At 35.8% G+C, this 254,102-nt stretch overlaps 4 protein-coding genes across 7 annotated transcripts; 1 reads left to right on the top strand and 3 right to left on the bottom strand.

Moving 5' to 3' along the window:
* Positions 1-7,054: 7,054 nt before the first annotated feature.
* On the bottom strand, positions 7,055-27,961 carry Ebag9 (estrogen receptor binding site associated antigen 9). Of its 3 annotated transcripts, none has more exons than XM_090339276.1 (7): positions 27,942-27,961; positions 22,293-22,390; positions 19,754-19,832; positions 17,813-17,971; positions 15,600-15,707; positions 10,126-10,217; positions 7,055-7,857 (listed from the first exon to the last, which is right to left on the bottom strand). In XM_090339276.1, the coding sequence occupies exons 2-7, from the start codon at positions 22,373-22,375 to the stop codon at positions 7,737-7,739; spliced, it is 642 nt and encodes a 213-aa protein (XP_090195402.1). In that variant the 5' UTR covers positions 22,376-22,390; positions 27,942-27,961; the 3' UTR covers positions 7,055-7,736. The 3 variants fall into 3 exon arrangements, with proteins under 3 accessions (XP_090195402.1, XP_090195401.1, XP_090195400.1); XM_090339275.1 differs by lacking the exon at positions 27,942-27,961 and adding an exon at positions 27,520-27,652; XM_090339274.1 differs by lacking the exon at positions 27,942-27,961 and adding an exon at positions 27,142-27,216.
* An 11,293-nt stretch (positions 27,962-39,254) lies between these two features.
* Positions 39,255-187,121, bottom strand: Pkhd1l1 (PKHD1 like 1). The gene is made up of 78 exons (XM_090339272.1): positions 187,013-187,121; positions 184,295-184,384; positions 178,580-178,724; positions 177,186-177,294; positions 170,978-171,035; positions 169,544-169,637; positions 166,549-166,602; positions 165,740-165,813; positions 164,546-164,588; positions 161,101-161,171; positions 159,866-159,976; positions 157,565-157,654; positions 154,594-154,862; positions 153,029-153,120; positions 148,423-148,582; positions 147,656-147,791; positions 145,724-145,867; positions 143,638-143,795; positions 142,392-142,505; positions 140,850-140,999; positions 140,075-140,199; positions 136,125-136,288; positions 135,417-135,589; positions 131,842-131,995; positions 130,487-130,641; positions 129,266-129,388; positions 127,683-127,788; positions 123,273-123,383; positions 121,908-122,072; positions 120,840-120,961; positions 119,016-119,148; positions 117,773-117,968; positions 115,251-115,393; positions 114,482-114,586; positions 113,435-113,623; positions 110,774-110,953; positions 110,078-110,304; positions 108,335-109,316; positions 106,169-106,417; positions 105,403-105,552; positions 103,743-103,914; positions 102,225-102,381; positions 101,442-101,598; positions 99,065-99,144; positions 98,512-98,641; positions 97,308-97,437; positions 94,204-94,445; positions 93,512-93,648; positions 90,035-91,064; positions 88,399-88,590; positions 86,860-87,011; positions 85,950-86,109; positions 84,899-85,070; positions 80,559-80,647; positions 79,932-80,080; positions 78,029-78,158; positions 76,847-76,965; positions 75,841-75,970; positions 74,133-74,306; positions 71,945-72,048; positions 68,854-68,983; positions 67,873-67,994; positions 65,081-65,171; positions 62,551-62,699; positions 62,346-62,468; positions 60,903-61,014; positions 60,708-60,824; positions 60,221-60,386; positions 58,310-58,542; positions 57,978-58,145; positions 55,200-55,357; positions 53,564-53,699; positions 50,776-51,120; positions 47,125-47,276; positions 46,217-46,363; positions 45,738-45,891; positions 40,833-41,095; positions 39,255-39,439 (listed from the first exon to the last, which is right to left on the bottom strand). The coding sequence occupies exons 1-78, from the start codon at positions 187,086-187,088 to the stop codon at positions 39,383-39,385; spliced, it is 12,819 nt and encodes a 4,272-aa protein (XP_090195398.1). The 5' UTR covers positions 187,089-187,121; the 3' UTR covers positions 39,255-39,382.
* A 12,176-nt stretch (positions 187,122-199,297) lies between these two features.
* Positions 199,298-208,624, bottom strand: Eny2 (ENY2 transcription and export complex 2 subunit). Of its 2 annotated transcripts, none has more exons than XM_090339271.1 (5): positions 208,528-208,624; positions 207,026-207,102; positions 203,171-203,241; positions 201,886-201,960; positions 199,298-199,559 (listed from the first exon to the last, which is right to left on the bottom strand). In XM_090339271.1, exons 2-5 carry the CDS (start codon positions 207,091-207,093, stop codon positions 199,483-199,485), a joined length of 291 nt encoding a protein of 96 aa, XP_090195397.1. In that variant the 5' UTR covers positions 207,094-207,102; positions 208,528-208,624; the 3' UTR covers positions 199,298-199,482. The 2 variants fall into 2 exon arrangements, with proteins under 2 accessions (XP_090195397.1, XP_090195396.1); XM_090339270.1 differs by having other exon boundaries at positions 208,456-208,600.
* Positions 208,625-208,777: 153 nt separating this feature from the next.
* On the top strand, positions 208,778-252,399 carry Nudcd1 (NudC domain containing 1). The gene is made up of 10 exons (XM_090339269.1): positions 208,778-209,048; positions 217,099-217,253; positions 228,712-228,897; positions 231,396-231,576; positions 231,988-232,170; positions 233,581-233,785; positions 236,685-236,829; positions 239,944-240,069; positions 248,690-248,849; positions 251,796-252,399. Exons 1-10 carry the CDS (start codon positions 208,931-208,933, stop codon positions 252,086-252,088), a joined length of 1,752 nt encoding a protein of 583 aa, XP_090195395.1. The 5' UTR covers positions 208,778-208,930; the 3' UTR covers positions 252,089-252,399.
* Positions 252,400-254,102: the final 1,703 nt, after the last annotated feature.

Here is a 254,102-nt window from a genome sequence, read left to right as displayed (position 1 = left end):
AAGCCCTACAACTGACACAGACAGACACACACACACAATTTCCTGCCTTGACTGTCAACACTTCTGAAAAAATACCTTCTACTGAATACTTAACCATGTCCTTAGCCAATGCATGTTGAGTCTTCTGCAATGAAAGTGAACTGTTATTTATAGATTCATAGTGAGCAAGAAAGGAGAGAGTGGGAGGGTCATATCATCTTTCTCTCTGGTAATAGTGAAAGGGCAATTCTAGGAAGGAATGAGATAATATTTGATCACCATTAATTCATTCAGTCCTACCAACTTTGTAGGACACAATGGAAGTGTGGTTTCAGTGATGCTAGCAAGTTGGTGGATCACATCACAGGCATATGCCTAACTGGGAACAAAAACCTTATCTCAAAATGAATCAATGCCTGTGGCTCATGCCTGTATTGTAATTACTCAAAGGGTGAGATCTGAGGATTCCATTTCAAAGCCAGCCCAGGCACGAAGTCTGTGAGACTCTTCTGTCCAATAAACTACCAAAAAACCAGAAATGGTGCTGCAGCTCAAAGTGGTAGAGCACTGATGAGCTGAGCGACCAGCCTCAGCTGGTGTCCAGGCCTCTGCAAAGTTCACGCTCAACGTCAGACAAAAATAAAATTAGAGTAAAATAGGGCTAGAGGTGTGATTCTGTGGTGTCTTGTCAGCCTAGCAAGCGTGAGGCCTCGAATTCAAGGCTGCAGCATCGCTAAGGAGTGAATGGAAGAAAGTAGGAATCGTGTACGACTAATTAGAGTTTTTTTTTTTAATCTTTTAGTTTTACTGTGAATGGAGATGGGTAGGTGGGTAGTTGCTAAGATATGAAAGCAAAGGCTTAATTTTCAATATGGAGAACTGAAGAGATAGAATATGTTTGCACATATCAATGCTTGAGCCAAAGAAAGAAAATGAATACATTAGGAGAAAAGTTAATCGGAAAAAGGAAACCCTGGAGATGTGAATCTCCTAGAATGTAGGGCAGAGCATGCATGTCTGGAAGAGGTCTTTCTCTGTAAGGAACATTTCTGTGGGAATACACATGTGCCTTGGGTACATTTGTGTTTACCCAGCACACCATGTAGTTCTAGTTGGCGGTTGAAGGACTGGGCTGAAATGGAAGGAGAGCTATTTCTGGAGGTGAATATTAAGAAGTGTTCCAAAATAATGAGCCATACTGACTCAGGGTCTTCCTGTGGTCCAGCCCAGCCCAGATGAATACTTAATGTTAGTATCCACCATAAATTAAGCCACTCCTTGCATTTATTTTTAGTCACTGCTAAATTAAAGCATCTTTTTTACCTTAAGAAAATGATGTCTGATTTTGGAATATGCTTATTGCCACAGAAAGAAATATAATCACCTGAGCCATTGCTCCAGTTCAAACTGGCTGAAAAAAAGGACTCTGGTAAAAAAATAATCATCATGAGCCACATATATTTGTGTAATTAAGTTGGAAGCATTTAATCCTGGAGACCAAATTGTTCTGTTGTATGTCTTACAGTCATCTTCACCAAAGTAAAAACCTCCAAAGCTACTCACCTGAGATACTGGAAAATATAGTATATCCTTTGCATATGGTTACAAATTTTCCTAAGGATAAAACAAGAAACCCTGGAGCAGTTAGTCCATTTTCTTTTCCTTTTCTTTCTTCCTCTACAATAACTTCCCCTCTTTTCCAGTGTTTCAGCATGTAGAGTCTGTGGAAAATTACTACCTTTATTTTCAATACAGTCTCTCTCAAATGAGTCCCTTGGAATAAAGGATGGAACATACTTGCCTTTCGGATGCCCAGGGCGTTGGCTGCTTTTGTGGACAGGATGATCTAATCCCATTGGAAGAAGTACCTTTAAGTTGTGTTTAGTAATTCAGATGCCTGTAATATACAAACAGGCAGGAAAATGGAAAAAAAAAAGAACAATTCCATTCTATTGAATAAGTTGCTGTCCCATAAAAGCAAATGTTAAATATTTCCTACAGTTACGAGTGCAAACATGCCAATTTATAAGATTTTTCCCAAAGGGATATGCTGACCTTTCCAAGTTGAGCTGTACAGAAAAGAGGAAAAAAATGCAACTCATTCAGATGCCAAGCATTTCTGACATTTGCAGCAGGAGAAAAAGAAAGCCTGTGATTCACATGTGTCCTTATTCCTGCCCAAACAGTTGGGTCTGACAGGATTTTTTCTTGTAAGGATTTTCATTTGAAAAGATTTGAGGTAGCTTGCCACTTCCATTTTAAGTCAGCAAGTACTTTTTTTAAAAAACAAAATTCCAACTTTAGCAAGCAAAAGGTGCACAATGAGACAGTAACCTAGGACACTTAGTTCATAGCAAACAAGATATTGACATCTTGATAATATCTCAACAAACTCCCAATTGTCCTCAACAAAAGCAATTCACAAATCCAAGTGTCTGTTACCACTGTCAGGATGACTATAAAATTCAAATGTTTAAGTGATGTTCAGAAGAAGAGTTTGTTTCATGTTAGAATCATCATTGAATGCTATATTAGTAGCATTCAAGGTCATGTTGGATTTTTTTTTTTTTTTTTTTTTTTTTTTTTTTTTTTGTGGTATGGAGTTGGAACTTAGGGCCTCATACTTGCTAGGCAAGCACTCCAGCATTTGAACCATACCTCTGGGCTCCCTTTTTATTTACTTTTCAGACAGGGTTTCCTTTCTCTTTCTTGAGAATCTTACTCCAGATTTTATAGACTATGTTCATAGATCTTTGCCTTGGCTAGCCTTTAACTATGATTCTCTTGATCTCCATCTTAGAAAAGTAAATCTCTCTAAAGTGTTTATAAAAATCATATACCCAGCGGCCTGGAGTTCGATTCCTCAGTACCATATACATGAAAAAGCTGGCAGTGGTACTGTGGCTCAAGTTGTTGAGCTTTAGCCTTGAGAAAGCCCAAGGACGGTACTCAGAACCTGAGTTCAAGCCCAGGACTAGCAAAAAAAAAAATCATATTCCCAATATATAAAACACATGACACAAGTTTTTAGAATAATCACCAAGCCTGAAACCCTGACACTTGACTGCCCTTTCATCACTGTGCATTTTTTTTTTTTTTGGTGGGTCATGTCACTTGAACTTGGTCTGGGCACTGTCCCTGAGTTCTCAGTATTAGAAGTAGGCACTGTAACTTAAGAACCTGCATCCCTTTCTTGTAGTCAAAATAGGTAGGTATTTGGAATGGTTTGCTACAATATGTTGGGGCCTGACCTCCATCTCTGAGGCCTGATTCCGGCTCAGCTGCAATTAAAGGGCTTTGACCAGGCATTCGATACTTTGCATATCTCTCTTAAGGCATCTCTGTGTACATGACTCAGTTGAACCCCCTGCAGTTTCGCGCAGCTCAAGTCTCACGCGCTTTCCTGCACCTGTCCTGCCCAGTACCTGAAAGCCCCACCCAGACCCTTAGTGGTAGCACAGAGGCCCTCTTCCTATTGGCTAGCTTCCCAGTGCCCACCTTCTCCTACCCTAACAGTATATAACTAATTGTCTGACACAATAAAGGCATGAGAGCATGAGAGCATGGGAGAACATGAGATCAGCAGAGATCAGAGAGATCTGATGCGCTTTCATGGGTAACACTGCTTCTGACTCAGCGTGGTCTTTTTCTTCCCTCGGCTCCCGGGGGACTACAGGCTGGCCCTGTGTGTCCCTCCCTGCTCCCGTGTTGCTGCCCTGGAGAGGAGCAACACAATAAACAATAGGTGCTGGCATTTTAAACTGACCTTTACTTCTTAGGAACCAGCACATTATTTCTGGCTTGTTGGTTCTTTAGCAAAAACTAAAATTGGGAAGCATCTTGCCAGTTTTCACTACTGAAAATTTTCATTACTGAAAGCAGTACAAAAGTTGTTCCAGGCAAGATCATGCAGCTCCTAGCATTTTTGTGTACTTCAACTTAAGTGTGGCAAGTCCAATATATCTATATGCTTAGGTGCATCTTTCCTCACTTAGCACTATAATCATGTGAAGTCAGTGAAGCTAGGAGGCACTAGTTATCATGAACCCAAACTGGCCATGGTCCCTTGTTCTCAGCTTTGGGCCTGTAGTTGGGGCAATACAATACAGCAAGAGAACGAGGTGGACAAAACCTACTTGATATATGATGGCTGTGAAGTGACAGGAAAGGGTTAGAGTCCCAATATCCCTTGTAAAGGGGATACCCAATGACCTACCTTCTATTGACTATCCCCACCACCTTCTAAAGGATTCATTTCTTTCCACAGACTCGTAACTAAGCCTTAGCATAGGGATTCAAATCATGACACATAATATTGATTTTCTAACTAAATTTTCAGCTCTAATGAAGGATGTACTAAAGATGACAGGATCAGCCCCATTTTTCCTTCCCAAGAAAAGTTAGTAGAACTCATAAAGAAGCACATATAGAGCCTCACTACTGAATAGTTACAAGCAGTATCAATTCTTACAACCATTCTCCATGTTAAAACACTTACAAACTCCGGCAAGCCACTTCATGTTGTACCACCACCTTTGCAGCAGCTGAGAGCTCTGAGACTCTCCAAAGTTGCTGTAATCAGATCAATGCCATGAACATCTGCAAAAATAGTCAAAAAATCTTTTGAAGGAGAGGCTCACACCATTGTGGATTGGTTGAAGACTTTAATCAGAAGGTTCTCTGCAAAAGCAGGTATTAGTAGTGATCTAGTAATGTCAAAGGAAAGTATTACATGCAAGAGCTTAACAGAAAACCTTTGATGAGTAGGGGGTGGGGAGTGTCTAGCTGGAGAAGACCTAAGACTTGTGGTGAAAAGCACCTTAGTACCCTTCAAGATTTAACTCCTGCTATTGAGCACACTCCATGGCTATGATAAACAATAGAAAGCAAAGTAAAAACCGAACACCCAAGTGCAAGTGACTTCAAAAGAAATAACCAGCTATCTTAACCATGGAAATACCATCTTGGTTAAAATGTGACAGAAAGTAGTTTAAGTTATTTTAACAACTAAACCACACTCTTTGTAGATCCACCATATTCTTCATGATCTTCTTCAGTCCTCCAACTTACCTGAGAGTGGAAGTTTCTTTCCTGCAACAATCTGTAGCCATGGCCCAGTGCCACCAGCCCCAACAAACATTGGCCAGAACCATTCAATTTGTAACTATTGGACTCTCTTCTACACTCAGTGAGGAATCCTTTGAACAAGGTGATAGTGTGAAAAATCATTTCAATAGATTACCTCAACTTCAAACTACATAGGATTACATAACATGCACCATCAGCTATAACTGAGCCAGACCATCCCTTTAGATAATAAACTATTAACAAATATTTAGTCTTTATGAAACTTTGACAAGTTACCTATGTTATGGTGGTGGTTAGCTCCACAGTAGTGTTGGAAGCTTAATATAGATGTATATTCTTCTGCCCAACTACCAGTCTTCCAGTGAATGTCAAAATAAGGAATTCATATTAAGAAATTTTAATGTCAGTCCTCAAATGTCCAATTACATATGTTGTCAAGCATTGCCAAACTAGGCCAGGCTGAGTGGCTCACACCTGTAATCATAGTTACTCAGGAGGATGAGATATGAGGACCGAGGTTCAAAGCCAGCCAGGGCACTAAAGACCAAGAGACTTATCTCCAATTAATCACTAGAAAAGGGGAAGTGGGGCTGTGGCTCAAGGGGTAGGATGGGAGCCCTGGGCTGAAGAGTCCAGGGACAGCCCCCAGGTCCAGAGTTCAAGCCCCATGACCCACCAGGAAAAAAAAAAAACTTGCCAAACTAAAGACTAATAGACAAAAATGACTGGGACCATAAAACGTATTTTTTAAGTATGAAACAGATTCCTATATCCTTTATTATTTTTTTTGGCCAGTCCTGGGGCTTGAACTCAGAACCTGAGCACTGTCCCTGGGCTTACTCAAGGCTAGAGCCCTACCACTTGAACCATAGTACTGCTTCTGGCTTTTTCTAAGTACGTGGTACCAAGGAATCCAACTCGGATCTTCGTGCATGCTAGGCAAGCACACTATCACTAGGCCAAATACCTGGCCTGATTTTTGTTTTACTTTAAAATGTACAATTCACATAATGAGTAGACCTCAGATAAATAAGCTAGCTCAGATTTCTTCTTATACTTAGTACTTCTCCATAAAAGTTAAAAGAACTTAATCTCAAACTTAGAGAAATTTTGTGTGTAACTAAAGAACCAAAATAACTAAACAGGAAGGTACTAGTCTTATAATAAAATTTAGAGTCTAATTCAATTTGAATGCAAGTGTAGCTTCCAGCTATAACAAGCTTCCCCCAGAAGTTCTACAACTGCATTTAGTCTGGAAGTTGTCCTAAAGACTTAGAAAACTCTCACTGCATAGTTCATGACTATACTATGAAACACTACTTTGATTCTAATATATTAGCAGTGTTGGCTTATAGAATAGGTAGGGCATTTTAAAATCCACAAAATGTTAATTCTGGTCAATATCTTTTAAAAAAGTAAAAATCTTCAAAATTTGAAATTCATACAAAATCATTTAATTGTGGTTAAATTATCAGATTGGTTTTTGCACTGTAAGCACAGTGTCCGATTATTTATTCTAGTGAAGGTATTCAACACTATTATTAAGAGATGAATATTCTTGATCAATAATATGATGAATTAGTAATGTTACAGAAGCAGCATTATATTAGATATATAAAACCAGTCCTGGGGCTTGACCTCTGGTTCTGAGCACTGTACTTGGGCTTTTCTCAAAGCTAGAGCTCTACCACTTGAGCCACAGGATCACTTCCAATTTTTTCTATGTATGTGGTACAGAAGAACTGAACCTGGGTCTTTGTACATGCTAGGCAAGCACCACTAGGCCAAATTCCTGGCCCATTCAAAACCTTTGCAATACTAGAACTGAAGACTTTCTGTACTTGTAAGTTACTGGCTTTGGAGCGGGAGGAATAACTATGGTACTTAAAGACCCTAACACATTTTCAATCTGTAATGAAAGGGTAGGAGTACTAACACTAGTTCTTAAAATTCACAAATTATAATAACTTAAGACAAACATGACATGTTAGTTGATTTTCAATGTTTATACATGCAATGTAAATTACATCACATCATTGAAAGGAAAATGATGTAAAAATATTTGATAAATAAAATTATTGCATTTAATGTCATCTTAAAACCCCAAATCATCAAATCCCTTATTGATATATAAAACAATACCCATTTTCACTAGAGAAAACGTATGCCAACATCAGCTTCTTATAACAAAAATAAGGAAGTGAAAGCCCTCCTTATAGCCTGTCTAATTTAGGTCAGGTGATCATGGAAACAAAAAAATATTAGAATTATTTATTTTATAATTATACACATTGAAGGAAAACATAATAGATAGCAGAGTTCTTTTTCACCATAAAATTATTTACACCCATTTATTCAGCTAGAAACACTAGCTTGAGAGGTACTGGTATATTCCATTTGTAATAATTTTTCTACAGGAAACAATTGTCATATGTCTGGAAAATGTTGAAGAAAATAGTTGCATACATCTTTTCTGTCCTTTTGAGTCTCAATCACTAAGAGTTCCAAGTACTTTGGGAGAATCTCGGTCTCCTGAATGGCCTGATGAATGCATTAAAATCAAGCAGTGTATTTGGATTCCATAAATACTCTTAAATCCATACAAATGTTGCATGGGCTGTGGAGCTCAGACTTCTCCTACTGGCACTATGACATCTGAAGAGTATTTGTTATGAAAGTTTCACACCAATTTTGTTCTGTTCCTTCTTCATTAGCCTCTGTGCTTCCTTTTCCATTTTCTTTCTTTGTTGTTCTGCTGCTCTCTTTTCTCTGTCTGCTATTTTCTGCTGCCTGAAAAGAAACATGTCATATCTTTAATTTTAGAAAATAAAACCATGGGTAAAATGGCAAATAAAACTTCAAAGATGGTAAACCTATCAGAATAACAGATCATTCTTTCTTTTCAGTAGAAGACTTAAAAGCAAGAAAGGTATGGAATGATGCATTTATGTGAATCATTGCTAGAGAATAACTGCTAATTAGTAGTACTCTACAAAGCTACCACTTACAATTGAAGGATACAGAAAAATGTTCCATGATCAGCAAAAGCTGGAGGAATTAATGACTAATAAGATAGCAAAACAGAAACTATTCCAAGAAATCCTACACACAGCAGATGAATATAACCATGAAAATAGAAGTAGAAAAAACCCATTAGTTAAGCACACAAGCAAAACAAGAGTAGGAAAGAGACAAACACTATATAAAGAGGAATATGACAGGAATTACTATGTACTTTTCAATAGCACTGAACATTAATGATTCAGATTCTAAGAATCATGGATGTTGAAGATACCAGGATCATGGTTTGAAGTCAGCTAAGGCAAAAAGTTAGTGAGACCTCATCTAAACTAGATGTGGTAGCATATACCCAGGAATCCATCTACAGAGAAGGCTAAGGTAGGAAGACTGCAGTCCAGGCTAGTCAGGGCAAAATGTGAGACCCCATTAAGATATAATAACCTGGCTGGATGCTGGTGGCTTATACCTGTAAGCCTAGCTACTCAGGAGACTGAGTTATGAGGATCCAGATTTGAAGTCAGTCCATTCCCTGTGAGATTCTTATCTCCAATTAACCACTCAAACTCGAAATTAAGTGGTACAAATGGTAATGTGCTAGCTTTGTGCACAAAGAGGCTCAGAGACAATTCCCAGGCCCTGAGTTCAAACCCCACAATTGACAAAAAAAAAAAATACCAAAACAGAACAAAACACTAAAGCAGGCATGACTCAAATGGTAGAATGCTTACATAGCAAGTGCAAAGTCTTGAATTCAAAACCCAGTACGAACAACAAAACGGGAAGGAGAAATCTTTTGTGAACAACTGAGTTACTGACCAAAAACTCACAACTTTAATGACAATTTTAAAATACAAACTCCTTTCTTGTTCAACAAAACAAAAATGCTAAAAAAAGAAGCCCCAAACTAGAATAAATCATCAGGAACTTTCAACTAACAGCACCCTCTGCTGGTTAGTCAAGGTAATTTTAAATTATGGATACTAAAAGACAAAAATGAATTCAGTTCTTAAGATGTGAAAGGTATTCCATTTTCTATTTCTATAGTAAAAACAATTTTACTTTAACCCACAAAAACCTGTATCATTATATTTTATGATAAAGTAATGATACATAACTGATACATTTTAAATGTGAGTTTTAATCAGTGATCATAGTCATAAAGCTATCCTTTAAGGTAAATTTTGTTTTTACTTCTGACCTAATGTCTAAGAAACAAGAACTAAACTTATTGCCAACATAAAGAAAGAAGGACAAGAATAAAAATACACTTTAAAAAGCTGCAGATTATATCAATGTGTGAGAAGTAATGCACCTACTACTATCTGGAAAATATAACTGTAACCCCTCTATACATTACAATTTAAAAAAAAGTTGCAGATTACCAGGCACTGATGGCTCATACCTGTAACCCTAACTTCTCAGGAGCCTGAGATCTGAGGACTGCAGTTCAAAGACAGCCCAGGCAGAGAAGTCTCTCCAATTAAGTACCAAAAACCCCCATAAAACACGGCATCCAGGCCCTCAAGTTAAAGCCCCCAGATACAAACACACACACACAGAGCAAACTGTAGAGTATCTATTATTCTGTAGAATAGCTAGTTTATGACTTACCTATTTCAAATTTGGCTAATTTGGCTATGCCCAGAGGTACTAGTGTTATATTAGTTATTCTCATTCAGATATGCAGTATGGGCAATATTCTCAGCCGCGAGGAACTAAAAACAGTTTTAACTTCTGATCGGAAGGGTATGTCGTAGTGGTTCACATTTCACAGAATACGTCATAAGTGCAAAGTAGTACGCAGATATAAAAGGTTTCACCTGCTAGCAATGAAATCATCATTCTTTTATTCTTAAAATACTTTAAATCGTTAGTGGCATGTAATATGGCATACCCTATCAGACACAGAGAGAAAAATCCACATTTTCTAAGGTTCAAATGACAAAAGATGGGCATTTGGCTTCCTTGACCATACACATTACTGGGGACAAATCAAATTCTTCCACCCAGGCTGAAGTGTAAGTAACACTCACGCACCTCAGAACTTCTTCTGCTTGCCAGGCTGCATCTTCTTCCTCCTCCCAAGCATTAGTATTTTCTTGCCAAGAGTCTAAGTCACCTAATTCAGACTAGAGTGAAAACAAAACAAAATTAAGATAGGAAAGAGCTATTCTTTCTGAATATTATTCTTAAACAAAATTCAGGATCAGAATCTTGGGTGTCTCAGCTTCAAACAAAGTTCTATAGGAGATGCAAGTGGCTGTGCTCCTAGTTAGCCTAGAATTGCAGGTTTCCAGATGATATTATGAGGCAAGACTTTCAGAGGTACTACTCGAGCAAGTCTAGCCTTCCTCCTGTTTCATGTGCTACAGGATACTGTTTCATACTTAATTTTCTGCTCTTGCCTACTTAGTTTGGAAGAAATAATAGAGCATTTCTTCCTTCTTCCTCTCTTTCTTTTCAGTAAGAGGTAAAGAAGGTGAAGGGGAGAAAAAAGACTGCTCCTAGACAATCAGAAATGCTTGACTGGACTTACATACACAGAGAAGTTTCCAAATGAGCACACTCTTCATTTAAGCATACATAATTCATAGCTTTGCCATCCTAGGTCAAAATAGCAAATGAGGCAAAATTCATCTTTACTGGAATGCTACTTTCAGCTGATGCCTCCTGACCATGTTCCTGAGTCGTCACTGGATCAGTTACTGCCCCCCATTATTGCCCTTGTCAGCCTTCTAATAGTGGTCCTCTTCTCCCTTCCACTGTAAATGTTCATTCTAGCATGTTTATTTAGGTATGAAATTGACAATGTGTAAAATTATAAATAAAATACTTAAAAAATTTTTATTTTTATTGTTATTATACAGGTAATAAACAGAAGGCTTGTTGCTTTTCTTGTTGTTTTTTGTTGTTCCCAGGACTTGAACTCAAGGTCTGGGCACTGTCTCTGAGCTCTACAGCTCAAGATTACCACCCTATTCTTTGAGCCACAGCCCCACTTCCAGTTTCTCTAATTGGAGATAAGAGACTTCAAAGCCCGGGCTGGCTTTGAACCACTATCTTCAGATCTTAGCCTCCCGAGTAACTAGGATTACAGGTGTGAGCCACCATGCCTGGCAAGGCTTGCTGTTTCATAAACTTATTCTAAAGTTAAAATACGATGTTTTCTTCCTGACCATCATAAATATAACACTTTGTTAATATTTCCAATGACTGAATTAACATGAATTTTCAAAAGTAATTTAGAGAAGAGTGCACTTTGGAATGGTATTGAAATAAAGCATTAATGACTCTTAAAGGTTGAAACAACGTATTGTCTGCAGTGGCAGAAATCCTTTCCTGTGTCTCCAACAGCCTCCTTTTCTACCTTTGCTTATTTAAGACAGCTTTAGAAATGTTTCAGTACTTGAGGGATTCTTTAAAATCTTAATATCAAACTTTTCTAACGGTTATGTTTATTTTCTGTTTGTAAATTTTGCATTCATAATACTTACCTATTTTCTGCTGAAATAGGCCTGTGTGCATAAAACATTTAAAAAGTAAAAGTATTAAGGCCTTAATAAAAGATTAAAGATGACTTAAGAAGACAAAAAGCTATTTAGACAAATTTGTTTACATAAAAAATGTATCTGCCCATCAAAAGCATCTAAAGCTAACAACTTGAAAAAGCCTCCAAGATGACAAAAGAAGTGAGGAGCCTTAGTACAAAGAATTCGTGTAGCACAGGGATAAAACTCAGGAGAAAAATAGGATGTTTGGTTTAAAAGAAGAATGTTAAGGCAATGGACTGGAAAAGAATGTGATTTATGGAATGAGTGGTAAGACATCTCTGGTGCACTGAACAGGTTTACTTGTTTACCCTTCTTTCTCACACAATCAATGCTCCCTTATACTTTGCCCGAGGGGAAAAGAAGTAAAAATAGCACAGAGACATTTTCCATTTGCCCACTTTTACCTACCCAACCTTGAGAGTGTCTACATATTCACACATTTACAATGAACTACATTAGAATTCTACATCATAAGGTGATAAATATTAAAAATGTTCTAGGTAGGGCTGAACCATTTATCAATATGGTTCAAATCAATATGAACAGTTTAAAATTAAGAAAAATAAAAGACGATGGTTATGCAGAGAAACATTTATAATGCTGTTCCCATTGCATTATATAATTATATAGAAGTTATCAAATTTTACAGTTACATTTATGTGTATCATTTATTTAATATTATGTCTCTTCCCAACAGACTGCACTTTTCTCCCTCTCACTTTTTTTGTGTCATCATCTCATCACTTCTGGGCCTGTGACATGAGAAAATTCAAGCAGTCCTATAAAAAGCCTTATAAAAACCTGCAAGTGAAGCTCTGTGCAAACCTTTAAAAAGCCACCTTTGAAACAGTTCCTCCATTCACAGCCAAAAGTAAAGCTGACTACTGTCCTATCCCAGTGTTTGCATACACAATAGGAACCTTTTGATAGAACCACCCAGTTTACTTGACCTTTGGTTCCTGATTCACAGAAAGTATGTGAGACAATAAATGATTTTTACTATTTTAAGTCATTAAATTTGAACTTGGTAACAAAGTGAGATACTATACCAATATGAGATAACCAAGGGACAGCAAAGGAGATGAGAGACAACATAGTACATTCAGGACAACAATCATTCATTATATGGCTTTTGTTTCAATATCCTGGAGGTCCTTTCAATTAGCTTCACATTATATGGCCTTATGTATCAAGATTTTGCTCTATTGCAGATCTCACTTTGTTATATGATATATTGAATTTATTTGTATTTGGATATTTGAAATTTTATAGGGAAGGGGGGAAAACCAAGACGGGTGGGGGGTGTGGGGGGGGGAGGGAAATGGGTACCAAGACATGTGAAAGGGTATCAATGTATGTGAATTAATGCACCTTCTATCTGGCAAATATCATGTAACCCTTTTACTAATTACAATAAAAAAAAAAGAAAAAAATTTGAACTTGGTATAAAACAATGGATAGAAGAAGCCTAGATATTTGTAGGGACTTTTCTTTCTGTGGTGCCAGTCTTAGGGCTTGAAATCAGAACGTGGGCACTTTCCTTGAGCTTTTTTTTGTTAAAAGCTAGTGCTCTCAATGGAATTCTATGCTGCCATCAGAAAGAATGACATCGTTCTATTTGTAAGGAAATGGAAAAACTTAGAAAAAATCTTAAGTGAAGTAAGCCAGACTCAAAGGAACATAGGCTCAATGGTTTCCCTCATTTGTAATAATTACTACAAACCCTGGACTCTCCTAGCAAAGAATTACAACAAGGCAAAACCTAGATGCATAAAGCCATATAGGATGAGGCTAAATGAAAGGATCTCCAAGATATGGAAACAAGAGCCATATAATGTGTGATTGTTGTTCTTAATGTACTATGTTATTTCTCATCTCTTTTGTTGTCCCTTAGTTATTCTCATATTGTTACAGTATCTTGTTATCTGATATATTGTATATATGTTTATTTGTTTATTTGAAATAGGAAAGGGAAGAGGAAAACAAGATGAGGGGAGGGAGTGGGGGGAGGGAAATGGGGACAAAAACATAAGAAGGGATATCAATGTTTATGAAGTAATGCACCTTCTATCTGGCAAATATAATGCAACCTTCTATTAATTACAATAAAAAGGTAAAATTAATAATAATAATAATAATAAAAAGCTAGTGTTCTACCACTAGCTCTACCACAGCTCCACTTCTGCTGTTTTGGTGGTTAACTAGAGATAAAAGTCTCACATACTGGGGTCTAGTGGTAGAGTGCTAGCCTAGCATGCACGAAGCCCTGAGTTCAATTCCTGGGTACCACATATACAGAAAAAGCCAGAAGTGGTGGTATAGCTCAAGTGGCAGAGTACTAGCCTTGAGCAAAAAGTGTCCAAAGTATCCAAGGACAGTGCTCAGGCCCTGACTTCAAGCCCCAGGACTGGCAAAAAAAAAAAAAAATCTCACAGACTTTCCTAATCTGTGATTTGAACTGTGATCCTCATATCTCAGCCTACTGAATAGCCTGGCTTACAGGCATGAGCCACAGGCTTCTGGATGGTATCTGTGTTTTTAACAAACTTCTAAAGCTAATTCTGACATAGTTCCAAGATTAAGAATTCCAGCTATGTTTTTGGTTTTTTTTTGGACAGTCGTAGAGCTTCAACTCTGGGTCTGGGAGCTCTCCCTGTATACTTTAGATCAAGGCTAGTGCTCTACCGTCTGAGGCACAGCGAGACTTCCAACTGTGTATTCTTCTTTTTTTTTGCCAGTCCTGTGCTTGGGCTCAGGGCCTGAGCACTGTCCTTGGACTTTCTCAAGGCTTAGCACTCTACCACTTGAGCCTCAGCACCACTTCCAGCTTTTTTTTCTATGTATGTGGTACCGAGGAATCGAACCCGGGTCTTCGTGCATGCTAAGCAAGCACTCTACCACTAGGCCAAACTCCCGGCCCCTCAACTGTGTAATTCTTGATTACTATTTTCCTTTAAAAAGCTTCCTTTAATCTAGAGCCAGGCATAGTGGCTCACCTACAACCCAGCTACTTAGGAGGGAGAGAGAGAGTAGATAACTATGGTCTGGAGATTGGCCTAATATCCTATCAGAAAAATAACTAAAGCAAAACAGGGTCAGAAATCTGGCTCAAAGGATATTAAAGTGCTTGCCTATCAAAGTTAAAACCCAGAGTTAGAATCCCAGAACCTACCTCAATCAATCTTAAATAAAACCACACATAAAACCCTGCATAAAATAGCCTATAACTCACTTAAAACTTACCTGCTATTAAAGTTATTTTAGGTACAACCATTTCAAGCTTTTTTTTTTTTTTGGCCAGTCCTGGTGCTTGAAGTCAGGGTCTGGGCACTGTCCTTGGGCTTTCTCAAGACTAGTGCCCTATCACCTGAGCCACAGCACCACTTCTAGCTTTTTTTTTTTCTGTGTACGCGGTACTGAGAAATAGAACTTAGAGCTTCGTGCATGCTAATAGGCCAATAGACCATACTCCCAGCCCCAAGAGTGTGTGTGTATGTGTGTGTATATATACACACATTTTTCCTTTTTGCCTGTCCTTGGGCTTGAACTCAGGACCTGTGCACTGTCCTTGGACACATTTTTGCTCAAAGCTAGCACTCTTCCACTTGAGCCACAGAGATACTTCCACATTTTCTGTGTATGTGGTACCAAGGAATCAAACCCAGGGCCTTATGCATGCTAGGCAAGCACTGAGCAACTAAACCACATTCCCAGCCCCAAGTTTTGATTTCTAAGTAACATAGTTTGTTTCTACCTTTCACATGTGTAATGGGTAGGTGAGATGATTTGCAATATCATAAAATGTTAGGATTGGATAAAACTATGATCAACTTGTGAACTGCTAAAGGTATTCCAAAGTCAAAGACACATAAAGTCCAATTCATTGTTATTTTCCTGTTCCATAAAAAAAATAAATAAATAAAAAGTCAAGTCTTTTCCTAGATTCTGTGACATACTTACTGACTGATGAATGAAAGGCATATCCTGTGTAGCTGCTAGTCTACTGGAGAAACCTGTGCTACCATCCGGGATGCCAAAATTTAACGGTTCTCTCTTTTTAATAACAATCTGAAAGATTGGGATAAAAAGAGTATTTTATACACCACTATATAAAACAAACGATTAATGTAATGCATTGTTAGTGTTTAAAATATGCTGTCTTCTTTTAAAATTTTACAGCACAAAAATAGTAACATTTGTAAACCAAAATTTCCAGCCAATTGCTTAAACAAATAATTCTCAACGCAAGAGCAATTATATTTCACTTAAACTGTTATTTTTTCATCTTCTTATTTCTTCCCCAAATAATTACCCTTAGCTATTAAATTATACAATGTTTATCTTGACAAAAGTAGAATTTAACCCCCATAGAATGCATTTCTATATTACTATATGAACTCAGGCATAAGATAAAAATATATTTACTTGAAATTTTATAACTTTGAAAGCACTTTCACACTAATTTAATAAAGCAATATTATAATATTGTAAGTTCGTAGGAAAAAAGCAATATACTTCTACAATATGTTATTCATCTAATAAGAAGCAACATAAAAAATCCTTGAAAATATTTAATGTTTTTCATTACTTAAAACATTTGGATGACACACAAAGTAAGGTCTAAATGTTTCCCACATTGATAATACAAAAATATAGTTGAAGCTGGTTAGGAAGACAAAGAATAAATAACACCCTCAATTTACAAAGCATACAGTGTTTGAATCAAACATTTCGTATGTTTAAATGAATAACAGAGACTTCTAAAGTAGGGAGACTGTAATAACATTCCAATATTTGAAGGAATTACAACAGATAAGATAATGATAATAAATATCTGTGATGGGCAAATGAAGAAATATATTTCTAATAATTAATATTATGTTCTGATGACTATTAGTAAAAGCTGAAATAATAAAAGTAGTTAAATGGCTGTTTCTGGACAGTAGAATTGGTTAGGAAGAGTGATGGAAGATAAGTCTGCTATATGTCATTCTCAATTTAGGACTCAATTTCTTTTTTTTTTTTTTAAAAAAAGTACACTAGCTGGATGCTGGTAGCTCATGCCTGTAATCCTAGATACTCAAGAGGTTGAGATATAAGGATTGCCATTCAAGGCCAGCCAAGGCATGAAAGTCCTCAAGACTCTTATCTGCCATTAACCACTGGAAAACCAAACTGGTGCTGTGGCACAAGTGGCTGAGTGCTAGCCTTGAGCTGAAGAACACAGGGACAGCACCCAAGTCGAGTTCAAGCCCCATGACCAACCAAAAACAACAACAACAACAACAACAGTACACTGCTAGGAACCATGCCTATAATTATAGCTATGTGGGAGCATGACAATGGAAAGATCACCATTTGGGGACAGCTTATGCAAAACAGTTCACAAAATCTCTTCTTTCTCAACCTACAGCCAGACACAGTGATATGCATCTATTCTCCAAAGTTGAGGGAGGCTAAGACTGAGAGGATCAAGGTGCCAGCAGCCCAGGCAGAAAATTCCATCTTCACTGAAGGGAAACTAGATGCAGTGGCATGTACCTATAACCCCAGAGATGACAAGAAGCTTGAAGAGGGCAGATGGCAGCTCAGGCACAAACCTAATAGGAAACGAAACAGTATTCTAAAAATAACCAGTAAAGGCATGGCTTGGTAGTACTGAAGTAACCTAACAGAAGACCTTGAACTCAAAACTGAAAACTGGAATAAAAAATCACATGTATCATTTTCATAAAAAGAAAGGATACTACTGAGTATCATACTGGACTTTATCCAGTAATGCCCCACATCTTCCATATTCAACTCAGAAGAAATTAAATAAAGTATACATGACTATGAAAACGATAACATTACTCTAAGATCCCAGAGCCTGGGAAGCTCTTTGTTGTATGAGTACTTATTAGAACTGTTACCTTATTTAACCTAATCTCCCGTAACAGAAACTAAAGTTTAGAATCTGACAAACAGCCGAATTTCAATAATGCTTATAGTGCTAAAAGAGTTGGAGAAATAATTTATCATATGTGTTTAATACATATGATGAATGATGAAATTCTTATTAAAAATATTAATTGATGATAACTGGAAAGATGCCAATGAGTACTTGTTATATTGTCTTGATTTTAATTAAAGGAAGTGGAAGTCTCCCAAACAACAAATTTTTAATTACATACTTTCTGAGTTTTTCTTATAGTTGGTGTCATGTCCTTAAAATAGTCAGGTTCCAGTTGTTCCAAAGCATTTTGTTGTGATGCCACGTTGCCATTGCCTCCTTCAATCTTTACACTTGTGGGTGCATCTTCATCCCAGGAAGTCCACTCCTCCACATCTGTCTATATTTAATTGATCAAGATCATCAACCAAGAAGGAGTACCTTTATTCATTCATTTGGAGAATGGACTTTTGGGCCGGGATGTGGCCTAGTGGTAGAGTGCTTGCCTAGCTAGCATGCACAAAGCCCTGGGTTCAATTCCTTGGTACCACATACATCAAATAAGCTGGAAGTGGTGCTGTGAATCAAGTGGTAGAATACTAGCCTTAAGATAGTCCAAGGACAGTACTCAGGACCTAAGTTAAAACCCCAGGACAAACCTCAAAAAATTAACTTTTAAAAACATGTCTTCAAACTTTTTTGACCCACAGAAAAATAGGTATTTCAAATCATTTTCCAAAACTAAATTGAATTCTTTTTTAAAATGCAGGGCCGGCAAACAGTATGACACTAAATGTAAGGACCTCCAGGATAAGGAAACAAAAGCCATATGAGTGATTGTTATCCTTAATGTACTATGTTATCCCTCATCTCTTTTGCTATCCCTTGTTATAATATTTCACCTTGTTATCTGATATATTTTATATGTGCTTAATTGGTTATTTGAAATTGGATAGGGAAGGGGGAAATCAAATGAGCAGGGGGAGAGTGGGAGGGAAATGGGGACCATGTCACAAGAAAGGGTATCAATGTTCATGAAGTTATGCATCTTCTATCTGGTGAATATAATGTAACCCTTCCACTAATCACAATAAAAATAGATAAACAAACAAACAAACCCACAGGGCTGGGAGTTTGGCCTAGTGGTAGAGTGCTTGCCTAGCATGCACGAAGGCCTGGGTTCAATTCCTCAGTACAACATACATAGAAAAAAGCCATAAGTAGTGCTGAGGCTCAAGTGGTAGAGCTCTAGCCTTGAGGAAGTCCAAGGACAGTGCTCAGGCCCTGAGCCCAAGCCCAGGACTGGCAAAAAAAAAAAAAAAAGCAAAATTGTACTATAGGCTAGGCAGACGTTGATATATTATTATGTTTTGTTTTATTTGGTTATTTTTTTTCCTTAAATAAAACAAGTAAATGCTTTGAAAAGTGAACTAATGTTACAATTACAGTACATAGAAGGTGGGCTGGAATTCACCCTCAAGTCAAATCAAATTGATTATCTGACTTAAAAAAATTATCCAAAAGATTTAAAAGTCTCAGATAATAATATCTAAAAAGTTGATGAAACAATCAAAAAATTATTTAGTATCTACAGCACTAATATATCTTATTTGCATGTACAGTTCATTTCTATGTGACAACCTGTAGATGATATTATGGTTGGAATTACCTTACCTAAGACTTTAAGATAAAAGCGCTACAAAAAATAGCAAACATTTGAAACCACTCAAAAAACATAAAATATCACCAGTGAATATAGCAGATAAAATGAAGTATTACAGAGAGGTTTTAGAACTAAAAAACTGTAACAAGTCAGGCCAGGTGACTCATGTCTATGATCCATTCTGGCTATTCAGGAGGATGAGATCTGAGGATCATAATTCAAAGCCAGCCTGGGCACAAAAAGTTTGTGAGACTCTTATCTCATCTCCAATTAATCATCAGAAAACTGGAAGTGGCACCGTGGATCAACTGGCAGAGCTCTAGCCTTGAGCTGACAGTGCCCAGCCGGAGTTCAAACCCCATGACAGACCAAAAAAAAAAAAAAAAAAAAACAACAAAGTAACAAAAATTCTGAGAGCCAAATTAATTTTATGACTAACAGTATATAATCAGTTTGAAAAATAATATACTGTAACACATATTCAATTTTTCCTAATTATTAAAAATCCTCAAAACTTACCTGCTTTGGAACTGAAGAATAATCAACTGTAGTTGGCAAAGTTATTTGGTCTCCACTTAATTTTCTTCCTCTGCCAGACCTAATAAAAACATGAAAAAAAAACCACCAAAACAAACATGGGTAAAAACCATTATGGGCAGTAATTGAAGTTTTTTGTTGTTGTTGGTCGTGGAACTTTTAACTGTGGGCCTGGGCGCTGTCCCTGAGCTCTTCAGCTCAAGGCTATGGTCCTACCCTTTGAGCCACAGGGCCACTTCCAGTTTTCTAGTGGTTAACTAGAGATAGGAGTCTCAAAGCCGGGTTGGCTTTGCACCGTGATCCTCAGATATCAGCCTTCTGAGTAGCTAGGAGTACAGGCATGAGCCACCATGCCCAGCTAGTAACTAAAGTTTTATATGACATCTTTCAATTTTACAATTATCATACATTAATAATAGTAATAATATTTCATGAAGCTATTATGAAGAGGTTCTAAATCAAGATATCTTTGTTTTTAGTTAGGACTCAGAACAGACAAGAACAAACTATTTGGTGGTTTCAAACCATGCTCCCTGGGAATGCTTTGGTTTCATAAGCTCTGTGTCACCTATTCCATTTTAAATATGGTGGCTCAGACTTTGACATCTAACAATAAATTTCATGGTAAAATTTACTACCAAACTTAATCTTTGAAAATCATTGGATTGAACTAAACTGTATTGAGTTCTAAACATGATGTACTGTTACATCAGCTAAGAATATGAGATATGGAATTTATGTAAATCATGGAGCTTTAATATCTTTGCTACAATGCACATAACATTCTTGTGAGCATTTAACTAAAAGACATATTTAAAGTACCTAGGCAGTGTTTGATACATAATAAAATATTAGAAAGATGATAGTTATTATAAATGAATATTCATTTGCTTCAAGTAACTATAAAGCAATTACTGGGAGTTACTTGGTAAATGTAGTCATTTTTATCTGAATTTAATTTAAATGATAGATTTTTTTTCATCTTTAATTAGAATGCATTTGTTAAATAAAGAGCTTACTACAAAATTTACAACACATACTTCCAGTTCTTTTTATCATTCAAGTTTATCTTATCATAAGATTGATGTTCTTTAAAACTGAACATGTAATCATTCCTATATTTATACTGACCACAGAAATTTATTTTTAAAAAAGTCTGTAATAGGGCCGGGAGTTTGGCCTAGTGGTTAAAGTGCTTGCCTAGCATGCATGAAGACCCGGGTTCGATTTCTCGGTACCACATACATAGAAAAAAAAGCCAGAAGTGGTGCTGAGGCTCAAGTGGTAGAGCTCTAGCCTTGAGAAAGTCCAAGGACAGTGCTCAGGCCCTGAGCTCAAGCCCAGGACTGGCAAAAAAAAAAGTCTGTAATATTTTCCAAATCATATACAATTTCCATTGTAAAGCTACTCCATATTGAATAGCATTTTAGAAAATATAGATGGAAAAGGAAAACAGCTATTATTCATTACTGTTAACAGAATGCTTCTTTTAACCTTTTGCTTTCTGGCAATTACCACTCATTCTTTTTTCTTTTTCCTGGTCCTAGGCTTAAACTCCAGGCCTGGACACTGTCCTTGGGCCTAGCACTTGAGCCACAGCACTACTTCCAGCTTTTTCGGTTTATGTGGTGCCAAGAAATTGAACCCAGGGCTTCATGTATGCTATACAAGCACTCTACCACTTGGCCATGCTTTTGGCCCCACACTCCTTATTGCAGTGAACTTCTAGCCATTCCTCTTCATTCTAGATGATCTGAACACTTAGTTCACTGGGTTTTTTTCACCCAATCCTGCCTTCTTGGGTGATTTCAAGTCTGTCACCAATATTTTCCATATCTTTCTTCTCTCCCAATGATCACTTCTATTCTATTTCATGTACTTGTTCCCAATGAAAGATCCTAGATCTTAACAACAAAAATCCCGAATCACTGTGCTTTTAGCAATAAACTGAAGGGCACTTAATTTTCAGAGAAGCAGCTACAATCAAATGGTCATCTATCCAGAGACACATTTCCTAACCTTCCTTTCAGTTAGTTAGTTAAGATCAGTGTAGTAAGTTGGAAAAAGAATTGTATACAACATCTAAGATGTATCTACTAAAGACAGCTGATTATACCTCCTTTTATTTACTTTAGTTGTTGGTGTTTTTCAGTATAAAACAAACATCTAAAAGTTCCACTGATTAAGTAGTATCAAGTAACAAAAGAAAAAAATATATAGGGCTGCTTAGTAGCCATGTCAGAAACAAAGTAATTATTTTTGTATTAAACGAAATAAAATGTCTTACTAATGAAAGTAGTGTACCTGAGACAAAACTTCTTAAGGTCTGGAATTGAAAAACACAACCCTCATTTTCCATTCTACTTTAATTTTTGCATTGTACTTGCTTTTGATGGTGCCCATTCTAACTTTTCAAATATGTCATCAAAAATACAAATACACAAAAACTAAGTATTAGGAACATCAGTCATGAGAAATGTCACCAGAGCTTGTGTTGGAAATATGAAGAGAATTTATTTACCTGCATATTAATCTCTTTAGGAATGAGAATACTGTTGCTAAACAGGTACAAACTTTAAATAGCCGAAACTGAGTGATGGCCATGGTGGGAGCCAGAACCTGTGGAGAAAGTAGACACAAACCATCATTCTGCTGACTTCATACACCATGTTCCTGTCACGGAAAAAAAGACTGGTCATCTTTACTTTTCTCTAGTAAGCACAAATATTTTACTAAAACCTAAACCATAAACTAGGTTTCTGAAGAATTTTTATTAGTTCTTGTGAAAAAATTCTTCACTTTGGTTTACAAAAATTATTTTGCTGATGGACACTGGTGGCTCATACTTGTAATTCTAGCTACTCAAGAGGCTGAGATGTAAGGGTCATGGTTTGATGTCAGACCTGGCAGGAAAGTCCATGACATTCTTATCTCCATACGACTAACCACTAAAATGGGGGAGTGGCAGTGTGGCTCAAGTGGTACACCATTAGCTTTGAGCGGAAAAAGGTCAGGGACAGCATTCACACCAAGAGTTCAAGCCCTAGGACCAGCACCAAAAATAAATAAATTGTTTAACTATAAATTCACTTGCAATTAAAAAATTAAGAGAATATAAAACAGCACATAGTAAATATTTTATCTTTTGAAATATAAAACATATGACCATGGCACTATTAAAATATATAATTAAATAATTTAACATTTTGAAAGTTAGATTTTATGATTCTCATTTTATAGATGGAGAAATTCAATGAGGGAGATACGTTGTGCAAAGTTACACAGATAATGAATGAGTTGAAAGTAATCACAGAATGCATCAAGTCCAATAATTTACAAATTTGTTTCAGAAATACTGGCAAATAGGCAAAATCTTACTGATTCAATTAAATCATATTCGATAAAGAATTTAGGTAATTAGCTAACAAAGAAGATGAAACTGCTCATTAGTAGAAGAAGCAGAAAACAAAGAAAGGAGGAAGAACAAATGGATAAACAAAACAAAATGCAGGATGAGACTTAGCCTATTGCTTAAGCTAATAAAAAGGCAGATTCTTAATGCTGGATAAAAGGAATACGATACGCTGCCTAAAATACGCTGCCTAAAATAATACAGTTTAAAAGTAAAAGGATGGGAAAATACATTATGCTGAAATGAATCAAAAGGACATTTCAATATCAGACATATTAGAAAAATATTACTAAGTATAAAATCAATCATTTCACAGTGATAAAAGGGTCAATTAATCAAACATACCTAATAAAACAAAACATATGTACAAAATTTTGCCAGTTATCATAATAATGGAAGGAGGTAGTATTATTAGTCTTTATATATTAGAAAAATTAGCATTGTAAGCAACTTTATACCTATTTTACTTTATATAAGGAGATAAAGCAGGCAAATTCTCTGGTAGACACAAGTTCCCAAAGTACAATAAGAAGAGATAACTCAGCTGGGCATGGTGGTTCACGACTATAATCCTACCTACTCAGGAGGATGAGGTCTGAGGATCAAGGTTCAAAGTCAGCCCGTGCACTAGAAAAAGTTTGTGAGACTCTTATCTCCAATTAATCACCAGAAAATTGGAAGTAGTGCTGTGCCTCAAGGCCTTGAGCTGAAGAGCTCAGGTACAGTGCCCAGGCCCAGAGATCAGGTCTCACAACTGAAAAAGATTATTAAAGGGATTGAATGTGAGTCTAAAATTTTGCCAGTCCAGGAGGCTTTACTGCTGAATTTTACCCAATACTTGGGAAGTCTACTGAATATTTAGGAGTACTAATTTTATACAAACCACTAAACAACTGGAAAAGGGGGAATATTTCTCATCTTACTATCTGGTGCCAGCATTACACTGAAACAACCTCAGACAACGTATTATTGCCCTTCACCCCCCCCAAAATTCTTGAAGATATCATCTTAAAGATATAGCAATAAAAATCAATCTTTATAAGCAATAATAATCTAAGTCTGGAATATAGCTTATTATACAGTTTTGCAATAAAGACAATGAAATTACACTGAACAAAGATCAAGCTAAACATTAAATAGTCACCTCTGGTGGAAGAGTAGGGAAACATTAGGAAACTAAAGTATTTTTCTCAATCCTGTTGGTAACACCACCATATACATAAATTGTATATATTACATACACAATATCTCAATAATAAAGTTCAAAGTTACATATAACAAACAAAACCACAAAGCAAGGAAAGTGTACTTAAATGTGCTTAATATAGCTACTACTGCTAGTTCCTTTTAAAGAAAGGAAAAAGATTACTACTATGCCTATGCAGATGGAAGTTTAACAGAGTTGAATGATATATTTACTAAATATCTATGCCTACAGGTGGCCTACTAACTGAGAGGAAAGAATACTGAACCTTTCACTATTCAATTGATATTTGTATCAATTACATCTCGAATTGTTTTATTCTAGTTCAAAAAATGCAATAATACTTATATCCAAACTGCCAAAAAGATGGATTCAATATCCCAAGAAATATCATTGTTTTCCCATTTACACTGCAATCTGCGTGGTGCAAGACTTTATTGTCTCTTGCTAAGGTTAAGTCTTTTTAATTCAAGTATTCTCTTATTAAAAAATTTACATTTTACATTTTGGAATACAGAATTTCCATGTAAAGTAACTACACTGAAGATACTTCCCCAGAGGACTGTATTCACTTGGTACCTTCAATTATCATTTGCTAAGACTTGAAAGAAAGGTGTGATTGTTTCACTAGAGAATGAGTTGTACAATTCAAATGGTAAGTTTAAGAACTTTATTTCATGCTCGTTATCAAGAACAAAAGTCTCAATCTAAAGAAAATCAACCTCTCTCAAAAAATTAAGCATAATTTTCAAGCCGGGTGTGGTGGCTCAGGCCTGTAATCCTGGCTACTAAGGCTGAGATCTGAGGATCAAGGTTCGAAGCCAGGCCAGGCACAAAAGGACTTGAGACTCTTATCTCCAATTAACCTCTAAAAAACAAGAAAGTGGGGCTTGGCTTAAGGATATGGCAGTAGCCTTGAGTTGAAGAGCACGGGGACAACGACCAGGCCCAGAGGTAGGGTGGTAGCCTGGAGCTGAAGAGCTCAGAGACAGTGCCCAGGCCAAGTACAAGCCCTCTGACCCACCCCCCCAAAATTAGCATAATTTTTAGAAAAATATAGGAGCTAGAAGATTTACAGCATGCAAAACTTGGAGGAGAAGATACTCCAGTAAGACTTTTTCAAACTTTTCTTTTTTTTTTTTTGTGGGTCATGGGGCTTGAACTCAAGTCTGGGAGCAGTCACTGAGCTCTTCAGCTCAAGGCTACTGCTGTACCCTTGAGGCAAGCCCCACTTCTTGTTTTCTAGAGGTTAACTGGAGATAAGAGTCTCATGGACTTCAGTGCCAAGGCTGGCTTTGAACTGTGATCCTCAGATCTCAGCCTCCTGAGTAGCTAGGATGACAGGCGTGAGCCACCATGTCCAGCAAACATTTTTTTTAAATACAAAAACATATTATTGATGACAGATCAAAATCCTCTTCCTTAGCAATTAAGAATATTTCCATTCTATAATTTGTTCTAGTGATCAAAGAAAGAAAATTTAATATTTATTATCTACTATGTATCAAGCGGTACAAGTTATGGGTACTAATTTCAGTCCTCTTTCACAGAATTGAAGCAGAGTAAAGCACATGTTCCCATGATCCTCCAGTCATGTATTTGTATCCAAACCAAGAACATCTAAGAATGAACATTCTTAGTAATTCAATGGAGATATTAAAACCTTCAAGACAGATCCAACTAGTAACACTGAAATAGGAGAAATACAATTAGGCTACCAAGTACCATTTGATTCTTATCAATTGTACTGTTTTACAGACAGGAAGAACCTTCAGAACTTGTATTTACTTAATGTTCTATTCAAAGTATAATTCAGTATTACTAAGTATAACCTGGACCCAGTATGTAATGAATACTACAGTATGTACTGGGAGTTCTCCCCAAGCCTTAATGGCACAGAGAAACCTTGCCTCAGCTGCTCAACTGCTGCACTTGGTCTACAAGGATCCAAGTTGCTACTCAATTTGTTGTCTCTAGATCTCAGTCAATGTCAGGGACATAAGTGGAATGAAAATACTTCTTGATTTAAAGTAATTAATACTCCTTCATCTCTTGATATGTTCAAGGCATAGTTCAATACTTTTACTATTTCCACTTAATAGATGATACCCAGAACTGGCTTTGTGAGTGATTCACTCCAACAGGATTTTGAAGAGTCTGACATCAACAAGCCTACACACTCCCTTTATCATATTCCACTTGAAAACTAAATTTTATTCACAGTGCTTGTGATTATTTAAAATACCCTGTAGATGGGCCAATTTGAGAGGCATGTATTGCAGGCAACCTGACTCTCTGGACAGCAAATACTTGTTAGAAATGGGCAACTTAACAAAGTCTAATTTTTACAGTTGCAGCTTCTTTAAAATTCGTAGGAAAATATAGCAAGTTGAGCTATAGCAGAGTAAGATTCAGGACTAGGATGTCACCCTATCTTCAGGGCTTCACGAGAAAAAGACATCTCTGAAAGTGAACAGGAACGGAAGCAAGTGCTACCGATTAAGACTCTTAAAATGATCATTTAAAAAGTGACAGTGCAAACGTACAGATCCACTGTGGAACGATCGCTCATGAAGGTGAGCCAATCGACGTGGCTGGCCCAGGGCCTTAGGTCTACCACTTTGTTTTGGAATTTCGCGTATACCCGTATCTACAAACCCTCTCTCGGATCCACCGGAGCGCAGGCTACCATCGAATAAAAAGTCTGCGACTCTCTGAAGTAGGTTGTCACCGAGTCCCAAATTTAAGTTTTACCTGGAAATGTGTAAATGTGAGACGAAAAGGTCGGGCAGCAGCGTGACAAGTAAGAAGGGGAGGGGGGAACCACGGTGGAGGCGGTGGTGGAAGGGAGGAAGCCATCCTGCGGAGGGAGGGAAGGGCGGGCGTGCGGCCCAGGCGAGGGACAGGTCTCCCGAACCACCAGCACCAAGTGAACCGAGCTCAGTTTCTGGTGACCCACCTAACCGCGGCGGATGGAAGCAGAGACCCCCATCCCCACCGCACAGGCGAGGAAAACAAGGCGGGCGCGGCCCGGTTACACAACCCCCGCGCCGCGCACGCGGCGGCCCGGGAACCGCACCACGTCGCTGGTGCTGAGTGCCCCGTGGGCAGGGAGCGGGAGTGGAGACCAACCTGCCGTGAAGGGAGCGAGGCCTGGAGCGGGACGGCAGGCGGGACCTCCAAGTGTCACGCTTCGGGGTTTCCGGGGCCTGGGCTCCCCGGCGCGAGCGCCGCATGGCGAGGGCCGCACGAGCCCCCCGCGCCACCCCGGGGTCGCGCCACGCTGACCCCAGAGGTCACGCCGACCCGGAAGCAGTACCCCGGAGCAGCGGTCCGCTGTTCGGAGAAGGCCCGGGGGGCGAGGGGGGGGGGGTCAGGGATGGAAATGAGGGTAAGGAAGGTGGACAGTGCGAGGCGGAGGATTGAGGTGAGGATAGGCCGGCGTCATCCCTAAGACTCGGGTCAAGGAAAGGGGTTGGGAGAGGAGGAGAAAAAGAAAAAAGAAAAGAAAAAAAAAGCCGCTCGCGAAGCGCAAGCAACGCGCACACACTCACCTGCCCCTCCCCCTCCCCGCCCGCCCGGCGGAGGCTCCGAGCTGCCGCGGCCCGCGCGCGCACAGCAGGCGCGCGCACGCGCACGCGCCGCCAGTCGCTTCCTGGGGCTCGACGGCGGGCTCCGTCTCAGCCCCGCTCATTCAAAGCCGGGCGCGCGCTCCGTCGCAGCCGACGCGACCGCCGCGCAGCTGCCATGGCCGCCCCCTCGTCGGCAGCCCCGCCCTCCTCGGAGGCGGCCTGCTCCGCGTTGTCTCCAAGGCTTTTACTTCCGTACCCCGCCCCGCACCGTGTTTGGCCCAATGGGCGAGAGCTTCCTGGTGTGACGTCAAGTCCTCGCGCCAATGAGGGCCGAGAGGCGGGGCGATCCCGGGGAGGCTGTGAGCGGCAGTTGGCGTGGAGGGGCGCCAGGGCCAGCGCCAGGGGATCTTCCTTTCATCCGCCTTTGTTTTTGTGTACCAGTGCCTTGCCCGTAGACGACCCCCGCCTCATCCCACCCGCAGAACCCTCTACCAGCTGGGATTAAGGAGAAGCAGCTTCCTGATTGCCAGAGATTCCTCCCCCCACCCCCCGCCTTGTGTCGGACGTGGCCGGGACCGATGCCAGCCCTTCTGCTACTTGAGGGGTGGTAAATGCTGTGAGCCCGGAGAACGCAGCCTTTCCCGCGTAATTGTTAATTGAGTTAGAAACATCAGCAGTGAGGACACGAACGGTCCGTCCTTTTGACCCAGCTTGTAGTTCGGGCGAAGCGTTCTTTCCCTCTGTGTTCTTTTCAGCGGTCTTCTCTTTGGAATCTGATTCTTTTTATCCTTCCTGCCTTTAAAAGGATAGAGTCCTTTGCTGTGATGGGCACGGAATCCTCCTTTCTCAAAGTAACTTTTGACGGTATACACTTGCTAAAACTATGTCAATTGTCCCTTCCTAGGCTATCCCTTTTTAAACTGCGCTTTTCGTCACTCACCCTGATCCCCCGCCACCAATGCATTTAACATTGCAGCATTCTGCCCTCACATTACCCACTCAAATCTGCTACATAGTTTTGTTAGTAATTTAATGCTTTATTTTTGTTATCATGTCTTGCTATGAAGCTCAGGTGGGCCTCAAACTTGGCATTCTCCAAGAACAGCTTCCAGAGTGCTGGAATTACATTTGTGAACCCTCACACCTGACTAGTAGTAGTTTTATATGTTTGGCCTTGAAAAGAGAATCATAAATTTAGGACTCTTGTTAGAACTGTAGATAAACATGGATTGTGTGTGTGTGTGTGTGTGTGTGTGTGTGTGTGTGTGTGTGTGTGTGTGTGCATTGTGTGTGCATTGTATGTGCATATGTGCCTGCCAGTCCTGGAACTTGAACTCAGGACCTAGGTCCTGTCTCAGCTTTTTCACTCAAAGCTAGCGGGCTTCACCATTTGAGCCACAGTTCCATTTCCAACCCTTTGTTTTTTATTTGGCGATAAAACTTTCCTTCCATGGCTGGCTTTGAACCAAGCTCCTCAGATCTCAGCCTTCTGATTTGCTAGGATTACAGACTTGAGTCACTGGTGCCTGGCCCACATAGAATTTTTTATTGTCAGGGTGGTGTTCAGAGAGGTTACAGTTATGCTTTTCATTACTTGTGGAACATTGGGTACATTACTTCTTCAACACTGATACCCGCTCCCATGTATTTCTCCCACTTTCTCTCCCCTCACCCCCAAATAGATAATTTCTTAACCTAAGTTAACTAAATTAGTGCCTACAGAGCTCTTTGTGCAGATGTATGCACATAACAAACATCCATAGTAACAGCTCTTACTATTATAAGACTAAGTGATTTTCCCCTTCTCAAATTGAGGAAACCCTCTTCAACCTCAACCCCTACTTCATTCTTTCAATGCCAGTAATTACAATTCCAAATCATTTTGAATTTGCTATATACACTAACCCTAACGTAAGCAATCTTTTTGTTTTTGTTGAGAGTTTGTCCCTCAAAATCTACATTATACCCTGTAATATTCTCCTTTTCATGGTTCTTTATTTTTCCTTACAAAGTTTACCATTTCCTAATTAACCAAAGGCGTATAATTTTCTAGAAATACTAGTTGCTGGGTTGCTTCTCAACACAACACGTGGAAAAGAGCAAATCATACTAAAGATTGCTAGAATTAGCTTTTACATGTATAAGTAAATACATTGCGTCGTATACAAGTACATACAAATATATTAGCTGACATATGGTCAATTCAAGAGAGATCTCAAATAATTTAATTCCTTAGAAGGCCAAAGTCAAAGTTCAACAAAATAAACACCAGGAAACAGGTACTTTAAAAGAGTAGGGAGGGGGTCAAGGGGAGAGGGGAAGACCATTGCAAAGTAGAAAGAGAGGAGAATGCAGCCAAGAATTCAACATATGTCCTACAAATTTGAGCCCAGAGAGAAAAAAAATTGCATGGTTTCCATTATTTGTGGAAGCTAGATTTAGCTTACAACCTCCTCAGTAAATACATTGGATAGGATGTGAGTCTATACAAATGTATTAACTGAAGTACAGTAGATTCAAATAGTGTAAGACAAAATCCAAGTTTGGCAAATAAAATTACCAGGAACACGTACTTGAATGAGGTAGGGTGGAATCGAGGGTAAAAGGATTAATGAATGAAGAGAAGAGGGGAAAATGCAATCAATAGTATATATCCTACAAAATGAACAAGCATGAGGAAAGGATGGGTAGGGGAGTGATGGGTAGGAATGTTGAGAGGGATAAAATTGATAAAGATGCAATGTATTTGAAAACTGCTTTGTTAAATAACTCCTTGTACAACTAAAGACAATAGAAGTAACACTGTTAAAGATTGTAAACTTCAAGAATTACTTTAGAAAGACCCATAAAAGAATATAAAATAATCTATTTAAAAATTTTCTTCTGGATTGCCTTTCATCTTCTCAATGCACAAGTCATTCTGTCTACTTTTAAGCTTAAGGTCAACAATTGCCCAGTCCCTGCTTGATTATGCTCAGGCTATGGGCTTCTATCTCATGACTGCAACTTAAAAGGCTGTGTGGTATATTGTTATAAATTCTCTAACTAGGCTGCGCCCGCTCTTGTAAACTGCTGAGAAGGTTGGAGCAGACCTTGCAGCACAGATCGTCTCATCCTGGCTGCTTAGATCTTCACCCAAGTGCATCTTGTGTTATGGTGTGTATTTTGTTGTTTCCTCTAAAGCACTATTTTAGACCTTCTGTTCTACTTGGGCTTTCATGGCTTTTTATTAATGAGCAGCTGTTCATGGTTGAATATAGATCATAAAAGTCACAGTTATTATTCCATCAAGCAAAACAGTATTATCTAAATTCATTTGAAAGCATAGACTTTTCTGATCCTAATTTTATTGCTCTTTAGAGTACTTGCTGTCAAAATACTAAACTTTAATATTCTGGAATAGTAGAACATTTTTATATCTAATATTTATTTTAATATTTAATATCTAATAGTTAAGTTCAATTGCTTAATAACAAAGTCAAACATTCTAACTTTCCCTGAATCATTTAAAGCTTTTTTAATTATAATTTTAATACAATAAGCTGGAATTTTTATTGCTTAATACAGGAAGATCTAAAATTTAAGAACTTTTTTTTCCTTTCTAGTCCTGAAGCTTGAGCTTGGCGTCTGGGTGCTGTCCCTGAGCTTTTGTTGAAGGCCAGCATTGTACTACTTGAGCCAGAGCTCCACTTCTGGCTTTTTTTTTTTTTTTTGAGTTTATTGTAGATCATAGTCTCATGGACTTTCCTGCATACCCAAGCTGGCTTTGACCCAGGATCTTCAAATCTCAGCCTCTGAGTAGCTAGTATTATAGCCACTGGTACCCAGCTTAAGAGCAAAGAGTTCTAGATACAAATGGAGAAAAATAATTCATTTTTAAAAAAGATTAAAATGGAAAGATAGATAAGTTTTCATTCAATGTGCAGTACGATTTTATATCATTAGGTAATTCTACATTGTTACCAGAGTTATAACTTAAGTAGACTTGATTTGAGTAAGATCTAGCAATCTAAGATTATTTTTTAAATTCTAAGAGCAAATATATTAAGATTTATACACCGATCAACAAACCTGATCTATCATGTATGTATGTGGATTAAAAAAACATGGAAGGGCCTGGAGTTTGGCCTAGTTGTAGAGTGCTTGCCTAGCATGCAGAAAGACCCAGGTTTGATTCTTCAGTACCACATACATAGAAAAAAGTTGGAAGTAGGTCCGAGGCTCAAGTGGTAGAGCTCTAACCTTGAGAAAGTCCCAGGACTGGCAAAACAAAACAACAAAAAAACCATGGAAGATTTATTCCTTTAGCTGCTAATAGAATGATGCATTGCAGCTGGGACCTGAAGCTTATGCCTCAGTTTTCTCATCTGCAGAATTAGGTTAATAATTCCTTAAGGATTTCCTGTGCAAATTAATTATCATAATGTATGCAGCACTGTGTTGGAAACACAGCAATCTAACAATGAAAGATTCCCAACACATTTTATCTTCCAAGTCCAGTAAATTCTCACAAAGAATAGTGCTTTCAAAGGCATAGAAGTGAAATTTCTGTCAGCTTATAAAAGGCATATTTGCCAATAGCACATTAGAAAAGGTTAAAGAGAAGGAACATTGAAGCTGATTCAGTGTGCACTTGGCCATTTCCACCCATCTACTTTAAAGACTTTTATTTATTTCAAACTATTCTTTCTGGATTATTCTGGCCCTAGAAAATATCAGACATATCAGTAATTCTTAAGGTTGTTTGCTTATATATACTTTACATGTTATACAGTGAAAACTACTCACCTGATAGTGGAGCACATATATTTTTTATTTAAAATTAAATTCATAAACACACATGTGAGTGTGGCCTAGTGGCAGAGTACTTGCTTAGTATACATGAAACCCTGGGTTAGATTCCTCAGTACCACATACACAGAAAAAGCCAAAAATGGTAAATGGTGCTGTGGTTCAAGTGGTAGAGTACTAGCCTTGAGAAATTCCAAGGACAGTGCCCAGACCTTGAGTCCAAGCCCCAGACACGGCCAAAAAAAAAAAAAAAGAAAGAAAAAGAAAAGAAAAAAGAAATATTCAGCATAAAAATTTAATATCACTTAATGTAATGGATCATCTGCCAAGACATAAAGACGAATGAAAGTACACTTGCCACATAGCCAGCCACACTGATATATCTTGTCCAAAATGAATTACTTTTTTTCTGTTCATAGGCACTAAGCCCATTACCATGGTAACCACGACTAGCTGGCCTGTAGAGTGCAGTCTCTGTAACATTTTGGAAGAATTTCTTTATCTCAAAAATCTAGTGGAAATAAAGTTTAATCATGTGGCCTACTTAATTTATTTCATAATTACAAACATACTGTGTGCTTAATTCTTTAGAAACATCAAAAGAATATATAACTGTCAGTCTTAAGGAATGTCACTGATGAAGTCAGAATTTATGAATAAGCATTTCTAGAAGTACAAATTTCACCTGAAGGTATATTAAGGCATATGATAGTAAATCAGAAATAGGATTATAACTAGTCGGATGTCTATAAACATGTAAGTACTTCTTATAAGCTGTCCAACAGGCCTTTGGTTTTTGTTCTGACACAGTGTTGGAATAAAGAAGTTTTAGTATTTAACACTCTGTGTCAACTGGAACAAGCATGAGGGAGATGAGTATGTCCACTGAGGAAAATGAAGAAAGAATGTGACTCTTCTCCTGCTTCAGATAGATTTCTCTATCCAAACACTAATAGATTCAAATCCATGCTTAAATGATTGTGTAGGCTGGTATGGGTGATCATCATTTCAAAGTATGTGTGATATGTTCAACTCTTTTCCTGCCCCGTCCACCTCTCTACTTCCTTAAAGAAGGGTTAATTCTTGGTTCTGTTTTTCCTTTCAAAATTTTGCCAGAACACTGAGTAACCCAGGAGATGTACCAATTAAGATTAATATCCTATCATTGAATCTTTAAAATCAGTAGTAAAGTGAGCCACAACTTCATGAACTCAAACTTTTTTCAGCTGGCTTCCTTGCCCCTCCCCACGAAGGATTGACATCCTGGTCTAAGGAGGCATCTTGCTCCAGGCAACATGCAAAGGGATGATGCATATTAGCCAAGTTTTAAATAATTTTCTTGAATATGGCATAAGGTGTTAGCTTTCTCTTGTCAGTCATGGGGCTTGAACTCTGGGCATGGGTGTTGTCCCTGAGCACCTCAGCTCAAGGCTACTGCCCTTCCCCTTGAGCCACAGTATCACTTCTGATTTTCTGGTGGTTAATTGGAGATAAGAGTCTCATAGACTTCAGTGCCAAGGCTGGTTTTAAACTGTGATCTTCACATCTCAGCCTCCTGAGTAGCTAGGATTACAGGTGTGAGCCACGGCACCCAGCTATTTTTGTTTTTATAACTCACTACACAGGGTAATTGGACATTTCATTGTACAGGAAGTTAGGGTGCAACCTCTGTTCTAGGTGGCTCTGTGCCCATCCAACCATTCTAACAGGCATTTTACATAGTGCTTGTCACTTGCCAAGCATTTTTCCAGTGTCATAAGAAGCCTACAGGCTTATGAGGCCAAGGATCGGCATAATATAGTCATCATTATGGTAATAAAAACTACAGGAGTGGCTATCATTTAGTGAATGCTTGCTGTTATGGATGTTTATAACACCATCAATCTTCAAATGCTACCCACAGATGGGTATTTCCCACATTTTAGAGAGAAGGAAAAGGATAACTTCAGAACTTGATCGAGAACTTAAAAAGACCAAAGTTAGGTCTAGAATTAGAGTAGGAATTAAAGCAAATATGTTTTATTAGAACTTCACAACAAATTACTGTCCCATGTAAAAAGCGAGAGGCAATTAACTTGGATCTTGGGTGCTGGGAGGTTTAAAATCTACTACCTGGATTTTAATCTTAACTTCCTATTACTAGCTCAGAAATTTGGCTTTTTAAAAATCCTTTTAAGTTTCAAATTTCCTCATCGAGAAAGAGTGGTAACTTTACTTTGTAGGAAGAGTCATGTATCAGTTAGGGCAGTTAATAAGTATGTGGCCAGTCTTCATTGGTATTGGTAGTAGTAGCAGTAGGACTATGAAAGTACTTTTGTGGAAAAACTAAGAGGCTGAGAATCGTGGAAGAGGCAGACAGATTATTAGTTCACAGCCAGCATGGGATATTTTGCCAAAGGGAAAAGAGGGAAAAGCAGATGGACCATCTAGAATTCACTGCAATAATCAAGTAACAAAACATCTAAAAAAGATTAGACACTGTAACACAAAACATAAGCATTTTCTTGTTAAGAAAAAGAAAGATGTTACCTTCATATTTTGTTTCTTAATTCAACAAAATGTGAATAATATATTTACCACTTTTTTTTCAGATCCTAGATAGAGTTCTAAAAGGGAAACAAAAACCCTCAAGCCCATTTTTTTTCTACTACATGTTCACAACCCAGATAACATTCTATACCACATGTGTTGGATTTTGTTTCCTCTATACCAAGCAACCAAGCAGTTATGCATCAGATACCAGCTGGATGACTTTCAACGCAACTCATTTCTTATTTCTAACAGTATGCTTGGAGACTGCTTCAGCTACACGGTCAGGGCTCAGTTATCCTCTGCTCCATCCCCTGCTTTAGAAGCCAAATGCAAGTTTCATAATAGAGATTGTTTGTTCCTGTGCTTCAGCCTAACCAGCTATGAAGCAAAGCTTCCATGACAGTTGATTACCTTGTTTGAGTGGCTCACAGAACTTAGCCAAACACTTACGTTCACTACTTTATTGTGTAAGATACTACAAAGGTCACAGGTACTACAACAGACAAAAGGTAATACAAAGTCATTCACAAGACCAAGTCTGGAGGAAAAGACACTTTCTCTGTGGTGCTACTATCCAGGAACCTCAGCAAATTTAGTTATTCAGAAGTTCTCTGAACTCTGACAACCTGGGATTTTAGAGAGACTTCAATGCTTATATCTATGCAGTGGAGCAGGAAACCAAGTGAACCCAGTCTCTTCAGATTCTTCATGGCCTTTCTGTGCAGCCTTCCTCCTCCCAAGAATGGGACAGCACCCCATTTGAGATGTGAAGATCAGGATCTATCATTTATTAAAGAAAGTGGGTCAGAGAAAGGTGAAAATTGATGTTCTGTAATGTGCCTTTGGAATGAAAAACTTGTATTTATTGCTTATCTTTCAGAGGCATGAGTAAAGAACTGTGGATGGGAATGTGTGTGTTTATGTGTGTGTGTGTATGTGTGTGTGTGTGTGTGTGTGTGTGTTACTAATACAATACAGGATTTTAATCATCTGTTCAGCAGTAAAATAGCCACTATGTATAGTAGAGTATTTTCAGAATTTATACATACATTTCCAAGAAAGCTGTTAAATCATTAAAAAGCAAATAATTTTAGGAGCATAAAAGAAATGGATAGCATATGCGTGAACACTGTAGGAAGCCGTAATGTCCCTGGATTCTTCAGAACCTAGGAATTTAAGAAGGTAGTTAAATTGCAATTTATCTGGCATAAAATATTATGGGTATATACTACTATAATTCAAGAAAATTCTTAAAAAGACAGACAGCAGAGACTGAGGCAATTAAATGAGTAATTTTTAAACACATCTGTGGCTAAGAACATTTTTTAGAAATTGCCTTGTATTAGAAAACATCTTTATTGAGCATCTACAGAGAAATTTTGGTCAAAAATTTCCAGTAGCTAAATCTAAAATTTAGAAAAGAAAGGACTACAGATGGTATCAAATTTGTGGCTCTAACAGTATTCTGATATGTAAAGTGTTTGTATCTGTTCCAGAACCTGAGTGAGGAGTTTGTTCCTTAGGTGCAAAACTTGTAATCCCTGGAATGTAATTTTCTAACAGAAGAATTATAGAATGGAAAGTATAGTGGATTTTCCCTGATTTAAAGTCTTAGTCTGGAAGAGAGGCATATTTGGTCTTTTTTCCCACAGGTCTCTTCCTTGTCAAGAGCAGGAACTGAAGGAACTGTGAAAGTGTCCTGTAGTGTCTGATTAAACATCAATGCTCTTTTGACATGGCAAATCTTCCTCATGAAGCAGGTTTTATGTGTCATTTAAAGAGATATCAGGCACATCTTCCCTGCAGTTCCCTTAAAATGGTGATATTTCTGTAACTAGATGTTTGCTTCTACTTTTTTTCAATATTTCCGAGGCATCAATATCCCGTTTACAATTTGTGTCCCTGCAATCTACCTACCTTCCAAGTAGTCCCCTGCACAAGTCTTAAGGTGGCCCCTGTGCTAATCTCTCCTTCTCTTGCATACACACCCCCCTCTCACACACACATGGAGCCTGAATCAGGTTCACAGGCACACACTTGTGCATCCTTTGCCCAGCTAATACTCTGGAATGCCCTACACTTGTCTCCACAGGATGGATATACCAGCCTTCTGCTCCCTGATTAGATTCTCATGACTCAATCACCAATCCATTGTTTACCTCAAACCACAGGGTCAACCTGTTAGCGTCCAGTAAGGTAAATGAAAGTCCTTTGCTCTTGGCTTGACATTAGTAGCTAGCTCCGTCATCCCTGCCCTTTCAAGATAGCTTTTCAACACAACCATCTCTAAAAAAAAAAAAAAAAAACTGCTCTTCAAAATTTCTCCTTTAATCCTTGGCTCCTTTAGCCTACTGACTTTGAAAAATGTCTTTGTATCTTTGCACTTTTGTTTGTCCCTCTGTTTGGTAGCTGCTTTTATATTTTAGCTTCTGTCTTAATATCTGGTTAAATTTTTGTTCCCATGGAAGAATCTCAAGCCTCTTGAGTTCATGGACGGAGACAACACCCCCCCTATAACCTTGTCCCTGGAAACCATCATTTCATAGCATCCAACTCTTGTCTTGTTTTCAAACCTCCATGATTTACTCATCTAATAAACAGCGACTAAGCATCCATTAGGACTAAGCGTTTTGTGAGCATTCACAGACAAGTGGTCTGTGCTAAGAAAGGCAGAGCCCCTGTGGGTAAAAATTTTACCATCTAATGGTACACCATACCTTGCCACTGTACCTTCTTCTTAGACTCATTTTCTCCCTAATACTTTGTTTCTGTGCACTCATCTTGGACATCATCTTCTGGAAGCAGTCCTTTATCTATCTTGATACTCAAGGATACATCCCCACTCCACTGAAATTAGTTTATAGTTGTCTAGCCCATATTGCATTTAAAATACCTGTTTGCACTACTTCCTTATCTACCTTATATACTTTTGGAGGCTGGGCAACGCATCTTACTTTTTATAATTTTCCCATGGCTTAGTAGATGTTAAATTATTCTTTTAAAAAATGCTGAACATATGGGGCTGGGAGTTTGGCCTAATGGTAGAGTGCTTGCCTAGCATGCACTAAGACTCGGGTTCGATTCCTCAGTACCACACACATAGAAGAAAAAAAAAAGAAAAAATGCTGAACATAGACATACATATACACAATTACACACACATATGTGAAGATATATAAATTTACTACCTGGTAAATTATTTTTTCTAGTAAGACTAACAGTGATCTAAAGTGAATATATTAGGATGTTTTCTCGGTTGTCCCAAATGCTTGCTAGGTATCACTTGTCACAAAATAATTCATGACTGCCATCTTTACCTAAGCAGACGAACACTTTTATTGATAGGGTGTTCTGCCAAACTGAGTCATTCTCTTCAGAATTTTCTAATTAAAAGCTATATTTTATTGTACACTTTTGTATTAATTGAACTATATTAATCTGTGGCTGTATGCATTTTCTAGTTTATCCACTTAAAAGATTGATTCTATTCTTAGCTAGAATTGTAGATCCCACACTTAGTGGTTGTAGTATTCAGTGTAAAGAAAGGCCACGAAGAGAACAAATTTGAAGTTGTTCCCAAACGCATTTTGCTTAGCAACACCAAAAAAAGCTTATATTACTAGTTAGGGTTTATAGCTCAGAATCTTGAACTGTCTGAAATGTGCAGAAGTACTCTGGTTCTGAACAAAAAACACTCATACTGATAAACAGTCTCATCTCCCCCAGAATTTGGGATGATTTACAACAGAACTTCATTAGTAGAGAGAGTACCAGCTCGTGCATATATGTTCTAATACATTTTTAATACCTCCATCCTGGCATTAAGAATTTAAGTAAGAACTAGACAAGCTCCCTTTGCTCTCAAAGGATTCTCTGATTTGTTGGTACAAATGTAGGTGGCATATCTGCTTCCAAATCAGAGATTTTCAGAAGTTTTTTAAATACAAAATAAGAAACAACCAAATACAAATGTAAGGAATCAAAATAAACTTGTATTTTGATGAAATCTTATTTTTGTAATACATTTAAAATGTTATAAAAGTTTTTAGCAAATTTTCTTGAAGATGTTATAGAAGGTTTCTTGCTGCACAACAAAAAGCTCACAAATAAGCAATCTTCTTTCTGCCTGTTTTTCGGAAGAACACTTCAGTTGCCTCCTAAAATATGAAACAATACAAAAGATTTTTTAAAAAGCCATAGTAAAAGATGGTGTGATTAAAAATATTTCATTAATTTGAACTTTTTAAATATTTCATATTATGGTTAAAACAGGAAGAAATAATGCCTAACAGTAATTTAAAAGTTGACCAGTTTTATGTTAAAAGCAGTAATAATTATCTATGAGGAAAATGTAGAGTTGTGTTGCTTATATCATGTTGTGGGAGGTTTTCTGTATTTTTTTATATTTAAGAATTGTCATTTTGTTTGGTGAAATTTCATGATTCTTTCCAAAGTACAGTATTTTTTTTGTTCAAAAGCAATGATAAGCCTAATGGTAGAGTGCTTGCCGAGCATGCATGAACCAAGTGAAGATTAAACACATTGAAAATATAGCACTAAGATTTAATTGAGGGACAAAGGACAGGATTGGATGAGGTTGGCCCAGAGAGGGAGAAGATGTGGAGCTTGAAGGAAAGGCAGAAGTTGATGAAGTAGCGACCAGGGTGCCCAGAAATATATAGTATTGTCATTAATTGAGATACAGTAACAGAAGTATGCTTAGAAGAAGAAAATAAAGAATTCAGTGCTGAACATTTATTGTTACAACCATCTTTTTTTTCACTTCCACAATTTTTTCTTGGCTCCTGCCATATCCCTTTTCTTGCATGACTTTTCTCTCCCTCTCAACATTTATGTATCATGTAACAACTTTTCCTGCATTACTGATAAAGTGACATTTATAAGCATTCCACAGCTTACATTGTAGCTCACAGAGAATTCTTTTATTACTCTCAGTACCTCTGTTTGTTACATTTGGTACCAACACCCCAGTGGACCTCATGTGTAGTACCTTACCCCATGCACCCCAGGCCAAGTTTTGGCTGTAACAATTGATTCTGTAATGGAGCTATGTCTGAAGCCAGGTCAATAGGCCTGGATTTGGTGGATTTTCATCTTGTTTTTGGTTTTGCAGGAACTGTGAGGACAAAAAAGGGGGACAGTTCATTCTGCATTGATTATTGGCTGATAGAATATACACATGGAGATCTTGGTACTTTTGCTATGAGGATTAGAAGAGGAGTTGACCTGATAGTAAAATCACCACTAAGGAGATTAGAGCCAAGAGATAACAGGTTCTGTGTAGACATCACCTGTCTTGCTGTGGTGAAAACTCTCACATCAGATAAAGGAACCTGAACTTATCTATATCTATCATTCCCTACATTCTTACATACCAGCATAGCATGAGAATACCATTTCCTGTAAGGTTGTCCAGTCTCTGCCATTGGGAATGACACTATGTCTTTGTGTTATCAGTGGTGACAGGCCCACATGCCATGCACAGTCTTAGGAAACCCACTAGGCACAAGATGAGCCATCCTTACCTACCCTCATGTCCAGAAGAACAGTGGCCATAAATATTTCCAGGAGCAAAATTCTTCCTATCAGACAGCTCATAATTATAGTGAGTATGTGGGCAGAGAGATGCATGGCTGATGCTTTGCTGCCGCTGCTGCTGCTGCCACTGCTGCTGCTGCTGCTGCTGCTGCCACCTCCACTGCCACCAGAGACAGACTGTGCTGTTAGGCTGAAAGCGTTGGATTCTACCCGAATGATATTATCCAGGAGAAATTCAATCTTATAATTTTTTCCTAGTAGGAAAAAGAAGCACACGTAAGAGTTAACTCCCTCATTTATTTTCAAATAGTTGCAGTTTGGTTTCTATTGACCTCAAAAGAGTACCTAGTACAAAATGAAGTCATGTTGGCAATCAAGTCAAATGAATTAGTTTAACTACAAGCAACAATAAAGAAGGTCTCCATGGGAGAGGAATTTAATCTCATTAACCATGGACAGGGAATGCTCAGTAGATTCTTTTTCTGCTTCTTAGGGTCTGTTTTAGACAGTTGTTCAAAATGGAGGCAAACAGGGACATAGATAGAAGACTTGAATGTCTTATTTCATTTCTGTCTAACAGACATAGGCCTGGAGAACCATCAGCCTTAATTCATGGAGGTAGAGATAAATTCTGAATATTTCAAATTATGGAATTCCTTTTTAGAATTTTAGAATTTAATTTTATTGAATATTTTTATTTTTTGCTTTTTACAAAATAAGCATAAGGGTGCTGCAGCTCAGTGGCAGAGTGCTAGCCTTGATCGAAAAGCTCAGGAACAGTACCCAGGCCCAGAATTCAATCCCTAGAACTACACACACACACACACACAAATAAGCAATGCATTCTCACAAAGGTTATAAATTTACACAAAAAAATTATAACCCTTTTCATGATACAAAAGAAATAACTGTCTCAAAGAGATGACTTTTGTATGATTACAAAAAATTAAAGTAAATGAATCTGACATCAATAAATCTAATACAAAATAGTTGTAAAAATATTTCAAGTACAATGTGAAATGTATTTGAAATTAAACAAATTAGAACTGCGACCTCATCTTGTTTTATTGTATTTTATTGTTGGGGTAATGGATAGGTAGTCGGTACATTCATAGTTATTTCAAATTACTACTAGAATTATGTAATTACTATTATTTTTTTTGCCAGTCCTGGGCTTGAGCTCAGGGCCTGAGCACTGTCCTTGGGCTTTCCTCAAGCTAGTGTTCTAGACTGAGCCATCATATCACTTCTGGCTTTTTTCTATGTATGTGGTACCAAGGAATTGAACCCGGGTCTTCGTGCATTCTAGGCAGGCACTCTACCACTAGGCCAAACTCCCAGTCCCTATTTTTAAGGACTAAATTTGCCTTACATACTTAGCCATCATAAATTATTTGCTATTAATATCGTGAAAATGACAATCTTGACAAAGGCTATCTACAAATTCAATGCAATACCCATCAATAGCCCAATGGCATCCTTTAAAGAAATAGAAGAGGCAATCCAAAATTTCATATGGAATAATAAAAGACCCCGTATAGCAAAAACACTTCTTAGCAGAAAGAACAGCGCAGGAGGAATTTCAATGCCAAACTTTAGACTATTGCGGAGCTATAATTATCAAAACAGCTTGGTACTGGCACAAGAACAGGCCTGAAGACAAATGGAATAGAACTGAAGACCCAGATATTAAACCACAGACCTATGGCCACCTAATCTTTGACAAGGGAGCCAAAAAAATGGAATGGAAAAAAGACAGCCTCTTCAACAAGTGGTGCTGGCAGAACTGGTTAAGCACCTGCAGAAAACTAAAGTTGGATCCTTCATTGTCACCCTGCACTAGAATTAACTCCAAATGGATCAAAGATCTGGAGGTAAAAGCTGACACACTGAAAACTTTACAAGAAGGAATAGGAGATACACTAGGCCTCCTTGGCACAGGTCGAAACTTTCTTAATAAGGATCAAGAATCACAACAAATCAGAGAAAGGCTGGATAAGTGGGACTGCATTAAACTGCAGAGCTTTTGTATGGCAAAGGACATAGCTAGTAAATTAATCAGGAAGCCTACAGAGTGGGAGAATATCTTCACCAACCATACAACGGACAAAGGCCTCATATCTAAAATATATCAACAGCCCAAAAAATTGAATCAATCCAAAACTAATCTCCAAAGAAACAACCATCCCAGTAAAAGATGGGCCAAAGAATTATAGAGAGTCTTCTCTGAAGAAGAAACAAAAATGGCCTATAGACACATGAAGAAATGCTCAACATCTCTGGTCATAAAAGAAATGCAAATCAAAACAACTCTAAGATTCCACCTCACTCCAGTTAGAATGGCCAGGATCAAGAAAACTAATAACAAGAGATGCTAGAGGGGATGTGGCCAGGAGGGATCACTACTACACTGTTTGTGGGAGTGCAAACTCCTTCAATCACTATGGAAAGCAGTATGGCAGTTCCTCAAAACACTAAACATAGAGCTCCCCTATGACCCAGCAATTCTACTACTTGGCATTTACCCAATCATCCAGAAACAAGGACATACTAAATCCACCAGCACAACAATGTTCATTGCAGCACTATTTACCATAGCAAAGATATGGAACCAACCTAGATGTCCCTCAGTTGATGAGTGGATCAACAAGATGTGGTATTTGTACACAATGGAATTCTATGCTGCTGTCAGAAAGAATGACATTGCCCCATTTGTTAGGAAATGGAAAGACTTAGGAAAAATCAAATTAAGTGAAGTAAGCCAGACTCAAAGGAACTTAGTCTCAATGGTTTTTCTCATTTGTCATGTTCAGTAGAAACCTAGGTCTCTCCTAGCAGAGATTTGCAATAGAGCAAAACCTTGATACAAAAGGCCATATAGTATGATGCTAAATGAAAGGATCTCTAGGATATAGAAACATAAGCCATATAATGAATGATTGTTGTCCTTAAGGTACTATGTTATCCCTCATCTCTTTTGCTGTCCCTTGGTTATCTCATATTGTTACAGTATCTAACTTTGTTACCTGATATATCGGATATATTTGTATTTGGTTATTTGAAATTGGATAGGGAAGGGGGGAAATCAAGTTGAGGAGTGGGGGTGGGGGGAGGGAAATGGGGACCAAGACAGATGGAAGGGAATCAATTATGTGAATTAATGCACCATCTATCTGGCAAATATCATGTAACCCATCTATTAATTACAATAAAAATATATGAAAAAATTATTTGGTATTAAAAATTTACATAATGTCTCCGATGTCCTTTTTTTGTGACTCCCTCCCCCCACTACTAAGTTCTAGAGCTTAAACTCTCTCAGGGTCTGGGCAAGTAGTGGGTACATTAATTCTTTTAAAAATATCATCTCCCTTGAAAAAATCATATTAAGTGAAGTAAGTCATACCCAAAGGAACATAGGCTCAATGATTTCCTGAATTGGTAATAATTAGTATACATCTAGGACTCTCCTAGCAGAGGATCACAATAGCATAAAACCTGGATACATAGGTCATATAGGATGAGACTAAATGAAAGGATCTCTAGGATTTGGAAACAAGAGCTTTATCTTGAGTGATTGTTGTTCTTAATATACTACATTATTTCTCTTTTTCTTTGTTGCCCCTTGGTTAGTCTTATATTGTTACTGTATCTGACTTTGTTACCTCGTATATTGTATATAGGTTTATTTGTTTATTTGAAATAGGAAAGGAAATGGGGGAAAATAAGATGATTAGAGGGGTGGGGGAAGGGAAATGACAAATCATAAGAAGGGGTATCAATGTGTGAGAAGTAATGCACGTACTCTCTGGCGAATGTAACTGCAACCCCTCTATGCATTATTTCAGTAATAAAAAATAAAATAAAATAAAATATAATCTCCACTCAGACTAAATGACTTTAAATAACCTTAACCGTCCTCTGCATTGACTTTAAATCAGTAAAGGACTCATTTAAATACTAAAATAGACACATTAAATCTTCTTATATTTTTGAATATGAGATAATCAATGTATTTTTGTTTCACATTAACCTATTTTAACCTATTTCCATTTTTAATTTGAAAACTCACATATTAATTCTTCTTACTATAGATATAATTTGTGTGTATATACACATATTTGATAGATAAAAAAGGATAAGTCTTTCTGCTGCCAAGCAAATATACTTTTTAAAAAATATATTTTATTTTTTTGTCAGGGTAATGTATAGAGGGGTTACAGTTATATTTGCCAGATAGTAGGTGCATTACTTCTCACACATTGATAACCTTTCTCATGATTTATCCCCATTTCTCTCCCCCCCCCAATCATCTTGTTCTCCTCCCTTCCCTTTCCTATTTCAAATAAACATATATACAATATACCAGGTAACAAGTCAGGTACAGTAACAATGTGAAATTAACCAAAGGGCAAAAAAAGAGAAGAGAAATAACAGTACATTAAGAACAGCAATCAGGCCGGGAGTTTGGCCTAGTGGTTAAAGTGCTTGCCTAGCATGCATGAAGACCCGGGTTCGATTCCTCGGTACCACATACATAGAAAAGCCGGAAGTGGTGCTGAGGCTCAAGTGGTAGAGCTCTAGCCTTGAGAAAGTCCAAGAACAGGGCTCAGGCCCTGAGCTCAAGCCCAGGACTGGTGAAAAAAAAAAAAAAAAAAGAACAGCAATCATACAAGATAAAGCTCTTGTTTCCATATCCTAGAGATCCTTTCATTTATTCTCATCCTATATGACCTTTTGTACCTAGGTTTTGCACAAATATACTTGTATAAGTCAGATTAAATATTTTTAATACAAGTCAGGGTCTAACATTCTTACTTACACAATTTATGTACCAGAGTTAAAATTGTAATTCTCCTTATTTATTTATGTGAGGATATAAAATATTTTACTCACCTGTTCTAAGAGGAGTAAGATCTGTATAGTTGGCCCAACAGCTGCTAAATGGAATTGTTGTATTTCCACTAAGGCCACTGACTTGGTTATTATTGGCATCCTTTAGTATAGCCTTCAAAGTTAGTGAAGTAATCCCAACTGATATACAATTACCCTCAAGAGAAGAGAATAGAGAATTATAACAATTGGTTGTCTTTTGCTTTTCTGAAAATATATGCTAAACTTATAAAAATGTCTCCTTACAAATTTAAAATCTACAGAAGCCCCTTATTCTACAGAAAAAGCTCGTACATATTGTCAGGGGTTGCCTTCATTTAGTACAAATGTTTCGTCATAGCAGAAGAGAATATTCATAGGTACAGTCCGACTTCTAAGGTGCGATCCTAGGCTACCAGTGTTAAAACTAACAAAGATGTTCCCCATTCACAGTTTACACTTCAGATCCTTCACAAAAAGGAATATGTTGAGTCAAAACTTACATTGGAATCTATTGCTTTTACTGAAGGCTGCTGAGAAAATGGTTGTCCCGATTGTGCTGCCACCGGCTGGGTGACCACTGAGAGAGAGGACACAAAGGCCACGTGGTGGACAGGAAATGCAGACCTTTCAACAGGCTGGGCAGTCACCTGGTATAGACAGAAAGAAACATGTTTCCCAGGGCATACTACATTCTATAGCAAACTTGTCTCAGCCAAGCCAAATGCAATATTTTATTGTTTATTAATAAAAATAAGTTAGAGGGCAGGTGACACCTCAAAATTGTCCAAGCCAGGAAGTAAAGAAGAGACGAATTGAACCCCAGCTGCTGGAGTCAGTCAGTCACTGTAAAGAACATTTTCTTAACAGTGATAGTTTGATTACTGTCTGGAACTGAATGTGAACTAGATTGTGAATTAAAGGCTCTATGGGAAGGGTGAGCAAATGCAGTCATTATATTCAATGTATATTATGTAAAATAAATTCTGACTTGAACATAGGGACAGGAAGGGGGAAATGGGGGAGAACAAAAGGAGAGGTGATGTTGATTAAGGTGCTTTGTACTCAACCTGACTTACAGAATTCTAAATTCATTTTACAACTACTTAATAATGAAATTAAAATAAAAATGTAAAACAAGACTCAGTATATAAAGTTGGTATTACTACAATATTTCCTATAGATCAAATCCATGACACATTAGTGTAAATATCCAAAGCAAAGCACCTATGCAATCAATACCTCACTATTTACTCAAACTACATTATTATCATTTTGGTAATCTCAAATAAAAAATAGTCCACAGTAAAATAGAAAGACATGCCCTCTAGATTTCTGTCTTAAAATAGAAAAAAGTAACAATCTTTTAGATAGCTAAAGTGAAATATTAGTCATAGGTAAATCTTCTTACCTTAGTCCAGCCAGAATCACTTGGGTTGGGGATAGGAGTTGTAATAGACATGGAAGAAATATTAAATCCAAGAATACTACTAATTTTTCCTGAAATTACAGCTTGTCCAAGAGATGCAGCAATTTCCTGGAGTTCAGATAATTGCATCTGGCCTATGGGAAAATAATATCATGACATTTAGATTTAAGAATATATAATTTTGAGAGAATATGGAAATTTTTATCATTCAGTTTTATTTGTGATGTTCTGTCACATTATACAATTTTGAAACTTTTAAACTGTATCTAAAATTATGTACATATATATAGTGATACTGAAAAAAAAGTTTTAATGGTAGAATGAGTAAAAACACAAAGATAGAAAAAAAGACAAAGAAAATGAATTGGAAATTGGGAAAATAGGTCTCTGAATTTAGTATTGCCATGTACTTTGTTAGAAGTTTAGAACTATCTACTATTTGTATTATAGCAAACTATTTTTAAAGCAGAATGTTAAAGTAATATAGTTGGTAACTTAAAAAATAAATTTTGTATATTTGTGTATTACAGTGAAACCTCTTTTATTTCAACAACATACACATACAAAGATTTAATTGCAAATATTGTAGCACCATTTTGTGCATTTACTTAATTGTACTATACATATTTGGTTTGTGTGAGATGATTACAAATGCCCAAGATAAAAAGGTTTCTTATTTTTTCCATTTTTTCCTATAAGGTTTCTATTTATTTATTTATTAATGCCTATTTGATATATGTGTGAAACAATGTCCAATTATACGGGTGAATTTTATTTTTCTGTTGCTTTTAAAAACAATCACTAGGCATAATTGTGTAAGTAGTGGAGGTCCCCCCCTTCTTTTTTACAATTAATTCATGCTAATAAATTTTGGAAAGAATAAAACAAAAACACAAAAACAGGATGTTAATTTTGAAAAGAAAATAACTAGTATTCATTAAATTATCAATCTGTACATTAAAAAGTTGCTAATGGTATTCCTAATTTACGACAAAGTTGTTTCTTGTTTTGTTTGCCAGTTTTCAAGGTTAATTTTAATACTATGTGTAGGTTCTATTCTTTTCTTTCTAGATGGCAGGACTGGGATTTTCTCGTAACCCTATGGCCCCAGTGCTCCTTACCTTACTTATGTAGTGAGGCCTCCATGGTTAATAGCCCTGTGTTGATGTTTAACTGCACCTCCCTGCTATACCAGATCAATGTTTTAAATTTCTGACTCCACAGTATCAAAATTCAAGTCCAACAGCTTTTAAAACAGTTCATATCCATTCTTGTCCTTTTAGGCTCTATTCCATTCAGAGTAGTCAGTTACATTTTACAAATAACTGTGGACAGAATAAGGTTTTGGGGGGCTGGGAGTTTGGCCTAGTGGTAGAGTGCTTGCCTTGCATGCATGAAGACCGGGTTCGATTCCTTGGTACCACATACACAGAAAAAAAGCTGGAAGTGGTGCTGAGGCTTAAGTGGTAGAGCTCTAGCCTTGAGAAAGTCCAAGGGCAGTGCTCAGGCCCTGAGATGAAACACAGGACTGGCAAAAAAAAAAAAGAATAAGGTTTTGGTATCCTACACATCTCAATAAGCTCTGTCCCAGGTGTCTCACATCTTCAATCTATAAAGTAATGTCTCAAGAACTGAAATCAGTGAGGTTCTTCTTTTAAGGCTAAACCATGATGCTGAGGCAGAAGGAGTCAATGTCCTGGGCTAGTAAGTCTCAAGTAACACTTTGAAAGCCTCAGCCAGGGAATTTTATGCTCTACTGGTTTACGAGGTCTCTTTTGCATGACTACTGAATGAATCTTTCATATTTTCCTTCTCCCTGATTGCAGGGATATTTCTCAAGAGGGCTTCACAAAAATAAGGCTTTGGACTGTCTAGCATAGCAGTACTGCATCTATGTGCTACTATCACTTTGCCTTCACTGGGTTTCTATATAGTGGAAGGTCTTCCCTGCTCTTCACTATTAATATTCTCTCTCCCCCTCCCCCTCTCATTCCCTCCCTCCCTCCCTCCCTCCCTCCCTCCCTCCCTCCCTCCCTCCCTCCCTCCCTCCCTCCCTCCTCTCTCTCTCTCTCTCTCTCTCTCTCTCTCTCTCTCTCTCTCTCTCTCTCTCTCTCTCTCTCCTTTTGTTTCTTTTTGCCAGTCCTGAGGTGTTTGAATTGAGGAATTTATGCCTGGGCCCTGTCTCTGAGGCTCTTTTGCTCAAGGCTCGCACTCTACCACTTGAGCCACAGCGCTACTTCTGGCTTTTTCTGTCTATGGACTGAGGACTCAAACCCAGGGCTTCATGCATGCTAGGCAAGCACTCTACCACTACACCACATTGCCAGCCCAAAAGATTCTTTCTGACAGTGTGACATATAAATGGGTTCATTTCATCTTTGCCATTTATAAAGCAAAGGCATTAACTGAAGGTTTCTCATTCCTTACCCTAGGAGTCTCCTTCCTGCTTATCTGGGAACTTCCAGATATCCTAATACTATGCAAGAATATCTACATGTTGGGGAGTGGGAAGCTCGGAGTTCAAGCTCGGAGTTCAACTACATGCAGTCTTTCTTTCCACTTTCCAGTATTTTGTTGTGAGTCACTCCAGGCCAGGTCATAAGGTTTTTCTTAAAACTCAATCTCTGTCTATGTCTAGAAGACATACTATATCCTATCTTTCATTATTTTCCTGTTTTTAGTTCCAAGCTTTCAGACTATCTTTCATGGCTAAAAAATGTGGTTAACAAGATAGAGCTATTAAAATCAAAGTAGAGCTGGACAAAGGAGTATTGAGAAAAGTAGGTCACATGTAGGAAATATATCACCATTTCTCTGAATATCTAACAGCTAGTATGGTAAAAGTTGGGCCTTGCAAACATACAAGGCTTATCAGTGATTTCTACAAGTGTGTGAACAAACTATGTATGTAGAATGGATCTATTACAATGCTCAGATTAAAGGAATTATCAAACTGAGTCATGTTGAGTCCAAAGTGTTGACCATACAAGTCCAAGGAAGTACAGATTAAAGTAAAATCAATTATGATTTTAGACAGAAAACATTATAGGATATCTAATTGCAACTCAAGCCAACCAAAATCCTTGACAGATTTTCTTATTGACAATTGACAATTGTCCTCATCTATCCTCTATAATTATTTCTTTAGGTATATCATCTTAGACCTTTTCCTTTTCTTTCTTTCTTCTTTTTTTTTTGCCAGTCCTGGGCTTGGGCTCAGGGCCTGAGCACTGTCCTTGGACTTTCTCAAGGCTAGAGCTTTACCACTTGAGCCACAGCACCACTTCTGGCTTTTTTCTATAAATGTGGTACTGAGGAATGGAACCCAGGTCTTCGTGCATGCTAGGTAAGCACTCTATCACTAGGCCAAACTCGCAGCTCATCTTAGACCTTTTCTATTTGACAAAATGTTTTTGTTTTATAGTCACCATAAAACAAGATGAAACTACAATTCTTTCAAAATCCCAAAGTACATTTGGGCTAAATGAATAGAGAAGAAAAGAAGAGTCTGTCTCTAGTCCATTACAAGATTCAGGATGTAGAATTGGTGGGATTTCCTGAAGCCTAGCTCGCCAGAACCAGGTTGGTTTATTTGTGGCTATAGATTGGTAATCCCATTCTTCTATCTTATACCTGTGGTGTCTTTGGGTAAAAATTGAGTGGGAGGTTCTCCAATCTCTACTTCTATTGTGTGTCTCGTGGATCTCTTCCTTCTTAGACTTTCTCCTCCTATTATTCTGGTGATACGTATTTTGTCACTTGGTATTTTTAGGAACAAAGCAATATTTTGAATTAGATTCTGTGAGCTGTAAAAGTCATCTTCTGTTACAGCAGGTAATTGGAAAGAAACAAATATGGCTGTAGTGGTATGAATCTCAATGGGTATAGTTCCTTTAACCAAAAGGTAAAGCATCTGGTAGGTTCTATCAAAGTAGTTTTCACCAAGAATAGTGGAGTCCAGGTTAGGAAGAAATTTCCCTATAAAAGAAAAAGGCCAAAACATCAGTTATATAGATTTACATGAGCACAAATATCACGTGATATTTAACACTTGTTTGAATTTTAAGAAGTCCATAAAATTTAGTTTTATCACTTTCATAAGAAAGCATGCACATAATACACAAAAAGAACTATATAAATGACATGCACAACTGAACTCAATTCTTTAAATACTATCAACAGTAATTATATTTTAAATTTATTTTAGAAACCAATTAGCCACAGATATATTATAAATGAGAAACAAATCTAATTTGAAACCTAGGAGCTTATGCTGTGTACTAATAACATTATTTCCATATTCAGAATTTTAAAGCTTTGACTAAAGGCATTGGTAATTTAAAAATATAAATTTAATGTTACTAGGTATGTAATTTATACTGTGCTCCATATCAGTTTTTAAGAGATTATTTACAATTCAATGTTTCTATTTTTACCAAGGACAAAAAGCATGCAATGAAAAGAAAATATATTAAAATATCTTAGGAGAATCTTAAAGCAATGAAACAGATTTACATGTTAGCCTGAAACATCTGTAATTAAATATAAAGCACATTTACATGGAGAATTAAATTTTATAAAACTGCATGAAATAATTATATACACATAATGAATGATGATATATTGTTTCATGGCAAAGCATCCACAAAGTTTAAGAGGTAATAAATTAACACATATGGAGCCTACAGGTTGAATTATATAATAGTTGAATAAAACATGTTGCTCCTTACCACCTTTTATTGCGTGATTATTATTTTGTATTATAAATTGAATTTGCTTTCAAACTACTGTTTGAGGACATATACTGTTTATCCTAGATAAGTTTCTCGTGTTGCCTGTCATGATAATAAAGGAAGCAGACACATCTCACTCTGCCCTCTTAGAGCACAGCAAGAAAGTGGCTTTTGCCAGTCAAGAATCCAGCCATGTAGGCACCCCTAATATCAGACTCTCAATCTCCAGAATTGTGAGAAAATAATTTGTTTCTTAATCTGTGGTATTTTGTAATTCTTAGAAAAAGATTTTGCAAATTACTTCTCCTGGACCTCAATTGAGTCAACTACAATCATTTCCTTCCATCACTATGATCTAGTAAGAAGGAGTTAAACACAAAGCTCTTAGAATAGTGTCTGATAGGTAGTATGAATAGCTAATATTTATTAGGTGTTGTTTTATGAATGACAATGAGTATGGATCACCCATACAGATGCCATGGTTTAGTATACACTATGATCTACAGAACACATTTATATAATGTTGGGTGAAACATCTAAAAATCACATGGAATGGAATGTCACTATCATTAGAATTCTGATAAACACAAAAAGGTTTAAATGACCAAGAATAAATAGTGGTATTATATTGCCAGGGGAGTATATATATATATATATATATGTATATAAACTATTAAAAATATTTCTCATATTAGTTCCTAGCTCTCAGCTGACATTATTCTGGATTTATTTTTTTTATCTTACAAAATGTGTTTTATAGCCGGGTGCAGTGCTACTGATTTTTGTGGGTTGATTTGTACCTTGCTACTTTGCTAAAGTTTTGGATAAGTAAGTGTTAGTAGGTTGGGTGAGGAAGTTTTAGGAACCTTTAAGTACAAGATCATGTCATTTGCAAAAAGGATAGTTTTACTCCTTCCTTTTCCATTTGGAGCTCCTTTATGTTTTGCTCTTGCCTTATTGCTCCTGCTAGTATATGGAAGAGGAATAGAGAGAATGGACATCTTTCTCTCTTTCCTGACTTTAGGGAGGATGGCTTTCGATCTTCATCATTGAAGTGCATATAAATCTGTAAGTAAATACACTGGGTGGTATGTAAACAGATACAAATGATTTAACTGAAGTACAGGCTATATGGAGAGCATAATTCTTTAAAAAGACTAGTTCAAGCCAACCACAACTAAAATGTACCAGGAAATGGGTATTTTCAAGAGGCAGGGAAAGGCGGGGAGAGAAGCATGAATGTAGGAAGGAAGTAGAATGCAGTCAGAATGTATTGTATGTACCACAAAATTGAAAATAATAAGGGAAGGGGTAGGATGAAGGGGGATGCCAATGGTAAAGAGAGAATACAGATCAAGATCCATTATATACATGGTCTGCTTTATTGAGTGGCAAAAAATTAAACACATAATCTCAAAATTAAGAAAAGTGTGGAAGTGGAGGGGTAAGTGAGAATTCTTAAAGGGGTGACAGTGCTTAAGAGGCACTATACTCAGAGTGACTTTTTAGGATACATGCTATGAACAAATATGTCTTAGTGTTTGGTGGGACAAGCCTAAAACCTTACTTTTTGCTTGTATTCATCAAATGTAAAGGGAACAAAAACATTAATAATGAGTCATTACAAAGAATTTTATATTAATGAGTGCATATTACATTTGAACTCTACTTTTTGAGGAAATAAATACCTGTGTGCAGTTGTCTATTAAGTTTGCAATGTTTCTTTTGGGTGTCCCATACTGTGTGTTTGGGACAAACCAATGAATTGTTCACATAGACATCCAATCTCTGAAGTGTTGAAAAAAAAATTCCCACTAGAACAGCCTGTTAAAAATAAACATTTGTGTGTTTAAAGATAGCAATACAACAAAATATTAAAAATCTAGCATTTTAAAATATCCTTTATGTACATCTTCTGAAAAATAGTAAGTTTCCTGGATTTAAGAAATATTTAACTATTTTTAAAGTTCTGACAGATATTTTTAATATAATTGGAAATACAGTAAACAATTTGACAAACAGTAGTAAACTGTGAATGAACTACAACTTTAAAATAAGCTCTTATTCAATTATTCATGCAGATATTGTGACTTAAATTTAATTGACAATACTCAGTAAAAAAAAATAAATTACTTAAGAGTACTTGTAAAGAATCTTTTCCAGTTCCTCATCAGATAAAGGATTAATATCCAGAATGTACACAAAATTCAAATCATACATGAATTATCCATAAAGCTCACATTATACATAAAGAACAAATAATTCAATTTAAATATAAGCAAATTAAGGTTCTCAGAAGAAAAAGTACAAATAACTAATAAACACAAAAAATATACAATATCCTTAGCCATAAAGGAAACGAGAGTCAAACCATAACAAAATTTCATCTAACCCCTAAGTGTCAATCAGACCATCAAGTTCACAAGTACTGGCAAGGGTATAGGAGAAAAAGGAACCCTCACATACTGTTGTTAGGAAATATGTATTAGTGCGACCATTATGGAACTCAGCATAGACATTCAGCAGAAAACTAAAACCTTATGACCCTGACATACTCTCCTGGTAACATCATGGAAGAATAAGTATACAATTCTGCTATCAGATTCTGGTGTACAGTTTTTAAATGTGAAAAAGTTTGTCCATCAGAGAACTCGCAGTTGAAAAATGGTTCACATGAGGAACACAGGAATCAAATGCATATTGGGAGAAGGTATCAGGTACCTGTATATAATCTACTCCCAGGTTGAAAGAAACTCTGTATATAAGTAATAATTTTGGTAGAGCCCTAAAAGATGCTTAAAAATGAGTTAGAGAGCCGGGATTTTGGTCTAGTGGTAGAGTGCTTGCCTACCATGCACGAAGACCCGGGTTGGATTCCTTGGTAACACATACATAGAAAAAAGCCAGAAGTGGTGCTGAAGCACAAGTGGTAGAGCTTTAACCTTGAGAAAGTACAAGGACAGTGCTCAGGCCCTGAGCTCAAGCCCAGGAATGGCAAAAAAAAAAGTAAAAAATGAGCTAGAAGGTTGAAAATGTTGGGCCAGGAGTTTGGCTTAGTGGTAGAGCGCTTGCCTAGCATGCACAAAGACTTGGGTTTGATTCCTCAGTACCACATACATAGAAAAAAGTCAGAAGTGGTGCTGAGGCTCACGTGGTAGAGCTCTAGCCTTGAGAAAGTCCAAGGACAGTGCACAGGCCCTGAGCTCAAGCCCAGGACTGGCAAAAAAAAGAAAGTTGAAAATGTTGTTATAGAGAAAGAGATATAATCCTTAGAAAATATATACAAGTAATCATCTACAAAACATAATTTCTATATTAGCTTACCTTATTTTGGTCAACATTAAGTAACATCAGTCGAAGATTCTGAGGACTGGTACCAGTGAAGTAAACTTCATAAGAGTGGTTTAGAGCCACAATGCTATGAAACAAGGACAGTCTTCTTTGGCATGTGTATCCAGCACACCAGCCATGATCCTGTGGTCCTAAATACATACAAAATAAAAGTCCATGCTCCAGTATTATCAATACTACAATGCTATAACATAAAATATGAAGTATAATTTACATTTAGAGCAGACCCTCAAACCAGTAATCTCATTACTCTGGGAGTGGGAATTGAGAGGATAGATAGCAGTTTGAAACCAGATGGTAACAAATACCTTAACAGACAAGTAGGGTATGACCTGCTTGAAACAAGCATCTCGACAAACAAATCAGGCATAGTGACACACACCTATAATCTAGAGGATCCTGGTCCAAAGCCAGCTCTCAGATATAAAGCTTATAAACCCTCTCTGAATAAAGAACATGAAGGGCAGGAGTCATGTTCAAGTTCAATCCTCTAAATTTAAACTCCAGCACTACTCAAATACCAATCATAAATATATTGCCATGATCCAAATTCACATTCAATGTATCCATTCACTATGTAACAATTTATATTATTTCTAAACCATGGCTTTTATATAATCCATGGTTAGAAAGATAAATTACTGTGTGAAGGTCATTGACAAATAGTAGCCTTGTGTATCACTCTAATACTAATTTCTTCTTATTGAACATTTATAATATCCCAAATGCCACTTAGGGGTTTTTTATTTGTATTATAAACTAGATCAAAAAGTCAGAAAAAAATTCAAAGTAATGTTTGCCTCCTGCCAAGTTCTAGCAATCTATAAATACTTGCTTTCTAGTTTTGAACATATATAGAATTTTGCAGATGAAATGGAAGCCTGATTAAATCCCCTCTCTCTACTTCTAATTGTGACCACTCTCCTGAATTAGCTACTTCCCCCATAAGTGTTTTCTAATTATTATTCTAATAATCATATTAAAGACATATAGTAAGAGAGGGTTACTTATTTTGGCTAGGAAATATGCTATAAGGGAGTTAGTTTGCTAAATGTGGGACCTGAACCTGGAACTTATGAACATTTGCTAAGTCAGAACAAGATTCATTTGTTCTTTCACTTAGTTGTTTTATTAGTTAATTTGTAAAGTCAGCAAACACATTACTTTGATCTAGTCTTTAATTGCATCTCAATTTTAACTTAATATATATTTTAAAGATAATAACTACAAGTTCCCCTTTTCAAGGTCAACATATTAATGAACTGAAGCCATCTGGAAAATAACACTCCATCCTAACCTCTGATAAACTAAAACTCATTTTAAATGATGTTTTTCTGTGTGAGTCCAGGCATTTTCAAAAAAAGTTGGACACAACTTTCATTGCAAACTTCTCTATTTCGCTTCAGTGAAACATGAAAGAGGGAAAGATGAATTTTCTTGATGTACATATTCATTAAGTCACTGAATTTTGTGGCTCACTTAAGAATATTATTAATATTTATAATTGAAGTTCAGTCAGATTTTGTCATCACATACTTCCAAAACTCAAGTGAAGTATAACATGTCCTTAGCCTACAAAATATAGTTCCTACTTTCAGTATACCTCCTTTTAGAGTTTCTGTTTAAAATAATTGTAGTGAGAAAAGTTATGAAGTTGAACATTAATGTTGGAAAACTTCATAAGATTCAAAAAGTTTTATAGATGACATTTTCCCATCCAGTATAAACCACCAATACTCGGGTGTGGGTGTGGCTCTCGGACGCCCATGTGGCGGGGCAAGATGGCGGCGGAGCCCACACGTAATGACACAGATCAGGAGATCATGACTCTTGGCGCACGTCTAGTCTATATTTCACAAACACGCCCGCTAAATACAGATCGAGTGGTCGCAGTCACGTCATCAAATAGGGACGATCGTCAGCCAATGGTGTCCTGAGACACGCCCCACGTGCTCCAGGTGGGTGGGGCCAGACGCCCTGTGGCTCTGGACCAGGCAGAGGTTATCCCCACACTCGGGTCAAAGATCCACAATAACAAGAGAAACCTAGACTCTGAACTTCATAAACTGTTTTTGAAAGTCAAAAGAGTCAGCATGAAAAACAAGTTTGCAAGTCTTCCAAAGATTTCATGAGAATTCATAATACCACTTCTCAAATATACAAACAGCATGCCAATTTCTTACTGTATATAAGGTAGAGCACATTTTCAAGAGACATTTAAGCTTAAGTACACACATACACAAACACACAAATACACACACACACACACACACACACACACACACACACACACCTTGACACTAAAGGCATGAACATCATTCCAGGAATAAATTTTCCCCTTTTCCCTTCCCTTCCCTTTTCCCTTCCCTTCCCTTTTCCCTCCCCTCCCTTCCCTTTTCCCTTCCCTTCCCTTTTCCCTTTCCTTCCCTTTTCCCTTCTCTTCCCTCCCCTCCCCTTCCCTTCCCTTCCCTTTTCCCTTCCCTCTCCTTCCCTTTCCCCTTCCCTTTCCTTCCTTTCCCGTACCCTTAACCCTTCCCCATCTCCTCTCTCCTCCTTCTAAGGTCAGTTTGAAATAATACTCCTGGCTTTCCTGAGTGGAGAGCTGCTGAAGAGGCAAGTCTCACCCTTGCACATAGATCTTTCTTACAAATGAAAGGCAAAGAAATCTCAATGTTTGCTAGTTTCCTGTGGCAAAAAGGCTTGAGACAATTTCATGTATTTAATAAAATGAAAGAACATTGGTTCACTTACCATTTATAAGATCAACATAACCATTGCTCACTATGGCCACTGGTGAAAGTCTCCGTGTTTCTGTGTCAGAGTCCAAGCTTTCAATAACCATCATGGCATATTCCATCCCAAAGCACTGATAGCTCTGCCACTCTGGAATGTACTTACATGTAGAATCTCTAACAATTCCTAGAAACGTATGAATATATATTTTAGCAATGAAAATGAAACTTTTTGTAAAAAAATAATATGAAGAACCTTCAAGGTATTGATTGAAAAGGTCAGCTATTAAGAAAAAAAAATTATTCCATGAACTTGAGAGGAGGTCTGACATGGAATAAGATGCAACAAACCTTTATAAGGTGCTTTCTCAGTGACTGGAATTCTGCTTCCATTCAAGAATGTGAGCATCACTTTTGGAATTCTGTAGTCACCAATTCCTAGTTGGCTGTTTCCATTCCATTCATATTCTGCTTGAGGTATAACTGAACCTGAATTCCCCAGAAAGGAGCCATCCATGTCTCTAAGGAATGATTTCCTTTTGGCATCACAAACCATGTCAACACAATCAGATGGATTCACTTTACTGGGGGAAAAGACAAGATGATTTAGTTCACTATACCAAGACAGTAGATTGAATAAAACTGAGTACTGGACTAGAGTGTCAAAACAATCAAGATATGGATGAAATCTTACTTTAAGAAGGGTTTAAGGTGGGAGAAAGTAGCCTATACAGTTAGAATTGCAAGGAGATTTGCCTTTCCGTTGTGTTTATTTGTCCTATGATTATGAACTATTTAACATTTTGAAATGACAAACTATATCGGTGGAATATAAAAGCTATTTCATATATTTGTGAATAATTTAATATTTATGTACTGTTCACAATACATTAACCTTGCCCAAACAGCAGGTGAATGGCTACTCAGACATGTATAAGACATATAAAACTCCCTAGATTGGCTTGAAAGTCTTTTGTCTACAAAAATTTCTAACATATTTCTTTCTATAAAATAATAAAAGTTCAAAAAACATGTAATTGTCTTTTGTTTCCTTTTGTTTTGTTAGGACAAGTTCTAGCCTCAAAATCATAGTAGGTTCGCCTGACTCCACCCCTCACATTGAGTTATAGAAGATTACCATTCATCATGGTCAACTTTTGTATTGGGATTCTTAAACGCTACATATTAATAGACACTCCATAAAAATTATATGAAAGGAGATATGATATAAAGACTCAAGATATTGGGCTATCATCTAAAACATTGGATGAAGTTACACTACTTATGAAATATTTTGTTTCTCATGAAAGATGTTTCTTTAATTACAGATAGTATCCCTCCTCCCTCCCCAAAATGAAATTGTCAAGAATTTCTGATAGCCATTTTTTTCTTCAAATATTGTCCTTTATATTCCTGATTTAGACTGCCTATAAGAATAGCAATTATAACGATTTTTACAAGAACTATATTCACTGCCTTACTTATATAACTGTAAACCTTCTGTACATCAATCACGCTGACAATAAATTTAAAAAAGAATCTTTGAAAGAAAAAAATAGCAGTTATTGACTGTTTTCTTCAACCTGCCATCTAATCGATCAGCTTCAGGAACTGTCCTGACACCAAGTGAGTTTTATGGTCAGATAAATTGCTGTTTTGAGTACTTAATACATTTATAATCACATTAGTTAATACTTGCTATTTAGTTTCCAAATGCATTTTGAAATGTCTGTAATTGGATCTTCTGAAAGGAACAGGTAGAAGAAAAATCATAACATAATAAAAAATTACTGTGATATCTGTTATCTTTTAATGAAGAGACATTAATGTTGAACAGACTTCGGACCTTATCTTACTAATGATGCAGGAAAAGAATAGGAGGAGAAATGCTTCATAACTTCACTTTGTAAAACATAACTGAGAAACCTTAGATTTATATTAATAAAGTCATAATTTTATCATGTAGATGATTTTTTTTTGCCAGTCCTGGGCTTGAGCTCAGGGCCTGAGCACTGTTCTTGGACTTTCTCAAGGCTAGAGCTCTACCACTTGAGCCTCAGCACCACTTCTGGCTTTTTTCTATGTATGTGGTACCGAGGAATCGAACCCGGGTCTTCATGCATGCTAGGCAAGCAATTTAACCACTAGGCCAAACTCCCGGCCCCATGTAGATGATTTTTCATAGATATTAGCAAGTCTTTAAGAGGGATCAGAGAAAAGAAAAACTATAGAAAGATTAAGTAAAAATCAGATGGAATTTACCTAATGTCAGGTCGGTGTATAAATATTTTGGACTGTTCAGTGGAATCAACCAGTTGTATCTTCTCCACGTGGATTGGATGCTGTAAGTCCTCATTTAGAGGATTAGTAATGAATATCACATTATTTTCCCCAGAACAAACATTCTTAAATCCAACAAATGTTGAGCCTAAAACATAATTAATAGAAAGGCAAATTATTTTCTCTGATTGAAATCAGATCAGATTTATTTTCAAACATTTTCTTTAACATCCTGATAAAGTAAAAGAGTATCACTGTGGGCAACTGGCAGATTCTTTCTCTTGCTATATCTGTGCTACTGTACTACTGGATAACTGATGTCATTGCCATATTAATTTATATATAATTATTTCACATTTTTACAGAGAATGTCTGGTAAGTTGGTCTTTATGTAGGGAATTTTAAAATTTTAATCTAAGTTCTGGCAATAGTTGGGAGAAGCTTTTTGAAAGGCCTTATTTGAACTTGCCTGAGACATCCAAAAGTCCACTGATAGCATTGTAACTCATGATCCCTGCATGAGGCTTCCGTGGTGCCAGGTTATGAGCTGAGGCAAAGGTAGGCCAACAGATTCCACTTCTCCCACCTTTTGCAAAGAGGAAAGTGTTAGCAGAACTTGTTGACACAGTCATTGGAATGCCAACATTAGAATTCAAAAGTTCACCTGATGGATGTCTAGAACTCCGATGTGCAGCCGTAAGTTCAATATTGGGATCATCATTAGTTAGGACATCAGAGCAATTAAATTCAGGACTACTCCCGACAATTAATGAATTCTATTTTTAAAAAGTCCAGACAATACAATGTTAATAACCGATCTTTCTTTTTTATTATAATTTTTTATTTCAATGTATAGAGGGGTTACAATTATATTCACCAGAGGGTGCATTACTTCTCACACATTGATATCCCAATAACAGATCTTTCTAAAAGAAAATATAAATCAGGTGCTGATCGCTCATGCCTGTAATCCTAGCCTACTCAGGAGGCTAGGCACAAAAATCCATGAGATTCTTATCTCCAATTAACTTCCAGAAAACCAGAAGGGGCACTGTGGCCTAAAAGTGGTAGAGCACTAGCCTTGAGCTGAAGAGCTCAGGGACAGAGCCTAGGCCCAGAGTTCAAGCCCCACAATAGCCCAAAAAAGAAAAAAAAAAAAGAAAATATAGTGAAGCTAAAACCGAACTTTCCTATAAGGAAGTATGAACTAATAATTTTAGAAGTGGATTATCCATTAAATAAAGATGAAAAAGTATTGTTACGACCCTGACTGGAATAACACTCCAAGAGAGAGAAAGACAAACAGAATATATATATGCCAATACTGGGGCTTGAACTCTGGGTCTGGGACTGTCCTTGGACACATTTTGCTCAAGGCTAGTGCCCTGCCACTTGAGCCACAGCGCTACTTCTGGATCTTTCTGTGTATGGGGTTCCAGGGAATCGAACTTAGGACTTCCTGCATGGTACGCGAGCACTCCACCATTAAGCCATGCTCCTGGCCCCAAACAGAAATATTTCTATAAAAGGACATGCCATATTTCCATAATAGAAATACATCCAAAGAATAATAGCATTAATGAAATGGAAAAGGAATATCATTACTATTTTTGTTGCTCTAGAAAACCTTGCTAGAGGAGCAAACATTTAGTGAACAGCTGAAAGAGTAGGAGATCATCAAGGAGAGGTGAAGCACTGGAAAAAAGAAAAGAACAGAGTTGGCTGATTTCAAAAGAAGGAAGGATTAGAGCCAAATGTTGGTGGCTTATGCTTGTCATCTTAACTTCTCAGGAGGCTGAACTATGAGGATCAGAGTTTAGAATCAACTATGGGAGCGAATTCTATCAGACTATTCTCTAGTTAACATCACAGTTGGAGACATGGCTTAAGTGGTAGAGTGTCAGGAAAAAAATCAAGGGAGAGCCAGAAGCTTGGGGCTCAAGCTGCACTACTGTCCCAAACACACACACACACACACACACACACACACACACACACACACACACACACACGAGGGCAGTATGGATATCAATGAAGAAGGTTATTCTTAATAGTTCTTCAGTTAAATTTATCCTTTTGAAAATGGTTCTATTTATTCATTTCTTACCTTAATCTTAATTAGTTTACTAGAAATTTTGTGAGATACAGCAGCTGGCATGTAGATCATTGGAAAAATGGCCATTCCATTGTTCACCAGAGTCACATTATAGATGTGCACGCTCTCTGTGGTCTGGAATACAAGTTGAACTTTACAAAACACTAATAGCAGTCATAAAAGAAAGTAAGCAGTCACCATCTTTAATCACATATACCTGAAAATAAATTCCATAATCCCAGCATGCCCAAATGGTAAATCCCTGTATAAGAGAACATCCAGGAAGACCATCTTGGTTCATGTAGATACCATATAGACCCCCATGGGCTTCATTGTCAAACCAGTCTTCCATAGGATTAGACTGACCTTGAAAGAAAACATCGAGCCAAAGGTTAACATTGCAAGTCAAGTTGTGTTATCTTAATAGACAGCTAAGGTTTGCAAAATTACATACATGTAGTTCCAGTGTCAACTTTAAAGAGATAATTTAATATTTTTATGGCTCTGGCAGTTATAATTTACCCTTATCAAATTTGTTGCATATTTGGAAAAGAAAAGAAAAACATTTAGTGTTAATAGCCCTGATCATTTTATATGCTTAAACTAAACATGAGTTACACTAACAGAGCATGTGGATTTGCTGGAGGCTCAAGTGGAAGAACATGAGATTTAGATTCCAGCAAGCCTAAACTTGAAATGAAATGATACCATTTGCTATGGTAAAATTCTATTTCTTGCCCCTCACCGTACTATTTTGTTACTGGGTCTTTTAGGTCATACTTGTTTAAGAACTACTTTAAAAGGATTTCTCTGACTGCTTACAAATTAGCAACTCAGTTACCTGACATGCAATTAGAATCTGTTACTTGACACTTGGCTAATTTTTTATGAATTTTCCCTTTCCCTTCACTACTTGGATCTAAGTTTCATGAGAAGAAGATATCATGCTAGCTTATTCATCATCATATTCCTGGATCATGCCATAGAGAAGTGCCTCTTTAATATTTTTTTTGCATTGATGTGTATGTGTATGTGATCTTGGGAAAGTTGTTTAAACTTGCAGAATCTTACTTAGCTTTTCCATTAAATGTTTGAATCCCAAATCCATAATCATTTCAAAATATAGTGAAATGATCCATATATGTACCTTGCAAATATCCTCAATACAATAGGAATTATTGTACTCATAATTAATATACAGTATAATTAAAGTAGATTTAATGAAAGTGTTACTTATGTTCAAAAAGGGCCAGTAGCCTAAACAACTCCCTCTCTAAGCGTGCAAAAATTGCTTAAGGTATCTGACTTCCTTCTATCTTTGATTCATTGCCATTCTCTACCAAAATGCAGCTTCCACTTATCCTTAAAGAATGTACTTGAGATTCCTCCATGTCTCTTCTGCTTTGTTTCAAAGACACATGGTCCAATGTGCAGCTTTATAAAATTCATGTGCCATCAAGGGACATGTGGTGGATTTCAGCCTTCTCATAGTACAGACCATGTGCTAGGGCATAAAGTTATTCACATTTTAAGTGTTGAAAGGCAACAGGGAGTTACTAGAAATGGGAATTTTGAATTAAAGTTAAGTGCATCCATGATGTTGTTAGCCATTGTCAGAATCCTTCAGCTACCTAGAATTACTCCACGCTGTCCTTCAACTAGGAGTGTGCATTTTCCTGTTCCCATCCAGCCATGCTAAAAGCTTGTATGTTTGGTAAATTCTTGATTTTTGCTATTACAATAGACAAATGTATGTGAGAGCTATTCATGTACATTTTTTTTCAAGAATACAGGTTTTAACTTATGAGTAAAAGGTATTTTATCAAAACCAAAGCATGAAATAGTGTCACATTCCAGCAGGCATGTGTCCCTGTTCTTAGAAATGCTGCCTGTTCTTTCTTTTTCTTTTCTTTTCTTTCTTGCTTTTCCTTTTCTTCTTTTCTTTTCTCTTTCTTTCTTTCTTTTTTTTTTTGCCAATCGCAGTGCTTGAACTCAGGGCCTAAACACGGTCCTTGGGCTTTCTCAAGGGTAGAGCTTGACCACTTGAGCCACAGCATGACTTCTAGCTTTTACTCTATATGTGGTACCAAGGAGTCAAAGCCATGTCTATGTGCATGCTAGGCAAGCCCTCCTGGACCCAAGAAGTGCTGCTTTTTGTGTGTGGAGAAGGTGGCAGGACTGGGCAAGGTATTCACGGGTGCCATGTCAACCAAGTCAAGGGCTGAAGTTGCTGCTAGAGATTGTTAGATCAAAAACTTGGAAAAAGCCAGAAATGTGGCCTAGTGGTAGAGGACTTGCATAGCATGCAGGAAGACTGGGGTTTGATTCCTTGGTACCACATACATTGAAAAAGCTGGAAGGGGTGCTGTGGCTCAAGTGGTAGATAGCTAGCCTTCAGAAAAGTACAAGAACAGTGTTAAGGCCCGGAGTTCAAGTCCCAGAACTGGAAAAAAGAGCTTGAAAATAAAATTTTCCTTAGGAGGCAGAAATGCATTCACTACCTTACATATATAACTGAAACCCCTTTGTACATTTCCCTGATAATAACATTAGATTTTTAAAAATCCTCTCCCTTTCTCTTTAAACATAATTCATCTTGAAATAATTGGCCTAGTCCAATTCTTTGGGGTCCAGAAGTAAGATAGATGACATTGAAGTTAGAAATGATAATTACTCATTTCTAACCAATTTGGTTAGAATTAGACAAGTGACTTCTGGTTGTAGTGATTAGGTGTGAAAAGACTTACTTGAACAAGGTTCACCATCAATGCGGTATCCTGCTCTTCCAAATCCAGCAACTACATTTTTTTGTAACACTGTATTGGTCCCTCTATTTACCTAGTACATTGATAAAGAAAAAATTTTGGATTAGGATGTTATTCAACTATAGAATTAGAATAAATACACGACAGCTTATTTCTGGAGACTTAATTTTAATTATATTTTCAGGAAAATTTATTTATCCCATTGAAACTTACAGCACAAATGAAATTACACTAAGAATTGTGTGTGTGTGTGTGTGGGTGTGGGTGGATGTGCACGCGCGCGCGCGCGCACATGTTTGTATTTGTGTCTATATGTGTGGCTAAAGTTTGAACCCAGACAGGGTAAGGCTGGCCCTCTATCCACTAAGACACTTCTCTAGCCTTGAATGTAAATGATGCCTAGACATTATATTTTGGTCAGAAAAACTGCATTTAGTGATACATCCAGTAGCTCACACCAACTACTCAGAAGGCAGAGATCAGAAATATGATTCAAGTACAGCCTGAGCAAAAAGTAAGACCCATCTTACAACAAAATCTGAATTTATTGTCACTCATTCATCAAAGCAGCTATGTGGGAGTCATAAGTATTGGTGTCTAGGCCAACCTAGGCAAGAACCAACAAAGCCTTACATGAAAAATAGTAAGATAAATAGACTAGGGACCATGTCTCAAGTGGTAGGTCTCTTACCCAGAAAACTGAAAGTTAGTTTCCTTTGTTTTGTTTTATTTTAAATTATATTTAAGCAGTTATACAGTAGGATTTCAATTTGATATGCCAGTTGATGAGTACAATGCTTCTTGATCAGTGTCACCCATTCATAATTTTCCACCCCAAACCCCACTTGGCCCCTCAGTTTTCTTAGTTCCATTTTTACGCATATAGCTTGAATATTATGACTGCATTCACCAACCCTTCCTCTTTCCATTCTTCTATCCCAGTCCCTTTGATGTTCCCCAATACCACAAGGTCCAGTTTCCTGACATTCATTTTGTTAATTGTAAGATAGTTGTCAAAAGGAGCTACAACACTGGGATCCCTCGTTCATATATCATCACAGTCAATATGTTTGTGCATATATGCATAACATATATCACAAAATAAAAGAATGAGCCAGGAGCCGTAGCTCATGCCTGTAATCCTAGCTACTTAGGAGGCTGAGATCTGAGGATCAAAGTTCAAAGCCAGCCTGGGGACAAAAGGACCTGAGACTATTATCTCTAATTAACCTCTAGAAAACAGGAAGTGGAGCTTGTCTCAAGGATAGGGTGGTATCCTTGAGCTGAAGAGCTCAGGGACAACACCCACGCTGAGTTCAAGCCCCATGATCCACAAAAAATAATAGTAATAATAATATAATAATAAATAAAATAATAAAATAATGTAAACATTGAATTTTATCATCTGTCTTTGTTATATTTTATAATTAATTTGATTAAGAGACAACTAAAGTTATTAAAATAGAGTTTAGTATGCCCTAGTGATATCGATTAATTTAGTAAATCTGCTATGATCCAAAACTAGGTTAGCAATACGAGACTGACAATTTCATATTATAACCAACCTAAGAAGATTTAGTTCTTGCTTATAGTGTCAGCAAAAGTTAAATACATCTTAAAGTTTTCAGACATATTATCATGATATTTGTTTGGTTGGTTATGTTTTTATTGGTCCTGGTGCTTGAACTCTGGGTCTGTGTGATTATCCCAGAGCTTCTGTGTTTGTAGATGGTGTTCCACTACTTGAGGAACAGCTAGCCATTTGGCATTTTGTGGTTAGTTGGATTTGATTCTCACAGATTTTGCTATAATGGCTGGCTTCAAACTGTGATCCTCAGGTCTCAGCCTCCTGAGTAGCTAGGATCACAGGCGTCAAACACCGTGCCCAGCAACATTTTGATTTTTAAAGACTATGGTAAAGACGAATGAAATGGATTCATGTAGGGAAAATACATACCTGTTCCTTTCAAAATCTACAGATAACTTCAAAGACTTAGAACTGATATTTGATTATACTCAAACATCTATAAAGAGATGAGAGTATTTTTACCTTTTTTATACTAAATCTTAGCTTTCAAATTTTACCTTAGCATAATCATTAGTTGGAGAAGAAAAACAAATACTTCAAAAGTAATTATTTTTAATGCCTTTAAATTCTTACAGCATAGGCAAATAAACTATAAGCAACAAACAAGAGAAAAGTGACTCTTAGCCAAATCTTTTCTCTGTAATTTCTATTTTCTTGACTATAATCTAATATTCTACCCTTATCAAATAACATCTGCAGTAACTGAAAAAACTCCAAGGGAAACAAGAAGAACCCAATTAGTAATGTCAGGGAAGCATAAAAAATGATCTTGCATTCAGAATTAGAAAAAGTTTTAGACTAGAGGGATTTTAGAGACTCTCTGATTTATCATTCTGCATTTCTGCATAAGGGAAGAAACTAAATTCAGAGTTTGGTAACATTCATACAAGGACCTCAGTTCACCAGTAGTGGACAGGTCATGTTTTAGAAATTGAAAGTGAGGAGTAATATTGAAGAAGAAAGGAACCAGGTGAACTATTTAAATCAATAGACACCAACAAAAAGAAATTTAAAAAATAATTATTAGGGTTAACAACTTATTCACTCTAACTAACACACTTTTATTAGTCAATCAAATTCCTAGAAAATATAGCTTTTGGTAATATTTTAAGATGTGCAACTTTTACAAAAATTATTATACCTTCTAAATATAATTTTGTATAAATATAATATTTGTTCTCATTACCTCAATTGCTGCATGCCAAAGATTGGAATGTAAATCTTTTCTATTCTGATAGGTTCCTGGCCAAACAGAAAATGTAACTAAATTTCTTCGAACTCTGTTGGCATTCCCCCATATTCTAATACCTGGAAGAAAAAAAAGAAAAATCTCCCAAGTTACATATGCTAATTTGTAATTGATACTATAGATAATATGTTTCACTTTGGTTTTGTCAGTCCTAGGGCTTGAACTCAGGGCCTGAGTACTGTCCTTGGGCTTTCTCAAGTCTAGTGACCTATCCCTTGAGCCAGAGGACCCCTTCTGGCTTTTCTGTATATGTGATGCTGAGGAATTGGACCCAGGGTTTCATGCATGCTAGGCGAGCATTCTATCACTAGGCCACACTCCTGGTCCTGATATCTTTCACTTTTTGCATGAATATATTTATCTATATTGAGCCTGAGAGATGATCCTATTAAGTTTTAGTGAGTCCTCTGAACTCTTTGTTAAAGAATTCCACTTGTTTGATAGAATATCTGAATAAAAATCTTCTAGGTACTTGTGAATAGATGAGTTCCTGGTTTCACTGTAGATTTTACCAAATTCATAACATTTTTATGAATATTATGAAAGTGTTTAGGCCGATATACAAGAAAGGAATGGTACTTAAAATTATATGCATAATTTTAAACTAAAATAAACTGAATAAACTTTTATGATTGCTATGTGAAGAACATTTTTAAAACATGGTATTTAAAAACAATTAGTGATTAGATTCATAGTTGATCATTGGCAATTATTCTCCCATGGTTTAGGCTCCACGTATGGGGCTATTTCAATATAAATTAGAGCACTAGAAATTCAATTCTTCCATCAACCAGCCATAATTCAAACATTCATTAGTCGCAGGTGTCTTAGTGATATCTGTGTTGCATGGACATAGACTATTACAGCGAACAGCCTGACTAGAGATTACAGATAAGATTACATCTGAAGATACATTACCTTCCCCTACTGTAAAGTGAATGATGTTGTCATCAATGTCCAATCCATCTGTTCCAAACACACCAATTGCTGGGGAGAAGCCATGGTGAAAAGAGCATCCTCGAACATAAGACAAGCCATGTTCTTGAACCTATAAAACACTGAGACTCTGAGAATATTTAAAATATAAAATTGTCAAGTACTGTTGGTTCATGTTTATAATCTACTTGTTTGGGAGTCTGGATGATGATATGACACAAGGCAGACAAGCAAGACCCTCTTTCAACCAACAGTTGGGTTTGATGATGTACACTTGTTACCACAGCTGTGATGGGAAACAAAGTAGGAAGATTGAGGCCCAGCTATGTTTCTGGACAAAATGAAATATCTTAAAAATAGTGCTAGAAAGGATTTTGGACATGGCTCAGCTAAAGAACATCTGCCTAGCTAGTCCTAGGCCCTCAGTGTAAACACCTGGCCCATCAAAATACTACTACTGCTATTACTACCACCAGTATACTTAAAGAAAAAACTTGAAGTAAGTAAATTTTTGTAAGTAAACCTTGATCATACTCAATTTACTTTTCCTTAAAAAAAGATGTTCCCTCAACCCAGGTGCCCCTCAGTTGATGAGTGGATCAACAAGATGTGGTATATATACACAATGGAATTCTATGCTGCCATCAGAAAGAACGAAATCTTCCCATCTGTAAGGAAATGGAAAGACTTAGAAAAAAATCATATTAAGTGAAGTAAACCAGACTCAGAGGAACATAGGCTCAATGATTTCCCTCATTTGTCATAATCAGTAGAAACCTAGGACTCTCCTAGCAGAGGTTTACAGTAGGGCAAAACCTAGATACATAAGGCCATATAGTATGACGCTAAATGAAAGGACCTCCAGGATATAGAAACAAGAGCCATATCATGTGTGATTATTGTTCTTAATGTATTATGCCATTTCTTATCTCTTTTGTTGTCCCTTGGTTATCTCATATTGTTACAGTATCTTACCTTGTTATCTGATTTAGTGTATACATGTTTATTTTTTTTATTTGAAATAGGATAGGGAAGGGGGAAAACAAAATGAGGGGAGGGGTGGGGGAGGGAAATGGGGACAAAAACATGAGAAAGGGTATCAATGTTTGTGAAGTAATACACCTTCTATCTGGTGAATATAATGTAATCATTCTATTAATTACAATAAAATATATTTTAAGAAAGAGATGTTCCCAATGGTTGGTTGTTTTAGGGAAACTTACATATATCTTGAATTTATGATTTAATAAAGCAAAAAACATTATTTTCCTTAAGTCCAGATTAAAAAACTCTCAAATATATATTTCTACTTTCATCTGTAAATTACCAACATGTAAAAGATATTTTTGACTAATGTATTACATGTAAAATTGTTCTAGGTCAGGGTTCACAATTCAAGCATGGGTACAAAAGAGTTGATAAGAAAGAGCTTTCAGGGGCTGGGTGTTTGGCCTAGTGGTTAAAGTGCTTGCCTTGCATGCACGAAGACCTGGGTTCGACTCCTTGGTACCACACACATACAAAAAAGCCGGAAGTGGTGCTGAGGCTCAAGTGGTAGAGTGCTAAGCCTTGAGAAAGTCCAAGGACAGTGCTCAGGCCCTGAGTTCAAGCCCAGGACTGGCAAAAAAAAAAAAAAAAGAGATTTCAACTATAAAGCTACTCTATTGTTTTTTTAATTTCTTTTTTTTTTTTACTGCTAAGAAGCCATGTTTTATTTTATTTTATTTTTTTGTCAGGGTGACATTCAGAGGGTTACAGTTACATTCATCAGGTAGTGAGTACATTGATTCTTGAACATTGTTACCCCTTCTCATGCTTTTCTCCCACTATCCCTCTCCCCACCCTCTTCCACTCATCTTCTTTTTCCCTTACCTTCTCTTTTTCAAATAAACAAATAAACATATATACAACATACCAGTTACCACATTTCGATACACTAACAACAGGAGATAAATCATAAGGGGAAGAGAAAAGAAATAGCTTCACATAGTACATTAAGAACAACAGTCACAAAGATAAACCTATTATTTCCATATCCTGTAGTTCATTTTGCTTAGCCTCATCCTATATGGCTATATGTGCATAGCTTTTGAGCTATTATGATCCTCTGCTAGGAGAATCATAGGTATGTACTAACCATTACAAATGAGGGAAACCATGGAGTCTGTGTTCCTTTGGGTCTGGCTTACTTCATTTAATATGATTTTTTTCCAAGACTTTCTATTTCCTTACAAATGGGGCAATGCCATTTTTTTCCTGATAGAAACCATGTATTTTATATGGACTTTCCTCTCTGGGCTGGCTTTGAACTTCGATCCTAAGATCTCAGACTCTTGAGTGGCTAGGATTACAGGTGTGAGCCACCAGCACTCTGCATTCCTCTTTGTCTCTCTACTTTCAGGCCAGTCTCTCCCTACCTCCTAATTATTTTGATAAAATGTTCAGTGAGCCTTGAATGTGTCTATCCATCGGCCAAGCAAAGTATAAATCACGCAGGCTAGTAGTGAGTGTCGGGCTTCCCTAAGCCCTTCGCTCAAAGAAAGTAAGATGTCTCCAAGGCCAGTGGGATCCCTCATACTTCTCACCCAAGATGACTTCAGGTATAAGGGAGATCCTTAAGCACATTGTAAAGAGAAGACGATAGTTCACTTAACCCAAATGCAATGAGAGTCCCCTTTTCCCCCACTACAACTCAGATTGTATTCATGTTTGTTCCATTTTCACAAGTAAATAACTCCACTGACTCCATGAATACACAGTACGTTTTTTTAAATTTCTACTAAGAAATGCAATCCTTCTCATCCTCCTAAGTCCCCAACTTGGTGGAGAGACAGATATACAGACATGTTTGTCACTTGACAAAATTAAGCAACACTCGCTTCATTTAATAGACACTATTATTCCTTGTGGCTGCAGAGCAAAGCAGCGATTTGAATGTTGATGGGAAATATATCCAAGAAAGTTTGACTGTATTAGAGTATAATTGCAACTACTTGAAGATGTAGTTATGTCATAAGTTAAATGAAGATATAAATATTTTATGTTGAACATACATAAAAATTAAAGTACACACCTGTCCTAGGTTAAGAAATGTTAAAGCATGTCTTGGATCTGTGCTGTCTCTGAAGCCTTCCTGACCACTGTGATAAAATTCCACATTACTTATTCTTGCATTTCCTAGGGAAGGAGACAAGAAAAGAATATTTCTTAAAACAAATGGAGTGACACATTTTTGAAAAGCTACACGAACTATTCAAAATTTTTGATAAAAAACCTCATTAGTGTTTGTTTCTTCGATTCAAGAAGTGTGGAATATTTCAGCATTGTTTTCCCATTGCCTTTCTTCTTCGATGATTCCCCCTCATTTAATTATAAAATATTGACTGTACATATATATTTTAAATCTGTTAAAATACAGTATCCTTTTGAAGGATCACAAACCATTGCAATAGCTGTTTGTTTTCTCTCCATTACTAATTTTCTTCCCCTTAAGGTTAAATTTTCCCATAACACATAAGCCTTAAAATATAATTTACATGACATCTCATTGTTGCTACAATGAGTTTATACTAATGGCATTATCTCCCAGAATCTCTCTCAGTATATGTATGGCCAATCTCTAACTGGCAAATTTGTCATATCACCATGGAAGTTAAAGTAACTTATATTACCACTGATCTAGATTTATAATTTGTAGGTTTATACTTTATGAATTTGTACTGATAGCAATGAAAACTATATGCCAAGTGTCTGATGAGATTTTAATCCTGCAAAATTAATTTGTCTTGAATTTATGATTAAATAAAGCAAAAGCCATACTGTTCACTTTAAATGCAGATTAAAAATTCTCAAGTGTATTGCTATTTCAATCATCACCTATTAAATGCTAATGTGCTAAACTTATTTTTAAACTAGTTTATAATGAGAAGAGGCATTTTGTTATAGAAAAACAATATACTAGACAAAGGTTTCAAAGAGAATTAGACTTAAATGCTTCAGTTTAATTCAACAAGTAGTGGAATGTCTGTTTAACAGGCATGAAGTTCTGATTTCAAACCTAAGTTGCAACTGTTTTATAAAACAATAATTCTTACTAGCATTCCAAGAGTTAGACCTCTCCCTCTCCCCATCTTGTAGGAAAGGAAACTGAAGCACACAATTTCCTGAGCGGAAAGGATATTCCTTCTTCCCAGACCTGATATCTAATAGGATGTACTGGACAAGAGTCATTCTGTACTAGAATAGAAAAGCCTGTCTTGAAATCCGTGTGGCAGAGATGGTAGAATGTATGGTAGACAACGTAGGAATAATAAGGTAGAAATCAGGCTGAAATGGTTTCTGCCACTATTTTAAAGCTTTGTGATTAAATGATAATGACTATTAGTGGCAAAGATTTAAAGCTCTGTAATCTATACAATAATGATTAAAGTTAACTCCACACAGGGGAAACAAGCATTGATGCTTACTAATGGAAACACACATCAGCAACCCTAGAGAATTCTTGCCCTCAAAATGGTCCAAGACCCTGGCTCTGAAGCTGTGTTCAAGAAATACTCAGTGGTAAGGAACAAGTTCAATTTAAGGAATTGTCTATAGGAAAGTCTATAGGAAAAATCACTTGGCTTAAAAAATGTATTATTATAAAAGATCAATGAATCAAAGAGATGTAAGGCTGATAACGGCTATCAATGTGTATATTATTTAGATTCTCTTTTGAACAAATTGCACATAAAAGGAGAGAAGTGGTGGACAGAGACAGAGGACAAATTGGAGAAATTAGAACTATCATAATGATTAGAAATTATTAACACTTTTTAGACCTGAAACTTCTACATATTTTAAAAATAGAACCCAAAAGTTTGAAGACAACAATTTTGATGAAACAAAACTTACAAAATTTGAAAAATTTGAAAGTGATGATTGCAGGAATTTGTTATGCTGTTCTATTTTTGGCTTGTGTTTGAGATTTTCCTTAAAACAAGCAAAAATAAGAGATCATCTGTTGAACTTGTTATAACATGAATTTTGTTTTTCTGGGAGGATTCTTTAGCTTCCACTAAGGTCATTATTAGTTTGCTAATTTTTATTGTCTATAAAAATATAGACAGTGATGTAAGAAACTTTAAAGTGCAATGCTTGGACTTTGTAGTCAGTCTTTAAGTTTTATTTTTCAATTTGTTCCTATGAAAAATGAGATGTATTGAAGAACTACAACAGAAAAGGCTATATTTTATTTGGGAAAAAACTGAATTCATACTAACCTTTAAAAGTCAGCATATTCCCAGTGAATGAGCCGACCAAAATACGTGCCCCAAAAGAGTCCTTGGACCAACCTGGATAATCTTCACCAATTATTTTGATGTTCCTACTAAGTAGCCCAACATCAGCTGCTAATGTATAGCTCTGACTTGTTTCAGGAACATCATATCTTTCAACTGCAATATAAAGAGAGTTAGATCAATATCAATGCTAAGAAATATGTCTATTCATTTCTGTATAGCTGAGAGGCTAATTGTCTAATATGAAAAGATTGACAGAAATACATAAATTGTTCAGATTTACATGATGAGCATATATAAATGGCAGGCTGAAATGAAGATAGCCTTTTACTGAAAAATAAGAGAAAATTTTGTTTATAAATGCAATGAAAAAGTATTTCTTCTCGTTGTACCAAGAAAATTATAATAATCAGCAATTACAGTCATTGCTTAACAAATATTTAAGGCAATTTCAATCACTCCAAATTATGCAGGAAAATGCCATTTTCAGCAACTCAAGTAGTTTATTTATTTTAGTAGATTTGTTTATTTGAAATAGGGAAGGGAAGGGGAAAAACAAGATGACTGGGAGGGAGTAGGAGTAGGGAAAGGGGTACAAAAACATGAGAAGGGGTATCAATGTTTGAGAAGTAATATACCAATTAACTGATGAATGTAACTGCCCCAACAATACCCCAACAATAAAATACAATAAAAAATTAAAAAAGAATTAAAATGAGAAAAAGTGCTGCCCAAAGTCATAACAAGAATATTATTTGTTCTTACATCTAAATCTGGATTAACTCCACTTTTCCGGTGGTACACCGTACATTAATAACTGTTTTTTATAATTACTCATTTCTCATAATTCTTTGTTAATATATAGTAACATACACAATCTGCACATTTATCTCTTAGTGATTTGTAAAACATAAATTGTACTGTTTCTAGAAACCCTATTTAAAACTTCACAGCAAACAGATAACTTTTAAAGAAAGAAATGTTTAGTACATGAAATAATGCATAAATGTTAATCTCTAAAGACCCACTTTCTTTCTAGTGAATTAAACCAAGTATTTTACAATGAATTATAATTTGGTTATATTCAAAGGTTCTTCAACAAATCCTTTTTCTTTTGATTTAAAGAAAGTGATGTGATACAGAACAGACAGACATATGCTGCTGCTGGAGTTCTCATGGACAGCAGAAGCTTTGAGAGGTTTTGTAATTTCCTTGTCTGTCTGTTCACATTTTCTGAGATTTGAATGAAAAGGGCAAGGGGAATACAGAAAGACTGGGAAGGCCCTACTTTTATATAAATGAAAAAAAATCTCCATCAGATAATACAGTTACAGATTGCATAGTCATTTGTGAATAGTTGACTATGTCCATGAAACAAATGAGGACAATCTCTCTTTTTGGAAGGGCTTTAAAATTCCTCTGTACATGTCTTACCTGGTATGATCTTAATTCTATTGAATGTGACATGATAGTGCTTTGCTTAAAGAATGAATGAAGGAAGGAATAAAAGCATAAAGCTGCCTATATTGATAGCCAACACATAACTAGAGCCAACCTGGGTAAATCACACTATGAAAACATATTTAATATGTTTTATCAAAGAATAAAAATTATGAGGTAGAACACTAATATATGAACATGTGCAGACTTTTAAATAAAATATCCAATTGGTTAAAAAGCAGCCACTTACCAAGATGAGTAAAAGAAAGGCTATCATTGAGAATAAGAATTTTGTGACCATGCAGGATTTTAACGATACTTCTAGTTTCTGTCTGGTGGAAATCATAGCTTGTGGTTGTTATCACAATATCTTCTCCCTCCTTAGAAAAATTCAAGTGCCAAATTCAAGAACATTTTTGAGAACAAATTTATATTTCTTAGTAATAAATATTAAATGATTCTAAATTTATATCTGATTAACAATCATGGTATCAGAATAAACTGTATAGTTAGGTCTCTATAAATACATACAATTGTTAAGCAATAAGACTTCTAACTTCTAATAAGAAGTCTACCATTTTTGTATTGTATATATGTTTATTTGAAATAGAAATGGGAAGGGGGGAAACAAGATGATTGGGAGGGGGTCGGGGAGGGAAAGAGGGACAAAAGCATGAGAAGGGGTATCAATTTTTGAGAAGTATTGCACTCACTACCTGACGAATGTAACTCTTTGCATTAACAACAAAAAATAAATAATAAAAGATAAAGTAAAATTTTTTTAAAAAGAAGTCTACCATTTACAAAATCAAAATATCTACTGTCAAAATCTCCACTCAACATAAGCATTATCTGACTATTCTTGGGCTTTGTTTCTTTCCAAATGCTTAACAGATAAAATAATAAACGAGAAGAAAAGGGGCAACCAAGATAATAATAAATGCATTTAAAATAATTCCATTATCTCTTTTGAAAGAATGTGTTGTAAACTAATATTTTCATTAGCAATCTTCAAATTTTTCTTCACATTAATATATACACAGTATTCTTTATTCTAAAGAAGTTTTTCAGACAACTATCTTGGTAAACATTTAAAAGTTGTGTAATCTCAGGTCATCCCTTCGTAAACTGGTTATAAAATATATTCTCATCTAGACAAAGGATCACACAAGTAAAAAAAGTTCACTAAGAAAGAAGAAACATTTTGAAGGGGACTCTCTATGTATGCATTTTATACTGCATCATATTTTCTCTACCTGCCAATCCACTGCATCCATCAGGGATAGAACCTTGGATCCTGCCTCTGCAGTTTCTGACAGTTTAGTTTTATAGACTGAATGAGGAAGTCCATGAAGATCCAGCTCACCAAACACCCCTGCAGGAGAAAAATCATTGCTGCTTTTTCACCATTTTAAAGAGCAATGAATATTTAAGAACTAACACAATGAACTAAGGCTATGTTTTAAGACCATGTCTTATTAAGAGAATATGATACCCTCTATAACTATTTAAAATGTAAGTATAGGTATAAAATGAAAGTGGAAAGACACATGAAAATTATTAACAGTGCTAGTTTCCTGAAGTGGAGTAGATTTAGAAAGATATATACTTTCTCTGAAAATTGTTGCTGATAATGCTCTGTATTATTTGAAGTTACTGTTGAAATAAAAAACAAACACACAAAAGCAGGTACATATATATTTAAGATAGAATTCATCTGTTTCCTGATTCTTGCTAGTGGATAGTTCACTAATTCAATCTTGTGCCATTTTAAAATCCCCTTAATGGGCAAGTTTCAGAAATATGGTGAAACAATTGTATATGCTTGTCTGTGTCTTCTAAATAAAAATGAAGCGGTGTCAATAAAAATGGGAGTTTGCTGTGATCACATTGAACACTTTCAGGTCCTTTGCTTTCAAGACTCAAGTAAAAATACTACTCTGGAGATACTGACCTCCACTACAGTTGGCATTTGGGTAATTAATAACAGAATCAACAGATCCACAGACTATTAAGAAAATGCGCTTTTAGAGCTGTGGCTCAAAGTTGTAAATCACTAGCCTTGAGCACAAAAACTCAGGGATGGCTCCCAAGTCCTAACTTCAACCCTACTGACCTAAAATAAGGGAAATGGACTTTTAGGAGAAAATTTAGTAAAATGTCAAGAGTATCATGGCTGCTTCAAGGAAAGATTATAATGACAACTAGACTAGCTGAATAATATTCCTATATATTCATTAGTTTAAGCTTGTTAAATCTGGCTTTATAATAAATTACATTTTAATATGAATATATGCATCCATCTATGCTTTAGCTTTTTATTTTTTTCTACTGCTTATATGATCCTTTACTAAAAACAGATATCTATGAGCGCTTCCAGCATCATAGCTATGCACTTTTAAACTGGCAAGGCATATTTGCTATACATAGACACATACCTAATACCTTTGCCCCTTGATTTGGTCCTTCTGGAAGAGCCCATTCTGGAGTAGTATGATTTCCTCTAAGAACAATCTGTAATTCTCCTTTAAAAGGGTTATCTTCCCAGCCAGCAATTAATCTACCTCCCTGTAGTGAAGCAGAAAAGTGTTAAATTTTTAAAAAATTGACCAGAAAGTACTCCATTCACTAAAAAATGACTGAAGTAAATGGAGGTCTCTCCTGGGGAGAATACATGTGTGCATTTTATTTTAGTCTTTTGGTGTGCATGCTGTGTGGGGCTGTAATTTAGGGACTGGATATTGTTTTGGGTCTTTTTGCTCAAGGCTAACATTCTACCACTTGAGTCACAGTTTCAACTCTGACTTTTTTTTTTCAAAGTTTATTGGAGAGAAGAAGAATCTGGGTTGGCTTCAATTTCAAATTACAGCCCCCTGATCTCAGCCTACTAAATAGCTAAGATTACAGGCATAAGCCACCAGTGCTAGGCAAATAAGTGCATTTAGTTATAATATTGTAACTGGAAGTTAGGTCAGCCTATTTACTTTACCATAGCCTAAATGCTTTTCCAAGTTCAAAGTCAGTATTTATTTGCTGTCAGAACTGGACCTAAAATCAAAATGCTTTAACACCTAAATGCATGATGCTTGAACAGACCATATGGTATTTGGATATGATATGGCATATGCAGAACATATATTTCACACATATCTGAACTATGGTATTTATCAGGCATCATTGTTAATCCTAATAGCCAACATTAAATGCTTGTCAAATTATGCCACATATAACAGACAAGGCTTTATATATGCTAATTACATAGTCTTAAGACTTACTCTAATCTTGATGCTGAAAAAGGACAAATAATTTATTGACAGTTACCTAACTAGCAAACAGTGAAAAGTTCAGTTGTATCTTTAATTTATTCCAAATTACCTATATGTGAAGAAAGTAATGTATCTTTAAAGCATCAAAGACTTGGTTGTTTGGCTTTTATCTCTTCTCAAAGCAAAGCTAAGTAAAAAATTTCTTTTATTGTAAAGGTGATGTGCAGAGAGATTACCGTTACATAAATAAGGTAATAATTACATTTCTTGTCGAATAATGTTACCCTCTCCCTTGTTTTCTCCCACTCTCCCTCCCCATTTCATAAAACGGTGCCTATTTCAGTAACTAATTTTGATGAAAATGATTTCAAGTTATTCAGATGTGTACAGGATTGTAAAGATTTGTTGACAGCATAATGTTGAAGAAAAAGCTTCTAAAATAAAAGCTATAAAGGATATATTAGGATCTGCAAATGTGAATAATTATGTAATATATTGTACAAATGTAAGCAAAGGCTCTGAAATAAAGTACCACAGTTTGTGAATCTTAAAAAAAAAATGGTGCCTAATAGCTTTGTAGTCCATCCATTCTTAATCCCAAATAAATAAAAAGGGTGCCAAAACAATCTGAGGTTTATAAGACTATGATTGCTCCAACAATATTTTTATCAACCCATTCTTGTTTTTCTAATTCTATCTACACTAGTTTTTTTCATGTTCTTTCTTTTTAAAAATTCTTATATTACTTTACTTTTTACTGAAGTTCCTAGAGACTAATTGTTGGAGTAAGCTCATCTATGAACATACCTAATAACAATGAAAATATTATAAGAAGAATTGAAATGGGGCCAATCATATTCAGGAGTATCTTGATCATTAATCCTTAAGGTATGCGAGTCCACAATTAAAAGAAATGAAGAATTATTCTGGATGTACCTGAGGCTCACATTTCCTGAGCTAAAACAGCCTAAAACAGTTTCAGTCTTTATTTAGTATGTTCTTTTGTTAATCTCTCAGTAATCTAGACATCAGGATTTGATCGATAAGGATACATATTGAAATATATCATGCTGACCTGCACTGATATGTACGTAGCGTTCAGAACAACTCTTCTGTAAGAAGATCCCATAGTGCCAATTCTGGATTTATCTTCCAGTTCTAGAACTCCCCAAACTATGAGCCTTTCCATTGGTGGCAAATCTGTGTCAGCTACAATCCATGCTCCTGTAAAACAGTACATATAAATAATGTAATCTACAAGCTGTGGCCTACGGTAAAACATCAACAAGCTTAGTAGTGTATCTTGGGTTTGACATTTATGACATATTTTTCATATAATCATGTCATTCATAGACAAGTTATTGAATTTACTTACTTTATTTACTTGCTGTGGAGGCTAGGCTTGAACTTTCAGGTTTAATCAATCCTCCTGTTGCTTATACTCTTGAGCAACTGGGCTAATAGGCATCTGCTATGTTGCCCAGTTTTTTATTATTGTCAACAGTGAGGATTAAATGTATACAGAACCCAGAAGAATATGGTTCTTCTCAGAGCCAAACTAATATTGTTCATCTCTCCACATATGCTCTTTTTCCAAGGAGGAATGCATAAAGGTAGAAGCCTTATTAACTGAGGCATCTATCAGTGGTGGTATTAATTTACATAAGCACAGCATTTTTCCTATCTATATTTGAATATTTACCTTCAGGAATAATCACACTTGCTCCTGGATGGGGTACACTATAATTATTTTCTGGTGATGATTGCCAAAAAGAATCATTGGACCATAAACTGAAAGCAGAAGAAAAAAGTTTCCATCAGTTATATCTATATGTTTACTGACCATCTCAATATCATTATATCATCTGTTTAAGATGATTGAATATGAATTGGTTTATAATTTTACTAATTAGACAAGCTAATTTATGTAAGTAGGAAAACATTTAATACACATACTATACTTATATATATTATAATCTCTCTATATATACTATATATATATTTCAACTGAACAAAATGTTCTTCTCACAATTTGAATCACTTTTTCCCCACTAGTTATTGTGATATACCCTAATTGTGTCTACATATTAAATGACTCCATTTCCTTAAATTTCATGTGGTAGAAAATTAAATCACATGTGTCCTTCATGTTTGAAGGGCCATGACATGCGATCTTATTTCATGGGAAAGGAGAATATAATTGGATAGATTCTGGAGTATGTACACACAGGGACAGAATATTTGGTATTTGAATTGCCAAAAATTAATAAATATTGACCCTGAATAGTGGCCAGGTGGAAGAAGTTGACCTGCAATCAAAGTGAAGGCTGTGTGTCTAAAGTTGAAACAAACATGGAAAATGTATTAGCAGAGAGACAGACTTCTCCTTTTCATAAATACTTCCAGAAACTAGTTGCTAATTCAAAATGTTATGAAGTCTATACTTACAAAGTTTATGACATTTTCTTAATGTTCACAGAGGTTGTCCTGATACTTTTAATTATTAAAATCACTATTATTTTAATTATTGGATACCAATTCTAGAATTGTAAGAAAGGCCCAGTATGCAGGGTTTGGTTGTTGTTTTCAAAATGAGTATTTTTATTACATATTTGTATGGAGGTTTTTTTGTGGGTAATGGGGCTTGAAATGGGCCTGGGCACTGTCCGTGAGCTCTTCAGCTCAAGGCTATTGCCCTACCCGTGAGCCACAGCCCCACCTCCCATTTTCTAGAGGTTAATTGTAGATAATAGTCTCAGGTCCTTTTGTGTTCACACTGCCTTTGAACCTTGATCCTCAGATCTCAGCCTCCTGAGTAGCTGGGATTACACCTACTCAGCTTTACATATTTGTATTTCTAACCTGTACTAGTAAGGAATCCATTGGTAAAAAATAATTGTATAATTATGAAAAATTATTTTAATGTGTTTTAAAAGAGTGATTTTTGGTCAATATTAACTTTCCCTGAAATAATTTTAACAAAGTTTTTTTTTAAGTTGCATTCATCTGTGTAATCTAAATGGCAATATCTTCAATGAATTTAAAAGTAATTTTCCTCAAGATTAGCAACTGTTTCTTTTCCCCACCAGCAATATCACCATCACTGTATAAGTTTTGTATTTTTATTTTCCACGAATACTGTCAGTAATAAACTAGGCATTTGTGTTATGTAGTTAAAGCTTGTGTTCTACTCCTGAGATGCTGGTTCTCAATCAAAAATCTGTTTTTGCTTCAAGAAATACAACAACAAATGCTGGTGGGGATGTTGCTACTACACTGTTGGTGGAATTTTAAACTCATTCAACCACCATGGAAAGCAGTATGGCGTTTCCTCAAAAGACTAAACATAGAACTCCCCTATGACCCAGCAATTCCAGTACTGGGCATTTACCCATTGGATCAGAAACAAGGTCATACTAAAGCCGTTAGCACAATGAGGTTCATTGTAGCACTATGTACCATAGCGTAGATGTGGAAAAAACCCAGATGCCCATCAGTAGATGATTGGATCATCAAGATGAGGTACTTATACACAATGGAATTCTATGCTGTTGTCAGAAAGAATGACATTGCTCCATTTGTAAGGAAATGGAAAGACTTGGAAAAAAATCATATTAATTGAAGTAAGACAGACCCAAAGGAACATAGGTTCAATGGTTTCCCTCATCTGTAATAGTTAGTACATATCTAGAACTCTCCTAGCAGAGGATTGCAATAGCTCAAACCCTAGATACATAAGGCCATATAGGATGAAGCCAAATTAATAGATCCCCAGGACATGGAAACAAGAGGTTAATTATGAATGACTGTTATCCTTAATATATTATGTTTTTCTCTCTTTTCTTGTTTTACCCTTTGGTTAATCTCATATTACTACAGTATCCCACTTTATTACTTGGTATATTATATAGACGTTTAATTATTTATTTGAAATAGGAGGGAAAAATGAGGGGAGGGGTGAGAGCAGGGAAATGGAGACAAAAACATAAGAAGGGATATTAATATGTGAGAATTAATGCACTTTTATCTGGTGAATATAATTGTAACCCCTCTATACATTAAAATAAAAATTATAAAAAAGAATAAATACTTAAAAATCTGTTTTTATTAATGGCTAATTGAACAATACAAATTGATTAAACCCATTTGCATGTATTTCCAGTGAGATAAATTCACATAATGGAAAAGAGGAACTGTAATATGACATGATCATGTCATCACATATCTGTTTTATAACCTGATTTAGGTAATCTACATCTGACACTAGTCATAATTCCTAATTATGTAGTAATAATATCTGTCTTAGTTTGCATACAGATATTTGACCCATAACTTTGCTGGACCTATTTCTTTTTTTTTTTTTTTTGCCAGTCCCGGGCTTAAGCTCAGGGCCTGAGCACTGTCCTTAGACTTTCTCAAGGCTAGAGCTCTACCACTTGAGCCTCAGCACCACTTCTGGCTTTTTTTTCTGTGTATGTGGTACCGAGGAATCAAACCTGGGTCTTGGTGCGTGCTAGGCAAAGCAATATACCACTAGACCAAACTCCCGGCCCCCTGGACATATTTCTTTTACCAAAGCCTCGAAAACATTTTTGTCCCCTCACCCCCACATCCTCTACTGTCTTTTAGAACAGAATCCACGGGCAGCAAGAAGAATCTTCATGAAAAGTAATTTGGAGTATGTAACATTAATATTTCTCAGATGCCTCCCTCTACTGCATAATATAGATGATCTGATTGCCACCTACTCCAATACCAGTTTCCTCTTAGTACTACCAGAAGTATTCTATTCTCTTTGCCAAGGTCAAGACATAATGAAATTCTCTCAGTCCTTGGACGTACTATATTCATTTTTATGTCAAGGTGTCTATACAGATATTAGGCCTTGAACACTCCTTTCCTCATGGGGAGCTCCTCCTCAAGCTTTGGGCTGCAGCTGCAATATCTCTTCTTCTGAGATTTTGTTACTACCTCTAGACCCAAAGGCAATCTCCACCATGCATTCTGTCTCAGTCTGTTCCATTTTATAAACCCCATAACAATTCATGATACATATTTTTCTTTGTACTTGCTTGTTTATATATTTCTAGTTTCATGATCTAGATCTTTGAATAGAATTAGTACAGTGAGTGAGGGTGGCAACCACACAATTGAATTCCCAGATTCTGACAGGTTGATTATGTTTTTTTAATACTTTTTTAAATAGTTGAATAAGTCGAACTATTATTCTTTTGTGTAATAATCACTGAGAACATAAAGAAAGTTTGAAATGGAATCTACCTAGTAAATATCATTGAGTTGAATCTAATACACAGTAGTGGGTTATTATTGATAAAAGAACTGACATTTATCATTGCCATTATCAGTTTTTTCATTGCCATCATCATTTTATACTTAGGGCTTACAAAGAGCTCAAACCAAGATCATGCCTTTGCGAGTGTTACACACTAATACTGAAATGGAAGTGTACCATCATGTAGAAAAAACTGCTTCATACGGGAATTAAAGGTAAAAAATTTGTAAGTTACAAAGGATGGTAGAAAAAAATTTCAAGCAGAAAGATGAAAATACAAGAAAAATTGAGATAAAATACTCAAAATTATTATTACAGTCATTCTAGATAAAGGATACTACCTGCTACCAAACAGTGGACTCATGAATAGACTTAGTTTTTGGTCTTGGACTAGATACACTATCAGTAATTCTGTGATCTCAGGTATATCAGTTAAACTCACTTGGCATTTCATCTTTCTCATTCATAGACCAACCTAATCTAACCAGGTCTAATAGTGCAAAATTTCACACAATGGTGAAAGTACCAATAAAGTTGTAATGGTGAAAGAGTAAAGTTCACATTTCATTCTGTGATATTTTCCCATGTTCTCATTAGGGTGATTGTAAAACCAAGCAAAGCAACATGCTTTCTGAACTAGAAGGCCTTGTGCAATGGAAAGGTAAAAATCATCCTTGCTCCTAGAAGTGACATGTGAAAAAGGTTGTCAAGAGTTATGGAACGACATTAACTAAAAATGTCCTACATACTTATAAGTGGTTGGTCGTTTCCTGGGAACTGTTTTTTTTGATGAGGACTGTACAGGAAAACAATCTTGGAGAATACAACAATAAGCCTGGAAATTTATAACAACATCTTTCACATTAGGATCCAGGGTCCCAGAATTGGGCTGGCTCTGTTGAAGGTCACTTCTTCCTGACACTGAAAGTAAATATTAATTAACATGAAAAAAGTTACCATGAAACTGCGTCAATGTAATCAAAACCATCGCATTTTGAGTAACACTATTTCAATGGAAATGTTGTATAATTTAAATATATGGACCAGGTTTTGAGAAATTTCAACAAAATAAATGTCTTACTAAAAATAAAAGTACAAAGTAAAAATATCTTGTTCGAAATGAATGCCTTAAAATTGCAGGCCCAGCATGGTGGTATGTCTCTAGTCTTAGAAGGTAGAACTGCAGATAGTTGCTGTTTGAGGACAGCTAAAACAAAATGTTAGCAAGACCACATCTCAGCCAAGATGATAAGCCTGGCAGTATATCTCTGTGTGTATCTGAAGTCTCAGGTACATGGTGGCAGTGATAGAGGATAGCAATACGGGCTGCCCTAAGCAAAAATACAAGAGCCTATCAAAAAATAAGTAAAGCAACCAGGGTATGGAATATGGCTCAAGTGAGGCAGTGTCTACCTAATAAAAGTAGAACCTTCGGTTCAAACTGTAGAATTCCTTAGAAAAAAGGTTAAATTTAAATTTATTCTTGAGCAGTTTTTCTAAAATAAGTAAGAAAATGGAAAACAAAAGATAGGCAAGCTTCTATCATAGTCGTATAATTTTGTGAAATAAAATTACTTGAACCTTGTGTAACTATGCTAGTGGCAGCTACAAAAATACATGTGAAGTTCTTAATTAAACTCAAGTCCTTTTCCAGCACAAATTTAGTGTCTATTATTTTCATTCATCAGACACTTATTAAGTCTTCTATACTGGGCACTAACTCATTTGTCTTGTTAGGTGAATTTTCTAATCCTTTAGAAAGAGCAGCAAACTGATTGCTTCTGCCTTCTGAATATATACCCAAGTAAAATAGCGTGCTAGTGTTTGCTTCAAGATGCCAGTCTCCATTCTTGCTAGTATTCCAATTCAATGGATTTGAAGAACCATTTCTCATATCAATAACATTAAACATATCAGGATTTTGAGTGAAGTTGTGTGATATAATTACATAGTCTTCTTCCTATAAAAATTTACAAAAATATGAGTTAATTTTTAGGCTAATACTCTATGTAATATATATTAATTTGAATGATATTACTTGTCCCTATATTGCTACACTAAAATTTTACATTTAGTTTATTTATTTTATTAATACTTTATAATGATAACTCTTTCACTAAGACAATTAGGATATGTGTATGTCTATATATGTCTATGATGTTTGAAATATTTGACCCTGGGTAGGGTTTGGGTACATTACAAATGCATAGTATAAGTAGAAAACACTTATGGGAGGAAAATAGCTAATTCAGGACAATGGTTACAATTAGAGGTAGAGAGAGGGTATTTATTCAGGCTTTCAAAAATAGAAAGCAAATATTTATGGACTGTTAGAACTTGGTAGGAGGCAAAGAAACATTTTGAAACAAATAAATTTTCTGAATATTTGATCTAGTTTATGATACAAATAAGCCCCTAACTGGCATCTGGGATATTAGAAATATTCAATAAGCAGAAATTATCATCATAGTAATAAAGACAAGCACACCAGTCTGATATAATATTATGTGAATAAGATGGATGGGATCCCTCCTGCTGCTTCTCAAATGAAGCTCTTTGGGCTGCTCCTTAGATTCAGACTGGGTTGTGAAGGTTATACAGAATTTTATTAGGTTAATTTTTGAAATGAGGGAATTCAGAGTCCAATAATAGATATAAGGACAAGAATGTGTCTTGTGTAAATCAATAAACTTTATAACTCTTTGCATACCTTAAATCCATAGAAGGTTGATGTGTATGATATGTTGGTTATTTGATCCACACCCTTGAAATACCAGTTAATATGATTTGCGTTTGGAATCAGAGCCATCCATCCCGACATATGAGTCAGTCGTTTCTTCTGAAAGGGAACCACACTAGTCCCTGTAGAACAATCAAACAAGCAAATTATAGCAGTCTTTACCGTTGAAAATTTCCCCTTTTATTAACAAGTGCAAATTATTTACCCTGTGGAAGTCTCCTTTGTTGCTTTCAAAATATCTTTGTTTAACTGAAAGTCTCAAATATTTAATATTGTATTAGAGACTTTATTCTTTAGGAAAAGAGAGCACTGAAACATAATAGCTATTGAACTATGAAGAAAAAACCTATGAAAACATCAAATGTTTAAATATGCTAATAGAATTCTTTCAATATCATTGACCTAAACATAATTTCATTTGTATTCTTTAAAGAACCTACATTTTTCAGAATTTTTTATTTGCATGGCTGCAAAAGTAATTTCTGATTATTTGTCTTTTCTGTCTGTTGAGCCGTATAACAAATGTTGATTTGTATATAATCCATTTAAAGGATGATGTTTTGACCTGGAGTGTTAAGGAGTAAGGTTAGAATTTTCCACTTATCAGTGATTAAAATTATCATTTTAATGAGAACTTTAAGACTGACCTACCTAGTGTTAAGGCATAAAAAAATGACTGAATACTTCAGTAAAGGACGTGAAAAAGTTTCTTAGAAAACAGAGATCTTTAATTAATTCTCCTGCCTTTGCTCGTCCTCTCTTCTTCTTTTTTTTTTTTTTAACAACAATCAGTAAGTCAATTTATTAAAAACATTTGCTTTAGGAGTCAGAAATGTTGACCTCAGTCTCCATTCCTGGCTCAATACTGATGGAAGTTATCTGCTTTCTTCCTCTGTTCTTTTTTTTTTTTTTGCCATTCTGGGCTTGAGTTCAGGGCCTGGATACTGTCCTTGGACTTTCTCATGGCAAGAGCTCTTCCACTTGAGCCTCAGCACCACTTTAGCTTTTTTCTATGTTGTGTATGCTAGGCAAGCATTCTACCAGTAGGCCAAACTCCCGGCCCTCTTCTGTTCTTAAGAAGTGGTATTTGGGCCACTGAAGGTATTCTCTAGAGGATTGTGCTACCTTTGTGTTGTCCTTTTTATCTTTTATATCCAGCCCATGAGAAGAGCAGATTTTCTCCATTTCACACAATGTGCCATGATGTTTTGCTCATCCACAACTATAAAACAATGAGGCCAATGACAGAAATTTCCAAAACTATGAGACAACGTAAACTTTCTCTTTGTAACTTTATCAACAGAATATTATCAACAGAATATTGGGATGATTAATGAATTTATTCCACAGTCTTTAAACTCTAACCCTGGTTGTATTGTTTTATGGCTGGGCTCTAACTGGTATAAATATAATTTTTGACAAGTACCAAGAAATGTTTCAAGAACATATGATAAAAAGCTTATGACAGCAAATTTAAATTACCATTTAAGCTTTTTAACATGACCTTACCAAAAGAGTCTGAGAGAACCACATCCTTTTCAAGTAGAGATACTGGAGAAGGCTTGTTGAATGCTAAGCGATGGAAACTGACTGAGGTGTCACAGACAGACCCAGGAAAGCCAACGCTCCACTGGGCCTCTTGTGTGCAGTGTGAAGGGTCCAGCAAGGGGCTGTGTGGAATGACAGTGTACCCTTTGTGCCCTGAAAGAGAAATATAAGTAGTATGACTTCTTCTTCCCAGTACAAAACTTAAAAGCTGGTCCATACAGCTCAGTTTCTGTGACCCCAAGTATTACCAATAAAATCTTGGCATATTGGTTTTTGTTCATGTGAGCAAAAATTCCCACAGAGATTGGTCATCAGATACATGGGTTCTGAGGCACCATGGAGAGTAAACACAAGAGATAGCAAGCAGGACCTAGAGCTTCATTGTGGAATCCATGATCTAAGCTAACAGACAGTTACCAAATGAACAGCCAGGTAACATGAAAAGAAGCTGAATTAAATAAAACAATACAGGGGACACACAGCTTTATAAATCAAAAGCAAAAAGTTCAACTTGTCCAAATTCATAAACAATTAGAAGAGGAAACAGAAGTCATCACTTTGAGAATCAGACATTGAATACCTAGAATAGTTTTATCTTTCAAAGATTCTTTCAAATCAATCATTTACAACTTTCAGTTTAATTGTCAGTTAGCTCTCTTTTAAAAATTATGATTCAGGAGCCAGGAGCATGGCTTACCCAGCATGAACAAAGAAAGCCCTGGGTTTAATTCCTCAGTACCACATACACAGAAAAAGCCAAAAATGGTGCTGTGTGTGGCACAAATGGTAGAGCACTAACCTTGAGAAAGCCCAAGGACAGTGCCCAGTCCCTGATTTCAAGTCCCAGGACTGGCAAAAAAAAGTATGATTCAATAATACACTTAGAGTTTTTCACACTTATTCAGGCAACTTTTTCATTAACAATTTACAGACATTAAATCATAGAAACCATGAATATTTACAGAAAATATAACGTAGAAATAACTAAAAATTAAACCCAAATCTAGAATGCATATTGAAGTCTGAAGTTTTTCTTGACTTAACATATTCTTCCAATGAATTCAAACATAGAGTATAAATAGAAAAGAAAAGGATCATAGTAGGCTTATCATCTTCTCTTTAAAAGTTTTCCAGCAAGGATATATCCAAACCCTTCTTAGCTTTTGTAAATAATGATGGCATTTACATATTTGTGGAAGCATGTTTGGCTATGGGTTTGAGAAGGCAAGAAAATAATATCTTAACTATGTGATTATCTGAGTATAGAATAAAATTACTTTTTTGGCAATGAGTATTTCTGTGAATATTGCCCAACATTTGCTATTGACTCAAAATCCAAGCGTGAAGATAGGAGGAATAGGACATATTCAGAGGCTACATATTCTGGCCAGTCTGAATCTCTTCCAGAAAAAAAATGTCTCTTGGGTACCTGCCAGTTGATTATATTTTAAAAGAACTACTGTAAAATAACTTTTATTAACAAAATTTCATGCTAGGTAAGATCTGTGACGCTGGTTAATCTATTTTAATCACTCACATCTGTGTGAATATAAACATTTCCAATCTATGCTCATCACAAACTGAGAACAAATGTTACCTGTAAGTGAACCATCTGTATCAATCAGTAGTGCTTCGTGTTCCCATCGAAAACCGGCCTTATTTGGTGTGTGAAAATATTGGATGTCCTCAAATTTTGCACTCCAACCTCCACATCTTTCATTACAAACTCCGGTGATAGATGTCACTCCCAAAGCTACGCAGGCAGGGCGGTCAAAGTTCATAAAGTGTACAGAAGATACAGTCAACCCTTCACTAAAGGGGAGAACAAGGCCTCTTGATGTGCAGACTGCAGACCCCACACCCAGTTCCTCAAGATGACCAACAATTTTGGCATTTTTAATCACTGCTCCGTTGGTTTCACCCCATCCTCCAACATAAGGAGCCAGGATCCTCTTGGTCTCAATGCCAGCCTCGTGGTTATTAACCATCACAAAGTTGTGGAACTGAAGGGCCCCACCATTGACCCATTCTGCTCCTTTCTGACAATTCCAAGTCGTAAGCGAATGGAAGATTGCAGGAACTGGCACTATTGAAGTACAGGATCCTGTCTGCATGGGGAAATATTCTTCAAAGATCCATAGGCCAAACCAACCTTGAGAATGAACAGTGTTGTTAAAGAACTCTCCAAGAGGAACTCTTTTTTGGCATATGTTTCTGTCAAAGGATGGCCCATCAGGGTGGTTGTTCATTCGGTACCAAAAGCCAAAGTGAGTGCCACCAGCAGCTGCATTGTGCCTTATGGTGTTATTTGGGTTGGTTACCCAGAATGCAGCTGGAGTCACATCATCATTCAGAAGACTGGTACTTTGCTGAACAAAGACTGCCAAATTATATTGCAGAATATTGCCGTGTTCAATACCATCCTCTATAAAAAATGCTCCTCCTTTGATATCATATATAATATTTCTCTCAACCAGAAGGTGATGTGTGTTATGGATAGTGACAGCTCTGTTATAGGTCTGGTGAATGGCACAGCCTCTGACATAGGATTTAAAATGTAAATCTCCAAGTAGATGCCAATGAATAGGGTATCTCCCCAACCGGAAAGCTTGGCCAGCATGGAATACCTGAAAAACCCCCAAATCAAAGTCATTTAGCAACCCACATAAACTCCAATGTTGCCTAAGTCCTATTTCTTTATTTCAAAATAATCTCCAATTTTACACTAATTTTTAATACATTCATTACTTCCCCATTTGCTAACTCAAGTCCAAAGAATCACTGGCATGAAGCCCTGGGTTTGATTCCTCAGTACCACATAATTATTTTTCATGTTTATCATTTGAAAATGCTATTTGACCCTAAAGCACCTTGTTTAAAGTAATGTATAAAAGTCAATACAAAATGAATAGTGAATGAACAAAAGCAATTTTGATTCTTCTGCTTTTTATCTCTATTAATAAACATTTGTGTTTTATAGCTGTCCAAACTTTTACTCTGATTCTTAAATAATGAGAAAGAGTTAGGCACTGGTGGCTCATGCCTGTAATCCCGTCTACACAGAAGGCTGAGTTTGAGGATCTCAGTTCAAAGCCAGACTGGTCAGGAAAGTTTGTGACACAGTTACCTTCAATTAGCCATCAAAAAAGGTAGAAGTGGAGTTATGGCTCAGGTGATAGTGTTTAAGCCTTGATGCCCTGAGTTCAAGACTCAGAACCATCACAAGAGAGAGAAGGAAAGAGCGAGAAGGAGGCAGAGAGAGAGACGGAGGGGGAGAGATATTTTGAATATTTGCCTTGATAATCTTTACAGAGTAATCAATGATCATCAACTTCATCATGCTGATGAGGAAATTCATGTGTGGAAAGTCTGAATATCTTGTTCACACCATCAAGCTCCATTTCAACCCACGCTGGTGTGGTTCAAGAGTAGGTACTCTGTTTTTGTGCCAGTCCTGGGCTTGAACTCAGGGCCTGAGCACTGTCCTTGGACTTTCTCAAGGCTAGATCCCTACCACTTGAGCCTCAGCAACACTTCCGGGTTTTTTTTTCTATGAATGTGGTACCAAGGAATCGAACCCAGGTCTTCGTGCATGCTAGGCAAGCACTCTATCACTAGGCCAAACTCCCTGCCCCAAGAGTAGGTACTCTTAATAGCCACTCTGCTGTGCACTTTTTCAATCTGTGATCTCATAATCTAATAGATAAGATTCCAAAAATGTATGAATGGTTATTATTATCCCAAAGTTTAAGAAAATAACATTGCCTCATCAATTTTCATCTTCTAAAATGAAAATAGTAACCATTACTAATTAATATAGATGGATCCTGACAACCTCATTCACTTCATATTTCAAATGCTGTATGTGTGAAATGTATCTTAGAAGGAGAATATCACAAAGTAGAGGTGTTAACTGTCACCATCAATGTTGTCTAGGTATACCCAGGAAGGTTTGTGGATTTGTCTATTATGTCTTTACCTGCCTTCTTGCTTTGTTCCCTCCCTTCCCTCTGTCCCTTCTTTCCTTTGTTCATTTGTTTGTTCTCTCGTTTCTTCCTTACTTACCTTTGAAGTTCTCTTAACAGAGTATTTGATAGAACTATACTAAATCCTATATATATATATAGATAGATAGATAGATATAGATATAGATATAGATATAGATATTGAACTTGAAGATGATAGAGAGCAGTTTCTAAAACCAGAGATAATGGGCATATTTGCTTATCTGTTTGTTCAATTAATAATTATTTAAGACTCTATCATACATTACTCTACCCACTGGAGAATCCTGAAAGACACAGAAAGACGAAATCTCTGAAGAAATTGATCTTATATTCTCCAGGGAGAGAGTGAAAATAAAGAATAGAAATCATATTACGTGTTGAATTTGCACAGTAATTCAAATCAAGGTGGTGAGGATGGGGTTCTTCTCCTGAAATAACATTTGAGAAGAAACCTAGCTAAAATGAGACTGTGACCCATGCAAATGTTTGGTGATGGAACATTCAACACAGAACGAAGAGCAAGGACCAAGAATCAAAGGCAAGAGTCACATGTCATTTGAGGAGGTCTGTGGATATGGCATGAGGGGTAGTTATATGAGACAAAGTCAGGCAGACCTAGGGGTCCTGTGGGAAGGACTAAAAGTTCCTTTTAGATGTGATATGGAGCCATCAAAGGGATATAAGAAGACTGATTTTAAATTCTTATTTGGCTTCAACACAGAAATGTTATTACAATAGTAAGTGTGAAAGCAGTCTAGACAAGAGGGAAAGGTGACCGACTTGGATTTGGATTCGATGAAGGTGATTGAAAGAGCCAAATTTAGATATAGTGTTCAATGGGTGAGGAGATAGAGACTGATGATAAAGTTGTTATGTGGTATTAAAAAACAGAACATTTTTGCATAATTGAATGGGTAAATAATTGGTGCATTAAAATTGTTCACTTACTTGCTTGTCTCTCCTATTAAAACTATAAGTAGAGTACAGTTAAGAGAAATAGCTCAATATACATTAATACAAAGAAAACTGTAGTCAAATGACTGTGATTTTAAAATAATACATCTTACCTCCACATATTCTATCCTCCCAGTTACCATGTCAGAATTAGGTAGAGGAGCATGAAACATAATGCAGCCTCCAAACTGGTCACTTCCTATTTCTTCTCCAAACTTACCCTGGAGACAGGTCTGAGTAGCAAATTCACCTTTAAAAATATTTTTAAAGAACTTTTAAGAGGAAGACCATCCTGTGATAGTCTTACATTAAGAACTGTTTTCTTACTATGTAGCCATATCTTGTTATCAATGTATGGCTTCAATATCATCCTGCAATATAATTATATGCTTTCACAACATCTTCTCTTTTAGATAATTAGAAAAAGTAAGCATCAGGTCTTATTGACCTTCACATGTATTAAATCACTTACTGAAATATTTTTTAGAGAATGTACTAAATAAAGTTTTACCAAAGCCCCATTCCCCCATTTGAGAATTAATGAAATTAAAGCAATCGTAGATAGATTTTTATCAACAGATTCTAAGCACACTTATTTCTTCTATTTCAGTATCATAATTCCACCATCTTCCTTTGATACAATGCAAATAACTCAATGTTGCTTGAACATACTATCAGTACTTTTGACTTTCCATATTTTTAATTGTACTTACAAACCACATTTAGAAGTGGAAAATAAAATAATGCAATAAATTTGAAAATTTACAACTATACAAACAAGACAATAATTGTTAAAAAAAACTACCTGTATCAAATCCCTCAGGACATGCTGGAATTTTGTTATTCCACTCTAAATTATCAGATCCTCTGATTAAGATATTTCTTGTAAGAATTCCAACTTCTGCCCTTGCTTCAAATAGAGATCCATCAGGGAGAGTAATGGTGATTCCCAAGTGTGTGTGATTCAGTGGCTCAGTTAGTGTGATGTTTACTCCATCAGAAGACACAGATGCAATGGTCCTTTTTTCATTCTCCCGTTGACTATGTCTGGAAAGATTTTAACAGCGAGTTTCAAGGTAAATATAAATCAATATAAAGTATTTGGTGCTACTTTGAACATTTCATCCTTTATTCAATAAGGATTTTTTTGTCATGCAATACAGTATTTGTACTTCTTATAGGAGTAACTGAATACATTTTACAGATTCACTTTAATTAAATTAATATTTTTCAGATACTAGATTTTTTCACATAATCATACTAGTTTCTAAAATGGATTGAAAAGTTGGGTATTTTAAGTACCACCTACATAGAGTTTCTCAACCAAGGATTATCTCATAGTCTCAACAATGTCTAAGATATTATGGATTGTTATAACTTCAGGGGTGCTATTGGTATTTTGTGGGCCAGAAAGATTTCTACACTTCCAATATAAGGCCTGTCTACAACAAAATTTATCTGGCCTCAAAGATCAATCATGTCAAAGTAGAGAAATTGTCAGGAAAGTGATTTGAGGTTCCAGAGTAGACATATCATTAGATTAAAGGTTATTCTTCCAATATACCTGAAAAGTAAAAAGGACTTGCAAGATCTAGAATATACATATCTACATATTCAGGCATTCAATTAAGTTTCTTGAGTATTTAGCCTGATTTCTGGACATACTGAAAAGCACCATGCATATAATATAACATGTCCTCCCCAGTTTGAGATAAGTGTGATATCAGATTAACAGTATGTCTACTAAAGTGTGATCAATGCTGACGGTAGATAAGCATAATGCAGTTACTTGTGTCTTCCTGGCTTCACTTCCTATTCTCTACCATGGAAATATTTTTCACATTAACAAGTTTAAATGATACTGTACATGTAAATAGATTAAAAGTTAACTTCTCAACTTTCCCAACCTTTCTGGATAAGTCCTATTTGCAAGGAAAAGGAAAGACTTGGAAAAAATCATATTAAGTGAAGTAAGCCAGACCTAAAGGAACATAGGCTCAATGGTTTCCCTCATTTGTAATAATTAGTACAACCTAGAACTCTCCTACCAGAGGATTACAATAGCTCAAAACCTAGGTACATAAGGTCATATAAGATGATGCTAAATGAAAAGACCTCCAGGATATGGAAACAAGAGCCATATAATGTGTGATTGTTGTTCTTAATGTACTATGTTATTTCTCTTCTCTTTTGTTGCCCTTTGGTTAATCTCATATTGCTAACGTATCTGACTTTGTTAACTGGTATATTGTATATATGTTTATTTGAAATAGGAAAGGGAAGGGGGGAAAACAAGATGATCGGGTGGGAGTGGGGGAGGGAAATGGGGATAAAAACATGAGAACGGGTATCAGTGTGTGAGAAGTAATGCAACTACTATCTGGTGAATATAACTGTAACCCCTCCATACATTACAATAAAAAAGAATGAGTGCTTATAAAGCACTTACTTTAAGCCAACCGCTGTTGTAAATGTTTTGCACACATGTATTCACTGAATTTTTATAATAACTGAATGTGGTAAGTACTAACAATAGTGAATGCTATTATTGAGTGACTTCAGAAGTCATTTTCTTAATTCCTGGGTTTGTAAACTCTCAGAATTTACCAGTGAGGGACCGGGAGTTTGGCCTAGTGGTTAGAGTGCTTGCCTAGCATGCATGCATACCCGGGTTCGATTCCTCGGTACCACATACATAGAAAAAAACCGGAAGTGGTGCTGAGGCTCAAGTGGTAGAGCTCTAGCCTTGAGAAAGTCCAAGGACAGTGCTCAGGCCCTGAGCTCAAGCCCAGGACTGCCAAAAAAAATAAATAAATAATAAAAAATTAAAAAAAAAAGAATTTACCAATGAAACAGTGAGCAATGTTCATTTGGCGGGAAAACCACTAATTCTTTCTTAAGACTAAAATATTCCTATTCTGAATTGTAAATTTGCTATTTTATTTTATACTTAAAGATTATAAATGAGAATTTTACATTCTATTAAGAAACCCTATGGTTTTCTTGCTTTTTATTTTGTCATTAGGTAATTAAATATTCTTCTAAGAGTAGAAAAAAGTGGGTACTTACAAAGCTAAGTATATATTTAACTTTTCCTAACATCTGAAAATCTATTTTTAACTTACACAAAGACAAACTCAATAGGCATCTTAAATTTTAATTTGAGTCATGCCCTTAACATATATGTTTCTTGTCATAAATTACTATTTATTCCCTTATAAGCATCATTCCATCCAATCTCAATGTCCATAACTTAAAGAGTAAAAATAAGGTTCCTCCATTTTCTCATATACATTTTTCTCAATAACTATATTGATTTTTCTGTTTCAGTTCTGAGTCATTTATTCATGTAAACAGAACTTAAATATCACAGGCAGTTTCACTTTTGAAATGTCAAGAATCATGACAGTTAGATTAATTGTCATTTTCTATGATAGTTCTATGAACAATTTTGCTCCAGAAGAGCCACTGAAAAGACTCTAACTAGAGTTTTCTCTTGCTTTCATCCATGTTCACTGGGATATCAGACAAAAGCTCATTTATCTTTCTGTATCCATGGAGACACTTTCCCAAATCTCCAGGTCAGAAATGTTCAAATGACTTTAAATAGCAAAATACTTCTTTTGGATAAGAAATCCAAAAAATAAAAACCAAATAAAATATTTAAGAAATATTTTACAGGCTCACATTCACGTATTTTCTTGTGTGACTTTCATCACTGATATGTCAACAAACTGGGGATCCATCAATGTTAACATCCAGCACAAAGTTTTTGGTAGTTGATGTTTCTTTGCTGGGGACTCAAATTTAAATCAATAAGTTTGGGACCTGATGAGTTATTCTTCTTTAATACAGCTTAATAAAATCTCTGACAGAATGCAGAAGTATTAAGCCTGAGGGACTCCATACCTGTGACCTGTGCTCGCAATTACAATGTTATCTCCTGCCTTCCATGTTACTGCTTGTTGTACAATCAAAGTCCATTCTCCTGCCTTTGCAGTATGAGCCAGGCGAGTCCAGACCACAGGAACAGGAAGACCTGAACCAATGTACAAAGCAAGAATTGCTTCAGATGTGACTTTAGATGACTGAGACCTTCATACATTTTTATGGGTTTCAGGATTAAATTAATTTTGAGATTTGTTTTACCTCAGGATTTGTACTTCTTTCTCTCTCTCAAAAAATGTGAAGAATTCTTACTCTTTTTGGTGGTTTGCACCTATAAACATAACTAACTGAAAGGCCATCCTAGGAAAAATGTCAGTGAAATCTTATCTTAAAGAAGGCAGGCATTGGGCCAGGAGTTTGGCCTAGTGGTGGAGTGCTTGCCTATCATGCACTAAGACCTAAGTGGCACTGTGGCTCAAGTGGTAGAGCTCTAGCCTTGAGAAAGCCTAACAACAGTGCTCAAGCCCCAGGACTGGCAAAAAAAAAGAAGGCAGGCATGGTGGTGTATATCTGTAATTCCAGTGTATGAAGCACATAGGGCACAACAACACAGATAGCCTGGGAGAAAAGTGTGTAAGACTCTACCTGAAAAATAACTGAAGGAAAATAGCTAAGAAAACGTTGTATTAAATATATTTAGTGCACTGTAGAAAATTTATAATTGTACTAAGTATCTTGTAAGTGTCATTACAGAATAAAAGACTTCAATGTAAAAGAATTCAATGCATTTTTTGAATAGCATTGCTTCAATACCTCAAACAGGATCATAATCATTTTCATATGAGGACAATTTCTTAGCCTAAAGTGCAACTGTAAATTTATTATTATAATATGTAAAGAGCTTATTTTCAGATGGCAATGTGAAAATTTACAATCTGGTTTTGGATTTATTTTTTTTTATTTTAAATAAAGAAGCAGAGAAAGCAGTTGGTCACCATGAACCATTGTAAATGCTAAAAGAGACACAATGTATCTGGAAAGGGATGGAAAGAGCTATGAGAAAGGGCAAAGAAATGAGCCAGAACTGAGTAATGCTTTTGGTTTTGACTCTTATAAGATGTGGGATTAGACTGGAAGAGAGGATGGAAGTGAAAGGAGGAAAGAAGCCACCTAAAGCCTCAGAAGCCTGGCAGGTTTCCACGTGGAGCGCCTTTCCCCACTTTACCATGCAGATCCAGGGTTCCTTCTCTAATACCCAGTGTCTTGGCACCATATACAGGGAGCTCAGGAGAACGCAGATGCCCATGCAAGGTAATAATGGCCTTGTGTTGAAATGGGGATGCTTCTGTTCCGATCTGTGAGAAGATCATAAGCTCATTCCAAAAATTAACAATGCTAATCACACATATGTAATTTTTCCTTTCTCCCTTCTGGAAATAGATTTTTCACTTATTCTGATCTTTTGTTCAAAACATAAGCCTTACATTTTCTATGCAGCCAAATATACCAGACTCATGGAAAACATGATTTACTTTAGCCACATCTAGAATTGATTTTTTTTCCTATTTTTAATTATGCTTTGTTATAACACACCGTTATCTCCTTGTTAAACTGCAAGTATATTCTAGAAACTGTTTTCTCAGTAAGAAAATGTTATACTAGTAAAAGAGGCAAAACAAAGATTAACTTGGAAGAAGTTGGAATGAACTGTTTTATACATAGTATTTCAAAATAAGAAGTTAAGCTTAATAATGAATATAATCATGTCTCTTAAATACCTGCAGGATGCCTCCATCAGTAATTAGAATATTTTCTGCCTGGAGTTCAATGTCAGCTTCATCAAACATTAGAGTTCCTCCTATGAATCATAAAAAATTTAAATACAGCATAAAGAACATATTAAATATAGCATGTTAAAATTTGTCTATTAGATTATATAAAAACTTCATTTCTCACTATCTTATCCCTATGCATGTTAATTTAGTTTTCTCTTGACTAACATAAAAGTATGAGAATTTTGGACAAGACCCTAAGGTTGACAGAAAATCAGATTCCAAAGCAGATTATTTTCCAATGACCATTTGTTATCTTAAATGTTATTAAGTAGTGTAGCTGTACAAATTAATTCCAAAAATGCAGGGTTTCAAAAGAAATTAAGAACAAAAATAATGGAAGTTTCCTTGATAGAAACCATTATAAAACTATGAATTTCACTTAGTACTTTACATTGGCAACAGCAGTAGTTTAATTAGCATTATGAAGAATACAGTAAATTACTGGGCATCAGTGGCACACAACATTAATCCTAGCAATTCAGGAGGCTCTGATCTGAGGATCACTGTTTGAAGCCAGACTGGACAAGAAAGTTTGTGAGACTTATTCTGATTAACTACAAAAAAAACCTGGATGTGGAGATGTGGCTCAAGTGGTAGAATGCTAGTAACCTTGAACACAAAAGCCAGTGACAGCGTCCAGCCCCTCTGTTCAAACCCTAGTACCAGGACACACAGACATACAAACATACAGACAGACACACAGACACACAGACACATACACACATTTACAACTACACTAAATTGCATTTCATGAAGTAGGTTATAGATAGAAAAGCTACTTTTCTAAAGACCCAACACTTAATCAAATAACTGAATTATTATTATCCCAGAAAAAAATCGTAACATTGCAGAAGTCTTTGAGCGACTCAAACCATTATGGTGGAGTTTGTGTGTAAAAGTTTCAAGTACTTGAGGTTTAGCTGATACATAATTTTAATTGTTGTGGTTATTTCATTTTTAATAGCAGAAAGAGAACATTAATCATTAGAGAGAACTACAGGTAACATCTAGAAGCCTGTACTCAGGCAAAGGTGAATCACAACCTGTTAATCAAGGAACTCGTTTATAACAGATTTAAGCAAACCACTATCATTTGATAACATCTGTGATCCACCATATCAGTGTTTTGAAGTGATAACTGCTGTTTATTAATGTAATTAATGAAATTCAAATGTACATGCATGCTCACTACCTCTTTCTACAATGTAGGAAATAAGTTCTCTGAAATGACATCAAAGAATGTTTGTTGGTAATACATCAAATAACTTCATGACCACAAGTAGGTTGTAATAATATAGAAAACTCAACACTACAATGCATATTTAAAACATGACAATACTGTAATAATATGAGATAACCAAGGGACAGCAAAAAAGATGAGAGATAACATAGTACATTAAAGACAACAATCACTTATTATATGGCTTTTGTTTCTATATCCTGGAGGTCATTTAGCATCATTCTATATGGCCTTATGTATCTCGGTTTTGTTCTATTATAAATCTGTGGTTATCTGATATATTGTATATATGCGTATTTGGTTATTTGAAGTCAGATAGGGAAGGGAGGGAACAAGATGAGGGGCAGGGTGGGGGAGGGAAATGGGGACCAAGACATGACTACGGTTATCAATGTATGTGAAGTAATGCACCTTCTATCTGGTGAATATTATGTAATCCTTCTATTAATTACAATAAAAATATTTTTTAAATAACATAATGCAAATATCGATAGCCATAATCATGATTAAATTAATTTCATGGAAATAGAGGCATATTTTCTTTGGCCTAGTGGTAGAGTGCTTGCCTACCATGCAGAAAGATCCGGGTTCAATTCTTCAGTATGACATACATAGGAAAAAGCCAGAAACGGTGTTGACTCACATGGTAAAGTTCTAGTATTAAGAAAAACCCAGGGGCCAGGAGTTTGGCCTAGTGGTTAAAGTGCTTGCCTAGCATGAACGAAGACCCGGGTTTGATTCCTTGGTACCACATACACAGAAAAAAGCCGGAAGTGGTGCTGAGGCACAAGTGGTAGAGCTTTAACCTTGAGAAAGTCTAAGGACAGTGCTCAGGCCCTGAGCTCAAGCCTAGGACTGGCAAAAAAAAAAAGAAAGAAAGAAAGAAAGAAAGAAAGAAAGAAAGAAAGAAAGAAAGAAAGAAAGAAAGAAAGAAAGGAAGGAAGGAAGGAAGAAAAACCCAGGAACAGTGCTCAGGCCCTGAGCCCAGGAATGGAGAAAAAAGAAATATAGGCCTATTTTCATAAGCAAAGTCTATGGAAACGTACAGTCCATGGAAGAAATAGGCTATCCCAAATATACCTTGAATAAGCAACATTTTCAGGATAGGGGTGCTTTGGTCTAGTAAAATGATCTGCCCTTTTGTAATAACAGCAAGAGACCCTTCCTCTGGTGGAGCAGCTCCGCCCCAAGAGTTGTTGGAGGACCAAACATCGACATACAGGAAGTCAACATTCTCCTGAAATACAGCATGAACACACAGACAATGTAGATTTATTAGAAAATGTCAGTTCCTCAAAGAAAGAAATCAATCACAATACACACTTATGTTGAATCATAAAATAGAGCTCACCTTAAATATGTTATGGATATGTCTTTATTTGAAGATAATAGCAAAGTGACAATTTTATTACCACACAACCCAGAAAAATCACAATTTACAACAATAAAAGCATTGAGTTGGGAGTTAGTGGCTCACGCTTGTTTAGCCTAGCTACTCAGGAGGCTGAGATCTAAGGATTGCAGCTAGAATCCAGCCCGGGCAGAAAAGTCTCCTGAGACTTAAATTAGCCACTCAGAAATTGGAAGTGCTTCTCTGGCTCAAGGGCTAGAGCACTAGCCTTGCGCACAAAGGGGCTCAGGGACAACACCCAGGCCCTAATGTCAAGCCTCAAAACTGACAAAATAATAACAACAGCAACAACAACAACAATAATAATGGCAGTAAATTAGAAAACAAAAGTGACTTTAAGTTTTGTGTGGTTCCACTTCAGTTACATTGGGGAGCTCTAGAGTGAAAGATCCCCCTTTGTCTTCCCTGTGTCCCACTATCTTTCCATTGCTATGATTATTATAAACTATTACCAGCTTGGCCATGCCCATGTTTTTGACACGAAGCAGCACTGGGGCCCATCCTGAAGGAGTATGTGCGCTTGTCAAGCAGATGACCTGTGTCTTGTTGGAGTACTGAATGTCACACCTGGCTCCAGCAATGGTGACCTGAACACTGTGAATGTTTTCACTGGGAAGGAAGCAAAGGAAAGCAAGACATTTCTGTGTTTCTTCTCAAATCCTCACACTGAGAACCTAATTCCTGTTTTCACATGTTATTACAAAAGAAACGATCCGTATAAAAGATTTGCTCTACAGTCCCTCAAATACAGAGTAGCACATTTTTCAGTATTAACTCTTGGAAATGTTTTCTGGGAATAAGGAGATTAAGAAGTGAGGAATAGAATTATAGAACCAAGCAAATATTCCAGTCTTCGAGGAAATATTGTCTGGGTTAAAGTTATTCTCTCTTACTCTGAAAATAGGAAAGATTATATGAGTCTCTCAAGGATCATTTTGTCTTCATGACATTCTCATTACTTTCACAGAACTTTTTTTGGGGGTTAGTTGTGGGGCTTGAACTTTGGGCCTGGGCACTGTCCCTGAGCTCTTCAGCTCAAGGATACCGTGCTACCCCTTGAGCCACAGAGCCATTTCCCGTTTTCTAGTGGTTAATTGGAGATAAGAGTCTCATGAACTTTAGTGCCTAGGCTGGCTTTGAACCTCGATCCTAAGATCTCAACCTCCTGAATAGGTAAAGTTACAGGCGTAAGCCACCATGCCCACCTAATCAGACTTTTAAGACTTAACCTGAAATTAAAGTGTAAGTCATTCTAAGTACTAGAGGAATTAAGGTTGCCTTCTATGGCTTATATTCTGATTCTTTGTCAGCCTTGACCACTTGAAGAATGACTACAGGGAAGTACAGAAAATTTGATCTAAATAATGAGGGAATGTGAGAAGAAGAAGCCTAACCAGTTAGAGTGGGATACATTGAAGAAATGTGTCTGACTCAATGAATGAGGCTGGTGATGAGCTGGGAGCGTGATTTCTATTTGTGATGTTATTTACAAGGATTTGAAGTAAAGGACTTGATTTCTTTAGTCTTAGTTTCTTTTTTTTTTTTTTTTTGCCAGTCCTGGGCTTGAGCTCAGGGCCTGAGCACTGTCCTTGGACTTTCTCAAGGCTAGAGCTCTACCACTTGAGCCTCAGCACCACTTCCGGCTTTTTTCTATGTATGTGATACCAAGGAATCGAACCCGGGTCTTCATGCATGCTAGGCAAGCACTTTAACCACTAGGCCAAACTCCCAGCCCTAGTCTTAGTTTCTTAACCTTACAACGGATTCCAAACACCCAGATGGTAAGATAGAAGGCTTCTGTAGGCAAGAAGGTACCTGGAACAGAAAAAGTATTCAAAAACTGTTAGCTATTAGTACTAAGTCTAGCTGGGTGCAGAAGGTCCAAATTATCAGCAAGGTGTTGAGCAAGAGGAAGAACAGGTGAAGGCCTGAGTTGGACACACACCGATGCTCCTGTGTGATGACTGTACCTGAATCCTGATCCCAGGACTGTTAGCCTTGTGCCCCCTGCTGTGCTGCCTCTCCTGGGAGTTACCTCAGTGATGAGAGGAGTGAGTGACATTGTGTATGTAAACAGAGTTGAAGGTGAAGAGTCTTGCCCATTCATCACTCTCACTTCACAGGCTTGCTCAGGTCCTGGGCCTACGAGAAAGGTCTGGATGAGGAGAGTTCTGCTATTAGGCCCTGATTCACTTCCAAATTCTAGGAATGTTTTTTTTTTATTTTGAAATCATTTGTTTCTTTTTTCATATATTTTTATTGTAATTAATAGAAGGGTTACATTTTATTCACCAGATAGAAGGTGCATTACTTCACATATATTGATACCCTTTCTCATGTCTTGGTCCCCATTTCCCTCCCCCTCCCCCTCCCCTCATCTTGTTTTTCCCCCTTTCCTATCATATTTCAAATAACCAAATGCACATATATACGATATATCAAATAGCAAAGTGAGGTACTGTAACAATATGAGATAACCAAGGGACAGCAAAACAGATGAGATATAACATAGTACATTAAAGACAACAATCACTCATTATGTGGCTTTTGTTTCTATATCCTGGAGGTCCTTTCATTTAGTGTCATACTCTATGGCCTTATGTATCTAGGTTTGGTTCTATTGTAAATGTCTGCTTGGAGAAACCAAGGTTTCTACTGATTATGACAAATGAGGGAAACCATTGAGCCTATGTTTCTTTGAGTCTGGCTAGGAATTTTTTTAAATAGTATCCTCTTTTTTCACAATAACTATGATTTATTTGTATGTGAATAACAGTAAACACAACACAAAGTTCACCTAGTTTCATATCATAAAGGAAAACAAGATTTCTCCTTTAGAGTCTATTATGGTTGATGGTTGTGCAAACCGGCCTACTCATTTTTCAGTCCTATAAGACTCAATGTCGTAAATTAAAGCAGGAAGAGTGGAAAAGCTGTCAAACACAGGTACACTAACCATCAAAGATAAGAGAGAAAAGCTATAGAAACCCATGCAAAGATATAAATAGAAGACATTAGAGCCAGTCTTAGGACAAGCAACCTAGAAACACTAAACCTAAATCTAAATCTTAACCATATTGGTACATTTTTTTAATCACCATAGTACCAAAATAATAAATCAAGATATAAATGGTTCCATTTTTTCAATATCAGTTGTTTAAAATATCTTACAAAATAAGTGGCAAAATCGAATTAGAAACTTCAGAACCCAAATTCTTAATTCAAAAATAAAAATAAATTACAGTAACGATACTGTGATATGATCCTATCCTTAAAGCATGCTTACGCCTAATAATCCTGCAAAGTATGCCATTAAATTATTAATAATTTTATACAATTACTTGAGTTTGAACACAGGGTCTCACACTTTCCCAGTGGGCATGCTACTATGTGAGCCATCTAATCTTTAAAATAAATGAAATACTCTAATAAGACCTGAAGACATGTTCTCTATTTGGGAGGCCTAATAGATTGAGAGCCCATCAGACTTGTAAACCTAGAAAACAAAGGTTCTGAATACATAGTTTAAAATCAGAAGTCAGTCTCTAACTTGAAAGGAAAAATTCAGACTATAATCTTGATAAAATGAACTACATATTAAAAGCTCTTATCCTTTTCTTGAAAGCTTACCATTATTAGGTGGAGTCTCACACAATAGTATGGTAGAATCAGATCTCAGCCTGTCCATCACACATTCAGAGTCACAGATCACTATAACTGAATTTACTGGATTAAACCCAGTGCCTCTGACTGTCATGGTTTGGCCACCACCAAAGCTCCCTAATATAGATCAAGACAAAGGAAAAGCTAAGTAAATATATATTAGTACATACTTAACTTTATTTTAAATATAAGTTATTTAAATGAAAAGTTTCATATTATATTATTGATACAATAGAACATTTCTGTTTCAATTATAGCATTTAAAAATCTTCAATGAATAGATGCCTCAGCTGGTAATGTGTTCAAACTGTTCTAGGAACTAAGCTTTTATGTAAAAATAGAATGTACCATAATTTTAGATTAGTCAGAATGAAATTACTATTTCAGCTGAGTGCACTGGTTACATTTTCTTAAGGCTTTTAACCATTAAAACAATTCTCGGCTGGGAGTTTGGCCTAGTGTTAGAGTGCTTGCCTAACATGCATGAAGATCCTGTTTTTTATATATATCCTGTTTTCATCAGGATATATCTTTAATAAATTGTATAATACTGAGAGATCTAGAATTTTAGCCTAATATTTTGAGTGATTATTTAATACTATTGCATGCTTATCAATGATGAAGTCTGTTTTAATTGATACAAGAAGCAAAAGTTTTGGCAATAGTTGAAGAATGTACTTTTGGCATATGAATCAACTGTCCACTGACATGGTTCCTGTATGCCTGTGACTACCTTGGCTTGGATGAATGCTGTGGATCTGCAAAGGATACTCAAACACAACAGTAGAGATGGCAGAGCCTCTTGTCTTATGATGCATCATCACAGGGAAAATGCCCCCCTCATGAGCTCCCACGAGGCACTGCAGCACAGTTTCATTGACCATGGTCACATTACACTCAATGTCACTTATCATCACTGAAATTTCTGAGATATCAGTACCAAAGCTGGATCCAGTGATCTCAATTTCAGTTCCTGGTAGACCTTACAAACAAAATGAAAACACATCATCAAATGAAAAGCCAATATTTGTTTGTGCATTTCAAAAGATATATCTCTTTATTTCTGTTTTTTTTCCAAAAGGTTATATCCAATGTTTTAATACCAGTATGAATATTAATATATATGTTGTGTCATGTTCTTTAGCTAAAATATACATTGTAGTTTAGCATATTTACAGATGACTCATCTCATTATTCATTATTTCTAGCCATTTCTAGCCCCGAATTTCCTATTTTAGGATGGTAGAGAAGAAGGAAAAATAGGCAGAGTAAGGAAGGGTGAGTGTTTGAGCAGGCATACTAGGTTAGAATACGTTTTAAAGATTGGGTTTATCAATTTTTATTCTCTGCATTTTTCTTCCCTGATATTAGCAATTTTGTGCAAATGGGTGTATTTTTTAATTCAAATATTTTCAATTATTTCAACTTGATGAACAAATCTTTATATGTAAATATTTGGGTATAAGATGAAAATACAGACTAAAAGGAACTAAAAAAGTTTATGATTCATGTATACATTGAGACTTGAACAAATATACACAGAAAAAAGTTCAATCTGTTTATGCTTTTGTTTCTTTTTTTGACAAATATACACTTAGAGCACAAATGTGGCAATGTTCACAGGTTATATAAATACTACATTTCAGATGAACAATAGTAATGTCCAAGTGGTTACAAATGCAAATGTCCAGGGACTGTCTTCATTTTGATTTGACTGAGAATACCATGAATTACCAAAATGAGGATGACCAAAATATACAGCCTTATATTTATGGATCATTATCATAAAACTAAATAATAAAATATTTCATGTTAGGAATACTTTTAAGATACAAGGTAACTTATTCTGTGAATTTTAAAATAGTAATTTTGTTTGCATTGTATCTTTTACAGCAGAGTAGTATTTTCTAAGTGTGATCCATAGTCTGTCCCTTTAGGAAATAAAACAACTTAGATCTCATTTGCTTACCAGACTCTTGTACATCACACATATTATGTTGAGAGAGAGAGAGAGAGAGAGAGAGGGGGGGGGGAAGGATTTGAAAGAAATGCCCCCTAGAAATAAAGAGTAGATGTTTTCAATTATAATGACTTCAAATATGTGGATATGTCATTTCTCTTGTTAACATCTGCTTCTAAATCAGCAGAAATGATGCATTGAAGGAAAATTTTTAAAAAATGATTAAAGGTAGATAGTATATCTCAAAGGCACATAAGTATATTACCCATACGTAGTACATGTCACAGTGATATAAACTAAAACATTTTAAAATCTACCTTTTGAAGAATTTGTTTTTCAATGTTTCATTCTAAATTACATAGATATGCATATACATTTATACAAAACTGAGATATAGGAAGAAAAAGTATTTAACTCTGTCCAGAACATCACCATTAGAAAGTAAAAGAAGCAATGCTAGAACCTTGGCATCAAGGGCAAGACACTATAGCTGTCTTTCTAGAATTCACTAGGCAGACATTAAGCATCCCAAGAACTAGAAGATGATCAGAAACAGTGTAGCCCAATCACAAAATACCAAGAATTCACTTAATATATCCTTCGCTTAGGAAAATGTGTCATACTGAATCATTAAGTAAATATTTCAATAGCTCTTTCTTCTGGCATGGTAACATTAAAGCTGACTCAATGTGGTTCATAGATATTCATGTATTTATTCCTCATTTGAAATTAAGGTCAAGTCAAGTTGATGGAGATTTTTACACAACAATGAAAAGTCAGCACTCACTTGAATTTTGTGTATTAATGGAGTTAAGTGGGACTGTTTAAAAATATATCAATAATTTGTTATGATTATTGTTAACACATAGTAATAAATGTTACTGCTACTGTTATTACATCAAGAAGATTAAAGAAAAAAGACAGCCGGTATTAGGGTACCTCTACTTGGGATGATTCCTCTGAGCAATGGCGTCTCCTCCGAGGTATATGTAAATGGCAAAGGTGGGTAAGTAATCATATTAACCCGAATATTCAGAGTGGCCACTCCAGCTTTCCCTGCTGGTGTGCTGCAGTGGATCTCACTGGAATTGACAAACAGAATTTGACAAGGGTCTTCACCAACTGTGACTGTAGTGTTTCCAGGATAGAAGCCATTCCCTGTGATCAACAGAAAGGTTCCACCACCCATGCTGCCGGAACTTGGTGCAACAGATGCCACTGCGGGGCTGAGGATGGTGCTATTGCCCAGAGCCAAGCCTTTACTCCTCACCACAACTCTGAGGGAGTGAAGTCCAGCTGGGAGTGCAGTGAGAAGAACGGTGAGGCTCTTTTCAGTCACATCTACCGCTCTGAACTGTTGATTTCCTACGAACACTGAAATCTCCTCCAAAACAGTCCCAAAACCATTGCCTTCCATAAGCACTCTTGCAGAACCTTCGATAGAGTCTGGGAAGATGGCTGTTATATAAGGAGTGAGGCTTTCTAAATATGAAAAGCTGCAGGTCCCCCGACATTGGGCAGGCACTCCATGTATTAGAAGATCTACCTGCACATGTTGTTCGGGAGCAGGGACTGTTTCACATTCAATGGCTGTATAATTCACAGCTAGAACTTTACATGGAAGATGGCCCATAAAGACTTCTACACCAGAAGAGACAGTGAATCCAGAGCCAAATATAGTCACTTTTGTCATTCCTGTAGTTGATCCTTCATTTGGCAACACCATGTCAATATTTGGCAAAAGCACAAACCGTCTATCAAATTCATTGGACATTGTGTTGATAGCGGTTCCTAAATTGTAGACAATCAAAGTGACAATTTCTCTGACGCCAACGTCCATTGAATTTTGAGGGTCAATATGGCAAATAATAGAATTGTTATTACTTTCTTTTACAACACAGGGGTAACTACCAATTGTAACCTGAACATAAAAAGAATATAAAATAAGTAAACACATTGCTCTGTATGAACTTAAAGTTTCCATTAGCAACAAGCATAATTTTAAGAAGCTAATTCTGTGAAATCTGTTTTGTTCATAAATTAATTTCCAGAGCTAAGAAATATTTTGATTCATTTTAATACTCAATTATGACTGTACACATTTTTTAACAACATTATTCACAATAGGCAGTCAGTAAAGACAACCCTAATGGCTATTAGTTGGTGACTAGATAGACAAAATATTCTGTGCCATTAAATGGAATACCATTCAGCTATAAAAGGAAATAAGTATTGATATCTGGATCAACTTCAATAACTTTATAGAAGATGAAAATAATTGATCACAAAGAATTATATACTGTTTAGTTACACTTGTAAGAAATGATGACCAAGAAAGGCAAATCTATAAGGATGGAAAGTAGATTAGTTTGGGGGCTGGAGACTGGGAAAATGATGTGATTAGGGGTGATATTTAAGTGTTTAAATGTTTCTTTGGGGATAACAGAAATGTTCTAAAATTGAGTGCAGTAACTGATGCACAATTAGGTGAGTTAGATGAATTCACAGATATACACATGCATATATACATTTCTTTTAAACTATATGCCCTAAATGTATGAGTTTCATGACATGTGATTTGTATCTCATAAAGCTGATAAAAATTAAACAATGAGGTTATAGTAAAAATATCTTCACTTTATTGTGTATATGGAAGTTCAAGGAAGATCTTTATATTCCTACCTTGTTAGCACATGTGAGATTACTAAAGCCATGTCCAGTAATAGTTATCAGTTCATTTACTGTTCCTGAAGAAGGAGTGATGTTGCTTATATAAGGTGAAATACAACTTGAAAGCTCAAAGAGAAATCTATTGGAATTTTCAAGCCTGGTTTTATTCAGGCCACACAGAGGTTCAGTTGCTAAGCAGTCTGTCACAGAGCTTCCCAAGTACAAGTTCTCTGATCCTCCTTTAGACAAAAGAAAATCCCATAAGTCATAGATAATATCCTAAAACACAAACTATGTTCAGAAACTATTACTCTTCATTTCGGTGAGAGCAATTTCAAATTCGGTAAGAATGTCCTCAAACTACAGAGATAGAAAAGAACACTTGAACAAAAAAATGGTACAGCAAGACAGGACTGAATATAAAATTAATTTATTTTTCTATTTGCCCAGGGCCAAAATCCAATAAAGCAGTAACATCAACTAGCATTTAATATATTTGGAACACATGTAGAATGTTAGGATCTCTTCATAAGAAATCTAATTTGGAGCACACATGGGTTATGGGAGATTGAACAAAATAAATTAATGCCATCTTGACTTTACAGAATAAATTCCAGGCTATTCAAAGTCCAGTAGCATTGAGATTCAGATAGTGTAATCTGATTCCTGCTCCTGAGAGGTCACCTGAGTAACAATTTCCATCCTTACCTATTTTATGTGGAGTATATGTGGCTTCAGTGCCACCCACAAGTAGTTGCAGGGGAAGGTGCCTGGTTTCAGCTGGTAAAACGTTAATGACTCCTTGGAGAGAAATAGAGTGTGACTCCTCAATATACCCGCTGCTATAATAATGGGTTCCAGGAGAAGTAAATTGGTAAGAAAATGAACCTGCCACAAAATAAGATTGTATACAATAAACACAAGCAGTTAATGAATCTTTGAAGTAGGGAAGAGAGGTTGAAATGACCATTTAAAAGCACATGTAATGAACATCGTTGTGCTAGTGGATTTAGTCTGACCTTGTTTCTGGACAATTGGGTAAATGCCTAGTAGTGGAATTGCTGGGTCATAGGGGAGATCTATGTTTAGTCTTTTTTTAATATATTTTTACTGTAATTAATAGAAGGGTTACATTATATTTGCCAGATAGAAGGTACATTAATTCACGTACATTGATACCCTTTCTTTGGTCCCCATTTCCCTCCCCCCCATCCCCATCCCTCACCTTGTTTTCCCCCCTTCCCTATCCAATTTCAAATAACCAAATACAAGTATATACAATATATCAGATAACAAAGTAAGATACTGTAACATTATGAGATAATCAAGGGATAGCAAAAGAGATGAAAGATGACATAGTACATTAAGGACAAAATCACTCATTCTGTGGTTTTTGTTTCTATATCCTAGAGGTCCTTTCATTTAGCTTCATACTATATGGCCTTATGTATCAAGGTTTTACTCTAATGCAAATCTCTACTAGGAGAGACCATGGTTTCTACTGATTATGACAAATGAGGGAAACCATTGAGCCTATGTTCCTTTGAGTTTGGCTTAATTCACTTAATATGATTTTTCCTAAGTCTTTCCATTTCCTAACAAATGGGGCGATGTCATTCTTTCTGGCAGCAGAATAGAATTCCACATCTTGTTGATCCCCTCCTCAACTGAGGGACATCTAGGTTGCTTCAATATCTTTGCTATGGTAAATAGTGCTGCAATGAACATCATTGTGCTAGTGGATTTAGTCTGTCCTTGTTTCTGGACAATTGGGTAAATGCCTAGTAGTGGAATTGCTGGGTCATAGGGGAGCTCTATGTTTAGTCTTTTGAGGAACTGCCAAAATGCTTTCCATAGTGGTTGAACAACTTTGCACTCCCACCAGCAGTGTAGTAGTGATCCCTCCTGGCCACATCCCCTCCAGCATCTGTTGTTATTAGTTTTCTTGATCCTGGCCATTCTAACTGGAGTGAGGTGGAATCTTAGAGTTGTTTTGATTTGCATTTCTTTTGCCATACTGCTTTCCATAGTGGTTGAACAAGTTTGCACTCCCACCAGCAGTGTAGTAGTGATCCCTCCTGGCCAACGATGTTCACTGCAGCACTATTTACCATAGCAAAGATATGGAACCAACCCAGATGTCCCTCAGTTGATGAATGGATCAACAAGATGTGGTATTTGTATACAATGGAATTCTATGCTGCTGTCAGAAAGAATGACATCACCCCATTTGTTAGGAAATGGAGAGACTTAGAAAAAATCTTATTAAGTGAAGTAAGCCAGACTCAAAGAACATAGGCTCAGTGGTTTCCCTCATTTGTCATAATCAGTAGAGACCATGGTCTCTTCTAGCAGAGATTTGCAATAGACCAAAACCTAGATACATAAGGCCATGTAGTATGACGCTAAATGAAAGGACCTCTAGGATATAGAAACAAAAGCCATATAATGAGTGATTGTTGTCATTAACATACTATGTCATCTCTCAACTCTTTTTGCTATGCCTTGATTATCTCATAATGTTACAGTATCTTACTTTGTTATCTGATATATTGGATATATTTGTATTTGGTTATTTGAAATTGGATAGGGAAGGGGGGAAAACAAGATGAGGGATGTCGGTGGGAGGAAGGGAAATGGGGACCAAGACATGAGAAAGGGCATCAATGTACATGAATTAATGTACCTTCTATCTGGCAAATATAATGTAACCCTTCTATTAATTACAATAAAAATATATGAAAAAAAGCACATGTAGATGACAAGGTTCTTATTTTTCATATGTTTGATAGGTCAACAAAAAAAAGAGCAAGGAAATCATTCACTTGGCATAAAAGGGCTGTAATGAAATTACAGTTCAGGAGAACAAGATCTAGAATTAATTTTTTGTTTGTTTGTATTTTAGAAAACCATGGCAAATCTGAAACGGTTGACCAAACTTTAAAGATAAGCTTAACATATAAAAATTGAAAAATAAATATGTAAAAAAAGAAGGCACATTTCACTGAGCTCTCCTAGAAGAAATACTGATTTTTAAAACTGATTGTAATCAACAGAAGGCAAACATTTCTACCAGTTTAATATGATTAAAACAGATATTCTTATTTCCATCTCATTTTTCTAGTTCAGTCTAGTTTTCCATTGGTTACATATCATGGAGGCAGCAAATGTGTCCTTAGCATTAGAACTTATTTCAGAATACACAGAACACAGTCAATTATAACATTTTAAGTTGTTATAAAATACCAAATAATCCAATTTATGCCTTTGTATGTATTGTTTGCTTAAATATATTTTAAGTATAAAGAAAATGTCTTAGTATTACGGTTAGGAGAAAGATTTATAGTAGTCAATATAGCAGACACATACCTGCTGGAGATTTTTGCCTTCCATTAGTAAATCCTTGGCCATCATAAATTACACTTCCAGGACTGGAGACTGAGAAAACTCTGTACCCTATTCCCTTGAGAAATGCATGCGCTTGCCAATACCACACCACTGTGTCTCCCACAGACACATTTAATACTGATGGTGACCAGGCATAACCGAATCCATGTTCTAGATGCAAAAATAGAGCCATATTTTTTACTAGAGGAAGGAGTCAATTATATAATAATCAAGTTAAAAAAAACTCCGCAAAGTTTTTTTATAGATACTAGGGAAAATAACTTTTTAATGAATGTTTTATTAAACTTTGGCAATCCTAATTTTTTCGACAGTCCTGGGCTTGAACTGTGGGCCTGAGCACTGTCCTTGGACTTGCTCAAGGCTATCGCTCTACCACTTGAGCCACAGCACCACTTCAGGCTTTTTTCTGTGAAGGTGGTACCAAGGATTCAAACCCAGGTTTTGTGCATGCTAGGCAAGCACTCTACCACTAGGCCAAACTCCTGGTCCCTGTTTTATTAAAATTTAAGCACTGAGCCAAAATAAACAAAAGAGAGCAAAATAATGAAAAGATAAAGTAGTAATATGATGATCAAAAGAATTTAAAAAACTCAATGAATCAATTGTTGAGAGATACTACATGGAATATTTTTTAAAGGCTCTAATAATTCTATAGATGTAGGAATTTTCTGTTAAAAAATCGGAAGCACATTGGTATACAAATGTATGAACAATCATATAAGCATAATGTCAGCTTGCATATCATTTAGAAAACCATGAAATTGCAGTACATCAGGAGATTCAGTAGTACAACACCACCAAATGACACATTTCTGACCATTTCTAAACTCATGTTTACCACTGAATCTCTTCATATGTGATTTTTTATAAAATGGCGATGCTGGCAAATTATAAAAAAATCATGACACAGATCCCCTGAATAATTTGCAGTGTAAGATAAATAAAACTCAAATTCATTCCAGGACAAACTGTTTTCCTTATTCACAGTATATGAATGGTCATTGATACCTAAATTATCCCCATGGTTGGTAATTCTGAATACATTCCCTGTTGAATGGAGGGTACACCTTATGGTACTTTCTGATGATGAAGTAACATTACAAGGGAAGGTACCTAGAATGAACAAAGAAAGAAAAAGGATACATTATCTCAAAATCTTTTTCTAAACTACAGAGATAAAATATGATTACTAATAGTCAAGCTCCACTCCCCCCACCCCAAATCTCTATATTCCATGGTAAGAGCTCTGCCAAGTTGTCTTTGATGATAATCATGTCTGAGTACTGATTATTTTCAAAACTATCCTCTACCTCTTTTGAGTGCTCAATATACATTAAACATAAAATAATAATTAGTTAAAATTAAAGCTTCCGCCAGGCACTGGTGGCTCACACCTGTAATCCTAGCTACTCAGGAGGTTGAGATCCAAGGATCATTCAAAACCAGCCCAGGCACTAAAGTCCAAGAGACTCTTATCTCCAATTAACCATCAAAAAACTGAAAGTGGTGCTGTTACTCAATGTGTAAGGCAATAGTCTTGAGCTGAAGAGCTTAGGGACAGCGCCTAGGCCCAGAGTTCAAGTCCCATGACTGAGCAAAAAGAAAAAAAAATTAAAGCTTCCATTTTTTAAATTCCTTTAGTCAAATATATTTCACCTTTCTTTATACTAATAAAATGGTTTAGTGATTTCAGATATTTGTATAATAACTCAATAGCACATTTCTTAAGCTGAAAGGAAAATGTTTAACATCTCTCATAGGGATATGAAGCTCTTACCTAAAAGGACAGAATTCTCAGTTGGTATTGGGCTGAACCCAAAACCCTTTATAGTAATTTCTGTCCCACCATACTGGGAACCTCGCTGTGGAAACATGTGAGTCACTTCCAAAATATACTGAATTGAAGCATTTGACTTGTCTCTGAAAAAGAAGAAAGAATAGGGTTTTTTCCCCGGATGAGTTCCTTTTCCACAGGTTGGTAGTTCTGAACTCCAGCTAGGCTATGGCTACCTGAGAAAGCCATGTACAGTTACATGGAAATTTGGTAATTGGCAACATCAATTTGGTTGACAGGAATATAGTAATTATTCTGAAATCAAATTGTGGAAATTTGATAGCAGAAGGGTATGAGAGAGCAGATCTTAAAATAGTTTGGAAAGTATAAGAACTCAGGTCACAAGAAATCCATGAAATCCTTTAAAATGTTCTCTTCACATTAGCATGAAATATAAAGGCAGTTTTATCTGTAAAAATAGCAAAATTCACACATGCTATAGAAGTAATAGAGTTTTGTGTAATTAATAATTATCATTCTGTATTTGTTGGGAACTTGTCAGAATCTCCCTTCCCACTATTTTGTGAAAAAGAGTTTTGCTTTTTCATTATTCCCTTTTCATTATTCCTGGCAATACCCCTGATAAGCCATCAACATGTACAATGCCAACAGAGCACTCCCACATTCCAGTTACTGCCATACCACGGACAGAACAATTCTATAGAGTTCACCTTGATTAAACTCTGTTGGCATAACTGAATTGGAAATTCTGTAACTATTAGTTAAATACACATTTACTTATGGACAGCTTTGCACCTGGTATCAAGACAAAGCAGAAAGCCAATGGCTCTCCTCTATGTATCTGGAAGGAAATGCAGGCCCGAGGGTTATGGTTGCTGTTTTTTATTTTCCCTCATCTCCTGTGAGGTTTTCCTCGGCTTTTGTCACTTTCTTTCTTTTTTCCCCTTATTTTATTTTATTGTCGGGATGATATATAAAGAGGTTACAATTACATTCATCAGGTAATGGGTACATTACTTCTTAAACATTGATACCCAGTCTCATGTTTTTCTCTTACTTTCCCTCCCTCCACCCCTACCAATCATCTTGTTTATCCCCGTCCCTTCCCTATTTTAAATAAATAACTAAATGTACATGGAATATTCCAGGCAACAGAGTCAAATAGTTTCAGGAATCATTTCTATAGTATGTCACCTTCTTTCTAGTCCCTGCATTTCAGTTTTCTCCTTTTCTAAATATTCCAAGTAAGTAACATTCTTGTATATAAACTAAAATTTAACTTATAACAAATAGTTTGAGAGAAGGAAATAAAAAATCCCTCCAGAAACACCACTGGAGGAAGATTCTTTCTTTCTTTTATTTATTTTTTACCCCATATGAACATTTTTATGTTTGTTGTTTTTAAGTAATTGTAAAAAGAGGTGCCATTTTTTTTTTACTAGTCCTGGGGACTGAACTCAGGGCCTGAGCACTATCCTTGGGCTTTCCTCAATGCTAGTGCCCTACCACTTGAGACAGAGCACCACTTCCAGCTTTTCTGTGTATGTGGTACCAAGGAATCAAACCCAGGTCTTCATGCATGCTAGGCAAGCACTCTACCACTAGGCCAAATCCTGGCCCTAAAAGAGATGCCATTTAACAAAGCAGCTTATAAATATAATAAGACAGGTGGGGGGTGTGGGGGGGAGGGTAATGGGTACCAAGACATGTGAAAGGGTATCAATGTACGTGAATTAATGCACCTTCTATCTGGCAAATATCATGTAACCCTTTTACTAATTACAATAAAAAATGCAAAAAAAATATATAATGCATCTTTATAGGTGTCACTCCCTTCACCAGTTTCCCCTCCTTCAGCCCTGTGCTTTCCTTAGTTTTCTTAACTTTGTGGTATATACCATGAGCTCTTGCCTGCAGTATCCTCCCCCTCACTTCTTCATCCACCTACTACCCATACTTTGTCTTAAATAGTCCACTCTTACCCATTCATTGGCCTGTCACATTTTCATAGAATTTTGTTCCTCGAGGATGTTAGCCTCCTCTTCTATCTACTCTGATAACTTCTAGCACATCTTATTTATCGTCTTTTTTCCCATTTACAACTGTTACAATAGGATGTAATTCTTATTTTGAATCTTTCTCTCTAACAAAACTGTGAGAATTATTAATGCAAGAAATATCCCTCTTATTGCTTACTGCAAACCTAGCATTAGCAAGTATCAGCCTTCTAGATACTACTTGCTAGGTATTTCCTGAAGTAATAAAAATGGTGTGACTTGTGTACAAATCTAGCTACAAGGAAAATTTTATAACTCAATGTGAATGATACTGAACTCAAATCAAAGTCTCATATATCTTATGACATTTTATCAAATGTTTTATGAATGGAGATGTGGAAAAGTAAAGAAAGAAATAGATAGAAGTCCATGACTATTTATTCTCTTATCTCAAATATTAGCCACATGTATTTCATGATTCTGTGGAATTTGTGTTCATCATCATACCTTATAGCTGCAAAACCCCAGGTTCTGACTTCAACAGAAATGTCATGTTTTCCAGGAGACAAGAAGGGCAAACAGCATTGAATCGCTGTGAAGTTGCCACTAAGAACACGGCAGATTTTTCCTCCAACATGTACCGTCAAGTTTTGTGCAAGTTCATTTCCAAAGTTATAACCCTTAATTGTTAAATTAACATCTCCTGTTGTTATAAAAGAAAAAATATTGAAAAGTTAAATTTAATAGCTATATGTAAAATTACCATATTAAGTCAATCAAATATTTTCAATGAATTTAGAAAATCTAAAAACTTTCAAAAACAATGATAGAATTATTAGTTATCAGTAGAGATAAAAATTCATTTTTATATATTTCTTATTGTAATTAATAGAAGGGTTACATGATATTTGTCAGATAGAAGGTGCATTAATTCACATACATTGATACCCTTTCACATGTCTTGGTCCCCATTTCCCTCCCCCCAGAGCCACCCATAATCTTGTTTTCCCCCCTTCCCTATCCAATTTCAAATAACCAAATACAAATATATCCGATATATCAGGTAACAAAGTGGGATACTGTAACAATATGAGATAACCAAGGGACAGCAAAAGAGATGAGACATAACATAGTACATTAAGGACAATAATCATTCATTATATGGCTTTTGTTTCTATATCCTAAAGGTCCTTTCATTTAGCGTCATTTTATATGGCCTTATGTATCAAGGTTTTGCTCCATAATCAGTAAAAATCCATTTTTGTTTCACAAGGGAACAATGACAATAAAGTACTGTGTGTGTGTGTGTGTGTGTGTGTGTGTGTGTGTGTGTGTGTGTATACACATGGGCACATGACAATTTTAGGGTTTGAGCTTCTTTGCTCAAGGCTAGCATTCTACCACTTGAGCAATAATGAGACTTCTGTTCTTTGGTGCTTAATTGAAGATGAATCTCAGAAATCTTTCTGGCAGAGCTGGCTTTGAAATGTGATTCTCAGATCTCAGCCTCCTGAATAGCTACAGCTTCAGGTATGAGTCACCAGCAGCTCAATCATATTTTTCCTTGCATGATGCACATATTCAAAGTAAAATTATAAATGCATGAATCTGTTTTAAAAATAAAAAACAACTTAGGCCTCTGCTCACTTCATGAAACAAAATTGTAAGAAAGTGGGGGGGTGGGCGGCACTTTCTGGAAATGATTTCCATAAATATGCTAAGTGACTTGCCTTACTCAAGAGTTTCTTACCTAAAATTGTTCGTACTTTTGGACTAAAATCAGTTATAACTGGAGTCTGTAAGCAACTGTAACTAAAAACATCCTTTGCTGTAGCTTGAATCCCATTGGTAATAACTGATATAACAGCTGTTCCCTCAGTTCTCTGAAATAAGTGGAAAAATAAAGCAATTAGAAAATGTTACATTTAGACAGAAATTTAATAGCTCAAAAGAAATAGAACTACTTCAAAATAAGTTTTTGAAGATATGTTTAAGCCTTGAATTAAAATTAATTGTCAGGTATTTGGAAAGTTGTATAGTCAAATATGTGTTATATATATATATATATATATATATATATATGGATTCTCAAAATAAAGATGCTAGTGGTTTTGCAGGTTTTATGTTCAATTTAAATGTCTCTATCGTTGGATAGTGAAGACTCCACGAGTTAGCTCAGAGACTCCAGACAGTAGCCCTTCACTTGATAAGGGTTAAGATACTGCAAGCTTGCTTTGAACTAGGCTTAAATGCAACTATTCTCTTTCTTTCATGGTCATGTCATTTGCTGATCTAGTGTCACTGACTAGGACTAAACATCAGGACTCTTAAGAAAATTATCTGACACAGGATCTGCAATTTGTTGATTCAGAAAATCATTTCCCCTATCATTTCGTATTTACTTAACACAGATTTGGTGTTTAACTGGATGTCACAATTTCAACAGTTTGAATTTGTCATATTCACGAGATTTTTTATCACTTAGTACAATAACCAATAACACACAGTTTTTTTCTAAGTCACAACTATAAAAACACATCCACTTATTCTGATATATTTTCAGGTTATAATGTTAGTGACTAAATTTATTAGCTTTTTGAATATAATAAGCAAACCAGAGTTTTTTAAAGTACATATGCATGTATGCATGTATTATGTATGTATGTACATATGTATGTATGTATACCCACTAGACATTATGGTGGAAATAGACTTTACAACTTGAAGGGAGGGGAGTTAGGGAGGAGGGAGAGTGGGAGAAAAGGAGAGAGGGAGAAACACTGTTCAAAAGGAGATATATGCATCTCCTTACTTATTTAACTGTAACCCCTCTGTATATCACCTTTACAATAAAATAAAATTTAATACATATTTACATTAAAAATGACTCATCCTATGATACACGGTCACAGAGAATTTCACATTTTTTCAATAAACTGAAACATCAAACATCTTTTCCAAAACAAAAAACTCCATTTGCTTTTCTGAAATTATTTTTAGATTATTTAGTGGTACTTAATTTTGTTTTCTATCATTATTATTTAGCTATTATCATCCTTCAGTGCTAACAGGGCATCACTTTTGCAGGAAACTACTTCTAGCACTCCCTTTCCCTTCTGTATTTCCCTTATTCATTGACTTCTATTATTTCAAGTGGAGTGCATTGCTTAATACATAGTGGCCTGTCTTCTTTGGATCTTAGAAAGATGTTGAAAAAGCTCCGGGAGTTTTGTCTAAGGTAGAGTGCTTGCCTAGTATGGGTTCAATTCCTCGGTACCACATACATACATACATACATAGGAAAAAGCTGGAAGTGGTGCTGAGGCTCAAGTGGTAGAGCTCTAACCTTGAAAAAGTCCAAGGACAGTGCTCAGGCCCTGAGCTCAAGCCCAGGACTGGCAAAAAAAAATGAAAGAAAGAAAGAAAAAGATGTTGAAAAAATAATTCTAGAAGGTTATAACAGAGTCACTGCAATTTCTAGAACATTTGTCACTTACTTAACCCTCTGCCCATGTGATATACTTGAATTCCTAAGAGTTAAGACAGAAAAAATGACCAAAATCAGAGGCCTTACTTTCGGTGTTCTGCAGGTTATCCTCGTCATTCCCGCTTCAATCACTTTGCAGGTTTCATTTCCAACTATCACCTTTGAATTTGCACTAAAGCCAAATCCAGATATAGTCAGCAAAGTGCCACCTTTATAAGGAAAACAAAGAATGTTTGAGAAAATTTAGCAATAGCTAACTCATCTTTTGAGAATTGGCCTGTCATTGAAGAGATGGACTGCTTAAAAAATCAAGAAGTAGATTTTTGATGTGTGCAATCAAATCGCATCCCTAGGTCTGAGCTTTGTAGCTTGGGAACACAAAGAAGTGGCCCTAAGTGGTTCACAGAAATAATACACATTTCCACGCAGGTTTTCTTCGGGGCATTATTAGCAACAACTGCTATTTCCTGTGGTGCTTTCCTCATCCTGAAAAGAAATTATAGTGTTTTATTCTCTCAGCCATTTCATGGGTACGAAGGGAGGATGCATATTTTACCAAATCCTAAATTTAGAACCTCCAAGTAAAAAGAATACAGAGAAAATTTAAAATAAAAAAATCTTTTAGAAACCCAAAAAGATCAAAAGCACAAAATAAGGAACTAAGAATAGCTTAAAGTCAAGGGAGGAGAACAAAGAGAGCACAAAGGAAATGGAGCAGGACAAGAAAAAAAATGTGTTGTGTTCTCTCTATCCTCTTCCTCAGCTTTCCTTTGCCTGATTTCTCCCCAGAACTTTTTCTGGGTCAAGTTGCTCCATTGAGATTATGGTTACAAATGGAACAGCTGGTAAGCAAAATAATAACCAATAAATCTTATCTTGACATAATTAATGAGCTTGTTATAGAAACATGTAATAATGGATGATATTAATTCAATAACCAAAGATGTAAATATAAGCAGTCACCCTGACTTTTGCTTCAGGAGAAAAAAAAAAAACAAAACAGAAGAATTGGTCAGCCATTTAAGCTCTGTGCCTTTGTTCTATATGAAGGAGCCTTGTGTTATTTTCCTTTCCCCTGTACTAGAAACAGAGTCAATAGACACTGAAACATAGAAATGTAAGCAATTTTCTCTATTGAGAACTATTAACTATTACCTGCCAGGCTTCCTGAATCAGGCCAGATGTGTGAGATCTGACTCTGATAGATGAAGTAGAATCTGTTGCCCTCTGCATGCTGTGCCAGTCCAACATCAGCTATAGACACAGTCACTGGTACATGTCCAGCACTTCCACTCCTAATCTGGCATGTGATCTCATTTTCTGGTGATAAATAAAGAAGAAAATAATAGAGAAAAGTGTGTTTTTAAGACAAAATCACTTTGGCCTTCACTTTAAGGTCCCAAAAAAGAACACTAATCATGGAGAAGGGAAAATATTGAAGACTTGGAAAATCTTTGCAAACTACCTGCTACTTTGCATTAGACACTCCTAGAAAACTGGTAAACCAATAATAAAGATAAAGTAAACCATCTTCTATGCTACTGTGGTCAGATAAGGCTCCTTGTCATCCTTTTCAAAAATCCTAATAGACAATATAAATCTTAAATTGCAATTAAGATTTACATAAATCTAATTTTTTATCCAACATATGCTCAAGATTGAGTAAAATAATAAATGCTATTAGCAAAGATAACAGATGATAAAAAGCATTTCCTGTATTTTATTAAGCATATAGTCTGCATACACCAATAATATAGGCACAATGTTGACTAGTAGACTTGAAGAATACGTAGAAGAGTGAGGAAATTTAAAACAATAGAAATGACTTGCAAAATATATTTTCGTGCACAATTCCAATGTGTTTCAATTAAGGAAAAGACATAGGATAATAAAAAGATAACTTTCAGGGAAATAAATGTCTATCTCAATTTCAAGAAGCTAAAAGTATGACATCTTTATATTCAGAATCACTGAAGAGAAGTTCTGCTAAACTAGAAGTGAAGAAAATAGCAAGCCTTCTTATTACATGACTAATGCACTAATGTCAAAATAGGAGTAGAGGGGCTGGGGATACAATTAAGTGGTAGAGCACATGCTTAGCATGAAATTAGCAGAAGCATAAAAAATGGACACTGGAGTTAAATGAGGAAATATCACTATGTCTCAGATAAATATCGGTGTAACTACTATCTTTTGGAAACACTTTGAATACAGAAAGACAGACACAGGGAAAAAGAGAGACAGATATAGAGACAGAAACAAAAAGAACACAGAATTCAACTGTTATGAAATAAAGATACTGAGACATTGTATAGCAAATGAATTGAATAAAGGTTATAAAAAAGTTTAAAATTTTAAAGCTTTATCAAGACCAGGTTTCCAATTTCATGACTTCACAGGGTATACTACAGGATAATTATATTTTCAATATTGCTCTTTGAGAAGTATTACAGAATTGTAGTAATATAGTACTTTTCCATTCCAATTGGAAAAAAACAACTAGACTTTAAAAGGACTTACCGTCTACAGATAGAATAGAGCAATTTGTGTATCCAACAGAGACTGATGCAGCTGAGCTTGTAGAAAATCCAGAACCTACGATAGTCAAAACAGTGCTTTCTTCATAGGACCCTGAAAGTGGTACATTTAAATAACAGTATTAAAATGGCAAAATTAGACTCTGTTTCTCCCAAAACATTTATTTTTTAAAGAATGTATGACTGCCGATAAAAGATATAAACAGTAAGATTATAGGTAAGCCAAGGGGGAAAACATATGGCATTTTTCCATTGGATTACCCTATTTTGCTTTATAGTTTCAACTGTGCATTGATTGATGTTAGTAAAAAGAATTACCTTAACTAAAAAAAAATGGAATAACCTAAAGGAATTCTTTTTTTTCTTTTGAACTCTGGGCCTGGGCATTGTCCCTGAGCTCGTCAGCTCAAGGTTACCGCCCTACACCATAAACCTCAGTGCCACTTCTGGTTTACTGGTGATTAATTGGAGATAAGAATCTCATGGACTTTTTAGTGCCTGGGCTGGCTTTGAACCCCGATCCTTAGATCTCAGCCTCTTGAATAGCTAGGTGAGACATAGCCCCTTGCTACAAATTATTATTGTTTTTATTATTAGTTTTCCAGTCCTGGGGCTTGGACTCAGGACCTGGGCACTGTCCTTGAGCTTTCTCAAAGCTAGAGTGCTACCACTTGAGCCACAACACCACTTCTGGCCTTTTCTATGTATGTGGTACCGAGAAATAGAATCTGGGCCTTCTTGCATGCTAGGCAAGCACTCTACTAGTAGGCCACGCTCCCGGCCCACGAATTAGTACTCTTACAACAAAGTTACACAGATACGGGCTGGGAGTTTGGCTCAGTGGTAGAGTGCTTGCCTAGCATGCATGAAGACCCGGTTCAATTCCTCCGTACCATATTGGTGATCTCATATTGTTACAGTATTTCACCTTGTTATCTGATATATTATATATATGCATATTTGGTTATTTGAAATAGGATAAGGAAGGGGGGAAAACAAGATGAGGGGCGGGGGTGGGAGGAGGGAAATGGGAACCAAGAGATGAGAAAGGGTATCAATGTATGTGAAGTAATGCACCTTCTATCTGGAGAATATAATGTAACCCTTATGATAAAAATATATGGAAAAAAAGCCAAAAGTGTTGCTGTGGCTCAAGTGGTAGAGTGCTAGCCTTGTGAAAATGCCCAAGGAGGATACTCAGGCCCTGTATTCATGCCTCAGGACTGGCAAAAAACAACAACAAAAAAAACAGATAAAAGTTATACAAAGTAGAGATCAAAATTCATGAGGAAAGGGTTAACCAAATAATTAATAATGTGAATATTTCTCATTTGAAAAGAAAATGAGAATCTTAGAAAGATACCCATCCTATATTGCACGAGCATCTTTTTTGTTGTTGTTGTTGTTGGTCATAAGGCTTGAACTCTGGGCCTGCGCACTGTTCCTAAGCTCTTAAGCACAAGAGTGGCACTTCATCACTCTGAGCCACAACACCACTTCTGGTTTTCTGGAATAAGAGTCTAATGGAATTTCGCCTTGCTTTGAACCTTGATCCTCAGGTCTCAGCCTCCTGAATGTCTAGCTTTACACATGTGAGCCACCATGCCTGGCCAGCATCTTAAACTTAATATTTTTTCATTTCATTCTTAAAATTCTCCAGGTTTGGGGGGAGGGAAAGTGGGAGAAAAGCATGGGAAGTGGTATCAATGTTCAATAAGTAATGAACCCATTATCTGGTGAATTTAACTGTAAACCCTCTATACATCACCCAGACAATAAAAAATACATTTTAAAAATGTCCAGGTCCAATTAACAAATGCTATTTATGGTTACTTAACATATATAATAAAGTCCATATGTACTTTAATACCTGAGAATGAAAAGCTATGAGTGGGTGTATTACAAATAAATAAAGTCACATATCTTAATGTCTTAAAATTGAAATCAATTTCTATTTTGTTGGTATATTTATGGTCTTGTCTTTTAAGACAGGGTCTTCTTATGTCTTATATTAACCTATAGCTCATGAGTCTACCAAATTCTGGGAATATAGCCATGCACCACCATATATAATACAAGGTATCAGTTACATAAAACAAGAGAAAAAATATTGAAGTGTCCATCAACAAAATACTAAACCAAAACACAAGAGACACATATGGAAATGATTGGTAAACATTTCAGATAATAGGCAAATACAAGTCAGTTTTTAAAAGACGTTTGAATAAAAGATTTCCCACTAAAAGAGAGTTTGGCACCTAGGTTTTGTTCTATTGTAACTCTCTGCTAGGTGCATCTCTCACCTTTTTTGCAGTCCCTTGGTTATCTCATATTGTTACAGTATTTCACCTTATTATCTGATATTCTATATATATATGCTTATTTGGTTATTACAATAAGATAGGGAAGGAGGAGGAAACAAGATGAGGGGCAGGAGTAGGGGGAGGGAAATGGGGACCAAGACATGAGAAAGGGTATCAATGTTTGTGAAGTAATGCACCTTCAGTCTGGTGAATATAATATAACCCTTCTATTCATTACAATAAAAATATATGGAAAAAAGGAAAACAGCAACAAACAAACAAACAAAAATGTTTGGCACCAGGGTAGCTCAAACCTGTAATCATAAATAGGAGGCTGAGATTTAAGGATTCTTTGAAGCTAACCACAGGCAGTAAAATATGTGAAACTCATGTCCAGGTTGGCTTTGAACTATGATCCTCAGATCTTAGCTTCCTGAGTTGCTAGAATTACAAGTATGTGCAGTGTGTGTTTTGTTGGTGATTTTAGAGATAGAGTCTTGAAAATTTTTTTTCCAGATTCACCACAGATCTCAGTCTTCTGAGGAGCTAGGATTACAGGCATGAACCACTGGTGTCCAGCTTGAACATATATTTTCATAAGCATATAGAGAGAAGGAGGAAACACAATATAGTTTTATTTTTTTGTTTGTTTTGTTTTTATAATTATTTTTTATTGTAATTAGTAAAAGGGTTACATGATATTTGCCAGATAGAAGGTGCATATATAGTTTTATTTTTAAAACCAAAAAAGGTAGCCAAACAAAATGTCTTTAATAGAGGAAAAAATAAATTTATGAAGTGATTGAAATGATATACAATTATATAATGATTCTCAAAATAAATTATTAATCATATAAGTCAAATAAAAGTGATATTTATATTTTAATATCTTATTCATAAGCTTTAAAACCATTAAATTACCATTATATGCATGTTATACACAAAAGATATTAAAATGACTCTATTCCTATAGATTTTTCTTTCTTAGGATGACGATTGGGATAACATATGACAACATGTAAATAGGTGTTAAATGTTAAATGTCATTGAAGGTAAAATGTTTTATAACAATTTACAAGTTTCTAGTACTTTAAATTTTTTATCATAACGGTGAAAGTAAATCAGATTGTTAATTTTTTTCTATAATAAATAATCTTTAGCATATAAAAATGGAAATTCATTACAAAATTCAAGAATAAATACAAAAAGAAAGATATCAAGGGACTAGAATCAAATATTCATGAAACTCCTTTTTCTTGAAATTTCTGACCTTCTTTAATATGAATTCTCCCAAAGTTAATATAATTGCTATGAAAAGCCTGAAAAATATATTTGCTTAACCAAAACAGAGACTAATTTTAAGAATCAGTGCTTTGGGTGCTGTTAGGGAGGCTGATATAAAATTAGCAGATGAGGATTAGGATTAGCCATCAAGTCTAAATATATCATCATGTTATCTGACTGAAAAATTACAATCTTTCCTGGTATTTATTTTAATTTTCAAGAACTCATAAAAGTCATACTCATACTTTTTAAAGAAATAACATGTGATACAGTTATTAGATTAGAGTGAGTTCTTAGTAATTTTTTCTCCTATTTTCAGATTGATTATTCTTTTATTAAGCCACTGCTCTTTTATTACTAGCTTTTTAATAATAACTCTTAAAAATGTTGGTTCATAGTGAAAGATTATAATTAAAACTCTCACTAGAAAAGTAGAACAAAAATAACTCATAGAGAATTTATATAGAAATTTCAGAGGCTAATTATACCTGTTGAAAACAGAGAATAGAAAGATTAATGGCTTTCCTACTACAAACAGTATACTTTAGTACTTCAGCTTCATAGGTAATAGTTATCTTTTCAAAATAAATAATGGATGCCATTCCATAGCTTAATTTGATGTTATTTCTCTATATAGAACAATCTGTTTGATCTGGTGACACTAGCATATATACACAGAGAGAGATACATATGTATATATACACACAACACACACACACACACACACACACACACACACACAATCAGAGCTTGCATTTTACTACCTATTCCCCATTTATATTCCAGGCTAAAAACTAAGATGTTACCTTGTGAAGGCCTTGTAGCCAAAACTAGGGGAGTAGTCATGGGATCCCATGTAAATCCACAGTCACCTGAACATTTTGCTGGAATTCCATTGATATAGACTTCAACCTTCAAGAAAAGAAGCAGAGCTAGTGAAAGAACCAAGAGGCAGAGAGTTCGATAAAATAAGGCCTAGGATTTAGAAAATAAATTATTTTTCATTTCTTCATCTGTAAATAGTAATACATTTTCCTCCTTTGATATGTAATTCATCCATCCATTTGATCAACTACCCATTCCATCCATCATTCATCCATTCCAAATGTGCTTACTTGTCTGGCACAGATGAAAATGTTAGGAATAGAGAATTTGAAATATTTAAAAATGTGGGTAATATCCTAACAAGAAGGAAACACTACTACACTGTTGGTGGTAGTGTAACTTTGTTCAACAACTATGGAAAGCAGTATGGCAGATCCTCAAAAGACTAAACATAGGCCGGGAGTTTGGCCTAGTGGTAGAGTGCTTGCCTACCATGCACGAAGACCCGGGTTCAATTCCTCGGTACCACATACATAGAAAAAAAAAAAGCTGGAAGTGGTGCTGAGGCTCAAGTGGTAGAGCTCTAGCCTTGAGAAAATCCAAGGACAGGGTTCATGCCCTGAGCTCAAGCCCAGGACTGGCAAAATAAATAAATAAATAAATAAATAAGATGGGATATGCTTAAAAAAAAAAAAAAAAAAAGACTAAACATAGAGCTCCCCTATGACCCAGCAATCTCACTCCTGGGCATTAACCCAAAGGTCATAAGCAAGGACGTACTAAAGCTACTAGCACAACCATGTTTGTTAAAGTAGTTACTATAGCTAAGCTTTGGAACCATCCTAGATGAATGAATCAAGAAGATGTGGTATTTATACACAATGGAATATGCTGCCATCAGAAAGAATGACAATGCCCCATTTGTAAGCAAATGGAAAGACTTGGGAAAAAATTATATTAAGTGAAGTAAGCCAGATCCAAAGAAACATAAGCTCCATGGTTTCCTAACTTGTAATAATTAGTGTACCTCTAGGATTCTCCTAGCAGAGGATCACAAAAGCTCAAAAACTATGTGCATATAGTCAGATAGGATGAGGCTAAGTGAAATGAGCTCCAGGATATGGAAACAAGAGGTTTATCTTTGTGATTGTTGTTCTTAATGTACTATGTAAAGTCATTTATTTTCTTTCTTTTTTTTTTGCCCCTTACAGTTGATCTCATATTACTATATCTGACTTTGCTGCCTGGTATATTGTATATATATTTATTTGTTTATTTGGAATACTAAAGGGAAGGGGAAAAACAAGATAACTGGGAGAAGGTAGGGGAAGGTAGAGGGGGAGAAAAACACGGGAAAGGGTATCAATGTTCAAGGCGTAATGTTCTCATTACCTGACAAATGTAACTGTAACCCTGACAATAAAATACAATTTAAAAAAGACATGTAGGTAACATCCTACTTATATTCTAGTAGACGTGTAATAGAGTCAATAAACTGTCAATGTAAATATTGACATGAAAATATAAAAGTCAACTCATCTGTTTTACCTGGTCTTTAACATACCTGTGGTTGTTGACTGGGTACACGAAGTAGGTCTCCAAGTATGTGTTGTCTCAGTAAGCCACCTTCTTTTATCTTTGCAACTGTTATATTTGCATTTAATCCAGTAATGGCAGAATCATTAATCTATTTTCACACAGAATGATTTTATTAGAGCAGCTATGGTAAACATAACCACACAAGTTTTGCTATTAAAATTTAAGTATAGGTGAATTAAGAAAAAATCTAGAACATATGTATATGTATATATATATATCCTTTTAGTCAGTTTTTAAAAACAAGTATTCTTTCAAAAATGAGAATAAACAATTAAATTCTAAGATGGTTGAAATACTATGCATTGCATTAAAATATGAATAAAATAGTTAAAATTAACTTGAATTTTTTTACAATTAATGAAATCTATGGAAAATAATTTCAGTGAATAGAAGGTTCATAAAATGCTCTTGCAAATTTATTTTGAATAATTGAAACATTAAGTTTTCTTTTTCTACCCGAGAGTCAGCTTTCATCTTCAGCATTTTTCTTTTCTAACTACCCTACTTTTTCATCCATTCCAAGAATTTTTTTCTATTGATAAAAATGAAATCAAATCATGTCGTGGTGCTGCATGATTTGGATTTATGAGACTTGACCCAGCCTGTTTTCTTCCTGATTCTGTTGGGGGGTCTTGAAACGTATTCTTGAACTTTTTTTCATGTGGAACAAAAAATAATGTATCATCAGCTACTTTCTAAGAAAGAGCAAACTTGACCAACTTATTAAGTTACGAGTCCAAAGTTCTCATTTTAAATATATAAAAAATGCATATTATATTATATATTGTATTTTATATTGTATGTATTTATATATGTATAGTTTCTGATTTTTTTTTTTTTTGTGGGTCATGGTGTTTGAACTCGGCCTGGGAGCTGTCACTGAGCTCTTCAGCTCAAGGCTACTGCCCTACCCCTGGGTCTGAGCACTGTCCCTGAGCTCCTCAGCTCAAGGCTACCGCCCTACCCTTGAGCCAAGCCTCACTTCTCATTTTCTAGAGATTAATTAGAGACTTTTAGAGTCTCAGGGCCTTTTGTGCCCGGGCTGGCTCTGAACCTTCATCCTCAAATCTCAGCCTCCTGAGTAGCTACGTGAGCCACGGCGCCCAGCTCTGGTTCATTTTTGAATGAGGTAGAATGTAAATAGCAAAGCAAATAGAAAAAAGCCAAACCAAAAAAATGAGGGAACCTGTAGGAGATTCTGCTTTCCACAAGTGCTTCTCCACTTGATTTTCCACGAGTACCCAGCACAAGTTCCCTCTCGAGTAACAGAGACTCTCCCCATTTCCTCCAAGCTCTGCAGGGCAAACTGTAAATCTGCGGCTGACACTGCAGCAGGGATGCCTGTACCACAGAGGGAGGGCAAACAGCAGGGGCAAAATTGAAGTACCACATTTCATGGTTGGCTACTGAACAGTATCTTTATAAACAATACAATTTCCTCCAAGACATAAAAATGAAATGGTTACCTTATCAACACTAAGACTTATATATTGCTAGAGAAAAGTTATATGAGTGATGCCCATCCAATCATGGTCATAGTGAACGTGCTTTTATTTTAATATCAGTTCACTTTAAGATAATCTTTCAGTCGTAGGTATAAAAAAGTATTTAGGGAATAAAAGCTGGTACGGCTGGTGAGGCAATAAGTAAAATACATAAATATCATTTGCTCTGGAGAATCTAGTTTGGTGTTGCTAACAAAATTTCAAGTACATAAATTAGGGAGAGACATGCTACCAGAAATAAGAAAACCAAAGTATTTATTAGAGTTGTCTAGTTCAACACTATCCAGTCATAACACCAGCTGCTATTTATATAATTTTTAAATGTCTAGTATTAGTCATCATATTTCAAAAGTAAAAGTAAGTACAATTATTCCAATGAGCATGTAATCAAATATATTTAATATGTTATTTCAAGAATATTGAAAGAAAACTTCAATGTTGCTATTTCTCCACATGGGACTTACTGCATTGAAAGGCTCGCTGGACACAAGCAGTTCATAAACATCACGTTGAATGTATGGATGCTTGAAGTAAATTTTTTTTAAAAGAATACTTCAATTCCAGGTTCTTAAATAGTTTAATACTATCTTTATTCTTTCTGGCTACCATACTAATGAATGCTTTGTTTGTAAAACAAGGTTTTTATTGCACAAAGATAGGACTTATAAAACTTATCTTTTCAACCACCTTCAGACTAATCACTTAAGAATTTACTATACTTTCATAGACTTTTCTTTTATTACTTTACATAAAAGTAATAGTTATTAATAACTGGCTTTGAAGGGATAAGGTTTACTCTAATGTGGCAAAAATGATTTTGAAACAAAATATTATGAATTGGTATTAATTGACCTTAGTATTATATAGATATCACATATAAATACACAAACATGTTCTTTGTTATATGTTGAATATAAGAATAAGTGAAAACTCTAGTTGAACAAAACACATTTTATATGGTATACATATACATGGGTATGCCAGTGTTCTGAACATTAGTCACATAAGTTTAGAATTTCCAATATTTTAAATCTACCTTTGATGGTATGTCCATAAGCTTGAATGTCAAAATTGCCACTTATAGGTGGGGAAGCTTCTTGGATTCTTTGAACACGAATCTTTGACTCTCCTGGCCAATTAATTCCTCTGTAGACAGACTCAGACTCAGTCTCAATCTCACTTGTGATTTTCTAATTCCCAAAATAAATATTGATAAAATGATTAAACCTAACAATAGCTAACATGATTTCTGTTTCACCATGGCACAGTCCTATGATGTGACATAACTGAGCCTCACGTATTCAGGATTCTTCAGGACATTAAGGAGAGTCCCATAAATCAACACAGGCGGCGCCTATACAGCTGCGATAATGAGGCCAAAGTCAACTCAGTCATCTGTGCAGCAATCAGTTGGAATCACAGTAATACCTCATTAATTCAGACTGTACCCTCCATCACTCAGGGAACAAATATTTACCAAGCAGGCACTCCATTCAAGGAACAATGCACATTACTGTGGGGAAGCAAAGAGGCATGAGGTGCAATCTTTGATGCCAGAAAGGTAGAACATTTCTTTGAAAAATAACTACAGAAATTTAACCACCGATATAAGGAAGCATGTGGTCAGTAGAGTGGCCAATCCAGCCTTCCTAAGTACGTTTTAAAAATAATATTGAATGTCAATACTGGAGCAGTGCCTGCAAGTGAAATGTTTAGATTGTAACCTTCCTTAGTCATGAAAATGATCGAATCCTGTTTCTGTGGAATTTAAAGCCGGGCTGAAACAAGTGATGGTGCAAGAAGACATATACAAGAATACACACATCCACTTTAGTAATTAGAAGAAAGGTACAGCAATGAAAATGAATAAATCCCAGCTCTACGTAATATAAATTGCTCAATTCTAAGAAAAGACAGCTATGAAAGTAAAGAGAGAATTCTGTTTTGTTTTGTTTTGTTTTGTTTTGTTTTGACTAGTCCTGGGCCTTGAACTCAGGGCCTGAGCACTGTCCTTTGGACTTTCTCAAGGTTTGAGCTCTACCACTTGAGCCACAGCACCATTTTCAGGTTTTTATAGAAAAATCTGAACCAGGGGGGGTAATGGGTACCAAGACATGTGAAAGGGTATCAATGTATGTGAATTAATGCACCTTCTATCTGGCAAATATCATGTAACCCTTTTACTAATTACAATAAAAAAAGAAAAAAGAAAAATCTGAACCAGAGGAATGGAACTGAGGTCTTCATGCATGCTAGGCAAGCACTCTACCACTAGGCCAAACTCTCAGCACATTTTCTTCCATTTATTTACAAATGATACATTCTTTCTAATGGGTGAATAAAAGTCCAACAAGATAAGTATCAGGAAAGTGATACTTGAAAGGTGTAGGGTGGGGTCAAAGGGAGAGGGGTAGAAGAATGAAGAGGAAAAGGAGAGATTGAAGTCAATAATGCAATTTATAATCTACAAAATTAAGAACAGTGAAGGAAGGGGTAGACTGGGAAGGATAAGAGTGATGAAAGGTGTGGCATTGACATTGAAAAAGATGCATTATATTCATTAACTGCTTTGTTAAATGGTGATTCCTTTGTAAAACTTCTTAAAGATAATAAAAAAACTGAAAGAAAATCAAATCTAATTAAAAAGAAATATTTATAATTGAGAAAATATGAAGTACTTAACATATAAATTTAATAAAATATGTTCTAGTTCTGATCTGCACATTGCTAAATTCTGATGCCTGACATCAAAGAACTAAATACGATTATATAAAATTAAAATAGCGGTACAGATGCTCATAAATGGGAAGACTTTAAAAACTTTTTAAAATGCAAGCAGAATATTCTAATGGCAATATGTTTCTGCTACAATATTTATTTTTAAAAAAAGACATAATATGTTCAGTGCAGGTGGCTCATGCCTGTAATCGTAGCTACTCAGGAGGCTGAGATCTGAGGATTGCGGTTCAAAATCAGCCTGAGCATGAAAAATCAGGAGACCTTTATCTCCAATTGAACACCAGGAAACCGGAAGTGTTGCTGTGGCTCAAGTGGTAGTTCATTTTGAGCTGCTTCATTATACATGCTCCCATGCACTTAGCAGTTGGGCTATTGAGATTCCCTGTAAGAATGTCATAGACATATTCTAGTTATTACAAATGAGGGAAACTATGTTGCAAAGGAAACAAGTTGTATAGTTTCCCCTTTCTTTCTTTTTCCTTTTTTCTTTTGGCTTATTACCTTTCATCACTGTTTAAGATTTATGTGCCTTTTGTCTTATATCTAAGTTTATCTGACTTGGGGGGGGGCAGCTGAATCACAGAAACAATGGAATAAAAGGTGAACCAGTTCAGCAGTGTTACTCATTACAAACTATGTTGGAAATAAACTCCACAACTTGGGCAGGAGAGGGAAATCTGGAACGGGGAACTTGGAGAGAATGAGGGAGGGAATGACACTGTACAAAGGGAAATGTACTCATTACCTGACTTATATAACTGTAAGTCCCCTGTACATCACCTTTATAATACAATTTAAAGAATTGTAAAAGAAGATTGATAGGAAACAAATATAAAAATCACATTGGATTCCATCAAAACTAAAAACTGATCTTTTAGAGATACCTTTTAAAGACGATAAAAATGTAAGATACAATCTAGGAGAAAATATTTGTCAATCACATATCTGACAAAGTACATCTACCTAAAATAAAAAGTTTTAAAAACTCAACAATAATGAATGAATAATCCAATGAGATTAGTGAAAGTAATAACCAGGCATTTCATAGAAGATATATGAATTGAAAATAAGTCCATAAAAGATGGTTAATACCATTAGCCATTATTGAGTGGGTTTAAAGTAAAAATGAGAGGTTAGTATATAAGATAACTGAATGGCTAATATGAAAACCAAATAGTGATAATATCACATGGCAGGGAGTTTTTTCAAGGTGAATCATGCATCTGTCATTGGTAGGAATGTAAGATGGTAGAGTGATTTGGAAAAAAAGTGTAGTAATTTCTCACAAAATGATAAATACGTTTACCCTATATCTTCATAATTGGATGGTTAGATATATAAATCCTCCTAAATGAAAATGTGCATCTCACAAAAATCCTACATACTAGTGTTTAAGGACTTTGCAGTCTCAAAACTAATCCCAGAGTTAGCACTTTTTGTACTACAGATAAAAGACATTTATTGTTACTGAAGATAACAAGACAGGTAAAAACAGTTTTTATGGGAATACTGACAAATTTTCATTTTCTTTAATAATAAGTTGTTTAATCAGCAGAAGATTCTCTACAGAGAATTTGGTTTAAATTTGTTGTGGAAATGATACTAGATAATTGAATATTTTTTAAATAATCATATTGTAGTATTGATTGCATTATAGTAAACTGACATACAAAAAGGATTACTTTGTAGTTTTATTTTTTATGCTCAAGTTGAACAAATTTTTAAATCATGATTCATCATTGGAATAACTATCTTGTCCAAATAAGCAATACTCATTCTGTATTTAAGAGTTTCCAGATTTTAAGAAATTTTACTATGTTAAACTAGTACTCATGAAATTGGAAAAAAAAACTTACAAAAGTTTAGGCTTACCTGCCCAAAGCTCACAGCCATCATAGGTATATTATAACTGCAATTATATGAAGTCATGGTGACAAAATACTGAGCCGTCGTATTTGATCCATTTATTCTAGACTGATTCACCTGAATGTGCTCTAAAAATATTCCTTTATTGGCTAATGCCGCAAGTCTTCTCTTTGGCATCTCTAAAGAATATATGTTGGAAATGTAAATAGCAGACATTTTTGTGGAATAGCTTTTACTATTTTACTATCACATCTCAAGTACTAAATCGGCTCAAAAAGTGTTAAAGATTTTAAAATAATAAAAATTACTTTATAACATTGCTACCATTTAATTCCATAAAGAGTTTCAGGTCAATCATTCAAGAGACAGACATCAATCTCAATACTTGCATTTTAGAATAGATCTCCCTCTCAACAGCTGGTTTCTCAAAAATAATAAAAATAGAAATAAAAAATACAAATGAAATTGTTCACTACAGTGTATCCATAAGAAACTTAAGGCTCTAATAAAAAATGTTTAAATTAGGTACTCATTTATCTTTATGATAGACTTGCCATTGAAATAGTCAAGTTAAATAATATTACTAAGATTGACCTGTGAATATTTAGGTATTAATATTTCTATTTATGTCAAATAATATAAAAATTATTTCCACGGTATGAATTAACTATCTGATCATGATAGATGCAATAAGTATAAAAATCCACAACACACCATTGAATGTTGAGAGTGTAGGTGTCTGTCCGATGTATACTACATCAACAAAGAAGGACTGTGACTCAGAGGCTTTCTGTAAACTAATCCTTTGAAGAGAAAAACTTGTTCCAGAATGTTTGGTTTGTATGAGATCCAGAAGGTCTATGCAAGTATAGATCCAGCTGAAATAGGGTGATTTGTAGGAAAGAGATATATTGTAAAAGACATCAATAAAATTTAAATACACTGAAAAGACATCGATAAATTTTAAAGTGAAAGCTTTTCTTTTCTCACACAAGAAAACAATTTACCACAGCTTATGAGCACAGAAAAAGAGCCAGAGGAAGATCATGAATAGAAAAAAAATTACATTGCACACAGTAAGAGGGTATCTTTGTTTGTAATCTTGGTAGTAGTCATAGTCATTTGTATAATAAAAGTCTGTAATTTATGGAAATTATGAATAACATTCCTGAAAAACTTTGGGTCAGGGCGTTATCCCTGAGCTCTTCAACTTCCCATTTTCTAGTGATTAATTGGAGATTAGAGTCTTACATTCTTTAATGCCCGGGCTGGCTTTGAACCATGATCCAGATGTCAGCCTCTGTAGCTAGGATTACAAGTGTGAGGCCACTGCACTCTGCTTCCACTGTAGTTATTAATGGATTGTTTTGTTGAGTGCTTTCTGTTTTAACTTTCTTTTAAGTTTAGTAAACTAATGGGATCTGTACCAGTGCTTTAAAGCTTAGTAATACTAGTTTTAGAAAATTACATACAGAATCACATAAAGTTACAATGCTTTAAAAAGTGAAGTTATGTGCCTTCTGTCCGGTGAACATAATGTAACCCTTCTATTAATCACAATAAAAATTATTTGAAAAAATTTTAAAAAGATAAAAAAACCCTATGACTCTATAAACATAAAAAATACTTAATGCCTCTAAATAGCATTCTACTACTAGTACTTCCAATTTTCTAAAAATCACAAGAGTATCTAGTATCTAGGAAACCAGATATATCTGTTTTTTATATATTATTATAATTAATAGAAGGGTTACATGGTATTTTCCAGATAGAAGGTGTATTAATTCACATACATTGATACCCTTTCTCATGTCTTGGTCCCCATTTCCCTCCCCCCTACCCTTACCCCTCATCTTGTTTTCCCCCCTTTCCTATCATATTTCAAATAACCAAATGCACATATATACAATATATCAGATAACAAAGTGAGGTACGGTAACAATATGAGATAACCAAGGGACAGCAAAAGAGATGAGAGATAACACAGTACCTTAAGGACAACAATCATTCATTATATGGCTTATGTTTCTATATCCTAGAGATCCTTTCATTTAGTGTCATACTATATGGCCTTATGTATCAAGGTTTTGCTCTATTGCAAATCTCTGCTAGGAGAGCCCAAGGTTTCTACTGATTATGACAAATGAGGGAAACCATTGAGCCTATCTTCCTTTGAGTCTGGTTTTCTTCACTTAATATGATTTTTTCTAAGTCTTTCCATTTCCTAACAAATGGGGCGATGTCGTTCTTTCTGACAGCAGCATCAGATATATCTGTTATAATAGAAAAGAAGAGTGCAATGGGAAGCAGTGTGATGGTTCCTCAAAAGAAAAGACATAGAGCTACCCTATGACCCAGTAATTCCACTAGTTGGCATTTACCCAATCGTCCAGAAACAAGGACAGACTAAATTCACTGGCACAACAATGTTAATTGCAACACTATTTACCATAGTAAAGATATAAAGCCAACCCAGATGCCCCTCAGTTGATGAGTGGATCAACAAGATGTGGTATTTATACACAATGGAATTCTATGCTCCTAGATACATAAGGCCATATAGTAAGTATGAAGCTAAATGAAAGGACCTCCAGGATGTAGAAACAAAAGCCATATGAGTGTTTGTTGTCCTTAATGTACTATGTTATCTCTCATCTCTTTTGCTGTCCCTTGGTTATCTCATATTGTTATAGTATTTCACCTTGTAATCTGATATATTGTACATATGTGTATTTGGTCATTTGAAATAGGATAGGGAAGGGGCAAAACAAGATGAGAGGTGGGGTGGGGGAAGGGAAATGGGGACCAAGACATGAGAAAGGGTATCAATGTATGTAAAATAATGCACCTTTTTGTCTGGTGAATATAATGTAAGCCTTCTATTAATTACAATAAAAATATATGACAAAAAAAACAAAAAAAGAAGAGTGCAAATGATGCTAGAACAAATGAATTAAACACACTGACTAGGTAATTCTATTCATTAAAAGGATGCCTACTTTTTAGTTGGTTTTTTTTTTTTTTTTTTTTTTGCCAGTTCTGGGCTTGGGCTCAGGGTCTGAGCACTGTCCCGGGATTTTCTCAAGGCTAGGGCTCTACCACTTGAGCCACAGCACCACTTCTGGCTTTTTGCTATGTATGTGGTACCGAGGAATCGAACCCAGGTCTTTGTGCAAGCTAGGCAAGCACTCTACCACTAGGCCAAACTGCCGGCCCCTACTTTTTAGCTTTTGAATCTTGGTTTACAACTACAAGTCTTTCTACTTTTGGAAAGCTATAGAATGATGCTTAAGGAAAATGGTAAGAGAAAGAGAATCATAGAAACAGCAGGACAAAGGATGAACTAATGCAATAATGATACATCCTTGACACTACACTGGAAATGAAGTATACAAATTAGAGGAGAGGGCAGTAGGGTGGGATAAGCAGGAGAAAATGAGAGAGAGGGTAACAGTGTTTAAAAAGAAATGCCCTTATTACTTTATTTATAATGTAAACCCCTGAGCATAACCTTTATAGTTAATATTTTTTTAAAAAATCTTCAAACACTTAGGGCAATGAAAATCCATCCTTTCTATCCAATGCAGTGCATCTACAAATGATTACAAATTAGATGAACTGTAGACTAAAAGGAGACACCAATTTATTTGGTATGGTAGCCATCATGGTGTGCCTAACAAGGAAATAAAAAGGCCTGTAAAATGTTCCAAGATGGTGTTCCAATGAAATGAATGAAATGTTGTTGAAAACACAACACTTAAAGTTGTAGATAGGCAACAAATGCTATATTCAGAATCCTAGTCCAGGAAAAAAAAATTTAAAAATCAAGACTAATTTTTCCCACACAATTATTATGTTCTTCTTTGTCATCTTGATTTTTAAAAGAATTTTGTTTTTAGCTTTGGCCATTGAGTGTCAAGAGGTAGTGTGGTCCTGCCTCATTTGGATTCAAAATGATAATTCTGAATTATAAGGGACTCATCCTTATGACAGGTATCAATAAAAATGCAAGTATCACAATAACTTTCTCCATTTATCCTGATATAGTCATCAAAATATTTTATATTATCTATTCATATTATAACAATATTATGAGAAGCTGAATTTCTCTTACATTCTCTCATTAGTTGGACATATTACTGGACTCAAATATAATTTAAGTTATAAAGTTTCCTATTGTTTTGCCTTTTGATCAGCTCTACAGAATGACATGGGACTAATTTTAATTTTCAACATGCATAATTATCTCTCTGACACAATGTGTTAGTTGCATGTGCAGAGACTAAAAAATTAAATTAAATAAAAATGAATGATGCTATCTTCCCCACAAATAAAACACTACAAAACAAAAACTACAAATAATGAGTTCCTTGGTAGTCTATATACTACAATATAATGTAAAATGTGAAACAATCTAGTCCCAGACACACAAGTATCATTTTCTTTTTCTCATATGTAGAATCTAGGGTAATCAAAGCAAAATTAAGTCATAAAAATAAAAGTCCAATCACTAAGGAGGTAGAAGGGGAAGGTAAAATGGGGAGGGATGGAATATATAGTAACAGGGTAATGAGTATAATCAACTATATTTGCTACATGTACAGAAATATAATGAAATCTGATACTGTAAAATTTAATATACATTAAAACAGTTTTCAACTTACTTGATTCCATAAGCAAAATTATATGTAAATTGTAATTCAGTGCTTCTAGTAATTTTGCCATTGTCTTGGTACTGGAATTTTAGTCCAATATAATTTGCTAAGAATCCTTTGTATGCCAAACATAACTAAATCAAAAAACATGAAAAAAAAATCATCAACAGTGTCTTAAACTGTTTTTTTATAACAATTCAATTAGATTTAACCCAATACAATAGGAGATTTTCCATTTACCAGAACACAGACAAAAGAACGAGTAGATTCATCAAGTCAACAGTTGAAGAATTAGAAAGAATTTTATAAAATTAAATTAAAGTAAGTTTACAATTAATGATTAAATCCTCTTGGGGGAAGTAGATGGTTCCTGGAGTTTGAACTTGGGGCAATGTGTCACCCTTTGATTTATTCTTTACTGTTTTCTTCCATGCAATTCACTTTAACAACGGAAGTAGATCATTTGCTATAAATTAGGTGCAGATAATTTTTTCCACAATTATGAGATAAAGCAGTGCATGCAGTATGTAATATGTATACTACAGATACTTCTTTTTACTTTTTGTTTTTACTTTTCTGCTGTTTTCTTTTTTCTTTGTTGTTGTTTGTCTGATTTTAGAATCACTAGGAAAGGAAATCACAAAAGCACCCAAAGTGTGAAGCACTATGTCTATCCAACATGACAGGATTTTACATGACACTTATCCCTGTCTTAAAATTTCATGAAATTTCATTACCAAGGTATTTTCCAGATTCAATTAGCATATCATTTTCTTGAACTTACCTGATTATAAGGAAATAATAAAATGTCTCCATATGGTAGCTTATTTGGCCTGGCATCTGCTGAATCAAAAAGAACAGCTGGGTTTTTCAGGGAGTAGCAACCACAGTAAGCATCTGTTTCAGCCGTCTTTTGCCCTCTACTAATATGTGCCTACAGAAACAATAATATTCGAAATTACATATCATGTACTGTCTTGCTTTTCTCCCAACATCCCCAACCAAATCATTCAAGATCCAACATGTTGTTTCTCAGAATGACTCTGACTTGAAAGGCCAGAGCTCTTTCTGAAATTCTAAAGCTCTCATTCAGACCCATAACCATATAATCTCTTGTATTTGATTACTTCCTAAATTCTGATCTTTCTTCTTGTATTACAAGTTCCTCATGGATATTAGCTCATTCCTTACAGTAAAGTTTATCCAGTGTTTACTTTGTTTCAGTTTTTGCTTAATCTTAGAAACTGAAGTGATAAAGGCCACCATTTCCCCACTTTATTTTCTACAGGGATATGGGGGCACAAAGGAATTACAGGCATTAGCATTAAGGCTGAAGCAAGCATGTAGCTCACAGGAAAGCATCAGGAAAGATGATTCCAAAAAAGTCATAAATGACTTGTCTTTAACAAAAACAGGATTTGTTTAAATGAAGAAAAAAATAGATGCAAAGGGACTTTATTAGTCAGTAAAATATGTGCAAAAGTAACCAGAGTAAGAATTAGGAAGAATACCATTCATTATATATCAAATAAAGATATTTATATTTCATCAGAAAAAAGACAAAAGCTTAGGTGTAACACTAATTTCCCCAATGTGGTCTTTTTGAGCAAAGAAAGCAATTTCCCATACAATGTATCTTCTACTTTGTACAATGTATCTTCTCTTAAGATATAATTCTCTGAAGATGTAATTTTCATTCACCATGTGAAAAAGCACACAAACAAAATACTCTAGATCTTACACTTATCCATCTCACCTACTTTCTACAGATCATGTAAATTCCTGTCTATTGAAAGTACAATATTGCTTCCAAGCAATGGTATTCACTGGCCACTGTGTTGAAAATGAAATATACAATTTGTGGATAGGAAGGGAAGGGAAAACTTGGAAGAGAATGAGGGAAGGTGTGACACTGTCCCAAAAGAAATATCCTCTTTGCCTGATTTATGTAACTGTAACCCCTCTGTACATCACCTTTATAATAACAATAAAAGATTCAAGAGTGTTGCTTTCACAAATGAATTATTTTTTACATTTTCATTTTTAACTGTATAATCTTTAAATAGTTGCACAAGAATTTCAACTCAACATGTCAGTTTATGAGTATAATACAACTTGATCCATGTCACCCCAACCATTATAAATGAATCATTTAATAGAATGAGTTAGAAGCTACAACAGGCCTTCCTAGTTTATAATACAACTAGGTTTTGCAAGTTGACTAGAATAAGTTATTAATGGTAGCTCACAAATGCAATCATAAAGGTGCAAACATTTATAGAACCTTTTAGTCAGTCCATTTCTAAGTTCATTAAACATTCCATACCAAATCAAAATCCGTTTCATAGTCTCTGAAATATTTCACAACCAAGCCTTCTTCCATGTGGGCAATTTGTGGTGGACACTGAGTGCTGACCATTTCTTCTATGGCTACCTGAAACTACATAACAATAAGTACCTTTGAAACTCCTTTTCCATAAACATGTGAAATATTAGTAATTCTATTACTTCTATGAATTAGTTCACTAATAGAATACTTGATAGCACAGTTGCAACGTATCAGTCATAACATACTTTCCTTATAATTTTATGTTATCATGTCATCATTTTAGAGTTCATTCATTTTAGATTTTGTCAAGTGGTGCATTTAGAATAAGAGTTACATTTAATTGGCATAGTTGTTATAGAAAGCAACTGATTTTTTGATAATATTTTAAAGATAGCAATGAAGAAATCCTAAATTAATGAGTACCCAATTAAGTAGGTTCCACATAAATTATTTTTTCAATTTTTCAAAAATTGATTGGGAAAAATGAGAGGTTCCAAAGTATACTTCTTGTCCAAAGAAGATATGAATATACTACAGGCCTCTATTTATGATTATCTAAGAGATAACCAATAATTCTAGATAATGCAAACATTATTTCATTGCCTTGGGTCTCCTATAACTTTCAGATATACTTCTCTGACAAAATACAGAAAGAATTGTATCTAGGATTAAGATCTTGGAACAATGTATAATGTCCAATCATCAAACAAATATTAACAGACTCATTGTATGGGTAGTTGTAATGATTAAGATTAAATAACCCATTCACATTCTTTCTTCAAGAACAGTTGCCCCACAGGCAGACACATTATGTCCTTGGCATAATTTCAAGAACTCCCTCTTCTTTTCCTCTGCCTTTGCAACATTTCCTCCCACCTTGTGGATGGACCATGACATACTTTTTAGAGAAGATTGTTATTGAGAAGTTTTTTATTTAAAATAAAATAACAAGAAATTAAACTTTACAATTAAGCTTTTACTGCATCATGACTGACAGGATGACAAATTGGATGAAGAACAATGTCGGCCTGACTCAAGGGACACAAGTCCTCTAACAGCAAAACAAGTCTCTGAAGACTTAAAATGGTTTGTTTTAAATGGATAGTTGTGCTAGAGAGTGCATGTCCATTTTGGTCAAAGTCAAAATAATTTTTAGAACTTTTTGAAAATAATGCCTCCTGCTCATTTGCCTTCAGATTGCCAATGAATACAGTAGTCTTAAGTGAACATGGGTGGAACATACTTCAACTTCAGATGACCTTGGGTTAAGTGGCATAGAAGCAACTCCATCCCAATTCAATGTGAATGTCTCCAAACTGGGTTTGCCTTTGATTTGTTCTGTAATATTCAGTGTGACATTATTCCCGTCAAATAATTCATAGCCAAGCAGATCAAAGTCTCCTGCAAAAAAAAAATAGGAAACAGCATTTTGTTTTCCTATCTATAATAGACATTAAAATATAAGCATTTTACCTTTATTTCAAGTACCAGCAACAAAAGGTAAGAAATGGAATAGGCTTTGAGAGAAAATAATTTATTAGACTCATTGATATAAGAAAGAGTAAAACAGCAAAGTACTACTGCTTTTAGAGGACATATTGTAAGATAAACAGAAGATACCCTAGGATCAAAAGAAGAGACCATAGGCTATTCCAAACTACATTTTTGTTTCACATCAGTATCAGTATTTTAGTGCAAAGCACTTGGTTGCTGCTTTACACTGGATACAAATAGGGTTATAAGACTGATTTTCAGGAAATGGACTAAAACTATTGTTTGTATCCTCTCCCAGTAAGAGACATGAAATGTTGCCCTCAAGCATTGCTCCTTCTTGCAAGGGTGCTTTGCCAGTGGAATCCCATTGTTCTTCTCTGCTGAACATGGTATGAGTTTGATGCTTTAATTCTTAAGGTCATTTATGAAACCTGGAAGTTTCTATCTGATCTACTAGAGACTCAGCAAGGATAATCATGTATTTAATTACATACTGCTTCACTTCAGTCAAAATTTTAGAACTTCAATTCATGTTAAGAAAAATATTATTACAGTATCTCACTTTGTTTTCTGATATATTGAATTTATTTGTATTTGGTTATTTGAAATTTGATAGGGAAGGGAGGAAAACCAAGACAGGTGGCGGGTGTGGGGGGGAGGGTAATGGGGACCAAGACATGTGAAAGGGTATCAATGTATGTGAATTAATGCACCTTCTATCTGGCAAATATCATGTAACCCTTTTACTAATTACAATAAAAAAAAGAAAAAAAAGAAAAATGTTTCATTTCACACAACAATCAAGTTAACAACTCCATACAATAGGACATAAACATTAAAATAATATTATACTTACACAGCTTGAAGAGTAATTGTTTAAAGACACTTATGTACATATATATGTTTAGGAATCTGGTTCATAGTATTAACTGTATCAAACACCTAAATTGATCACTAAATTTGACTTAATATTTATCTACCTTAAGGTTTCTAAAAATGTTTCTCATAAAATAATAATTTGAATTTAAATAACATTATTTAAAACGTTGTTTTAAAGGTAACGAGATCTGGTTCATAGTATTAACTGTATCAAACACCTAAATTGCTAAATTTGACTTAATATTTACCTACCTTAATGTTTCTAAAAATGTTTCTCATCAAACAATAATTTGAATTTAAATGACATTATTTAAAATGTTTTAAAGGTAAAGAGATCAAATAAACTTCATTAATCTCAGATCAGGGTTTTTTTTTTTGTTTTCCCTGTAAGAATTTGTTACTGATTTTACTAGTCTCATGATTTTGGTCAATTTTCAAGAAGCCATGATATGGAATGTTTTCCTTGTAAAATGAACCATGGGATTCTCTCTTTTGGCAAAATTTGGTCAGACATATTTTTCTAACAACACTGATTTATTAAAGTTTTACTTTTAGAATTAAACTGTGACTTCATAAAATATTCTTTTAATTAAGACTATATTTGGGTGAAGGTGGTACACATAATGCATTGTAATTATAACTTCCATTGGGAGGGGGCAGGAGGAGGAAAAGTGGGAGAAAAGCATGGGAAGGGGTATCAATGTTCAAGAAGTAATACACCCACTACCTGATGAATGTAATTGTAACCCCTCTATATATTACCCAATATAAAATACAATTAAAAAAAGAAATATATCTAAAAGTTGAATTACCATTGGAAATATTTCACAATTTCCTGTTTCTCCTGACACTGATCAAGGACATGAATCTGATTTTTTTTTCTCAGTAATTTTATGAACTTTTACTTTTTAAAAAGTGGATTTGCACTGAAGTTAAAAGATGAAAGATGAGCTTACCTCTAGTTGATATGAAGGTTATTGTGTAGATATAGCTCTGGAAATTCTGTGTTCTTCTTACTTGGACTGTATCTGGTTTTATAGACCAAAGGTCATTTAAAGCTGATTGCAATATGAAGTCAGAAGCATCAGCAGGTAGCAAAACTTTTGAATAAATTTTAAAAAGAAAAATATAAGAGTTAAAATTATTCAAAAAATAAAAATAAAATAAGAATGCTGGGTGTTGGTGGCTAATGCCTGTAATCCCACCTACTCAAGAGGTTGAGATCTGAGGATAGTGTCTGGAAGTTACCCTGGGCAGAAAAGTCTCCATGAGTCTCTTATCTCCAATTAACCACTCAAAAATCAGAAGTAATATAGTGGCTCAAAGTGATAAAGCATCAGTCTTGACAAGAAGAGCTCAGATAGATCCTAGGCCCTGAGTTCAATCCCACAACCAAACCAAAAAAAAAAAAAAAAAAAGATCAAGAGTTTGGCCTAGTGATAGAGTGCTTTTCTAGCATGCACGAAGACCCGGGTTCCCCATTTCTTAGTACCACATACACAGAAAAAGCCGTACATGGTTCTGTGGCTCAAGTGGTAGTGCTCTGGCCTTGAGAAAGTCTAAGGACATGCTCAGACCCTGAATTCAAACTGTATGACTTGAAAAAATAAAAGGAATAAAAACCATTCCACAACGCAGAGTACTAACTCTAGGATATAGAAACAAAAGCCATATAATGAGCGATTGTTGTCCTTAATGTACTATGTTATCTCTCATCTCTTTTGCTGTCCCTTGGTTATCTCATATTGTTACAGTATCTTACTTTGTTATCTGATATATTGGATATATTTGTATTTGGTTATTTGAAATTGGATAGGGAAGGGGGAAAACAAGATGAGGGGTGGGGGTGGGGGGAGGGAAATGGGGACCAAGACATGAGAAAGGGTATCAATGTACGTAAATTAATGTACCTTCTATCTGGCAAATATAATGTAACCCTTCTATTAATTACAATAAAAATATATGAAAAAAACCATTCCAGATCACTGTAATCAAAGATAATGTCTTATATGTAATTTTTATAAAGCATACATTTTCAATATCAGTTAAGTTACCATGTAGAAAAATTATGTTGTGAAATCAATTCAAGTTTGGTTGACTAACTGGTTTGTGATTTTTTTTGTTAGTGGTGGTGATGGTCATAGGGCTTGTAGTCAGGGCCTAGAAACTATTTCTGTTTTCTTGCTCAGTGTACTACTTTAAGACACAGGGCCACTTGCAATTTTCTAATGATTAATTGGAAATGAGACTCTCACTGACTTTGTTGCCCTGGCTAGCTTCAAACCATGATCTTCAGATCTGAGCAAGAATTACAGATGTGAGACACAGATGCCCAGCAGTTCTTGATATTGAGTGATAGAGACTATATTTTATTATTTAAGTATTCTCACAGTTGCAAGCATTTTATTTTGCAAACAATAAGCACTTATCAATATTTACAACTTGATTGATTTTTGCATAAATCCATTTTTTATGATTTATTATCAAGTGCAGAAATATGCTATTATTAGCTGACAAACCAGTATTTCATGTCTATCATTTAGTTTGAGAAACTAAAAGGGATGTTTACTTTTCTTCAATGATGAATCTGATTTCCATTTTCTGAATTTAGTATTTATGGGTTACAGATATAATAAATTTTCATGTACTTTCAGGTATACATTTATCCTGTTCTTATAAAAGAAAATTATGGCACATGTCAAAAAATTGCATGTAATAATATAATATTTTAATCCCAGTCTGAACTTCTCTTTGTTTAATAGTTTTCCTCCTTTGTGTAACAAAATGTTAAAATTATTCCAATCAGTGACACTGGACTGGAGCAAACATTTTATGACAATACATAGATATAAATAGAAATACCATCTCTCTCATTATTTCTAACTTACCAGTTTTTTCCCTGTCGTAGATGAGTTTGTACTGGTAAAGTGAACATGAGTTAGCTTCCACACAAGGGCTTGTTACTGTGATCTTCTGAACTTCATGAGTGGCATTAGTTGTTTCCCAGTTTTCCAATGTTATAACCTATTTCCAATTTAAGAAAAAAGGAATACAGAACACATTTTTGAAACTTCATCATTCAGCTATACAGCACCTCTTTATTTTTTAATTTTTTTTTTTTTTTGCTTTTGCCAGTCCTGGGATTGAGCTCAGATCCTGAGTCCTGTCCTTGGACTTTCTCAAGGCTAGCGCTCTACCACTTGAGCCTCAGCACCACTTCTGGCTTTTTTTCTATGTATGTGGTACTGGGGAATCGAACCCGGGTCTTTGTGCTAAGCAACACTCTACCACTAGGCCAAAATCCTGGCCCCGCGCCTCTTTATTTTTGCTATGCTTTACTACAAAAAAAAGATTTATTCTAAACTTTAACATGTGTCTTCTTAAGGAACAATCTTTTTACTTAATACTTAACGAAACCTGCTTACTTAATACTGATGTGCCAAGCTATAACTTAATAATGTCCATGATTATACCTCTAAACATTCTTGCCTGTTGAAACTAGTATTCCAAGAAATCTGTATCATAGAATACTGCATTCAAAAAATATTTCAGTGCTAGGGATAAAACTAGGGTCCTCAGCATGCATTCTACCTCTGCTTGAACGTTCAACACTGGACATTACTTTCAACAGAGTGGATCTATCAGCACAGCATACCTGTACTTCCTGGATAACTGTTGAATGGGATTTGATAACTTGTTCTTCATTTACTGCATCTCCTGTTTGCTGTTCAGAATAGACAGTTTTATATTGGTACAGTCCAACATCAACAAAAGCACTCAATCTATATTCCTGGAGCAAGATTTCAATGTAATACCTGCAAAATAGTCATTCATGTTATTCTAATCATATAATTTCATAATAATATTATATACTTATATATTATATAAGATCATATAATTAATAATTATCCATTTTACATTTATAATCATTTAAGAATTTATATGAAGAATTTACATAATTATTTATAATTACTATATAATTATAGTATATAATTAATTACATAATTAATATAACATTTCCCCCAGAACCCTTACCATTAAATACTTAAGTAATATTAAAACTTGAATAAAATATTGACATTATCTACAAAATCTATTAAATGATTTATACTATATACATGTGAAATTTGTACAACATATACATTACTTAATATTAAAAGTTCATAGTAGTTTGCTAACTTACAATGAATTACATAAGATATCTACATCAATATAGAATTGTTCCCATTTATGACCAATTCAATTAGCTTAGTCACTAGTTGAAGAAGATACTATTCCTTATCTTCAAGAAAGTTAATCAAAATGTCATTGTAACTCCCTAAGATATATAACACTGAGGAAATAGACATTCAATGCTTTAATATGTTCAAAAACTGACAGATAAGTTTACATATGTCATGTATTGTTTTTGTGAGTGAACGGTTGTATATGTTAAGAAAAATCCTGTAATCTTAAATACTAAGGAGGTCAAGATGTGAGGATCCTGGCTCAAACCTGCCCAGGAAGAAAAGATGGTGAGACTCTTATGTCCAATTAACAGTTGAGTGAAAAATTACTTCTTCCCCATCTAAACTCTAGTAGTGTTATCATTGCTCCCGTCTTTAGTGAAGTCCACATAAAAATTCATCCGAATTGTCAGATACACAAGAATAAATTCAGAGAGTGATCTGAATGAGCAACGTTTATTTTCTGTGCAGATAAGGAGACCTTGGATAGTGTCCCTGGTAAAAGTGAACTTGGAGGTTACCTCAGCTGCCATAATAACCTGCTGGTTACTTATCTTGAATCGAGGTAGCCAAGGGAAAATAAGAAGGAAGCAAAGAAAAAGAATATGAGATTCTGCTTCCTTATTTGCAGCTTAAAATATTAGTTAAGTACTATCCCTTTCTTTGAAAGAATAACAGAGACCAATGGAAGTTTTTTAATTTAAAGATTTTTTTCAGCAGGATCTAGGCGCTGTCTCTGAGCTCTTTTACTAATGGCTAATGCTCTGTCACTTTGAGCAACAGCACCACTTTGGATATCTGGAGGTTAATTGAAGATAAGAGCCTCAGGGACTTTGTTACCTGGGCTGGATTTGAACCATGATCCTCAGATCTCAACCTCCTGAGTACCTAGGATTACAGGTGTGAGCCATCAGTATCTAGCTATATTTGAGAGACTTTTTTTAAACTTAGAAACTGAGGTAGAATTCAAAGTAGAGCAAGCCAAAATTCATTGACAATTGCAATGTGTAAATTAAAAGGTTGTTTTACACAAGCACAGATACAAGACAACAAATATATTGGAAATGGTCTTGATACAAGTTCTGTGCACCTAGGTCTAGCAAATGATCTGAATTCATTCTCTAAGACCTAGTCAATATCGGAAGATGTATGGACACTTATTTTCAGTAGAGATTAATCAGACACTTAATTGATCTAAGAAAAAGTGGTGGCCAATATTCTTTGCCATGTCACTAAAATATCAATAAAAGCATTAAGTATGATTGTTCCCAGGTTCACTGATTGAAAATCACTTTCCAACTCTCTTAGACATTTACTGTGCTAACCCTGAACATAATCTTGACCATATCTTGGTGGGTGATATGGTAAACTGAATAAAAGATATTTCTCCTGTCAAAAAATGAAGTCTCGTATCTATAATCCTAGGAACTTGTGAGGCAGAGATTGCAAGGATCAAAGTTCAAGGCTACCAGTCAAAAAGTTTGAGAGAATTGAAATTCAAGGTAATCTCAGTCACACTTCCCCACCCAAAAATATTGTGAGATCATACCTTTCAAAAAACACTGAAAATGGTGATATTCCTATCATCCCTATGTAGAATTTGTTTTTAGGAAGACTGAAGTCGAAGCCAGCCAGGAAATAAACATGATATTCTATTAGAAAAATAACAAAGCCTAAAAGACTTTCTTAATAAGGACCAAGAATCACAACAAATCAGAGAAAGACTGGATAAGTGGGACTGCATTAAACTGCAGAGCTTTTGTATGGCAAAGGACATAGCTAATAAATTAATTAGGAAGCCTACAGAGTGGAAGAAGATCTTCACCAACCATACAACGGACAAAGGCCTCATATCTAAAATATATCAACAGCCCAAAAAATTGAATCAATCCAAAACTAATCTCCAAAGAAACAACCATCCCAGTAAAAGATGGGCCAAAGAATTAAAGAGTCTTCTCTGAAGAAACAAAAATGGCCTATAGACACATGAAGAAATGCTCAACATCTCTGGTAATAAAAGAAATGCAAATCAAAACAACTCTAATATTCCACCTCACTCCAGTTAGAATGGCCAGGATCAAGAAAACTAATAACAACAGATGTTTGAATGGATGTGGCCAGGAGGGATCACTACTACATAGTTGGTGGGAGTGCAAACTCATTCAACCACTATGGAAAACAGTATGGCAGTTCCTCAAAAGACTAAACATAGAGCTCCCCTATGACCCAGAAATTCCACTACTAGGCATTTACCCAATTGTCCAGAAACAAGGACAGACTAAATCCACTAGCACAACAATGTTCATTGCAGCACTATTTCCATAGCAAAGATATGGAACCAACCCAGATGTCCCTCAGTTTTTGAGTGGATCAACAAGATGTGGTATTTGTACACAATGGAATTCTATGCTGCTGTCAGAAAGAATGACATCGCCCCATTTGTTAGAAAATGGAAAGACTTAGAAAAAAATCATATTAAGAGAAGTAAGTCAGATTCAAAGGAACTTAGGCTCAATGGTTTCCCTCATTTGTCATAATCAGTAGAAACCTTGGGCTCTTCTAGCAGAGACTTTCAGTAGAGCAAAACCTTGATTCATAAGGCCATATAGTATAACGCTAAATGAAAGGACCTTTAGGATATAGAAACAAAAGCAACAGAATGAGTGACTGTTGTCCTTAATATACTATGTTATCTCTCATCTCTTTTCCTGTCCCTTGGTTATCTCATATTCTTACAGTATCTCACTTTGTTATCTGATATATTGGATATATTTGTATTTGGTTATTTGAAATTGGATAGGGAAGGGGGAAAACAAGATGAGGGGTGGGGGTGGGGGGGAGGGAAATGGGACCAAGACATGAGAAAGGGTATCAATGTATGTGAATTAATGCACCTTCTATCTGGCAAATATAATGTAACCCTTCTATTAATTACAATAAAAATATATGAAAAGAAAAAAAAATAACAAAGCCTAAAAAGAGCCAGGGGATATGGCTCAAGTGATGAGTTCCTGCCAAGTGATCACAAGGCCCTGAGTCCAAAACCACATTATTATCTTCCTTAAAATGTGACATTTATCTCTATCCCTGAATCTAGGTTTGGCCATTTGCTTTGACCAATGGGATGTTAGTAAGTGTCACAGGAAGAGAGTACCAAAAAGTGCTAGCATTACAATTTGATATCTTTACTGCTGAAACACATCCATTAACATGAACAGCTAAGTCTAGTTCCTGGAAGATAAGAAAGCATAGCTAAATTCTAACTATGACAGTTGATTCCCTTAGATATACAAATGAGGTCATCCTAAATGATCAACCCCAATTAATCTGTCCAGGATACACTGCCCTGCCAAACAGAAAATTGGATAAAATAATGGATATTTGTTGTTTAAAGCTACAAATGTCTGGAATCAGCTGTCAGAAGACGATCTCCACATCTTTTGATGTTCTCCCTATAACTTAGCCATTTTGAACAGATTATTTTTTCATTTTTCTAGGAGTCCTACAAAGCTTTCAAGTTGTATTATCTGATATTCATATAGTCTCTGGATCAGACTGAATGATGGGATTCTTGAATGATATTTTCATATAACTTGCATTAAATTTCCAATGCTAAGAATAAATCAGTATAATAAATACAAATTGATAATCTGGTGAATATAATGTAACCCTTCTATTAATCACAATAAAAAATGAAAAAAAATAAACACAAATTGATAGTGGACCCAACCCATGTGGTTTTACAGAAACTCATCAGATGATACAGAGAAATTAATAAAGTATTGATTGAGAAGTATAGAGAGAATGAGAATCAGAATTGTAGTCATGCAATTATAATTTGTGCAACTCAATTTCAGATTTTCCTAATTAGTTGAATGTCAGTATTCTTGAAAACAGAGAATCGTATTAACACAATTATTAGAGTCAACTGATAAATAGAGCCAATAAAATATCCTAATCTCTAATAACAGTTAAAAATGCAAGCTTATATTTTAAAGGTATCATTCAGTGAATTAAAGACAAAAAAATACTTACTCTTTTCCTTTATGAAGATGAATATCATCCGATTTTTGGGATGGACTTGAAAAATAACTGTTGGAATTGGCAGAATGATAGGCAATCCGTATCTTTCCCAGAAAGACAGAAAGATAATTTTGAAGTAAATCGTTTCAACATTTAATTATCATTTACCATTACTGTCATTCTTAGGACTTTTATGAGCAAAATGATGACAATCCTTCATGTATTTCTTCTAAAGTCTGTTATCTATGGTAACATGGAATTTTTTAAGTGATCAAGTAGTCTTCATTCTTTTCACCCTTTGTGACCACCATCTCCACTACAAAATGCACTAGGTAAATCATCATATTTCCTGCATTAAAACTCTAGTGGAAAATAGAAAGATGCATACTGAAAAAACATTTCTTTTGCTCAACAGAGAACTTTTAGAGATAGGATGTAAATTAAGTCATTAGATTTAGCTCTGAGAGATGCTAAAGATAGCTAAGTAGTTTAACCTAATAGAGTGGTTGACTATGGACTTTCCCACTAGGAATCTGTAGAGTAAGTAAGCTGACAAGCTATGACTAAACAGAATTCCTCAAATTAGACATAGCAATTTAAATCTGCAACCAGTTTAGCAATCTTGCTATGTAAATTGAGGTATAAAAATATGATAGCTTGTAGTTGATCTATAGCTTCATGTTTCTGAAACAGCCCTAAGGAAATCACACACATACACACACACACACACACACACACACACACACACACACACACACTTATAAAAGTAACAGGCACAGATGTCCGATATACTACTATTTATGGTCATAAAAAAAATTGAAGCCAAGGTCAGGAGTTTGGCCTAGTGGTAGAGTGCTTGCCTAGCATGCACAAAGACCCAGTTCTATTCCTAAGTACCACATACACAAAAAAGGCCGGAAGTGGTGCTGTGGCTCAAGTGGCAGAGCTCTAGCCTTGAGAAAGCCAAAGGACAGGGTTCAGGCCCTGAGTTCAAGCCCCAAGACTGGCAAAAAAAAGTTGAAGTGAAAACGTCAGTAGGAAAATAGTTAAGCTTAGAAATTATATGTAGTAGTACAGTATTAATTTAAAATTCTATTCATACTTCATATTTGACACTAATATATGACAAAAGATGAGTGTGAATTTTGATGTATGAAATTAATGACAAAAAATAAACTTAGAGATTAAAAGGAAAAGACAGACATTCATATCCTGAGTAAATACATGAGTGAAATACATCATTCTTTTCCAAATTTGCTGTTATGATTACAATTCTTTCATAAAAAATAAAACTTCAATTTTTGAAATAAAGAACCCAATTTTCAAATAAAGATGTGTGATTTTCCCTTGGCAGAGAAAATTTAGATCATGGAAATAATTTTCTTTTAGTGTAGGGATTTTCTACAATAACCTTCTTGGTCATTTAATATTTGTTAAGATAGCAAAGAATCCAATCACATGAAATTTCTTCTCCTAAATTCATATATTCCCCAATTTTGATTTATAATAAGTTAGATAGATATAAATATCACCATACTTCTTTTATAGTATCTAATAGTGCTCTTTGGCTTTCCTACCTTATCTTCTGGAAGTCCAGTCTGGCTGAAATAAATAGCATAACGGTCATCACCTTTGATGTAGAATCTATAAACATCAGACTCTGGAACCACCAAGAACCCACTGAAACGTGCAGCAAATGTGTCTTGCTCCAGAGGCCAAATGTAGGATGCTGAGTCGACCCAAGTGGCACCCATGTACCCCAAAGTGTCTTCATTATATTCAAGTATTTCTTCAAGATGCACTGGCTGGCTGTTATTCCATACTTCAAGTTTTAGGCCTCTTCCACCTGAATAAAATAAAGGAAGCCATCCATTAGAATCATGATCCAATATCTCAATAGCTTCTATTTGATGACAGCTATAGGGGTTCTGTATCAATGCATGTTTTTAGAACACATGTATTAATAAAAACAATTACATTTTTAAGGAGCTGTACAAAGCTGTTATCAAAAAGACAGGCTATGAGTAAATGTTTTTCCTGTCAACATCACGCCTTCTTTTACTTTCCCCCATTATCCCTTTCCTATCCATACCCACAAGTTACATGGTTCATGTTTTGCATATTGAATACCATAACTGCGTTGCTTACCCTCCCTCCATTTCTGTGGCTTGGCTTTGATTACATATACTTCTAAATGTACCAATTCCTAGAGAGCATAAGGCAATTAGGGCCATCTACAATGTATTTATTCTTACTTTATTTCTCAGAGCCTCAATTTTACATGCATTGAATGAGGTAATAGTGCCATTTGCATGGTTTCTATGTGGATTAAGTATACCATATATGTAGAACATGTGCTACATATGTTATACATCTATACTATATACCTGTGTATACTATAGATGTATTTATATGTATGTATACTGTATATGTATATATATTGTACATTTAGCATATATACATATATAGTATATATATTGAACATAGTATAATTTATATTTTAGGTAAATAACTACAAATTATCTGTTACCTATGACAGGACTGATTTTGTTTTATCTAGCTAAGTCAAATCTTCAACATTTTATTTTACTATAAGCTTTTTGTCTTAATGGTTTACGCTTACAAAAATTATTCACTTGATGGCTTTACAGTGCTATTAATCAAAGAACAAACATTGCTGACTTTAAGGTTTCTCTCAGTGTTTTCTCTCCATTTTTTAAATTTCAATTTTAGTTTTTTGTTCTCAAATATCACTCCAGTGCTAAGATTCCACCTCCTCCTGGGATGAAATAAGAGAGAAAGCACTCTCAATAAAATGATGCTTGACTTGCCAGTATAAACTCTAGTATTAACTGTTTCCTGTTCAGAATTAACTGTCCACTCCTTTTCTGTTGTTTTTAAAATGTAAGAGCCATTAAACCCTCCTTCAGCGACTCATACTTGTTTGGGTCTGGAAAATCATAGCTGTTGCTCTTCAGCCAAATTTGGTTGGATAAAAGACAAATTGGTTTGACCAAGTCAACATTTGAAAGCAGTAGTAGCCACCCATAAATGTACCTTTCTTTAACGTCATCTATTTTAAACATGAAAATGATTTTTAATGGCAACTTGTTTCTAATACTTAAAACCAGGAACTTTAAGAGATGTGTGAACAGTTTTATTGTATCGCTAATTATAAACAGGTTTCATTATGTGCATAGGATATGAGATCCATATCCTGCTCAAACACATGTACAACTTTTCAAAGGAATTAGTGTGCGTATGAAGGCCACCTACTTGCAAGTTCACTGGGCTACAAGGGAAAAGTCTGGAAAGAATTTTGAGTCATATATCCTTCATCTGTTTTCATTCTAAACAAGAAAGGATTTGACCTCTCCATTTGTATTTTTTCCCAACGGTAAAAAAAAAAGCATTTAAAAAACTTTTGGAAGAAGCCTGGCACTGGTGGCTCACGCCTATAATCCTAGCTACTCAGGAGGCTGAGATCTGAGGATGGCAGTTGGAAGCCAGTCTGGGCAAAAAGAGTCTCCATGAAATCTTCAATGAACTACTCAAAAACCAGAAGTGGTGCTGTGGCTCAAATGGTAGAGCACTATCCTTGAACGCAAAGAGGCTCAGGGACAGTGTTTAGGTCCTGAGTTCAAGCCACACAATTGACCAAAAATTTTTTTACTAAAGATGAGAATTTTACAGCCATGTAGTTATAGCTATTTAGGAGGCAGAGATGGGTGATTATAGCTCATTTAAGACAAGTTTGGGCATAAAACTTTATGATTCCATCTTAGTAGTTGGGCATGGTAATGTGTGCCAGCATAATGGTTGGGTATATTCATGCTGTCCTTGGTAGCATATAGAAGCACAAATAAGAAAATTAAAAGGCCAGGCTGAATAAAGTGGAGCCCTGTCTCAAAAATAACTGATAAAGAAAAGGACTGGAAGTATGGCTCAAGTACCATAGCATCTGCAAATATTTCAATTCCCAGTACAAAAAAGCTGTATTTTAAATTTTATTATTTTACTGATGATAGGATTAGTAAAATAGTTACCTAGACACAGGATATCCAATTCATAGACCAGTGTTCCCAGGGAGAAGACAATGAGACAACAAAGACATGATTTAAGAGAAACAAATGGATCTAGGACATATTTTCTATGGAGATTAAGGGAACAGGACAGATCTTCATATTCCATCCTGCAGATGTCTCTGAGTTTAATCCCCAATACCACAAAAAGAAAATTCTGTGTAAAATGTGCCAAGATTTAGTAGTTGTAACTTAATTTGCATTAAAGGCATATTATAGAATACCAACAGAGACTTGTTATTGTAAGAAGGGGGTCAAAAGAACTTAGGCTGTGTTTATCTCCACTGACGTCACTTAGATGGAGTATTTTAAATCTACAATAAATAGATGAAAAAATGGGAAATTATTATTCTCAATAAAAATTCTAAAATACTTAATATTTATGACAAGTGATACATGCCCATACAACTTTTTCAAAAAATATATCTCATCTATATTTCATCCATGACCTCTTATGGTAACTTACCTGGATAAAGAGTTTTGAGAATTACAGGTTGGGGAGGTGTCTTGCAATATATTCTATTTTCTGTAATATTGAGAATATCACAGGCCTGACCTGCACAGGTCAAAATGAAAAGCTATTAAAATAAAATTTCAGAATGCAAAGTACAGTAGTCTTCCTTGAAATATTTTTCTAATTAAAACAAAATTGAATAAAGTGTCAAAGTCAAGGTTTTTCATTATATATATATAGATAGATAGATAGATATATTCATATATTCCCTGGAAATTTATCATTCAAGCTGGCTGTAATAGCCAAAGTCTATCATCTTACCACTTGGTTCCCAGAGACCGGAGGACTAAATTTTTTCTGAGCAGTCTGTGTTCTAGGCAAGTTCAACATTAGCTGGGGCCGTATAGTGAGACTTTATCTTACCAATGAATAAATAGACTATTTATTCATTAATGGTTATATTGCCATTAAGGAAAATTATACCCTGGCAAAATGTAACATATATGAGAAAGGAGATTTCAGTTTCTGAAAAAAATATATAGAAAAATGATGAAAGCATTTCATTGTAAAACATGTCACTTGTGGGCCTAAGGTGAAGCTTGATATTCTTTATATTTTCTTTCCCCTCAGAGAAGTATAATGAACACTCACGGTGTTCACAGGTTTTAAAGGTAGGTGAGCAATGGTTCATTAACCCGTTTTTCAAATGAAAGCAAATGGGATGATAATGTTGAAGTGGTATTTTCACAAGTAGACTGAATTCTAGACTACAAGGTTCTAAAGCACTGATGGAAGTGTCTATGTCTGAGACCCTCATGTGTTCTTCGTGCAAATGTAAGGTCAGTGTTGAGCATTCATCATCCACAAAAACTAAGGACAAGAGAACTGGGGGCAGATCTCATTGCCAATTCATATTTGGTGACCTTTCATGTTTTACCTTTGATACTACCTATCACTCCTTCATTCTGTGGATGCAAGAAAATGGAACCAGAAAAACTAGGAGAGTATATTAAACCAACAGATCATTTTATCAGGAACAAAGGAAACGGATTAACAGATTATCATTTTCAAAGATGGTATGAAGGATTTCTAGCCTCCAATCTAGTGGCCACATTTAAAAAAAAACTGAGGGGCCGGGAGTTTGGCCTAATGGTAGAGTGCTTGCCTAGCATGCATGAAGACCCGGGTTCAATTCCTTGGTACCACATACATAGAAAAAAAAAGCCAGAAGTGGTGTTGAGGCTCAAGTGGTAGAGTTCTAGCCTTGAGAAAGTCCAAGGACAGTGCTCAGGCCCTGAGCTCAAGCCCAGGGCTGGCAAAAAAAAAAAATTGAAGCATGAGAGAAAACTATCATCTTCTCAACAATGAAATATGATAGAAAATTGTCATCCTCACAGCATATCAACTACATCATAAGCAATTCAGGCATAAGATTTGATCACAAATCTATTGTACAAGTTAACAGCACTTTGGATCTCTGTTTTCATACTTAAAGCATAAAATCTAATAATCATAATACTATTTCATGTTTAAAATATGATGAGCCAGTTTTAATATTTATGCAAGTATTCAGAGAAAACTAAAAGGATATGATACTATATCCATGTTAGATAAGGTTGCTTTATGTCCATTTTTATTCTCATCTGAAATAATACTGAAGAGGCTCAGGAGCATGTTCTTTGGAGAGCAGAAAGTAGCTGAACAACAGGCTGCAGCTGAAGGCATATGTGCTCAGTAGAGTAGGCAATCATCCTTATTCTCTCTCAGTGGGAAACCTTACTGTTACATGTCTCACGATCTACCTATGTGCATACATTGATACCAGACACATAAAAGTAATGAACCAAACCCTACCTAGATACATTTATAAACAAATAACACATTAATTAATGCTGTTTCCAAGGCCAATGTCATCAGTAACTATTAATACATAATATGAGGGGGATATCTGAAAATGCTGTCTAAATTTTCTCATTCCTTCAAGAAGGACTTGTAAGAGCTCATTATACAGAGAGTAGGTGCATCTTTCATTGCAGTGGGGAATCTATGGATGGCAGTCACAGTTCCACTTCACGATGCCTTTTGGTGTCAACTTTAGAGCTCCGGTCTCTATCACATGAGGCTTCAAGAAGTTGTCTTCTCTAGAAAATTGCAGTGGGAAGACTGGGGAGTCCCAGAACCCAATTCCCTGGCAAATAACTAGTTTGTGATTGAAGAAAATAATAATGAAGACTATTGTTCTTCGTACAAATTATTGAAGAAGAGAAAGGATTTGTTGTTACAAAATATGACTTTAGAAATCATAAAATATACCTCCAACTAGTACTTTCACTGGCAGATCCGTCTCATCAAAGAACTGTCCACTTATAGTCAGTATAGTGCCACCTTGAGTGCTACCTTTGGAGGGTGAAATGGAAGTGATTTCTGGAGGCGGGGAGAGAATGATAAATATGATGTTAAAGATACCAATCTAAATCAGAATTCTCTTGAAGAATTTATTTATGAACTGTCATTTCATATTTGTATTTCCTCAGATAGCAAACATCATTAACTATAGTGAACTGTGTGTGACTTTAAACAGAAAGGTTTAAGTATATCAGTAAATTAGTCCAGTCCATGGCAGATTCTTACACTTTTTTTAATTCTAAGAAAGTTATATAATAATACTACAGATGCATTTTCATAAAATAAATTGCCAGGAAAAGTCAAGATTTTTCACATGCGATTGCTTCCAAGACAATTTTTTTTTCCACTTGGGCATTCCTGAAATCTGTTTGTCTCCATCAATCCAGTTCTGGGGCAAGTTCCAGAAAGGAGTTTTGATTCAGACATTCTCCTTGGTGTATTTCAACCTGAGACCTCTTTAGAATAATTAAATTTGAATTAAATTAAAAACCATTTGAGTATTCCTCTGGACCACTCATAGCACAAAGATACTGGCTTCTGAATTAAATTGATGGGAATTTTTTTTTTATTTCTTCTTCCACCAACAACTAAAATGAAGACATGCAAGTATCCAAGTTATCACTGTTTAGGTGATGAATTGGTTTTTCAATAAATCTTTAAAAAATTAAAATGCAAGGCTGAGCCAGGAGCGGTGGCTCATGCCTGTAATCCTTGCTACTCTGGAGGCTGAGATCTGATCAAGGTTTAAAGCCAGCCCTGCACAAAAGGACCTGAGACTCTTATCTCCAATTAACCTCTAGAAAATGGGAAGTAGGACTTGGCTCAAGGGCAGGACAGTAGCCTTAAGGTGAAGAGCTCATGTACAATGTCCAGGCCCAGGGGTGGGGCTGTACCCTTCAATTGAAGAGCTCAGGGACTGCGCCCAGGCTGAGTTCACACCCCATGACCCCCCCCCAACCCCCTACGCAAATGCAAGGGCTGGGTATCTTAGCTCAATTCAGACATCCAATTAGAGTCTTCCTTATAGACATTTATCCTTTTCTAGCAGTATATAAAACAATATAGTATATTTTACTATCACTATTGTCTTTCATTTGATGACATATATGTACATACAATGCTATGAGAGAAATGTCACATACCTGCATATGTTTGAAACATGGAAATTTTATTGATGGATGAAACAAAATATGTCATTTTCTGTGGGAAACTTCTGTTTAAAAAAAAGGTAAATTTTCCTTCTTTAAAATATGATCTTTACAGCATGAAGTCCTCAATTCAAGTCCCCATAGCATATCAAAAAGAACTTTTTTAAAAAAAGAAAAACCTTTATTTTAGTAATTTTGGGAATGATAAACATCATATCATGCCAGGTGCCAATGGCTTAGGATTACAATTCAATGCCAGCCCAGGCAGAAAACTCAGTGAGACTTTTGTCTGCAATAAACTGCACTGAAGAAGCCAGAAGTGTGCTGTGACTCAAGTGATAGAGTACTAACCTTGAGTGAAAGAAGCTGAGGGACAGCATCCAGGCCCTGAGTTCAGCCTCAAGACTGGCAAAATAAAACAAAAACAAAAACAGGACAGGAAATCTAGCTTCATATACATGAGTTTATCTTGCTGACAATTTCATTGTCTCTGTTAGAACCTTACTCCGTGATCTAGGAGGAACCACCTAAGAGCTCTCAATTTACCATGCCATATGACTTTTACCACGTCACATTTTTTTTTTTTGCCAGTCCTGGGCTTGAGCTCAGGACCTGAGCACTGTCCTTGGACTTTCTCAAGGCTAGAGCCCTACCACTTGAGCCTCAGCACCACTTCTGGCTTTTTTCTATGTATGTGGTACAGAGGAATCAAACCCAGGTCTTCGTGCATGCTAGGCAAGCACTCTACCACTAGGCCAAACTCCCAGCCCTACCACATCACATTTTTATCACATCAAAATATTCACAATTTATTCAAGATTACAAAACCAGTACATGGCAGAAACAGAATAAAAATCCAAAGTCCCAATATGTGTAGTAACCACCAATTTCTGTAATAGTGCCAGTGAGTGAGAGAAAACTAATATCCAGTCCAACAAGCCTAAATTGGCCTTAATACATTAGTGGTGCATATTTTATATGCATACTTCTATAATCTAGGAGGCTAGGTAGGGGAAATAGCCTCAAAATTCAAAAATGTTTCTCTAACTACCTCAATGAAACTCACAGAAAAATTGAGGAATTCAAATATAGATTTTAAGACACAAAAGTAGAATCAAAAAGGATACCATAGCCTTGGGTTTGGGACTAACAATGAACTCTCCTATGACGCTAGCTCATGCATTACAATGCACATTTGCAATACTAAGGAGTCTTGGGACATATTTTGGCTAAATTAGTTATTGAAGAAGTTAGTATTAGATTGTATATTTTTGTTATAAGCCTTTTAGGTGATCCCCAAAGATCTGAAATAATGCCAGCACCAATAATACTGTGTCTCAACAGATCCTCTGCTACTTTAGTTAGTGAGAAAATTGCCTTCTGAAATAAAATTTGAATGTAATTTATTTGGGATGACACTAGGGTGATTTTCACTAATTTATTGATAATGACTAGGCATTTCTCAATTAAGACAGCCCCATCTGAGCCTTATCAGTTAGGAACAGCTGTCATTTGAACTTGGGGAAATAGTGGAAAGAAGGCTGGCTATTAAAGAGCTACAGATTCTGGCCACAGTGGTCTTTAATTACTTCATATGACATTCAGGAATGTACCTAAAATTGTAAAATGTTCATTTATAATTTAAAAATGATTTAATAGTTTTTGAATGACATGGAATCTTAAAACCAGACTTTTATGTAGCAAATGTCATTTAAATAGTTATCCTAAATTCCCAAGAATATTTTATATAGAAACATAATTTCCTCAATTGGCCATGTATTTCTTTGAAAAAGAAAATAAGATATAAATCGAGATCATGGAATGAACAATTTAATGTAGTATTCCTGGTTATAGAAATTTGAATTTGCTGATAGTTATAAATGGAAATTTTCCGAGCTTTTAATGCACTGACTGGACTGATTTATGTTCTCTTAGCAATCATATTCAGTCTTGATCACTCAAATCATCTATTTTGGGGATAATTATTTCTCAGGGAGACATATAATGGATTTAGCAATTAAAACTTTCATAGATTTGAAACTTAAGAATTCATTTTTCACCTTAGGAAGAATGGGATTGAGAACATAAAAGATCTACAGTTATAGTAATCACGTAAAACTCAAGAACATTTGCTTTTCACAAACGAGTTAGTCTTTTTGGTAAAGTTCTATTTACCAGATTTAACAACTTGTTTATAAGAAGTTCTGGTTTTGAAGACACTAGCTGTTATATCACGGGGCTTTAACTCATTTGCAGTGTATCAGTCACAAAGTTGTATCATAGCTACTTACATATCTATCACTCTGATTTGCTCCCAAATTATACAATTATTCAGTCTGTAGTAAAGTATCCATCTCAGGTATCCCTTTGTTATAAAATTCTTCCTTCTGTCTAGAACTTGATAATCTACTAAAGATGATGGTAAATTTTAATCCATGTGGAATTACAGTTTTATGTAAATCTGACCATCTCTTACACTCTGTAAACACATATTACTTTGGACATTAGACATTCTTTCCGAGTTCATAATCATTCAGTCTCTTCTGAGAGACAGAAAGTAAATCAATGGACCTAACCAACAACTGACATACTACAATTATATTAAAATTAGATGCTAAACAGAATCCTATTTATTTATTTATTTATTTATTTAATTACCAGCATCCAATAGTAATTTACGTGGCTGCCTGTCAATTGGCTCATTTTCTCAATAAAAGACACTCTGAGATTTGGGATGAGCAGTGCACTTAGGTTTGTCACATCTAGGTCCTGCCCACTAAAGCCCTTAACTTCCTCCATTACTATGATAGTCAGACAATGCCCACACACATCGTAAATACTATTGCACCAGAATGTGAAACCAGAGATGATTTCTAGTTCTGGTGGCTGAAACCTTCTATCACCCATGTCAGAGAAATGGAAGAAATGAAATGTTCAGATCCTGAAGTTAGACTACATGGACTCACAAACAGCTAGAATCTGCTTCTACCGTCTGGATTTGCTTGGGCAAATTATCTTCCTTTGCTCTTATTTTGCCAATAGGTAAGATTGGGGTGGATTATATGTCACTTAATAGGATATCTTAAATGAAAACCTCTAGCTTGTAATATTAATCATGAGGTTTTAGTTTGGCATTAATTCAAATAGAATATGGTTATTAAAATCATCCAGTTAGAAGAATGATACCATATCAAATAGTTTTCATCACAGTTCAATATTTTTGTTATTTTAGTAACTGCTTGATTCACAACAACTAAAAATCCTATAGAAGGTACAAATTAAAAATGAAAGGGAGTTATGGATTCTTTAAATGTTAATGTGTAGAAAGAAAGTGATTGATTCTGTAATCTGCATTTAGAGTGCAAAGCAAATATTTATATTTAATTTTATTTGCCGAGTTGAATCCATTATGATAATCATTATTTACAGAATAACCCACCTTCCATAATCACTGTCTAAGATGAAGCTGACATTGTGATGACCTGGAATTAATTAAAATACACAATTAAATTTCCAATCACAGGAGAACAATAACTATGTTATAAAGCTGACTTAAAAGCAGAAAAATAATAATAAGATTGCACTTTCACAATCACTTACAAATCATCAAAGAAATGCAAACTGGAAAGTATTTAAAAGTTGAAATTATAAGTAGGAAAATATTACAAAATATAATTATGGATGTAGAAAAATAAAAGAATCACTACTGCCCTGAAATTTTCTCCTTTCCTTCAATATCTATGGGATGGTTCAGAGCCTCTTCTGGGAACTGACAGACATGGTGTAGCAAGAATAATACATTCCTAACAGAATGTATTATCAAAGAACAAAGGCCCAAATGGAGAACTGAAACTTGTTATGGATTAATAGGAATTAAAAGTTTTGAGAATGTAAAATATAAGGTCAGAGAGGTTTTTCTGAGTACAAATATTTCATCTGAAAATTTCAGGATACAATACTTACATGGGGTCTGAGATAAAAGAGAGAAAAGCTGACAAGAATTGAAAGAGCAAGGTGCCAATGACTCACACTTATAATCCCAGCTACTCGGAAGACTGAAATCTGATAATAGCAGTTCAAAGCCAGCTCAGATAGGAAAATCTGTGATCCTTTTATCTCCAAATAAACAACAACAACAAAAAGCCAGAAGTTCATCTTTGGTTCAAATGGTAGAAGGTAAGTGTTGAATAAAAAGAGCTCAAGGATAGCACCCAGGCCCTCTGTGATTTCAATCCCAGGAGCAGAACACACACACACACACACACACACACACACACACACACACACACACACACACATACACACACACTAAGAATAAGGAGAGGGAGGAGAACTTTGAAATCAAGGTTGCAAGTAAGAAGACAGCTAAACTAAATAAATCATAGAATCATTGGTAAGGGTAAAAATAAAATAGAACATGAAGTTAGCTTTCCATATAAGTCTTCAGAAAATAAGTGAGTAAATAAATAAATAAATCATACATACTGGCTTCAAAGTGAAAAGAAGCCAATTAAGAAAGGAAAAACAGCAACAACAACAGACAACATGACAAGAAGCAGGGAAGATCTAGAAGCTCATGAAACAAGGTTGAGCTGGTCTTCAAGAATTATGAAGAAGGATAATTTACACTTACCAATGTAAGTTCCTGTTATTTTACAAATCATAAAGCCCATGTCTCCACTTGGATGATCTAGTTTTAGTCCATACCTATCAAAGATTACATTCTTATCAAGCTTCATATTAATATCACATTTCAAAATATCATTTCACTTTAATATAACTTATTGCTTTCAGAATATGTATCAGGATAGAAACAGATGTTCTAACTGCAAAATGAAAATATTTCTCAGGTGTCAGTGGTGAGTTGCAGATAAAGTTTAATTTTATGTTTTGTAAATAAGATTTGTTTTATAATTAAATTTGACATTCATGTTAGTATTCCTCTTAAACCACTGAAAATACAATCAAGTATGCAAATTACTTGATGTTTCTCAAAGCAGTTTTTCATAACAACCTAGATAGCAATTCATATCATACTATACTAAAGTCAAAGGAGAAAATAAGTTGGCAGCTTAATTATATAAATGAATATTAATTTATTAAATAAAATACTACTACTCATATAGCTATGTGGTATTTTTTACCATTACTATATAGTATGCATGTAGGTACTATTTATTTATTTATTTATTTATTTATTTATTTATTTATTTATTTTTGCCAATTCAGGGCTTGAGCTCAGTGCCTGAGCACTGTCCTTGGACTTTCTCAAGGCTAGAGCTCTACTATGTGAGCCAAAGCACCACTTCTGGCTTTTTCCTATGTATGTGGTACTGAGGAATCGAACTTTGGTCTTTGTGGATGCTAGGCAAGCACTCTACCAATAGGCCAAACTCAAAGCCCCTGTATTATTTATTTTAAAAAAATATTTTAATTACTTACAAATCATCAGATTGTGGTCTAAGAAGCTCACAGGGCATTCCTCCAATATAAACTCTGCATAAATGTTTTTATCAGAAAGAAGTCAAGTTATATTAGTAAATGGTTTCCAAATGCACCAATCACAAACAATAACCAACTTATATTTTATTACTTAGTACTAATTATTATTCATTATCACTTCCTTAAACAAATATCCACTGACATTATATGAAACTTATTTAAAATTTTAAAACAAGTTTATTATAGTGGTGATGTACAGAGGGGTTAGTTACATATCAGCTAATGAGTACAATTCCTTTTGAACAGTGTCACCCACTCCCTTACTTTCTCCCTATATTGAACTTTTAAAAAATATACTTTTATATGCAAGTCCTTCTATTTGATTATTAGTTTAGGATTGTAAGGGAGGTGGATGGAGTTATTGTGTCCATTAGGAAGAGACATTGATTCAAATTCTCTTTCTTTCCTCCTGCCTTATTCCAACTAAAAAATTAACACCTGAAACTGAGAATCTCTTGATAACTACATTTAATATGTGTAACCACATTTATGAGTCAGTCATTATCATACTTTTATTTCACAGATGAATAAACTGAGACATCTTGGTTAAATTGCTTGAGCAAGCCTATAGAAAGTGGGGCATCGTGCAGTTCAAACCTGAACTATGTATATGCCTGCCTATCTGAGAGAATACTACTATGTTTGGCCTTAAACATGTCTTTAAATTTTTTTCTTTCCTATCCTTTTAGATCAAAAGCTTTTTTATAAAATGTAGATCCTCTACTCATTTTCATGCATACTTGGCCTGGATTTAGCAATTTGATTGAATGAACAAGACATGAGAAGCAGAAGTTACCATGGCTCCCTGCCCAATAACCAACACATTCTTTGCTTTGGACCCTTGATAATGAAACTCAGGCACAAAGAAATGCCTTGGGGGAAGTCATAATTAACAGTCTGCAAATTAGATAAATGACTTTCTTAAGAGCCTCTCACATTCCTGTGTGTGTGTGTGTGTGTGTGTGTGTGTGTGTGTGTGTGTATTTCCCTATCTTCCCCTCTCACACCAGGGATTTCAAGACAACATGGGCTGGATAGACTGACCTATTGAGGGGTCATTCTGATTGATTTTGCAAAAAAAAAAAAAAAAAAAATCACTGACTCCCTGGTATAAAACAGAAACAAATTCTAACTTCTGAGGAAAGAAAAGGAATCTCTCTCTGAAAGTTCAACTTGGTATTTCCTGGTATCATTAAGGACAAGGATAAATGAGAAACTCCATGCAAGAATAAGAATATGAATCATTTACAACAACCAATTATACTGAAGCAGAAAAAAACCCTTCACTTACATCAAATTTTCTAGTAGCTCTTTCAACCCATAAAAGGAATCAAAATGGATATTTCCAGAACATTATAGCTGCAACCAAATGTGATTTAACTGGAAAGTATATCTTAAAGTATGCCAGATAATTCACTTTTGTTTAATTTGCTGCTGAAACTTCAAAATTGCTCATTTTACCATATACCTGCAATTGGATATGGCCTATAATTGTTTTAAGATTTAATAAATCCTCCAATTACTGTTTGAATTGTTTATTAAATATACCCACTCACTGGTTTTGTCTAAGTATTCAATAAGCATGAAACATTCTAAAAGCAATGATTCCATAGAAAATGAACAGGGTTCCCAATTGTCCAGAAACAAGAACATACTAAATCCACTAGCACAACGATGTTCATTGCATCACTATTTACCATAGCAAAGATATGGAACCAACCTAGATGTCCCTCAGTTGATGAGTGGATCAACAAGATGTGGTATTTATACACAATGGAATTCTATGCTGCTGTCAGAAAGAATGGTATCGTCTCATTTGTAAGGAAATGGAAAAACTTAGAAAAAAAATCATATAAGTGAAGTAAGCCAGACTCAAAGGAACAGAGGGTCAATGGTTTCCTTCATTTGTCATAATCAGTAGAATCCTTGGGTTCTCCTAGCAGAGATTTACAATAGGACAAACCTAGATACCTAAGGCCATATTGTATGAAGCTAAATGAAAGGACCTCCAGGATATAGAAACAAAAGCCATATAATGAGTGATTGTTGTCCTTAATGTACTATGTTATCTCTCATCTCTTTTGCTGTCCCTTGGTTATCTCATATTGTTACAGTATTTTACCTTGTTACCTGATATATTGTTATCTTGTTATCTGATATATGCATATTTCGTTATTTGGAATACAATAGGGAAGGGGAGGAAACAAGATGAGGGGTGGGGGTGGGGGGAGGGAAATGGGGACCAAGACATGAGAAAGGGTATCAATGTTTTGAAGTAATGCACCTTCCATCTGTAAATATAATGTAACCCTTCTATTAATTACAATAAAAATATATGGAAAAAATAGAAAAATTCAAAAAAAGAAAATGAACAGGGTTTTAGTCTGCTAAAACAGACTGAGATAGCACTCATATTATTTAGTTTCCAGTTCAAATGCAGGCAGATATTTTCTGTTCTGTTGGTTAACTAAGCAATGTTATAATCTGCTTCGCAGCTAACAAATGGAGCACCAACATGGTAAATTACTTATTGACCTTGTCTGTTTCAGCATGTTCTCATTTAACATAGTGCAATAGAAAAGTCACAAGTTGTATAGTAGGAAGTTGAAGTGGTACTCCTGACCTTAACATACAGATCTTGGGTATTACATAAAATGAGGTAGATGAGGGAAAACATTCTTCCGTAAATGAAGTTCTTTGACTATAACCTAATTACTATTGAACTTGCTTCTGTGTGCTTTCACTTAATAAAATTCATCACAGAAAAGGAACGAATGATAGCCCAGAGAAAAAATGAATGCTCATCAATGCTTCATGTCCATGAGTCAAACAATAGTCTCTTTTTCTTCAATAATATGACTGCAAAACCCTAGTTAACATTGCAGAGGGTTTTAATATTATTTGATCCATTATTATATTCCCCCACAAAACTTACCTCAAAATCCTAACGTTTTTCCCATTTGAGCTTACTGCAGTATTACTGCCATAAACATCAGTAAAGATTCTTCCTTGGATTGTTATTAATGTACCTGAAAACAAAGCAAAAGATTCAAGTAGGCTCTGTATGTTAATATCTATCCCAAAACACTAGAAAGTTTTCCAGGAAAAATGTATATTTTTTTGTCCATCCAAGGTCTTGAACTTAGGGTCTGGGTACTGGCTCTGAGTTCTTTTGCTAATGCTGTGCTAACAAAGCTAGGGCTCTACCAGTTTGAGGCACAGTTCCACTTCAGGTTTTTGAATAGTTAATTGGTGATCAGAGTCTCAAGGGGACTTTTCTGCCTGGGTTGGCTTCAAACCACTACCCAAAGATCTCAGCTTCCCAAGTGGCTAGAATTAAAGGTCTAAACCACCAATGCTTTGCAGAAACAGGATTCTTTTTACAATTAAATTTTATTTCATGATAAGGGTAATGAAAGAGGGGTTACTGTTATATAAGTATGCCAAAGAGTGCTTTTTTTTTTTTTTGCCAGTCCTAGGCTTGAGCTCAGGACCTGAGTACTGTCCTTAGACTTTCTCAAGGCTATACTCTACCACTTGAGCCTCAGCACCATTTCCAGCTTTTTCTATGTATATGGTACCGAGGAATCATGCTAGGCAAGCACTCTACCACTAGGCCAAACTCCAAGCCCCAAAGAGTACATTTCTTGTCAAACATTGTTACCAGTTGAGTGAGCATGAGACCTTGAGTATAAGCTCTGGTACTACCCACACTCCACCACCAAAAAAAATGTCTGACAGAAAGAGCATTTTTTTCAAAACAAGTGATAAATTCAAAATGCATTTTATACTTATATGAAATAAAATTTAATATCTTTCAAAGAATTCTTACAATTTCATATGGATACAAAGATAATTGGCTTATAAAATGAAATGCATATGGTCAATAAACCTAAAACAAATTTAAATGTAAATCAAAGAGCTGAAAACATTTAAAGACTACTACATTTTCTTTTTTATGAATTCTGTTTTATTTTAAGAAAACATCTCACTAAGTTATCCCAGGCTGTCATCAAACTCTGGATCCTCCTTGCCTCTATTTTCCAACGCTGAGATTGCCACTTACAATTACCATTACCAATCCATTCCCAGGTACCATTTCTCCCTGGGTAGAATATTTGGAAACAGTTCATGTTTACAATTGACCATGCTGTAAAAAAGGGTATTCACATTATAAACTGATGAAAATTAATTCCCTCATCATAAACTACAATTCAGCTTTTGGAAATATTTTTAGTTGATAAGCAGTTTTATAAGCAGAAAAATGAAATGTATAAATTTTAGGTATTATAATGATTGTATACACAATAAAAGTAAATAAAACTAACTGCCACAAACCAAAAGTATTTCAGTTATTACAAGAGCTGACCTGGAGTTCCAGATAAAGGTGTGATGCTCCTTATTGTTGGGGTTCTGAAACTTTTCGTCTGTAAAATAATAATATGGATAAGCAGTCTTTTCTCTATGTTGATTCTAATCTCATGGAATGGATTATTTGTACTCCTATTTCCATAATATCAAAATTTTTCTTCTTATATATAAGATATAAAAGTTTTGATCATGTTCTGGTTATTCAAAATTATTTCCTTATTCCTTAAAATTTCTTCCACTTTACAATATTGTCAACCTGGAATTTTTGTTTGTTTGTTTGGTTGGTTATTTTTGTCAAACTATTTATTTTTTGTTGAGCTGTAAGGGTGAAGGATGTGGGGGAGGATGCCCAAGGAGTGAAGGAGGGATGGGTGGAGGATCTTCTACCCATGATATCTCTGCTTTGCTTTCCTGGAATCATTGTGAAATTTGTGGGGAGATAGGCATCCAAGATTCCACGTGGCTGAGCATTTAACCCATACCTTCCATGTACCAGATTGGATTCTCAAGATTCTGACTGTCAGTCTGGAATTTGAAAACTCAGTTACCCTTGGGTTAACACTCTAAGCCAAATTACAGTCATTAAGAAGACTCAGGAATTGTTGTTGGTGGTGGTGCTTGTGGAGCTTGAACTCTGGTTCTGGTGCCATCCCTGTGCTCTTCAGCTCAAGGCTACCACCCTACCCCTTGAGCCTCAGCGCCACTTCTGGTGAAAAACCAAAAGTTTTTCTCTAATTGGAGATTAGTCTCATGAACTTTAGAGCTGGGTCTGGCTTTGAACCATGATCCTCAGATCTCAGCATCCTGAGTAGCTAGGATTACAGGCATGAGCCATAGGTGCCCAGCTACTCTCAGGAATTGATGGAATAAAATTATAAATATTCTGTTTGGTTAAGTCCTTGAGGGAATAAAAGAACAAAGAGCATTTTAAAATCAGAAGCAAGATAAGAAAAGATCAATGAAGGAAGTTTTATTTGGCATGGTAATGATATATTCCTAGAGCAATGCAGTTATTTTTCTTAAAAAAATATGACAGTAAATGAGAATTGAAAAAGCGGCAAATTTCAGGGAGGCTACCAGTGTAATTAAGACTGCAATCCCTGTCATAAAGTAATGGCTTTCCAAAGTGGCCACACCTCAATCTCTGGAAATATCAGGCTAGGGTTGTAGATAGAAGAAAAGTTGCTAAATAGCTGACTTTAAAATAAGGAGATAATCCTGTATTGCCCTCCAGGCCAAAGATTCTTGAAGTAGAACTGGGAAGTAGGGACAGTCAGAATAAGAGGAGATAGTATATCTATTGGAAGCTGAGTAAGACTGATGCAATGTGATGTAACTGCCATCACTGGCTCTAGTCATAAGGAGCTAGGAAAGGTAAGACTGCAGCTTCACACATAGCGACTCTAGAAGGAAGGCAGCCTTCCAGACACCTGAAAGACAGCCTAGACTTCCCTATACAGCTGTAAGATGGTGGATTTGCATTGCAATAAGCCACTATGTTGGTGATAATTTGTTACTGCAGTAAAGAAGGATTGTCTACCTCTTAAAAATATTCACGTATACATAGGAAGAAGAATGATACCCAAGTTTGCAGCCATACTTTTCAAATTGAAATTTGAGATTAACCGCTTCCTAGCTATGTGACTGAGTAAACAACATAATTTCTCTGTGCATCAGTTTTATCATTTATAAAAAAGAGGTAAATAATACTTGTATTCAATTACAAGATTGCTATAAGATTTATGAGTTGAGAATCATAAAATATTAAGAACATCACCTGGCATATAATAAATAGTAAATGAGCTTTATTATACAAATAAAAACATACTGAGTAAGAGGCTCTAAGTCTAAGCCCCAATACCAGCCTAGAAATATACTCACATATATCCACCCACACCCACACCTATACTACCCCACACACACCGGGCAAATGAAAAATAATTATTGGAAAAAGTAAATGTACTCCAATGTGAAGAAAATTCATTATTTAAGTGGGTAAAGAGCATGCTTTAGGAAAATGGAGACTCTTCAGTAATCATGATGAATTAATAATCCACATTTTGAAGAAATGCTGGAAAAAATAGTAGTCCACAGATCAAGAAGAATTTACACTCAGAAACACAATGGTGCCATACAGAACAGAATGAAGTAGAGATATGGGAAACATTTTATTAATTAAGAGAGAAATGAACCCTCTGTTATGAAAAATAATAAAATAATTTAGAAAAAAAGTAGATTCTCAATAAGGTCAATTGGCCCTCAGTAAGATGACATTTCTTTCTTTTATTTTTGAGTGTCAGAGAAAAAGATAATTTTGAAATATGAGGATAGGAATGTTTCAAATATATTCTTTCACAATTTAGAGTGATAAAAGATGGCAAATGCTCAATGGAGAATCCCTGTAAAATAATAGAAAATGAATCTCAAGCCATAAAAACTTTAGTAAAATATTAGTTTTAAAGTAGTAGAAAGGCCAAAATAACTGCCAAATAGGGGTACAAATCAACCTCTGTAAGTCACTAAGTACCTAAATAGTCACTGAATACCTAAATAGTATTTGTAGCAAATAATAAACTATCAGGCAAAATAAAATCTACAAGGTATTTGTTATTAGTTGTTAATAAGAGAACAAAAAATAAAAGTACACTAATGTAGAAGATTTTTATCTATTTAATATTGATATGACATACTGCATCTCTAATACATTGTTATAGAAGGATTTTTGCAATTTTTTTTTGCCAGTCCTGGGCTTGGGCTCAGGGCCTGAGTACTGTCCTTGGACTTTCTCAAGGCTAGCACTCTACCACTTGAGCCTCAGCATCACTTCTGGCTTTTTTCTATGTATGTGGTACCAAGGAATCGAAACCGAGTCTTTGTGCATGCTAGGCAAGCACTCTACCACTAGGCCAAACTCCCAGGCCCGATTTTTGCAATTTTAAAGTTAATCCTTCACTATACATAAGCTTAGATACCTCAGACCATGAGAAAAGGAGACAGGGATTGTAAAGTTTCTGTGAAATTTGTTTTAAAACTAGAATTTAGTTCCCAACAAAACTGGCAGCTGAATGTGAAGATAGCATGCAAGTTTTAGTACTGGAAGTTCTCTAACTTTAGTAATGAAGAAATTTACTTTCTAAAGGTACTTAGACATAAGGGAGTACATTTTTAAAAAAAATCAGACACAGGATGCAGGAAGCAGACAGCAGTGGGAGAAAAAAAGGAAAAAAAACAAACAAACAGGAAAGCTGTCAAAGGATCCCTTGTGGGTCCATCTGCCATGCTTATCTAGAGAGCAAGTGGCGAGAGTGGAACAATCTGAAAGCTGACCCATAGCTGCATCAACCATGGCTTGAGATGCCATTATTGCAGTGTTTTAAATTCTCCTCTCCTCTAGTTCAAACTAAATAGATAATAAACTTTAGAAATGCAGAAACAGATGGATGCTTGTAATCCTATCTACTCAGATTGAGATCTGAAGATCTCTGTTTGAAGCCAGCATGGGCAGGAAAGTCCATGGGAATCTTATCTCCAATAAACTATCCAGGAAAGGTAGAAATGGATCTCTGGCTCAAGTGGTAGAACTTTAGATTTGAGTAAAAAAGAAAAAAAAAAAAAAAGCTCAGGACCAGAGTTTAAGTTCCAAAACCAAAACATAAACACAAATAGAAATGGCAGTAAGTGCATTTCTAAAGATTAAACATATTACTGTAGAGCTAGCTTAGCATTAAATGAAGTATAATTTCATTAAATAATTTTTCATTTTGTGTTATACTCAGAGCATAAGCCAATTAAAAATACAGATTCTTAATGAGAAAATATTAAAAACAATAATATATAAGAATTTCATGACATTAATATTTTAGCTTTTTCTTTCTTAAAGAAGAAACACAGAATTCCATAGCAAGTGCTAGATACTAAAGAAGCAGATGCTTAGAAGCAGGAAGATGAATAAAATTCCCTAGTCAACATGAAACCTGACGTAAGAGTCCCAGATAATCCACTAAAAAGAACTAAGTAAATTGAGTCGTCAGGGAGAAAGCTAGAAGTCATACTTAGAAACTGAGCTGGTTCCTGACTGACGTGCTCGTTCTTGGCTGAGGAAAGAAAGGAAACCTGCAAACAATGGAGAAAAGAAGAGTGAATATGGGGTAGGGAAAGAAAACGAAGGGTAACATGGAGCCATGCCATGAAGAAGAATGCAGAGACCTACTGGGATGTTATGGTGAGAAACAAGTGATAAATACCAATATCAAAAAGGCTGACTAGAAAAAGACTTGAAGCTGAACCTGAGAGCCAGCTCAGAAGGTAAAGCTATCACAATTGGGCTACTGAATTTCTAGCTGAAGATGGAGAGAACACTGCATGGAAATGATCAGCTTAAGCAAGAATAAAAGGACTTCCGTCCAGTGCTGCTGGATTTAAGTTGTTTGAGGAAATAAAACTTAGTTCCACATCTAGGTAGGAAATAGAACTAGAAGTACTTGGGAAGCTGAATCTTCTTGAAGGCTGAAGTCACTTTTTTCTCAGCATTTACTTTCACTGGAGGAACCTTGTGGTAGTTGGCAACTCCCAATTTAAAATTTAAGAATAATCTTATAAAATATCTGAAGTTCCAATTAGGAGAAAATATATTTTTACAGCCACCTACCATAAAATTAAATTTTGAGTGGATGCTATGCAACATGCAGGTTCGTTACATTAGAAATTATATAGAAAGAATTGCTAATATGTTTATGTTCTTAAAGAAGTAGAGACTCAAGGATAAGAAAAGGGAGAATTGAGCTAAGAGCAGAGATGGAAAAAGAGGAAAAAAAAAGTTTAAACAAGAAAATAGTTTAGGCTGGGAGTTTGGCCTAGTGGTAGAGTGCTTGCCTAGCATGCATGAAGACCGGGGTTCAATTCCTCGGTACCACATACATAGAAAAAAGCTGGAAGTGGTGCTGAGGTGGAGCTCTAGCTTTGAGAAAGCAAGGACAGTGCTCAGGTCCTGAACTCAAGCCCAAGACTGGCAAAAAAAAAAAAGGAAGAAAGAAAATAGTTTAAAAGTCTAAATATGTAGTAATATTTATTAAACATAAATTCCCACTAAAAGTCTGGGGAAATGAACCAAAAATAAGAGATTCAATTGCTATAAAAATAGCAAAACTAAGAAAATTATCTTGTGCTAATAAATGTTTGCATCCACAAATATGCTAATATAGGAATTTAGGTATATATGTATACATATGTATATACTATATATATTATACATTATATGTCATAATATATTACTCATTTTATTTTGTAATATGCATTTGTATTGTTACATTTTATATTATACATAATAATAAATTATAACAAACCCTTTTACCGCAGTTACTATTTTATTTTATTTTATTGTTGAGTTAATGTATAGAGGGGCTACAGTTACATTTGTCAGGTAGTGGGTACATTACTTCTTGAACCTTGATACCCCTTCTCATGTTTTTGTCCCCCTTTCCCTGCCCTCCTCCTCCCGGTCATCTTGTTTTCCCCTTCCCTTCCCTATTTCAAATAAACAAATAAGTGTATATACAGTATACCAGCATATTAATTCAGATATAGGATCCTCATGAGATTAACCATAAGTGGATAAAAAAGAGAAAAGAAAAGATATAACTTCACATAGTACATTCAGAATAGCAATCACAAAGATAAACCTCTTGTTTCATTAACCTAGAGTTCATTTTGTTTAGACTCATCCTGTACGACCTTATATACAGAGCTTTTGAGCTATTGTGATCCTCTGTTAGGGGAATCCTAGTTATGTACTAATTATTACAAATGAGGGAAACCATGGAGCCTATGCTCCTTACCTGGATTATTTTTAAGGTAGGGTCCCACTTTATACCCAGGACAGCCTAAGCTATAATCTTACTTGCGCTTCCACTTATCACAGGGAATGACAGGAACAGATTCTGCACTCTGCCATTGTGATTTTCCCATAGCTAGTTGAGATGGAGTCTCTCAAACTTTTTATGCCCAGGCTGGACTTGAATTGTAATCTCTCAATCTCTTATCTGTCAAGTAACTAGGATTACAGGCTTGAGCCAATATGCTTGGCTAATATGCCCTTTCTTCTTTTTATAAAGTGAAAAGAACAACAACTCGCAAAATTAAATAATAAAAGTCCAATTCTGAAAAGAGGAAGGCTGATTAGGTACAAGTTCCAAAGGAGAGGCACATACATTGAAGCTGCATGCCCAACTGCCACTGCGGCCGTTGCAGGTGTGATTCTCTGCGACAGGAACCCCATCCACACGGACTCTCACAGTGTAGGAATCTTCCGGCATTGCTCTGCAAAGTCAATGAGGAACACATGAAGATGGAATCATTTTTATTTCACTAGACAGTCATAATTTTAAATACTGTTCTAGATAGAATACATGTATACTTTGAAATTAAACATATCTAAATTTTTATTTGAATCATAGTTAAATTCTATTTTATTTATTTATTTACTATGACGGTGTCTATGCTTGCTAGGCTATTCTTACCACTTGAGCCACATATCCCTACGCATTCTTTGCTCTTGTTGTTGTTTTAGTACGATTTCCTCTTATTTTTCCTGGGGTGGCTGAAGACCAAGTTTCTTTTACCTAAGCTTCTCACATAGCTGCATAATATGTAGCATCATGCTCAGTTTATTTATTGAAATGGCTTCTCTCTAACTTTTTGTCCAGTTTAACCTCTCCAGTGCCTTTCCCTATCTCTACTTCCCAAGCCGAGATTTCATGCATGAATACTGCATCTGGCTAAATTCATATCACACAAAGAAAAGCTGCATTCACAACCCTCTATAATTCAAATCTCAACATAACATAGTTTAGGCAAGTGCCTATTCTGACTATGTATATTAATTTCTGTTACAAACAATAACATATGCACTAGTAACAAGTAGTGATAATCATATAAAATGCTAACGTTAACCTGACAGGTTCAGTTATTTTATGATATTCTTTTTAAAAGGCATTAAACAAGTTTCCTCTTAAGTACATGTTTACAGTTGAAAAACTGCCAGCAAATCTAATATAAATATAAATATAAATCCCCTAAAATATATGCTCTTTAGTTCTCAAGCTAATATTAAAAGCTGCAATTTAAAATGTTTTAAAATGTTTCCTAAATTGCTAATAATACACATCAATTTGGGCTGATAGTAAAGAACTTAAAATGTCACTATACAAAATGGTCATCCTTAATCTTAATAACTATGTGAATATTTTAAACAAAATTAGCCAATCTGAATAGGAAAGCGTAATTTTGGCATTTTAAGGAACATCATTACATTTTAATAGTAGCCATTTATCTACTAAAGGAGTCCGATAATGATAAGATAATGGCTTTAATAACAGGAGAATAGATATGGTGTATGCTTTTATCATGCCAATATGTGAAAAGAACATTATAGCTGAACAGAATAAAGGTGTAAAATACTCTAGACATCATGAAATCAAAAATAATAACTGGAAACCTGAAAACTATTGCTTTTAGAAGACTGACAAAACAGTTCAAAACCAATGCACATAACTGATTTCTGACATGATGAAAACGATGCTATTAAGGACACTTTTAAACAGACCTAGTATAGCATGTAATTTGAGTTGAATGACTTGAATCTTTTTCTACATCACAAGTAATTGACTGGAAAGAAGAAACTAATTGCACCCTGTTTCCCAACTCAGCATTATCAACTCCATAGTTAAACTGGTTTGCTTGAGAAAAACCTGGAAAAATAAGAAGATTCAATTACTGTTAATGGAATTCAATCTTCAGAGAACTAAGCAGGGTCACTGAGTATTTGATCATGCAATAAACAATACCAACAGCATGAAGCAAACAGTCCATTTATTTCACCTTTTACCTTAATCTTTGGAAACACAAAAAAAATAGCCTCAAATGGATATATTCATGGAAGTTTTGTGGAATTTACATGTATGTTTTCATCTCTCTTTACACACACACACACACACACACACACACACACTCCCACAGCACCAAATGTTAAGTATGGTGGGAGAAGATACTACTTAAAAAACAAATCAAAGGGATTGGAGGAAGTAGAGAAGGCAACTATTATATAAGTGATGAAGTTTTTACCTGGAGTCCCTATAAAACAAGGACTTGCAAGCTGATAGGTTATTTAGGCTGTAACTCTTAGAGAAAAGGGAAAAACTAGGTAATCTCTGATGAAAACTGTGGCTCAATCTTGCAGGGAATATTTTTTTTTAGTGGCATTGGGGTTTAAACTCAAAACTTTACACTTGTTTGGCAAGAACTATACATGTAAGTCATATCACCAGCCCCTTTTAATTCTGGTTATGTTTTTGAAATAGGTTCTAGCTTTTTCCCAGGTTGGTCTCTATTTCAGTCCTATAATTTGTATATCCTATGTTAGTGGGATGAGAAGTGCCTCCTGCCTATCTTCTTTCTTTTCATTTTTAAACCTGGGCTGGCCTTGAACCCAAATTTCTCAGATCTTGTGCCTCTCACTCAACAGAGATTATGGATGTGTACCACTATATCCAGCCACTGGAATTCAGGATGGGGAATTTTGTGAATGTGTTACCATTAACATTCTAATAAACAAACAAACAAACAAACAAAAAAAACGAGGCCAGGAGTTTAGCCTAGTGGTAGAGTACTTGCCTAGCATGCACAAAGTCCCAGGTTTGATTCCTCAGTATCACATACATAGAAAAAGCCAGAAATGGTGCTGTGGCTCAAGTGGCAGAGTGCTAGCCTTGAGGACCAAGGAAGTGCTCAGGCCCTGAGTTCAAGCCCCAGGACTGGCAAAAAAAAAAACAAACCCAAAAACAAAAACAAAACAAAAGCCACATAGTCATCAGGTGCCACAGGCTTGTGTCTAGGTGCTAGCTTCTTAAGAGCCTGAGATCTGAGGATACTGGTTTGTAGCCATCTAGGGCATGCCCATTGGAAAGTCAAGAAGTCTTTCTTTTATTTGTCCATCATGGGACTTGGACTCTGGACCTGGGCACTGTCCCGGAGCTCTTCAAATCAAAGCTAACACCCTACCTCTTGCCTGGGCATTGTCGCTGAGCTCTTCAGCCGAAGGCTACCACCTTACCCCTTGAGCCACAGAACCACTTCTGGTTTTATGATGATTAATTGGAGATAAGAGTCTCACAGCCTTTCTAGTGCCCAGGCTGGCTTTAAACTTGATCCTCAGATCTCAGCCTCCTGAGTAACTAGGCTTACAGGGGTGAGCCAACCACCAGCAAGAAGGCTCTTGCCTCCAATTAACCATCAAACAGCCAGAAGTGGAAATGTGATTCAAGTGAGGACAAAGGCATGGGGACAGTACCCAAACCCCAGGTTGAAGGCCCAGGACCAGCATGATAGATAGATAGATAGATACATAGATAGATAGATAGATAGATAAATAGTAAGTGGGAATCCACCATCTGAGCTCAGATTGTAGATATTAGAGTTTCTACCTGAAACCCACTGTAGCAGTCCCTTTCTTATTTCTATCCTATCCTTAACATTATAAGTAGGAAAAGTAAGAAAACTCAACAAAGGATAGGGATTTTAACCAAAAACCCTCTATTCCTCACAGCTTAAACCTTTACCAAAGAACTCATTTGAGATTGAATACAAATATATATATATATACACATTTCACAGATGACAAATATTTGTATTAAGCTGGCAGTTTAGAAACAAGAAAGACAGCTGCTATTCAAACTGAATGGTGAGAAAGCATATGAACCCAGGAAAGCAAGCTACTTGTAAATCCACTCCTTTTCTTTTGCCAATTTCTGCTTATCTTTAGAGTTCACATTGAATGTAGAACCAAGAAGGGCTACTGCCAACTAACCAAAGGATGGAAAGTCTTACTTGTACTGCAGTTCAGGAAATGATATAGGAATTTATTTTTCTACTAGGTACATGCTACCTCGGTGACAGGCTGACATGTATCTCTTCTTTGGCATATAATACTAGCAAAAGATGACATTTTTAAAAGTTTTCAAGTGGCTATAGTGTCAACTGTGTGTGAGTGAGTGTGTGTGTGTGTGTGTGTGTTTGTGTGTGTGTGAGAGAGAGAGTAAAAGAGAGAGAGACAGAGAGAGAAAGAGACAGAGACAGAGACAGAGAGAGTGTGTACACAAGAGAGACAGAGACAGAGAGACAGAGACAAAGAGCAACAGAAAATGTCTACCAATAAAGCCTATGGGAAAATGTTAACCAAATTAACAAAATTTGTTAGTGCTTTAGCTATATATCTTTGCTAAAAGCACATAAATATAAGATATTTATAATTTTAAGTTAATTACAGAAAAGCAAAAAGAAATAAAAATGAGAAAATTTTAAAGGTTTTTATTTAAAAAATAACATTTGAAACAGAGGACACTTCTGGAAGTTTTCCAAAGCACATAGATTTCAGGAAGGGCTGGGTGTATCCTGGAAGCAAAAAAAGGCTCAGGCTTCACATGGAAATTCCTGACATGTTGATGTTTTTCTCTGTAGAGGAAAAAATGGAGACAAGAATTGCCAGGTACACAAACCTGGGACTCCTGATAGCACTCATCCAAAAAGTAACACCCAAACTGCTATCATGGAATATGTTAGTGTTATTTCACCCAGCGATTGTCATATAAGACTCAGACTGATTTGTTTTCTCCAAGCGTTTTGTTTGTTTGGGTATTTTTTGGTTGTTGTTATTCTTAAAGCACATCTTGGAAATGTATTTAAAAGTTGTAACATTCAAAACAGTGGGGGGACTGATGGAAGATAGATTCTAAAGAATGACACCAAGACTATAACATTAATACTGAAGAATAAAAAGAATAAAGTAGCAAATACTCATAGGAGGGTACTTTAGTTACATTATGCTTTCCAATATTCATAAATCCAAGATATAGAAATTAATAGCTCATGTTATTGTTGAGGAAGCCAGGGCTCAGAGAAGTAACTTACTCCAAGCGAGTACATTTCAGTGACAGAGATGGCACTGAAAGCTAACAGAATGGATCAAAGCTCATGCTACTCCTACAATTGTCATACCTTTCATAGTACTTTTTTTAAACAGAGATACAACAGGTAATACAAAATGGAGAAATATGAACTGCAGGTATAAAGCAACAAAACAAATATAGTTTACCGACATTCCAGAATTTACCACAACGATTATCGACTTCATCAATGCAGTCATCTCAGAAGGAAATACAATTTATTTCTGTGATCATGCTGTTGCTCCAAACACTTTGGTTTTGCTCTCATAACAGTAAAATCATAGCTTTGTCTCCTTAAATATAAGCCATTTTGCTGTGTTTTCTTCAACATGAGGCTTAAAACCCAGGGCCTCACACCTGTTAGGTAAGTGCTTAACTACTGAGCTACACCCTTGGACCAAAACCCAGGCTTTGGGCAGGGTAATCCAGTAGCAAAGGTATCCCTTTAAAAGTGGACATCATGTCTAGAAGTAAACAGAAATCATTTGGATATACAAAAATGTTAGTACTAGCAGCTGAAATTTCTCCTAAATTATACTTTCTATAATATTTCCTGATGACTTTTATAAAAGTGACACATTTAAAATAGGTATAGAGGGTCAACATTCGTCACTATAATTTATAGTTGTGAAATGTTTCAGGTTGATAAAGTAGTGTTATACAATTGTAAAAATGAAAGTATCTATTGATCAGAGATAGCATACGTGAGTTATATGAATGTTGATTTTCCTTTACTTTTTTGACAGTACTGGGGCTTGAACTCAGGGCGTGGGCACTGTCCTTGAATACTTTGTGTTCAAGGCTAGTGCTCTGCTATTTGAGTCACACAGCTCCTTCTGTTTTCTTCTGTGTATGTGGTACTGAGGAATCAAACCCAGGGCTTCATGCATTCTGGGCAAACACTCTTACTTCTAGACCACATTCCAGGCTTGATTGTTGTTTGTTCAAATAAACTTCTTTCAAGTTCATTCACATTGATCTTAAGTGTTTTGTAAAATTATCATTGTACTAAATATATTCCATATATTTATAGATATACATACAGATATACCATGGACTCAAAACTTTATATTGAAACCTATATTGAGATATGATTGACATAACAAAGCTGTACTGTATACAATTTTGATATAATTATATACCTGTAAAGAATTACTAAAAGCAGTCGGGCATGGTGTCTCATGCATGTAATCTTAGCTACTCCGGAGATTAAGATCTGAGGATCTCTGTTCAAAGCCAGCCCGGGGAACTAAAATCAGTGAGATTCATATTTCCAGTTAACCACCAGAAAATCTGAAGTGGTGCTGTGGTTCAAGAGGTAAGGTGGTAGCCTTGAGCTGAAGAGCTCAATGATAGTGCCCAGGACAAGGGGTAGGGACATAGCCTTGAGCTGAAGAGCTCAATGATAGCACCCAGGCCCAGAGTTTAAGTCCCACAACCCCTCCCCACCCCACACAAAAGAATTACTAAAAGCAAGGAGTTTGCCCTAGTGGTAGAGTGCTTGCCTAGCATACATGAATGCCGGGGTTCAATTCCTCAGTACCATATATATAGAAAATGCCAGAAGTGGTGCTATGGCTCAAGTGGTAGAGCTCTAGCTTTGAAAAAGCCCAAGGACAGTGCACAGACCCTGAGTTTAATCCCCAGGACTGGGGGAAAAAAGAATTACTAAAAGCAAATCTATAAGTATATCTACCATCTCCAAATGTTTGCCTTGATCTTTTCTTTATTCAAAGCAAACAAACAACAACCCCAAAAAGCCTTGTACACTGGGAACCAGTGAATCACCTTGTAATCCTACCTACTCAGGAAGCTGATAAGATCTGAGAATCATGGTTCAAAGCCAGCATTGATGAGAAGTCTGTGAGACTCTTGTCTCCATCAAACTACCAAAACAGCCAGAAGTAGAGATGTGACTCAAGTGGTAGAGGGCTAGTCTTAAACAAAAGAAACTCAGAGACAGCACTCAGACCCTGAGTTCAAGCCCCAGGACCAGCACACACACACACACACACACACACACACACACACACACACACACACACCTTGCAATAAGAACACTTAACCTATGATTGATTGTCTCAGCAAAAATTTAAGTATAAAATACCGCACTTCTAACTCTATATGCTATGGTGTACAGCAAATCAATATAACTTACTCAATTTGCATACTGCTCCTATAAAACAGCAAAAGTAGTATTTAGACTGACCTCTGAGAAAGCAATGTAAAATAACCTGTAAAATACATCAGACTTGGTGTTCACATAGAGAAAGGAGGAGAAAAAGAGGAAGAGAGAGGGAAAGGGAGAAACTTGACTATACCTTCTCCTTTGATAGTCAGCCTCGTGGCTCCATTTATACTTCCATATTTAGGCATTACTTCTGTAACTTTCGGAATTGTTTTAGAACCATCTGAAAGATACACAAGAACACTCCAGTTAAAATGGCCAGGCTCTTCATTTCAAGCACGACAGTTTGTGCTAGTTATTACAAACTTATTTTAAAAAGATGCAAAAATAATAGTAGTTCAAGTGATTCAAGTGCTAAAATATGTCTAGGTTCAATTTTGGACACCATGAAAAAATTTGACAGGAATTGAAGTTAGTATTAACTTACTTCAATCCTTTAGTTAATGCTTAGTAGTAACTAATTCCTTAGTTACTACTTAGTTAAAGGTTAGTTAATCCTCACTGGATTCAGGCGTTACAGAGGGGATTCCATTTTCATCAGTCTGACTTATCATTTTAGAAGATATTTACTTAACTCTGAGTGTCAGGAAGTGCTCTTGTAACTGCAGATCTGTACCATACTCAGCAGACCCCTCACACAGCATCAGATTGTAACGAAGTAGAGAAATCATTATAAACATGTAAGCAAGGTGCAACAGTAGGTAGATTTAAAGAATTGCTCAAGCACAGAAAAAGAGTAGTGTGCCTTAAGAAAAGCTTCCACAGGAGGCGATTTCAGAAAAGGTAATTTCTGAGATCCTTCTCTGTGCTAATGATGCTAAGGTCTTAGTGTAAAAGTAATGCAGTTTGTTGAGTGAATTAGTGAAAATTACTAACAAACTGGGAAATTTTCCAGGGGTTATAGAAATGCTTATCAGTCTTAATTTTGTGACAGTTAACTTAGTACAGTGAGGGTCACAGGTGCCTTAGAAGCCGCATTTCTCTTCTACTGCTGCAGCCACAGCCACATCAGTTTCCAGAAGGCAATGGATCTACTGCTGTTAATTACGTGCAAATATTAGGAAATAGAAAGCTGTTTGGGGAAACACAGGGCAAGTGATCTTCTTGCTTTCTTCTTTTTTTCATCGGTCATGGGGCTTGAACTCTGAGCCTAGGCACCATCCCTCAAGGCTAGCACTCTACCATTTGAGCCACAGCATCACTTCTGATTTTCCAGTGGCTAATTGGAGATGAGTCTCATGGATTAGTACACATTTAGGACTCTCCTCGTATTGGATTACAATGGTGTAAAACCTAGGTACATAATATCATATAGGATGAGGCTAAATGAAAGGATCTCCAGGATATGGAAACAAGAGCTTTATAATGTGTGATTGTTGTTCTTACTGCATTATGTTATTTCTCTTCTCCTTTGTTGCCCTTTGGTTAATCTCATCTTATTATTGTATCTGACTTTGTTACCTGGTCTATTGTATATGTTTATTTGAAATAGGAAAGGGAACTGGGGAAAACAAGATGGTTGGGAGGGGGTGGAAGGAAGGAGGAAAAGGGGGACAAAAACATGAGAAGGAGTGTCAATGTGTGAGAAATAATGCACCTACTATCTGGCAAATGTAATTATAACTCCTCTATATATTACCCGGACAATAAAAATAAAATAAAATAATTTTTTTAAAAAGCATGTCCAAATCTATAAAAAAAAAAGTCTCACGGACTTTCAAACGTGAGCTGGCTTTGAATTATGATCTTCAGATCGCAGCCTCCTGAGTAGCTAGTATTGCAGGTGTGAGCCAGTGGCGCCTGGCCTTCTTCTATTCAGAAAACTGCAACTAATTATTATTTTCAAAATTGAGACCAGGCTAGCCTCAAAGTTGTGTTCCTCCTGCCTCATCCTCCCAAGAGCTGGGAGTTCTATGAGTGCACTGTAACTCCTGGTTAGTAAGTCCTTAAAGAAAACTCAAAGATACACAGAAGCTACACATATTTATTTTCTGCTTAAGCAGAGTAGAATTGATAATTAAGTTGGAGGTTAAATCAATTCTCAAAATGGAACCATTTAAATGTAGACAAAACAAAATTTATTATTTGAAGTGGATGTCTGAGAGGTCAAGAAAATTATAATCAGTTTATTCCTTTGTGAAAATGGTGTCCTGGGATCTTGACCCACAATAGAAAAGCTTTATGTATCTATACTTTGAGTCTGTCTTTTTCAAGAATTTCAAAATGTTCTTGCTTGTGGTGCCTACTGACTCCTGGCACCTGACAGCCAAGACTTGGGCACTGCAGGGAGGGAGTTGGATGCTATCTTCAGCTGGTGTTCCCTGGTCTATCTCAAGTTCATCCTTCTCTTATCTCAGCAGACAACTCCAATTTCTTATCTTATCACTTTCCTCCCAGGCCTCTCCAGGCTATTACTCTGAAGACTCCAGGCAACTTTCCCTGGAAGTGACTGACACCATCCTAAAGCCCCAACCACTCCTGCCTTTCAGGCGGATGGACGCCATCCCTTCAGTGGCCCGGGCACTACAAGGGTGAGGAAAAAGAGCATTCGGGTTGTGTCTGCTCATCCCTGACTCCCCTTCTTGATGCTGTCACCTGGAAGGGCAGGAAGGAAGGAAGCTTTGCTGAGTTGAAAACAGTTAAAACCATTTCTCACGTTCTCTGTCTCCATCTCTCTCACACACTCTCTTTTTCTTGGGCGTCTGTTAGCCCTAGCTTCCAGGCTGGGCAAGGCAGCCACAGTCTCTGCCTAGGGCAGGGGCCGGGGGTCTGGGCTCTTTGTGGATATCAGAAGCAGGGTCATCGTCTCTGCTGACCTGTGCACGTCTCCCTAACGCCACACCCCGCTTACCTGTGCCAAGATCTGCCGCACACAGAAGCAGGGCGCAGAGACTCCAAGTTTCCAGGCGGCGCCACAGGTGCGCCATCACGGAGCCAGCGCGGCCGCGTGCACCTCTCAAGGCCGCCAGCATTGGATTCCAGCGCCCAGCCACAGGTCCCAGGAGCTGGGGCCAATTTGGCTAAGAGCCCCGCCCCGCCCCGCCCCGCCCCGCGCTCTCCTGCCTCCCACTCACAGACCCATGCAGGGCACACACACACAAACACACGCACGCGCGCGCGCACACACACACACACACACACACACACACACACACACACACACACACACACACACCTCTACAGCCTTTACTGGAAAACCAAGCCTGCCCCACCCTCGCCCTGCCTGTCCTGTCCCTCCCCCCTCCCCCCACGTACCAGTCTCTAACCATCTGATTTGCACCCCTAAATCGCATGCATTCCATACCTTACTCTTTTTGGTGGGAGGAATCAATCAATGGTGCATTTCTCCAGGAAATCGGTCTACAGTTCCCCCCCCCCTCTTTGATAAAATTCTGGGTTTACATACTTGTCTGTCTGCCTTGGTCATTAATCCTCCTTAAATGAATTAACGTTTAAAATCATCTAGTACACACACTTTCATTTATTTTTCCTCCGCCTGCTCTCTGTCTTTGTCTCTGTCTCTGTCTCTATCTCTCTCTCTTACACACACACACACACACACACACACACACACACAACACTTAAAGATGTTATCTCTTCACTTGACAATGGTAAACAACAACAACAATGGTGGCAGTGGTAGTAGTAGTAGTAATAATAATAATAGTAGTAAGTATTTTAAACTGTTCTAAAGAGTATTACTCTTGCTACCCCTACTGTGCTAGCAGGTGACCTGCAAAGGAATATTAAGTAACTTCTCAGGAGCACACACTGAGGCGATATAGCTGTGAAACACCTCAGTGGCAATTGCCACTCAAATATCTCAGCCTCAGGTCAATAGGCCTCTGGAGAAAGCCTGGTGACACATGGGCCAAGTACCCATGCCCTAAACCTGAGGGTGCCAGGGAGCACAGGTCTGAGAACTGAAAAATGCTGAGCCTATGAAATATGCACTTGTCCCTTACTGAATGTTCCCCGAGACTATTTCAAATTCTCTTCCCTATTCCTAACATCCCATTCTCAATATTTCTTGGCTGTTTTTTTCTTCCTATTGAAAGATACCACTGCTGGAAGTGTGGTTTAGTGATAGAGCCCCTATCTAGCAAGCCGTGAGGCCTTGAGGTCAAATCCCCATGGGGAGGGGGGCACTAAAATGAAAACAATCAGAAACTCTCCAATTCAACTTTCAGTTTCTTTTGAAATGACCTCTCTTGCTGGGGTGTGGTGTTCTTACAAGGTAGATAAGAAATTGAATGTGGGGAAAATATTAACATAACAACATTTGTTAGAAAATTTGTATCATTCTTATGTAGGAATCTATAAATCACTAAGATAACCACACAAAGAAATGAGGTATGACACCATGCCTATGAACTTTGAGCTATATCATCATTATTGTGAATCACTTTCTGCTGAGACTTGATTATCATGAGGTACGAATGTGTTAACACCTGACAGGTTCTTGTTTCATAGAGACTATATAAGCTTACAGCGTTAGGCTGTAGTCTTGGGCTGTATCCCTTCCGACCCCATCTATTACTTGTCTTTTCCTTTCCTTTTCTTTTCTCATCCTCACCCCCTGATTAGGTACCCCGCCTTGCTGCCGGCTGGCTCCAGCACTTAGGTATACGTATGATTCCCTTTTTCTGTACTTTTGAAATTATTTATGTATAGAAAGCTTTGAAATCTCTTTTTCACCTTTTGCTTCCTTTTCCTCCCTTCCTCTCTCCCTCCCCCCTGTCCCCTTTTCTTTCTTTCTTCCTCCTGTTTGGTCACACTTTCAGGAAGAAATACTTTTCTTTCATCTCATAGTTTCCTTTGTGCCTTTTTTTTTCCTTTGTGCTTTTTTAAAAATGGCTTTCCAACTTATTGTTTCCCCAATGTTCCTTATCTCATCTCTAATTAATCTCCTTTCTTCCTGCCTTTCTTTCCTTGCCAAAAAAAAAAAAATGTACTGTTCAGTAAGTAAAGACTAAAAACAAACAAAAAACTCTTTACCCTTTTAAAAATTATGACAAAGTCCCAAATTTGCTCTTATACTTGTGTGTATGTATCTGTCCAGGGGCAGGAACTCAGGGCCTGGATGCTGTCCCTGAGCTTTTTTGGTCAAGGCTAGTGCTCCACCACTGAAGTCACATCTCCACTTCAAGCTTTATGCTAGTTACTTGGCAATAAAGGGGGGCGGGGGATGGCTATGAACTATGATCCTAAAATCTCAATCTATTGCGTAGCTTGGATTACAGGCATGAACCACAGGTACCCAGTTGCTTTCATACTTTCTTTTCTTCTTCTTTTTTCTATTTTTGCCAGTCCTGGGGGTTGAACTTGGGGCCTGGGCACTGTCCTTGGACTTTCTCAAGGTTAGGGCTCTACTACTTGAGCCACAGCACCACTTTCTGCTTTTACTGTATATGTGGTACCAAAGAATGCATCCTAAACAAGCACTCCACCACTAGTCCATGCTCCTGGCCCTAGTTTTTATACTTTCTTAAAAGAGCTTCCTATTTTAGAAAACTGCTGTTTAGGCTCACTATGCACCTGTATCTTATTCATCCATTCTAAAAAGCCATTTGTGATCTAAAGTCTATCTTATTTACTTGCTAGAGAGGGGAATATGATGGTAGAAGGATGGAGCGGGGATAAAGAAGTGGAGTTGATAGAATATAAAATTGTCCTTCCAGTTAAATATACACCATGGAAAAATTGTATTTAAGGGCAATCTACTATGGTCTCATATGTTCTCTATAATGTTTAGGACTTGTATGAAAAACTTTCATAGTTGTATCTAAACTCAAGTCTAACTCAGCTTTCCAAAGTTTTATTTAGTAAATGTGATGACTTTGGTTCAGAAAAGAGGAAAAAAATAGATGAGCAAAATGTAGTATTTAATTTTTGGAATACTACAAACATTTCAGTATGTTTTTCATATCATTCAGCCTATTCCTGACATATTCTCATTTATAGAATCAGAAGCTCCTGACCATAGCTCAGTGGTAGAGCATTTGACTGGTATTAGCAAAGCCCTGGATTTGATCCCCAGAAACAAAATCATACATACATACATACAAAACATTTATCTAAATCACAATTAAATTATATTTCTATAAACTCATCCAAAGTTTAACTTATACTAAATTTAATTTTTTTTTCCGGTCATGGGGCTTGAACTCTGGGCCTGGGTATTGTCCCTGAGCTCTGCAGCTCAAGGCTACCTCCCTACCTCTTGAGCCATAAAGCCACTTCTGGTTAGTTGGAGATAAGTCTCATAGACTTTTTAGTGCTGGGCTGTATTTGAACAGCAATCCTCAGATCTCAGCCTCCTGAGTAGCTAGGACTACAGATGTGAGCCATAGCACCCGGCTTTAAATTTAATTTTAAAACAGCAGAAATATATCAGAATTAGCCTAAGCAACTCCCATATTTAAATTTGTTTTATTAATGAGTGAAATATGTATTCAAAAATTGCAAAGACAATGAATTAAATATTTTTGTTAATATTGATACATTGTTTTTGGTAAAGTTGCTAATCATTACTACTTAATATTACAGTCTTTAAATTTAGTAAATCTGGTAAATAATTAATTGGCAGATCAGTATTTACCTGACTTTCTCCTAATTTTGGCTTACTTCTAGACAGAAAGGAAGAAAAGAGGTGAAGAGAACACCTTCAGGAACACTAATTTTGAAGAAGAAGATGGAGAATAATATGGAGTGAAGAAATAACATGCCTAAAATTATTCAAAGGAATTGAATTTCCAGAAAGATGTTAGAAAAATTCTGTACTACTTAAGAGTTCTAAGTGATATTATTATTCCTTTCTAAGCAATTGCTTTCGATAGGAATTATTATTTCAGTAACTTTTGGGAGTCAGATGGCAAAACATTGAGATGTATATAGTTATCCAGTTGATAGTAAAATTAATTTTAACTTCAACTAGATAGTTATACATGCCTTGAGAGCAAGGATATGATTAGTACTTTTCTTTTTACTGGTACCTCCAAAAATGTTTGAGTCATAGTTTCAACCGCCTCTTCTTTCTGATACAAACTGTGTTAAAGATATTAAACTAGACTGTGATCTTTGCTTATGGGGAAAAAATACAGTGGGAATTCATCTCCAAAAGCCTTTGAGAATTTTGGTGACTTTTGAGACAAGATTATTATGACTATGTAAAGTGATCTGAAGAAGCTTTAACTTTGTGCTATGATTTGAATATTTATGTTTCTTTGTAATTCATGTCTTGAAATCCTAACTTCCAGGGTTGTAGGGTCTTTGAGGGGAAGTGATTATGTGATGAGAACAGAACCCTCATGAAAAAAATGAGTGTCGGTATAAACTAGGCCCAAGGAAGCTCATGGACCCCTTCTGCCATAGGACCATACATCAACAAGATGCTCTCTATAAAGCAGGGTATGCTATTCACTGGACACCATATATTCCATCACCACAGCCCCCTGTTCTTTCCAAACATCCAAAACTGAGAAATAAATTGCTTCCGAGCCATTCTAATGTGCCCTTTTGTCCTAGCAGTCTAAAGAGACCAAGACATTTCATTTAGAAGTCAGATCAATCATAACATCAACAGTCTTAGTATTTATACAATTCAAACAAAGAACTGAAATTGGTGGCATGTCTAGCATGAAATGTATGTTGTTGTTCAATACTATCCGGTACTTCACTGTTTTTTTTTAAACAGCCTGTCTTTATACCGATGATTTAAAATAAAATGCAATTTTAAACTGATCTGTATGTGAAATGTACTACCTTTTTTTAGGAGGATAGGTCGGTCATGGAGCTTGAACTCATAGCTTGGGAACTGTCCCTGAGCTTTCTCCCTCAAAGCTAGTGCTCTGCAACTTTGACATGGCACCATTTCCAGTTTTCTGATAATTAATTGGAAAGAAGAGTCTCAAGGACTTTCATGCCCTTGCTGGCTTTGAACAGTGATCCGCAGATCTCAGCCTCCTGAGTAGCTAAGATTACAGGTATGAGCCACAGCACCTTGTATTACCTTTTTGTTGTTTTTAATAACAAATGTATAAAGATTGTAAATTTATTTAGAAATATCTTGATATGACATTTTAATATCAATTGTATCCAGTTTAATTCCATAAATTTTATTTTTCACAACTGTTTTTGTTTATTTTGTGCCAATTCTGGGGTTTGAACTCAGGGCCCGGATGCTATTTCTAAGCTTTTGTGCTCAAGGCTACCACTCTATTTCTTGAGACAGCTCCATGTCTGCCTACTTCTTGAGGCACAGCTTCACGTCTGACATTTTGGTGGCTTCTTGAAGATCAGAATCTCACAGACTTTCCTGCTTGTGATACACTTCAAACCATGATCCTAAGGTCTCAGCTTCCTGAGTATATATGATTACAGCAGTGAGCGACTGTCAGGGTTTTTAGTCCTTTGTCCCTCCCAACCTGCAAGAGGGATAGAGAGAACACGCCCAGACCAGGACAAGCCCAGAGAGGAAGGGTCAGCTGACTGCCCCCAGCCCTTCCTACTTGGAGGACAATCAGACAATCAGAGAGACCCATCAGGCAGGAACTCATTTATTGAGGAATACATTCAGTTAGTATAGGATGCAGGAGCCAATCAGCACAAAGGTGGGCAGGGCGGTGGGAGGTAGGTAAAGAAGGGGAATCAGGTGCTGTCCAGGAGGGCGAAAGTGTTAGGGGCCAATCCAGAGGTAGCCTTACTTACATCACAAAACCACAGCCAAGTCTTCCAACCAGGTGACAGGCAGGTTGGGTCCCAAAACCAGGAAATGAGCACTGGGCCACGAGGGAGGCCTTCTTTTCTACAGCATAGGTTTCCATTTCCCTGATGTGACGTGCCCTACAAGCGCCAAGCATATTTTGAAGCATTTTATATATTATACCATGCCTTCATTTGAATTCCAAAGGAACACAGAAAAGGTTAAAGAAACAAGTAAAGATTGTTTTGAAAATAGGCTGTATGATTAGGATTTGGGAAACTGAGGCCCAATGAGAAATTAGCAGTAGTCATGAGTTAGGATGAAAGCAGACAGTGTTGCTGTACAAAAATCAAGAGAATGGCTCTGAGGAAGGGGAATCCTCACAAGTCATCAGTGCTATCCAGATATTGACAAAGGCAGCAATCTTTCCTGACCTATCCCTGAATAGCTCCAGTGAAATAACAATTTCCTTGGGATCAAATTGAGTGAGTTGTATGGGAAATAAAGAAATATAAGACTATATTTATAGTCAACCCAAGTAACAAGTCTTGTTTAGAATATCAGAGAAACAGTATTATTTCCTAAGGGAGACCAATACTCAAGACAGAGTTTTATAAAAGGAGGCAAATACCAGGCCAGGAGTTTGGCCTAGTGGTAGAGTGCTTGCCTAGCATGCACTAAGACCGGGGTTTATTTCCTCGGTACCACATGCATAGAAAAAAGTTGGAAGTGGTGCTGTAGCTCAAGTGGTAGAGCTCTAGCCTTGAGAAAGTCCAAGGATAGTGCTCAGACCCTGAGCTAAAGCCCAGGACTTGCAAAACAAAACAAAACAAAACATGTTCTGTTCATTAGAAAGTTTACTCTTAAGAGAATGAAACTCTTGTTGGGCCATTTCAAAATTATCTGTGATAAACACATGTATAGATCCTTCCATTAGATTTCTATTTTCTTTCTACCTTTCTCTTACTCCATATTTGGCACATATCCTATTTGTTGTTGTTAAATAATCTGGGAATAGTTATAGTAACCATTTATCCTAATACACAATAAGGAACATGGACATTCTTCATAAATATAACTAACTGTAACACTCAAGACATTTAAAAGTGAAACCAGTACTCTATGTTTATAATTCTTGATTCTATTTATATATTTATTAAACATAATATGCTGCTTTCTTTTAGTGTAGCACATTTCTATATTGTTTTCTTCTTATCCTTTAAAAAAAATGTTTCATTCCTTGATAACCATGGCCTTGGTCGACTGTTGCCATGTTAATATCACAAAAAAAACCCCCACCAATTTCAGAATGTTGTAGTTGTCATTTTTGAAACAAGACGGGATTGTGAAATTCTTTGACAGGGTTCTGATCAGGAGCATACACAGAACATGCTTTCATGGTAGTTAAGCTTAAATTATGATCAATCAGGTCTGTTGTGCTGGGGAAAAAAGAGAAATGGACATGAAAGGCAATTATAACAGCAGGTAAGGGAAGTGAGAACAGAGCAGTGATGGTAGAGAATGCAGTTATTTTACTGATATATAAAATCAGCATCAAGTAACATTTGAATAAAAAACATAAAAATGCAACTGATAAACATGCAAGTTCTGTCACTATGTCTGTTTGAAAATCTACTTTTGTTTTTTTTTTTTAATGGATAGGGTAAAATATGAGTACCACTGCTAGGTGAACAGTGCAACAATATATATTCGACTTAATGTCACTTCTCTGATGAGGAGCAGCTATGCTTTCCTACATGTCAGAATCCCTACCAAAACAGGAGAAGGCTTTGATAGGCCAACTAACAGTGGGAACCATTAAGTGGCAAAGTAATTAAGCATATAAAAGGCAGAATGGAGAGACAGTATTTCTATATTTTCAGCACCTGAGCTAGATCGAATGTGCCTCAAAACATGCCATACACTGTTAATTACAGGATTAGGAGTCATTTCTATGTCAATTATCCTACTTTGTGTAACTTAACCCAGGTATCTGCCCAGAAAGTATACATTCTTGAAGGATATGCCCTCAGCAAAAACTTTAGAGTACGAAGACCTTTGGAAAAACAAATTTATCATCACTTACTTCTGGGAACTGAGCTGGCACAAAGTGGAAACATTTCTGAATGTGAGAAGCACAGCACTAACTCCTGTATTCACCACTACTGTAGGAACAACACTGCAGCTTCAGTGGACTTGTTTTTTTAGTAGCTTTGATTTTCTAAAAACTATTGTCATCATAAGCCCTTCATTGAGCATTCACATGAATTGGAGAATATATGTGATCTATTTATAATTTCTTGATGTGATATAAGATTTAAAAAGAACAAGTATCACCTTTAACACTGAAAATGCTTTGTCTTCCATTTGTTAAACATTCTTCAGGCTAGGAAGTAGCTCAGTGGCACAGTGCTTGCAGACCACAAGAAGCCCTATGTTTGATTCTTTTTGATTTTCTCAGTATCATGAAAAACAAACAAATTCAATCCCAGAAAGCAGATGAACTAGAATTTAAGGCATAGTCTATATTTAAATCAACATCCTTTCTGAATTATTGAATTGGCTTCACAAAATGATTACAAGCTCAAAAATACCTGCATCTTGTTGTTGCTTCCATGTTACATTATGCCAGAGGCATTTTCTTAAGTACTTACATTAAGTTTAATTCACTGACACTCTCATCTTGAAAAAGCTGGCTGGCCTGAATTAGAACTGGGTCAGTTATAAGGAGCCTCATAGAACACCAAAATGCAGGCTCTGAGCGCTCTCTAGTGGCTGATCAATGGAACATCCAAATGTAATTTGAAAGAGAACAGGAACATCTAAACTTGGTTGCCATAGTCATTTTTATTTCTATTGATTAAAGATAATTTATTAATCTGCTTTAAGGCACTAAGGACTAAAAGACAAACAGGACATAGTTCATGCATAGAAGAATGAAGTTTGTAAAAGTGAGTACAAATAGTTTTAATCCTTACTGCTTGCTGAGTGTTATAGTGATATTTACTCTATTTCTCTGGAATTAACTTGGTTATCTTTATATTTGTACGTTTTCTAATGGCAACTACTAATTGGATTCTTCTGAGAAAAAAGGCATCTATTTCCATCCAAGAGGCAATTCCTGTATGTATAGAAAATTACAAAACACACTATGGACTGAGTTCTTGCTAGGAGAACATAAATCTGGTTAGCCTTTCTTATTATTCTACTAGTATTTAAGTCTTGGTTTAACTGCTGCCAGGTCTGCAGTATCATATCTGCTATCTAGATATGGAAACTTGAGGCAGAAGAGTCAGTCCTACCTGTTAATTCAGCATTATCGAGATTAGAACCCCAATGGTTTGACTGTAACTACGTTTTCTTAGTAGATTGATCCAGCTTTTCTGTGGTTCCTGATGGTAAATATAAAGAATTTTATGAAGTCAATAACACAAGGGCTTTCACAAGGGCTACACACACACACACACTTCACTACCAACATGGCCCACAGAGCAGCTGTCACAGGTCTCTCATTTTTTTAATCAGGTTATGAAAAGTCCCATATCCAGTTACTAATCCCTAGCATCACCCAGTCCCTGGCTTGGCACTGCTCAACAAAATGATATACTTGTACTGCCAGAGCAAAGTGATTACATGAATAATTTAGCAGTGCATACTTTAATCTCATGAGAAGCTTATGCTGATCCTAATTATACCCACCCAGTGCAGTCATGTCACTGTATTAAATGTCCACTTCTGGGCGTCAACGGGTGTAGTTGTTAAAGAATGCATTCATAGTTCAATTAAGTCAATGATGAGAGTTGTGATGTTCTGAAGGTGATTTATTTTCAAGCAATGAATGGCTCTAGATGCAAACTACTTCTATGATGTCAAAGAAACCTTAAAGTGGAGATGGAAGAGTTCTTAACATGACCACTTTAAGTTTATGCTCTTTAATACTAAGTTGCTATGACATAGTCAATTTAGCTATTGTTTTTCCATTTCAAAAATTTCCTGTCTTCATTTTCACGTATCATCTTTTGCACTATTAAGAGTGACTGACAATTTCTGGCTTGTTTCCACACAGAATTATGAAACTAAAAGCATTAATTCTAATCATGAACACTGTTCAAAGAGGCAGGAAGGTGAAGCAAGTGTAATGAAATGGACTACCACATTGTTATATGTGGAGATGTTGCAGTGAAACCCTCTTGTATAATAAACTCATAAAAGTCTATTATTTCTGACATTCTCTATGTAGCATTTAAGATGGTTTCCTTTTTAATAATGGAAAATAAGCACCTTATCATTTTTAACATTGTTTTGTAATACCTGAAAGAAAAATATTTTCTGGGCAGGGTTTTGTGATTTATGTGTACCTCTTGGGCTGAAAACACAGAATAACCCGTTTGTCCTGACACTTAAATTCTTTACAAAGATAAAAAGGTTTATGAAACAGTAAACCAATAATGTGAACTTTTCCCTAAATTACACCCCATTTATTGTTACCTGTTCTCATAGCCCATGTGCTTTCCTTCACTTATTCTTCCCTTTCTTGTTCACTCAGAAATGGGTATCACAGACTATTTTTTATAAAAATAGTTTTGGGAGTTTGGCCTAATGGTAGAGTGCTTGCCTAGCAAGCACGAAGACCGGAGTTCAATTCCTCTGTACTACATACATAGAAAAATACGGAAGTGGTGCCGAGGCTCAAGTGGTAGAGCTCTAGCCTTGAGAAAGTCCAAGGACAGTGCTCAGGCCCTGCGCTCAAGACCAGGACTGGCAAAAAGAAAGAAAGAAAAAAATATATGTATATATGTATTTAAATAAATAAAGTCTTTTCCTCCCCACCAGGAAGCACATGTAATAGTTTAAGGACTACTTGAAAACAAATGAACAGCTGAACTGTTTCATATAGAAAAACAGTATGGGGAGAGGATGCACGGTACTTATAAATCAACATGTCAAATGGTAACACCTTTGTAGAACTACTTATCGATAAAAAGCTAAATTAAAAAATGGGTTACCAGTGGGGAACCTAAATCAAAGGAGTTTCAGTTCTAGAGCAAGTAGGACTAAGAGGGAAGGCCTTTCTATGTTTATGGATCCTCAAAAGTATTAACAGATGGAGCAATAAGATACTTTGGGAGACTAGAGTAGTGTCACATTTAGTAAGTCTAAGCATTATGCAAAGACTGGATTTTATTCTGCCCTGATTATTTCAAGCAAGGGATAAAAGGATCACACTTGAATTTTAGTAAGGCCATAGAGGCAATGGTGTGGAAGCAATACTAGAAAGCATGCAAGGAAATATTAGAAGTCTTTAGCAATCACCTGGACTAGTTTAGGGGCAACAATTTACAGCCTTGCTAATCTCAACAGCTGTCTTGTATCAGCAGCAGCATACACATAAATTAGGCTGTCTTTAGAAATACAGGGATCTTGTACCATTATCTCTTACCTTCAGAAACAGCATTTAAGATGCATCTTGGGAAATCTGTGTTTAGCAGGTACTATTCAGAGAAAGACAGCAGGGGTGGTTACTAGGGAGGAACGTAATTGCTATTTTAGTTACAGTCAGTTGGAAGTGTTGGTGAATATCCATGGAAGTACATACAGCTGAAGCTAGAAATAAGTCTTGCTTGGACACAGAGGTTAGCATTTATCAACCTGTTGGTATTTGAAATCATGGTCTGACCCATTTCCTGGATGTGCCCAGGGAAAGTACATCCAGTTAAGTCAGGCAGAGAACTCAGAAGAGAGCCCTAAAAACATTACTTAAAAGTCACATACAGTAACAGATATTGGTATTCCACAAGAAACAGAAGGAACTTCCATTGGTAGGAAGGAACAATATGAGGACTGGGGTGAGAGTTCCAAGTGGCAGGATAGTCAACATTCTCACTTTGCAGCAGAGGTCACATAAGAACAGACAAAGAGTCCATTGGATATAGCAATCCTGATGTCCTAGTAAAGCTAATGGATGAAGATTAATTTCCATTAAGTTCTTTCTTGACCTTAGTATGTGGGGATGCAATTTACAGATTCTGCTTTCAAAGTTCAGATGAGTAGAGTATTGTGAGAGGAGCTTGGTGTGCAGCCAGCTTGCAAATGTTCTCTCTTCTACTAGATGGCAAATTCTTTGAAGCATAAGGAAGGCACAGAAAGATGAGTAAAACCCAGTCCTAACTCTCAGAGTTTGTAACAAATATGGGAAAAAAAAGTGAATAACCATAGTACAAGATGGGATATTACAATTTATAAAACAGAATGGGGATTCACAAGAGGAATACACCATATGTAGACAATCAGGAAAGGCTGTTACCTCCTGCTGTTAGCACAGTTAATTGCACATACTAAGTACTTTATATTAATTGCTCATTATTTCTCTGAACAATCCAGTGAATTAGTAATAGAGTCCCATATATTCCAAAATCCAAGCAAACTTCAAACTTATTCATGAGATATTTATTAAAATAACACATTTAGGGAAAAAAATCAATACAATGTATACATCATTACTGAAAACTGTATACCATCATACAAAAAAGGATTTTATTTTGGGAGACTGAGTTCTAATTTATGGCAAGTTTTACTTTCAGAAATAAAACCACAGAACAACACAATCTAATTCAACCTTAAAGACTGGCATGCTGAGCAAGGAATGTTCTTATTCTTTGTAGAAGCTCCTTCTTTACACTGTCAGGTACCAGGGCTGAAATATAAAAATAAAAGCATCAGAGCAGGTAGATTCAAATTAATACATGCCAATTTTAAGGCCTGACATGCCATTCAGAATTACCAATAGCCACCATGCTGAATAAAAAAAGAAAACAGTGGATATATACAAAATTAGAAAAGTGAGGGGAGGGGTAAATTGGAGGGGATAGATGGGAATACCGAAAGAGCTAACACCGATCAAGATGCATTGTATTCACAAATTGGCTTTGTTAAATGGCAACTCCTTTGTACAACTTCTTAATGATAATATACTAAAGATATTTAAGCACAGATGTTTGAAAAAAAGGTGCATATTTGCAATTTCTCATCTAAATTATTTAATACTTAAATACATCTCACACTGATGACCAGAAAATGAGACAAGGTATAAACAAGGAGTGCAGAGCATCATTTTAAAATACACAGGCTATAACAAACTGACAAATTTGACTTACAACATCTGACAATTAATCAAGATTACCTTAAACAAACCATAAAGACAGAAACTTAATAAACTATCTTAGAGAAGAAGACCGCTCTCTAGACAATACAGAAGCTTCCCGTAGGTAAGGGAAAGACCAAAAGGGTAACAAAAATGATCAAAGATGATTGAAAGAAGAAGCATGTGTTAAATATGATGGGCTTAATCTCAGAAATGAAACTAAAACAACTTTCATATAGCTCATTTTACCAATCAGACTGAAATGCTACAGCTAGTAACAAGACTAAGAAAAAACAGGCATTCCTATTAGTTAGTGGGGGTATGTGTTTTGAAAGCTAATTTGGCAACTGAATGAAATGAGAGCATACATTTTCTGACCAAGCAAAAATATGAAGTTCCACAACAACTTATATTTACAGTTTCTGAATTTTGACTGTATTATCTAGTTAAAATACTCAACCAAAAAAAAATAGAATCTAGGTAAAAATATCTAAAATTGTCTAGGGTAAGGAAAATTTGAGCTATAAGTTAAATATTTCTAAGTCAGGGCAAAGATGTGGCTCAAATGACAGGGCATCAGCCTTGATGAAGAAAGTCAAGAATAAGATGGGTGCCAGTGGCTCATGCCTGTAATCCTAGTTACTCAAGAGATATGAGAATCAAGTTTCAAAGATAGTTCAATACAAATGATGATGAAACAGTACAGGATAATTCATTCTCTCTCTCTCTCTCTTTCCTTTTTTGCCAGTCCTGGGGATTGATCTCAGGGCCTAAACATTAATCTTGGGCTTTTTCAAGGCGAGTGCTCTACCACTAGAGCCACAGCACCACTTCCAGCTTTTTTTCTATGTATGTATGTATGTATGTATGTATGTATGTATGTATGTATGTATGTATGTATGTGGTACTGAGGAATCGAACGCAGGTCTTTGTACATGCTAGGCAAGCACTCTACCACTAGGCCAAACTCCAGGCCCACAGGACAATTTCTAAACTGAACAACATGTTTCTGAACAATGTCAATCTGTAAAGAATTACAGAAAAAGCAGAAAGCATTATCTGACATATATAACTCATAAGAAAGCTGTTTTTCTTTTTCTTCTCCTGAGACATACTTGAAGAAAAAAAGTAAATTTTGAAGCTGTAAAAGGGCTTTAAGAAATAATCACGGAGGACCACAGGATTTTGTAGTTCTTTCTCAGTAGAAAGCAGTTGAGGAAATTAGTGATCTATGGTAATTTTCAAACTTATTTGGTTGAAATAAATGTAAAAATGTTACTACATGAGAAATGACAATGATATGGTTCCTGATTACATGTGTATTTATTATACACTATCAATGTTACTATTTCCTGTCTTTCTTTTGTCCTCTGTAAGCAGGATATTCTGACTGCATTCTGAGTCTTAAATATAGATTACCTTGAACATGAAGTTATAGAATCACTATATCCTTAATTAGACATTCAAGGAGAGAGACTTTCATTTATTTTTAATAAGGAAAGAGATAGTAGGACAATGTCACATGGGCTGGAGTAAAATTCTGAATTATTAAATATTGAAGCGGAGTCTGGCCATACCTGTTTAATCCTAATTTGATATTTCCCTCTATAAAATTCTGTATTAAAAAACAAACCTGTCTAAACCATACCAACTTACAATGGTATAATGTTTTAGAGTGCAGACAAGTTTTATATCTACTATCTTACTCATTACTTGAGCTGTCGGAAAGGCAGGCAGACAACTGTAACTCTTCCTGTATGAAGCAGTGTAAGCACCGAAATCATATGGAAAAAGTGATTTTTCTAACAAAAAGAACATCTGAATGAAAGAATAAAATGTCTAGAGTACATAACCCTTTGATATAATTTGCACTCCTTACCTCTGCCTTTTGGAGTGATTTCAGCCACCAAGTCATCAACAGTAACGTGTTCTAGTCCTTTTTCTTTAATTACCTCTTATGCAAAAGTAAAAAACAAATCATATCATTTAAAATCATTATCTGTAAGAAAGATTTTCATAGAGGAAGGGTTAAAATCATGTTTTCTGAGTGTAGATTGGTCTTTCTATCTTTAAGAGGACACTTCTGTTTTTTCTTTTTTAATGAAAATTTATAACCTTACAAACACATTAAGTATTTTCTAGCTTAAAAAGATAAAAGTCTATTCATCTTTCAATGAAAAAGCCTGTAGCTTCACAAATAACTGCAATACTTCAAATACATTTGAACTGTAACAATTAAATCTAACCTTTGCAACAAACTGGAAACTTTCAACAGGACATTTTAAACAGTTCCTTCTTAAATAAATTTAAATTTATGTATGAAGATTTTCAAACAAACAAAAAGTCTCAGACTGTTCTGTCTAGGCTGGATTCAAACCTAAATACTCAGATTTCAATATCCTGAGTGGCTAAGACTACAGGTACGAGTCACAGGGCCTGGGTTAGTCACACTTATTTATATTAATAGAAACCATTGTAGGATACATGAAAATATTCAGAATTTTCGTGTGGGTGTTGTATCTTATGCCTAAAATCCTAGCAGCTCAGGAAAACCATAATTTGAGGCCAGCCTGAATAAAATTTCCTAAGATTCCCTCTCAACTAATACTTGAGTGGTGGTATATGCATAACACCCTCAGATATAAGGAAACGTGAAACAGAAGGATCATGATCCCAGCTGGCTCTGACATAAAAACAAGACATTAGCCCTAAAAATACAGCAAAGGGCTCATGTACAGTGGTTTAAGAGGTACAATGCCTGTCTAGGAAACTCAAATCTTAGGGTTCAAACTCCCGGTACCACTAGAACACCAGAATTCCACTACTCCAAAAACTGAGCTAGATAGAATGGAAGCTCATCTTAATAACATGTGAACCTATTCTCTAAAAGATTTTGTGTATGAGTTTTCTGTCAAGATAACAGAAAGAGGAGAGAGAAATTCCTCTAAGTCTGCCAAGCTCCAGCCATTAATTTTTTATTAAATGAAAACACATTAGGAATATTTGATACTGAAAGAGTTCTACTTTTTAAGTTACTTTGTTTACTGAGAGAAGGGAATATTTAAGATACTTAAAATTTCTCATTATACTTCTTTGTAGTTAACTCCCAACCAACCCAGTTCAAAGCAATGGAACTAGCTTATCTTCTAAGTAAAACTGATTACCTTTACAGTGTGCCTTCAACTGATCCTTCCAGCCACATTCAATTAATTTAGCTCTCAGCAACTCTTTGAGGCTGTTGGAAAAAAATGTTTTCAAATTAAGTAACAAAGTACAATACTATGAATAAGGGTGTTTGAAGCAAAGGTACAAGTTTTCAACTAAGAACTTCCTTCCTTTCAATCTCAACTTTTAAAACTGGGGTCTAATCTTGGTTCTATCAGTTCTTTGATCTTATGCAAATCACTTAAAACTCAGGGTTATGAATTAAATCTGGGCCTAATGTGAAGTGCAAAAATTAAATCGAGAGGCTAAAACACTTCTCAAGAATCTTGTGGATTTTGTACAACTTCTAGGACTTTATCTCTATTAGATTGACTCTCCTTATTTCACTAAATCAATAATTAGCACGCCTATCGTTTTTATTACACTATTTAATTTCTAGTGATAAAAATATTGGTGTATATTCTAACCAATGACATTAGTAAAACATTTTTTTGTCATACTTGCTCTGATAAATCCTCAAATTAATCATTTTTCAGTTTAGTGTATCACATTACAAACAGATCTTCTCTGCCTATAAACTGCTCCTTTTGATATTTCTAGACATCTACAATGTATCACTTCTATCACAAAATCTTCCAGTTCCAGTGGGGCTCATACCCAACTTTCTAGTCAATCCCTTCTATCTTGTTTTCCTCAAAATGACAACCTCATTCTTTTGGTTCCTTGGGCTTGAACTTTGGCATTCCTCACTCCACTTCCTTTATAATATCTAATCCATGAGTTAATTCTACAGATTTTAGTTTTAAAATGTTAACTAGAATTTCAATGTTTTCCCCATCTCTGCTATTAATATCCTAGTTCAAGGTAGGGACCAGATTATTACCCAATCACTTCCTTTTCCCCTTGTGTACTTTATTCTTCATTTATTACATCAGACCCTCTAGTACCTCCCCAATTTACTCAAAACAAAATGCTAGGTATACTACAGTATACCTTGAGTATCTGCCTTCTCCCCAATTATATGTGTATGTGCATGTGTGTGTGTGTGTTCCTTGCTGATCTTGAGGCTTGAACTCAGGGCCTAGGCACTTTCTCTAAGCTTTTTTGAACATGGTAGTACTTTACCTACCTCTTGAATCACAGCTCTACTTCCAAATTTTTTGGTGATTAACTGGAGGTAAGAGTTTCATGGAATTTCCTGCCTGGGCTAGCTTCAAATGTCTGTCCTCAGACCTGGGCCACCTAAGTAGCTCAAAATAAAGACACAAACTACCCAATGGCACTCAGCTGTGTGCTTCAATTTTTTATCTCTTTTCACCCTCATACAACATATTCAGTCTCAATTTCCACATACAACTCAATAATGCTAGGCCTTAGCTTTCTTCGCTTTTAACTGTGTGAAGTATCAATTTTCCCACTTACTTGCTTTTTTTCTTTCTTTAGCACTTATTCCACCTGGCATATTACACATGTACTATCATTTCCCTACCATCAGCAGTTCATGAAGGCTGGGGTGTGGCTCAAGGAGTTGAGCACATCCAAGTCCTGAGTTCATACCCCAGTATGGAAATAAGATATAAAGAAATTTCACAAAAGCACCAACTCCATTTCGGTGACTACTTTATCTATTGCACTGAACAAGGCATGTCCCATAACAGAAACTCACAAAAACAGTGAGTATAACTCCCGATACTCTTTATTAGTAGCACCATCTTCCCTGTCAACCATAGTGCTGTTCTAGATGTGCCCATCTTCAAATCACAGCTCTTTTTAAGTTCTCCTTTCGATTCTTGCAGTTTTTATTTTTACCCCTGAATAATCTTCTAACTCCCTTTTATTTTTTTGCCATCTATCTTGACCCTTTCAAGTCTATCCTCTACACTGGGAAATAAAATCTCGTATAAATGCTTCCTTTCTTAAAATGATGTAACTCCTAAGATCGAAGAATGAAGACAGCAACCAATGTTTCTGCAAATCCTGGCAACTATCTTCCTGATCTTTAACAGGGAAAAAAACAAAAAACAAAAAAAAAACACCTTTTATATACTGATCTGGGTAATTGTTTTAGTGACAGTAATATAAGGAAGTGAAGCTGGTCTTCTAACTTGTTTATTACCTAAGTTTAACAGTAATCATGCAAGGCTCTTTGCAGAGGAAGGTTCTCTGAACTGGCAAAATGTAAGTGTTGAACTCCAATTCTCTGTTACTTGTGAGAATATTCTGTTTGAAAATAAAGTTGAGTAAAAGGGAAAACAGAGAAAAAAATATTTTTGGTGAAGTTTTGGGGTGCTTAGACTGGAAGATGTAAGAAGCAATTACAAACCTTAGGTATTTCCTCTGGTTAAGCCAATCTGAGTGGTTTTCTTTTGTTTTTAAGAAAAAGAGTCCCGACTTAAAACAGAAATCCATATTCTTCTTGTCTACTGTTCTAGCTACACATTTTCATTTCACTTTATCCACTAGTTTCCTATTATTCCCTAGTCTGGACATTCTATTCCATCTATTTAGAACAACCTCCCCTTCACTGACTTAGACAAGTCCTAACTTTCTATCCCATTATCTCTTTCGTTAATAAAATCTTACACAATTAGGGCTGGGAGTTTAGCCTAGTGGTAGAGTGCTTGCCTAGCTTGCATGAAGACCCAGGTTCGATTCTGTGGTACTACATACACAGAAAAAAAGCCAGAAATGGTGCTGTGGTGCAAGTGGTAGAGCTTTAGCCTTGAGAAAGCCCAAGGACAGTGCCCAAGCCCTCAGTTCAAGGCCCAAGACTGGCAAAAACAAAACAACAACAAAAAATCTTACACAATTAACTTGATCCACAGGTAAAATTGGAGATTTTATAAACTCTGTCACTTTGCTCTCAGAGACTTTTTTTGGTTCTCTAATCACTTCTTTGGACTTTTAAATGTTCATCAAATATTTACTTGGCCAGTTAGGTGCCAGGAATAGCATTAGATGTTCTGCTGCCATGCTACTTTTAATAGAAGACAAAAACTAATAGTTAGCTAAAATGCAACGTGATTAAAATCCTATAATTTTAGTAGATGCCCCGAAGAGGAAATTCTTAAAAATCTTTAAGCGCTTTAACCTTAAATCATTAAAATTCTTAAAAATGAAAAAAAATGCTTAAATGAATGAAATAAAAGTATTTTAGCATAAGAATAGCACATGCTGCTTAAGGATAAGAGAGCTTGATGCTGGGCGTGATGGCGCATGCCTGTATCACAGGTACTAGAGAGGAAAAAGTAGAAGGACTGAGTCTATGGACAGCATGGACAAAAAGTAGGAGACTACCTGCAAAACAGAAAGTTCCAGGGTGGCTCATACCTATAATCAAAGCAAGCTTGGGCAGAATAATCTGTGGATTCTCATATCCAAGTAATCAGCAAAAAGCTGAAAGTGAAGGCGTGGCTTACATGTGAGAGCACCAACTCTGGGCAAAAAAAGCCAAACAAAAGTACAAGGTGAAGAGTTCAAGTCTTATTATCCTCCACTTCCCCCCCTCCTCCCTCCTTCCCCACATAAAAGAGCTTGGTAACTGAAACTTATGGTTCCCTTCTGGTAAAACCTGGGGAATGTGGTTTCAATTGTAGTTAATTGTCACTTTTTTCTTGTCAATTATACATGTTGCAAGAGTGGTCATTTCTTGCTTATCTTTCTAAATCATCCTTTTGAGTTGTGCAATGTTGAACAGATCTAAACTATTTCATATAAAAGTCGGGAATAGAAACGTCTGATGATCTCATTTGTTTGTAATTCTTTTCACTAACACGTTTTGTTCCTTGACCTTCAGATTCTGTAAAAATTAACGACCACAAAATGTAATTTCTTAACAAAATTCAGTTACTCACCGCTCTCTTTCTCCAGTTTCTATTAACTTTTGGTTAATCGCTGCTCTCATCTGCGCATCTTTGTTCATCTTGCTAACCTGGACATCAATAAGTGTTTTCAGATACAAAAATATACACATCATTTTCTTCAAGCATCCTAACACTTTAATAGTCTATCAACTGCAAGGGTGATACATTTAAAGTATTAAGAATGTTATTACTCTTAATATTTGCTGCATTCTAAGATGTCACATTGACACTCACTATTTCTTTCCCCTACATGTTCTTAACTAATGTACTTTTAGATAATATTAACTACCACTTCAACACTTACTAAACATTTAAGTGCCTGTACTGAGCTAAAAAATTTCTACTTTTGAAATTAAATTAAATTCCCCAAGCTCACTGTTAATATATTAACATAATTTATATTTTACAGATGAGAAAACTGAGGCACAGAGATACACAATGATGAAAGCAGAATCTGAACTCCGGATACTCTGACCTCTGAAGCTCCCACTTCATTGAACTGCGTAAGAACTGACAGCTGACCCATTTCTGCACCTCAGGTACACTCCAAATTCGAGGAAACCATGTAATTTAAATATCAATGAAAGATTAGATGGCAAGACTGAGTGCTTTAGTCTTCATTAGGCTGTACCCTGCATTAAGTGGCTACCCTAGCTGTGAGTTATCGAAAATATTCATTGCTGACAGGGATAAGAGGAAACAACTCTCAAACTAATTCTTAACTTGTGTTTTAAGGACATTCAAGTCACTTAAAAGTGTAAAGAAAACTTGGAATAAGCTAACGTTCTCCCACTAACTTGGCACTACTTGTTATCTGGCATCTCCCAAGTCAGACTGGCAATGAGTTATCAGAGTTGGATTTTTTTGTTGTTGTTGTTAAGGGGTAGAGAGAATCGGGAAGGGAGGTTGAAATAAAAGTAGGACATGTTTGCCTTTGTAAATCGGAATCTAACATTGATGTTTTTCTAAAGTAACTACAAAGAGCTTGTCAGTTCCCCAGCCAGAATATCGAACTTGATCTCTCGCCTTGTGTCTCCCAAACACAGATAGTGACCTTGGACAAGTCACTTAATACTTTTAAAGGCCTCAGTTTTCCCACTGGTAAAAAACAAAACAAAACAAACAACAACAACAAAACACAAACAAAAAACCCCCAGGGCGCTAGGGGATCCCTCCCAGTTCAGACATTCTTTGGGCAAATAAACCAGGGCCGGGGACAGCTGGAGAGGCGGGAGGGGAGGAGCCAGCAAACAAAGCGGGGGCTGGCTCCAGGCCAACTCCAGCAGCACGCCCTGTCGGAGAGCCCTACAGGCCCGCGAGCGAGCGAGCGCGGGTCGGGGAAGCGAACCAAAGACAGTACAGCGAAAAGGAGCCTGGGCCGGGCCCGGGTCCCGGCCCTGAGGACCACGGGCATAGCTCACCACCATCACCGCGGGCGAGGGCCGTCCCTTCCCAGCGACGAAATGACCCTTGCGCTGACGACCGTTACCTACCACACTCTTCGACTGCCCGGGACTTAGACCCTCAGTAGCTCGGGCACCTAAGCACACAGAAAGCTAGAACACGCATTTCCGGGGCGGGATCTAGCCACTCTGCCTATAATGTGAGAATTTAACTAGCGCGGGCCGCCTCCTGGACGAGCAGCCTTCTGGGTCAATGAGTCCTGATCCAACCAGCGTGCCTAGACGATAAGCTCTCAGAAAACTACATAGACCATAATACATCAGAGTCCATCCGCCCTCCCTCGCATGGACACTACATTTCCCGGAATGCACTTGGCACCGCACTGTGTTCTGGGATGGGAACCACGCCGCCTTCCCAGCCTCAGTTCCCGGAGCCAGCGCGGACCTTTCAACAAGAGCTTTATTAGTTAGTAGGCCGGGATTCTAGAAAGCGATGGAAGTGGCGGCTAATTGCTCCCTTCGAGTGAAGAGGCCCCTGTTGGACCCCCGCTTCGAGGGTTACAAGTTATCTCTCGAGCCGCTGCCCTGTTACCAGCTGGAGCTTGACGCAGGTGGGAAGTGGCGGCGCCCCCAGGCCCTTGGTGCCTTCCCCACCCTCTTCCCGCTGCACCCCCTGACCTTTCCCGCCTTTTCTTTCTGTCTGAATGGGGTCAGCAAGGTCATCGTGGCCTGCCCGGCAGGGGTGCACCCAGGGTGGTTGTCCCTGGAGGATGGGTGTCCATCCCGGGACCCAGACTCCCTCTTTGCCCCCTCTCCTCCCGGCCGGCGGGGTTCTCAGGTGTTGCCCGGGCTCCGGCTGTCAGTCTGCTTATCTCTGGCCTGGCCCTGCGGAGGAGAAACTTCTGGACATTCTTTCCTCCGAGAACATCGTTTATAAACGTGTTCCCTGAAAAGCCACACCTCCTTGGACAATCCCTAGTTGTTTCTTTCCTCTGACGCAGAGCCATTTCTTGTGAGTGAAAGTCTCCTCCATCCCTGTTTGGTCGTTTTCCAACGTTCAGGTCCTGGTACTCTAAGGACAGGTGTCCTCGTAGACATCCCTAAGAAGCTTGAGAGGGAGCATGATGTAGTCCCTTGTTTTGTTTGCATGGTGTTGGCTGGAATGTACCCATCCTGTTTTCACGACGTACACACTTAATTTTCGTGAACTCCCAGACATCTGCACTTTTTAGTGCAGGCCCCAGCACTGATGAATGTCAGTAGATCACACTTGGAGAAATACCGGTCAGAGTTGGTACTTGTTAAGAGTATCAAATAAGTGTGTGTTTTTGTTTGTTAAATTCACAAATAACATGGGCCAGTGTCGCGCCATACATTTTGAGGATGTCCAGGTGAGTAAGTCATTGTGAATGAACATTACATAACTGTTACCTCGTAAGGAAGGAAAGTTTAAATAATTATAATGTGAGAAGGCAGTGGTAGGGTTGTGTACAGCGTACAGTGGTAAAACTTGATTCTTTTCTAAACCAGCTGTGGAAATCTGAGAAAGCCTTCTGAAACAATTGATACTTTAGTTGAACTTTAAAGGATAGGCAAATTGGAATTGACTCGTGAGAGAAGATGAACTTTCTTTCCATTCCTTTCATTTCCTTCTTTTCCCTCTTTCAAGTGGTTTTTTATTTTGTTTTGGTTTTTGGTCTCCAAAACAACAATACTACCATGTTTAGTTAATGCATTCAAAAGAAAACCTAGAATTTAGTGGCTCAATCAGAAAGCATTATTGTTGCTGCAAGCTTTGTGGCTGTTCTGGTTCTGGCAAAGCTCATTCTTGCATCTTGGTTCATTTATGATTTTGCTAGGCAGCTCTCATCTTGATTAGACTTTCTCCTATGTTGGGGTTCTGCCTGTTTAAGATGATTTCAGATAATCTCCCCTTGACTCAATCAGTACGGGGATAGGGATAGTGCAGGCTTGTTGCACTAGCATATAACAACACTTAAGTACTGCTTACTTCAAATTTATTACTGTACCATTCTCCAAAACAAATCAAATATGAAACCTAGATTCAGGGTGGGATGAGCACGCTAAAGGACATAGACTCCAGAAGGCATAAAAATTGTGACCACTAGTGCAGATCTGTATAATTGTTACTGCTGGAGTCATTTTCAGTGAATTTCTTTGTTTAAATCTTATCCAATTTACCCATAAATGCACTAAATTTCAAATCTGAATACCTGCATTCTCATCCAAATCATAAGTTTTTGTATTCCTGAAATATGGTAGGCTCCTGAACAACTTTCCTGATTTCACTAAAAACCTCTTTGCTCTGATATCAAGAATGTAAATGTGGCTTTTAATTTTATGTTTGTTTATTACTACGCAGCCCCTAGGTTTTGACACATACTAAATTGAGTAAAGGATTTCTTTTTAATTCTTAAAATATCCTTGGGTTTTTGGGGGGAAGTACAATTCAATTGTTTGAGAATTAATTTCATTGAGCCTTTTTTATATATTTTTTATTGTAACTAATAGAAGGGTTACATTACATTCACCAGATAGAAGGTGCATTACTTCAAATACTTTGATACCCTTTCTCATGTCTTGGTCCCCATTTCCCTTGTTTTTATATTTAGTTAGAACAGTGGTCTTGGGCAGTGCTTAGACTGACGATAATTATAAATACTGTGAAGACAAGACTGTCCCATGTGCACTGTGCACCATAGCACAAATTACATTTTTTTTTTTTTTTTTGCTGTTGTTGGTTGTGGGACTTGAACTCTGGGCTTGGGCACTGTGCCTGAGCTCTTTATCTCAAGGCTATCTCCCTAACCCTTGAGCCACAGCGCCACTTCTACAAATTACATTTTTTTAAATAAAAATTTATCTTTTGGGGGGCTGGGAATATGGCCTAGTGGTAGAGTGCTTGCCTAGCATGCACTAGGACCCGGGTTTGATTCCTTGATACCACATAGGTCATAGAAAAAAGCCAGAAATGGTGCTGAGGCTCAAGTGGTAGAGTTCTAACCTTGAGAAAGTCCAAGGACAGTGCTCAGGCCCTGAGCTCAAGCCCACGACTGGCAAAAAAAATAAAAATAAAAATAAATAAATAATCTTTTGGGCATAGTTACTTCCCAACTTGTGTGTGTGCCCACCACTGTACTGTCTAATCCTTTCAAATGTTTCTTACCATGGTCTGAGTTGGTTTCCCCAAACATATGACCTTGGAACTGTGCTAAGTCCTTGAGAGAGACCCTCTGCAGATCTCCAAGGTTCTGTCTGTGCACCTTTCCCTTCTGCTACACTGTGATGTGTAGCTATGTGGTTGTCTCAGACTTTCAAATCAATATCTTTAACTCAAGGATTTTGCTGGGTTGGACCTCAGTTTCTTCTCTTTGTGTTGTGGCCTGGAAAAATTTCAAGGCAAAAACCTGTGACAGTAGTATTCACCTTACATGTGTATTATCTCTTTAAAGATCACTAGTCTTCATTGTCTGATAGCTAGTTCTTAGAGGCTACTGTTTCATGTAATTTTGTCAGGCTTATTTTACTTATTGTTTCTATTGAAAAGTAATGTGGTCCTTTTCATTCCATCTTGGCTGCAAATAAAAATTATCGTGCATTTTTCCAATAGTATTTTTAAGTAAAAAAAAAATTTCTCTAGCATTTTGGAGCTGGAAACAATTGGGTTGGGTTTTAGGACAGTGAGAAAATTAGAAAGTAAACTGCTTTTTAAAGAAGTACAGAGAGTCCTCCTTTGAGTATGGAAATGTTATCTTTTTTCTTTGTGTTTTGCATGCATGTTTGCATGTACACATGAGTGTGTGTCTGTGTGAGAGAGACCGAGATAGAGACAGAAAGAGACACATAGAAAGAAACATTTCTCAATAGCTAAGTGAAGGAAAAGGGGAGCTTGAGAGAGGATATTACCTCTGATAAGTGCCATTAGAAACACATAGGTGAAAATTAGCCTTGGAAAAGAGAAGAGGAACAGGGAAATTAGTACTTATCATTTTTTTGAAAATTATTTTTATTGTGATGGTGATATATAGAGTGGGTACATTTATATAAGTAAGGAAATGAGTACAATTCTTGTTGATATTGTTACCCCCTCTCTCATTTTCTGCTTCTATCCCTAACTCCCCCTACCTCCATCACTACCCCCCCACCCCCAAGTGGTAAAGTTCATTTCCAACATAGTGTCTTGTGAGTATTACTGTTGAATTGCATTGACTCGCCCTTTGGCCTTTGTCTTACCAGTTCTGTGATTTCCCCTTCCTATTCCCAAACCAGCTAAACTTCTATACAGTACAAAGGGTACCAAAATTAAAAACAGTGACAACAAATGGTAAGCCAAAGAAGGGGGAAAAGCTAAAAGAAAAATAAATCACTGCATATAGTATGCTAAGAAAGAAAAAATCCTCTTGTTTCCATATCTTGTAGTTCATTTCTATTATCATAATTTTATGAGGTCATATGTATCTAGCCATTCTGCTATTGTGATCCTCTTTTAGGACCATCCTAGATGCATATTAAGTATTACCTATGAGGGAAAACAGGCAGCCTATGTTTCTTTGAAGCTGGCTTACTTCACTTACTATGATTTTTCCAAGTCTTTCCATTTCCTTATGAATGGGACGATGTCATTCTTTCTGATGGAAGCATAGAATTTCATTGTGCATATATATCACATTTCCTGATCCATTCATTATATGCCAATTCCATAGAGTCAACACATTAAACTTTACCAAGAAGGAAACCCGGTAAGGAAAGGGATGAGAAAGACTAATCACTTTAACTAACAAACTAATCCTGGCAATTCTTCCCTCTCCCTCTTTCTAATCTAATGCTGGCTATTCTTCCCTCTCCCTATTTCCCTGCCCCCAGCAGAGAGAAAAGAAGCTAGTAAAGATTTAGGCTATCATCTGGCACTGGTGGCCCAACTGAGAGTAATAATCCTAGCTGCTCAAGAGGCTGAGATCTGAGGGTGGAAGCCAGCTCAGACTGGGAAGTCCCTGAGCGTTTTTTGTTTTTATTTTTTTTCCAGTTAATTACCAAAAAGCCTTAAGTAGAGCTGCTGCTCCAGTAGTAGAGCACTAGCTTTGAGCCAAAGTGCTCAGTAACAGCACCCAGGCTTTAAGTTCAAGCCCCAGTACCAGCACACTCATACAAAAATTAAAAATTAAAAAAAGCAAATGGACAAAAAAAGACTTAGGTTATCATCTGAATAAAAGGAGGGAAGAATCCTATAATCCTAAAACTTGTATCTACCCATAAGGAGGAAGATAAGATGTGTTGTGAACATAGAAACCCATATGAAATAGTGTCCTGGAAGTTGGGTCTTTCCTGTTTCATGAATCATGCTTCAGTTAACAGAATTGCATTGTTACATTATAATATTATACAAAAGCAAATAGAAGACTTAACTTACTGAGTTGGTTCTAAAAGATGTATGGTTCCAGAAGTGAAATTAATGTTTATGTAGTTAATGTTTATTGCTTCTTCCATCTTTTTCAAACTGGTATACTCTGTACACATTAGATTGAATCATTTAATTAATAGCAAGAGTTGAATATTGACATTTCATCTGCTTCACTGTAATAGCATATGTTGAGAAAACAGAACTAGTGATAAGTACCATTAGCATTGTTTGACTTCTGAGTATGTCCATATGACTACCAGCTGGTTATTTTGAATATGGAGTGCAGCTGATTTTTTTTACTTCTCTGCCTTGGCCCCCTGACCTTGACTCCAGATCTCAGTCTCACCATCACCCAGCAAAGGCTCTTTGAGGTCTTGTTAGTTCCCTTTCCTATTGAAAAGCCATAGTTTTTTGTTTTGTTTTTAGATTTTATTAGAATTTAAACAAAGATTAAATTTCTCCCTCATAGCTTATCTCATGTTGCTACTATATCTGACTTTGGTACCTGGTATATTGTATGCATGTTTATTTGTTTATTTGAAATTGGGAAGCGAAGGGGAAAAACAAAATGATTGAGAGTGGGTAAGGAGAGGGAAAGTGGGAGAAAAACATGGGAAGGGGTATCAATGTTTAAGAAGTAATGTACCCTCAATAATGAATGTACCTGTAACCCCTCTATGCATCACACTGTAAATAAAATAAAATTTAAAAAAAAAGAAAACTTGTTTGCACCTAAATTCTTTATATAAAGAATGCAATAAAATTTTTTAAGTGAAGCTTATGTCATGTCCTGGACACTTTTTTCTTTCAGCTATTCTGCTTCTTTCATCTTTATACCAGGTATAACTTTTCATTTCTTAATTTGGGCCAGTGACAGGGCCTGCTCCCTTCCTCCCTTCTCACTGTCTCTCCCTCTCCTCCTCTCCCCCTCTCCCCCTCCTCCTCCCTCTCCCCTCTCCCTTATCTTCTTTTTGTCTCCTCCCCTTCTTCCTTTCTCCCTTTCCCTCCTTCCCTGGCTCCCTTCTTACCTCTCTCTACCCTTTCCCCTCCCTCTCCTACTCCTCCTCTTTCCCTCTCTCCCTCTCTTTCTACCTCATTCCTCTTCCTCTCTCTCTAATGAGGCTTGAACTTGTGGCCTCCCATTTTCTAGAAAGGTACTTTTACCATTCATCCTTGCCTCTAGCATACCTAACAGAATTAGTACAAAATAGTAGGTTTTAGAAAATGATGTTTCTTAGATGCCCTATACTATGTTTGAAGATGAGGAGTTGTAATAAAGGGAGAAGCTAAAAAACTTCTAGTTTGCTCAAGATTACCCACAGCTCTTTGCCCCCAGATATGAAGAAAATGATTTTTTTATTAAAGAATTTATTAACATTGATTTTTATATCATATTTCAAATGACATGTTTAACAAATGAGTGTTCAAGAAGGGAATCTATATACAATCACTTAGTTTTTAGAACATAATCAAAATTAGGCTAAGGGTTTGTATATCATAGATGTATATTAATTTATAAAATAAAACATGTCTATAGAGTCATAGGCTATTTTGTCTATGTAGTTGTGTTTATATTTCCAATACCATGTCGATAGCATTGAGTATGCAAATATTGAGTTCTCGTTCTTTTACTGTTTGGATCTAATAGCCACATATTAAGGATACCATGCAAAGAAAATGATTTTTAGCATTATTGTCTAATAGTACTACTTTGAGTTATGGTGTTATGCTTATTTTTTGTATTACCAAGTTTTATCCACACAGTGGTGCTAGAAGATCGAGAGCTGATCATTGTTTTCTCCTAATCAGAATAATATGTCTTTCTAAGTGTTCCTTATGAACAGTTTTTCAAGTTAGACAGCAAGTTTCCTTAACCTCTATCAATTCTCATTAAATTGTGATTTTGCTTCTGAAGTATTTCTGGTTTTGTTTCAGTCTGTTTTCCCTATTTTGTAATGGTAAACACTTTTTTGGAACTTAAATTTGAACTTTACTTTCTTGCTTAAAAATAATGAATTCTTATTACAATAAGTTTATCAATAAACAAGTAGAAGACTTTGCATGATTAAACTCCTGTCCATTTCTGAATTTCATTTATCTTCATCTGTTCTTTGTACATACATAGCCAGTATGGCTTTCTTTTGGCTTTTTGAGCTCAGGCTTTCCTTACTTTTGTGTAGTTTTCCTTTTGCGTAGAATAAGTAGAGGAATATATGTGCAAGTATAGATCATTCTTATTTTTCTATCTCTCACATCTTTGCTTAATTCTTGGTAAAACCTTTAATCTCTCCAAGTAGATTAGTTCACTATTTTATGTGATATTGTGTCACTAATTTTTCTTCATAGCATCACTATAATTATATTTAACATAACTTATGTAAAATTTAGGTTATTCTCCATTTCCTTACTGGAAAAATGCTAAGACCATATATACTCACAGTTTATCACTGTATTATTGGTGCCTACATATTTGCTAAGGAAATGAATGAATAAACCAAGTTAGCTGAAACTACTTATAAGTAGTAAAGGTGAATATCCTGGAGAAAGAAAAAAATATTTGCAGTTACAGTACTCTAAAGTAAATATTATTTTAAGTAACATTGGCCTAGTGTATAAACATCGTCTTGTCTGTCTGACTGTCCATCCATCCAATCAGCCATTCATCTTACTGGAATTATAGTTAATTTTAGGTCATAAGTCTTGAATTGTTACATTTCTTATTTTCATGAAAGGACAAGATCATTTAGAGATTTGAAGTCAGTGGAGAATACTCTTATTTTCCAAGTTATATCTGATTTGAAGGAATCATTTATGTTTAGTTTTATTTCTATAATGGTATATGAATACATCCTCCTTAGTATTTAATGTATGATAAAGATCAGTAATAGAAATGAAAACATTTAAAATGTATTAAAATTAGGCTTATTATTTGCCCACTGGAAACTCTTTATTTCTAGAATTTCTCTTATTCATAATTATGAGAGAGCTAAGGCACAAAAATACCTATATGTTCTATATTTTATAAGGGCTTGACTGTGCTGTTCTATTTACTATCCTCTATATACAGTACCTGACAGGTATCCAGAAATTACCTTTGAGTGAGTCATAACAGTGAATTTTGTGACAGCTTGTGTGATTGGCATTGATCAGTTTCTTTGCCTTGTAGACATTCTGCAGAAAGGAATGATCTGAGGTAAAACTCTTGATGATTATGTCTATTTCTCTGCTTTTTTGTATTTCAGCTGTGGCAGAAGTAAAACTTAGAGATGATCAGTATACCCTGGAACACATGTGTGCTTTTGGAATGTATAATTACCTATACCATGATTCATGGAATGAAGATAGTGTTTACTACATCGATAACCTTGGAAGAATTATGAATTTAACAGTGATGCTGGTAAGAAAAATATATGTGGTATAATAACTTACCTACTAATTGATCCTTTAAACTTCTCTTTGGATCTGATATTATAGGATTAAGGAACACATGCTTTTATTGAATGCAATACCGTCATTAGTGTATGTGAGATTTCATATCTGTTTAATTCACTTTTAATTTTTTTCTTGTTATTTACAATTATTTATATCTTTTTACTATCACGAGTGGGCAATTGGAAATTATATTTTAGTAAAGTAATATATTTATTCAGGCCGGTTTTTTATGTGACATGTTATCCTCAATTGTAATAATGAATGTGTCTTTTTACTTTTGATTTTTGCATTATGTACTCTTGTCTATATTAATTGAGCACAAACATTCAGATTTTCTTGGTCTACTATGAACTGATCTTTTCAATATGAAATATTTATCTGTAGGCCCTAGGGTACATTTATCATGAAATGTTTTTGTCTGATATTAAGTTATTGCTATTTTAAAAAATTAGTGTTAATTTTTTCTTTCCTGTTTCTTCTGGCTTATCAGTATTCTTATTTTTATTTTATTTGTTGGTCATAGGGCTCGATCTTTAGGTCTGGATATAGTCCCTGAACTCTTCTGCTCAAGGCTAGCACTCTTTGAACCACTTTGAATCACAGTACCACTTTTGGTTTTCTGGTGGTTAATTGGAGATAAGAGTCTTACAGACCTTCCTGCCTGGGCTAGCTTCGAACCATGTTCTCCAGATCTCAGCTCCCTGAATAGTTAGGGTTACAGATGTGAATCACTAGCATCTGGCAGTATTCTTATTTTTAAAGTGTTTTGGATCCAGAGTGACAATGTTTGTCTTTTAATTGGAAGGCTTAGTATATTTATATTTAACTTAATTACTGATATTTGTGTTATAATCTTGTTATTTCTATTTTAGTTTAACATGTCAGTTCTTGGTGTGTTGGTTTGCTTCATTTTCTCTGTTACTATTTTTTGTTGAGTTACATATGATGTTTTAAAAAAGGTTTGAAAGTTTTATTTGATTTTTTTTCTTTTGGCTTTGTGTCTGTGATTTTACTAATTATAATGGTTAGTGTACAAATTTTAGTGTTAATTCTTACTGCATTTTCATTCTAATAAGCATGATTCCATTTATGTATAAAATTCTTATAATAATGTAGTTCCTTTTATCTCTAATATTTTGAACTATTTTTAAACATTTTTCACATATTGTAAACTCCACAATAAATTGTTAATGCATTTTATGTAAAAAACTATTCGTTGATAGCTTCCTATGTTCTTCTCCTGCCAACCCTTTTGTTAATTGCAACTTTAGACTATCTTATTTGTCTTACTACTTTTTGCTTAAATTAATAATTTTCATAACAAAAATGTACCCTTTTTTCTTTTTCTTTTTTTTTTTTGGTGCCGATCCTGGGGCTTAAACTCAAGGTCTGGGCACTGTCCCTGAGTTTTTTTTTGTTGTTGTTCATGGCCTGTATACTACCACTTGAGCCAAATCTCCACTTCTGGCCTTCTTTTATTTAGTTTTTTATGACTGTATCTTATTGTTGGGGTGATGTGTAAAGGTGTTACAGTTACATTTGTCAGGTAATGGATACATTGCTTCTTAAGCATTGATACCCCTTCCCATTTTTTCTCCCATTTTCCCCCTCACAGCCTCTCCAAGTCATCTTGTTTTTCCCCTTCCCTTCCCTCTTTCAAATAAACAAGTAAATGTGCTTAATTGGAGATAAGAGCCTCACAGACCTACTTGCCCAGGCTGGCTTTGAACCTCAATCCTTAGATCTCACTAGAGTCTGGCTGATAGCCTTATATTTTAATATTCAATTTTAGCTGAGGCAAGGCATCCATGTGACTTTAAAAATTTAAATTATAAGCTGGGCACCAGTGTCTCACGCTTGTAATTCTAGCTACTCAGGAGGCTGAGATCTGAGGACTGGGGTTCAAAGCCAGCCCAGACATGAAAGTCTGTGAGACTTGTCTCCAATTAACCACAGGGCGGGGGGTGCGGGGGGATTGGAAGTGATGCTGTGGCTCAAAGCGGTAGAGCACTAGCCTTGAGCTGAAGAGTTCAGGGACAGTGCCCAGGCCCAGAGTTTAAGCCACATGACTGCCAAAATCTCCCCGAGTTTATCTTTCATCTCTCGTCTTTACTACGCATTTTCCCTAAAACTTCCTTATTAGTTTCTTGTTTATCTTTCCTGAGGTGTTGAGGATTTTTCTTTTCAGTTTTGCAAGTATGATGGTCAATAGATTGTCAACTTGATTTGACTGAGAAAAGCCTAAGTAAACTTACAGACTTTGGGGTATGTCTGCAAAGGTATTTCCAGAGAGAATTAGGATATAAGGGCCCTGAACCATGCATAGTAGCTAAACATAAATAGAAACAAGTATTTTTCTCTTTCCTTTTTGTGTCTTTGCTTGCTTTTTTTTTTTTTAAGGTCCAGGACTGGACTTTGCTCGTAGGCTATTGCTGTACAAACTGAGCCATGTCTTCAACCCCTAAACAAGTATGCTTGAACGATAAGCTTTTTATCTTGTCATATGTAGTTGATGTGCTTTCTTTCGAACCTTGTCTTCTACCTCTTGTATACTACACTTTAGCAATTCTAAACTCTTCTACTTCTGTGTCGTAATGTTACTAGGCTTTTTTTTTTCTCAGTTCTGTAGTAGGCACAGCTTTATGTAAAGAGCCAAGTAATCACCATTAAGGAAGGATGTCTTGACCTCCTCCCTCTGTTGTCTCTGGATTATTCATGTCATTTACTATCAGAATTACATGTGCCATGAACTTCCTGTATGCCAGAGCTTGGTAATTTTTTTCTGTACGTGGATAGATATTTTAGGCTGTGTGGGGCCAGTTAGTCCCTTTCCATGACAATTTAATTCCACTGTTTTAGTAGAACAACAGCAATAGATGATTGTAAATGGAAGAATGGTGTTGTGTTCCAATAAAACATTAATTACAAAATCATGCCTGTAAAGACAATTTTATGTGGACAGCACCCAGATCTGCTGCCAGATCTAGCAGTAACCAAAACCACTTGGAGTTTGGCTGCAGTGGACTGCAAGTACTGTTGCTATTGAGCAGAATAAATTGAATTCTGAGGGCTGACCGTATGCAGGGATCATGCTCCTGCTGAACTTGATTCCAAAATGAAAGTCTTTTAAATGATTTCAGATCTTTGGAACGTTCACCCTGTATTAGGTAATGCCTTGCTGATTCTCAAGATGCCCTAAAAAACATTTTACATCAATTTATATTCAAGTCCATTTAGCTTCCTGATTCCATTTTCACATATATGCATCGAATAAATAATATGACTGCGTTAACTTCTTTTTAGTAGTATTAAAACCATGCCTTCCTTAGCTCCACCATTACGCAGGATATTCTGACCATGATGCAAGTTTTTCACGTCTTTTTGCTCTGATTTTTGTTTCCAGTTCTCACTGTAGCCTAGCGATGCTGGGGTACCTTGAAATTTTCTTCATTGTAATTCCATCACCTTGAGGCTTGGTGTCTTAGGGCATGGAAATGTAGACAAACTCTTTCCCACAATGTAATACAAATGTCCCTTAGTCCAGTTCTCCAGAGTCTTTTTTCCTGTCCGAAACCTCTTGAGCATAACCTTCATTGTCAACATTTTTATCTGTCTTTGTTTTACTGAGCTCACACCAGAATCAGGTATTCTCTGGGCTTTTTCTAGCCCGCTAATGTTTCCAAATGTTTTCAAACTTTTTGCAAACCAGTTTTTAAAACTTCTCAACTGTATTGTTAGGTGAAATCAACAGCCACTTCCTTAGTTCATAATACCAATATCTGTGTTAGAGTTTTTTAGAGGAACAGAACTAATAGAACATATACACATATTTTCATAAATTTTAATTATGAAACAGAATTTATTAGATTTATTGATTGGAGGCTAGTGGTAGAGTGCTTGCATAGCATGCACAAAGCCCTGGCTTTCAATTCCTCAGTACATTATACACAGGAAAGGCTGGAAGTGGTGCTGTGGCCCAAGGTAGAGCACTAGCTTTGAGAAAGCCCAAGACAGTGCTCATTCCCCAGAACTGGCCAAAAAAACAAAAAACTGGTGTGAGTCAACAATGAAAGGTTGAATTGTCTTGTCAATTGACAGTGGCAATAGCAATAGATATACTCAGGAAGAAAGGAGCTTGCACATATTGAATGGGGTGAGTCTTTCCCCTTCGTTGCTATTTGGTAACCAGTTGCTTCTGGAAACAACTTATGATCATTCTTATTTTATATAAAGAAATCTAAATCAAGGACATGTAGAAAATTCTTTATCATTTTTCTAATAGCTTATGTAATGGTTAATCTTGATTGTTGGTTAGATTGAGAGATGCCTATGTGTGCAGACCACATAAAAGATTTTAGAGGACATAACAAGGAGGTAACATCTGCAAGCCAAGAAAAGAGCCTTCCCAAGCAACTGGCTATATGAGACTCTGGTATTTTTACCTTCATTGCTATGACACACTTAAGCTGGCCAGTCTATGGTATTGCATTATAGTAGTCCTGGCAGAGTAATACAGTAAGTATTATTTTAGACCTGTACTTCACATGTACATAGCTCTGTTAACATCAGGCAAGTCACTTCTTGTTTGGAGGCCTGTGTGAAGACAACCTGATCTGTACTATGGAAGATTCCATGGAGCTACCCTGGCAGGAAAGACCTACCTCCTACTCCTCCCAACTAACTGCTGTGGATGAAGCTCTATATATTTTTCTTCTCTACATAAAATTTTTAATGGAGGAGGTTCCCTGGTAGTATCACATCTAACAGTTGGGGAAGATTACTTCTGAGAAGCAAGGTGCTGGTAGCTCATCCCTGTAATCCTAGATAATCAGGAGGATGATATCTGAGGATGATGTTTTTAATGATGTAGCAGAAAACAGACTGTTCTAAAATCCCTCTTATTGTCTAGTAACTTTTTAGCCACATACAAATGTATAAAGAAAAAAGACTATAAAATCTGAAGTAAGCACTTAATTTTGATTAACAAAATCTCCAGACATTGCTTGTTCTCTGACTTTCATAGGAGCCAGCAGATGGCAGCAATACAACACACGGTTCATAGCATTATAAAATTTGCAAATTTTAACTTAGTAATATACAATCCTTCTGAGAAATGTCAATTAGGAAGTAGAAGATGTTTCAGGAAAAAGAAAGATTAGGAAAAAGAAAGTTTACAATGAACTTTTGCACATCATTATTTTATAGGGTACTATGGCTTATTTTAAGGTAATTATTCATCTTCTTAATATTTATTTCTGCTTCAGAATTTTTCTTTTTACCTAAAACGTTCTTATTTTTGAGACCTAGGAATATCATCTTGTGGTGTCTCTTTAACTTAAGATGCAGGAACAGTTACTGGATTTCACTTGTAAGCATGAATTTGTAAGGCCTTGTGTTAAGAGAGACTAGTTATAATTACTTGTCACTCTAGCTCCTTATTTACTACTACTTCTGTCTCTGTGTCCAACTACCTGTTTATTTTGAACAGTTAGGTAGTTAATAGGAAGCTACCTATCTGGTTAATAAAAATTATAAAATAAGGGCAAATTCTAGGAATTGCATGTATCTGATACATTTTACATAAAATATCAAACTAATTGGTTAACAACACCTATATGTAAAGCCATGTAAAAGGAAAATTTTCTTCCAAATGAATTTAATGGTTATTAATTAATTTTATTTGGAAATTTATTATCTTAAAAGAGATTTTTAATGCCAGTGTCTTAAAAATATTGGCAAATGATATCCTTACCTAGTTTTAGTTGACCATATTCTTTTTCTTTTTTTACAAATTTTTTTTTTTTTTTTGCCATTTCTGGAGGTTGAACTCAGGGTATGAGCACTTGAGCCACAGAACTACTTCCAGCTTTTTTGTGTATGTGGTAACAAGGAATTGAGCCTAGAACTTCATACATGCTCTCTACTACTAGGCCACACTCCTGGCCCTTGACCATGTTCTTTTAAAGCTTCAGTACACTGTCCCTATAATTGTTTATATGAGAAAAGTACAAATTGGTTCAAAACTTTGTGATTGTAACTATAACTAAGAGGGCCCCAAACTCCTGTATAGAAATATTTTTCTTGGGGCTGGGAGTTTAGCCTAAGGGTATAGTGCTTGCCTAGCATGCATGAAGACCCGGGTTCGATTCCTTGGTACCACATACATAGAAAAGAATCAGAAATGGTGCCGTGTGGCTCAAGTGGTAGAGCTCTAGCCTTGAGAATGCCCAAGGACAGTGCCCAAGCCCTGAGGTCAAGCCCCAGAACTGGCAAAAAAAAATATATATATATATAATATAATACATTATATAATGTAATATATAATAATATAATATATAGTTGTTACTTATATGTACTATATGGACATTACATTTGTTGCATTTTATATTATTGAGCTGGGAGTATTAATTTAAATGTACTGTGTAATGGTGTGATGAAAACCTGAATATGTTAATTTCACTCAGAGTGAGTTTTTGTTTTGTTTTTCATTTGTTTTGGCAGGGTGGTATTCTAGAAAGTGCATTGGATCTGAAGTGCAATTGGTTTAGTAAAACAGAGCAAATAGTTTCTTCTATAGAAAATGAGAAAGAGAAAGAATGTCAGACAATGAAGTAGGATTCACCAAACTTTGAAATTTGACCCTGGCATCTTGAGAGGAATTATTTTATTTTTTTAAATCTGCCTTCTTGAGGTTGGGATAATTTCATCATCGTAGTATTCAGTGATGTTAAATGAGATAGCATCATGGTGATGTACTTATTTAATGTGTGTGTACAATACAGTCATTAATTATTCTATTTGTTAGTGCAGTTGAAGTTCTTCTGTAAATTACTTGTGAAATATTTTCAATATCCTTGAATATGGTTACACTTTGTGATGAAAAGGGAACTGGGTGGAACCAGTACTCTATAGAAGCCAATTTTATGTGGTCTAATGATGAGGATATGAAAATGCATTGCAGGTTATTGGAAATAATGGAAAGTTCTTGTGTAAGATTTACAGAAGAAATTTTTTATTGCATATAGTCTAATTAAAACTCAGTTATACCTAGAGACTTCCAAAAATCAAGAAGATTTAGGTTGTGCTCACTATCATTTATCTCAAGTAAGAGGTCTGTATATTTTCCTTTAAATTGTGTATTTTCTGGTGGGAAGCATAGCCTGGTGGTAGAGTGCTCGCCTAGCATACACAAAGCCTTGGGTTCAATTCCTTGGTACCACATACACAGGAAAAGCAGGAAGTGGCGCTGTGGCTCAAGTGGCAGAGTGTTAGCTTTGAGCAAAAAGTGTCCAAGGACCTGTGCTTAGGCCCTGAGGTCAAGCCCCAGGACTGGCAAGGAAAAAAACAAAACAAAACAATACTGTTCTTTCATGTTTTACGTTAGTTAATTTTGATTTTAGTCATATACTTGAGGATCAATTAGATATTATAGTGGCTTCTCTGATACTCTTCTACATACTCGAGGCATATATAACCATGTATTTTAGAAAGACTATTAAAAAAACATAATTTTGTGTGTAACAAGCTTAACTCTGAGTTCTTTCTGATAGTGGCTCATTAGATTCAATGAGAAGCATGTAGTGAACCACTAGAAACCTCTACTTTCAAACAACTGTTATGAAGAAAGAATCCCATTTTGTTTTGCCTTAGTAAGAAAGCAACACACACACACACACACACACACACACACACACACACACACACACACGGTACAAAAGATGGGGAAATGTGCTTGAGGTAAAGAGGGCAAATGTGCCTTGATCTCCCTGATCACCAGACATACCCGTCTTATTTTCTCCCTAATGTTTTTTATTCCTAACAGCACATACTAGAGACAAAGCTTGTGTCTATTCCTGAATGTGTGCTGACATCATGACCTTTATTTGAGCACATATGGATTCATAATTTTCATTCTTTGCATGTAATACTAATCTGCCACCATTTATTTTATAATTGGTATTCCATAGAGTTATATGTTAAAATTTCCTGCCAGTGCTCTTCCGACAAAGATACCAGATACAAATTTATGTTTGAATAAGTTAGATTTTTTTTTTTTTACTTTTTTCAGCAAGACAGAACATACACCACACCATGGAGAGGGTACAAAGTCTAGGAAATTTCTTAGCTGAAACTAAAACTTTAACAAAAAAGTGGTGCTGAATTGAATGCAGTTTGGTGTTTCTGAGGTTTATTTCCTGAATATTAAGGCTTTTTTATATCGTGTATTTTAATGATGCAACCTATCTTAAAGCTTGAAATTATGAGGATACAGACACAATTAAACATTTGATAACAGAACCTAATAGCTGTGTCTGCATTTAAAGCATGATAGAATATTTCTTTTTTTCATATATTTTATTGTAATTAATAGAAGGGTTACATTATATTTGCCAGATAGAAGGTACATTAATTCCTGTACATTGATACCCTTTCTCATGTCTTGGTCCCCATTTCCCTCCCCCAACCCCCACCCCTCATCTTGTTTTCCCCCCTTCCCTATCCAATTTCAAATAACCAAATACAAATATATCCAATATATCAGATAACAAAGTAAGATACTGTAACAGTATGAGATAATCAAGGGATAGCAAAAGAGATGGGAGATAACATAGTACGTTAAGGACAACAATCACTCATTTCTTTCTTTCTTTCTTTATTTATTGCCAGTCCTGGGCTTGAGCTCAGGGCCTGAGCACTGTCCTTGGACTTTCTCAAGGCTAGAGCTCTACCACTTGAGCTTCAGCACCATTTCCGGCTTTTTTCTATGTATGAGGTACCAAGGAATCGAACCTGGGTCTTTGTGCATGCTAGGCAAGCACACTACCACTAGGCTAAACTCCCGGCCCCATAGTCACTCGTTTATATGGCTTTTGTTTCTATATCCTAGAGGTCCTTTCATTTAGCATCATACTATATGGCCTTATGTATCAAGGTTTTGCTCTATTGCAAATCTCTGCTAGGAGAGACCTAGGTTTCTACTGATTATGACAAATGAGGGAAACCATTGAGCCTATCTTCCTTTGAGTCTGGCTTACTTCACTTAATATGATTTTTTCTAAGTCTTTCCATTTCCTAACAAATGGGGCGATGTCATTCTTTCTGGCAGCAGCATAGAATTCCATTGTGTACAAATACCACATCTTGTTGATCCACTCATCAACTGAGGGACATCTGGGTTGGTTCCATCTCTTTGCTATGATAAATAGTGCTGCAATGAACATCATTGTGCTAGTGGATTTAGTCTGACCTTGTTTCTGGACAATTGGGTAAATGCCTAGTAGTGGAATTGCTGGGTCATAGGGGAGCTCTATGTGTAGTCTTTTGAGGAATTGCCATACTGCTTTCCATAGTGGTTGAACAAGTTTGCATTCCCACCAGCAGTGTAGTAGTGATCCTTCCTGGCCACATCCCCTCCAACATCTGTTGTTACTAGTTTTCTTGATCCTGGCCATTCTAACTAGAATGGGATGGAATCATAGAGTTGTTTTGATTTACATTTCTTTTATGACCAGAGATGTTGAGCATTCTTCATGTGTCTATAGGCCATTTTTGTTTCTTCTTCAGAGAAGACTTGCTTTAAGTCTTTGGCCCATCTTTTAATGGGATGATTGTTTCTTTGGAGATTAGTTTTGGGGTGATTCAATTTTTTGAGCTGTTGATATATTTTAGATATGAGGCCTTTATCTGTTATGTGGTTGGTGGAAGCCCATTCTGTAGGCTTCCTAATTAATTTACTAGCTCTGTCCTTTGCCATACAAAAGCTATGCAGTTTAATGCAGTCCTAGTTATCCAGCCTTTCTCTGATTTGTTGTGATTCTTGGTCCTTATTAAGAAAGTTTCGACTTGTGCCAAGGAGGCCTAGTGTATCTCCTATTCCTTCTTGTAAAATTTTCAGTGTGTCGGCTTTTTCCTCGAGGTCATTGATCCATTTGAAGTTAATTCTAGTGCAAGATGACAAAGAAGGATCCAACTTTAGTTTTCTGCAGGTGCTTATCCAGTTCTGCAAGCACCACTTGTTGAAGAGGCTGTCTTTCTTCCATTCTGTTTTTTTGGCTCCCTTGTCAAAGATTAGGTGGCCATAGGTCTGTGGTTTAATATCTGGGTCCTCAGTTCTATTCCATTGGTTTTCAGGCCTGTTCTTGTGCCAGTACCAAGATGTTTTGATGATTATAGCTCTGTAGTAGTCTAAAGTTTGGAATTGAAATTCCTCCTATGCTGTTCTTTCTGCTAAGAAGTTTTTTGCTATATGGGGTCTTTTATTATATGAAAAGCTAAAGCCATTCCCTCTAAAATCAGGTACGAGACAAAGATGCCCACTCTCTCCACTCCTCTTTAACATAGTATTAGAATTCCTAGCCAGTGCAATAAGGCAAGAAGCAAGCATAAAGGGGATCCAAATAGGGAAAGAGGAAGTAAAACTTTCCCTCTTTGCAGATGACATGATTCTGTATTTAAAGAATCCTATAGACCTCATTCCCAAGCTCCTTGAGCTGATTCAAAACTTTGGAAGGGTAGCAGGGTATAAAATTAACCCTCAAAAATCACCCGCCTTCCTCTACGCCAACAGTGAGAGGAATGAGGCAACAATCAGGAAAACAACTCCTTTTGCAATAGCTTCAAAGAAAATAAAGTACCTAGGAATTAGCTTAACTAAAAATGTAAAGGACTTTTTTGATGAAAACTTTAAAACCCTGAAAAAGGAAATTAAAGCGGATTGAGGAAATGGAAAACACCTCCCATGTTCCTGGATTGGAAGAATCAACATCGTGAAAATGACAATCTTGCCAAGGGCTATCTACAAATTGAACGCAATACCCATCAATATCCCAATGTCATTCTTTAAAGAAATAGAACAGGCAATCAATGATAGAATATTTCTAACTTAGTGATTTTAAAATACTGATTATTAACTTGAAAGTAAAAACTAGATTACTGCATTATATTTATTACCTTTTACTATATAAATTTAGAATTTAGAGTCAGTTTTTGTAGGTGGTCTTGTGATGTCAAGACTGAAGTCATTGTAAGGTTAGGGTGGAAGAACACATTTCAAACCATACTCACAGAGGCTGATTCATGGTGGAAGACGTAGGAGACCTCAGTTGCTTCTGACGTGAGCATTGGCAAGTAACTGAGTTCTTAATTATCTTCACAGCTTGGTAGCTTGTCTCCAGTAGTACAAGCCAACCAAAAATAACAAATCAGAGTATGTAAAGTGTTTGGTGATCTAGTCCCACAGTCGAAATACTGGCCCTCTCATCCAACTGATTTGTCAGAAGTGAATCTGTAATATAACTCATACTTAAAGGGAGAGGAAGTAGGTCTAGTTCTTGAGGAAAAGAGAAACTATTAAACTGCAAATACTTATTTTATGACTATGGATCAGTAAAAAGGAAATAAATATGTGGTGTTTGGCTTTCCAGGATACTGCTTTAGGGAAACCACGAGAGGTGTTTCGACTTCCTACAGATTTGACAGCATATGACAATCGCCTTTGTTCATCTATCCACTTCTCATCTTCTTCCTGGGTCACTTTGTCAGATGGTACTGGAAGATTGTATATCATTGCAACAGGTGAACGTGGAAATAGTGCTTCTGAGAAATGGGAGGTAAAGGTTTATTATTTTAAAGATTTATGCAAAACCCAGAAGATGTGTACAGAGTAAGGTAATGGTATTTATTTTGAAATCACGTGTTTTTAAGGATAATTTACCAATGACTTCTTGATCTATTATAAATGTGAATCTCTTTAAATCATAAAATGTATGCCTTTTGTACAACGGATACATTAACAGTTCTGTTTGGGTATAAGGTCAGAGCAATCATTGGGAATCGTTCGATTTTAGCAAAGGTTTTTGGGTTATATTTTATATGTAAAATGGTGTAATAAGCATTGGCATCATTGTGCCCTTGAAAGAGAGCTGACTAACTTACATGGGGTATTTTCTCCTCTGCCTGTATGTTAGGATGCTGGTATATTTATATGAGTCAATTAGCAGGTTTCCTGGGATATTTCGTGCTAAAAAAATGCCTTGATAAATGTCTGTTTAATCTCTTAAGCTGCCATTTTTATTTCATTAAAAAATAGATTTAATTCTAAGGTTAGAATTTAATTCTAGGTTAGAATTTCTGTGAATTTAAATAAGAAATTAATTTCTCTATAGAGTCAGTGTCTTGAGAATTTTTTAAAGTTCTGAGTAGATAATTAAATGTTTTATTTCAACTCACTTGTACAAGTCTCAGCATTTAGCCTTGAGTGTTGAGTAAAGATGGATAAATTTAACATATTTACTTGTGAGAAGATTTTTTTGATCAAATTGACCAATATCTGTAAATAACCAGTCTTCAGTTCTTTGAGGAAAACTATACCTGGTCATAATGTGGCTTCTGTAATTGAAATTCCTTTTTATAGCTACTTAATAAAAGAAATAAATATTGAAAAAATAAATTTTAAAAAGGAAGGAAAACAAACAATGTAAGAGTTTTATAACTCAGAATTGACAAAAGGAAAGCTAAAGGTGGAATTGATTCAGGGCATAATAGGAAACAAAAAGTTCTAGGACAGTGGTGGTATATCAAGTCTAGGAAGAGAAATTATGGAGATAGGGCAGACCTCATTGGAGAGAAAAAATGGAAACAATAAATTAGTTACTTTTATATGCTGGAACTTACATTTTTCTCTTCTTGCTTTTATTTTCTACTGTTCCCCAAACGAAAACAAACTCAGTCAGCCAATTCAAAATTTGTTTTCATATGTCATTTCAGTTTTCGATACTTGAGAGTTTTCTGGTTTTTCTACTTATGTAAATCTTTCAAGTGAGCCTACTATTGGAATAAGAAAGTGTTGAAAGAAGTGTTTCTGATGACATTGTAGTTTATTTTTCTTTATAAGTCAAGTAGGAACCAATAGTAGGAGATTTCAGATACAGATTTAAAAAGAAAGAGACTAGCTGTTTGGAAGTCTGAAATTGGTCTCAAATTGTAGTTTGAGGCCAGCTCATGCAAAAATTAGAGGCTCCTATCTCCTCCAGTAGTTGGGAGAATATGCCTACCATCCTAGCTACATGGGAACCATTAAAAGGAACTAATTTCTATGTTTCTTTGGAATAGATCACTGTCTTATAACACATTAACTAGTAATATTGGTTCAGGCTAGCACAATGCATAAGCAGGAGACTATCCCCCAAAATGAGAAAAGGGCTTGGGCCTATAGCAGAGAGCCAGCCTGCTTATCAAATGGAAGACACTAAGTTCAACTCACAGTACCATGAAAAAAAAACAAACCCAAGGTAATTTGTTTTTTACTTCTTTGGAAATCTTGTTTAGGAATCATGTGATTATTATATAAGGAAAATTCCATAGGATTCTGTGTGTCTTTAGATTTTTGTTGGGCAACTTCACCATATTTTAGCCACTACCAACACATAACACACACACATATACACACACACACACACACACACACACACACACATATACACGCACGCATGCACGCACACGTACACACACAGAGAGTTAGTTATTTTTTAAATGTGTGAGCTCTTTGGCTTTTGAAATTGAGAAGTGAACTTTTTTTCCCTGATACCTTATATGTTACTTTTGTAAACATCTGGGAGCTATAAAAGAAAACAAATGAAAACCGTTAGAAGAAAGCATGCATGTATAGGCATGTCAGCTGCACACAGTAATAAATCATGTGTGTAAGATGGCAAAGTGACAGTGATGGGAGGAGAGCATACATGTGTAGGCATGCCGGCTGTACACAGTGATAAATCGTGTGTGTGAGATGGCAAAGAGACAGTGAGCATCGCCCTGCCCGTACTTTCTCCTTTTGTGTGTAGACAGTTTTTCTTTCTGATATTTCTTTTACCAAAATTGCTTTTAGCTTTTTCTTATTTTTTTTTTTTTTAGGTCAAGAGAAGGAATCAGTTTGCTCTGTTGTACAAACAGTTGTCATTTAATTTTAAGTTCTTTCTACAAGGGGCATTATTTAAACACGAAGCCTGCTTTTACAGGCTTAAAACAATTACTGGAATGTGAGCATTTTATGTATTTCTTCTATCGCTGTTCCTATATGTCCATTTTTCTATATGTTATTTTATTATAGATTATGTTTAATGAAGAGCTTGGGGATCCCTTTATTATAGTTCATAGCATCTCATTGCTGAAACCTGAAGAACATTCAATAGCTACCCTACTTCTTCGAATAGAGAAAGAGGAATCAGATTTGAAAGGAAGTGGTTTCTATGTTTCTTTGGAGTGGATCACTATCAGTAAGAAAAATAAAGGTAAAAATCCTGAATCTCTCTTTCTGGTGTTCATCATTTAGTGGGTTGGAAGTTTAAATTAAGCCTAAGTGTTCTGAGACACTCTGGTCTCCATTTTTTTACCAGCAAAAATACCAGACCAGAGGTATGGCTCAAATGGTTTATTGTAATCTATGAGAAAATAAGTTGAACAAGAGCCTGAGGCCCTGAGTTTAACCTGCATGAGAACATAAAATGTAAAAATAATAATAATAATAACAAACTACTTGTAGAAAATTGGGTTGCAATGTTTATACTCATAGGAAAAGTGTATAAATATCTCTTTTAATAATATATTTAGAATGTCTGAGTATGATTACAATTAATATTCAAATATTTTTAGACATTTTATTTAAAAAGTTTATCTTTTTAATGTAAAGTATTTTCTTACAGATAATGAAAAATATGAAATTACTAAACGTGACATTCTCCAAGGGAAGTCAGTGCCACATTATGCCGCTATTGAGCCCAATGGAAATGGTCTAATGATTGTCTCCTATAAGTCTTTCAAATTTGTTCAGGCTGGTCATGATCTTGAAGAAACTATGGATGTAGACACCTCAGAGAAAATTAAAGGTGGTTTTACTTTATTGTTCACAGATTAAAGTGACATTCCTTTTAGTTTTCTTTTCCTAATTAGGGGTGGGGTTCTACCAGATCAGAATAGATGATTAATTTATTTTGATATTACTTTCTCCCACTTTTTATTTGGAAAAAAATAATTCACCAAAATATTGTGAAAATTTAATTTTCTATAATTACCAAAGATTTTTTCTTAAAAAAATGATGTATGCATTAGCTAACTTGATTCCTTAGTCTGAACTTAGCATATAACTGTATAATATCAGTTACCATTGACACTTAGAAGTCAGTATGATAGTACTGAATACTCCTAGACAGTAAGGTAGACTGATACATACGTTTTTACTGTTCATGTTAAACTGAAAGCAAGTTTCTTCAGGACAGAACCACTCAGTTTCTTAATATTGAATGAATGAGTAAAGATTATGTTTTAAAATGAAAAAGTTAATGAACTCTTTCAGAAAAAAAGTCTGTTTATGAAGAGTACATATTCTATTAAAGCTCTTCAGAAGAATATTGCCTTTAAATGACTGATGTTATGGCCATATTAATACATTTTATAAGATTTTTTAATATTTTCAAATATACATACTCTTTGAACTAACCTTTTTATTAGTATTGATTATTGAAGTAGACATTTGCCTCACTGTTTTATATATTTTCTTTTTAGTACCTGTCTGGAACTTGAACTCAGGGTCTGAGTGATATCTCTAATCTTTTTAGCTCAGTATTAGCGCTCTACCGGTTGAGCTGTGGCTCCATTTCTAGTTTTTATTTTGTTGGGGGAAGGGTAGGTAATTGGAAATAAGTGTCTCACAGACTTTCCTGCTGGGCTGGCTTTGAACTGCTGTCCTTAGATCTCAATATCCAGAGTAGGTAGGATTACAGATGTGAGCCATTGGTACCTGCCTTCCATGACTCTTTATACTAAAACCTTACGTGACTTTCCGGGTTCATCCTTTATCCTTTGTCTGGCATAAGTGATATATACAAGGTTACTACTGTGTATAAATTACCTTGATTTCTTTTTAGGGAGATATATCATATTCTTGTTCAGTGAAGAAGTGTGTGTGTGTGTGTGTGTGTGTGTGTGTGTGTGTGTGTGTGTGTAGGGAAAGGGGGAATAAGAAAAAGAAAAGATTGCTGTCATTAGTACTGTATGAGTGGTTATTTCTTAGAGCAGTAGATAAGCTGGGAAGTCAAAATGTCAAATTTAATTGCTATAACTCTTCCAGTCAAAATTGCCAAAGAAATCTAAATATTTGCTTATGCTTATTTGTGAGATGATCTTTACGAAGCATGCTGAGATTATTTTAGATAGAGGTTCTTTCATATCTTCTAAGCTGTAATTTTACATATTGTTCCAATTTGATTACATAAATTCATCTCCCTCCTCACCTCTAGAACCTCTGTATTACTGGCAACAGAGTGAAGATGATGTGACAGTAACTATATGGCTTCCAGAAGACAGTACTAAGGAAGACATTCAAGTGCAATTTTTGCCTGATAACATCAGCATTATGCTGAGAGGTCTTCAAATTTTAGAAGGAAAACTATTTTCATCCGTTGATCATGAAAGCAGTACATGGATATTGAAAGAGAACAATAGGTATTTTAATAGTATTGTATTTAAAATTTAGTTAACCTTTAATTTGTTATTTTGTTCTATACCAGTTGGACATCACAAATGAATACAGTACTTTCATCTGTATTGCTCATTAATTTTCTTAAGATTGAATCAAAATGTAATACCTACATGGAACAACCTAACTATAGTTAAGATTAATGATACTAGTGTAGTTATTACTTCTAGGACATAGTAATATTTTTCATTACCCTCTCTAAAAATGTGGTATAGGAATAACAGATGGCTATTTTAATTTGCACTCATTTTTTTTTGCCTGTCCTGGGGCTTGAACTCAGGGCTTGAGAACTGTCCTTGGGCTTTATCAAGGCTAGAGTTCTACCTCTTGAAGTACAGCACCACTTCTGGTTTTTTCTGTGTATGTGGTACCGAGGAATCAAATCCGGGTTTTCGTGCATGCTAGGCATGTACTCTATTGGTAGGCCAAACTCCCAGCCTGCACTCTTATTTTTTTAATAGAAATTTTTTTTTGTACCAAGTATAATTTGTTTACTAAATAACAGATTCTCATTTTCATAAACATAAAGCATACAGAGGACTAGAGCTGGAAACTTCCTCTCACACCAGCCTGAACTCCTCCACAGATGCTTTGTTTTGTTTCAGAGTGAGTATGTTATGTATGTTCTAGCACTGTGTTTATTTCTTACTAAAAAAAGTAGGAGAAAAGAAATATTTTGGCAAATATTGTACATCTTTCTTTTCTTGTTTATACTTTTCCCCCTTTTTTGGTACTGGGGATCAAACTCAAGACAGTACATTTGCTAAGCAAGCACTTTGCCACTGAGCTACATACTAGCCCTACCTCATTTTTGTTCATTTTCAACAATAAATCTTAAGATGTTTTTGAATTGAAAAATTACGTTTTTCAATGTTTGTTAGTAGAGCTTTTATTTTATTCTGCTGAATGACACATCATTTAAAAAAATTGTCCCACTAATGTGAACCAATAAGTTAGATTATTTCAATCTTTTGCCTTAGCAAATAACTATATATTTACTTTTCCATATGCAGAAATAAATAAGAATGATACATTTCTACTCATAAAATAATAAATACTTCATAATTGTGGTGAATAATTTTGTTTCAATATAAATTGATCATTTATATTTCTTTTATGAATTGCATGCATGTTTAGGCACAGTAAGCCAAAAAAAAAGGAGAAATATATGATAAATTGGACTCCAAAGTTTTCTGCTCCTCATAACTGAAAATGTTTTCTCTCTTAAAGATACCTTAAGACAAACATAATGACAAACATGGACTGAAGAAAATATTCTCAGTATTCTTGTCAAAGGATTTCTTTCTCAATATATAAAGATTTCTACAAATTCATAAGACAACTGAGCTCTAAAAGTGATCAAGTGATTTGAATAGACACATGACAATTAAACAAATAGCTAGTAAGCATACAGAAAAGTAATCATTATTCTTTAGGAAAATTAAAGCCAGAATGAGGCATCTAAAAGTAACAGACTGTTTTGAATTTTGGGGAATCTGGAACCACATGGATTAGACCAGACTGCTTTACTAGCTTGTGAACTTGTCAAGTTACTTAATCTCTTAGAATTTTTCTCCCTTGCTTGTAAGATAATTATGACAATAGTATTTTATTTGATTAGGGTAAGCAAAACAGTTAAAATATATAAAACATATAACACAGTACCTGTCATGTGGTAAGTATGAGCTGCAGTCATTATTTTTATTCTCATCTTCATCATCAAGATTAGCCTATTCATTGGAAAATAATGAAATGGAGCATTTGGTGATAGTGGTGATGATTTTCATTACTTATGATAGGAACTTTCATTATATAAGCAATACCTTTTTGTATGTTTTCTTAAGTAGTCAGAAAATGATAAAATGCTGCAATTAATTTGTGAGTTGCTGACAATAAAAGCCTTGAAAAAGAACAGCAGATAAGTTAACATGTTCTATTTGATAATTATGATAATAGCTATTATTGTACTCTAGCAGTTGTTAACTTGCATTAGCCTGGTTTACTTATAACAAAGATGGCACTTGGAAATGGAAAAGGTTATGTGGCTATAGAGGAACCACTATCCCACTTATTCTGTTAGAGCAGATGCTATTCCTAAGGCAATGTACTTGATTTTCTTCTCCCAAAGGAACATGAGCTGCTGCCTTCTTCCTGATCTAAGGAAGATTTCTGACTCTATTTTAATCACCCTTTCCTGTCTCATCATTTCTTGTCTCAGAGTTTGCTATGTGGCCCTCCATAGCACATTCAAAATTTCACCCTAATGACTTAAATGCACAGAATTCAATTTTAAATGTTAAAAAGAGACAATGTTAATATTATTGTGTGTATGTTTTCCAAAACTAATTTTCCCTAATTCTTATTCTTTCAGTTCTCTAAAATCTATACTTTGAAAATTAACAAGTTGATTGAACCTGATGACTATTTTCAGTAATAATTGTACATTATACATTGACTATTTATAAAAATAAAGTTGTTAGGTTTATATCCAAAGAGATCTCCTCTCCTTTATGTATAGGCCATTCTCTTGCTTTACACTCCTGTACCGCTCCCCCAGGGTCTCACAGTTCTATGCTGCTTGTAATTCCATCACTTCACATCTGGACTATAGCAGTTCTTTCTAGTAAGAGTCTTCCTTTTTGCTTTCCTAGTCACTAACCTTTTCATGCCATATTTGCTGCACCATTTCTAATGGAACTTCTTTATTTATTTTGTTTGTTATTAGAAACTTACTGTCACACAAAGCTCAAACATATTTGATATTCTAGTTGGTTAATATCTGTAGGAAATTCTTCTGTTTATTGTTGATGGTAAAATTTATATGGCTGGTAAAAGTAGCATTACTTTTCTCATTTAAATTTTTAGCTTGGAGATTTCCTTAATTAAGAAGAATGAAGGACTCACATGGTCAGAGCTGGTGGTTGGTGATAAACAAGGAGAACTTTTACAGGATGCATCCCAGTGTGCTGTAATCGCTGAGCGTTTAATGCATTTGACCTCTGAGGAACTGGTAAACAATAGCAATACTAGTGTGACTTTCCAGTAATTCGAGAGAGATAATTAATTTAAGAGGACATTGTATTTTTGTTGTTGTTGTTGTTGCCAGTCCTGGGTTTGAGCTCAGGGCATGAGCCCTGTCCTTGGGCTTTCTCAAGGCTAGTACTCTACCACTTAAGCTTCAGCACCACTTCTGGCTTTTTTCTACGTATGTGGTACTGAGGAATTGAACCCGGGTCTTTGTGCATGCTAGGCAAGCACTCTACCACTAGGCCAAACTCCGGGCCCCGAGAACATTGTATTTTAAACATTATTTTACCCTTCTTAATATAAAAGAGCTCAGTTACTATTGACATTAATATTATAAAATGGTGTAAAATTCTACTATTTCTTATACTTTGTGATTGCATGCATATGTCTCTGCATATTATATGGGATTATGTGCATATGTTTATGCATCTCTTTCCATACATTCTCCTTTAGAAGAACCAAGTAGTCAGTTGTGATGAAGCAAAAATTATAATTTTGCCATAGATGTTTATCTCATTATCATGAAGTTTTCCAGATGATTTTAGAATATCAAAGATATACATTTATGTCATATGTAACATTTTCTTTTTGCTTGTAATGATTATATGCCACATAGTACCCATTCACACATGAAGGTGAAAAATGTTGCCATGCTCGTGGCTGGGAAAATCACATTGTGAATCTGAACAAATACAACATTCTACTAGAATGTCAGTTATATGTTTATTTTCCATATATAAAAATGTCTTACTAAGCATTAAATTACCAAATATTGCCATTTTGAATTGTAAAGTTGAAGAATAATTATTCAATAACTATTTAATAAGTATTTCTACTTAAAATATCAGTAAATGGTATGGTAGAAAAGAAAGATTAGAGGTTGAAAGTAAATGCATTTGTAAAGAAGAGATGGTTAAATAGAATGGTAAGGTAGAAAAGAAAGATTAGAGGTTGAAAGTAAATGCATTTGTGAAGAAGAGATGGTTAAATAGAGAAAGCAGATTTGTATTTGTCAGCACTAATTAAAAATTTCAAAAAGCACTGAATTTATAGGTAAGAGTACTTTTCATTTCCTAATAATATAGGCCTATTGTCCCATGTTCATTCAGTCAGCAAATATTTAATATTGTAAGGTCTGAGAATAAAATAATTTTGACACTTGCAAAGACTTTTAGATTATAGATTTTTGTTCTGTCTTTTTTTTAGTAAGTTTTTGTTTGGTTGGGATTTTTGTTGTTGTTTTATTTTGTTGGGTATTGAACCTTCAAGAGTTTTTCAGGTTACTTTATTAAGTTCTAAATAACCCGTCTACATATTGGCAAACTAGGTATGTGAACATTTGGTTATTGAATTCTGTTATGTGTAAGTGTATTTTAATTTATTGCTTAATTATTATGATCTTATTACTATATAAGCTTCTTGCATTTAAACAAGGGAACATAATCAAATTACTTTTATAACTCATCTGTTTTTGGCTTATTATCTGTGTGTGTGTACACGCGCGTATGGTTGTTGTAAAATATGCACCTGTATCATCATCTTCAAAAAATGTTATTTCACATATAATTGTGTGTGTTTGTGTGTGTGAGAAAGAGAGAGGGAGTGGGAGAGGGAGAGGGAGAGGGAGTCATGGGGCTTGAACTCTTGACCTGGGCACTGTCCCTGAGCTCTGGGTACGTCCCTGAGCTCTTCAGCTTAAGCCTACCACACTACCTCTTGAGCACCACTTCCTGTTTTCTAGAGGTTAACTGGAGATAAGAGCCTCAGGGTCTTCAGTAGGTGGGCTGATCCTCAGATCTCAGCCTCCTGAGTAGCTAGGATTACAGGCGTGAGCCACCATGCCCAGCTCACTTATAATTTAAGAACTTTAAAATAACATTTCTTTCTTTTTTGGGAGGGCAGTCCTGAGCCTTGAACTCAGGACCTGAGTACTGTCCTTGGGCTTTCTTCAAGGCTAGCACTCTATCACTTGACCCACTTCCAGCTTCACTTCCAGCTTTTTTTTTTTCTATGTATGTGGTAACCAGGAATCGAACCCGGGCCTTTGTGAATGCTAGGCAAGCACTCTACCACTAGGCCAAACTCCTGGCCCTAAAATAATATTTCTATAGCTCATGTTTCATTTTAATATTCTTAGATTCCATGTTATAAACATATAGCACATTATCTTTTTTTTAGCTCTTGCCAGTTCTTTGTTAAAAAGAATACAAATAAGAAAAAAAAATTGTTGGCCTGTTTTTCCATTTTCTCTTATGTTTTTTTAATATTCAAAGATTCACTTGCCATTTTTCCTCCCTGAATAACTTCCTGTAGCATCTTATAGTATAGGTCTGCTGATAATATAAATTCTCTCTGATTTTGTTTGTAAAAATTACCTACTCTTTTTTTATTCATTTTGTTTTATATATATATATATATATATATATATATATAAAATTCATTGGTAAGGTTCTTTTTAATCATAGTTTTCTCAAAACTCCCAAATATCTTCTGTTATTTTGGTTCAAATATAGTGAGAAGTCAGTTGTCTTTTGTGTCTTCCTTTGACCTACATAGTATATTCATTATTTTCTTAACTGTTTTTCTCTTTTTTCCTTACCAGTTTTATTATTGTAATGTGTTACATTTTCTGTGCTTGGGTTCTTTGACTTCCTTGAATCTATATGATAATTTTCATCTCACAAAATTTTTTTCTCTATTATCATTCCTGCTTCTATTTGCTGTCATGTTAGACAATTTGGTGTTATTTCATAAATCACTGGGGTTTTGTGCTTATTTGCTTCATGTTAGATAGTTTCTTTTGCTGTATTTCAAAATCATGTGTTTTTGTAATATCGTAACATTATGTCACTCTTTCTCAAACTTATTTTTGTTTTACTTTGTCTTTGAGCATATCAGATGTCTATGATGGCCATTTTTAGGTGTTTTTTGCTGATTAAATTATTGTGATATTTCTGATTTTGTTGATATTGTTTTTATTGGCCAAGGGTCTAAATTAAATTTTAGTTATTGTTGTAATCTTAATAGTTCTAAGAATGAATAAATCCATTTCCTTATTTTTTTTATTTTTTACTTTTTTTTTGTTGTTTGGTTTAAGAACCCAAATCCAGATAAAGAAAAGCCTCCTTGTAATGCTCAAGAGTTAGAAGAATGTGATATTTTCTTTGAAGAGAGCTCTAGTTTATGCAGATTTGATGGCAGTTCATTGAAAACTACTCATGTGGTAAGTTCTTTTTTTTATTTAATGTATAGAAAGGTTACAGTTATATTCACCAGATAGACGGTGCATTATTTCTCACACATTGATACCCCTTCTCATGTATTTGTCCACGTTTCGCTCCCTCCATCTTGTTTCCCCCCTTTCCTATTTCAAATAAGCCAGTAAACATATATATATAATATACCAGATAACAAAGTTAGATACTATAACAGTATGTGATTAACCAAAGGGCAACACAACAGAAAAGAAAAAAAAATAGTACATTAAGAACAACATTCAATCATAAGCTATTGTTTCCATGTCCTGGAGGTCCATTAATTTGGCCTCATCCTATATGGCCTTATGTATCCAGGGTTTGAGCTATTGTAATCCTCTGCTAGGAGAGTCCTAGGTTTGTGCTATTACAAAGGAGGGCCAATGAATCTTTGTTCCTTTGTGTCTGGCTTACTTCACTTAATATGATTTTTTATAAGTCTTTCCATTTCCTTATAAATGGGGCAATGTCTTTCTTTCTGATAGCATCATAGAATTCCATTGTGTATATATACCACATCTTGTTGATCCAATCATCTACTGAGGGGCATCTGGGTTGGTTCCATATCTTTGCTATGGTAAATAGTGTTGCAGTGAACATCGTTGTGCTAGTGGATTTAGTGGGTAAATGCCAAGGAGTGTAATTTCTGGGTCATAAGGGAGTTATGTTTAGTCTTTTGAGGAACTGCCATAGTGCTTTCCATAGTGATTGAACAAGTTTACACTCTCATGTAGTAAGTTCTTAATGTTTGTAGAAATCTGTGGATAACAGCAAATGATAATTTAAATGACAAATGATAATTTAATTATTAAATGATTAATGAATTAAATGATTAAATGATAATTTAATGACAGATAATTACCTTGATTGGACCCAAATGTGGTGTAATACACCTGCAGTATTCACTCTTGAGAGGAGCTAGGGGGACAATTATTAAGTTAGAAGCTAACCTGGGTTTTATAGGAAGTTCTAGTCCAGCCTAGGCTACAAAGGGAAACCTTGCCAGAAAGGAAGTAAGAAAGGAAGGAAGGAAGGAAAGAAGGAAGGAAGGAAGGAAGAGTGAAAGGTGGAAGGAAGGGAAGGGAAGCAAGGAAGGAAGGGAGAAAGGAAGGGAGGGAAAGGAATGAAGGATTAATTAGCAGTTATTGCTTGTTATAAGTCTCATCACTCCATGAAGAACCATAACTCCATACTAGCATTCCATACTACTAAACATATCAAACATAATAAAGTGACATTAGATTGAGTAATATTTCATATTAATAATGTTTAGCTGGCTTTTTTATCTGTTCTATTTTATATACAATTTTGATTTTGTAATTTATAATAACTTTCTATTTGCTTTTTCATTGAACATTAGTTCATTTCCCCATGTTATTTGAGTCCTGGTTAATTGTAATGTATTATTCTTGGGAGCTGTTAGTTTATTGGTTCTATACCTCATATTTCATTAAAATTTTATAACTGTGTTATTTATAATTCTACTATTTTTTTAAAGTCCCTTTTTATGTTTAGTACTACCTCTGACAAACAGGTTTTTGCTTTATGTTCTCATTCATAGTCTTCATTAATTTTTACTTCCACTGTGCCTTTGGTTTTCTGTTTGATCTTTACTAGTTGGTGGTCAAGATGTAGAATCTTACTTTGAAGTATATATTTTCTGTTTATAAATTTATATATTTCTTTTGCAAAAGATTTTTTTATTGTATTTTTTACTAATCTGTGTGACCAATATAAAAAAATACCCATTTTCTGAAATATGTTTACTCAATTCTTTAAACCAGCTGGGATTTTTTTTCTTCAGCTCTCTGGTATTTCATGTATGTATAATTTTTTTCCCTCAAAGTAACTTTGGAAATGTGCACTAGTTTGAATGTTGCTTGGTGTGGCTTGGTGTCACTCTACTACAGGGTTTAGTCCTCAGCTTTGTAGATCCTAAACAATATATGAACTTGATGTACCAAATCTAAGTTCCAACCTGACTTTAAAAGAAGATCTCTAAGCCAGGTGCCAGTGGCTCATGGCTGTAGTCTCAGCTACACAGACAGCTGAAATCTGAGGGTTGCAGTTTGAAGCCAGTGAAGGCAGAATGTCCATGAGACTCTTACCTCCATTTACCCAACAGAAGTAGAGGCACACCTCAAGTGGTAGAATGCCAGCCTTTAGTGAAAGGACAGAGTGCACACCTTGAGTTCTAACCCAGTAGCTACACACACACACACACACACACACACACACACACACACACACACACACACACACACACACACCCGAGGAAATCTCTTAACTGTTCCTCTCATTGTAAATTATTCCATTCCCTTGGAAGTGGCACTGTGGTTCAAGTGATACAGTGCTAGCTTTGAGCCAAATAGCTCAGGGATATCGCAAAAGCCCAGAGTTTAAGCACCATGACCAATAAAAAAAAAATATTTTTATTCCATCCCTTTTTTCCTCCTCTTCATAATAACTTGCTCTTTCCTATTTAACAGCTTTCTCTGGCATATCATTTTCAAACTACTGCTAAGTGTTGTGAAAAGTATGATTTCTAGATTATATTTATATTGACATGAAGTAGACTGGCTAGAGAAAAATAAAGGTCTTTGAAGTGATAAAGTAGAAGATAATTTTCCCATAATTTGGTTTGCTCCAAGTTTGAAGTGAAGGCATTAGCCTTTCTGCTTGACTTGTAGATAGCTTCCTCCTTTAAATAGCCTTTGCCTTTCCTGTGTATTGCATCCTAACCACTTATAGGGACATTATACTCTCATCAATTAAGACTCTCCTTAATGACTTAATTTCAACTGAATTACTCTTTGAAAATCTCTTCCCACATATGAATTTTAATGGCATTCAGTTCAAGAATATCTTCACTTATAGGGTGGAAGCATGGCCTAGTGGTAGAATGCTTGCCTAACATGCATGAAGTCTTGGGTTCTATTCCTCTATACCACATACACAGAAAAAGCCAGAAGTGGTGCTGTGGCTTAAGTGGTAGAGTGCTATTAGCCTTGAGAAAGCCCAAGGACAGTTCCCCAAGCCCTTAGCTCAAGCCCCAGGGCTGGCCCACCCCCCCCCCCCAAAAAAAAAACCCTTCACTTAGATACTTAGATTTTAGTAGAAGTTAATCTTCTATGACATTTATATTTTCATTTTGCTGAGATATTTAGAGATAAGTTGCACATACAATGTCCCTATATACCTCTACTGATTGCCCTGTATGCTAAAAATATAGGGGTTGTTGTTGTTGTTGTTGTTGTTATTGTTGTTGTTGTGGGGTTTGAACTCTGAGCCTGGGCAATGTCCCTGAGCTCTTCAGCTCAAGGCTAGCTCTCTACCACTTGAGTCACAGCGCCACTTCCATGGATTATTTTATTCATTTATTCTTTTTAAAGCTCAGAGAATAGAAAGGTGAAAGAGCTTTTTTAAAAAAATTTATTTATTTATTTTTGTTTGTGTGGTACTGTAGAATTGAATCTAGATCCTCATGTATCCCAGGCAAGTACTCTATTACTAAGTCACATTCCCAGTAGGGGATTATTTTATATAACACATAATTTAAAAATTAGTGCATATAACACTTTAAATTTCATATCAAGTTTACTAGTGTGTCAAAATTGAACAAATTTGTTTCTGATTGAGGATGTCACCCAGTGTCTCATACTACACTTAGCTTTAGTTGGTGTCTCTTTAGTCTCTACTTTGGAACGGTCACTCATCCTTTTTGATAAGAGACTTAATTTCATACCTTTTATATACTATCTCAATTTATAGCCCTATAAGAATTTCCTTTTCAGATTCAGTGCAATTTTGACAGAAATACTGCATAATGATTCTTTTGGAGTATATGTCATTAGATGAAACTAGGTGTAATTTTTGCCTCTGTTTTTGTGGTGTCAAACTTGATTATATACTATTTACCAGTTTTGCTACTTTGAAGTTATCTTTCCTTTGAATTAATAGTAAATCCTTTCATGAAGATCAAAGTAACCTCCTTAAAGGGCATAGTAAATTATATAATTTTCCTATTTCTGTCCTCCATATGAAGCTTCCTGTATGTCTTATTAAGAGTAATGTCCAGTGTCCTTACTGTGGCCAATTGGGAGGTCTTGAAACTTTTCTATAACTTTTCTGTGATGATACATTGTAAATTAAGAAAGCACACACACTTCATGCACACACACACACACACACACACACACACTCACACACACAACTGATGGAGAAATTCCACAAAACAGAATGATCCTACATAAATATTATTGTTAATAATACTCCTTGTTAACAGAGTAAAAATGAAAATTGTTTTTTACATGTTTTTTTCTTGTACTGATTTGATTGTTGAGACCCATGGGTTGAAAAATCACTCTCATGCTGTCCTGATTGCCTTTTTCTTTTCTTCTCATTTTAACCTGGGTCGTTTTCTTTAGCTCCCCGGATGTATTAACATACTTTTCCACAGGACTCCTAACATTTCCTGTTCCTTTTGCCTTAAATACTTGGCCTTTTAAACTGTTCTCAGTTCAAAAACTGTGTTCTATCCCCTGTTAACGTAGATAAAGTGCAACCACATTATCTGCCTTGTCAACTGTTTCCTCTTTCCTTTTTCTGTTAGCACTTTTTATTGATCTGTATTTTTATTACTTGTTATACTTATGTGTATCTACCAATATACAGTGTTTGTCAGGAAAGTTGATACTATTTGTGATACATCTTTCAATGTGATATTTTTAAGCTGCAAAAAAAAATTCTCCCCACCCCATGCTTTTAGAGATTACTGTCTTGAGTTTTCATAAACTTAAAATTCAGTGTGTTTCCATCTATTGCATTTTATGCTTTTCAGCTAATATCTTATACCTTCTAAGATCTAGTCAGATAAATATATCTTTAATTGTATCAGTACTTAATGAATAGGTATTCAAATAAAGGTGTAGCATAGGATTTTATGAGAATTCTATACTCGTAGAGTATCACTCTGAAATAGTATCTAGCCATAGACATTTTTATAGACATTTAAATAGTTTGCTTACTAGTTATTATAAAATAGGCTTTGGGAAAGAACATAGTCTGATATGAAAAATATGAATGCGGAAGCACATTTAAATTTAAATTTCAGCTACTACTTGTTAGTGACTTAAGTCTTTCATTTTCTTGAGACTGACATTCCTTGTCTGTAAAATGAGTATTTCTATCTCTTACTTAACAAACATTAAATAAGATAGTAAATACTTCATGCACATATACATACATGTATATATAGATATACATGTTAGTACATGCATATATGTTTGGGTATGTATATGTACATATATATGTATAAAGAAAAGAATAATGCATTTTATGTATGGGATTTTGAAACTAATTGTGAATTTGAAAATGAAGTTTCAATCTGGCCTCCTAACAAGTATCTTAATTTTTTGTAGAGTAATATAACTTTTTTTCTTAATAGTACTTTTCAATTAATTAGATAGTACCAGTTATTAAAGATTGCTTAAATGTCTTCTTTTTGACATTTAATCTTCAGAAGTCTGTAATTACTAGATATTCCACCAAGAAATTTAAGAGTTAGTTGACTTCTTGAAATGCATGTTTCAAATTTTTGTAAGTGGCTGTCTTACTACAATTATGGTCCTCACTAGTACTTCAGAGATACATATAAACTTTTCTATAATAAACATGAACATGGAATAATAATTTCCCATAGAGTATAGAATTGTATCTTAATGGTTTTGAGATTGTATTTTTTTTTTTTTTTTTGCCAGTCCTTGGCTTGAGCTCAGTGCCTGATCACTGTTCTTGGATTTTCTCAAGGCTAGAGCTCTACCACTTGAGCCTCAGCACCACTTCCAGCTTTTTTCTATGTATGTGGTACCAAGCAATCGAACCCAGGTCTTCGTGAATGTTAGGCAAAGTACTCTACCATTAGGCCGAACTCCCAGCCCCGTAAATTTCTATTGTTTTAAACAATATTCATTTTGGCATCAATGATGACTGAGTACCCAAATTAGTAAATCATTTAGACCGAATTAATTTTTTCTGTCTTATACGACAACTGTATTCAAAGCCATTTTATCACCCTTGGAATCTTACTAGATTTGTTTTTGCTGGTGTGTTTTATATGGAACATTCTGCAGAGAATTTTACTGATGATTAGGTGTCATCATTGTGACCATCAATTAAAACTTGCTTTACATCTCTAGTATTCAGAGGCCTTTGAAATAATTGGGGATGCTTTGTCCCTACGGTAAATAGCCTCAGTCTGCTTAATTTTATGAGCTGTTGCTTAACTTTGAGATAGTTCTGTTCAGAGTAGCCATCCATTTCCTTCTTATTTGTAGTCCTATTTTGCTCTTGGCTATCAGGTTTTAAGTTCAGTGAAATTTTGTTCACATCAAAATACATAACAATAGAGTGAACGAAACTTTGTTTTTTATGCTTCCTGTTTATTTATTTTTTGTAGCACTAATGGATGAATCAATATTCTTGTACATGATAGACAAGCTTTCTACTACCTACCTACAATCCATCTCTGTGGTACCCGTTCTTGACTCAAAAATCTTTTAAACATCTTCTTGTTTCTTTAAGGTAATTGTCCCACTAAATAATGGATGTCTCATTTCTGTTTATTCCACCTGAAATTTAACATAGTATCTTTGCTCTTCAAATATTTATCTTATTGTTATTTTCTTGTCTGTGAAAGACCATATAAGAGTACACATTCATTGTGTCTTCTAGTTATTATTCATTCTTTTTTTCATATATTTTTATTGTAATTAATAGAAGGGTTCCGTTATATTCATCAGATAGAAGGTATATTCACAAATATTGATACCCTTTCTCAGGTCTTGTTCCCCATTTCCCTCCCCCCCTCCCCCGCACAACTTGATTTACCCCCTTTGCTCTCCTATTTCAAACAACCAATTAAGCATATATAAAATATATCAGATAACAAGGTGAAATATTGTAACAATATGAGATAACCAAGGGACAGTAAAAGAGATGAGAGATAACATAGTATATCAAGGATAACAATCACTCATTATATGGCTTTTGTTTCTTTATCCTGGAGGTCCTTACATTTAATGTCATATTATATGGGCCTTATGTATCTAGATTTTGTTCTATTGTGACTCTCTGCTAGGAGAGGCCAAGGTTTCTACTGATTATGACAAATGAGGGAAACTATTGAGCCTATGTTCCTTTGAGTCTGGCTTACTTCACTTAATATGATTTTTTCTAAGTCTTTCCATTTCCTTACAAATGGGACAATATAGTTTTTTCTGACAACACCATAGAATTCCATTATGTAAAATACCACATTACAATTAAGAAAATAAGAAACAACAACAAAAGAAATGGTCAATTTAAAGTACTAGTTGGACATGTTAAGGGCACAATGGAAAAGACAGATATCATAAACGAATAAGTACTAAATTTTAATAAACTGAAAGCAAGTAAAAAAAAAAAAGACTATAATGATCTGAGAACAAGAGAATCTACACAGCATGGTTAAAGGTGACAAAGAACTTTTATTAGCCAGTCTGCCTTCTCCTGGGCTAGCTTAGAACTAGGAGTAGCTGTAACTTCAAAGAGAAAAGTTTTTTTCCTCTCCTCTCTGCAGGCCTGTCAGCAGGCTTCCCCTCTCAACCACAGGCCTCTTGTCTCTCCATGGGTCTTCACCTCTCTGCAGGCCTCTTGAGGTATGCCATTCTCTTCTCTTTGCCAGTGTGGGTTCTTTGCCAGCCAGGATCTTCCAGCGTGGAGCTCTCTTCTCTTTGCATTGGCCTATGCACTGCTCCATTCCAGGAGCTTCCAGTGTGATTCTCTCGCCCTCTCCGCAGGCCCAGGCACTCTTATTTTTTTCCCCCCTTCTAACAGCCAGCGCCCATATATCAGGTGCCCCACCCCAGTGGTGACGTCAGCAGGGGCAGGACTTTCCACCCCTCTGATTCTCTACTCACTACAAAAAAGTATTATCATAGGTGGGATTCAGTTATAAGCCTCAATCAATTGCTGACATTATTTTGACATTAATAACATAATTAAGCTATACATGAAAGTAATTGATGAACAGATCTGAATTGTGAATTTTCTGTTTAGTCAACAACAGCTAATGCAACCCCTCCAAGGCTATTCTTTCACCTGGTTAAGGAATATAGAAACAGCCTAGCGAGTAATTGAGATAGTTTATAATATGCCTGAGCATGCTTATAAATTCTGATAGCTGTTACTGTTCTTAGTACTTACAAGTTAGTATCAGTAAGTTTAATGCTGTATTTTGTGGTTCAGAACTGTTTTCCTCATGGAACTGATGTTTATTTAATAGCATTTTTTAAACTACCATACTAACAGTTGAGAATTATATAGTACAATATTAAGAGCATATACTTGGATGTTAAGAGCATATACTTGGATGAACTTGGGCAAGTTGCCTGCCCTGTGTGTCATTTCTCTTGGCTTTAAAATGAATGTGCAACATTTCTTTCAGGAATGTTAGGGGATGTCTTTGAAAGGTTTAGAGCAATTGCTTAGTGTGTCATGTGTCAGTTTTGTCACTTTTAATAATTTGTTCAATTATTTGTCACTTTTTAGGTGAATCTTGGGAGCAACCAGTACCTTTTCTCTGTCATAGTAGATCCTAATGAAATGCCCTGCTTCTGTTTGCGCCATGATGTTGATGCCCTTCTCTGGCAACCCCACTCTGGCAAACAGGAAGACATGTGGGAACACATCGCAACCTTCAATGCTCTAGGTACAAAGTGGGCTCTAGCAGCATTTCCATTATGCCAGAGATTAGTCATCATTTTCAAATTGATATTTCTCATTTTAATTTGAGAAGTCCTAATTATATTCAGATTGGTTTTTTTCTACAGTTTCTTTATAATATAGTCAATGGGGTAAGTACTGTTATAACAGCAAGACAAATTTGTTCCTCTGTACAAAAGATTACATAAAATAGAAATGAAAATGATTGTCTATAATAATTTTTTTTTACTTTCACTCTTTTTGGTCTGTTGTAAACTCAACCTGGGCTCTGTTCTTATGGTCTTTTGTTCAATGCCAGAGCTCTACCAGTTTGAGCCACATCTCCACTTCTGTTTTTGAATGGTTAATTGGAGATAAGAATCTCCTAGGAAATCTTTCTATCCCAGCTTGCTTTAAACCACGATCCTCAGATCTTGGCCTGTTGAGTAACTAGAATTATAGGCATGAGCCACTGGCACCTGGCTTAATTATAATTCCAGTTGGTCATTTGCTTGTTTTAATCCTGTGAGCTACATAGTTATAATAGGCACAGGTGTTACAGTACCTTACATGGAATCTGCATTTAGAATTCTTCAGGGCACTCTTCAAAAACATCATAAAACTGTTCTAAGTTAGGAGTCATTTTTCATTGAACTTGAATGTAAAAGAGCTATCTGTCCATTGTAATGAATAAACTACAGAAACTGGAAGTGAGAAGAAATTTAGCAGAATTAAAGAGAAAATACTGGTTTTAAAAGTTGGGCTTGTGCCATCATTAGCTTCATGTCAAAATGTATTTGTATTATTTGGGAGAAACTTTTTTTGTGAATTAGCCACAGTTACAACTAATTGAGAAGATATTTTAAAAGCAGGAAGTAAAATTATATATTTTAATGGCTAAATGTACACTGCCCTAGCTGTAGAAATTTTTTACTTATCCCTTATTAGTTAATAATATAATTCAGCTTTTTTGGTTTGGTTTGGTTTTTGTTCTGGTCCTTGGGTTTGACTCAGGGCCTGGGCACTGCCCCTAAGCTTTTTTGCTCAAGGCTAGTACTGTACCACTTGAGCCACAGCCTCACTTCTGGCATTTTCAGTAGTCTCATGGATTTTCTTGCTTAGACTGGCTTCAAACCATGACCCTTAGATCTCCACCTGCTTAGTAGCAGATTTCTATTTTTTTAATGTGTTGTTTTTGTTGTTTTGTTTCTTTTTGTCTTTGTTTTTGCCAGTCCTGGAGATTGAACTCAGGGCCTGGGTAGTATCCTTGAGCTTTCTCAATTTTAGCATTCTGCCACTTGAGCCTCAGCACCACTTCCCTCTTTTTCTGTGTATGTGGTACCGAGGACTCTGAACCCAGAGCTTTCTTTGTGCATGATAGGTAAGCACTATACTATTAGGCCACACTCCCAGCCCTCTAATTTCTATTCTTTTAATTCATTCTTCCTTCAATAAGTGAAATGTTTGATAATGTAATTTCTTAATGATCAGTTCCTCCATGTATATGCCCAAGCCCTCATATTTCAGAGGACTTCTACTAAGCCTGAGACTTAAGTCAACTTTACATTACCAAGAGATAATATCTCACAAGTAAATATGCAAATGGATATCAACATCTTTTTCACTCTTCCTTCCTCAAACCCTCATTGACATTTGGTATTAACATTACATATTGTTTCCTCATATGCTCCATGGCTTTGCCCATTTGTTGTTTGATGGAAGTTCAGTGGTGGTCCCTTTTTTTGCCCATTTGTATCACATGTTATAGCAGCTAGTAATCTTAACTTACATTTCACAAGAGATAATTTTAAAACATGCACACGATTTAAGAAAAATGCAGTTTCAGGCCTGCCTTGGACAAAAGCACAAAACCCTATCTGAAAAACAAAAGCCTAGCAGGGGTAAGATTGAGATTGCTCCCCTGTACTGCCAAAGCAATAAAAGCTACGAATATTACAAGTATACTGTATGTGAATACCTTTAGAGATGCATTATGAATAGTGTTTCTGAATTTCATCTTAAGCACAAATAATTTTATATTTAATATAATAAAAATGAGAGCTGGGCACAGTAGCTCACGCCTGTAATCCTGGCTACTCAGGAGGCTGAGATCTGAAGATGAAGGTTCAAAGCCAGCCCAGGCACAAAAGGACCCAAGACTCTTATCTTCAATTAACCTCTAGAAAATGAGAAGTGGGGCTTGGCTCAAGGGTAGGGAGGTAGCCTTGAGCTGAAGAGCTCAGGAACAACACTTGAGCCCTGAGGTAGGGTGGTAGCCTTGAGCTGAAGAGCTCAGGGATAATGCCCAGGCTGAGTTCAAGCCCCATGACCCACCAAAAGAGAGAGAGAGAGAGAGAGAGACAGAGAGAGACAGAGAGAGAGAGAGAGAGAGAGAGAGAGAGAGAGACAGAGACAGAGACAGAGAGAGACAGAGAGAGACAGAGAGAGACAGAGAGACAGAGAGAGAGAGAGAGAGAGAGAGAGAGAGAGAGAGAGAGAATGAGAATGGTATTGTCATTGTATCCAATGACCATTTCCTCATCTATTTCCCATAAGAGAAAACATTCTGTGATGCTCTGCTATTCATCCACCTACATGTTAAATTGTCATTTAAAGCTCTTTTGGCACATATTTATAAGTCTTTTAGATTTCAGAATTTTAGTATTTTAATTATTTGTGGTAATTAAAGGAACTCTATTGCACATTTCTTGAAGAGACAAAGCCTATTTTGTTTTTATACTAACCTGTACTGTTGCATCAATTAAGAGAAACAGATTGTGAGTAATCATTAATGGATCTGAATTCAATCATCATTGATTATTCTTGGCATACATGTTGAGGCATTTTAATAGAAATTATGAAGCTGTAATCAAAACTATGAAATGTTAAATATCAAATCATGTTTTCTTTTACATAAATTAAAGTTTTCTTTTGTTTGTTACATTTTTGGCAGGTTATGTCCAAGCATCAAAGAGAGACAAAAAATTTTTTGCCTGTGCTCCAAATTACTCCTATGCCGCCCTGTGTGAGTGTCTTCGCAGGGTGTTCATCTACCGCCAGCCTGCTCCCATGTCTACTGTGCTCTACAACAGAAAAGAAGGCAGGCATGTAGGGCAGGTTGCTGTGCAGCAAGTAGCAAGCCTAGAGACCAATGATCCTATTTTAGGCTTTCAGGCAACAAATGAGAGGTTGTTTGTTCTCACGACCAAAAACCTATTCTTAATAAAAGTAAATACAGAGAATTAACTTCTTCAGCATGTTGGCAGTCTGTAATAGAAGGCATTCCTTCGTACTCAGAGGAGTAAGTGGTTGTACTGTATAACCTGTTACGTTTCCATGTGTTAAATAAAAATATCTTGAATGAATTTTTATTTTTTAAATGATAGTACAAATATAGTTAAGAGATTATGATTCTGTGTAAAAATAAAGCTACATATTTGAGGAACATTGCTTTCTATAAAAAGTATAAAGATAGTACTGACCAGTGTAATTATTTTTCAATACAGAGGCTCAAATCTTTTATATGCAACATGTACAGTTTAGTGTTTAAAAATAAAAATATTTATCATATACTTAATATTTGTTCATTGATTATATTGTCTATTCCTATAGAATAGGTAAGGTGATCAATAAAATGTTGAATATTATGAATTACTAAAATTAACAGAATAATTTAGTCTTTATAAAAAGAGATTTGCAAGAGTATAGCAGGCCAATGTTTACTGAGAACCAAAGTAATCATAATTTGATTTGATTTTTATCTATTTTGCCACAAACATGTAGAAAATATTTGGCCCTAAGATACCTTTTGCCTATTTGGGCAGATATTTCTTTTTGGGGGGGTGGGGCTTGAGCTCAGGGCCTGAGCACTGTCCTTGGACTTTCTCAAGGCTAGAGCTCTACCACTTGAGCCTCAGCACCACTTCCAGCTTTTTTCTGTGTATGTGGTACCGAAGGTCTTTGTGCATGGTAGGCAAGCACTCTACCACTAGGCCAAACTCCTGGCCTTAGGCAGATATTTGACTGAATTAAATTTTAAGTGGAGCCTGGCTCTGGTGTCTCACACGTGTAATCCGAGCTACTCAGGAGGCTGAGATCTAAGGATCTCGATTCAAAGCCAGCCCAGACACGAAAGTCCAAGAGACTTATCTCCAATTAATCACCAGAAAACCGGAAGTGGCACTGTGACTCAAGTGGTAGAGCTCTGGCCTTGAGCTGAAGAGCTCAGGGACAGCGCCCAGGCCCAGAGTTCAAGCCCCAGACCCAATCAAAAAAGAAAAGAAAACAAAACAAACAATTCCATTAGTATTTGATTAGAAAATTCAATTTCTGACTGAATATAAATTGAATTTTGATCAACTTTAAGTTTAGCACACCTGGGGGTTTGGGTCCTAAAACACAAAATTAAGTAGTTTTAGAAAAGAAGGAAAATAGTCTTGAGGGACAAGAAGAAGGAAAACACAGAGATTATATATGCTCTACACTCTGGGGGAGGACCAAGGATTAAGCTCAGTAGAAAGCATACCCAGTACAAAGACCTGGGTATGAGCCCCAGAAATGCAAGTAGAAGTAAGAAAACGTTTATGTCAGTATCTTGGAGGGAAATGCATATGGCCTAAAAATAATATGGATATTTCCCTTCATTTAGAATAAAGCCTTGTAATTTGGATTCATAGTTGAATAGTCCCATAAGTTTACTTTTATTTTCCCTTCCTAGTGAAAAGGAAGTTCCTTTTAACTTTGTCACAGCACAGTTGTATATTCAAATGTATGTATAATTTTTCCCCACATACCAAATAGGCACTTAATTTTTCAACAGACACAAATGGGACACCTTAAAGTCCAGACCAGGTCCAGATCCTGCAACTATCAGCATCAGAGCTGGAAAATTTCTACTGAGAGTCTAAGAACATTTTTTACATTGATAATTTGAAGAAGGAAAGTACAGGTTTTCCCTGTGGAGTTGGGATGTGCTTACTTTCTTAGAGCATTGATGTGTTTTGTTCACTTTCCTGGAAGTTGCCATGTGTTTGATAATCTGAAATCTCTCTTGACTCTCTCTCTGTGGATTTGTATAGAGAATTTATTACATAAGGACTAGCTGTTTTCCACTTAGGTTTATACTCAAGAAAAGTCAAAGCCTGCACATAAATATTTGTAGCAGCCTTATGGTTCATATAACTAGAATAACTATAAATAACTGAAATGCCTATGATTAATAAATTATGACATATTACCTAGCAATAAAAGGATGAAGCAG

The sequence above is a fragment of the Megascapheus bottae genome, chromosome 9, assembly GCF_031878675.1.
Source record: "Megascapheus bottae isolate mThoBot1 chromosome 9, mThoBot2.hap1, whole genome shotgun sequence".
NCBI lineage: Eukaryota > Metazoa > Chordata > Mammalia > Rodentia > Geomyidae > Megascapheus > Megascapheus bottae.
This window is presented reverse-complemented; position numbering and strand designations above follow the sequence as displayed.

Bases quoted from the DNA above. Each gene is read 5' to 3' on its own strand.
- Ebag9 (XM_090339276.1), bottom strand. From the start codon at position 22,375: ATGGCCATCACTCAGTTTCGGCTATTTAAAGTTTGTACCTGTTTAGCA. The intron at 15,708-17,812 runs GTATGTAATTAA...CCAATCTTTCAG, and splicing joins CTATAAGAAAAACTCAGAAA to ATTGTTATTAAAAAGAGAGA. The intron at 10,218-15,599 runs GTAAGTATGTCA...TTTTCACTCTAG, and splicing joins TGCCTTTCATTCATCAGTCA to TCTGAATTAGGTGACTTAGA.
- Pkhd1l1 (XM_090339272.1), bottom strand. From the start codon at position 187,088: ATGGCGCACCTGTGGCGCCGCCTGGAAACTTGGAGTCTCTGCGCCCTG. The intron at 164,589-165,739 runs GTAAGTGTAAAT...AATTAATTCCAG, and splicing joins AATAACAGGAACTTACATTG to GTCATCACAATGTCAGCTTC. The intron at 97,438-98,511 runs GTAAAGTGGGGA...ACATTGGTTCAG, and splicing joins AGGAACCCTGGATCTGCATG to GTCTTCCTGTTCCTGTGGTC.
- Eny2 (XM_090339270.1), bottom strand. The intron at 203,242-207,025 runs GTGAGTAACTGA...TTTTTCCAACAG, and splicing joins GAAACTGGAGAAAGAGAGCG to CCTCAAAGAGTTGCTGAGAG. The intron at 201,961-203,170 runs GTAATCAGTTTT...CTTTTGCATAAG, and splicing joins GTTGAAGGCACACTGTAAAG to AGGTAATTAAAGAAAAAGGA.
- Nudcd1 (XM_090339269.1), top strand. From the start codon at position 208,931: ATGGAAGTGGCGGCTAATTGCTCCCTTCGAGTGAAGAGGCCCCTGTTG. The intron at 217,254-228,711 runs GTAAGAAAAATA...TTGGCTTTCCAG, and splicing joins TGAATTTAACAGTGATGCTG to GATACTGCTTTAGGGAAACC. The intron at 233,786-236,684 runs GTATTTTAATAG...TTAAATTTTTAG, and splicing joins ATATTGAAAGAGAACAATAG to CTTGGAGATTTCCTTAATTA.